General features: G+C 40.4%; 13 protein-coding genes and 1 long non-coding RNA gene across 29 annotated transcripts in view; 5 read left to right on the forward strand and 9 right to left on the reverse strand.

Moving 5' to 3' along the window:
• The window catches only part of LOC148344440 (ankyrin-1-like), a 73231-nt gene extending 61504 nt beyond the window's left edge, over positions 1-11727 (reverse strand). For both annotated transcript variants that reach the window (XM_088298030.1, XM_088298023.1), the window contains exon 1: positions 11475-11727. In XM_088298030.1, the coding sequence (XP_088154156.1) occupies positions 11475-11600 (126 nt within the window). In that variant the 5' untranslated portion in view covers positions 11601-11727. The remainder of the gene's footprint in view (positions 1-11474) is intronic.
• Positions 11728-32890: 21163 nt separating this feature from the next.
• Positions 32891-66557, reverse strand: ebf2 (EBF transcription factor 2). Of its 4 annotated transcripts, none has more exons than XM_088305738.1 (16): positions 66037-66557; positions 64540-64696; positions 63132-63189; positions 59815-59870; positions 59633-59706; positions 58067-58135; positions 38617-38698; positions 37166-37307; positions 36616-36746; positions 36373-36499; positions 35561-35649; positions 35366-35431; positions 34961-35135; positions 34669-34851; positions 34423-34593; positions 32891-34251 (listed from the first exon to the last, which is right to left on the reverse strand). In XM_088305738.1, exons 1-16 carry the CDS (start codon positions 66168-66170, stop codon positions 34220-34222), a joined length of 1746 nt encoding a protein of 581 aa, XP_088161864.1. In that variant the 5' UTR covers positions 66171-66557; the 3' UTR covers positions 32891-34219. The 4 variants fall into 4 exon arrangements, with proteins under 4 accessions (XP_088161864.1, XP_088161863.1, XP_088161862.1 ...); XM_088305737.1 differs by having other exon boundaries at positions 63132-63195; XM_088305736.1 differs by having other exon boundaries at positions 32891-34593.
• A 4636-nt stretch (positions 66558-71193) lies between these two features.
• On the reverse strand, positions 71194-77341 carry LOC148344442 (eosinophil peroxidase-like). 2 transcript variants are annotated; one of them, XM_088298057.1, is made up of 16 exons: positions 77238-77341; positions 77028-77090; positions 76844-76928; positions 75548-75723; positions 75293-75425; positions 75043-75169; positions 74480-74686; positions 74037-74391; positions 73783-73943; positions 73441-73699; positions 73194-73364; positions 72872-73109; positions 72597-72796; positions 72471-72509; positions 72216-72326; positions 71194-72066 (listed from the first exon to the last, which is right to left on the reverse strand). In XM_088298057.1, exons 2-16 carry the CDS (start codon positions 77086-77088, stop codon positions 71654-71656), a joined length of 2736 nt encoding a protein of 911 aa, XP_088154183.1. In that variant the 5' UTR covers positions 77089-77090; positions 77238-77341; the 3' UTR covers positions 71194-71653. The 2 variants fall into 2 exon arrangements, with proteins under 2 accessions (XP_088154183.1, XP_088154176.1); XM_088298050.1 differs by lacking the exon at positions 77238-77341 and having other exon boundaries at positions 77028-77118.
• Positions 77342-91056: 13715 nt separating this feature from the next.
• Positions 91057-95669, forward strand: sftpbb (surfactant protein Bb). Its single transcript, XM_088298081.1, has 11 exons — positions 91057-91208; positions 91400-91452; positions 91614-91682; positions 91838-91960; positions 92042-92158; positions 93681-93761; positions 93837-94020; positions 94105-94250; positions 94570-94650; positions 94783-94890; positions 95392-95669. The coding sequence occupies exons 1-11, from the start codon at positions 91157-91159 to the stop codon at positions 95428-95430; spliced, it is 1053 nt and encodes a 350-aa protein (XP_088154207.1). The 5' UTR covers positions 91057-91156; the 3' UTR covers positions 95431-95669.
• Positions 95670-95701: 32 nt separating this feature from the next.
• On the reverse strand, positions 95702-102838 carry usp39 (ubiquitin specific peptidase 39). The gene is made up of 13 exons (XM_088298067.1): positions 102630-102838; positions 102267-102345; positions 102078-102172; positions 101859-101995; positions 101063-101215; positions 100756-100981; positions 100600-100674; positions 100438-100505; positions 99706-99894; positions 98990-99132; positions 98717-98852; positions 96580-96666; positions 95702-95869 (listed from the first exon to the last, which is right to left on the reverse strand). Exons 1-13 carry the CDS (start codon positions 102697-102699, stop codon positions 95816-95818), a joined length of 1512 nt encoding a protein of 503 aa, XP_088154193.1. The 5' UTR covers positions 102700-102838; the 3' UTR covers positions 95702-95815.
• Positions 102839-103124: 286 nt separating this feature from the next.
• On the forward strand, positions 103125-105552 carry c1h2orf68 (chromosome 1 C2orf68 homolog). Of its 2 annotated transcripts, none has more exons than XM_088298094.1 (4): positions 103125-103384; positions 104440-104555; positions 104644-104789; positions 104868-105552. In XM_088298094.1, the coding sequence occupies exons 1-4, from the start codon at positions 103233-103235 to the stop codon at positions 104988-104990; spliced, it is 537 nt and encodes a 178-aa protein (XP_088154220.1). In that variant the 5' UTR covers positions 103125-103232; the 3' UTR covers positions 104991-105552. The 2 variants fall into 2 exon arrangements, with proteins under 2 accessions (XP_088154220.1, XP_088154229.1); XM_088298103.1 differs by having other exon boundaries at positions 103125-103354.
• Positions 105553-111220: 5668 nt separating this feature from the next.
• On the reverse strand, positions 111221-116444 carry mat2ab (methionine adenosyltransferase 2Ab). Of its 2 annotated transcripts, XR_015844040.1 has the most exons (10): positions 116206-116444; positions 115318-115395; positions 115113-115235; positions 114336-114448; positions 114102-114245; positions 113699-113917; positions 113436-113618; positions 113202-113335; positions 112092-112827; positions 111221-112042 (listed from the first exon to the last, which is right to left on the reverse strand). XR_015844040.1 is itself a non-coding variant. In XM_088298118.1 (9 exons), exons 1-9 carry the CDS (start codon positions 116297-116299, stop codon positions 112725-112727), a joined length of 1191 nt encoding a protein of 396 aa, XP_088154244.1. In that variant the 5' UTR covers positions 116300-116444; the 3' UTR covers positions 111221-112724. The 2 variants fall into 2 exon arrangements, 1 of the variants encoding a protein (XP_088154244.1); XM_088298118.1 differs by having other exon boundaries at positions 111221-112827.
• Positions 116445-119763: 3319 nt separating this feature from the next.
• On the reverse strand, positions 119764-140575 carry inpp5jb (inositol polyphosphate-5-phosphatase Jb). Of its 4 annotated transcripts, none has more exons than XM_088298158.1 (13): positions 140507-140575; positions 132799-133304; positions 131843-131950; positions 131532-131640; positions 127551-127667; positions 124672-124847; positions 124404-124515; positions 123841-123950; positions 123511-123709; positions 123064-123201; positions 122904-122987; positions 122718-122822; positions 119764-122639 (listed from the first exon to the last, which is right to left on the reverse strand). In XM_088298158.1, exons 1-13 carry the CDS (start codon positions 140558-140560, stop codon positions 122316-122318), a joined length of 2142 nt encoding a protein of 713 aa, XP_088154284.1. In that variant the 5' UTR covers positions 140561-140575; the 3' UTR covers positions 119764-122315. The 4 variants fall into 4 exon arrangements, with proteins under 4 accessions (XP_088154284.1, XP_088154268.1, XP_088154259.1 ...); XM_088298142.1 differs by lacking the exon at positions 140507-140575 and adding an exon at positions 139641-140095; XM_088298133.1 differs by lacking the exon at positions 140507-140575 and adding an exon at positions 139641-140095 and having other exon boundaries at positions 119764-122822.
• LOC148344448 (uncharacterized) lies at positions 139921-141132 on the forward strand. Its single transcript, XR_015844043.1, has 2 exons — positions 139921-140183; positions 140726-141132. It is a non-coding gene; the product is annotated as an uncharacterized LOC148344448 (long non-coding RNA).
• Positions 141133-142150: 1018 nt separating this feature from the next.
• On the forward strand, positions 142151-145660 carry selenom (selenoprotein M). 2 transcript variants are annotated; one of them, XM_088298171.1, is made up of 6 exons: positions 142151-142410; positions 144009-144044; positions 144132-144166; positions 144525-144603; positions 144906-144977; positions 145118-145660. In XM_088298171.1, exons 1-6 carry the CDS (start codon positions 142318-142320, stop codon positions 145346-145348), a joined length of 546 nt encoding a protein of 181 aa, XP_088154297.1. In that variant the 5' UTR covers positions 142151-142317; the 3' UTR covers positions 145349-145660. The 2 variants fall into 2 exon arrangements, with proteins under 2 accessions (XP_088154297.1, XP_088154307.1); XM_088298181.1 differs by lacking the exon at positions 144906-144977 and having other exon boundaries at positions 142180-142410.
• Positions 145661-146039: 379 nt separating this feature from the next.
• On the reverse strand, positions 146040-202012 carry smtnb (smoothelin b). The gene is made up of 20 exons (XM_088298204.1): positions 201641-202012; positions 184586-184743; positions 183305-183383; positions 181764-181842; positions 180788-180867; positions 168142-168238; positions 163623-164281; positions 162590-162632; positions 160509-161096; positions 159061-159134; positions 152410-152580; positions 152093-152168; positions 151908-151949; positions 151206-151385; positions 151033-151095; positions 150849-150921; positions 150177-150347; positions 149974-150100; positions 149667-149818; positions 146040-147249 (listed from the first exon to the last, which is right to left on the reverse strand). The coding sequence occupies exons 1-20, from the start codon at positions 201689-201691 to the stop codon at positions 147096-147098; spliced, it is 3117 nt and encodes a 1038-aa protein (XP_088154330.1). The 5' UTR covers positions 201692-202012; the 3' UTR covers positions 146040-147095.
• Positions 202013-203954: 1942 nt separating this feature from the next.
• trafd1 (TRAF-type zinc finger domain containing 1) lies at positions 203955-213666 on the reverse strand. 2 transcript variants are annotated; one of them, XM_088298225.1, is made up of 12 exons: positions 212488-213666; positions 212129-212177; positions 211909-212044; positions 211696-211749; positions 209285-209717; positions 207835-208098; positions 207685-207749; positions 206330-206581; positions 205997-206129; positions 205102-205318; positions 204938-204995; positions 203955-204716 (listed from the first exon to the last, which is right to left on the reverse strand). In XM_088298225.1, exons 2-12 carry the CDS (start codon positions 212161-212163, stop codon positions 204678-204680), a joined length of 1686 nt encoding a protein of 561 aa, XP_088154351.1. In that variant the 5' UTR covers positions 212164-212177; positions 212488-213666; the 3' UTR covers positions 203955-204677. The 2 variants fall into 2 exon arrangements, with proteins under 2 accessions (XP_088154351.1, XP_088154341.1); XM_088298215.1 differs by having other exon boundaries at positions 212422-213666.
• Positions 213667-214599: 933 nt separating this feature from the next.
• Positions 214600-220353, reverse strand: LOC148344452 (MOB kinase activator 1A). Of its 2 annotated transcripts, none has more exons than XM_088298236.1 (6): positions 220105-220353; positions 218579-218745; positions 217955-218048; positions 217025-217158; positions 216360-216523; positions 214600-216125 (listed from the first exon to the last, which is right to left on the reverse strand). In XM_088298236.1, exons 1-6 carry the CDS (start codon positions 220116-220118, stop codon positions 216048-216050), a joined length of 651 nt encoding a protein of 216 aa, XP_088154362.1. In that variant the 5' UTR covers positions 220119-220353; the 3' UTR covers positions 214600-216047. The 2 variants fall into 2 exon arrangements, with proteins under 2 accessions (XP_088154362.1, XP_088154370.1); XM_088298244.1 differs by having other exon boundaries at positions 218579-218742; positions 220105-220342.
• Positions 220354-223092: 2739 nt separating this feature from the next.
• antxr1a (ANTXR cell adhesion molecule 1a) lies at positions 223093-242151 on the forward strand. Of its 3 annotated transcripts, XR_015845537.1 has the most exons (19): positions 223093-223540; positions 224913-224984; positions 225067-225138; positions 226588-226669; positions 226804-226837; positions 227505-227584; positions 227946-228014; positions 229154-229234; positions 229866-229926; positions 230042-230140; positions 231965-232034; positions 232118-232196; positions 233123-233218; positions 234254-234295; positions 235203-235298; positions 235368-235535; positions 236188-236268; positions 240999-241457; positions 241618-242151. XR_015845537.1 is itself a non-coding variant. In XM_088305741.1 (18 exons), exons 1-18 carry the CDS (start codon positions 223386-223388, stop codon positions 241392-241394), a joined length of 1833 nt encoding a protein of 610 aa, XP_088161867.1. In that variant the 5' UTR covers positions 223093-223385; the 3' UTR covers positions 241395-242151. The 3 variants fall into 3 exon arrangements, 2 of the variants coding, with proteins under 2 accessions (XP_088161867.1, XP_088161868.1); XM_088305741.1 differs by having other exon boundaries at positions 240999-242151; XM_088305742.1 differs by lacking the exon at positions 240999-241457 and having other exon boundaries at positions 241458-242151.
• Positions 242152-244956: the final 2805 nt, after the last annotated feature.

The raw sequence follows: 244956 nt of genomic DNA on the forward strand, positions 1-244956 counted from the left end.
AGAATTCCTGCAATTCGACGAAGGTCCAATTCCCTGTTTGTCCTAATTGGCTTTGTGGGATTCTTTAAATGATCAAACAAACGACAGTCAGCGCTCTAATTGGAGGACTTCCACTTTAATCTTTACTTAATAAGAAGCTCATTGCTGATTCCAACATAAATATGCTGCAGCGATGTGGTTATTTATAGAAGTTGTCTGTGCTGAGAGGATGCGTTGAGTTCAGGAGAAAACTGGACAGCGCTTGCAATGCTTTACTGGCACTGACACTGATGTCCTCACAAGCTTATGGTTTGATTGGCCATGTACATTCTAACATCAGGGTGTACAATGTGTAGTAACCGGAGCTGTTTTGCTGGCGCATGCTGGGAAGTTATCAGTTCCTTAACGTCTAATTTGCCCTCTTTGTCAAGTGCATTGCTGAACAATAATGAATAATTGATGAGTCATCGTGCCAGTATTGCAGAGCCGCGTTGAATTGCTGCATTGGAAGTGAGGGAAAGGCGGGTGTGAACAGTGCATGCTTATGAGTGTGTGTGCATGCGTGTGTGACTTTGTGGGCGTATACAGTATACACACCTTTGCTACCTGGGATAATGGCGAATGCTGTGAGCTGGAAAACGACCGATTCTACAAACAACACAAACGCAACAACCGATTCCAAACGATTCTTAAAACCATTTTGTGGCACATTCTTGAAAGGTTCTGTCCTTTCACTACTCAATGAGGGATGCTGCCCTCCTGCACAGTAACATACCATTGAGGTTTCATGCAAATGAGCGCTAACCTTCAAAGACCTGCAGGGGGCGCAAAACCAGTTGACTATTCTTCCACACAAATAGGACACGAAAACAGCACATGGAGTAAATGGACGTTCCAATTTTGCAAACGTGTGGCGTTGATGCTGAATCACAGGCCTCGCCTTTCAGCATCCTGAAATGACGCTAAATACCACTAACCCGACGAAAACGGAGCGATACGACTGCAGGATCTTTGAGACGAATTGCTGGTGGATTCTAAAGTAGGCCAAACCTGTTGGTTGTTTGGGATTAAAGTCTTTAACGCCCAAATCAAAAGGATTTGCATTAAGTAGTGTAGAACACTTCACAAGACACACAAACCAGTTTTTTTTTGCACTCCCGCGCACACCTCAGCTCAGTATGAGGATATTCTGAGCAGATTGCATAACACCCAGGGCTGAAGTTCAAAGATTCTACAAGTATCTAAAAACAAGTGTTTAAAAAAATGTGATGCAGAAAACTGAAACTAACTGAGGAATTGTGAGTGAAAATGAAACCCGTTTAAGAAATTTGAATAAAATTCTCTAATTAAAAATGTTACTTTTTCCGCAGTGCCATACTTTTAACATATTCACAACATGGCCACACAAGGAGTGGTAAGTGGGAAAAAAGAAAGTGATGGGGTGGGTCCTGTTTCCTTGACTCAGCAGGATGCAAGAATGCAAAAGTGACTGAAATGGAGTGACGGCAGGGGATGTAGGCGAAGAAAACAGATGAACTTAGAAATTAGCTCTTTGGAAGAAGTGGACTGAAATTCTATGCTTTAAGTGGCCACTTTTGTCACTTTGTTTAACTAACTTCCACAGTGAATCTGTCAGAAATTGCTTATGAATAAGAAGTATTGCCTAAAAAATAAAAGTAAAAAAAAAACAACAACCCAGAGGCCACATGGTCATACAAAAGAATTGCATTGGCTTCTCTCACTCACGCATGCCCGCACACACTTACGGGTGTACAGGCAATTAAATGTCCCCGCCAGAGGGGTGCAGAAGCCAAAGTAACATTGCTCCAAGCTCGAACAAACAATTTCTCCATTAGCAGCAACTAAACACCCTAAGACGCTGCAAGCACTACTATAGAATCACTTGCACTTTAACTCTGCAGCAGGGGGGGAAGCGCCAGGGGCCAAGGAAACCAGGGAAGGAGCGGCTTGACTGTATGTCGGCCACAGGGAAGTAGCAGAATGAGAGATGAGGACAAGATGAAGAGAGCCAAATGCTGAGTTGTCAGAATACGATTCTAGTCATCGATAACAATGAATAATTTACCAAATAATCTTTAGGAAACGGCCAATCTTCTCTCTGAGTTAAAAAAAAAAAAGGGTATTGTGGTGTGCAGGAGAAGGTTGTAGATTATTAGTAAGTAATGGCCAAGTAATGCTGCTTGGTACTCAGTGCCACAATACTTTCCTCTGACCAATTACAGCAATTTAAACATTTATAAGATTTTTTTTTCATCCATGCAACAATGAGTAGATGTTTTTTTTCTTCCAACTAACAACCAAGACAAATTCTCATACGTTACAATCATATTCCGCGCAGTCGATGGATGATGTCAGTCTTAACTTGAACCACAGTCCTCGTTGTCAGCACTAGGTGGCGACATCCTACACCCACAGAGGGTGCTGACAAAGCTTGCTGACAGGGAGTGGGTGCGCTTGTGCCAAGTTTACATGCATGTGTGTACTAACGTGATCCAGTTGGAGGTGTGTTTGACCTTGTAGGGTTACTGCATTTTCACAAAATCTTTTCCATCCTCAGTCAATATCACTGTTTTGCCTGAAGACTGCACACGCATGCCCACGGATATATTTTAGTACAAGGGAATGTGGCCAAAATGTAATCTTAAGGTTGTGATGAGAGATGCAGAGTCTAATTATTTTAGTCCTGAAGACTGAAAACGTCAGTGCTCGACGAGATGCTTTTGTTTTATACGCCAGTGCTTAAATGTGTCACGACGGTGCCATAACGGCGAATGTGAGCAGAGGAGATGTTGCGATAACAAATCCTGCAGTGTTGTACCGTGCCACAAGTAACTGCAGCAGAGGGGTGCAAACAAGGAAGGACTCCGTATTGGAGGGAGAGAATTGATTATAGGAGGGATGCACGCTGAGGTGCAGAGAGACAAGGAGAGAAAGGCAAAGAAAGGCGTGGGCACCTGGCTCTGCATCAGCTGGAGGGAAAAAAAACAATCTCTAGGGTCAACCAATTAGAGGGAGGGTGACACGGCTCTCCTCGCAGAGGAGTTAGCCAGTAAATCCTGCGCCACTCTACGAGCCACGTGCCGCTGCTCCATAAATGTGATGGCTCGCAAACAAGCACAACGACACAAAATATGACGCTCATACAGGATGACTAAACTAATCGTTGACTAATTAATCACCCTGACCTCTTTGATATGTGATTGTTTTCACAGTTTGAATCCTTCATGTATGATGAAGAAAAACATGTTAAAAATAGGATAAAGACACATGTTTCAGCACAACCACTTTTAACATTCAACAGCAGAAAATAAAATCTTAAAATCCACATGAGCTGGGCGGTTAAGCCATCGTTATGTGTGATGTCAGCTGTGACAAATATTGTAAGACGTCAACTTAGCTTGTAAAACAATGGTGTCATAATTTATTTTCATAGGCTTAATTGCAAATATGGTTGTTCAAATGGTGAAACCACATACATGTATAAATTCCAGAGGTGCTTTTGTTTCAAATTAACAGTTCGGTTCATAATTGATACAGTAAGGCTATGGCTATAAATGCTCGTCTTTTGTATAAACATGGAACAAATTGAACGACATTTCAAATGAAACATCAAAAGCTTAAAACCTTGCTTTTTAAGAAAGTGCACCATTAATTGTTTGCCTTCTTTTTAGGAGGCTAACTAATCACATGTGCAGCAGTGGCGCATGCGGCTGAAGTGCAAGATAGTTCACGTCTTGTCCTCTACTTATAAAGCAGAGTTAGGGAACTCCGGTTCCTGGAGTGCTATATCCTGCCTGTTTTAGATCTCTCCTAATTCCAAACACACCTGATTCAAATGATCAGGATCATTTCAGACTTCTAGAGAGCTTGTTGATGTGATGATTGTTTGAATCAGGTGTGCTTGGAGAAGGGAGAGATCTAAAACTGGCGGGGTATGGTTCTCGAGGTATCGGTGTTTCCTACCCCTTCTATAAAGTAATAAGTTCCGTATAAGAAACCTAATAATTGCCCCATCGCGTTACATAATTTCTTCTTTATTTGGGATATCTTCATCGTTCTTATACTGAATAACTTCTTTCAAAACAAAGTCAAGGAAAAATTTGGCAAGCTTTTAAAGCCATAAAAGAATGACAGGTTGGGCCTGAAGTTTTATAACTGGAACTGTGGTCGAAAGTATTAGCAGGGCTGCTAGAGGAACTTTCATAGAAGGTTTCCTCCAGCTCCGGTCATGAGGGCCACTACCCTGCATGTTTTAGATGTTTCCCTCCTCCAAACAAAACCTGCATTAAATGATCAGCTCATCAACAAGCTCCAGAGAAGCCAGCAAATGATCCTGATGCTTTGAATCAAGTGTGTTGGAGGGGAGAAACATCAAACACATGCAGGATAGGGGGCTTCAATCAGTGTATTGAATGTCACTCCTTTCCTGAGCAGATCACATTGGAGCAGTCCCAGATGGATAGTGTGGATAACTCCTTTGAGCGATTCATGTATCAATCTGACTCTTGCCAGGTAAAAAGACAAAAAAGAAAAAAGAAAAAGATATTGCCAAATAAATCAAACATTAATGTGGCAAGTCACACATTCAACAAACTACTGGTAACACCAACACATATTTGACGAGGACCGTGTAACTGCAATAAAAAAAGAAAAAGAGTCAATTGCCCAGCTCTGCTAATAACTTGTTTTCTACATTGAGATGCAGACTTGTAGTCATTTCTTTGAATATAAATTCTCGTCATTTTGTTTTTTTTCAATAAAACAAACAAGAAAAAAAAGTCTGTACTATCCTGTTATTTCACTATTTTTATTCATGAATGATTCCCATGTTTTGAGGCATGAGTTTCTGGAAAAAAAAAAACAGACTAGCATAGACAAAGGAGTCTGTTGTCATAGATGTGCTAAAAATGATCAAAACGAACCTCGCATCTCTTTATGGCATATTAAGTAAATGATGAAAGATGTAAGAATGTTTTGGCTAATGGAATCACTACTCTCTTGTGTTCTCTTATTTTTGTTGGCCATCCGCCTACTGAGCAGAATCAAATCAAAGTGAAACCACTTCTTCCCCTCGTGAGGATACAGATGAAGGGACTTGAAAATGGCTAGGCTTTTAATAACAGGGCCATGATGTTGCGACACCGTGATGACACTTTGTCTCAAGAATTAGACGACTCAAGAAATCAGCATGGCACTCAGTCAGATATCATTCGGGAGCACTGAGTGTCCTTGGAAGCACAGAGGCCACATTTAGGTCATTTGTTACCATCTGCATCATGAAAGCCTCATCACTGCAATAACACACCGACTGGTTGAGGTTTGATGCAGTTACACTACCAACAGTCTGGCAATATTCATTTGAAAGAACAGATGAATTAAAATGTCTAGATTCAACATATAGAGAAAATGGATTGTGTGAAAATGTGTACAAACTACCCATTACAAATGTACAAGACATAAGATGTTTTTCAGTAGTGCTTAAAGTGCTAAAATCTCAAAATAATCACTAAATTGCAAAATGTCACTGAGCACTCTGACTAGGGATATGAGTTGGTTACATTTTCTTTCTGAGCTGGGAAAAATCAATCAATCAATGCATATGGAATATATATACAATACAGAGATGGCAAAAAGACGAGGTAAACTATTTTTTTACCTGAATATCTATATAATTGTCTATATATATTTTTTTACAATATTTTGAACAATTAGTGAAACATTTTGTAAGAAGAGAAACAAATGATATCCCTCAAATAAGCAGAGATTCTGATAATGGTAGTTGGTCTTGCCTTTGTGAACTTACATTACTTAAATTCCATCTCTCTGTGGGGTTGCAATTAAGATCTACATGGATGTAGCTCAACTCATCTTACCATGTTGTCATATTATTATTTCTTAATGCACAAAACAGTTGAGACTGAATCTACAACACCATTTGCAGTTAAGTACTGCACTAGCCTCCGGAAACAGTATCGCTTGAAAGCCACTCAAATTAAATTTCATGTCACAAGACATGAGATTGCATTTATAAAAGAATATGTCATGTAGGACAATCAGAACAAGGTAAGAGTTAATCAATGGGGGGGATCCTAAACGGCCCACCACCACAGAGGCTCATATCATATGAATGTCTCTGAGAGAGACGCTGCAGAGAGGGTATCAAAGCAGAAATCCCAGCATCTGTAAGCAATAAGCACCGGATTCCACCACCTGTCCTTTCCCTCTGTGCTCTCTCATCAAACAAGGAGCTTAAAAGGGAAAAGACAGAGACGAGTTCTCGACAGCAAAAGCTTTCTGATAGCGAACAGCAATGACCTGTCACATTGCTCACGACTGCATCTGTATTTCGTTGCTATCTGTCTTCAGTGTTATTTTTGCATTATGAGGATACGTTTCAATAACCCTGATATCGCTCAATTCTTGTTTCAGTGAGTTATGTAATATAGCGGCACTGTCAGAATAACAATTGAGGGGTGAGATTAGCGCAACTGGCTAAGGAGAGCGATTGCGAGGAAGATGGGAGAGAAGGAGGGAGACACTTGACGGAGAGTCTGAGGAAGCCCCTCTCAATATGACACATCATTTCACGTGCTGTCTCGGAAATAAATAGATTATGTGCTGCAGTGGGAGGATGAACAAAGGCAGATGCTGCCATCATTAAGGTTTAACGCTGCGACTGGCGCAGTTGTATGTGTCAGCTCAGCTTTATTTACCATCAGCAGTCACGTGGGTGTATGCTTTTATTGCAAGTTCAAGCTTGTACAAATAAATCATTACAATTGCAGTAAAATCCATCTGTGACAGAATGAAAGTCTTTCACTACTAAATACTCAAAAGCTTTAGAGTTCCGGGAAAGCTGGACCCCCTGCAGAGAAGGAGTGCCTGCTGGATGTTTGATGTTGCCTCTTTCTCTTCTCATTCATCTTTTTTTTTTTTTTTAGAATAGAGTTTAGATCAGTTTAAAAATAAGGGCAGACTTCTCTAAGCAAATACATTTGAATGGGTAGGAGCGCTGCTTCCGAATGCAACTACAACACGAAGACAGTCAACAATGGCAATTGGCCATGGGGGTGAGCGATATACATCGTCATCGATATCGTCGGAGTTCCTTTCATATTGTGCAATTTTACAATACGAGTATATAAGAGAACACGAAAGGGTCCATTGATTGATCGCGACGTAGGAAAGAGCGATGATAGCCTTCATTCCAAAAAATCAGCAGATTCAGTCACTTTGCTGGCTCCACCCGAGCGGATGACAACATTATTTGAAATTCAGGGGATGGAGAAATGGAGGAGTCTCCTGTCAGCCTGGAAATGATTCAGGTTTGACTGACGTCGATCAAAAAAACATTGCATGACTTGCCGAAAAATGGTCGCAGTAAAGAGCAATTTGTAGACACTGGTGTTCAACGGCAAACCAGACTGTATTTAACTTCACACGGATGACTACCGTTGAGTAAAAGATAACTAAAGCTGAGCAACACAATCCTCGCCGAGTTGAGCAAACCAGGCACTGCACCGTGGACAAGGCAAGTAAACGTTGGCGAGACGCAATGCTGCCATCACTTAGCCTGATGTTTGATATAGGCTTTACGTTCAATTCTTACAAACTCATACTCCACATCATTGCTTCATTTGCAACTAACCAACACGGGCCAGGGCCCGAGTTGCACTGTTCCATTGGCAGCCACACCTGTTGAAGTGATGGGCAGACCAAAGCCACACAATCGGAACTAGGGCTCCTCTTTCGCGATTGATTGCAAAGCGACGCTCAAGAGAGGGATCCGGGCCTATGAGTGTGTCAGGGATCAATGTGTTCGGCAATATATATTAGTTCTTGCAGGTAGCTGCATTCTTCATACACGCACTAAGAGTTGTCACACTTCAGTTCAGTTGGGGCGGCAGGACGGTCTTCAAAGTAGAAAATGTTGACCATATCACAAAGGATTCATACTGACTATGTAAATTTGCACTTGCAATAACCATAGACCATATGCAGACAAGTCCAGCTTGCTTTCTGTTTCAGATGAAAAACGAGGCAAGGTGATTCTGAAGGTGCCAATGCAGATTACATGTTTGTCGGAGTTTGGTTCAAAGTAAAACATAGAAACTGCGCACTGAGCAGTGCAACCAACGGTGGGCTAGCAAATGAAAAAAAATAGACCATTGGAGACAATTTACAAAGTCCAGTGCCTGTATTGGTAAAATGATGATAAATATTAGAATTTAGTTTGAGACTGATGGCCTGGCCCGGAGAGTGCTCGCTGGCTTTTACAACCCTCCACGGAATCTGACATCCGGAAAGCTGTGTTTAAAATATAGCTGACTTTGCAGAAGTAATTAGAGCTACATCTTTGTCCATAAAACTGACTAACTAATGAGATGTTGAAGCAGCCAATAACAAACGTGCAGTGCCAGGGGTTCAAACTTAAGAAGGATTGCTTCAAAAATGTTCACTTTAATCTCTGATAACAAGGCTCCAGGTAAGCGGACAGAGATGATCAGACGCCAGTTGCTCACAGTGATGGGCTTAGTCACCACTGCAGCACCACTAATCCATTGCAGCAACCTGCACACGCAGCCAAACACACACACACACACACACACATGCATTAACATTGCATCAACACTTAAGACAGCCATTACAATCTCTCTCAGACATTGGCACGGGTATCTCTGAGAAGACTCTATTTCCAGTTGAGGCAGAAAAAGGAAAAGAATTTGGAGGGCAAAGAGAAGCAGACAGAGGAAAACCTGAATTCAAACCAACTAAATCATTATGCAGAAGAGCACCTCACTGTCAATCACGATATCTGCATGGTCCAATAGCACTAGGTTTTACTTTAAAGATGCCAGATAGCAATGTGCGGCTGCCAACACCTTCGGGCTCGACAGTCTACAGCTGCAAAGTAGCCGAAGTGCACACTGACCAGACCAATTGCATTCATGAGTCTTACTTGAGTGTGCGTTACTAATGAGTCAGGACTTCTCTGCCACGACTACCTTTCATTGCAATTCCACGCCTTGTAAGTGTCAAATCAGCCTACTAAACTGGACATTGCGCACACCAACGTGGATCTCTTAGCCAAATCAAGACACTGACAGCACACACATCAAACCTTTAGACCTCTGATAGTTGTGGGAAGAAGTAAAAGAGCATCAATGACGCCAGCTAGCCTTTTTTTTAAATTTATTTATTTTTTAATCGAAACAGCTGCTGAATAGACACAGAACACAACATGATATCAAACTGCGTAAGGTATGAAAACACATGGCGCATCTTAACGAAATGATTGTACTAGAGAGAAAATTAAATGGAACATTTGGGTCTTTTAAACAACGTAGCATTCACTAGCAAGATCAAATACTGAGTCCAAACACAAGTCATCTAAATTCTTTTCATATGTCAATGTTAGCATGGATAGTTGTACAGGCAGCACCAGGATTGTTATTTACTGGTTATGTGTTGTCTAACTCCAGAGGTGTTCACCACACTGCACAGGAAAAAGCTATTATAAAATGGGTGGATACATTCAAACCAAGAAATCCTTCTTTCATCTGAAGCTGAAACGTACTGTCAACCATTGAACTTGGTGTTGTGTTTAATATTTCAGACTTTTCAGAACAGCATTTGATAAAATAACTGATGACTACGGCTAGAATTTAGGAATTAAACAAAACTTCCTTAGACATTTCCTCAGGAGATAATTGCCATCTTGAAAATAAAACCCTTGTATACTGTATCTCCAACATAACAGTAGAAGGCTAAATCTTCAACTAAAAGGTGTATTTTTAGATCGCTTAATTCATGATGTCGCCCTCGAGATAAACAACGCAGTCCATCATAGCAAGGTGAGCCATATAAAGGTGCTTTTGACACAAAGGCGAAAAAGCCACTCCACTTCGACAATTGAGCGCCGCAATTATCATCACTTTTCATGTTAGGGCAAAGTCATGTATTAAAGCAAGATAAAACACCATGTACTAGTTCTTTGCATCATATCACAACACATGCAATTCATTATATTTTAAAAAGAAAAGGGTTGGAAAATTTCAGAATCTAAGGGGTCAGAAATCCAACATTAGTGCGGGAAAATGATTGAAATATTTATGATGAGGGAGGGCACAAAGGCTTAGATGACAGGAACTTGCTTTTCTAGTCATAAGCTACCCAAGTGAGGGTACATGTTTGTTAATTTTTGTTTCGTAAGAGGAGTTACACACGTTGCAAGGTGAGAGGTACAAGAAGCCTGCTGGCTCAACAATGCAGGGATAGGCTGTTTTTTAAAAAAATAAATAAATATGGATGAGAGATTGGGAGGGGGAGTTGGAGAGGCTTATTTAAGTGACTTAAGCACCGCGGTTATGTAACTGATATAGGATCCCCTGAAACAACGCACATAGAGACAAACTTGGGCTGCATTAAGAGCCTCAGCAGAAACCTCAACCGTGATCATGAATACCATTAGAGCGATGCAGGCTTTCCTAACTTGCATCTTCCCTTTCCAGACTCACTCACATGCGAGCAAAAAATCACTTGTTTTCGCACTTCTGTTCATGTAAAAGAGACCAAGAGCACAGGTTGACGTGAACCCGGCAGACGAGATCGGGTCTGACGTTCTTGTGGAACACTGAAGTCAAACTGCCTTCTATTGTTTCAACATACCTGCCAAATGAAAAATGCAAGCATCCCTGGACTCGAGGGAGGGTGCAGTCTTGTGTTTGGTCACAAAACTCCTCCGCATCAGCACCAGGTTGGTTTTCAGCCAGCTTGGCACTATGCACATTCACAGGGTTGCTGAGGAGCTATTTTCAACCAACACTTCACAGCAAAGTGAAAAGATGACTCATTTTAATTTCAATAGAAAACGTGAAATTGAACCAGAGGTAGTAACGCTGTGCACACACCAATTTTAGCAAAAGTCCCTGCAGTTGGCGAATGATGGAACAGTGATTTATTAGTTACGATGAGCTTTGCCTTTGCATGGGAATCCTCAGGCACAAGACAGAAGCCTGCAGGTATTCCACCATGGTGAAAATTCCAAAGTCAGTGCACTGGCCACTAGGTGAATTTCACAGTACCACAGTGAACATTTTAAGTGTGGATAAATAAGTGTGAACAGGGACGGAGACACATTGCTTCCTTGGCAGACAATTGATTGAGGACACTCAATAAACTGGGCATAAAGCAATAGTAAGGATTAAGAGAGCATGCAGAGTGCTGAAACGTTTCCCGTTTTTGTATGTACATGACATACACGTGTGCCAGGGAGGATGTGTGTACACACAGTGGAAACACAACATGACTGGCTTTCCATGTGTGCCCAGGCACCCCAGACTCAGTTAGAATGACACAAAAAAGGGAGGGGGTGGGGGGGGTCTCAAGATGTTGGGACCCCCCCCTACCGCCCTCCTGAAACCACCCCACCCCTGACTGACTACGACACCTGTGTATCTGTATCATCCCAGTACCTTGCGCTTTTTATCCCGTGAGCGGCTCCTCTTCTTGACCTTTTCCTCTTCTTTCTCTTTGCGCTCCTGCTCTGCTTGGGCTTCTAAATCCTTGTTTTTGCGGAGGTGTTTGGCCGCTTGAGCCATGGCGCTTGTGGGGGTCTGGGTGGTGTAAGCGTGTCCAGATCTTACGGTGCTGGGACTTTTACCCGGCGCGTGCCAACACTAGCGCTGCTGCTGCCGCGTTCCTCTATGGTCCTGTAGAGTCTGAGCGTGCTCACTCTGCCTCTTACTCCTCCTCCTCTTCAGCAGTGCAGTCACACACACACACACATGCACTCACACGCAGCGGCAGTCCTCAGCCGTCTGCTGTGGGATGCGATTGCAGCACAGCACTCTCTCGATCGTTAATGCACACTTCCCTCATTCAGTGTTTTTCTGCACAGTGTCACTCTATAAGGGAAAACGGGCAAATATTTCTTAAAAAGCTGAAATTAAAGGGTTGAATTCCCCTTTTCTTGTTCATCTCTCTCAGCACGTTCTTTATCTGTTTTGTGTATCCAGCCACTCCATCCACTAAGATTAAACGGGGATGAAGGGACACTCAGTTCGGGAAAAGCTTCAGCATCTCTTTCCTCCTCACATTGATTTTGGTTCATTTTCCAGTGCAGTATTTGATTTCTCGGTATGTTGTGCTCCTGCCGTGTGTCATGCACAGGGAACCCTCGTCCAATCAGGGCATCACTAACACACACCAGGATACTGGATGAAATAAAAGAAATGTAAAATATGCATGAGGGGAGGAAAAAAAAAAACAGCCTTTGACTCGTTAACTCTCCTCTTCTCTATACACGCTCTTCCTGCTCTTCTGGTGAAGCACTGCAGCAGATAGCAGCGTGCAAGGATGTTGGTGCAGTGTGCTTGTGTATGCAACGTCTGGGAGCTATGCAGCTATTTCTTTTACAGTCGATAGAAACATTTGATACATACAATCTATAGTAAGGGCACCCAAGATGGTCATTAGATTTTTTTCTGGCATCCCATGTTGTGTTTCTCAAATTTCATGATCTGTGTATCACTTGGACAGTACATTGGTTTCCTGCATCTGCTCCAAATAAGATAATTGTGTGGCAAGGATTAGGTGAACGAAAAGAAGTTCTGATGGTTACTGGTACTCTAGCTCTCCTCTCGCAGTGTTTCGTTTTCCCCCTCCTCCTCCCAACAACGCTGCTGACGCAGGTAAAAAAAAAGAAGAAATCCTTTAACATTCTTTTTCCTGACTCACTATACATCACACATACAGAAAAAAACATGTGGTAAAATGTGCTAAGGGACACAGAGTAAAAGAGGCTGCCCTCTTTTGGGTTAAAAAAAGACTCTCTCTGAGCAATCCCTGTTTTGTCGACACTATTTCTCCCCTTCAGCCTACTCCATGTCTCCCTCTTAATTTTTCTTTCTCCTCGCCTGTTCAGGCATCCCCTGAACCGATAGAAGATACTCATACAGCAGCATACTAATGAATTGACTTGTGATGATGTTGCATTCAGTCTGCAACGCCACAACATAAATCAATCACATGCATAGCTAAGCTATGACACAGACAAACACAAATCCTGATGGACTGACAGCTCTGTGGCAAGACCATTCATCACAATGTCGAGCTCCTGTGAAATGTTCTCAAATCAATCACCATTGCGACTGGCTGAAATGATAATTCGGAGTTTTTGGCCTAGTGAACTAGTCAAGTCAAGTCAAGTCAATTTTATTTGTATAGCCCTTAATCACAGACAGTCTCAAAGGGCTTTACATAGCCACAATCGACATCCCCGATCTTAACCCCCTAGACAGGTCTCGGCACTCCTGCTTAACTAATGAAGTGCTAGGTTTTACTGATGATTCTAGTACAGCCACTCATCCAACCCACATTCAGAAAGTAGTTTACAAATGATGCTTTACCCTCAGCTCTTGAGGTGAATGCAATGTATGATTTTGTGCTTGGTAATGCATCCAATCCATGCACCACATACACAGGTCTGCATACCAATTGACTGAGCAGGGCAGTTTGTCCCGGGGGCGGAACGGTGCCGCCCTCCAGCCCGGCCCGATGTCCATTTTTGGGACAGGGTGTGACAATTTTGTTTTTTAAAAAAGAGGTGGATTAACAAAGGCCGGAGTTTGATTTTCGACAGGGCCGCGAATCGGCCCTTGTGCATGTGATGAACCTAATTGCGAAATGGGCAAACAACAAAAATGTTATTTCCTTTCATAGGGAAGTGGGAATTGCCCCCCTCGGGTAATGGATTGACCGAGTAGCAGTGGGAGGCACGGGTTACATGTAGTCTGAATAAGAAAATACATGCTGCTGTCTCAGGTCTCTTCTTACGCAATGATTTTTAAATAAACCTCTGTCGTTAGCGTCGCTCCCGTGGCGGCATCATGCACGGACGCTTTTTTTTTTTGGGGGGGGGGGAATAATACAGGGTACAGTTTAACAGTCCACGGACTTTGCTTCTAAAGTTAGATGCAGGCATGTATGCTTGCACTATAATCATAGTATTAAAATCGGTTTTACGGTGTAGCATTTTTTTTTAATATACTTTGTAAGGCGGCACAGTGGCCTCACAATGAAGAGGTCGTGGGATCAATTCCGGCCCCGGCCTTCCTGTGTGGAGTTTGTATGCTCTCCCCCGTGCCTGTGTGGGTTTTCTCCAGGTACTCTGATTTCCAGACGCTAAATTGTCCGGTGTGAGTGTGAGAGCGGATAGTTGTTAGTCTTTGTGTGCCGTGCAATTGACTAGCAACCAGTTCAGGGTGTACCCCGCTGACTACCCAAAGACTGGTGTGATAGGCTCCAGCACCCCCGCGGCCCATATGAGAAGCGGAACAGATAATGAATGGATGGATATTTTTATACTAATTTTCTAGGAGCGATTTGGTGGTTCTTTTTTATTGGCTGCTGCATGATTACGTTGCTTCTGTGCGATAAACGTTAAGAGGACTACAACTCCCAGACGCCTGTTCGACATTCTCTTCTTCCGGCTCAGGACCGTGCTGTTAATATCGAAATAAATACATTTAAAATCAACCCCAAAGGCTCGTGCATAAAATTAAATCACCAAAGATGAAAACAAAGGTAATTTTTTCTTAATATTAGTTACCGTATTTTCCGGAATATATGGTGCACCTGTATATAAGCCACAGCAACTCTTTTGGGCGGGAAAAACAAACAAACAAAAAACGATATACAAGCTGCACCAGGGTATAGCCTCAGTTTTCTATGTTGAAAAAAATTAGTTGTTTACCGCATGTACAGAACGATTTTGTACTGTGAATGCACATATAGGTGCATAAACAGGCGGTTAAAACAGTGCCTTTTAACATGGCAAATACTTTGCTATTTAAAACAAAACAGACCCAAGAGAAAAAAAAAATGTGATTTAATTAGCGTATTTTCTCAACTATAGTATTGTATTAGCCGCATGATTCAAAATCTAGGAAAAAAGAAGTCCGGAAAATATGGTAGTTAATTTTGTAAACGGAAAATGTAGTTTCAGTTAGTTATAATTGTTCTAAATCATTTTTGTTTTTTATTTTAGTTCGTTATCGAAAATGTGCTTTAAATTGTTTTAGTTGTTTTGTTAGTTTTCATTAACTAAAATAACCTTACTCAGCAACTGCGAGGAAGCGATGGTGCGACTGACCAGGTGAGTGGATTCTCATCAGCTACAGAGTTGCGGTGCTTGCCTAAGAAAAATGTATGCCATTCAACATAAATAAAGAACTTAAAGTTCATTCAGAGAGGTCGGTGGGAACAACGCAACAACCTGTTGTGCTCCTCTGAGAACCAGACCAATATTGTGATGTGAACCCCAGATAATTTCTTTAAAAACCATTAACAAATGGAATTTGAATAAAGTGTCATTGGAGAGAATTTTAATGCACATATTAATAAAAGTAATATTTATATAATTAGTAATATTTGGCCCTCAACCAGCTAAAGCCACTAATGTTTCCGTCGACACTACCACCACATGGAATGAGCTATGGGAAGCAAAGCTCGAGTACATCCACGCAGAACTCCTAGATGACATCCATGGCGGGCAGCATTATTCTGCTGACTTTAAAACCGGCAAGAAACTCAGGTGTGATGATACTTCCGACCCAGACTAGGACCGTCCACGGGGCGATTAATTAATTTCCAACACCAGAACAGTAATCCCACTCTCTCACGTTATGAAAATTATGGAGGGGACATCCACGGTGTTACGAAAATGTTACTTTATCTTACAGATCCCAATTCTAATGAAGTTGCAACATTAATAAAACAAGATATTTCTTGTTGAAAATGATAAAGATTACTCATTCACTCGTTTTGATGCCTGCAACACGTTCCAAAGAAGCTAGAACAGGGCATGTCTAACACAGTGTTACATCATCTTTCCGTTTAACATCAATTAATAAGCGTTTGGGCACTGAAGACACTAATTGTTGAAGCTTTGTAGGTGAAATTATTTCCAATTCTAGCTTGATGTATGACTTCAGTTGCTCAACCATTGTTGGACACTCTACTTTACTTTTGAAGTTACTTATGCCATGGGCATTAACACACCTCCATACCAACACAGATGGGGCTTTAAATGTTTGAGCTAATCACAAATTGATTGCTCCTTCTAATCTTTGGACTGGAGGGATCAATGACTGTGATTTCAAAACCAAATTTGAAATTTGCTCTCATCAGAGGTACTAAGCACCTAAACGAGCTGAACCAAACATAACAGACATTAAACACGTAACAGCAGGTTCATCATAGAAGGTCATTGTTGGCTTTAAGTCCACCTAATCAAAGAATGTTTACGTATAATGTATATAATAATGTACTAATTAAATCGATCATTTTCTTGTTTGGTCTAATGTCACATGGAACACAGAACTCTTGGCATTTCCTTTTCAACACATCTAATAACTTTTAATCCAACTTCAAAAATACAATGTGATTGATTGTGCCAATTAATACATATGGTGAACCATAACAACTAAAAATAGACCAAAACGTACTGTATCCCTGAGGTGGTCCTGCCACAAAGGGGTAGGATGTGTGAACAGTCGGTTTGGGTGGGGGGGCATGGTTATAGCGACACACAGCTCGAGCACAGGCTTGCTTCAGAGTGATGGCAAGCTCCCGCCAGCATTTTAGCTGCTCCATTGCACCTCCAAAATAAAAGTCAAGATAACATGGCAGAGCCATACAAACGCATACAGTATGCATGTAAAATAAACCACGGTGAAAAGAGACTGCTCTGGATATATCCCGAGCCACTGAATGTATAATTTAGCTATCAAATTACAGATGATCACAACATCATCTTGCACAGCACAGTCAGATTTGTAGCTATTGGAATAGATTCAACAGAAGGAGTCAAATTTTGGCCAGATCTAAATTAATATCAAAAGTAACATACTTAACTGGGTACTGTAGCTTTAAGAGGTCAAATCCATCCATCCATGCATCCATTTCCTATAATGCTTGTCCTTATTAGGATTGCTACCGGTGAATTAGAATCTAATCGATCTGATTTGGGACAACAGCCAAAATACCATGACAAAATCCATGCAAGAACGGAAATGCAAACTCCACACACAAAATGTTCCAATGAGAGATAAGTCTTGCTAACCACTACTTCAGAATGTGACTATGCAAAATACTGTATCAATGCTTATCTTTTGGGACATCTAATGGTTTGTGAAAACTTGCACATAAAAAAACATTCAGTCATTCACACCTACAGACAATTTAGTCTGATATCAACCGAACAAGCATTACCAAAGGAAACACATGCTTGGGGAGAATCCACAAACTCCACACAAGAAGACTGCAGCAGAGATTTGAACACTGCACCACAAAACTGTGAGGCAGACTTGTGAACCACTTTACACTATGCTGCCATGAACAATAATCTAATCTAATCGAGCCCTGTCACGGATGGATCACATGGGTGATGTGATAAACAAATGCTTTATCTATTCTGTTGTTGCGCATTGGACAACAGCAGGCGCTCTGCCAAATGTTTACTATGCGGCTCATGTCGGATCAGCCTGGACATTTCTGATAGCAAATATCTCCAGCGTGTTAGCTGGCAGAGGGCCACAACCTACAGTTGCCTACTACGGTTCTATGTAGGCCTGCACCATCCTCTGCACCACTAAACTGGCTTGATGCAGAGTTCTTTTAGCAGCACGGGGAAGTGAGGAAAAAGCTTTGATTCTATTACCTGAGTATGGATGAAGTCTGTGGACCTTTTTGAGATTTTCAGTGGCTCCTAGGTTAATAACGCTGACCTTTTAACTGTGTGAAAAAGATTAGCATTGAGCATTTGCAGGTGATCGATTGGAATGGTTACAAATAACCAGTGTGGATTAAAGGTCACCAGGCGCTCTCTGCTGGTGTAAAAGGGGTACTACAGAGAGGAAACATGATTTGCTCCCAAATAACATAATTGAAGTCATCCTGGTTGTTCTTCATTCTCAGTCAATAATTGAGATGAAACCGTTTATGCTAACATTACGTTTTAAATTATCAATGATCATGCACTACCATAATTAAAACAGAATTAGCCCAAATTTAATTTTATTGCACAAAAGCAACATTAACCGCAGTACTGTGTTTTTAATACCGCTGGCACATAAAATGTACTCGTGCTTTTAAAGAAAATGAGGTTACCTCCACTTTAATATATTAATATCATCGAAAACACAGTTTGAAAAACTGAACAGATGAGCTCATCATTTACTCTCAAATAAAACTTTGAAAACAGAGCAAATTCTTGACATTTGGCTATACAGGGAGTACATGCTCAGTCTTTTTGTGTCTCTCTCGCTCTGCGGTGCAATGCCAACAGTGAGAGCTCTGATTGGGAAAAGCCATATGGCAGATGACAAACCAACGGCAGGTTCCATGTCCACACTGTAGCACAGTTCAGGCATGCTGCCACGTCACCTGATCTTACTCTGCAAATCTGAATCCTATGAAAAGATTGCATGGTGACTCGGCAATCAAGTGTCTGCAGCTCAGACAATAGCTGGTGAGGTGTTGCAACTGTAGCGTTTGCAGTGAATGTGAGCATCACACCAATCAGGAATAATCTGACTGCAAATTGCTGGCGTCAGGCCAAAAGCTCCTACAGTATGTCACTTTTTTTCACAGATGTACACTCTTGGTCAGTCCACAAGAGTGGGTGTTAATTTTTTCAAGTTATTGACCAATCGAGGGCGGCACGGTGGCCGACTGGTTAGCACGATGACCTCACAGTGCAGAGGTTGTGGGATTGATTCCGGCAGCAGCCTCCCTGTGTGGACTGTGGAGTTTGCAAGTTCACCACGTGCCTGCGTGGGTTTTCTCCGGGTACTCTGATATCCTCTCACATTCCAAAAACATGCATGGCAGGGTGATTGAACACTCTAAATTGCCCCTAGGTGTGAGTGGTTGTTCATCTTTGTGTGCCCTGCGATTGGCTGGCAACCAGTTCAGGGTGGACTTCGCCTAATGCCCAAGATAGTTGGATAGGCACCAGCACCTTGTGCGGGGAAGCGGAACAGATAATGGATGAATGGATGACTAAGCTAAGGTCTTGAAATGGTTAGCTCTTAAAATTATTGATTTTGGAAGTACAAAGTTTCCACTCACTGCCAGCGCAATGTACGTTATCTGACCAGTACTGTATAAAGCAGTGATGTCAAACATAAGACCAATGGTTCAATCCGACCAGCAGGAAAAATTTGAAAGTCAAAACTATTGAGGAAACCTTACAGTTAAAAGGTTATGTAAGTTGTGACAGTAAGGCCTTAAATAGATTGAATCCAGACTGTGTGTGGAGGGAAAAACTGAACATTCAGAAGACAGCTAACTTTGTTGATATTGTACTTGCACTAAAACAAAGGGGAAAACACAGACTTTTTGCTATTAATTATGCCGATGATTTTACTGTTCTGGTCCACTGGAGACAACTCATGTGAGCCCAAAACTACAACATCCCTGAACAGGGCAAGAAAACCCTCTGGAAGTCTTTTGACATTTTGTTTGCTTTTTTCCCCCTACCCATTGATAAAAAAAACAAAAAACAAAAGTAAGTCAAATGCATGCTATTTGGTTTCTGATGCTTTTTCTACAAATGGACTGTAAATGTGATACTCTTTATGGATTCGAGGAACGTCAAGGACAATTCACTCCTGCCCTCCAGTGGTAGAACAGAGATACAACGTGTAACATGGTTCAATACAGAGGAAGGGACTGTGACGCATGTCGTCATTGGTCAACTGGAGGCTCTCCCTGCTGACTTTGCTTCCCTGGACTGGTTGCCAGCCAATCTCAGGGATCAATCTAAAGTCGACAATAAATGCCATTCAGATTGCATTTGAGTTTATATACTGAGATGAGTTTAACACATGAACATTTGATGTAAATTTAACATTTGTCATTTTCCAAAGTGCCTTTTCTCCTTTGGATCACTGTTTGTTCACCAGTCACATGGCACATAGTCAAACAGCTATTCACTCCAAAGTACAGATAGTCTTCAATTAACCCACCAAGCATGTTTTTGGAACGTGGGAAGATGTCGGAAGTATCTGGAGAAAACCCACTTGCCAGATGTGATCGGGTCCTTCCGTGGATCGCGCGGCGGCTGATGATGTCACACTGTAATCACTTTTTTCTCAAATATATTTCTTTGCCTTCATGTTTGTCACCCCTGTTTGTATGTTTTGACTTACTAAATTCAATATATATATATATATATATAGATTTTTTTTATTTTTTTTTTTTTTTTAAATTCCATCAACAGCTACTTTTGCAAGGATGATCCTTAGGTGTCCACTGATCCCAAATGGATATACTTCACTGGATAAGTACATAAAAGTAGAGAAACTGCCATGAAAAATGCATTAAATTAAGATCAGCAAGACGTCACATTTTCCATGCTTACTGCTTAATTATGAGTGTGATGTATGGGGCCATAATTGTAGCAAAACTGTTTACAAATGTGGATTTCAATCCACAAATACGTAAGAAGAATCTGTATCAATAACCACAGTCACAAATGTGTAACGAGAATTTACAAATGCTACGCCCCTGGAATCCCGATTTGGGGTATTCAAAGTGGATTTTGCGTATTCTCCCGTTCTTGTTCAGGTTTTTTTGTTTCGGGTAATCTGTCTTCCTCCCACAATCTAAAAACATGGTATTCAATGTTTCTCAAAGTGAAGTGATGTATGAGCATCACAAGTTGTACACAGGATCCCTCTGGTGATACGCTAAAGAATCATTAGCTAAGCATTCAGTTTTATCAACTTTTAAATTCAATACTTTTGTTTACAGTTGGTTTTAAAAGAACTTTCATTACACCGGTCAACCCCAGATTTCAATCCGAGATGACTTTGAGCTCTTTCACGTATTTTTGAATTTGATTTAAGAAAACGTCTTCACTTTTTTCCAACACATTGAGTTTTTGGGATATTCAATTTCTTTAAAGTTTGACCTATAAAGGCTTGCACAACACGGATTTAACTTGCGTTGTAATTTATAGCGGGTTTCAGAAAACAACTATAGACTATATATATGACTATATTACACATTATTATTATTATTATTATTATTATTAAAACCTGTATGCTAGAGGAAAAAACAATGGCAAATTCGCAATAATTACTAAAATTCCTTTTGAAAAGTTTAATTACAGGAATATATGTTGACCAGTACATTTTTTTTTCCTTTATTGTGTTCAAAGATCATAATGTTACAGTATCTTAAATGTATATTAAGTATACTTTTTGAGGAATAAAACCTGCACGGAAGTCTAGCAAATGCATCAGTTCTCTATGAGCGACATCAACATGGCCATGACAACAAGCTACAGAGGATTTAGGAAGAATCTTCCACCAAATGAAGGCGTGGCACCGAACGTTCCTTAAACACCAGGAAGATTATTTGAAAGGGAGAGGTATGGGGCCATTATTGTCGCAAAACCCTGTCATTTTAAATCGGCTATATACCTTATTTTCCGGACTATAAGCCACTAAAAGGCACTCTTTTAACAATCTGTTAATGTACCTTTAGGGCGCCTTATACTCCGGAAAATATAGTATCTTTTGTGACGCCAGCTCTGGAACTTCTCTGGCACAACATGTAGACTAAAAGGTCAAAGTCTTACTTTTAACCTAAAGATACAACGGCAAACAGTTACATATTTAGCATCCGAAAGAGGGATAAGGCTGGCCATGTGACGCAACCAGGAAAACTTGCAGTAGGCTGTCCCACCAAGTAAGACTCTCACGGCATCATCTCCATGAACCGGGTAGCCTCAGCTGCGATAAAATAAAAAAAAAATGACTTCAAAGCAGTAAAATAGCTTATGCATTCACCAGAGCTCAATATAATAATGGGATTGACTGGAGCAGGACATTTAGATCATGGAGGTGCAGCTCAAAAATCTGCATCAATTTTGTGATGCTATCAGGTCAATGGGAGAAAAATCAATGCATTGGATTGTTTCCATCACCATGTGGAATCCAAAGGGCACCCAATACTACTACCCAATAAAGTGTTGAATGTTTAAAATTAAAGAACATATGTTTGGTTTGAACAAGCATGGGAGAACCTGACGGAACCTGGGAGTGACCACAAGCAGGCCAAGCAGTAATAATTCAAAAAGTAAGACAAAAATGAGGAATGAAAGAAAAGGAAATGGAGCAGGAAGCGTTGGGGAGGAGGCCAGAGGCCAGAGGCTGTCACCACAAACAGTTGAGACTGAGTCCCTCGAGTCCCATTCCCCCCCCCCTCGCTCCTCCCTGTTCCCATTCCTCATCTCTTCTCCCGTACCGTCTCTTTTCCTCTGTGTATTTTTCTTCCATGGATTCCTTACAAATGGCTTCCTCTGGTTTTCCCTTTGCACAAATTATTTCATCCTCTTTTCAGCTCCATCAATCTTTCCCCCACAGGTGGTCAACCTCCTCTACAAAATGAGCACATCCTCAATCAGAATCACCACTTCAATAGTGATGTAGTACTCGATGGCAGGTTTCACTTATTACACACAGAGAGATGCTGTTCTTATGATGCCGATCAACAATAGGGGTGTTTCTAAAAATTGTTTTCTTTTTTTCCTTTCCTTTTTCTTTTTTAGGTTTTTTTTTTGTAGAAATTAAATCCTGGAGAAATATAATGTACTGTCAGAAACGTGTGGCAAAATCTGCCAATATGGCAATTTCAAATAGGCTTGATTCCACTTAATTTTATTCAAACAAGAACATCTGGTGATACTGTTAGAGGTTCAAAGTACTCCAATACTCTCTTTGGGCTGTTGGAGTAATTACTGGTTATTTTTTACAAGGTGTAAGCAGAGCCAAAACAGACAGTGGCACTCCTCATGACAGCCAATGAGTCCTCACTTTGTCCCAATCTGTTCAACTAGATGTACAGCCCGCCTCCTTCCACCTGTCCTCTATTCTTCCTTTCTAATCAGGCATCGCTGCCAATCAAGATCACCATGACAACAGTTTGCAGGATGTCTCTGCCAAACGCCACCACCCAACCCTATAAACAAAAACAAAACAAAACAAAAAAACAGAACTGCGACAGCTCAGGATTGATGAGGGAGCATCTTGTCAAAAGCCAGATTAGATTAGGTCTGAAGCACGCGCACGCACGCACGCACACACCTACACACAACACGCACCGCAACTCACAGACAGCAGGTGCTTTTGGTTAAACCTTAATTACATGAACTGTGATTTCTCTGATTGATATGCTAATGACTACATAATTAATGCAAAAGAAGAAATACCGGCAGCCTCCGTAATGAGTGGATTTATTTGATTAGTTATCCTCCTGCATATTCAAGCATGTTGGTAAACAGGGGACATATCAAATGGTTGTTGTCAGTGTTGCAAGTTCTGGTATGCCACATCTACACTGATGCTTATTACACCATTTAAATCATGCAATCACATTATTGATATGCATATATGAGAATAAACAGAGCTTGAAAAGCCTGTTTGACCACATGTCATTAAATCAAGAGCCCATGCTGCAACATACAATCTGCATTCATATTTTGCCATTTTGAGCAGAATTTTTTTTTTTTCAAACAGTGTGTGTTCTGATTTTTTTTTTGGGGGGGGGTGAAACTAATGAATGGATAACCATAATTACGTTGGCATCCCAGATATAATTACAGTTAAAGAGCAACAACAAACTGATGTACCAACCTTTACAGAGTCATAAGAAATATTTTTATAATAAATAAATACGTTATATGGAGCCCAAAATCAGAGAGACCGTGTCAAAGAGGTATTAATTACACAATTGGACAATTATAAAGGCTTTACTTTACAAAGGCATAAAACTGTACTGCATCATAATGATAGCAAATTAATAATTTGATTTTAGTTAGTTCAGAGAATCAAAAATATGAGGAACTCTGTTTGAATTTGTAGTACTGCCCTTCACTGTGGCAAACTATACAACCACAATGATAAACATTGTTGAATAACACCTCAAGACAGTGTCAAACTAAACTGAAGATGACCACTGTAAAGGAAATATATTTGATGCAGCACTTGTATTGGATGTCAAAATGTTGTGTTCGGTTAGAGTAGATATAAATATGCACCGAGACAAATATAGTTAGTGATGTCAAATGTGATATTATGCTTCTTTTGAAAAAACGCTGCACACAAACTCACAGGTAGGTGGCGCTTTGAGGCTGCACAAGCAACAGGACTCCAGCGCCATCTGCTCTCAAAAATTGTGATTATGCGCTTAACCACCATAACGTTAGGTACACCTGCACAATATTTTAAAAGACATTTGAAAAGACAGCAATGCTCAGAGTTTATTGAGCTAACAGTTATGTATTATTGCCGTTAGTTTGCATTGTGGAACCTGGACAACATCATAGAGTTGTTTCCAATTTTTTTTCTCTGATTATGTATGTAAACAATCGTACTGCACCAAACTAAGTGTTCTTCGAATATGCAAATATATGCGATTAAAAATAGAAAACATTTACATACTTCAATATTTTAATGTTTTTTTATGTCCAATTTAAATTGATCACATTTTAAAAACAAAAAGCAATTCAGTCTGAGAGAAATGGGGAGGTTATCTGTCAATTTTCCAGGCTGGGACAAATCCATCAACTTAAGTTTTGAGATGTGTGAGTGCTACTTGGACAAAAAAAAAGGTTGGAGGACCTAAGGGGGCAGTTGGTGTTGTAAAGCCTCAAGAAGCATAGACAGCTTCAGAGGCGATTAGAAGGACTTTAAACTGGATCCTATGTTTCATGCACTGTCAAGGCAGGCAAGCTTTGAAATGTACTACTTGCCCCTGGTAAAATAGCTCACATCTTATCTTCAGAAACCAACCAAAGATTAGTTTTGGTTTTAAGGGCACCGTGAGAGTAGTCTGGATGCAGAATAGCATCCATTCAAAAATTAAAAGGTTATATTTTGCAGGATTCAAACCACAGGCCTCTTGTCATTACAGGAGAGCTATTGGCCAACATAACTTTTATGATGGTAACCCTGAGTAAGATTAACAAATTAAATGTGAAATTTAGTTTCACATTTCCTACGGACAAAATTGAAGCCGACCAGCATCTTGGAAAAGGTTTGGTTCAGTCTCTATGGATTAAATGTATAGCAGTTAATCAAAACGGATTTTTTTTCTTTGTACAGACATTGTATCCATCTTGTATTTGATTTGATCGTAAAAAAATAACCTGATATTGCGTGTACATATTGATAATATAGTAAAAAGTAATTCATCACTACAAAACTAAGCACCTACTGTAACTTGACTTCACAAGGAGAGACACCAGATGCCAAGTCATCTTTGGGGGATGAGTAATCCCTTCTCCCCCGCTGCCTTCACTAAACTCCAATATATTTTCCTATAAGTGGGGGAGTGAAAGCACATGTGGGTCAAGACCAGGTTTAGGAGCTACAACTTCACGCTTCTCCATCTTTTTGGGGGGCCTAAACCACACCACCCACAAGGCTGAAGCCAGTTGAAAAATAATGGCTAAAATTACTAGATTCACCCTTTCTCACCACAATCAATACAGCACCATATTTCATTTGCAGTGTCTTTAAAGCCAACCCAAAAGTGTCCAATTTGAATGCAGGTGAAAGGAATTGATGTGTTGTAAAATAAAGGCTTACCTACATTATGAGTTGAGACCCAACTAAAGAGCTGTTAAAGGTCAGAGACCAAAATTTGAAAAGATTTTTCTGCAGACCTCTAGAACCCCTTTACAATACATAATTGTCATTAAAAAGTGATTAGATCCTTTGTTTTCTGCGGTTTGAAACTTGCGACCTCTCAACTTCAGGTTTTTCCGGAGCCGTGATGCGACAGTACCCAAATAATTTAGTGGCTGCTGTGCTGTGCGGTTGTGTGCTTGTCGTGTTCAGATGCACTCCACTTGCTTTAGCACGTAAACAATGGTTTATTATGAGGCAGTTGGTTGCACTAATGGTGAAGGAAGTGGCAAGAGTTTCTTCAGCTTTCCAAAGGATAAAGACATACGTGACCAGCGGATCGGAAAGTCAGTCGGCAGGGAGGAGCGCGTGGTCAATTGTGGTCGCCGAGCAAGTACTCCAAGCTCTGTGCTGATCATTTTGAACCGGCGTGCTTCAGCACACATTTGGGAGAGAGCATTGGGTACACAAATGTAGTTCGACCAAGCCTGAAACCAGCTGCCGTGCCAAACAGTTTTCCTTTGGCAAGCACGACATCAACCCCGGGCAACAGCAGGAAGAACACCGATGGTCATGGAGCATTTGAGACGCGACACGAGCAATAAGTGAGGAGTTATTTGTACGCATCTACAACACCTACGAATAGTGATTATGAATTGAGTCGCTGATGGAAAAAAAAACGGCCATAGTGTAATATGTACTTATTCCGTCTACATGTCAAGTTGCCCAACACGTCAACATTTTTTAGTAAACGCGTCGTGCAACATGGCTAAACACAAGCTACTCCCATTGTTTTTACTGTGCATACAACACGCACCTTGTCTCTAAAGCTCTTGTGCTGAGTGTGTGAATTGAGGCTGCTAGAGCAAAAATATTCCAAAGATAAAGAGGTCCAAAGACATAACAGTCCACTCTGCACAGTATGGTGTCAACTCTAATTCAGGCACCTCAGTAGCGTTGTCACAATCATCACTTTCTCTTTCTCCACCACTGACCGGGTCCAACTTCCTGAACGGCTCAATCATTTAGGGTTCGACAACTCCCGCTTCTATCGACGGCTCGTGCGTACCAAAATCCTCTTCCTTGAATTCCAAAACATTGCTCACCATTGAATGCACTGTGCTGTGAAGCGCATTTCAACGTACAGGATCTTGATGGCGTCTCGAGCCGTTTGGCAACTAAAACGACACTTTCAGTCACCCTAATGGTGGTTAGAGTAATTACATCCACGATGCCTCAACCTTCCAGGAGGTTCGAAAACATTTGCAACGAGAAAATAAAACCTATTTTTTTTTTAAACTGAATTGTGGTTTAGAGACATATTACCCAAGAAATTATGAATTTTGACAGACTCTGAAGAATCTTTGGAACCTGACCTTTTGTGTACTTCAAAAATTATCATTCACAAATAGTGAGACAATTTAACAACCGCTGAATCATTTGCAAATTGTGAAAAAATGGCTTCCCTCAAAACCAATTTATATTTCAGTCGACAGAAATGATAAAATAATGTATACATTTTTTTAACTAATTGAAATTAAGTTGTGTGTGTATATATGTATATTTTTTTTTGTTTCAAAATGTTAAACTAAGGTAAAAAACGAAAACCCTTTCACAACTGTGACACTAATTTGCAAATGGCAAAACAAAGAGAAAGGGAAAGCACAGGAAGTGACTGTTTGACCCCTTGTGACTGCTATTATACACTTAGCCGACTTAGCACTAGAAGCATCTGTTTCACAGACATCACTTTCAATGCCGAAATAAAGGTGCCCTCTTTGTAAAACAATTGACAAACTTGTCATGTTTTCAAACTGACCTTGGAAAATGTTCGGTCTGCGTGAGCTCATATTACAACTGTGCATTAACATAATCTCAGCACTCCTTCATCAGTGTTTTTGTTGTTGTTACAACTTACAAAAAAGCCACGAAATACCGGACTGCAAACCCTAAGCAAAATTTAACAAAATTTTTGTGTAACTAAATGTCCGCAAACTGTTCGCAGTCATGCTTTTGTCCACCATCTTGTGTAAGAGAAGAAGCGACCAGAAGTTTATTTAATTACTTTTTTTTTTGTGGCGGTAATCATGGTTTTTGCACATGTGAGCTCACGTTCAAAAAATTAATTGCGCACGTTCGACTTACAGTGGTACACTGTGATTAGCTAGATGACTGGGCAGAATTCTCTACGGACAGCCATGCGATGTCCACTCTTTTTTTGCACCACAGACCACTTTTGCATCAGGACATATTCTGACTGACCATCGACGCCGCAGCTCAAGCGATACGGAGATAATGGTCTTGCCAGCGGTGCTCCTACACGCTTTGGGCCGCCGTCTCATGGTGATGTAACCGTTTTGAGGAGCCAACCTGGTCAAGCCAGCCAAATAAAAGCAACACAATACTGTATATGCAAATCAAAGCCATACTTAGCTTTTGATTTCAAGTTGGTCCTCGGACGTAATTGTGGTGTATGACTTGACTTTGAATGGAGGCTGGACTGACCTGTTTTTGGAGCGCAAAAGCGCAATAACAGACTTGAATTGAATTAAACAATATTCAATCTTATGTGCTCATGCACACTGGCACACCACTGATGTGCTTCCCATGAATATAACCATGGAGCGTTGTGCCAATACAGGGAAAAAAAACTAAGGAAAATAACTTAATAAGATTTTTGTTTTTTGTAAATTTCACTCTCCTTAAAACAATGTAAGGGTCCATCAACAAACTTTGTTTCAGTATGTTGTAATTATTCATCAAGGATGTAATCAACAACATGGCAGATTATTATTTATTTTTTCCATATTATTGATGAATGGACGATATAGTACACAAAATAGAAATTCCAAACTAGTTCTTGGGAACTAAGGAATCAGTAAATGACTCCAAACACGGTAATGTTTTGGGGTTTTGTTTTGTTCTGTTAGCTACACAATGTACAATCACCCACTGTGCTTTCCCTTTGGTAAGTTTGTTGTCAGTAAAAGTGATTGAGGTCATTTCCAGGTTTTCAGTACCTGGTCATCATAATTTTTGACTTGAGAGGTTTTGTATTTTACGAGAAAGTAAAGCATCTTTGGAATTTTCCATGAGGTGTTTCCATGAGAAAACTAGAACTTTAAGATGACACCATAAGTCAAAGAGAGTGAGAGAGAGAGAGAAAGAGAAAGAGAGAGAGGGAGAGAGAGAGAGAGAGAGAGAGAGAGAGAGAGAGAGAGAGAGAGAGAGAGAGAGAGAGAGAGAGAGAGAGAGAGAGAGAGAGAGAGAGAGAGAGAGAGAGCGAGAGAGAGAGAGAGAGAGAGAGAGAGAGAGAGAGAGAGAGAGAGAGCCAAAAGTGTGTGTGATATGTTGCCAACTAATTCAATCGTAGTCGCGGGTTTCACGACGTGCTACCCTCGACAGACGTAGGGAGAAGAGCTAATACGGGTAATGAATGGCGGCCTCGGTTAACTTACCTCTGAATAATGTGTTTCTTACTGGGCCACACTTGATGGATGGCCTTACAGAAGCCAGGTCAATTAGCCAGGCAGACTTTCCCTCCATGTCGGCAGCAGACAGTACCACCACGGAGTTCACCTCTGTCACACGCCGAGTCTGTAATTAATCACTCACCCACGCCACGCGGGCTCTCCTCTCCTCTCCTCCGCCGCAGGCGCGCACCCTCAAACAAAGCGCGCACCTGACCGCGTCTTACGCAAATAGGTTTTTATAGCCAAATGTAAATATTGTAAAACTAAAGACAGACATATCCTACCGGTATATTTACAAAGCCAAGTATGAAAAGTGAACACACATTCATAAAAACAAAACAAACAAAAAAAATCATCGATTATTTCATAGATCAGTGCAAGAAACTCACTCATATCTTGAGCCACAAAATGAAATCAATGTACACCTCACGTAATTAGCTAAACATAACACCTCACAATAATTTTGTAAACAACAGCATCCTAATATCCAGAGGTGTCCTTCGTCAGTCAGTCATTAAATTCCACTAATTTCACGTAGGCGAGGCAGTCCCTCCGCGGCGACAGCCAATCGGCGTCGAGAGCGTCGTTTCTACGTCACATGCATGCGACGCATAAGCAGGCCAGAAGCTAAATGAGTAAATAAAATAATAATAAAACACACAAACAGTGTGGTGATCGGTAAACTGAAAGTTATACAACACTGATATATTATTTCTTTTATTTCAATGCACACCAAGCGTGTAACGTAGTAACGGTAAGTTCGTTCTCAACGTCGTTTGGCTGACTCCGACCGATTGGGCGGCCTTGAAAAACTGAAGGGCTCACAGGCGGACTAGAGCACTGACGAATGTTCACCTCTGCTGAATATTAAAACATTGAACACGTTACTTCGTAACTAGAAAAATAAAAGCCTTAACAAATGTAATTACAAAACATATTTTGTAGTTAGTAGTCATTAAAACCTTTACTTATTGGGCCTTAGGAAACATGCCTACGACCAACTTGGATGATCACAAAATTATAACAACCCTGTTGGTTACATCCAGTGTATATATGCTTAAAGGGTCATGCCATGTAAAATCAACGAAGACAGCTAGGACACAAAACATTGTAGGTTCTAAACCTCTAAAATTAAAAGATATATGCCGATAAACCTTCGGCTAAGATACTTCCGGAAATTATCCATCTTTGAAACTACACTACTTAAGAAGTTATGTATCATTTTAAAGCTCTTTTATTATTCCCACAAAATTCTAAAAAATGTTTTTTTTCTCACAATATGTTTTGCCGCTCGCACGCCGTAGAGGACACAAAATACATCAGTTAGCTTAGCACTAGATAGCCGCCAAGTGGATAGATTTAAAATTTGTAGGATAAGCGCTTCAGAAAATGGTTGGATGGATGGTGGGACAAATACCCTGGGTTCTGCCGTTAGACAGTGTACAGCGGAGGATCCTGGTGGTTAGAGCAAGTAATGAACTCCATGAACTAAAGGTTGATGCTGCATTGCCGTTAGCATGCACGTATACTTGATTTGTTTAAAAAAAAAAGTGAATTTGAGGCTCAACAAAGAACTTTGGACAACACATCTCAATTTAGTTATTTGTGATGTAGTCAATGAATGCTTTGCCATAAAAAAATTCAAGCACAAACACTACAACAGGCCTGCGGTCTGCAGGCCTCTTTTTCCGCAAAAGGGATTGATCATCATAAAGGCCACATTATGTAATAAATGACTTTAAGACCATGTTACGCTATCATGCAATAAACATGATTACCTTTCAGCTCTTTGAGCAAAGCTCACACACGCATAAGTGGACAGAGCACAGATTGAGAGGTAGCGACAGGGACGTCACTCTGCGTTCACAGAACATCCTCCTGTGCTTGGGACAAAAGAGGCAGGCTGACAGATGAGGCTTGCGTCTGGGGGCAGGGAAGTTGTGTGTTGCTGCTGCCGCTGCTGTGCTGTGTGCGTGTGCGTGCTTCTTATGCATATGTGTATACATGCATGTCTGAGTGTGTGCACCTATACGCCGTTTGTGTGTGTATGTGTGTATTTAGTTGGGGGGGAGTAGGGGAGCGTCTCATGGGGCAGCTCTGTGTCTGTCCCATCTGCCACCCCACTCTACTGACACCCAAGGGAATGGCATAAGGGGCAGGGGATTCATTTTAGAAAAAGGAATTGGGGTCCAATGGTCTAACGGGCAACAATACAGGTTTTACTGACCGGCTCAAGTCAAAGGACACTGGCTGTGCGTGGAAGCCAATCTTTTTGACAAAACAGTGGGCCGCCCCTGTCAAGCTTAGCCTCATATTGACTAATAAGGCATGGCTCAAATGAGAAAGGGGTGCTGCATATTTTAGACACACACATATTGCATGCACCCGAGGCTAATGTCAGCCTAATGCATGGCCATGCTGTGGCCGGAGGGCTAATTGGGTATATAAACACAAACACCTCCCTTGAGAGCAAAGACGGGATGTCTGTTTTTTTATTGTGAGGGTGACAGTACGGTGCCTTCAACTTGGAAACTCATCAATACATACGCAATATCAATAATGAAAGATAACGTGGTCTTTGCTCTCATTAGAGCAGATGCTGTTTTCTCTCAAGCGGTGCATGCAGTGTGATGTGTAACGCCTCTGTAGCAGGTGGCATCTCATCTTGTCTTTATCCAAACTGTGATCAGAAGTCAGTAAATGGCGCTGATGCGGCTGCTACAACGGCAACAGTGAGAACAGTCAAGTGGAGAAGTAGCATATGGCTCCCGCAACCGCTGGGCAGGAGGCGCACTCAGTAAGATGAAGGCTGTGGCATCGGGAACAAAGCTGACTTTAACTCAGCAAATTAACACCTTATCAAAGCAGAGTTGAGTCAAGGAGGACATTTTTTTGCATTATAAAAATGACGCTGCTGTGGAAGTCACATGACTGCTCGGTGGGTTCGCTCCATATATCCCAGTGGTAGATTCTGTTTATCCATAAATCTATTATATAAAGGCAAGGGTGCGATGCTGCCCACTTTCTGCTTTGAGCGCTATGTTAATGAAACAGTTGCTGTTTCCTGGCATTACATTAATTACCCGATCAAAATAGAGTGGGTAATTAACTGCCCTCCTTTACCAGTGCTAATTACATTAACGGAGAACAAAACAGATACCAGGCGCCAAAGCGGAGATTTAGTCTTGCCTCACAAAAACTGAAAAAAAGCAGGGAAAACCTTACAACGCATGTTCTGTATTCGAGAGTGCATTTCCAGAGCTGGGAAAAGATGTGGAGGAGGAGGCCACATTGGAGGGAGACTCATGTGGTTCTCACTCGGGTCCCCTAGAGGGTGAGTCCTCAGAGACAAGCAGGCTTATTGGAGAGGAGAAAGGGAGAAGGATGGGGGATGGATGTGGATGTGGGTGTTGTTGTTTATCTTGACATGCTCTGCTCAGTCTTTAGCACACGCATCACAGTTAAGATGCTGCGGCTCATCACCAAGGTATACAAAATAAATGCCGCGCAAGCATACAGGTGAAAAAAGAAGGAAAAACAGATCCAGCAAGACTACGTCGGTAATTTAAGAGAAGCTCATTTCAATTTCATGCGGTGAGAACTAACCAAATTCAAAGAAAGCAAAGAAAATGTTGAATGATTTGCTTCATTGTTTTATTTGGAGCACAAAATATAATTACACCTTGCGATATACAAATCACATTTGCACCATGTTTGTACCGTTTTAAAGAAAGATGGGTTCCAAACATAATAATAAAATTGCGAATGTTTTTAAATAAATAAAGTAAACCAAACTCTAAAAACAAATGCATAAATGTCCTTAACTCTGAGTGTTTTTTTTTTTCACATCCTGAAAAGGGCATTCATGTTATGGTTTAATATCAGTTACTAAAAATAATATGTTGTACCCATTACGTACTCGTGTCTTTTATTGTGCTTTCGTTGACTGTACTGCATAGTAACTAACATGTGCTCTGCAGAAACATGTTGAATGAAGCTGAAAATCTTCATGTTATGCTATCGTGTCAAATTTGCAATGTAGGATGACATAATTACAGCGTCGCATTGGTTCAACAAAGCATGCATTACACATGAAATAAGGCTAACTAACATTTTTCCTTTATACAAGGACAATAACCTTCTTTTATGGCCTGACTCATAATGCATAACATTAATCCTGGTTATGCAAAGAGCTTGCAAAGTGCGGATATGTAATTCCAAGTTTTTGGTGAAATCCACACGGTAAAAATGTTCAAATTGAATGGCATTGTTGTTCGATTAACAGTTGGAAAAAGAATCACTTTTATAAAACGTGTTTATATTATTCCCTAAACTAGCTATAATAAGTTAAATTGCTTGTACTTAAATAAATCAATATATGAATTCCTTTAATAATAACCCTCGAGACAAACAATTCTCACTTGTAAAATCTTAGAGATCAGAACAAAAAATAAAGGGTCTATTTTTTTTTCTGGAATGTAAATTGTCTTCAAAAAGTCTACTACAAAAACGTGTTGCTAACTCACAGACAGTGTACACACATGCTGTTTAAAGTGTCCATACACAGACGAATAGCACCCTGCTTATCAGAGCTGTCCATCATTCCAAAATGTTCAGTGCTCGTGTGTACATCTCTGGCAAAGGTTTGGGCAGGTGATGGAAGAATGCAGAAAATGGCCTGTGATAGTACGCCGGAACAAAACGCAGTGCTTTTGAAGCTTGTGGTTGAATTAGGACCATGTGGATTTCTTCACGTCACAGTGTGGTATGGTCCAATCTGGTTTGCAAGGAAACATTTCCTGCCTGCCTGCTTGTAGTAGGGTTGAAGTAATTCTCCTAAACCTCTGGGAAAAAAAAGTCTTGTCTTTGGATAGTTTCAACGTTTGCCCTTTCATCCGCCTGCGTAAAAAGAGGACTAAGAAATGGCAGGATGGGCTCAAGTAGCAAAGCTAGTCATGGTTGCTATTGATCAAATTTCCATCCTCCCTGCCCTCTTAGTGCCAAAAGAGGGGCTAAGTGAAGCAGTGGTCTGGGGTCGATTTGCTACATCGGGGGGACAACCAGGCCCGTCATCGCTGGAGAGAAAAAAATATGCAAAATCTATGATTCTAATTTTGCGTTCATGTACTGCACATCCAGCAACTTTCTGTATCTCGTTCAGTCAAAGCTTGTCGTGGTTAGAGGAAGGGGTTAGACTGCATTCGTAAGTTCAGAGAGCGGGGTCAGATAGTGAGTGGGATGGCTACCTCTGAAGCTGTTCCCCCCTGAGGCGGGGCAGGCAGGGGAAGGGGAGCCCTGGGGCCTGAGCACGGGAGCAAAAGCACTCTTCTGTTTAGCAGCGGATGGGAAAGAGGAGAAAGGTAACAAAGATGACGACGAGCTGGAGCTTCCCGGTATGGTCGGGCTGGAGGGCATTACTGTGGACGAGAGCCTCGCGTCATTCGCAGGTCTTGACATCACAATACAATGTTGGATAATCACAACTGTCTTACTGTAGGGCGATCCCGTGGGAGAAGCGCTGTTGAAGCCAGGTGAGCCAGGAACCCCGAGACTGGTCATTGGGACGGTTCCATAGCCTCCCGTCATACCGCCGCTGCCTCCATAGCTTGACTGTTGAGGTGTGGAAGCTGAAGGGTAACCTCTGGGCGATAAGCTGCTTGAGTTGCGAATATAACCTGGAGAAAATATTAAAAGGCTGGCTCAAATACAGTATGTGGTTCTTTTTTTTTTTTTTTTTTTTTGCATAGGGTAAAGCTGCACTCAATTACAAGCCGTTCCGCTCACCTTGGCTGCTCTGTCCTGGCTCCCCGATGCTGACACCTAATTGGGAAGGGTAGGAACCCAAACCCATGACGCTGCCATGGGCTGGTGAGCTGGGCAGTGCTTGCAGCTGACTGTGAGGACGGGGGACGCTGTACAGGGCCTCCGCAATGTCGGCTGCTCTTTTTAGCAACATGTCCTACAGGGGATAAGCGCCACAACGAGCACTGTCATGTCTCTTCTTTTTTTACAACCAACAAAGCAAGTTATGTGAATCCTCTAAATATAATTGGGGAATATCAAATTATGTCAAATGCAGGGAATGTGTGAAAGACACTTTTATGTGCAGTTCATGTTTGCATTTTGGCCACAGAGTCTGAAAGTCGAGTCGTTTCCCACAGTAATTGGCCCAAACTTTTTGCTTCTCACCTGATTACTGTGTGGATTCCCATACAGAGCTTCCACCAGGTCTGCTGCTCTCTTTAGCAGAATTTCCTGCAAATAATAATATTTCAGATGATGCGCAAGAATAAGGAAAAATACAGTTCAAAGTTGCAATGAATTGTGTTTCTTTTTTTTTGCAACGCTATAATGACCTTACATTTGATAGTGTGAGTCTCTCACCTTTGCCATTTTTTCTGGGTCACCAGGATGTCGTGGAATTACTTTCTGAAGTCGCTGGAAACCGTAGTCTATTGTCGGCTCATTCAGCGCTAAAATAGACAAGCATATGGTACCTTCAACCATTGGTTCCCAACCTTTACTGAACCAATGCACATATTTCACATTGGAAAAAACACCACTTTACAAAAAAATCACAAAAAGTGGATATATAGGTTATCTTGGTACATTCTGTCATTATTTGAAAATAATTTATATTCTGCTTGTTGCTTTATGTCTCCATCCATCCATTGTCTGAGCCGCTTCTCCTCACAAGGTGCCTATCTGAGCTATCTTCGGGCAGTAGGCGGGGTGCACCCTGAACTGGTTGCCAGCCAATCGCAGGGCACATAGACAAACCATCCGCACTCACACTCATACCTAGGGGCAATTTAGAGTGTTCAATCGGCCTGCCATGCATGTTCTTGGAACGTGGGAGGAAACTGGAGTACCCGGAGAAAACCCAGTCAGGCACGGGGAAAACTCCACACAGGAAGGCTGGAGCCGGAATCAAACTCTGAACCACTGAACTGTGAGTCCATCGTGCTAACCAGTCGTCCACCATGCCGCCCAACTTTTTGTCATTGGCAAGCAATTATTTTTAATAAATGAATCATGCAAATTGGAAAAATTCCTTAGACACACCTGAAGACCTCTCATGGCACACTAATGTGGCGCAGCACACAGATTAAGAAGCACTGCCTTAAACATGTCTCGCAAGTTTCAACTGTTTCAACACCGGCACCACCTCTAATTGGCAAAGGTTGCAGGATCACCTGTGTAGATAAAGCGTCCGGGGGCACCCTTGCAGAATTGTTTAGATTTATAAGACAATGTGACCTCCACCACCCCTGGGATGTGACGAGGCGGAGTCTGGACACGGATAGCGTGCGGCGTGATAAGCTGTGGGAAAAATCACACATTTATGTCAGGGGGAAAAAAAGTACAAAAGATGAATATGTTTATGTCGATGTGAAATGTCACTCACGGCAATGAGATGACGAAATGTTCTTTCTTACCTCACTCCAAACTAGCATGCTTCCAAACACCACCTGCAGTCCATCAAAGAAGTTCTCCCCAATGACAATGACCATGGCCCCGCCTGTAGTCCAGCCCTCACTGGGACTGATGGCTTTGATACAAGGGGTGGCTGAAAAGAAAGGCAAAACAGGAATTATTGTGAATGTTTTGCTTGAAGATGTGAAAGCGGACATTTTGCAAACAAAAGTGAGTGAACACAACTTAAGCAATTGTACCACATCGATCTGATTGGACTATCGGCTAATTGGCATTTATTACAGTACATTAAAAAGATTTTAATTAAGTTTTACATGTTTAGTTACCTGGCATCCATTCAACTCTGGTTTCAACAACCAAATATGAAACTTGACCTACTTTATTTTTTATTATAGGAATCAAAGTATTACAACAGCATAGTAATTGTACTATGCAGAAACTCAATGTCATAACTAATCTATTTCTTACATAATTAGGATTGGCAGTTGAGTAACTCAAGCATATGCCTCACAAATTCAAATGCAGATGTCATGTAACACAGTATTTTCATACCATACTCCATGGTATTCTCCGCGGACTCGCCTGGCTCCAGTCTGCGAGCCCTCCGACCGTGTTTCGAGTTGTTGTGGACGAACATGTTGTCAGACACTGCTAGGACGTGGCCGTCCACGCTCACAGTGCTGGACAGGACCACCTGACAGAGAGGAAATAAAGCACGAGCGTCTGTGCATGACTTGGACAGCATGCTGGGAGTTACAATCTCTGGTTTCAAGCAGCAAATGCCTCAAGTGAAACAATTTGTTTCGGCACAGAGGTGATGCTATATTATTTCACAGTCTGCAATGTGACATGAGTGGGAACTTGATAAAATATCTGCATTGACTCTTTTGGGTCTCCATATGGCCTCTCCAAACTTTGATTCATATAGCATGCAGCCGGCTCATCATCGCTGCGTGATCCTTCAATGACACCAAACATATGGAGCAAATCTCCCACTTTTGCTGGCTGTTAAATCAGTGCATGATATATTGTGTCCCTAATTTGATCTGGACACACCATGTGTGGGTTCTATCACACATCTGCCATGCAAGAATGACACGGACATAATTAATGAGAGGACACTTGTAGTGTGTCCAAGTGATAATCAGTAATGGAATGTGTTCATTATAAAAAAAAAAAGAAAAATAAATTACAAAAAAAGTTTAAGTGGGGTTGTGTTAAGGTCAATATTTTGTATGTAATACTCAATTAGATCTCGGATTTTTATTCATCAAATTATTCCACTATTTGAAAATAAACACGTGGTAATAATTTTGCACGTGAAAAAGCAATGGAAAGAAAAAGAGAAAAAAAAAACATGCTTTCGGTGGTAGAAAGGGAGGGAAGCTCTAAGAAAAATAACTGTAAATTATCGATCAAGCAGCTGACTTTTGTCCAGCACTGAGCACCTTTTAACCCAGAGATGAGAGTCTTTGTGGGCTCATAACTTCTCAGCATGTGTCACATCCCAGGAGTTAAAGCAAACACCGAGGAACGTGCAAGACGGAAAAGGGGGACAAGGTTAGCTGGGAGAAACAGAATGCCAGACAGGGGCCGCTGGTGCTGAAAGATGGCAATGGAAGTGAGGCAGGATTGTCCCCGGTGACCACTTCCTGGGTCACAGAGTGTGACCTTTTCCATCTGGAGCCAATCACTCAATTCTTGACAACTTCCTGAAACACCTCAACCTATTTCCTGCAGCCTCTCTTGAACATATAAATACTTTCTTTTGTCTGCAGGAGTCATCCTTATTGATTTCACTTTTAATTCCGTCTCAATAGTCTCCTGCAAATAATACTTGACTGTGATTCATGTTTTGACAAACACCTTAAAAATTGGACCGAATAAAAAAATAATCATTAAAGCTGTGCACATCAATGTTCTGTTACGAATTGCCGTGATTTCTGCATCCCATCATAACCCCTCATCCTACAAGTACGCATTTGCTCTTCATCTGCTGGTACCTGGAATCTCCTCATGTCCCTTGGGTTTCCTGCCGTCTTCAGACAATTCTGGTTGCATTTCAAGAAAAACTTCAAGAAGAACCTGCAGAGGTAAATAAAAGGACATGTGTTTGCCGAACTACAACAAATACAAAATAACATGAAACAGATCATGGATATGATTACTTTGCTCGCAAACAACACTTGAACAGTCAAAGGAGACATTCATTATTTTCAGAGGCACTCGTGGTGGGTGCAGGTTTACGTAGGTGTTGATGCTGATTATAGCTCTGTCATCAATCCCAGCAGTTAAGTTTATAGTCTGTTAAGTCAATGCTATTAAAGTCTGAAGCAAGTGATGAGAATGAGAAGTAGAGTCCGGTGAAAAGCTTTGTTGTATTTCAAAGTAAACTACAGACAGTGATGTATGCCGGCAGACCCAAGGGAGCGCCGTATCCCACAATGCCATATTTGAACCGCCACGAGGGAATGAAGTGGGATATGAAATACAGAGAAAGAGGAAGGTAGTGATGGAGACGGAGGCAGTGGCACGGACATGAATTTTGTTGGCAGATACATGTGTTTCATTATGTATGTGTGTTTTATTTTGAGTGGGGAAGGCTGCATCGAGGCATAGGGAAGCTGCGGATAGCCTCTCTTCCACCAAAGAAAACCAGAGAAAAAGACAGGATAAATAGGGGAGTGGGAGACTACGCGGAGACTCCAAATCCCAGGTGTACGCAGTTCGGCAACATCGCCCGCTACCATGGCAACCAGGCTCTGCCGCAATCCCAAAGTCCCCACGCTGAGAGGCGAAGACAGCGATGCGAAAGAGAAGCTAACAACATGAACACATCCTGTACCACTCAAATACAGGAAAAAGAGATGCTTTGCAAGGTGAGATGCAGGGGAATTGGGGGGGGGGGGCGTGCTGGGTTCAAAACACATTAGTCTCACAGTGATGTACAATTAGTCACATGATGTGAGCAAAAGCAAACTAAAATGATTTGAAACTGGAATTGGCAAATAAAACATCCTTCAGAAGTCCATTGCTTCCACGGAACAACATGCCAATAAATTTTTTTTTTTAAAAAACAACCATTTATGCTCCAATAAAACTAACAACAATGCTGTAGAGAGTTTTTCCCCCACCCACACAGTGCTCTTTTGCAAATATAAGTCATCTTCAGGGAGAGTGGAGGGGGAACTTCACTTTAGTCCCTGAGCTTAGAACACACCCATCAAATTCTAATCTCTCCCCCATTTTGTCATCTTTTGCAAATAATTCTTCAATCACTCTCTCCAACTTCCTCCCTTGTGAGAACAACCTGGTTTGCATATCTCCGACTCCATTTGTGTGTCCAATAGATCTTCATTTGAGCTGAGGACAATCGATATTTTTGTTGGCAGAGAGTGATAATATTTATGCCTAAGAGGTTAGGCGTCCAATTTGAGAGCAACATATTGTGAATCGGACTCTGGGTTGGGCTAAGTGCTAAGTTCACATCTGTGAGTCTGCAGCATGATCTTTTTCTTAAGCATGAGTGATCCTGCCAGTCTGGCTAATATCTGCCTACGGGAAATTGCAATGTCAATTGTATGAAGGAGTATTTGGGCCATTGTGAAAAGAAAAAAAGTTCTAAAGTTCTCTAAAGTACGGCTGCCGATCAGTCCGGTCACAAGTGGAACGATTTGCCTTCAACCTTCGGCTTTGCACACTTTATGAGGGCCCTTGACCTTGTTTGTTGACTTCTTCTCATCATTCATTGTTTGTATGACACCAGATGCCTCACACACAAACACATATTCACATGCGTGCATGCACACTCTAATTCATTGACACCCCCACCTTTGCCCCCCCTCCCGCCGCAACCCATCCCAAAAAAACCTATTGAGTCAACTTTTCACCCCCCTCAGTTCGGACGCACACAGCTGCAAATGCTGAAATTAAAGCGAGACATTGACGCATATATTAGCATATATTAGCTGCTTTCCTTTGCCCACTTAACATGCAAATCTCCCAGCCCCGTCGCCTCGCACCTTCTGCCACACATTCATTTGCTGAATTATAATTAGACTAATCTTGCATAATTAATAAGAAGTCGAGGACCCTCTGTTTTTTTTTTATATCCCCTCCTCTATTGTGGTTGCAAAAGTTTAATATTGCTGTTGTTTGTTTTTGTTTTGGTAATGTAATACACCCACACACCTCCCCGTCCTCAAAGAGGGAGATGAAGAGGAGAACATACAAAGAAGTGGAAGTGATCTTCATGCCATGGGGGTGATTCCAGAGAAGGGATATTTTAAAAAAGAAGTGTGTTTATATTTATTATGTGTTTTAGCCCGATAAATATTCTAGTATACATAGTAGGCCTACGGTAGACAATTTGAGTCACGGTGAGGAGACTGCAAAGCTATGTTAGCATCCCAACAGAGAAAGGTGTGGAAAAAAAGTGAAGCCAATGGGGAAAACGACAACCAATTACTTGGGAAATCAAGAAATAGTTCTATCTACTTCATCATCGTCTCTGCGCAGACAGACTTAAACCAGTGGACACAAAGCAAAGACAAAAGTCTTAAAGCGAGGGATCACGTTCCACACTGGAACCATGGGGAGTCTGTTTTTTTTTTCCTTTCTGTCTTCACTTCTACATCTCTGTTAACCCCTTTTGTCTGCATCTGTTTCAGTTCCCAAGACTAAACACGGGCCTCGCAGCATGCAGTCAATATTCAAATGGTGACAACTTGCTCAACTTAAATGACAACATTCACTCTATATATGTAAATTGGCTCGTTTTTTTTCCCTCTGGGACGCTCTGTTTTTACATTTCTGCCATTCATAAACACAAATGATTTTGGACTGCCTTTATAAATAGCATAAAAGACATTATAGTTCATTGTAAATGAACGTTTAGTAGTTGCAGCAACTGTTGAGACGTGATTCAAACGAGTTATAGAAGCCTTACTTTATTCTACACCTCTTTGGGGTCTTGGTTATGATCCACAATTATTTTATCTTATCATGGCTCGAAGAAAAATAGAACAGAACTGTTCAGCACACAGACCACCGGCAAGGTTGCACTCTTCACAAAATAGTCAAGTGTTCTATATGTTTTTTTATGGGCCACAAGAAGATTCGTTCCAAAAAAAGGTTTGCTAAAGGGATTGGGGAAATGTATTAAAATGTATCGGTTCATTTATTAGCTATTTATTAGCTGCTACACTTCCGAGTTCGTTGAGTATACATTCAATTTATAATTGATTAAGAGGGCAAAAATAAAAACAAATTAAATATCCTTTTGCGTCCATTTATAAGTGACTAAAAGTAAATTTTATGTACAGTAGACAGAATTCTTCTATAAGAGCACTCACAAAGGTCTTTAAATAATTAATATACACCTCTACGGATATTACACAGCTAATACTCATGTACAATTAATACACGGATGTAATACAGTAATAACTTGCAAGCTATGATAGAAAAGGATTGGACTAGACATAAAGAATTTACCAGTCGTTGTTAGGGTAAGAATTGGCGATGAAGGGATGGACCAACACTCACCAATTTGGGATGTGGCTGCGCCCCCTCCCTCCATAACTTGGTGGGAGTCACGCCAGCGACCGATCACAATTTGTCCATTCAAAATCATAAAGTAAATATGTCGCTATGAATGTCAAAATAACCAACTAGCACCTAAATGTATGTGGATATCTTTACTTAGACCCAATTCAACCTGTGAAAACATCAAAAAATTATCAGCCTTTCCATGGCTAAGTTGAAAGATACTGAAGAAATGAGCAGTTTACGTGCAATTTCTGTCATGTCTTGTCTACTTTCTGGAATAAACCACCAAGAATATAATTTACATTCGGGAATATACAAATAAAATACGTTCTGAGTGGCTCTTTGTAATCTTAATTGTTCATAAATCAATATATATTACATTTTAATCCATAAGCGTTAGCTTGACTGACTTTCATTTTCCCAGGCCACTCGGAGGGTACGCCCGCACCACTAATCCAACAAATGACGTGTCGAACATGGCCACACTCGCTGAAGAGTCGGACTCCTTGCTGAAGTTTTGGTGCTCGGAAAATTTTCAAAGTCTGTCCATCCATCCATGCATCCAAATTCTGCGCTGCATATCCTGATGTTAATATAAATACAAACTATTGTGCAGAATGATTTTACTATTCACAGGTTGAAGTGGACAACAATAGTACATTTGAAATTTAGTGGCAATTGGTCAACTTTCACACAACAGAACGTGACAACCCATTACAATGCTTGCCTCCTATGCCATGACGTCGACAGCTGAGATGGAAAAAAATAAGTTAGGCACCAGGGGTGCACGGGACAACCTTTGGCAAAAGTCATTAAAAAAAGACCTTACACATCAAAAGATTATTTTAGGGGAGCGGATTTTAGAGCCGAGTAATTTTGTGGGCCAATATTCAGCCCATCCAAGTGTCCCTTTCAAAGTATGTTCTTTGTGAACCTCCCATCAACAACCAGGCTCGAAATAACTTTTTTTCTTTCGTGAGCCATTTTGCAAATCAAAACTTCATTTGAGAAGAAAATTCCAAATTTTCTGGAGCATTTTTCCCCAGATTAATCCCAGGGACCTGGAGCAAGGGCTTTATTAGACAATAAAAATATGACAATATAATGGAGTGGTTGAATGGAGGGCTGCAGCGATTGAATATTTCAATATTCGAGTATCCAACCGAAAGATTTCATAGCATAAGTTTGTGTTCGGCTAAAGAATATATACATTGCACCAAATAGCAGGCAACCAATTGATTTCCTTTTTTTTTTTATATTTAAACAGATTTTATTTCTTAAATACACGCTGTGCATGGGAGCAAACTGTACTATATATTCTAGAAACATTTTCAGCCAGGAAATGCCGGGCAAATATAAATTCAATCTTAAATTTATACTTGTATAAAAAAAAAAAAACACACGACATTAAACATAAAAAGGCTTTAACAGATTTTATGCAACTTCACTTAAGCAGCCAACATCTTAGCATGCAATTTAATAACACAATAGGTTCACATCTGTGTGTTTTTTATCTAAACCACTTCACTAGGAATAAGACAAATATTTTATAATACACAAGGGCTTGTTAGCCATCTGGAATTTTGGGAAAATCTGGGAATTTTCCATTACTTCCACCATTCAGAGCGTAATAACTTAGTATTGTGAATTGTGCTCACCATTTTGCAGCAAATCTGTCACAAAAAAACTTTCATTATATTGTGGATAGTTCTGACAAGATGATGCTGCCGGCAAATATTTAAGTTGCACTCGGAGACATATCTAAAAGACAAATTTTAATATTTAATTCTAACAATGAAATGTGAATGTAGAGCTTTTCCTAAGATTTATTGGTAGAACTGCATGCCATACACTGTAGAATTCTCGCAGTAGACACAGAAACTAATCTAAAAACAATGTTGGGCAAGTTTAGAGATTGTCAACGTAAGATGGCCATCGGTGGCTCCACTTCCCACGATGGCGAGTAAACGACATTGTTAGACCATTTTATACTAAATATGACCGTGCTCATGCCAGGTGACATACTTCAGTTAGGTGCAAAGAGAGGTCCACTTGAGACGGGCTCTCTTCCCTGATCGATGGGGAGAGAGGCACAAAGTGGCGGCCACACTACCCTTTTCCCGAGTCCCACGCAGAGTGAGTGTAGCACACACAAAAACAAAAAACTCAACACAAACACTAAACACAGGCCCATTTGCAGTTTTGCATTTCAGTGGGGTTGTTCGAGGTGCAAAATACACATTTTAAGTGACAAACAGCAAATATTTTGAGCCTTGAATACCCCATCGCAACAGACAGTAAAGGAAGAGACAGAAATTTAACAGCAGAAAATAGAAGAGCGGTTAGGAAGAGAGTTGAAGATTTATTGATGTCCTGTATCCAAGGCTATCACTCATTCAATATCCACCACCTCTACACACACACATGCACACGCACGCAAACCTACACACCACTCAGAAAAAAACAAAACAGTGTCCTGACATGGTGGGGGGAAAATTAGGAAACCAGATGTGGAGCATTAAAACATACTGACATGCTGAGGGCCTTCCTCTGCCACACTCACACACTGGGAGCACTAAGTCATACAGCAGGCCCGCAGATATGTGTGTATGCATCATGCCTGTGTCACACATGAGCAAAGGCCGCACAGACCTCATACACGTGTGTTTTCTTGAAAAACATACAAGACTAAGTTTGGCTTGGAAGCAATAAATGTACACGCAATTTATGACACAATGTCAATTACACTGAAGCAGGAAGATCAAATGTGGAAAGGTTGTGGCTATTGGACCCAAATTACCAAATTGCATCCAATGGCTTTGGGTGAGAATTATGATAAAGCCATATTGACGTAGGATATGTTTCGCACAAAGACACAAGTCTACAGATGGCTCGTCATGCATCAGTGTATGTATATGCATCCAATTAGTACATGTGCCCAGGCCCAAGACCGGCTAAGGGGGAGGGTTGGAGATGTTTTGTTTTCCTCTGTGGGGAGAGCTATGTTTGGGGGGGTGGTGGAGGGGGATTGGTAATAAATACCCCTGGACCTGGGTCCCCTGGCAGACTGGAAGCTAGACTGGTCACCAGGGTTAACACCCGGGGCACATGACCTTTGACACTGCTAATGGGGCACAGAAAACCCTCAATGAACTGATACACCCTCTGTCGCATACCACCACAGGACCTTTCACACCAGCCTTCCAGTCAACCCCCCAACACACACGCATGCACATACCTCCCCTCTTAAACATACAGCCATATCACTGCCATCAGCTTCACACAGCCAAACTGACTCCTTGTTGGGTTTTTTTCTCACTTTGCGCATTTCAGATGAGTTCTGCACAAAATAAATTGTGTTTTATATTCTTGGACAAAACTGCCAACATTTCAACATCACCATGAGTTGAGTCGCTTGGAGGCCCTATGACATTGGGCTCTTGCGAAGGGTTGGCCTGAACAAATTAACAAAGGTTTTGTACAAATGTAGACTCTAATTCACACCTGTGGACATTTTTGAGTCTCCAGTTAACCAAATTTGCTTGTCCTGCGGAGGCACAAGCAGAACATGCAAAAACCACAAAAGAATTGTTCTGAACTCAGCGGTGCGTAATCCGATGAACTGCCATGCATAACAGTGACATCAGTAGTAAGACTTTAGGAGAAAAGAAAACAAAAACTTTGTGGGGAAATAATAAATGCAAGGTTTGGAGGAGGATTTAAAGTACAAGATCTTTTTTTGAACTTCTTGGAAAAAAATATATAGTTGATTGCATTTTTGGTTCCATATTTTTAAAACATTGATATACCTGTGTAATGTTTTATTCCACAATATTTCACAATGTTTTCTATACAAACACAAACATTGTTCTACTGTCTGAGATCTGCCGTGTCGTGTCCAGTTTGACTTCAGTTTAAATTACCAAATACGGGTCCTTTAACTATAAAACACAATGCAAAGGTTTGTTTTATCTTGTAATTCTTGGTACTTTTTGTTAAATGAACATTCCACAGATTTTGACTTTGAAAATATTTGTGTAAAATGGACTGCATTTCGGATGCCTTCAATCAGCTCTCCCTCCACCTGAACCATTATGCCTGATAAAACATTTGTGTTGGCAATTTTGGTGGTTTTGTTTTAAAAATCAAAGGTCAGAGAGCTCAAACATTTTGGCATTCTCTAAACTCCAGGTTTACTGTGACCCTCCAAATTCACCCCTTGAGTTGTCCAACCCACCTCTAAACTTGAGAACTGTGACAAAAGTGAACATTTAGAGCACTAGTCCTGATTTATAGAGCTTAGCGGTGTTGTAAAAAGTTCATATGTAGTAGAGAAGAAACGAAGGCTGCAAGAGGGGAGGAAGAGTAAACAAGAGGTCCTCAGGTGTTTCATCAAGTTACTTGATCTTACTTGCTGTAATGTGCTTTTAATTTGACTTGAATTCCATTTGAAGTCTCCCAAGCGTAACCAAAAGAGTGCCACCACATGGGACAGTGGTCAGTCTGCCAAAAAGATGGATATGAAAAGATATTCCGAGTCTGGAGAACATGAATTCACAACCAGGACAGGGAATAGAAGTCCCATCAGTGGCCTGACCTCTCCCAGAATGTTTGCTTCCTCCTGAGGGACAAGCATTCAAAATGTACTCTCATAACTGTCAAATGGTGACATGGAGCCTACTTTACAGCTGAACAGATTTGAAGATGCCAGTAGGTCACGTGCAATACGCTAACACTAATCGGATTTTTTCAATATCAATCAGCCACTAATCAGTTTCACTGCTACCATGTGTAAATCAAAGCTTGACCCAAACATTTCTCGTGCAGGATCTGGGATGGATGCCGCCAAGTGAGAAGGAGAGAGGCAAGAGAAGAGGCGAAGCGACAGAAGAAGAGATGTCTTCTTAATTAGCCAGTAATGATAAGATCTGACAAACAACATCTGTTTCCTGAAAGCCACAGAAGAGGGTGGGGGGGGGGCTAGGATGGGAAACCTGTGAAGTCTCCATAACAGGGACCAGCTTGTAAGAAAGTAAAGGGGGAAACGTGTGAGGGAGGGTATGCCGTGTAGCGTGACACAATAGAAGAGTGGAGGATGAGGAGGAAGACAGACAGACAGGGGAGAGAAATCTGACAGGGTTGAAAGCGTCTAAAAAGCCAGGATGAGTTTGACAGACAGAGGAGAGGAAAACAGATCAAAATGAGAGGAGGTAACTAGACACACTGCGAGGAGGTGTGCTGGATAATGGTCCTGCAGGGAGGTGGAGGAACGTGTGAAGAGACGCGAATGGAATTGCTCAGAGGTCCAAGGTGCTGTAATTTACTGTCTGTGGCTAATACGTAGCAAATGTGCGGAGTCCGGGACGATGAGAGGTAAAAAGGAGCCGAGCGCTGGTCGGACTTGCTTGGCGGTGTTGGGGGGCAGGCCAACTTTTGGGGCTCACAGCATGCCTGCTGGGAGCCTGTCAGCAGTCACATGCCCCCCTGCCCTCAGCGCTGACAGATTCATCAGGGCCGCTACCAACACATGCACACACCCAAAAGTTTATTGTGACATTGAAACAGTTAAATCCTGACTCCTATTTTGCTTCTCCTCCTTGAAGAGGACTGACTGCACAACATCTGCTGCGTGAATGATGAAACACAAGACAGACACATTAGAGCACACGAATAATGCTTATTTACTGCACTGTCCTCTGTACAAAAAAAAAAATGACAGCCTGTTGTAATCTGCAACAAAATAGAAATACGTCACCATGCCAAAGTCACATTGGACAGAGTTTGTTGCTTGAAATATACACGTGAAAATGAAAATTTAATTAAGCCAGGGCTTCTTTTATCACTCATTATCATTTTATTTTACATTTTATTTTGTTAAATAAACACTAACAATCTTTTTAATTAACATAATTGTGTGGACTTTTTTGGTCGGTGGGGATTGCACAAAGAAAAACAATTCCTTCTGGCATTAGCCAACAGCAATCCTGTGGATAAAACTGTTTTAGCTTTGTTAAAGTATATTTTTTCGCATTCCTGAATGTTTTCTTTAAAAATGCGAAATCCAACTCCTGTGAGACTATAGTCTGTCCAGATTGCTGCTAAACAGACAAACAAACAAACTTGGGAGGCTTGCCGGGTCTGCGCGGCACCAGGGGGCATTGTTAAATCATTAGTGAAATTTAAGACCTTTACACAGGAGGATGACCAGGCTCCATCATACACACACACACACACACACACACACACACACGCGCGCGCGCAAACACGCTCCAACAACACTTGCGCTCAAGTAAAGAAAACAGCCCTTGTTCCTAAATACAACCGCTAACTGGCCTATGACTTGGCAAAACACACACACAAGCACACACACAACAGCCTAATTATGCGACACGTATGACAAGACCCGCTGGTAAAATAAATGGTGATGCTGAGAACTTTCTTTGAAAACCAAACCCACAGAAGAGAAAGTCACATAAGGCCGCAAAACAACAAGCAGCGCTCACTTGCTTGCAATCTGAAGTGCCCTCTAAATCATGCTAATCTGCCCTCTTCTGATCCTCTCAGCACCCCCAGTTAATCTCCACACCGCTCAAGCAGAGGTGAACTCTATTAGGCGTCAGATAAATGGGAGCGCTTGGCCCTGCTACACATTTTATGGAATATTTACACATCAGCAATGGAAAGTACACAATATGGTTGTTTACTGTATTTAACATTTATTCTTTAGGGGGAAATTTATTTTTCAAGCAACTTTTTACCTTCACTCCAAACGTTCAAAAACGAAAAATCGAATTTCTACTCCTTACTTTGTCAAAATGGTCTTGTTTCTGAACTTTTTTCAAGTTCGGCGGTGACAATGAGAAAACGATGTAAAAAAAAAAAAAATGGAAAAAAGTACCAGCGACATGAAGGAATCAAGGGGTATAAATGAGTAGTAACAGGTTTGGAGAATGATGAATCTCATTTGTGACTTTATTAAAAAGACGTGTTTAATTTAGTTGGCCACAACAAAGGTTTGTACCGGATGAAAAATCACCAGAGTCGAGCGCAAATCTCCACATAATCTGAAAAGAAAATTACAGGTGACAGTTTCTCAGTTCCTCAATGCTATGGAATTTTAATTTATTTTTAAGGATAAAAGTAGAGGTTATGCTAGCTAATTCTTAGTTAAAAAAAAAATTACATGCTACAAAATGTATTTTTTTTTCTCCTCAGTATGAGCACAATGTAAGTATAAAAAGTGAAAAACAATTTAGATTCTTTTTCACTGTGCCAAGATATACAAATGGTTATTATATAATTGACAATAAACTATTTTAACTTTTGCACTGCACATTTCAGAATCTACACTTTTTCTTTGACATGAGAGTTAAGTCACCAATTCTACTTTTACCTGAGTCTTTTTTTCTTAAATAAATATCTGCATTTATAGTAAAGTACTTAAAATCAAAGTAGTTTTGCCATTTCTGCGCAGCATCACTTTCAACTGCTCTGATGAATAAAAAGTATTTTGCTTAGAAAGGGTAACGACCTGACATTTTTTGGAGTGGATCTCAAAATGGAATTTTACAAAACCATATTTCATATCATAATTTTTTTTCATTGCACATAGTAAAACAGCCTATAAATAAACCAGACTAGGCGTAGTGTCTAGTCGGGGCATATGCAAGTATGTCACAGCAAAACCAACCACAGAGATCTTTATTTTCACGGTTTCATTATAACTCAATTTACTGAACTGCTGCTGCAACAATTGGCGTCACATTATTTGCTGTATTTAGGTCAAATTAAACACACAAACACACATGACAGTTTTTCACTCATCAAACTGTCCCTGCGCTGTTGCTTCAGCCTGACATAAGGTCCATAAACTTTTAGCAGTCTGACTGACCGAGGCTCTCAGGCAGTACCTGTCAAAAAAGTGATTTTTGTGGACTATGCATGGTCTCTCCCTGTCTGTCTTTGTCTCCTTCTTCGCTTTGCATCGCCCCCAGGGAGGAGGCATCCCATGGTCCTGTGCCAGCTGCTCAGTGGTCCAGCCTGAGTGAGTGAGGTGGTGTGCACTGGACCCTCAGGGCCCTGTCGCCAGGCAGCATCCCCACACCCCACACACCAAGCCTTGTCTGATGGACTCACTGACAGGGGGTGTGAAGAGAGTGTCCAGGGTTCGACCACCAGGGAGAGACCGTGACAGTGGATCGGAGGGACCAGTGGACCTAACTTTATATGTGCATAGAAATATCTGCATTTTTGTGTTTTACGACCAACACTGTAGGCCAAGTAAGAGAATAGACACAATTAGAAAGATATGACTAAAAATATTTACTTGTCTTAGGCTGACTGAACAGCAAGTTCCATCCAAGTGTAACAGGCTTTTTTTTCTCAACGCATGCCAGATACTGCACACCATGTTTGGCGAGAATCAGCGCTGCAGTTTTTTTTTATATATAGTAATTCTCCCAACAGATAAACACGCACACTAATGATGGTGAAAACAAGACCTCCATAGTGGAGGTAAAAATACTTTTTCCATCAACTATTTTTAAACTCTCCAGTGAGTAATTCATTGAATAGCTGAAATACACAACAGACATAAATTCAACAGAGTATGTATCTTTTGATTGATTATGAGGCCATTACATTTGTGTCGTATATATATATATATATATATATATATATATATAAAACTGCCCACAAGCGCCACACTATATATATATATACTGTCAAAATTAAAGCGTTAACTCAGGTCATTAATCCAACATTTTCAACTCAGTTAAATATTTTAACTCAATTAACACAGTTTGATTTACTCCATAAATAATTTTAATACTTAGCAAATATTGAACCATATTAGCTGTACATCTTTAGCAAGTCTCAGCACAATACACCGTGCTCAAGTTACCACTGGGCCTTGCAAACCAACACTGCTGGAGTATACATATATATATATATATTATATGGCAACTGCATACAGAGAGATAGAGACAGAGAGAAACTCTTCAGGGGTCAGGGTGTGTTGGAGCCTATCCCAGCTGACTGGTTGAGGGGCGGGCTGGACACTTCACCCGGCAATTACATAGTTAAATATGAATTGCCAGATGCAACTTGTACAGTCTGTTCAATAGCCATTAAAGTCAAGAATGTAAAAAATAAACGACGGCCTCACTAATTTAATGGTTTAGTGCATTAATATTGCAGTAGATATACTTGCATGGCTGCTAAGAATGTTGGAAGGGATGTACATTGCCTGCACAGTTGACTCTAGAGCACATTCATCCAATTAAAGATAATGTTTTATATGGTGTCCATGTTCCAAGGTTCCATTGTACTGTCTCTATAAATTGGAAGTTACCACAGTGATTGCAGCAGGAAGCGATGCAAGATGTTACGGCGAATAGAGTATAAGCGATCCCCGACAATTCTCAACGCAGCTCAACTTGCTTTGTATAATGCTTTCACAACTGCAGCAGCACTTGGGATAAAACATTAAATAACAATAACACAAAAACCAGCAACATCATATTCTTTGGTGTTGATGACAGAGCGGTTTAAAGTCTCCTTTCACCAGTTGATCAGAGATGTCACGTCTGCAACTCACACTGCACGTCTGATACAATGACATTGTTGTCTCACACTTTCAGCTTTGGCGTTCCTGTTCTTGTATTATGATGACCTAACAGGGCATTGTGGTCCATCAGTATACATCTGGGAAATGAGAGGAATGTGACCTTCGACACGGACCAAAAATGTTGCTGCATTTATTCTCTGGATGAAACTTTAATGTTCTTTCCCAAAGAATGATTGTATTTTCCTTTGAGATCGAAGAAAGCGTTCAGGAAGCTGTGTCCCCTGCTGTTCTAAGCCCTGAGGTACGCCATTATGGCTGCTGAGAAAACAGCCAAGTTCAGAAGCAACACACTCCATCATGCGTAGTTTGTTTTTTAAATGGGTTTAAGTTGGCCGTGCTCAAGCAGGTGGAGCCACAATCATTGAAACAGATGGTCTCCGAGACACCACAAGACATTTACATATAACAATAAGTGATATCTGAATAGTTTTTTTGTCAAACTACCCAGACAGTGTTAATCCATTCAAAGAAATGTTGGCTGCAGATTTACTGCACTATACCAAAGAGATTTACGTTTACATTGTGCCCATATGCACAGCTTTAGTCAACAATATCAGCATTATTCAATATTCCATTTGGGTATTTTGTCAATGAGATACATTTTGTGGAAAAAGAAAGCTGGACTAGTTGAAAACACACATGGTGGTGCGTGTACATAACTAGAACTAGAAGACAACAAATGGATCGATACAACCCACAAGCCAAGATTAAGACTAATGGATTCCACTCGCAGTCCACAATCTGAAGTCAAGCCATGACACACATAATGACTGCTCAACATGGAAAGCAAAAACCTGAAAAAGCACAATTAGCTTTTATAAAAATCACACACACCCGCAAATATTATTCTGTTGTCTAGTGTTTTTCTCACTTTTAAAATGTAGACATTAAGAATTGCTGACCTGACGTGAGCTTTGGTGAGCTCATTTTGAGTCTGGGGGAGGATCCAACAATATTGACAGCATTGGAAAATTCCTATTGATTATTCTTCTTTTCTCAGAGTGCCGGCTTGTTAAAAAAGGCCGCTCTTAGGAACACGATCAATTAGTGAGATAGTGCTTGCCATTGATCACCCGCCTACCCCCTCAACACAAGGACGCTGCCTCGCGATGGATCCCTGCACACACTCCTTATGACCAACTATTGATCTCTGCTTCTTAGCCCAATATATAAGCACACACGCCCTCCCAGTGAATGCTGACCTCTCCAATCCAACGCACACAGTCCATTCTTACTAATACTAATACTGACATCTGCTTGTCTCCATTGAAAAGCCACCACAACACTCATAAATACAGAGGTCATCTCGGGCTCACATCCAATATAACTTCTGGCTCAGAGGTCATCACGCCAATAATACTGCCATCAAAATAATATCGCCAGGTTAATTCCAGGCAGCCTTTCACAGGATGATCAAAAAATAGCACTTTGTCTTAATTGTTATTAAGAAACGGGACACCTTACATTTTTTTGCAAAATAAAACCTGGCAGAGATCAGAGGAAATAAAATGTTCGCCATCAACCATTCTAGCAGACATTTTAAGGTTGCTCGCCAAAAGTGACTGGTGCTTTTCCATCTTGCCACTACGCTTCTTTGTCGAGATCTTCTCTGACTGCTATAGTAAGTGTTGGCATCATACCAAACATGCCTTTTGGAATTGTAGTCAAAAGTTCATCTTTTGTTTTATTGCACCGTAACATAGTTGCCTTGCAAATCCTTTTAGGAGACCTGAGAATTTTAGCAAAACGTAAGTGGGCCTACATGTTTTCCTTAGTTAGAAAAGTCTGAGGAAGAAGAGCTTTCTTTAGCGGCAACTGCACTTAAATCAAAGTGGAAGGGATTATGAACCCTACCTTCCAAATAGCAGTCACTTTTGGCCCTGAACACGCGCATCTGCTCGTTGAAGACAAAGATGACTTTTGCTCCAAGCATCCATCCAAATCAGCAAAAGAATGACTTCACTAGAATGAGACCTTTTGAATGGGTAAGTCGCTTATTGAAAATAAGTGGGGGGATCTGAATCGGGTAGTCTAAGACAGATTCCTCATAATCAGATTTTCTTCTTGTCAAATATTGTCAAATATTTTAAGTCAACACGGCATGAAAAAAATTCTGTCATTTAAATAACGAGTTCTGTCACTTAATAATGTTTTTTTTTCTTTGCACACCTGCGCAACCAACAACCTTTTGTACATTTTCTTTTTAGGACTGATCGACAACGGATTTTACGATGAGTCAATTAAAGAAAAGATGGTTCATTTTTAGAACAAACAGTGAGAAGAGTTAGCAAAGATTTATGGTGATGAGCCCCACGATGTCAATCTAACTATCTGTCTATTGATCCGCCGCCGGACCAATCACTGAGCAACACTGTCTATCAGTCAAAGATAAGTGCTGCTCTCCAAACAGAGACGTCACACTGGGCCGGGAAGCGTATAGAAGAGTTGGCCCAAGTTAAGATGAGACAATTGTAAAACTATTAGACACAGCAGGCGGCGGCCTATTAAATCATCTTCTCACTCGGACAACTCGAGAGTCATCTCTTTGTGCCTTCTTCTTCCCTAAACCCCCTATCCATCCTTTCACCCCTTCTCATGGATCAGCTGTGATCTCGTTCCCTTTCACTCTACTCAGGATTATGGAGAGAAGGGGGCGGGGGGTGTGGTGGTGGCCGCAGCAGGGGAAGGGGGAGCGAGAAAACTGAAACAATATGGAAAGGCGATTAGAAAAGTGGGGGTTTGGGCCATTGGGGGAATTGCAAACTACCTTGTGCTTGGGTAGGTGTCCAAATGACACTGCCTAATTATGGCAAAATTAGACAGGCCAATGGAAAAGGGAGGGCTGTTTACCGAGATGCTTACTCAATGAGGGTGAAGTGCTATGTAAGAACACGTTGGGGTGCGGGAGATAAGAAAAGGGGATAGGAGAAGCTAAAAACAAGGGAATGGGAAGAAGAAAAGGGTGGAAAGCATCATGGGCAATGGACATGAGCGGGCCCCCGCACGCTGCATGTTAATTGGAGAACAGGTGTTGGGGCTGGGAGCAGGAGGCTGATTACTGGAACCACAGAAACAGACTATACACACCCCCTTCCTGCAGGAACACACACACACACACACGCACACACACACATGAATAATTTAAGATCCAAGCGGTGACTGGGGAAAAAGGTCAGAGTAGGGGTCACCAAGACACATATACAATTGCACATACATCCATATACATAAATAAATGTGTGAGGTTCCAAAAACACTCACATGAGAACATACCTCTATTTATGTGCATGCAAACACTCCCAACATTCTCGCTTTTTTTTTTTTTTTTTTAACCAAGCACGCGTTGTGCAGACCGACAGTGGAATTAGAAAATGCACAAAAGGGGAAATAAAAGGGACCACATCAAATTTTGGCTTATCGGAAATTAACTAACTCCTAATGGGCTGTTCCCAGCGGAGAGGATTTTGCAGGGTCGTCAAGAGAGAGACCCCCACCAGGATGGGATGTTCTCCGTGTGATTAGAAAGGAGCAGAGGTCAACGATTCATCTTAAATCCGTCATAAAATCCCGTAACGCTCGCAATGGAAATACGGTATAGATGATTCGCTCTCTCCACAGCAGGCTGTGGAGTCACTTAAATTGAGGTTTAAGGCATGTAAGGAGGAAGTGTATATGGGATGGGACATCGAGAGAATAATGTGCAAATGAGAAAAGCAGCTGCTCCGAGGCATTCTGGGAACACTGAAAAGACAACAGCCTAGTTTTTCCATGATATGAAAAATATCCTGAGCAGAACTCCTGTGAGACACACTGTCAACAGGCAGCCAGCTTGAACTGAGAAGGGGAAGAAAAGGGTCCTTGACATAAATGAAGTGAGTGTTTTCTCCACAATTGTTATGAAAGTGGGACTGAAGGGAAGACTGAAGAACTGGAGGTGCAGCAGGAGCGAGGGCCAATGAAGGTTGCATCGATGACATCACATCCAAAGTATTCCTGCTTATGACCATTCATCACTCTGCTGACAGACGCCGTGAAAACCCGAAATCGCTCGGATGTGAGGGCCTTCACACACTCTGATTACTGCGGCAGTTAAAGTGTGATAAGTGGCGGTCAGGGTGAACATTGACTACATGTGTGAGTCTGCAAGCAGACTTGAAACATACACATGCTTCTGATATGAAGATTAATGTGTGTTTGCGGGGGCCGGCGTTGCAGGTGCAACTGGTCCTAAGAAGGTTGAGAACTGAACAGACATCCATAATAATTCTACTCTCACTGGACACATTATTAGGTACACCTGGACAATCTAATAAGATCCAAAGCAAGTGCTGTATCAAAAAGGCTCAGTTTGGATTGACACTGTAAAAACGAATACTACATCAAATGTTTAACGCTCTTCTTGGCATTAAAACATTTTTGCAACACCTCAGTTCCATCACTATGCTCCCAAATCAAAACAAATGAATCTCAAATCATCTTTTCTTGTTGAAATGAATTGAAATGACATTAATCGATTCCAGAGAACAGAAAATTGTAGTGTGATTTAATGAAAAAAAACACCCTTCCCCAATATTGTACTTTTGTAAACATACAGTAATGGCATAATTAGAGGTAAAAATTATAGATTTTGAATGACTGATTTTGTCATGCTGGATCCAATGAATTGCTATTGTGCTGCCACCTGTGACCTCTTCTGTGCTAAATAATTTGTCAATGACAAAAACAGTCATTTTTCACTGAGGATAAAGAATATATGAGTTTGAGTATTGTTAAAGCACTGGTCCGGGGGCCATTTGCGGCCCACAGGATGACATTTTGCCCCCACTTACTTGACGTCAAAGTTTAATGTTCGTGCAACCCCCACAGTTTTTGGGGTGTCACCATCCCGGGAATTTTATGTGTGTGTGGATGTGTGTGTGTTTTCAACACTTACAGGGTACCACAGCTCAGGCTCATGACAGCTTTTACCGAAACATAATTCTGAAGTGACAACGATAGGAAGAATAAGCTTTCCTGTGAAACAATCCCAGTCATGTCTTTCTCAAAACCTGCCGTGAAGGGAAAGGTTGGCGACGAGAACAGCCAAGTTCTACAGGAATAGGAGAGGGAATGTTTTTTTGTTGAGCACAGGGGAACCTCAACATATCGTGAATGCACAGAAAAAGTTGTGGTGCTCAAGCAAACCGACATCAGAAGTCTGCGTCACTGAACTTGTTCTCGTCCTAAAGAGCCATTAACGTTCTGAACTGTTATTAATAGAGAAGTTTGGATTAGTTGTACATTTTTCTGATTACTTGTACCCCTTTTTGTGGAATATTTCTTGTGGCCCCAGCTGCCTGCACATTAGTTGAGTTTGACAACCCTGATTTAGCAGATTTAGCTAGCTGACTGAAAGACTAAGCTATATAAATACACAAGGTGTAATTCTCTTGGTTTTATGTTTATTTTTACAGTAAACCTCAGCTGAGAGGGGCAATAAACGGCCTACTAGCTTTTCAGAATCATTCACTATTTGCCAAACTGCTGCATTAGTGGAGTTCGCTGCTACTATACAGTGCTTGCATATCAAGACTGCACTTCTAATCTCGTTGCACACTTGAGTACAATGACAATAAAGGGATTTCTATTCTATTCTATTCTATTCTATTCTAAGTCAAAGCAAAAAAAAAAAATCAGCCAAACAACGTCTCGTATCTTGAGTAACTTGTATCCCAGGGCACCGCTGTCGTAGAATTATGTTGTTCTCAGAACCAATACACAATTTAAAAGTCACACATTTTTGTTATTGTACCCTACTGAATGTCTAGGATTGAAATATTAAGTTTCCAAGTAATTAGATCTGCACTGCCATAGACCTCTATTCACATGTATGATGTATGATACAGTGCAAACTACACCATTGCAAATTACAAGCACAATAATAAACATTGTTAAATTGATACCGGCACGTCAGTCAAGAGGCTTGAGTTGCATTTTTAATCTTCGTAATGACTTATTGTCCTGGATCTATTTTTAGAGTCATAGTCACCTTGCGTTGACACTCACTGACATGGCCAAAATAATGCTTCTAGTAGAACAAATAAACCTGCCCAAATAAATCAACAGCCACTGCTTCATTCAGCCAGTGCAACCATACCGAGAGCCCAAACCAAATGAAGTGTTACAGAGGGGAAATGCAACAATGGGTTGTGAGCAGTCAAATTCACCAAAAAAGCACATTCTTTCTTAATGTGCAAATAAGTATGAGCCAGTGCTTTGTGTACTGTATTGGAGCTCCTTACCTGTCAATGATGACTGGGTCAGAGGGCGTCTCATTTCGGTTACCACAACTCTTCTTCTCACAACAGCGGCTGAGTGGGCAATTAAAGGGACAGAAAAGACAACAAGAGGGAAAAGTCAGTGAGCAAAATAAGCAATTTAAACAGGAGGAGCTGTCATTTGTCCACGGGCAGGCCCAGACTCTGCAGTCCACCAACATCCAGCGGAACACAAAGGAGGCAAGAGAGGGGAGGAGAGGAGGGGACAAAAGAATAGAAGAGGAAGAAAAGGTACAACAACACACCCTACAAACAGTGCGAGACCATTCAAAAGTGAAAAGGCAGCCAGCCAATCTGTCACATTGATTCCGAAATCAAATTCAACCCCCACGCACGCACACATACAACCATTCGTCAGCAGTCCTGTCCGAGGAGCCTGCTGGTCACCCCCCCCTCACCCCGAAGTCCCCTTCACTGCATAACAAAAGTGCCCCCACCCTTTACCATCTGCCACCCCTACACCTCGCCTCAGCCCTCTCGTGTCCCAGCTTGGCCCTGCCCTGCCCCCCTCCGCCCCCCTGTCAGACGGCCTCACTCCCCAGCTGTGACGCTTGCCCTCTGCCTCTTCGGCTCTGTTATTAGCCAGCTGTGAGTCACATTCGGGCATCTGCTGGCTACACAATGGCAGAGCCCGCTTCATCTCGGCCCCCCATCCTTTCCCTGCTGCTGCCCTCCAACTCTGGGTCACTGGCCCACTCATCTCTCCTCTTCCTCTTCCTGCACACACCCGTGTTTACCCATTTACCTTCATAAGCCACGCTATCATTATATCATTATTATCCAACGCCTGTGACATGCCGCACACTGGGTCTTCAAGCTGACACCTGTCTTATAACAGCTACATTTGCGGAATGTGTCACTCATCACACGCTAACAAAGTTCAAACATGCTGTCTCAGCTCATTCCTGGAGTGTCAATTTGATGAAGGAATTGTATTAACAGCCCACTTAAGCGCTTCTGGTTATGTCAGCTGTCGTCTCTCCGCGCAACTGCAGTGCACTGGTTGGCGAGATGCTGCTTTATAGTTACACTGGAGACATCGTTACTACAAGGCGACATTAATTGACATTAGGAAAAAAGGAAGACAATATTGCAAATGCGGAGTGATGGCTATAGGGAAATCCATTTGGACACATTTTAAGATTCCGTTTTTTTTTTACCATCATACATGTGTTTGGGTGAATGTGTTCAAGCTTTCATTGACTTGGACTAAAAAAATGCTTGCAATATGTCTAAATCGTTTTCCTGATTTTAAAATTTGGCAGACCACTCTGGGCCATGGCTGGGCCTTCTGGCGCACGTTTCCTTTAATATGGTCTGGGTGCACCTGACAGTTGAGTGGCTGAAAGTTGACTAAACTTTACACCTGCTGGTAATGTAATTCCGATTTTGGTGAATTTGATTGGCGCAAAGGCAGAGAGATTCTCTGCTCAGCGGACGTGAGGAACATCTCAACATGTCATCTGGGTGGAAGGGGCGTGTGAGGGTGTGTGTGTGTTTTGGGGAAAGGTAGTGGAGTATACCACCTACCTGCACATGACCTCATGAGTGAGCAGAACTCTGCACATTTCGGGATTCTTGTTTTGGCCTTCGTATGATATTGGCTGTGAGCGGGGTGAAACCAGCAACAGCATATTTCAGTTTCATGAAATATCATTTTCACATCATTCCCTTGAAAGCCGAATTTTATCATGAAAATGAAGCTGACCTACCTGTTTCGTGACCGAGTCAATAAGTCGTGCATAAAGGTCTTGTTCTGTACGGACCCCTGTAGAAAAAGAACAGCTGTTTGTTTTGGATGTCTTGGCATGGAAGACCTTGTTTACTAATAAGATGTTGTAATAAATATGTGTGACAATTATAAAGTAGTCACTACAGACGGGATTGTTTGCCTCTATGCAGAATGAAAAACAAAATTTTAAATTTAAATTTGAACAAGCACCTGCTTCATTATAGCCACCATAAAATGACAATATATAAAGTTTCATACAGTTGATCCCAAGTGTCCAAAATATTTAAGAAAACCCTTGTAGTTGGAAATATAATGAAATGGAAATTGAATAGGGAATCAAAAGACAAACGTGTTGATTTTGCGCTTTTAATCTGTGTCCCATCAGACAATAATTGAGGACTTCAGTTGACCCAAACAGTGACATAAAACATCAACTCTTCAATTCTTTGTACTGTACTGGGGATCGTTAGAAATAAAAGATTTATGATCAAAATCTTATCCCCCATAGCCCCCCCCTCAAAAAAAAAAAAACACACCACTGAACTCCCTCCAAGCATCATGGAGAAATACGATTGGCATGCACCTCATATTTTTTCTCTGATGGTTTCTGAGGGGATTAAAAGTTATTTCATGTTTGATGATTATTAGTTGTCTTCTGTTTGAGGACAGAATTTACTGCTGCGCTCTCACAATTAATCCACTGCGATGACATATTCCCAAGACTCGTTGGAGACTTTGTGTAAGTACAGCATGCACACCAACAGGTAAAACAACAACAACCGGCATGACCAGTTTTATTTAATCGGAGGCCAAAGAAAGCCTCTTCTGTTGCCTTTTTTTTTTAATCTTGACAGCAAATCAGAGAGATTAAAATGAGGTGTAATAAATTGCTTCTTGGCAGAAGATCCTTTTTTAATATACATATTTAAGCAACTTTGGAGAGCATTGCTTTTTAAAAAGTGTTCCCCCCCATCGAAGTCTCTATTGAGATGCCTTTGATATCACAAGCGGGAAGGGGATGAAGAGGAAGTGCCCTTGGTGTGTGCGTGTGTGTGTATGTGTGGACGCTGTACAAGGGGGTTGCCGGAGAACATGTCTTTTATCTTTTCTCCCATGGGTGCCACTGTGATGGCAGTGTAGGGGCAGCGGTTGCTCATGGGAACCAAATTTCTGCATGTACCGCTGATGTGATGTGGGAAACACAATCGGGGGTGTGGTTGGAGTGTTCGCTCTGGAGTGTCTGGGATGGCAACATGTCATCACCAGGCTACAAAAAACAAACCAATTCTCTGTTTGACCTTTTCTATTTCATTTGTGCTTTTATTGTATTTGAGGACATACGAGCATATTTTGCAAGTAAATTATGTTGTCTCGTTTTTGCGGCCATATGCCATACTGCGATAAGTTTTGCAAAATATGTCTTATAAATAATGTTGGAATATTTTATGGGACAGCATCGTGAAGGGACATAAGTGTCATGATGTTGTTCATGCGCGTTGTTATATGAATAAAGTTGTCGTTATCACACAGTTGTTGCCTACACATTATTGGACATTACATTTTAGGTTTTCTTCGGGCCACTGTTGTCGCTCTTAACCACTGGTATGAACCTGTTAAGGCTAGCGACATTCAGAACAGCCGAAGCGAGAGAAGTTGTCTGCTATTCAAATGCTCAGCCATTTTATTTTCACAACTTTGGGCCTGCGCAGACCAGACGATTGTCGTCTGTGTGGCCTTGGTGGTCGGTCATTTCGCTGCTCTTCAAAGCGTTAAAATCCAGTGTAACTGCAGACAAGCAAATTGTAAAACCTTTGTCGATTGGGTGCAAGAAACAGGTGATTAGCAATTGCTTGACTTCAAGGTTTGAACGTTGCTGCGGAGGAGTAAAGTCGACGAGTTGACAAATTGTTCCAAGCCCTGGGAGGTACATGAGTGCAGAATAGATACACTGGCTTGTCAGTGGGTTGTCCTCAAAGGTGTTGACTTTTGCAGCCTTGACATTTTAGGAACAAAATTAATTTAAAAAAAAGGGTTTTATTTCATTTTAACGTTTTAGTGACATCTCAATATTTCATGGGAGGGGAAAGAATTATTAGCAAAGTGATACATCAACATGAACATCCGTTGCACATGATCAAAATGTGTTCAACTAACATACTGTCTCATTTGAGTATTTTCAAGAAAAAGTGGCAATGATACCATTAGTTTACCTCACTTCAATCAAGTGCAACTGAAAATTAAGTAAATTTTTTTTTTTTTTTTAGTGAGTGACATCCCAAAAGGTTTGGGTGTGAGCTGGGTGTGAGGTTTTGCTTTCATTTTGTCTTTTGGATTTTTTGTTTGACTGTTTGTCGCATTCTGTAAATACCTAAAAGGAAAACGTAATTGTAGCTTTTTTTTTCACTTTAAACAAGTGGCAGGGTATCTGAAACTCATTCAATCGTAACACAAATGTTGGCTGCCAGGATGGCTGAGTGGTCTAAGGTGCCGCGTTCAGGACCCAGTCTCCCCAGGAGGCCTGGGTTCGAATCTCGAATTTCCCCATTGTGGGACTAATAAAGTGAATATTATTATTATTAAATGCAAAGTGACCAAGCAACAGCTAATAACTTGAAAAACATTTGGGCAGTGTGGTGCCAACGTATATACCGTTATTATTTTTGTTTGTTTTTTTTTTCCATTTTCTTATGGGAATCCAACCCCCAGTTTTTGTGGATTTTTTTTATTCCAATTTTTTTTCCAAGACTTTTTTTTTTCAGTGCAGTTATATTGATGGTAAATTCTATGCAGATTTCAGCCAATGGCAGCCCTACCCACAGCGAAAAGCAGGGGTCCACCACTGTATAGAATTTTTTTGGGCGTCCATTTAAGAAACATAATGCGATTATGTCGTTGACAAATCTATGAAGCCAAAGTCAAACTGTCCTATTCTCTGTCATTGGGATAGTAATACTGTTTAGTAAGCCTTGAAACTCTCATATGCATTTTGCAACTATACGTGGACCTATTTGGTCCTACACATACAATTAGCATATTTGGAGTAAAGAAATACTCTACTCTGTATAGATTAAAAGTATAGGCCTGCAATCCTGTCACTCGGCTGATTTAGTATCTGTGAAATTTGCCTTTTAGACTTGGGCAACGTACAGTAAACGCAGTAGATTAATTTTGGTTGAACCCTGACGGACAGCAAAAGGCTCCTATACTGTGCTTCCATTTCGGACAGTTCCCCGCTACCTTCACCGTTTGAACATTCCCATCGGATCAATCTAAAGGTCTGTGTTCACTGCCTCTTACCATTGCTGTAGAGGAGCTGGAGCTTGTAGTGAGTTCCGTTGTTGGTCTTTTCTCCCGTCTGCTCCTTGGAAAGACACGGACACACCCACACAACACAGAGCATGTAGTTAAGCACGTTAGGGACACAGTTTAACACAAAGAAAATCTCTCCAAATCCTGCAGTTCGACCTTCTCCAGCAGCAGCGTCGAGATCACAGGGCTCAACGTTGTGTGTGTTGTTGCCATAAGCTGGACGCTTAACCTTGGGTCACATCTCCTCATAGGAGAGGCTGAGCTATCATGTCTCATACAAACTCCAAAAGCCTTGAGATTGGCTGCCGGAGAAGTTAGGAGTGCGACAAGTGTTTGACCGTAGTGCATGTAAGAATGAGCTGCGGTCGACCTTGACGGGAAAACTTCTTTTGCGCTACAGCTTCTACTTGCCTCCAGCCCCCACCTCCTCTCTTGCTCCCCCTTTCTTTCTCGTCTTCTACCTCTACTGGTCTTTCTAAGTGGTCTCAAAGGAATGCTCTCTGGTCCAATAACCCAGGAGGCATCTCAAAGATGAGAGCAAGGGGAGAAGAACAAGAAGGCTGGGGGAGCAGAGCAACTGGGAAAAAGGGAAGAGGAAGAGGGCAAATTAAGATGCATGAAGATAAGTTGTGGGAAGTGGGGAAGCTTGAATTTGTACTATCAGGAAGTAGATTGATGACTGCCTTTTGTAGGTTTTATCAACATAAACAGAGGGCTGTTTATTTTGTCATGCCATTGCTCTACCTCTGCATAATTACAAAGCCAAAACAGATGCCAGGGTAACCATGCAGAAAATGAACCCACTGGCACACACTGACAGCTTTCAACCCTGGCATTAACACACACATACACACTCCATCCCTGACATTTTCAGCAAACCTGACTTGACAAGATCTTGGGAGCCATGATGGGCTCACACGCGGCACAAGTGTCTGTCAACACTGGACATGAGGCCAGAGTCCATTTCAAGTTTTCTAAACTGCACCCGTCCACGTGCGTGTCCCACTTGGCCAACCTGAGGAATTCGCCCCGTGGCCCACGGTGCTGTTTTGAGAAGAGACTTTGATGATTAGCTCTCGCTGGATAACTTAACAGGACTGGGAATCATTTGCATTAAAAAAAATAGTCATGGCCCCTTCCTTCTAATGAGGCAAGCTGCTAATTAGTCATTAGATATTCTTTTTCAATCCCACATCAGCAGCTCACTGAGTGTATACAGAGCTTGTGTAAGCATGAAGCCGTCAGCTGTTCCATGCAGACACTAAAGATCAAGAGGAGTAACTGGTTACTGTTGAGGAAATCTGCTATCGTGTATTCTTGTTGCCACTTGAGCGGCGCGCATGTCTCCCGTGGAGAGTGGTGGGCAAATATACTTGAAGAGTGAAGCCCCACACACCTTGTCGTGTTCCACAAAGTCCACAAAGGCCGTCCTCTCCACTTCCACAGGCTGCCCGTGTCTGTCGTAGAGCGCCAGCACAAAGTGGAAGAAGTTGGACTTGCGCAGATTGGAAGGAGGCTGCTTCTCAAAGTGAGCTCTGGACAGGGCCACTCCACTGGGGACAGACATGCAGGTGCACTCCATTAGACTGACATGACAACTTTTGCTGGCGGTCATCATGTCACTCACACTGCGGTGTTTAAATGAAACCAAAGATTTGCTTTACAATGAAATTAAAGCTAAGGTTCCTTATATTGTAATTCTTCAAACCCCCCCCCTCCCAAAAAAAAAAAAACCAGTTTTATGAAAGCTACTATTTTCATAAAAAGGTTCCCTCTTTATGCATAACAAATTGTTATTCATTTTTTTATTACAATATTGCATATCATAGCTCATCATAAAGTAATTCTCAACTCAAGATTCAGTACCACCTTATTAAAGGCACATTTCTCCAAATCTAACTTATTAGTACATTAAAGTATATTAGTACAACATTGCAGCTTTCCCAAATTTGATATCCCCAACTCCGGCCGAAGCATATTAAATAACAAAACATGTTAAATAACAATAATACGGGAGGAGGGAGAAAACTTAAATCATAAATGTTCAACTTGCAGAATTTAACCCTTTAACAGTTGATTAATACAGACAGGGCGAATTCATAACATGCTGAAAAATAAAGGGGAACAAACCTGCTCACTTTATGTATTTCTGGTTATTTAAATTCCACTCAAATTCACTCAAACATTTTCTTCCCTGCAAAATTCAGTATTATATTTTTTTCCAATATATAAAACAAAAAATATACACAGGAAAATAATGGTTATGTATTAAATTTTTTAACCAATTAAACTATCAGTATCTAACGTATGCATTACATCCACTCACTTTTAGTGTATTTTCTTCAGGGCGTTTTTATTTTGAGAGAAATTTACATTCTATAATTTATTCTCTAAACTTTTCAAACATGGAAATGTGCAGAATTCGTGGTGAGGCAAATTCAAATAAGATGCATCAGACAAGCAAGATTTTTTTGTCGTGTTGTTGTTGCTTTATGTTAAGATTTTTTTCCAATTCGACAAAAAGAAGCGTCCGTTGAAAAAGTTCCAAAAACATTCTGCATTTGTGTTTCATTTTCCTATTTGTGGAGTGGGTAAACTTTAGTTTTCTGTATTAGATTTGTTCCATAAAAAGACGTGCGCAATTGCCCATAAAATCGCTTGACATTATCCTGACACCATTGTTTCTGTTTTTGCTTTTAAAAAATATTTTTATTCAGGCCTTTGGCCCGTGACTTTGAGAAAAAAAATTGAGTTATATTTCATGACGAGTTTGCAGCACTTTTCACTTGAAAGGTATAATTTCGGCCCTTTTTTTTTTTTTTTTTTTTTTTTAGAAGTTTCTCTATCCACAGATGATTATAACAAAAAAAGCAGCTGATGTACGCTACAGTACCTTTGCGCAGCGACGTTGGCATCCACCACGCCGACATTACGCACCCAAGAGCGGACTGGATCCATCTCCTCTCCAAGACTTCTCTCTTTTAATCCGCTCACTTCTCTCATCAAATGCTCCTGGATCCCGAACATTTAAGCCCTGTCCTGGGTGGTGGGTGCACTTTTTGAAACTCAACAAAAAGTCGGCCAAGCAGACAAAGCACTACAGCAAACACACTCAAATAGGCGCCGCGCTCCTCCAAGGCGCAGCAAGAAAATGAGAAAAGAAAAAAGAGTTTGTGGAGCTAAAGTTGCTGATGAAGTGTGATGCTTTGGATAGTGAATCGCTATGAATCCACTCGCATTTGCGTTTAAAGGTGCAAAGATGCGAATAAATAAATCCCGTCACAGTTTTCAATCATGGTCCATGTAGAGCGCCCGCAATCATCTGTTCGGTGTAACTAACTCCTGCGGCACAATATTGTGTGCAAGTCTGTTTGGTTGTCAGTGCAAACGAGTACTCCGCATCCAAACAGTTGGTCCGAGGGGCCAGGAGGCTTACAGTGAACCACTGTCGTGAAACATGAATGAGGATGGAGCGTGGAGAAGGAGGGGCCTCCGTGCAATATGTTGCAATGGAAGCTCTCATTGGCGTAAAGTGCATCCCGTTATTTGGACCACAGCCACATTCAGCATCCACTCCGTGAGGATTACACGAACTTTGCACGCTCATAACACCTCCAGATGCAACATATTGGGCATCAAGCGTCAGTTGCAATCACGTGGAGCAAACACGTTTTGAGCGTCTATAGGTAATATAATTTGATTTCAAAACGCACCCTGAAATAACTCGAGAGAAACAGATCAGAACTTAATGAAGACAAGTCCAAACTTTCTACATTTTTTTGTGCATCTTGGGTCAGATCTCAAAAGTCAACAAAATAACAACGTCTCTATGTCACATTTCCTCCCTTTTTTCTTGTTAAACGCATCAGGTTTTGCCCAACCTGATTCCTTCCCCCTCAGCCTATTGTCTCATTGGCCGGGACAATGTCACAATGACAGTGTAAATCTCCCCCCTTTCTTGTCCCGCCGCAGCCAGCCCACCATCTGCCGCCAGCGCGGGACAAAGTCAGATGTTCCCCCCAATTATGAGAGCCGTCCCGGAGAGTCGTGCTGCCTCTAAATCCCCCCTCACCATCACCACAACCACCCAGCATTGTCGCCTTGTCCCCCGCACAAGTCCCCTCACATGACAGCTTCACCGCACCTTGAGACTGAACACTTTTTGGACATTCCTTCACTGTTGAAAAATTATTCCAAATGTATTTAATCAGCAGAAACAAATATTTATTTTAGTAGGCAAAGCTACTTAACATAAAAGGTGACCAAAAAAGAATAAAAGAAAGTAGTAGAGCACATATTGTACCAAATGACTATAGGTTAATACTAATTAAGCGGCCATTCCATTTATGTTTATATATTTTTATTCCAGATTTCTTTATTTGCTATTAAGCAACTTATATACTTTATTATTATTATTATTATTATTATTATTATTATTATTATTATGTATAGTATATATTTATATATATATGTTATAATAATAGTGATTATTATTATTATTGATAATAAAATCACAATAATAATAATAACAATAATCAGAAGAAGAAGAAGAACTTTTTGTACTGCATTTCATTTCATTTCAATAATAGTAGCTCAAAAATATTCAATACAGTTTAGATGAGTACTATTAAAGACATTCTCCTATTGTGGTGTGAAAAAAAGTTTCCCTTTATGGCTTACGTATTTGTTCTGAATGTTTTTTTTAACTTCTTTTCTTTCTAAGTTTGGTTCTTTCACGGCAGATTTAATGTGCTGTCCGTATGGGTCAAATAAAAGACGATAGGTGTAACAGAAAATGACAGTAACTAACACTTTTCACAAATAACTGTCATCATGATTCGTGTGTTATCTTACTGTATTTTAATAAATACACCCATCACTTGTGAGTGTGGCCTGATTCATGCATACAATGATGATGTATTGAATGAACTAAACAGCTCTTTAATATAAACTTATGACCCAGTACCTGGAGAAATTCAGGCTTTGGGTTTTCATTTTGAGTGCTGAAGCTTTAATTGTAGGTACTTGTTGCACCAGATATTGTCCTATTGTTTTTTTATCTGGAGCGTATCCCAGCTGTGCTTTGGCGAGAGGCAGGCTATGCCCGGGACTGGTGAGGCCATCATAGTCACGTTCACACCTGGACAGTTCAAACTCTTTGCTTAACCTAACATGCACACTACACTTTTGAAATGTTGGATATCGGTAGCAGAAAGAGAATAAACTGCAAACATTACACAAAAAGGCCACTGCAGATATTTCAATCCTAAACCAACAGTGAGGCCGACATGAGAAGTACTAATAAGTCTAATGGTACCCTGGTGTACTTTTTTAAAATTATTTTTGTAATTTTTTTTTTTTTTGTAATACTTTGGCTAGAGTTGATTGTGTCACTGCTCTGGGCCCACTTGAGCGTGTGTGTGTGTGTGTGTGTGTGTGTGTTTTAGATGTTGAAATGGTAAATTGACTCATCGAAGAGTTCACCTCACTACTCAGCATTGACATTTAAATCTTGGAGTCAACACATCACCAAACTTGTGTTTTTGGCCCTCTTGACCAATTTATAATTTCCAGAGAACTTTCGACTCACCCGTTTGCTGCTTTCGCATGACTTTGTTGACAAGCAAAGGACAAAAGACAAAAAGGACAACACAGCCTTCATATGTCTTCAGGGAGATCCAAGAGTAAAAAAAAAAACAACATGGTTGTGAATGAGAATAGCAGCTGGCCTCTCTAACTTTAGCTAATCGTTCAATATTAGCCCTAAAATATTCAAATCAGCAGAGGTGGCACCACTATGACTGATGGTGAGGAACAAAGGCAGTGAAGCAAAGTAAAGCGCCATCTTCATCATTTTCAAGAATGCACAGACAACAACTGTGTGCTGACGAGAACTTTATTCAGCATAGAAGTTGCCTGATACAGTGAACACCAACGTAGCAACTTGTTCAGGAATGTGCGAATGAAACCTCCTCCACTTGTGAAATAGGCTTAATCGATTATTCGAATTGACATGACTTGACTTTCCCCACGATGGCATCAACCACAAAACCTCTCTAATGGTCGTTCAACCCTGTGTGTGCGTGTTGTTATATTTGTGTGTGTGCGTATGTGTGTGCGCACAAGTGCATGTTTTGGAGACAGCAGCTGGTTCCCGTCCCTCCCCTCCAATAGCAGAACTAATGTGAGCCACCACCACCACCATCTACCATTGACTGCCAGTCTATTGGACTGCTTTTTTTGTTTTGTTTTCTACCGATTAAGATGCATATCCCCAGTGAACATTTTCAATTTACCATAGAAGCAAAGTTATTTGATTCTGGAGTATCAAAAATTAGAGCCAACACCTCATATCAATGAGTTCATCTTATCTTGTTATACATTCAAATCATTCTTTTTTTTTCTTTACTTAAGGTTTTGGTTTACCTCTAGATGTTTCGACGTCAACTGTCGCTTTCTTCAGTAGTTTTTAAATCCTGTTTGTCTTTCATCATCCTCGGGCGTTAATCTTTCCACATATGTCATGAGTTTATCTTGTCTTTTTATACATTCAAATAATTACTTATTTTTTTCTTTTCATGAGACAATGAGGTTTTGGTTTATCTCTACAAGTTTCAACGTCAACAGCTGTCTTCGTCATGTGACCACTGAGTGCTTTAGCTTGCTTATGTGAATGAGACACTGGACTCATTTTATTTAGCTAAGGATATCTGAATGGCCTGTCATTAAAATGACTGCAGCTCTGTCATCACTTTAAAGACTTGAATTTGAAGTTTAGCCATTAAATATAATGGGCCAAACATTTAAGTATGTGAGTATACATTGTTAATCACTCCACTTCTGAATGTACCGGTATTGTTTCTGTCGAGCTAATGGACTGGGTCACTCCAGTGAGAGAATGAATGAATGCACCAAACACTCGATGATGCACTGATTCATTTAAATCTATTTTCCTTTTCATCTACTCTTGGAAAAATGTCAATGAATTATTGCTTTTTTTTTTTCGTTTTTTTTTACCTTTATCAAAGGATATTGAACCTGCCAGAACATAAAGCAGACAGCTCAATTGAATAAGATCACTACATTCTGATGAATGAGAGAAAACTATTTAGCAAGATGCATTTACTGTTTAATGACATGTAATCATTTTATATTAACATTTATATTCTATAAATATTCGTTTGAAAAATTCCCAAATATTGTTGTGACAAATTTGCTATGACTTTTATGCTAATTGGTGTAGTTTATTGTTAACAATAGACTCAAAACCTTATTGTCATGGAATAGTACGTACGATAATAAATGTTTTTAATGCTCTTTAAATCACGTGCTTTAAATGTTTAAAACTGTAGATCACGTTCCCAAAAACAATTAATATTATTATTGCAAATGTCGCAAATGTGTTTAGATCACGTTATTAATATTGGTCTATAATAATTTTGGGGGGTCAAACAAGCTTTAAATGAGGGTGATTTAGTCAAGCCAAAAAAAGCAACAAAAGAGGAGTTGAAAAATCAAAAGAATATTATCTACGATTATTGACATTAAAACAATGGGGTAGCGCTATTTATGACAATACAAAACTCTTTCTCAAGCTTTTACAGACAAGGCGTATCAAGCATGTTGAACGTGTTACATTTCTCAATACTTGATTTAGGAAAGCAGAATTCCACAGGTTGTGGCCCCGAGTACTCTCATATACTTTGTATGTTGGCGCCGCCCACTGGTCAATAGAAGAACAGCTTTTTTTAATCCGACAGAGAGGGTTGGTGCAGAAGTGAAGGTCGAATAAACTTTTTAAAATTTGTCACCAATACCCAAAAGTTTACTCTTAAATGTGGTACTGTGGTTCTGGAAATTTTGCAGGGCCTTGCATGCTTTTCTGTGTACGTGTTCGTGCGTGTTTGTGTGCATGTGTGTGTGTTTAAAGTGTATTGAGATTAATTTTGGATCGTATTAATCAATCTTGTGAAATATTGGAATCAATCCATTGACCAAAAAAGTGATAATTCTGTCATCTTTCTTAAAGGTCACTGTTCATCCTAGAAAGGAACGTGCAGTATATTTATTGACATATTCAATTCAATCATGAACAAAGAACAACTTTTGACTTAAGATGGTCCAATAGTGTTTCTTCATGTCGAAAACAGCAAGATATTTGGGAAGCCATTGTTTCAGAAGGATTATTTAAAAATGAAAAATTATTTTCAAAGAAGGTAAATACAATACCACATATCAGCACACGTAAGATGCACACGCACGCACGCACGCACACACGCACACGCACACGCACACACACACACACACACACGCACACCCACTCACACCCATATCTATCTATCTATCTATCTATCTATCTATCTATCTATCTATTGGTCAATCTGGCCAAGCTTTTAAAAAACGGGGTCGATGCATCTGTGCCACAATGTGTTTATGTTTGTGTCAAACAGGATTGAATTCTAGCATTTTTTCCATTGGTAATTATTCTTTGAGATGTTTTTGACTAGTTATTATTCCTCTGTAAAGAGCAAATGCCCATTGAAGTAGCTGTCTCTTGTCAGACCATTGCCACCAAAGTTAGCCGTAAGCCAAACCTTATCTCCTTGCTTCAGCTTGACGTATGTGCCTCCACTGGCTGTGATGTAACCTTCCTGCTTAGTGGTAAATGAGTGCAAAACTATTTCTCCATTACGCATCAGATCCACACTGGCAGCATGCTCGAAGATTGTACAGGAGAACTGGAATTCGTACACCCCTGGATACATGCAAGTAAATATGCCTGTGTTGATGTCATAGCCTTTCTGCCCGTTGTAGATGACATCTTGGAAGGGGATAGGAACACCAGGTCGGGGGAAATTATTGCTCAGTCGTACAGAGAAAGCCATTTTGTCAGTGCTAACGGACCCGGGGCGACCTGGAGGTCCTGGAAAAGGAAAAACATAGATAGATAGGCACCTCTTTCTGGAAAAGGAACAACATAGATCAGCAACACCCTTAAAACTGCTGGCTTAGAACTGACCAGGTCTATAAGCACATGCACATCCTGAAAAGAAAAATCATCAATAGATTTACCAGGTGGTCCAGGGGGTCCAACAGATCCAGATCCAGAAGGTCCATAATCTCCAGGCTTCATGCCTGACCATCCTGGCCATGCTGACCATCCTGACCAGGCTGACCACGGAGCTAGAATCAATCAATGGGCGATAGCAGTCAGTCAAAATACAAGTTTTAGTCCAGCATTTCAAGAGTGCTTAGAAATTATTCAAGTCGGATTGCAAGAGTTGTAGACAGATAGATAGATAGATAGATAGATAGTGTTTCACATACCTGGCTTGGGGTCTGGTTTGGTGTCGGGAAAACCATATGCTAGAATACATCGAATGGTGGAGTCAGTCATTCCAAAACACAAAGACATATGGAACTTTTTTTCTGAAGCTTTTCGTCACGACTCACAGGTCTCTTTCCATGGGGTGAGGTCAAACTCCGGAAGGAAACGGCAATCAGTGAAACCGTCACCTCGTGGCCGGAACAGGAAAGGTTGGTCTGGAATTTCCGTGATACCAGTGTTGTCACAGATAATGCGGGAAAATGATGTCTTCAAAAGAGACGCCCTCTGGGACTTTGTGAAGATTCCTTCGTTCTCCCACCAAAATCTGGAAATGTAATTTTATCACTGAGTTTGTTCGAGAGAGCAGCCTTAAGACATGTATTTCTTCTTATCTTATTACCTGTCTCCTGCTCTACTGTTTTTGAACTGAATTCCAATCAGGCAGGCAAACAAGGGTCCAACTCTTCCTCCTCTCACCAGAGGCTCTGCAATTCCTCCGATCCATGGATCAATGTTTTCAGGTGTGCCGTACAACTCCAGAAAACTCCTAGCTAATACCTTATTTTTCAGCACCTCAGCCAGCTCAAACTCATTTTGGGGTTGTGACAGACCACAGAACTTGCGCCATTGGTTATATCCTGAGAACACAGGGATATCCATAATCAAAATTTACCTTTAAGACAGTAAACAGGTTGTGTATGCGAGAAGACCGTAACAGATACCAGGGAGTCCATGGTCACGTCCACGCTGCATGTTAAGAGAGCCCAGATCCATTGCCATCTCTGCAGAGAATCTAAACAGCAATTCTCTCAACTCATCAACCATGATGGAATCCTGCACGTTCAACTTAGCCGGCCGACTCACAAGACCCCGCATAATTGGGTCTATGCCACCTGAAATCATTTTTACATGTACTTTAATCATATGCAAAGGGCATGCGTAGAAACCAGTTTCCGATTGTGACCATACCTTCAAAGACAATCCTCCATGGTGTGTTCAAGGCTGTGTGCAGCAGTGGAGAGGGGTACAACGGGTGTTCCTCATAGGCCGCGTTGAGACGGATCACAAATGGCTGAATCATCGAGTGGCCATATCGATAGGCAGCTGTTGCGTATATATTGGCGATAGAGGCATCTATGAATTTATCATAGCCAGGGTAGGTGGAGAGCGTCGAGGCTATAACGTCAGGACCGACTATGTATCCTATGTAGTCTCTGAATGTAATAACCTGAGAGACCACGCAAAAAAAAATGTGAACGAAACAATTCATCAAACAAGATTATTGCTCTCGCGACAGAGGCCAGCTCTAACCTGGAGATACGCTCCCACAATCTTGCGGGCTTCCTGGTACAGTCTCTCCCCATTCCAGTCAGGATTTAGTTTGGCCAGGGCTCGAGCCAAACGGTTGTGCTCACGAAGGAATAGCGTGTGCAGCGTGGTCAGAAAAATGTTCTCGTTGGATCGTTCATCACCTTCAAATTTAACATTGATTAAAATGGTTGCTGATGGAATCCAAGAACTCCAAAGTAAAATATACCAAATGAGCTTGTTCGCCAGCCACTCACCTGCCAAAAAGCAGAGCACCTCCTGGGCCTTTTTGTCATTGGTAATGCGAGCTCGGGTTGCACACACATTGGCCATCATTTTGGTGAAGGGCAGAAGTTCTCGGCCTTTGTCAGTGAACTCTGTGTTGACCCTCAACAAGCCCTCATCAGTGGTGAGGTCACGGAGCTCGAGAGCTTTTTCGTCATCCGAGCCATACACTTGACTTCCGTCAATGTAAGACGTGAGGGCGTTCAGCTGTTGCCGTACATTGGGAGCACCAAAGATGAAACCTGTATTGCCAGATCCACAAGTCGCCGTTGATCGGAAGAAGGGGATGCACTGCTGGATGCCAAAGCGCGGGTCATTCTTTGGAATCTGTTCAGAGGACGAGACGTAGTGAGTCTGCTGATGTTTGTGTGCGTGAGTGTGTTGTGTGAGCCAGACATGATTGGCGATGACTGACCGGAATAGGGAAGCAAGGCTCGGTGTTCTCACAGTTCTCGTCGCAGTCCTGACCACTGTTAAATGAACGGATGACCGGGGAATGTGGCGCTAAAGTTTGGTCGTGGTCTGTCCATTGTCCAAAGGAGGGCAACATGTGAGTAAAGACTGAGTCGCTCACTACATCGTTGATGGCTGTGGCTAGAATGCGGTTGGAGACCTCTCTTACCTTAGACGAAAAAGACATCATTTAACCAAAGACAGCATTATAAATTCTACACTCGAGAAACAGTTGGGTTGAAAATAATACAATTTTGGGTAAAAAAAAAAAAGGACAATTTGACCCAACGTACGAGGTTGTTTTTACAGAAAAAAAGAGGATAGTTTTGAACAAAACAACTCCAAAAATGGGGCTGTTTTGTACAAAACAATGCTTGACGCTGGGTCAAATTGACACAATTAGTGCATCTTTCCATTTTTCTCCCAAAATGGTGTTATTTTTGACACAACAGTTTTTATAGTGTATATGGTCATTTGGATATCTTAAGTTGGATTTTAGGAAGAAGCGGAATAGCATGATCATACCAAAGGAAGTAAGAAGCCATTGACTTTGATGTCGTTAAACCCTCTGGGCACAGAGATTTGGTCCTGGTAATCAGCGGGAAGCCAGCGTACAAATGGTATGTTAGAGGCTCCCCATCGTGGATTGTGCCTGCATAAAAGTGGAATAAATCAGGACCTTCATTGGTGGTGCTTTTAGTAAGTATAAACTACAAAATATAATCAAATTAGGAAGGGGCCATGAGCATGAAAGCAAGAACCACCCAAGTCTTACTCGTTGTTACAGACGCCGCTTATGGTACGGAAGGTGTCAACGTTGGGGGTTGTCTTGCAAGAGGGTACACGTTGTCGAGGTGAGCAGCCTGTCAGTTCTGCAATGAACTCGAGATCTTCCTCAGACAGCAGATCTAGCAACAAAATCAGATCAATGATTGATGGTCTACACAAACGAACAGGTAAGTGTCTTGTGTTTTTGTGTCTTGTTGTTAAATTGAGTATTGATGCATATTAAGTCACTATTTTCACTCACCTGTGGCATTGATGGAACGCCTTTGACGTCTTTCTGCCGACCTTTTGACAATATTCATTGTGGCATCCCAGTAATCAGCAGATCGGGCCACTTCGCGGGTAACTCCCAGGGGTTGCTTGAAAAAGCGCAACACATCCTGAGGTCTGGCTGCATTTCGCCTGACACGATCAAGGCACCTGGAGCATCAAGATGTCACATTTACAAGCAGCATATCTCTTGTTTTCATCACAGAATTTCAGTAAACCTCCTCCTTTGGTACACCTGCACAATGTAGGGCCCTATTTTTGTAGATGACGTACGTGCGCTCAGTATAAAAACTTGTGCATCTTCATTTTCGTGCCAAGGCAAGTCAAGTTTACCGAGTTTAGGAATTTGGCATAACGCATTCCGCCTAGCTGGGCGTTCCAGCCAACTGAAAGCATTTTGTATTACCCGCACCTGACAATTTGGTGACAGAAAGTAGACTTTAGAACAACTAAAATCAGGTCTACGTTGTGGTGTAAGTAGTGTAACATAATTTGGGAGCGTTTGAATAAATCACTTGCAGGTGTCACCAATGGACAGACAATCGTTGGTAGAAGACGGTCCGTCTCCACTCCACAGTGGCCAACTTTACAGGAGATGTTCTTGATATTATTATTACATCGTACCCGGCCTGGACTCCAGTGAGTCCTTCCACCATGTCGACCACATAGCTGAATTTAAAAGAAATGAGGGGAGCCACTTCCATTACATGGAAAACAAGTCGGCTGTATCATGTTTTAGAGCATACTGTATTGCCTACATTGGTGACATTTTTATTTAAGAGCAGTGTGATTTTCTGAATGCAAAATTTCTGCCGTGCCTCATCAAGGTCGAGAAAGGTCTACATTGCTTGTTCAGGTATCTTGGAGTCTATCTTTGGGTAGCAGGCGAGCTACATCCTGAATTGGTTGGATACAAACAAACCATTAACACCTATGAACAATTTAGAGCAGGCCTGGCCAATTAATTTTCTAAAATAGTCACAAACTGAAACGGTTGTCGAGCGCCCCAGCTTAACCTCAATTTTGACCCTCGTGAGGAGAAGTGGCTTAAATAATGGATAGATGTTTTGTTGTGTTTCGTCCCTCTTAACATTATGATAAACTATGAAAGATGCACTCGCATTGTAATAATAAGACAAAGTTTGCAGCTCTGACAGGTCAATATTTTTTTCCTCATCAAAATGTGCCACGTAACTACATTTAGCTCGTTAGTGTGCAACATTCCTCACCTTCAGTTCATAAAGTTCATTCAACAAATGCAAAAACTCACTCTTGTCTTGAGTATTCATATGCCGAGTCCACTTTAGTGATGGCAGCGTTCACAGCCTGTTCAAGGCTCGCCCTGCTCAGAAATTCTGGAAGCAAGTACAAAAATATATCTTATCAAAACTAATCTGCTGACATTGTCAAACCATATACGATGAAAGTTGTGTTAGCAAGCTATATATACTTACGGGCATTCACCTGCCACTGCATGCAAAGGGCTGCAAGCAGCAGGCACGCACACCGAAACATCTCTGGTGAGGTGAAAAGAAACAAAAACATTTAATTGCCTCGTCTAACTCACAGATTAAATGATTCAATAATCATCATAAATAAAAATGAAGAAACTGTTTCAGTTATAATTATTATTATTATTTTTAGGTTTAGCTGTCATGAGTGACCTGTAAGGAAGTAGCTCCAAGATTTGTGAATCAGCAGCAGCAGTCAGTGTACAGTAAAGGAGTTATCGAACTCACAGCCTTTTATAAGGGAGCGTCACTGGAAACACTTTTCGTCACCAAGAATCTGGAGCATTTTGTCTTCCTTGTTTGTCTTTTGTTTTTTTTTTGTTTTTTTTTCTTTGTTCCGCCTTGGGCTCCCGGTTCAACCACTTCAACTTCACTTCATAGTTAATTATGGAAAGTATACACACTATACGTCAACTCATTCATTATTGCAATGAGACAACATGCATTTAAAAATGCTCTGCATGGAACGTCTTTTGTTGTCATTTACTTGTTTTATATATATATATACGTATATATATATATACATATATATATATATATATATATATGTGTGTATATATATATATATATATATAAATATATATATATATATTTATATATATATATATAAATAAATACATATATATGTATAAATAAATACATTTATATATATATATATATATATATGTATATATATATATATATATATATATATATTTATTTATATATATTTTTTTTAATTATTTTTTTTTTTGATGGAGTTTAAATGTTTGTGTAGTATTTGTATAGACTGAAATGCATTGAATCTGCGATGTTTACATAATATGGTACATGTACATGTACAAATATAACACAAAATAAGCACGGACAACCGACACACACAAAAAAATGTTGACAGGTGACGCAAAAACAACTTCCTGGAGAAGAGTTCGTGACAAGATGCAATGCTTACCAATTCTTCTACAGTCTTCCACACGCACGCACTCTCGCACACACGTGCAGACACAAACACATTTTATTTCACTACCTTTTACTTTATTTTAGTCGTTTTCTTGTCAACCTTTATGTTTGTATGATTTTAATCTAACAGAGTGCAACACCTTTTGTGTATGTATCAAAAAGCCTGAAATGGTGATTGCACAATTGCTACAATTAATGCATTAATACGTTTTGTTTCTCTCTCGGGGCAAAAGTGCTTCACCGTTACATATAGGACTGTGAAAATAATTAATGCATAGTATATTTTAGAAAAGAAAATTTAATGCTGGAGGGGCTTAACTGAGGCTACACATATTTTCTGATGGAGCTTTGGCCGCGCTTTGCCCTGATGTGGCGCCATCCCGAAACTGAAAAAATAATTGATCAAATATCACATTCAGGCCATTCACGTGTTCAAAGCTGTCTGGAGAATTCCAGTTGTGATTAAATTTTAAAACATTTCAAGTTCCCCAGAAATGTTTCATTTGTAAATATGTTGAATATTATAATAATATAAGTATTTGGACAGTGCAATCATTTTAATGAGTTTTCTCTTTTAGATCCTTTATGCACCCACGCAATAAATTTGAGATAAAACAATGAAAATGTGATTGAAATGCATCTCTTTAATCAAAGTGAATTCATAAAATATGGCATTTAACATATAGGGAAGCAAGCCATTTCATGGATATACAACCCAACTTTTCTGGTGCTCAATAAGATCATTTTAAATAAAGCCCGTAGACTGGAACAATGTCAAACTGTCTCACCCTAAGATGCATTTTAGGCCTTCAGTGCAGCCTCTTTGGTCTTGGTCATGCTTTGAATTTTACCTTTAAGTTAGTGAAAAACTCAGACCAGTCCTAGTTTAAGCTTTGGTTACCTAACAAAACTGCAAGCTACACAATCACAATAAATACATTGTTAAATGTATACATAAGTGATCCATAAGTGTTTTGCAGCTCACTTAATTTGAGTCTTCAGGTTCAATTGATTGGTGAAAATATTACAAGCAGGCCTTAGGAGGGGTTTTATTATATATATATATCAAGTTATTATAACAGTTATAGACTACAATTGACTCAGGTGAGCACAGGAATAGAAATCAACGGTCCAACATGAGATTCTCTCATCTCATATGCAGGTTTAAGGATTTCTGTTATGCACTTTTCATGAGGACACTCCCCGATTATTGTTAAACAATAGGTAGAATTCAGTGGAGAGTTCCTGAATTAATACCACTACTATCATATAACAATCATAGTGGCCATTAATTCTGTCAGGTCTTGGTTTCGGCATGGTGGAGGATTCAAACACAGGGGAGCCAGGCAGGGAGGGAGTAGTTTTAACAAAAAGTGTTTAATATTCAAAAGAGAACGAAAAAGCAAACAAGGAACTGTGAAAAATAAAAAATGCTAAGATCTAAATAACAAGGATCAAAGTAACCTAAAAAAAAAAAACCTCCAGAAAATGAACGTGGACATGGCATAAACAAAAGTCAGCCGACAACGAGACAGGAGACATGCAGGGGGGGGGGAACAGACTTAGACAACTGACATGGGAACTAAATACTAAATACAAAAGAAATTAACGAGACAACAAGCAACACCTGGACAACAAACAAAGACTTGGATGGAACTGATGGGTTAGCACACGGGAATGGGATAAAAAGCACAGGTGGACACAATGAGCTTTAACAAGAGACACACCAAACACAAGAAAAAACATGAAACAAAATACTAAACCAAGATCAACAAAAACAGACCATGACAAATACAATTACAAACATTTGATTATGACACACAAATCCATGCCATAATCACTTCAAATTCAATTATTGTCAAATAACATGACAAACATATTTTAGGAAAACAAACCGATACCCGTTTTGCCAGTCAAAGTTGGCTGGAACAAATTGTGCTCTGACCAAGAAAGAAATTATGACATCATCAAGGGCCAGCGCTGGTCCTGGCTGGCCCAGTGAGGACAATTTTAAATCTGATGATATAAATAAACAGTCCCATTGCCAAGAATAGAAGTGCATGCATCAGCACTACTGATTTTAAAGACCATGTGAAGATTAGCTTGACATGGCAGCAAGTAGAGACTGAAATCTGATTGGACGCAAGCTAGCCAGCAATGAGCTTCGTCTGCATAGCTCGTGCTACTAACGATACGGAGTCGCTGCAGTCAGTAATCACCGAATAGGCTGTACTTCGGACAAGTATTGTTCTTCTGAAGGGATGACAAGATGTAAAATAAACAGAAGATGAAGAAGTCATGCTAATTGTTACGCTAAAATTGAAACAAAAGCGCTTAGGTGTTTCAGTGCACTTTTCACGGAAGTCTGGTACTTGTTAAAGATTAGCGTCCCCAACTTTGCATAGTAACACAACAGGCATTTTAATTAGTGTCTTAAGAGAACATTATACACTGTGACAGGACTAGAACCTGAAATTAATTACCGTATGTTATGCTATATGTCAGTTGGGAGGTGTGGCCAATAAGGTGAAGAGTATAATACTATAAAAAAATGAAAATGTCTATGGAAAGATAAGATTGTAACTCCATACAATAAATTGTATTCCAGTCGATCTTATCTTTTTTTTTTTTTAATCAATTCCACTTTGCCAAAGAACCATACTGCTTATTCAGAAATGCTCATTTGAAACATAGACCACTATTTGTGTTTAAAATTGCCTCATTGAAAATGTTCCTGGACAAGAAAATATAGTATGCAGTTATGCACAATGTGAATTTCAAAAAATTTATTAGATATAAAAGAGGAAAGAAACCGTTCCTTCGTTATATTGTCATATTTTTATTGTTTGATAAAACGCTTGCCTCAGGTCCCTGGGATTAACCTCCCAAAAAATGGATTCTCAAAATTAGAAACATGCTCTTCAAATGAAGTCATCGATTCGCTAAGTACAAAAAAAGCTTTTCCAAACATTGATGCCCAAAAAAAAATAAATCTCAAATCCACATCCTGGAAGAAGAGAGTACACTGTTGGGATTAGATTAATACAACATTATGGAACAAATGTGTAAATTAAGGATGTAAATGTAGGCTAGTGCTTGTCAAAGTGTTTAGGTCAGCAAAGTAGGACTTTCTGTCCCTGAGATTTTACCACTGGTAGAACGTTTGCTTCAGCTCTTTGTTGATTGAGTCGAACCAGAGAAGGAAGAGATCATATCCTGATTGCTCAGTGTCAAAGTTTTGCTCGGTTTATTTTTACATTTGGATCTGCCATTTACAGGCTTTGACTCCCTCACAGATCAGGTTGTGCCACATGCTTTGGATGTCAGTAAAAGGGCGCCACTCAAGTGTAGCAATGTTTTTTTTATTCACCGCAGACTGCGTGTGAACTGTACACTACTAATCTGACTTAAAATGGAAATCATTCTCAAGTTGTTAAATGTTGAAATTGGTCATTTTAAGGAGCGCATTCTGTAAATGGTACTCTAGACAAACATAATGGAATAGAACTAGCCTTTGAATTTTGGTCACTATGAGTTTTACTTTGGGTGTGTCTATTAGAAAACACAAGCGTCTACATATGCATACCTCTTTCGCTTCAGTCAGTTTTGATCACACTAGACTCCCATCCTGTGATTCCCCCAAGGAGGATGGATGGTGGCCTTATTTGATCAAGTGAGTATCAAACAACTCACTGGTAAATATTACATATCTTATTGGCTGAAGCAGATAATGTGTCCTTATGTCAGGTCCCACGATAGAGTTTTTGTCATTGCCAGCCATCGGTCGTTTACCAGGAAAAGGAAGTTATTTGATCTTGAAAGTTCTTTGTGTCATTCTTCTTCTTGCCCTGTGGCACCTGTTGCGGTTAAGATTCGTTCGGCAACATACTGCAGTCACATTTTTAACTTTGCAACCCACACACGAGTCAACACTTAAGAAACACTCCCTGCAACGATACAACATTATTACTGGTTACAAGATTGAATTGACGGACAGTTTAATGAAAAAGAAACATTAGCTAATAAAACAGATGAGTGAGTAATTATTTATTTATGTATTTAAGTCTCTAGAACAGTTAAAACAGTAGCATTGTGCTACACAAGCTACATCACTCACAAAAAGTAAGTGAGTTAGTGGGAAATTCCAGGGTCAATCTACAGCATGCACTCTAACCTTTACAGGTGAATTTAACTTCACCTTCTTGAAACTCTGAAATGCACATGTAATGTTTCAATATATCAGTGTTTTTTTGGCAAATGATGCTATTCGGGATATTATGAAGAGGATACTTCGAAGACCTCCTCAATTCCACTGAAGACTCAGAGGTGGACTCACCTATCTCTGGGGTTGAAGTAACCGAGGTGGTTAACAAGCCCCTCGCAGGATGAGATCCGCCCAGAGTTCCTAAAGGCTCTGGATGATGTAGAGCGCGCCTCTACAACATTGCGTGGACAACGGGGACAGTACCTCTTGATTGTCCGACTGGGGAGGTGGTCCTGCTTTTTAAGAGGGGGTACTGGAGGATTTGTTTGAATTATTGAGGAATCAAACTCCTCTGCCTCCCTGGTAAGGTCTACTCAGGGGAGCTGGAGAGGAGAGTCCGTCGGGAGGTCGATTCTCAGATCAGTAGGCGCAGTGTGGTTTTCGTCTCGGCCATAGAACAGTGTACCAGTGCTACACTCTCTGCAGGGTCCACAAGGGTGCATGGGAGTTCGCCTAACCAGTCTACATGTGTTTTGTGGAGTTGGACAAGGCGTTCAACCATGTCCCTCGGGGAGTTCTGTGGGGTGTGCTTCGGTCCCTGTACCACGATGTCTGAGTTTGGTCCGCATTGCCGGCAGTAAGTCGGATTTGTTTCCAGTGAGGGTTGGATTCCGCCAAGGCTGCCCTTTGTCACAGATTCTGTTCATAACTTTTATGGACAGAATTTCTAGGTGCAGCCAAGGCAATGAGGGGATCGGTTTGGTGGCCTCAGTATTGCATCTGCCTTTTGCAGATGATGTGGTACTGTTGGCTTCTTCAAGTCGTGATCTCTAACTCTCACTGGAGCAGTTCGCAACCAAGTGTAAAGCGATTGGAATGAAGATCAGCACCTGAAAATCTTAGACCATGGTAATCAGTCGGAAAAGGGTGGAGTGCCCTCTCTGCAGGACAAATGGTCCTGCCCCAAGAGGAGGAGTGCAAATATCTTGGGGTCTTGTTCACGAGTGAGGGGAGGATGGAGCGAGAGGCGGATCGGTGCAGCGTCTGCTGTGATGCGGACCCTGTATCGGTCTGTCGTGATGAACGAGAGGAGCTGAGCCAAAAGGCAAAAGCTCTCGATTTACAAGTTGATCAACATTCCTTCCCTCATCTATGGTCACAAGCTTTTGGTAGTGACAGAAAAAAAACAAGATCCTGTATACAGGTGGCCGATCCAGAACATGCTGGAGGAAGTATGTCTCCCGGCTGGTCTGGGAACGCCTGGGGATCCCTCCGGAAGAGCTAGAAGACGTGGCTGGGGAGAGGCGATGAAGTTGCTGCCTCCCAACCCCGGATAAGTGGCAGCTAATGGATGGATGTTGTTATTCAGAAACAAAGAACTGAAGCGCAAAATTCACAATAGCTATTTGAGCCATAAACGAAGCAATCAATGCATTTCATGTTTCAATTCAGATTTGTTCTTTTTCATCATGCTGCTCACATTTTGACTTAATGAGATCATGTGGGAGGAAAGTGGCCAATGAGTACATTAGCAGGTTGTAAGAAACTGGAAGAGTGCCAGAATGGCATAAATGTCGACATCATTGGATTATTCAAACTAGAAACAGCAGCAACAACAACACCTGTAGTGAATTTTGCTATTTAGCTCATTGCGTGAGAAGAACAACATATGCAAAAAATACTGAGACACATGCGCTTGCAAATGTTTAAGAGATCCAATTCAAGTTTTTTTCTGAATACTTAAACTCTAAAAGTTATTCTTGCAGCACAATTTCTAAAACTGCTAATATTTATCGTAAAACCACTGACAGAGTTTGCAAAACTAAATGCACAAACACTGCCTAGCACTGAGTTTGCCTTCACACTCAATTTCCAAATGATCAACACACTACTTGCAGAACTATCCACATTCATGGCTATTATTTACACTTTTCCGCCAACTGCCTGTCCACACTGAGAAGTGAGAAGAGAGAGAATGAGAGGATGCAGGGGAAGAAGAAAGTGGAGCTGAAGAAACAAGAGGGAGACGAGGAGGGGGACAAAAGGTGAAAGAGGAAAAGGGGAAAGAAACTACTGATGACATCAGAGCTATGAAATGATGACAATGTCTCCGTGTGGTGTGTGTGTTATGACATGGAAAAACACTGATTTTCTTTCTTTGTGTTGATCTTTACAGTAAATACAGAAAAGACCTTGTATAAAAAATACTTAGAATTTGGATCCTAAGCTATTTAATATGCATACTGATTTTTTTATTATTCACTCAATTAGAATTTGATTCCTGCAACATATTCCAAATAAGTTGGATTAGGGTTCACTTTTTCAAAATAGTTTTATTTTAACTTGCATGTTTGCCGCTGTGTTACATTTTTGCTTTTGACAACAAGTCAAGTCAAGTCAAGTCAATTTTATTTGTATAGCCCTTAATCACAGACAGTCTCAAAGGGCTTTACATAGCCACAATCGACATCCCCGATCTTAACCCCCAGGAGGGCAAGGAAAAACTCACAAAACCTCATTAGGGGAAAAGTGAGAAACCTTGAGAAGGGACCACAGATGGGGGAATCAACACTCAATAAGAGTTTGGAAACTGACTTTTTCTTGACCTTTTCAGTGGGAAATTGTTCTTTTACTACAAAATCACTCTGTTGGAACATGTGCAGAATGTGCCTTGGTATTGTCTTGCTGAAATAAGCAGTGAAGGTCCCTCAAGAAGACATTGCTTGGATGGTAGCGTGTGGATTTTGATTTTCATGCTAATTTTAGCTTGCATTTGTAGATGTAGCAACTAACAGTGTTCCGGAGCCCACAGGGCAATATTCTTTTGTACAGTGTCACCTGAGGGATCGAAGGTCATTGGCATTCAATATCAAGGTTTTTATCCTTGCCACTTGCACGCAGAGATTTTTCCAGATTCTCTGAATCTATTGCTGATGTTCTGGACCGTGGCGGATAAAATTCCAAGAATAAATTGTGATTGCTCAAAACAAAGTTTTGAAACGGCAGGACCATTTGCTGACATGATAAACCTCTCACCATCTGTGTTTGTGAAGAGGTCAGCCAGATTCCTTTTAAATGCAATCAATGATACTCACCTGTTTCCAATTAACCTGTTCACTTATGGATCATTCCGGACAGGTGTTTATTGAGCATTCCTCAGCTTTCCAAGTATTTGGTTGCCACTGTCCAAGCAGTCATCAAATTAAAAAAGAGAGAGCATTTGAAAATAATAATAATAATAAAATAACGATCAGTTTGAACAATGTCTTTTGTCTTAGTGGTGTATTCAATAGAATATAGGTTGAAAAGGATTTTCAAATCATTGTATTCTGGTTTTATGTATGTTTTAACAAGGTTCCAATTTAATTAGAATTGGGTTTCTTTGTCAAATAGCAGAGAGAATCAACTGCATCCACAACAGATCTTATCCATCTTAATTAGTCTGGCACCTGTTCACTTTTTTGTGACGAGTGTTATCAAAGTCAAAGCCAGTTTGGTAAGATGATTCAATTATCATCTTCCTTGTTTATTTCAGTTCCAGGTGGTTTCTTTCACTGTCTTATATATTCTTGTGAGTCGTGTTGACGTAACGGACACACAGGTTGTTTCACAGAATCACTGGTATTCATTGGCTGACTTTCTTAGACATATAAAAGCAACATTATTTAAATTCAATCTTTCTAACAATCTTTGCTAGAACTCAATTGAAAATATACTAAACTAATGAAAACTGGAACAACAGGCAAATTCAAAGACGATTACTGATGAGAATCAGTTTATTTACTGGCGTTAAATTTATTATAAGCCATCATAAAGGAGACAAATGAAAAGAAATATGAGACAAGGCAACATTTTGGGCCTATGTGCTGCTAAAACTAAATCAGGTCATATTAGAAAGATTTTTGTACTTTGCGTGCGCTGATGCTGTCAATTCGCTATGAGTCAAAGGATGCATTGGCACGGAAGTGATTATCACCTAAGAGAACAATTGAAGTGGTTTCATAAAGTGACAGCTTCTTTTTACCATGTGCCTTTCACCTGAAATGCACTCGAAGAACGACGGGGTAAATGATGTGATAAATTCTGAAAGGTTTAATTCAACATTGTTAAGATCATGTTTATTTCGAGCCACGCAAATTACAAAACGAATGTTTTGCATAGCCGTAGATGGTTCATATTATTTCTATTCTTAAATGTTGGACGTGTGTCACGTCTTTTATGGTAAATTGGTTGGTAAGCAAAGCCACCAAACTCTAAATACTAAATAAACTACTCAAATTTCCCCATTGTGGGACTAATAAAGGACATCTTTCAAAGCCACCTGCGTTTTTCCTTCACATCTTTTTTTTTTAAAGCAGGACAAGAAAAAAAAACTCAGACTGAAGCAAGTATTACACTCATTTATGTCTAGTATCAATATTTTACGATAGACTTAAATAGATAATTTTATTATATAATTAATCCATGCATGTGTATAATATCCATAACGTTAAAAAAAACATTTTTTCTTTTTACAGTGTCATGCGAAAGACTAGGAATTTGCCTTTGTGCTTCCGCATACACCATAGCTAAAAGTCACACCTTAAAAGATTGTTAGACTGAGCTTTGATTTCAAATGAATTGGCAACACTCTCTGTGATCCTTCATGTAAATGCTGCAAATGGAAAATGGCGTTTTCCGGGGTCGCCGTCATTCATGGGCTCTTAGAATTTCCATCACATTCCCTTTGTCAAAAACAAAGTTTTGTGGACAGTACCTGCACCTGCTTGCTAATATTCGATAGATGTGACCGCCAGTGTATTATTTTTGTGAGCGCAAAGAATCACTGAAGCAACTCTATTTCCTTGTTTGAAGTTTGCCTGGAGGTTGTTCCAGCTAATCAGGAAACATTTACAACAGGTTATTTAGCTTTCCTAACATAGTGCATCATTTCCAGTTTAGAGCTGGACAAGTTACACAACCCTTCATCATCAGCATGCCAGCAACAACCAAGCAGCCAAAAACTAAATTGTGCGCGATTCCACCTATTGTATTTATATGTGTTTCATATTTTATTATAAGAACATTTCCAGCACCAAAAATAACAATGGAGGATTCAGTGAAGCTTCTGTTGCTGTTCAAGACTGTACAGTGCATACTGTGATTTATTCCCCAAACTCTTGAGTCCTCATCCTATTGTGAATCGAAAATAATGTCCTTTCCTCACAATTCTTCCTGGAACACCTACTTCGTGAATTTCAGCATTTTCCTTGTCTTTTTGATCCAGCCGGATCAATATGGGATACCAATATTCTGAGCTAAAAACAAAAACAAAAAAGGGGGGGGGGGAAGCTGATACCTGATTTAGCTAACAATAAATGGAACGGAAAAAAGAATATTGTCATTCAGATGTAGGATGCATACTGTACATACCAATTGGGATTCAAGTCAATGAAGCAGAACAACTATTAAATTGCCGAAATATCTTAGCAATGTCATCTATCAGCGACTGAGTTTCATCTGTAGACAGTGGGTGTATCAAAAGTAAATGTTGCCGCAAACATTGAAAATTGGGGGTAGGGGGGATTGATTAAAAAAAAAAGAAATAAAAAATAAAATAAAACATGCATAACATACTAGACCTCATACTGGGTTTTAATTAGCAATGTTGCTGCTTTCAAAACAGGCAATACATAAAATTACAACAAAATACATTAGTTACAACATTTCAAAATTATTTTGATGAAATCATCAACTTGTGAATTTGTCAGCCTGGTAAATTCTGCATATCAATATGAAGTGACGTGATACATTGTGTTGTAGTCATAATGTTAATATTATGTGACTGATCAGGAAAGAATATGGTCTTAAATATTGTTGCGTGTTCCTTGAAACATAAATGTTTTTGCTTTAAAATTAAACATGCAAGGCAACTCCTGCAGTCATTATTTATCTTGTAGCGCCAATATGCTTTGTTTATGCAACTGAAAAATCATTAGAATGCTTGATAGTCTTATACTTGATAATAGTGTCAATGGTCATTAAAAGTAGCATAATAATCTTTATTTATTTAATAAAGTAAAGTTGGCTGTTATATTGTTTTACAAAGTTACACTTAACTATGGAGTAAAAAGAATGTTGTTTCTTTCGTGGTTTCTATCAGCCGAGTGATCGAGTTGGTGAGAAGTGTATTGTTGCACTTGGCCAGCGAATGTGTCAGTGTGTGACGCTCTGACTAATAGCAGAAACAGCGCGACAAAATTTATTCTCTGCAAAAAAGTTCAGAGTTATATATATACCCTTGTGAGGAGAAGCGGTACTGATAATGGATGAATGGATATTGACTGATCAGTGATATACTATAATCTGTCCGATTAAACACTGGTTAATTGGTCAGCCTCCATTTCTGCATGACAATGTGGCAAATCCGTAAATAAAAATAAGAAGCTTTATCAGGAGGGGTTAAAACGTGCCACCAATCAAAACACTTTAATCACTGTGCTAATTATTTAATGAGAACATTTGCATTGTAGAATAAAAGTGGATACCTTTGTGTTTGATGGCTTTGTGGAGGTGCGTCATGACAGGTGAACCGGTGTTTTTCTAAATGAGAACTGTAATTGGCTGCCAACCCATAGCCAGAATGACAAAATATCTCACAGAGCGAAGGCCACAAGCGCATGCTCACTTGTACATGTAAACACATGAGCACATGCACTTTTGTAACCCTCTCTGTAGCTCAGAAGTCATTATCTATCGCACACTGTCTGGACTCCATGAAATAAAACACATAAAATGTAATGAAGCCATGGATTATTGTTTCTAAATGCTGTTGAGAAAGGAAGGGCTTCACCTTAGTCGGCGGCCAAAGATGAAAAAAGCTGTATCGAACAGTGATATGCTGGCTTTGATTTCCTCTAAACAGGACAAAAGTGGTCTGAAGGAGAAAGAGTCTTTTTTTTTTTTTTTTATGCTCAGCGGGACATAGATCTGACTGTGAAAACAGCAAGGGCCCCAAAATAGAATCCTGTGGAAAACAATAGACAGAGTGGCAGAGCGGGACTGACAACAACCTAGGCTCACACAAAAAGTCCCGCCAAACAAATCACTACCACTAATGCCCAACTGGTGCTGTAAACTGTGGTTCACACGAACGCTGCAGTTGGATTGGTCAATTTAAATAAGACACAGTCTCCAGTATCATCCATCCATCATCTGTACCGCTTCTCCTCACTAGGGTCGCGGGGCGTGCTGGAGCCTATCCCAGCTATCTTTGGGCAGTAGGCGGGGGACACACTGAATTGGTTGCCAGCCAATTGCAGGGCACACAGAGACGAACAACCATCCGCACTCATACTCATACCTAGGGGCAATTTAGAGTGGTCAATTAACCTGCCATGCATGTTTTTGGAATGTGGGAGGAAACCGGAGTACCCGGAGGAAACCCACGCAGGCACGGGGAGAACATGCAAACTCCACACAGGATGGCCGGAGCTGGGATTGAACCCACGCCCGATGCTGTCTCTCACTGTGAGGCCATCGTGCTAACCAGTCGGCCACCGTGCCGCCCTCTCCAGTATCATTTGCCAGGATAATATTAAAAACTTGTAACAGGGTTTACTTTGTGCTATGCATTATCTTGAAACCTGGCTGGAAAACCTACATGACACAGGATAGGTTTTACCTGTGTGTACACCACTTTTTCCAGAATTTTAGAAATTAAAGGCAGCCTGGAAATTGATCTAAAATTTGACACCACGCATTGATCAAGGCCAGGTTTCTGAAGCAGGGGTTGCATTACAGCATGTTGTACGGTGTTGGCATTTATGTATTGAATCAGCTACAGTTTCTCAAAATTGACGTTTCATTATCTTTTTTTTTTTACTCCAGTGTCACGTCTGTCATGTACCTGAGGTGTTATTTACCAAGCACTTACATTACTATTGAGTTTTTTCCCTCTGCTGCCATCTAGTGATCATTTAGTAAAATATTTTGTCCGAGTATTTTTGGGGCTGTTTGTTTTCTTTACGGTGAATTAAAATGTAAAATACACCGTCCCACCTCCTGTAAACGAGCCCTGGGAGAGAGTCATCACTGCATTAACAGAAAAATACAAGACACGTACATATAAATATATACATTAAATCAAAACGTCGCAGGACGCGCCCTAGAGAGATAGAGAGAGAGAGAGACAGAGAGTGCGAGAGAGTGAAAGAGAGATAAAGAGAGAAAATAGAGAGAGAGAGACAGAGAGTGCGAGAGAGTGAAAGAGAGATAGAGAGAGAAAATAGAGAGAGAGAGAGATAGAGAGAGAAAATAGAGAGAGAGAGAGAGTGAAAGAGAGATAGAGAGAGAAAATAGAGAGAGAGAGAGACAGAGAGTGCGAGAGAGTGAAAGAGAGATAGAGAGAGAAAATAGAGAGAGAGAGAGACAGAGAGAGCGAGAGAGTGAAAGAGAGATAGAGAGAGAAAATAGAGAGAGAGAGAGACAGAGAGTGCGAGAGAGTGAAAGAGAGATAGAGAGAGAAAATAGAGAGAGAGAGACAGAGAGAGAGTGCGAGAGAGCAAGAGAGAGAAATAGCGAGAGAGCGAGGGGGGGAGTATGGAGAGAGAAAGAGAAAATGAGCGAGGGAGCGAGAGGAGTTGAAAATATTGTTGCGTTGCCACATCCAATATGTCGGACGCACTGACGTGCCGACCCACTCAAACAATGTATGTCTTGTTTCACGTTGGGGCACCGAACATTATTGGGGCTTTAATTACACTAGTAGAAAATATAGAATATTAATATAATGTGGGAAATTAAAACTGGTAAAGCTTTTGTCATTTAAGATGTGACGTACAGTTTCCGTTTGGGACCTTACTGGGATACATGTTGGTGCGGATAACTTCCGGAACGTCAGAAAAATAATACAAGTCATCTGCTTCTCATTCTGTCCAGTTGCTTCATCATGTTGGCAGTTGTTTTTGTCGTGGTGGTCGTATCGGCGTTTCTATGCCCTGGTAAGATCATATTTTAATGTCTATAGCCATCGCCTCACCTGTCCCTGACGAGCACTAATGATAAATGTCTTGTTGTTCTGAACAAAATGGGTTGCCGTTTATTTATTATGAATGATGAATATATGCGTTTCCAATTTGCCATCTTGTATTTTCATTTAATCAATGTATTTAATATTAATTTTTGCTATTAGGACACTCCATGTTCATCAAAGACCCTCTGGCATTCGTGAAACACAATTCCCAGGTAATACTTTTCAAATAAACAAATTTATGTCACATGAATTAATAATATACGTGCCGATTGAGAATTACAGCAAGTCAACCAAAATACATCAATGTCGATGTAATATAATATTTTTCTAACTTGTATTTAAATTTCTGTTTGTGCTATCTCCTTGTATGAAGGCAATCTGCTCAGACTGTCGCCAGGTCATCCAGCTCTCTGCTAACATGATTCCCAGCAAAGACAGAAAGGTGATGACTGTTTTCATAGGTCTTTTAATGGAAAAAAAATAAATATATATATATATATATATATATATATATATATATATATATATACGCACACATTCCGAGTATGGTGGTCTTACTTGAGTGCTAAATGCATTATGGCCTGTGTGTTTTTACAGGAGCGCATGTATGAAACATTGTATGCACTATGTCAGCACCTCCCGGACAAACAGGCATTGGAATGTGACTATCAATTGAAGATGGCTTTGCCCAACATCCTGCTGCAACCACTTGATCACGGGGTATGTTTCATACTCTCATGAGAAAAGCATTCTGAATGGTTTGACCTCAGTATTACGATGACCTGTGATTGCCTCTTTTAGGATGAAGAAGCTACCTGTTCTTCTTTCGGGCTGTGCTCTGTCCACAAAGATGAGGAAGAGATTGCACTTACCGAGCGTGACAATGGGGAAGACATACCTGAAATCACCAACACACATGTGCGTATAAAAACACAGAAGTGGAATGTACAGCAAACATTCTGACCGCTTGACACAAACTAATGGGAAACAATGAACAATGTCTGCATGCAAGAACGATCAGATGGGAAGGGATAAGTGTTATAGAAAATAGGGTGATGGGTGATGAACATATCTTGGCGTGTCTTTGTCCTGGTGAATCCTTGAAAGGATGGTTAGCCATGCTTTGTCCACATTAAATGGCAAAGGCAAAAAAAAAAAAAAAAACTCATCCATCTCCAATACCTGAGTTGTACAGAATCAGTGTTGCCACAGTTACCTTGAGAAAGTAACAGTTACATTGCTGGTTACATGATTTTAAAAGTAACATACCAGTACTTTACTGATTCTGAACATAAAATCATACCAAAAATTAATTCACTTCCATTTTCCAGCAGGAATGGCCTATGTTAAAATATAAAGATAAAGATAAAAATGTCCTTTATTAGCCCCACAATGGGAAAATTTGCAGTGTTAGAGCAGCAAAGATATAGATCACACAGAGGCGGTGGCGTAATGTAAAAAAAAAAAATAAAATTAGCAGCAGACATTCATAAAAAGCAAACCTATGCAAATATACACAGTATATACACACTTACGTCCCACAACATATACAAGTGCAAGGAAACACTCCTAATGTCTGTCCATGCTACAGAGTGGAAATAAATAAAAAGGCTGCAATGATAAAAAATACTGCAATGAGAAAAATATATTAACGTATATTAAAATATTTATAATTTAGCTGAAATGTTATGTTTGTTTATGCGATAGAGTCCTGAGTTTGGACTGACTTTTGAGAACTGCACAATAAATATTAAAATAATTGATTAAAGGGCGGCACAGTGGACGACTGTTTAGCACGTCCGCGTCACAGTTCAAAGGTGCAGGGTTTGATTCTGGCTCCGGCCTTCCGGTGTGGAGTTTGCATGTTCTTACCGTGTCTGCGTGGGATTCCGCCCACATTTCAAAAAACATGCATGGTAGGTGCATGCATTGGACACTCTAAATTGCTACTAGTAAGTCTTCAACAGCAATGAGAAAATTAAACGCCTACCTTAATAGTGTTGGTTAGCCATTTTTATTTGACTGTTGAATGAACTCCACTATATAGTCCACTCGTTATAAAAAAAAAAATCCATGTAGTTTAGGAGAGTAGGGAATGATTATGAAAACAACTTTTTTTTTTGCATACTGTCATGATAAATATATCAACCCAATTTTTTCTTATTCGTGGAACTTTATTTTTCACTTTTCTTTTTCACCAGGATGCATACATATAAAATCTATATTTTTATTTCCAGCCAAGTTGAGCCCCCCCAAAAAGGTATTATTCTCTACAAATAATAATAAATACATTTCCAAGCGGGCCCTAATCATTTCTTTGACATTGTTATTGCCATTTCTCCGTGTTAATTAAATCTCAGTGTATTTGATGTCATCAGAATGTGCATGTGGTCCTAAATAATGTTGTGGCAACTTCCATGCATTCTGTCTTTTCATGCAGGAGCAGTTCAACCCAGCTTGCACCTTATGCTTGTTAATCATCAAGAAACTAGAGACTCTGTTGCCTCAAAACATGACTGAGGTCTGTTTTAGTTTTTATTTTTGCTGTCATGCTTCCTTGAGTCTGTTGTCTGTCAGCATCTTCTTTTTCCTGCAGGATGCGTTGATGAAGCTCATGAGCGAGGTCTGTGATCTACTGCCACAGAGCTACAAGGACAAGTGCGATGACTTTGTTGACAAATACGGCGTACAGATAGTGGAGTTCCTACTGTCTTCGGCCGCCCCTCACACCATATGTACACTTCTGCACATCTGTTTGTTCAGGGACAGTTTTGATGCAGGTCAGTAGCAGCTTCACTTACGGGATATACAGTTTGAAGTCTCCAACTTCCTCACCAAATTATGATGTTGTGATAACTTCCCAGAGGTGCCCGTCGTCCCCTCAGACTGTGATTCATGTCGCACACTGGCAGTGCTGAGCCGACTTCAACTGGGTGTCAATGCCACAAAACCAGAGCTGTCCTCTTTCCTGCGCTCTGTGTGTGGTCGTCACCCCAATGCCATCCCAAAGGTGCGACTCTTTGCCCTAGCCAGTGACATGTTTCAAATCTCCATTTGGCATAGGTTCAAATGGGTTATGCAGGTACCCTGGCTACTTTTCAGGCTCCAAAATATATTGTTATATTAATTAGAGACTGAAAACTGCTTGTAGCTGTCAATGGTTACATTGTCTGTCATATTCAACTTTTTTTCAAAGTCGCTTTTTGTATAAAATGCCAGTCACACCGAGTGAGGAGTCTAAGTCATCACTCGAGTAATTTGACTTCAGAGGTATCTGTCGCATTACATCAATACAAATATATATATTTTTTTAACTTATTTTTTTTAAGTGTGAGGCATTCATCAAAATCCATGGCTCAAGACTGCAGCAGATTTTGGGAAGCCAAGTGGACCATGAAGACATTTGTGAAGTAAGCGCAGAGGGCAAACCACTTCACGGGACTGAAGTTGCATTTAATTTACACAGTTATGATGCAACAACTTCACAATTTTAACATTATGTGCCATTGTGCATTTTGTCATCACTTTTGTCTGTCCTCCAGGGAGCTAATCTGTGCACTAAGAAGAAGTCAGAGCTGCTGGGAAGCAATCCTTGCACTTGGGGGCCAAGCTACTGGTGCAGAGACAAACACACAGCTCAGAAGTGTGGCGTAAGTGCTATTCACACACATGATGCTCGCTTATTAGCGACCAAACACAAAGTGCAGGCCAAGATATGAATTTGTGTTTGTTGCCAGCATGACTCAACATCCACGTAACCCACTTGCAAAGCTTTATGGATAGGCACCATGGTAATGGAAGTGTGAGTGTTGAGGAGATTGGGGGGTCTACAACTATACGGCAATGTGGTTTAACCTCCACAGAATAAGTGCAAATGTTCCGAAATATTGATTTTGTATTAAACTTTTCAGAAGTGTATCTTGTATTACCTTCTTAAACTATGTTAAGTGCAAAACTGATGGATCAAAACTTACCTTTGCAAAGCTCGTCTTGGATGTGCATTGCTTGCATGTATTCCCAAAAATCCCAGACAGATTGTCTTATACTTACTTACTTGCATTATCACTATTTTGACCAACAGCAACATTGCTGGGCACGTATCTAGATTTTTGTCTCTCATTTTTAATGACTGGTGTGTGTTTTCCTTTCAGAACGTGGCCTTCTGTGAGAAGCACATGTGGAAGAAGTGAATAACTTCAACTCGATGCATGTGCACTCATTCACACAAATTACTGTATTTGCTTCATATATGTAACATTTTTGTATTTTTTTTCCCCAACCTGTTTTTGTCTGCATGAAAAATTATGACTGTCAGCCAGGATTCAATTGCAACCATCTTATTCAGTTATATTCTGATGAATGAATGTAGAAACATTCTGTGTGGTTCATATTAAACTTTTTCAGATGATTGAAAGGCCACAAACATGAAGTGCTATATGGTTCTTGCTCAGATATACAACATAGGGGAAGAAGAATGTTTATTTAGAAACATCAGTATAATAACACAACCAGTGGAAAAAAAATACAAACTTGATTTAGATTTTTTTTTTTTTTTGGGGGGGGGGGTGCACCACACTATGCACCAGTGTGGTTGTTTGTTTCCTTATCACTCTCCTGTCTCTTCCAAATCTACAAGAGATGAAAACAGAATCACTAATCATCTGATGACTGAATAACAATGGAAAAAAAGAATCTCTCTGCACTTGTTGTCTTGTTTGTCCAGTGGAGCCACAACGGTTGAACACAATGAATTCCAGAATGCTGGTAAACTTGCAGATTGTAATGATGTCAAAATAAAATTCAACACAGCATTAAAGCCGTCTGTACAGGCCATGTGTTAATATCTTAACATCATAAAAGTGCAAAAAGGTCACGGTCAATATGAATATGTTAAAAACTAAAATAGTCTTTAATGATAATGCTGACTACAGAGGTCATTTGCATCATAGATATACCTCAGGAATTTCAAAATTTAACATTTGTACTTATTCATATCAAAGTATGCCATAATTAAGAATGAAGTTTGGTGCCAAACTAGCAAAAAGTAAAACATTGACTTCTTTAATGTCAAGGACATTAAACTTGAGAGGTTCCACTGGACATGATGACATTTTCAGACATTTCTCTTAAGTAATGAGTGAAGGCCCTGTCCCAGTCATAGCTTCTGTTCTATTGGATATGTTTGCATTTCTTGAAAAATGTGAACGCTTTTGTTGCAGAATAACACGCGTGGCAATGCTTGACTCACGAGTACTCATAATAAAATTTGTATGATTTCAAAAATGAAAAAGTGATATTTAATTAAACTACAGCAACACGGACACACGGAGACAGCTCACCTGAATATAGGCCTCTGACAGAGTGATCATCTGGGGGAGAATGTCGATCACCTGAAGATCCTGCATCTCATACCACTTCCCAGTTCCCTGATGGGACAAACGTTTGGTCAGCAGAACCGTGACAAAACTAGGTTTGATACGCTCTACACTGCTCAACATTGTACTTTGAGTGCCTTGATAAAGTATTCATACCCCTTGAACTTTATCACATTTGTGCAGTCCTAGGATGCAATATTAACTACTACTGTACTTTCAGCCAAGGGTGTACTTAAACATCGACCAATGATGTATTTTGTTTACCATTACAGTATTCTTATTACAATACTTCTATCACTGTAGTATTTCTACCACTGCAGGATGTTCACTATTACAGTACTTTTATCATTGCAGTACTTTTATAATTACGGTATTTCCTATCATTGCGGTACTTTTACTATTACAATACTTCATCATTGCAGTATTTTTCCATCGTTGCAGTACTTCTACCATTATAGTACTTTTATCATTGCAGTATATTTTATCATTGCAGTACTTTTACCATTACAGTACTTTTATCATTGCAGTATTTTCTATCATTGCAGTACTTTCCTGCCATTTCAGTACTCTCACCATTACAGTACTTTTATCAGTGTAATATCTTTATCATTGCAGTATTTTCAATCATTCAGTAGTTTTTATCATTACAGTGTTTCCCCCTCTGTATAATGGACAGGCATTAGGAGTGTTTCCTTACACTTAGATACGTTTATACTGTGTATATTTGCATGCTTTTTATGAATGTCTGCTGCTAATGTTACACATTAACGGCTACATTACGCCGCCGACTCTGTGTGATCTATATCTTTGCTGCTGTAACACTTCAAATTTCCCCATTGTGGGACTAATAAAGGACATCTTTATCTTTATCTTTACATTTGCGACCTTACAACTGCAAACGAAAGTTATTTTGTATTGAGATTTTATGAGACACAAAGTAAAACATATTTGGAAAGTGGAACAGAAACAATACAGTTTAGCATTTGAAGCAAATACAAATCTGAAAAATGTGGCGTGCGTTTGCATTCCGCCCCCAATGTCAATTTGGAGAGTCACCTTTTGCTGTAATTACAGCTGCATGTCTTTTGGGGTGCATCTCTGTGCACATCTGGAAACTGAACATTTATGCCCATTCTTTTTTGAAAAACAGTTCGAAATCAGATAGAGAGCATCTGTGAACAGCAATTTTAAAGTCATGCCACGGATACTCAATGGGGTTTAGGTCTAGACTTTGACTGAGCTACGTTTAAAAATTAATATTTTTTTATATAAAACATTCTGTTGCAGGCCTGGCTTCATGTTCAGGGACATTGTCTTGCTGGGAGATGAATAACCTTCCCAGGGTTGTCTTTTGCTACCGCCAAGAGATGCTCCTGTTGTTCACTAATGTTTGCTATCAACCTGCTTTGGTCTTCACAAAACCTGTGTATTTATACTTCATAAATTATACACAGTTGGAATCCCTTTACTAATTTGCTAACTTCTGAAGTCACATGATGTTTAAGGCAAGCAAAGTGCAGGGGGTTAAATACAAATGCATACCACAACTTTCAAATATATATCCATCCATCCATCATCTGTACCGCTTTTCCTCACTAGGGTCGCGGGGGGTGGTGGAGCCTATCCCAGCTATCTTCAGGCAGTAGGCGGGGGACACCCTGAACTGGTTGCCAGCCAATTGCAGGGCACACAGAGACGAACAACCATCCGCGCTCACACTCATACCTTGGGGCAATTTAGAGTGTTCAACCGGCCTACAATGCATGTTTTTGGAATGTGGGAGGAAACCGGAGTACCCGGAGGAAACACACGCAAGCATGTGGAGAACATGCAAACTCCACACAGGATGGCCCACGCCCGATGCTGTCTTTCACTGTGAGGCCATCGTGCTAACCAGTCGGCCACCGTGCCGCCCACTTTCAAATATATATTTGCTTAAAATTTTAGAAAACGTATTTCATTTTTGTTCCGCTTCACAATTACTGTTTCTTTGTCTTCGTCTGTCTCAAGCTCTCAAAAAACTACATTCAAGTTTGTGGTTGCAAGTTCACAAAATGTGAATACTTTTTCAAGGCACTGTACATTTTCAGGCTGCACCTACGTGATGCAGGACATGGATCCTGTAGGCTCCTTCAGTTGGTTTCCCATCATGCACCACATTGGCGACAAGGTCATATGTTGTGTTCTTCTCCGTGATTTGAGCTTCTTCCGTCAAGTACTCACGAAGATCTACATTCCTGATAAAGAGAACACAGTTACATTTGATACCGCCCAGTTCAATAAAAATGTCCTATGATCCACATGTTTGGTGACGGTTGTGTCCCATTTTTTTTACTAAACCTTTTGGTCTTAGCGCAAGGCCAGCAACACTTACGTGATAGGGAAGTTGACGATGGTGGGGTTCTTCTCCACAAAGAAGTTATTCTTTGTGAACCTTTTGATGCAAAAGATGAGGTACGGGGGGAGTTTGGTCAACTGGAACCTTTTCAGAAAATTTTCCTTGTATGTTTTGTACTCCTGGACACACATCAGACAGAAGGCTGCTGTTTAAATATCTAATAAATTGAGAATCAGCAGACAATTCAACATGAGTCGCGTGTTTTTATTTGCAATGTCAGGCTGTTAGAATATTATCTGGTTCGATGCAAATATATATATATAAATATATATATACACACACACACTACGCACAACTATTAGGGAAGTTTGGTTGTTGAAAAATGGATTGTTTCAAACTACAGTGCTTTTGCTCAATTCATTTTCGAAATGTTGCTGCCTACAACCCCTTGAAAGTTTTTAATTGATTGTGGAGTGGAAATGTTGCCCTTCAGAATAAAGAAAATGTATTAAAAAAAAAGTATTTAGAAACACATTTTTTTGAGTCTGTCAAATTTTTGGCTTTTTATCCGGATCTCCTAAGGTCACACCCTCTCTCATTACACAAATACATATCACCTGATGTGCTCTTAGACAATCAGCACGCCATGCAGCTTGAAGTTGGCAAATAATAAAATGGAGTCCAAACATCCTGGCCTAATAATTTTGTACTCTATATGTCCATGCTTACTTAAACCACTGCTGAATTGTTACCTTCTCTGTGCTGCCATTGAACTTGCCCAGAATGTTGAAGAGAGGGACTTGTGGGATGATAAGCTGCTCCTTCTCGTCCTTGTACAAGGGGGCCGTTGGGAGGTCAAGCGTCAAGAACAAGAACGTGGACTCTGACATCTGCTCTTGGTACTCGTCGGTCAGGAGCAGCGCCTCCTTCTCCTCTGGTGTCTGAAAACATTTAAACATTGTGAGAATTCATCAATTGAGTAGAAAAGAAGTCAAAGTTGTCAGGTGTAGAGCTGGACATGTTAAAAGCCCCCAACAGACCTTCAGAAAAATTGAGGGTAGATTGAGTGACTATTTGCATTTCTTTGTTTGCTATATGTTAGCAGTTAAATACGATTGTGGGCAAAGTATGGCCCGCTCTGTTCTTTTAATCAGGCCCACCAATCAATTAATATGAGCTGCCTTGTTTTTTTTCTCTAAAATGTATTCATTAAAACGTATTTACACATACATATCATCCAAATTTATTTTTAATTTATTGCAAATAAAAAAAGGTAAATAATTACACAACTGAAACAAGTTTTTAACTATTGTTGAGGCAATTATAATTCATTAATTTATAAATAACATTGTAACGGGATTTATCTATTTATTTAATCATTTTTCTTTATTTATTATTATTTAATCATCAAACCACGTTGAAGTATCCTTGAGCAGGACACTGAAGGTATTGTCTAAACTCACAATTTTGACCAAAGGACTCACCAGATCTGGGTGTGGTAGCTTCTTTGAGAAGATCCGCATGGAGCCTTGGAATGCTTTTGTTAGGATTGCTAGAAAGCAAAAAAATAAAATAAAATACAGGACTACATTTATGATTTAGAAAAATGACAATTAATGGATACTTCTGTTGTCCCTTCCACTCACTTGGCTTTTTCTTTGTACCCCCAAGAGCACCATGCAGTGCATTCAAAAACCATGTCATGAAGTCCACAGCGTCTCCTAAAGAGCACACAGTCATCAACACAGAAACGCATCTCATTGAATCTGTATTCTTCCCAACTAAAAGCACAAAATTCTGACCTTGCTTTGTGATTTGGAAGTTCTTCTTGCTGCAAAGCACCACGGCTTGGAGCATCTCATGAGGAGACACGTGAGCCTTGAAGTTTCTTGGATTCCAAAGTTTGCGCATCAGCTCACCAAAACGCTGCACCAGCAGGAACATGATGTCCCCCGGGGGTCTGCGGATCCCTCGATAGTTTTCCTCCTCTAGAAAGTAGTTCCGCAATGGTGGGACATTGGAAAAGGCCTTGAAGATACAAAGTAGTTCAGTACATTATTGAATTCTGGGCAATTGGTGTTCGAGAAAATGAAGATATATCATTCATACTTGCAAGACCACATTGGCGTAGTCATTGGCTTTAATGTTGTTGAGGCCAACAATGCCTGGCATATAAGTCGTTCCGTCATAGGCTCTGTAAAGTTTGCCCTGCTTGTCCAAACCGGAAATGTGCTGCTTGGTGAAAGTTGGTTTAAGCACATACTGTGGAAGGAAACGAGAAGGAATTTCTGAACCACCTCATTTGAAAAATGTTAGACAACAAATGGTCATACACAAAGTCACAGAAGTAAATGTTTAATGACCGCTATCAAAAGTTGTAGTAATGCAAAACTGCACTGTGACACAAACAGAGGCACTTTTATTTGTTCTTTTAGCCATAATATTGATTTTTGCTAGTCTATCATTGGCATCTACACATATTGGCAACATGAATTAATTTGTGTGCAAATGGAATTTGTAACATATAGCCAACATTTGTGTGAGAAAAAAAAACATCTGCTTGAAGAGGCAGGTAGGTATATTAGTGTAATAAACATTTATTTGTTGCCCACATGGCATCCTTTGCAGCTTGATCATCCTGTTAGTGGCATTCCTTCATCTGTAATTCCTCTCATAAGGTTTTTCCCCGAAATGATTTTTTGCATTTTTTTCTTGGTTGGATGGGGGTGTTAGGGCAGGGGATGTTGTTGGTTCTTGTGAATGGTAGGCTTTTAAAGGCTTTTTGTGACTATGGGTGATGTATAGAAACTTGAGTTGGCCTCTTGCCCAAAGTCAACTTTAGAAAACGTTATTCTGGGACAAAGTCAACACATCCTGGCCCTGGGTGAACAAATAAATGACTCACCGTAATGTCTTCTAGTGAAGAGTCAATGATCTCATAGTTGTCAGGCAGACAATAAAACTTGAGGGTATGGAGGTTGAGGAACACATGGTGGGTGAACTGGACACTGTGGGTGTATGCGTGGGATTTCAAACCTCGACCTACATAGGGAAGCAAGCAACAAGTAAGTACAGTTTAATAACTAGAAAGTAATGCTACATTGAGAAAATGCACATAGGCTACCTTGAAAGTACTTCCCACAGATGAGGCAGGCATAAACATTGATGTGTGACAGGGAAATGGAGCAGAGCTTCTCAAAGTCGAAGTCCAGCACACTCCTGAGTGACAAACACACAAAAGTAGCTATGAGGTGAGCCAGGGGACTTGCTAGCATTCAGCACTGAGATTTGGACACAACTGAATACATCTTGCCTGTTTATGGTGTCAAGATACGGACAGTGACGGCTTCTTCGGTCCTCCGCAACTCTTCCTCGCCTTTTTTTGACTGGCACTATAACATGAAGTGAAGCAAACAGGTATTGGATTGCTTCATTCATTTTACGGTTCAAACTGGCTAGCCAAGCACGCTAGTGAGTAAGCGTAAGTGTGTGAGTTTTGTACGTCTGTGCTTTATTAGATTATTTTACCCTGGGGGTATTTTTAAAAAAATGGACGTTGAAGGGAGGATACTAGTCTGGGTTAGACTGTTAAAACTATCGCAACTTAGAAATTTGTTGACGTTAGCAACGTGCTAAACCAAAACCCGAATGAATGTTGAAATTTATTTATTCCCACCGTCCTCGTTGTCTTCGTCGTCCACATCGTCTTCTCTCTCTTGCTTAACTGAATCCATTACAGTTATCATATTGTAGGTTATTGCTCCATGCAGAGAGATGTTACTACTATTTCACACAAACCAATCGGTCGAACACGAAATGCGTCGCAGCCCGCCGTGCTACGTCACTCGCTGCGACAGAAAGATTGTGGCGGCCACAAAAAATATTAAAAAAATAACCAAAAGTTTACATAAGTCCCCACAATAAATTAAAGCATTTAATCCTATGAAAAAAAAACACAATATTTCGATTGCAAAACACAATTAAAGCGTTATAAACAACAATTACGTTTAATAGACAAGAATCGACTAAAAATAACAAATTCTCTCTTCAGTCGTTAAGTTTTATCAAATAATTATTTGTACGAATCAGTTAAATAATAAATAAACTCTAAAGTAAGACTTGTTAAACTTGTTTTTATAAGAACGTTTACGCGCTTAACATTGACCCCGGAAGTGTTTTAGTTGGCTAGCAACGTTTTAGCAGTTAGCCATGTAGCTTTTTGTCAGACTCTTGTACGTCCTATTGCGTTGACATAATTATACCGCCACATTTGTGGACTATGGCTGCTGAAATTGATATTTTTAGAGACGAAGATGCGCACGAGTTGAAGTACAAACGCGGGGGGCGTTTGGACATGAGCCACGGCTTCCTGCACCATATCCGCAGGAACCAGATTGCCAGGTGGCTACAGCTAATGCTAGCGGCTACAATGTTAGCAAACAGCGATTATTGTCCTACATCTGGTCCAGTCTCAACAAATTAATAGAGCAATGCAAATACTCTGGAGAGGTTATTTCTACTTAGGTGTGTTTTATATATAGCTTATTACATTATACTAAAAGAAGCATAAGAGCTTGAGTCGTAGTTTTTGTTTCCGTATCTAAAAGTTTGTGGCATGTTTGGAGTAGGAGGTAGCATGTCGAGCCAGTTAAGTATACAGTTGGTGCGGGCAAAAATCAACGCAGGATGTATTTACTTTCAAAATTATAAATGTATTTACCGATATGAATTCTGCGTTTAAACGAAATACAGGGCTCTACAATGTCCCTAAATGGTGGCATTTCCCCCCCAAAATTTGAGCCAGCTCATCTGAATCATTAAATTTCCTAGGTTATTTTCTCAAATATTTATTGTTGCTGACAAACTACTGTTCCACACTTGAGCGCATTTATCAGTAATACAATGAAAATGAGTCAGAATATGAATATTGACATCGCAAATCAATATGGAATGCACGCCCCTAAATTTTCTAAACGCGGCCCTAAAATTTCAAGTTAGTTGGTACAACAGATTTATTCTAAAGTAGACTTTTCAATTAAGATAACAATGGAAGCAGTTTTTTGAAAATCATTGTTTAGATTATTATTTGTAATAATAATTATGTGTACAAACTACGGCAAAACTAGATTGCAATAGTAGCTTCTAGATCATTACAGTAGCTACTAATTATTAAGTATTCAATTGCCGATATGTGTGTAGCTCGAGGGCCCCTATCCTGCATCCGTCCTCCAACACACTTGATTCAAATGATCAGCTCATCAGCAAGCTCTGCAGAAGCTTGATAACGATCCTGATCACATGAATCAGGTGTGTTGGAAGAAGCACACGTCTACATTGTTTACATGTACCATGTGATTGACTGGCAGCCTTGTAGGGTGAACCCTGCTTCTCAAGCTCACCTGTGACACAAATGAAGAAAAGTGGTTTTGAAAAAGAATGGCTTGACAATCAATGTATGACTCTTCCTGTTTATCTTTGCTTCCAAGAGATGATTATGACAAAGAGGTGAAGTTAGCCAAAGGAGCCCAACGGAGGAGGCACACCACAACTCCTCAACGACCCAAACGACCTGACATTCAGGTTTACCATCCCCGACAAAGACGTAAGGCATTTTTATGATTGAGTCTTGTTGACTGTCATCAGTTTTCTAGGTCGGGTGCAATTCACATCCACTAATTATAACGTTCTAGATGAATCTGAGCCTCAGGCGAGCGCCGAGGCAGAAGAGTGGAATGAGAGCGGCTCAAGCACCGAGACAGAGATGCAGGGAACTGAACTCTTCTGGCTTGACTATCAGGCAGATTCAGGGACCATTACATCCTTCCTTGTGCACAAGGTGGCTAAATCGTCCTCTGTATTATTGTGTGCATGTTCATTTTTCAATGCTTAATAATCTGTATGTATTTTCCTAAAGGATGATAAGCCAGCGAGTGTGGTAGAACGCGTTGCTTCAAAGAACGTCCTGGATTTAGCCATGAGGGCAGTCCTGGAGGTCCGCATTCGAAAGGAGATGGACAAAAGACGAGATAAACGCTGAAGGAGGAATGGAAGAGTGTACTTTGCAACAGTCGCACGGTAGGCAATGACCTGCCCACAACGTCGTCATCCTGATTAGCAGGATGGCTGCAGACAGAGCTGGCGTGAAGGAGAACCTGGATGATTGTGTCAAGTAGGCAAGCACAGGTCCAATCCGCATTCCTGTTGTGTTTTAAAAAGGAGGGCGAATGGTCGAGGGCAGTCGAAGCTGCATTTCACTCACCCGGTGCTGTTGCCTCCCCTTATTCACATCATAAGGGAGTGTAGTGTACATTTGTTACATCGTTTCTATAAGAAAGAGAAGAAAAGAGAACATTTCGTCTTTTATTGTTAAGTTTTAAGTTTGAATAAAGTTCTGGAAGTGCGAGCACCACAGGTTTGTCAGTGAGTGTGTCTTAGCCTTGACCATGTTTTTTTTTTTTTCATTACCTATTGTATTGTCTAGAATTGATTTGGTTTTGTAATGTATTATTATGGACAATTTTTCTACCCATGATTTCATTTTTTTCTAAATGTGACTTAGTGCAACATTTGGAGCAAATATTAAATTGGAAGATTTTCTACATGTTGTCAATTATTTGGATACAAGCGTATTTCTTTTGCAAGCATCTCTTATGCTTTAACAACTTTTTTGATAACGTTGGTACCAAATATGTTTTTACAAGTTTTCTTCAGCAGGTGGCGACATAAATCAATCTTCATATTCTGATGTAATTAAATGTTTTAAATTTTAATAGAAGCAACCACCAGGATTTTAAATGTATATCATTTCATAGTTTTCTTAAATCTCTTATCTATCACAAACCATTCCTGGCTTCTGAATGGACCTTGTGATCATATTTTCCGGCAGTTCTGTCATTTCTACACAACGCAAGCATTTCTCACATGAGAATATCTTAACAAGTCTAAACCAGTTTGATGTTTAAAACATGCCATGTTTTTTTTCCCCAACAACATGGAAGTTCCCTAAAGCTCAAATTGGGGCCTGCATTAAGAGTTAAGAATGTTGAGCTGCCCGAGAAGTAACCACGCACGCAATTTTCTGAAGGGAACACATGATTCGCTTGACATGTACCCAGAAGTTGACTGACACAAACCATAAAGATTGGCAGTTTTTAATAAGTCAAGCCTTGTGGCTGCCAAGAATGTTAAGAAAAACTTTCCAAGAGGATCCAGATATGCTCCACTATTGGTGGGAAAGGGACACACCTCTTCTTCAGCTTCACTTCTGCACCAGCATGTGACTTGCTCAGGAATTGCGGAATGTCTTCCCATGCAGCCCATTCTTGCTGCGCCCCACCATTTCTTCTGGGTTCAGCAATTGGCGGAAAAGTACCCAATCACATGTGAGGTGCTGCCTCACATTGACATTACGTTAAGTACAAGCTGCCTTCTTGAAAAACACCCTGAGGGGGACACTTGTCAATTCTTGTCAAAACACTCAATCTTGTTGTAACATGCAAAGCAGCAGTTTGCGCTGCTTAAATTAAGTGCATTTCTACCCAGTGTAGTTTTACCCATCATTTACTCACACCCATTTTGTGACTCTTTTCCTTGTGCAACCAGTTAACCTGCTTGTAAATAAAGTAGAATTGTAATGGAATTTAGTTTAGTAAAACATGATACAAAAAGAGGACCTCTGTCTTACTGAATGAATAGTGTTCTAGAAATGACATTACAATTGTCAGTATGTCTGTAAAACATCACGAAAAGCTTCCCACACAGCAGTTCACTTTAATTATAAAATAAATGATAGAATAATTAGGAGCTAGTTTTTGTGGGGCAAAAGTCCAAACGTTACTAGGAATCACAGAGTGATCAAGTTCATGCTCATTGGACCTCGCTCTTTCACAAGCTATCACGCTATGAAAAATATTGCATCAGCTGTCACCTTAAGCTTGCAGGAAATGTCACCGACCTCGAGAAAATATCTGGCCTGAGTCTGCACTCGAGTCTCCGCATGGTGCTGATCACCAGTGTGCATGCTGTGAGTGACCCAACAGTCACACAAGGCCTTTCAGTCGATGGCAACGTTTTAGTTTTATATTGTGCTCTTCGAATTGCGATGCCCGCAAGAAGGCACTAAGCCCTTGTGACTTGAAAAAAAAAAAAAAAACTTTCAAAGATAATCTTGCTCATTTTTGACACTGTCAGAGACGAATATAAAATAATGCTTATTTCTGACCGAAACCTGTTTTAAGAGCAAAGTGTACCTCTCAGATCGAGACAAGCCTCTTTGTTTGGAGCAGAGCCTGAGTGTGTGTTGGTGTGTCGCCTCGTATTTTATCCAGAGTCGTCTGAGTGAAGGAGTTTCCCATTCAAGGCTGCAACATTGCAACCCCACACTGGTCACGACTGGTTAAATTTAGACGTTGAAGTGAGCCACTGCAGTAGTGGAAATGCAAAGCCACTGTATTGACACTGTAAGGAAGGCAGTCAGAATGTGATGATGTAACTTGGACACAAATATACCGTAGCCTGATACTCTGTTACTCTAGTGATCAGATTTAATATGCAAAACCATCTGTTCATGGCGAGAAATAAATACGTTCATCAATGACTGCACAGTCAAAGGTCAACACTGTCAAATGTCTGCTGCATTGATCGTTGTGGGTCCATATACCCTTGCGTAGTCTGAAAATATAAATCCTCTGGAGTTTTTAATCAGGTTAAAGTCTTTGCCTTTCCTTTCTAGTAGAATGCAACAGATCAATAGATAAACTTTTGAATAGAGCAAAAACGCAACAATCACGTGGCAGGAGTTGTGTATCAACAGAATTAAGCAAATAATAACATGGGAAATGTTCCAGTTTTTGTTTGCTAAAACACGACCTGATGATGTAACAGCTTAATATTGTATCTCCTCAAATATTGGCCTCAGGTGTTTGTTCACCCAACTGTTTATTTAATGTAAAAGGTTTATTTGCGATGAGCCCCAACCTATTTGTACAAGCGGCAATTGACAATGTCGTGTTACAATAGTAACAACATGTTTGACCGCTACGTAGCAGCTGTTTCTATTTGAATTTTGCAAGTTTTCACACTGTCACATATCATTTGCACACCTGTCGCAACATCGCAGCCAAAGCAGACCCGTGCAAAAGCAGTGGCAAAGTTACACATACTCAATTTGCGTTTCAGTGCTGGTGTGTACAGTGTTTTGTTTGATTTTATTAATTGCTTCTCATGGGTGTGTTTGCCTAAAGATTGAAACAGTGTTTAACCAAGCCCAATTACAATTTTGCAAGTTACATAAGGACAGTAAGGGATCGTGTTTTTTCTTTTACGATAACAATTTTCTGTTTTGACCAATTCACTGACCTACAACTCTGATGTCATCCTAATTTTGTTCTACTGATACTAACTAGTTCACATATGTATGGTTCTCTTCTAATTAAATTGAGGCGTCGCCTACCTGAGATGGGTACTTGCAACTCCGATTCGGAGTCGTGAGGGATTAAGTTGTTATTTTTTAAGACTTGCAACTAGAGTTAGACTCATCCACTAAAGACTTGAAACTTGAAGCGAAGTCTACTGCTTGGTGAAAATCGTGGCTATGGTATAGGCAAAGGAAATTCCAGTGAGCTACTAGCACCACCTGATATTTTTTTCTGAGGAGTAAAAAAAATAATTTGAGATTTATCGACGCTGTCAATGTACCCAGTGACTAATTCAGGAAACATGTTTAATATTTGAAATGGCACAACCTTTATTTGTCATGTATGGCCTATATGCAACTGTGCAGAATTTAACATTTTCAGTGCTCTATTGGTTATGATATTTTTCTGAGTATGTAATCACGACCTAAAAAGTTTGCTTGAAATGCATTTGAGTGTGTTCAATTGAATCCGGCTTGCTGAAACTCAAACAATTAAGTACTTTAAGTAAAATGGGTTCTGACTTCATTTGCCTCTTTTTGTTCTGCTCTACATCGACACTCGACAGTTTCATAATAGTAATGGTCATAAAGCTGAAATTTTGATACTTTTAAAATGGATCAGTTTTGAAAGGCATTTGTGTAGAACGGGAAAGAACACGTTGGCATTGATATTTCCAAAGCAACCAACATCTTTGTCCGAATGCTCCAAAAAGAAAGTAAATCCAAGCTGTTCTCTGGCTGCAAAAGAGAAAATAGTTGACCCAAACAACAGCTGTTGCCCAGTTTCTCCCTGACAACTTTGTAACCTCGAGACCATGTGAAACGCGGAATGTTATGTCCTTTGTCAACAGATTAAACGCGTGTGTTTTGGGAAGACGCTTCCTCCACGTAGAAACGTTTCTGTTTTGATTTGAATCAAAGCCATTAACTGGATAAGACGAAATACACACGAAATGGGGTGTGGGGGGGCAAATATATATATGGCCTGAAGGCTTTGCAGCGTGCTTTGGAATTTGTTTGCTTTTCTACTTAATCATATGACCAATATTTGTTCCATAAATGACCCATTCAGTTGGTGTGGGGTGTATGCCAATAGGCTCCTTGGTTTTCATCAAATGTGACTTTGGGGGTAAGAAGAATCATTTACTCTAATCTATTAGAGAAAAGAGTATAATGACAAAGGGCATTCTGATTCTGATTTCAAATTGCGTGAACACACCTGAAGGCTCAACATTTGACTTTTGGTATATTGTTTTTTTTCTCATGCCAGATGCAACGAAGCAGACACCTTCAAAAGGTTCAGCTTACGCCTCATCGAATATTCCTCTAAAAGTCTTGAGAACCATTATATATATTTTTTTTTGGGGGGGGGGGTTCGTCGGAGGAAATCAAGTCTTCATGTGCTTTTGGGTCAGCAGTGGCTTTCACCTTATAACTGCACTCTGACATGAATGTGATTTTTGCCAAGTCACTCCCTTATTGCTGAGCCATGAACAAGGACCTTAACCGTGGCGAGTGCAGCCGGTATTTTTTTTATTGTTTTTAGAGTTTGTCCTGGGCTCCATTGTGAAATCATGGGTGAGTCGCTCTTAGTCTGAATGCTTTTGGAATGACTTTGTATCTCTCGTCTGACAGATAGATGTCATTACATTATTTCTCCTTTGGTCTTGAATGTCTTTGGAACGTGGAATTTTGCTGCAGTTTTTTTTTTTTTTTTTTTACAACTTTTGGTCAATTTTAGTTTGTCATACGGTTTCTATGCATGTTATTTCTTGAACAGGTCTGGAGAGAATCATATTCATGAAGTGGTCAATAACTTTTCACACAGGGCCATAAAACTCTAAATGGTTGTTGTTGGTGACCATTTTAAAAATCAGCATTTTATTTTTGTGTTATCTTTGTCTCATATTTACACATTTGATGATCCAAAACACTAAAAGTAGTGGAAACTGCAAAAAAAATAAAGGGGAAATAAAGCTGAGAATTTGGGCAATTTAGAGTGATCAATCAAGCTGCCATGCACGTTTTTGGAACGTGGGAAGAAACCGGAGTAGCCGGAGGAAACCCACGCAGAACATGCAAACTCCACACAGGAATCAAACCCACAACCTCTGCACTGTGAGGCCATTGTGCCAACCAGTCATCCGCAGGTGCTGCCCAGTAAAAACATACATAACGGAAATAATGATGCTTGAGTCTTGCAATTGGGCTGCGGTAATGCTCAGAATTAAAAAATTAACGGTCCTGTTAAATGGTGCCAAGTATGCTTTGTTATTCATTAAATTAAGATGACTGAATGTGATTAACAACCACATGCAAGCCATGTGTGCACACGAGTGATACCACAAGTCAGTTTATTTTCACTACCCTTCTGAAAAAATTGTTTTTAGGCACCCTAAATGGTAGAAAAACGATTTCTGCGTCTCAATTTCATATAACAACTGGCCTTTGAATAGGGGTGTGCACTTGTGTACATACACACACACGCCATGGAACTTTTTAATAAGAAAACAAAAACCGTTTCACATTTGAAGATTACATAAATTAGTATTGAATTGTCCTTGCGACATTCAGACTCATTGCGATGCACTCTATTACAAATTGTAATGTGCATCGACAGCGTAAATACATTTAAAAAAAAAAATAGTAGATGTGCCCCAACATTTAGCAGCATGGAGCTCAAACATTACGGTTTCAGCAACATCGGTTCTAACATTAATTCCGCATTTAATTCAAATTACATAAATTTGTACATAGGACTCATGCCGTTACTTACCAATCGCTTTAAATAAAATCTGCAGTAATACCTACTTTATTTACCAACACACCAAGATGATACAGACGCTGAGAGGCATGTTGCAAGTATGTTGTTTATTACAGAGCACAGAGGAAGTATTCGATCTAACCATGAAACACATTACAGAAAGAGCTACGTGTTCTTGATAGAATTACATTTTTGAGTGAGGGGCGTGGAAGAGAAGCAACGGGAAGAAGAAATAGAAAAGGCACGTATACACTTACTGTAGCCAACGATTATGACCTGCAATAAGAGCACGACATTGAATGGCCATGTAAACAAGGTTGGTTTCTCTGTACTACACCAACCAAATATTGCCATCATACTAATGAGGATTTATAAGAGCCAAATATTTGCAGATGCTTTTAATTTAAAAAAAATAAAATAAATAAAAAAAACAATTGGACAACCAGCACATCTAAAAAAAAATATTTGTGCACTCCAAAAATAAAAACGTAAAATAGTCAAACATTTGCCATTTGTTTTCGAGGTGAACCAAAGCTTTTCTGTACAACACTTTGGAGCCTCGAGCAAACAAACAATCAAGTCAAGAGGAATTCAAGATTCAGTAACCAATTGTTTTAAAGCTGCCTTCTGAAATCTCAGCTTCTCTGTATCCACGCTGAGCTCCAGAGAACAAATAAATAGTGTTGACATTGGTTATTCAAGACTGAAACTCCACCAGAATAAAGATGGGTAGTCAGGTTTCTCTGTAACTACACCTGCCATCAATACAGCTGCGGAGTCAATGGGGCTCAATAATTTCATTTGACTCCCCCTCCCCCAAAAAGGACAGTAAAAAAAAACTGAATCCAAATGTTTCATCACTATCAAGTTCAGCCAACACCGCTGCAGACCAGAGCAGTGACATAGCAGCCTCTGACTTTTCTGTATGACGTCAGAAAATGGCAAAGGTCTGCAGCAGCATGTGGGCCATTCAATTCACAGGAGAGCTTGAAAGTGCAACATTTGGTGGCTCTTCAGCATGCAATGCATAGCATTTTTTTAAGTCGACAACCTTTCCATTTCAATGTGCCACGCTAGCATCCTCCATTAAGAAAACGAGCAATGCTAGCAAAGAAAACAAGACAAGCGGGTGAGGGAATATTTGTACCAGATTGACCAAGTAACATTGCTCAGAAAGATCAGAGGATCCTCCCAAACGACAAGATGAAGATTTACTTCACAGGTCATAGTTATACACCAACACTTTCCCACTGACGACTAAACGCATGTTAAATGGGAAGAGAACTGCCTCAAATCTGGTTGTAAAATAGCAACCCGCAAAAAAGAAGGGACAAGTTATTGAAACTCATAAGTTAAGAATGACTTCAAGGAGCCTGCATAACACAACCAGCAAAAAAAAAAAAAAAAAAAAAAAAAAAAAAAAAAAAAAGAGGACAAATGTTCTCGCGGTAAATGAACCATTTTAGAGAAAGAGAGAAAGGGAGGAAGAGAGCAAGAGAAATGAAGACAGCGAAGGGCATTTCACCCCCTGAATCTTGGAGGCTTCTCTGTAGTATACACCAACAAGCCTGGGGGCGAAAAGCTTAACAAGTTTAGTATTTCAGCTTTTTGGGAACCTCCCATGGGAAGGAGTCACGGCCAAAGTGGCCATAGGCTGCAGTCCTCTGATACAAGGGCTTCTTCAGATCCAGATCCCTGGAATACATAACCGACACGTTTAGCAGCAACCACACACGTAGAGAGATCAGATGCACACATACAACCTCCCGCAAGCCAAACTCAGTGATTGACATGAAGCCATTTTGCACCCAGCTAACGAAGGTTGTGGGAGAAAATTAAATGCATCACTTACCCCATCTACCATCCTTAGCTCTGAGCAATGTGGTAACCACAAGTTCCAAATCTAATTCTGAGCTCTCATGATGCAACGCTGAGATAACAGTAGACTAAGCTGCCTTGTCACTATAGGAAGCTGAGAGCACAGCTCTCACACCAAGAAAGGAGCAAAAGCAAAAGAGGCCAGGAGCTGCAGTGGGAGTGAACTGCCGGCGGCTTCAGTCATACGTTACCTGACAATGACCCCAGGACGGAGGTCAAAGTTCTTCCTTACAATGTCCAGAAGCTCCCGCTCACTCTTGTCGGAGGTCCCATAGTGGAAGATCGAAATGGAGAGGGGGTGGGCAACTCCAATGGCATAGGACACCTAGCACAGAATATATGACATGTAGCGAGATCATCTGCAATTCAAAGCTGACATTGACATTCTCAGACTAAAAGTCGCTGCACTCTAGCGGCTGACTGACCTGGACCAACACTCTCCTGCAGAGCTCAGCCTTCACCAGAGACTTGGCAACCCAACGTGCAGCATACGCAGCAGAGCGGTCCACTTTAGTGTAGTCTTTGCCAGAGAAAGCTCCGCCTCCGTGGGCACCCCAGCCGCCGTAAGTGTCGACGATTATCTTGCGTCCCGTCAGGCCGGCATCGCCCTATGAAGGCAGCGACAACGCTCAGACGGGTGAGCAACACTCAAGTCACAAGTATTCCAAGACAACAATTCCACACTTACCTGAGGGCCGCCAATGACGAACCTGCCACTGGGCTGCAGGTGGTAGATGGTGTCATCATCCAAATAATTGCAGGAAACAACAGACTTGATGACTTTTTCCTTCAGGGCGTCTCTCATCTCTTCAAGGCAAATCTCTTCATCATGCTGAACAGAGATGACAATAGTGTGCACGCGCACCGGAAGCATGGCGCCACTATCCTGACGATATTGCACGGTAACCTGAGAAAAGGTAAAAGATGTCATCTTAAATGTACAAAAGAATAGAATAGCCTAGACCAGACGAGTGGTGTCAAGATTTTGGCCTTGCTGCAATTTGTGGCCCATTGCACATCATCATTTTAAGTTCTTTCCATTTTCCTATACCCTTCCCCACATTTGCCCAATGGAACAGCGAGCTAGCTACCTGCGTCTTTGAGTCAGGTCGGAGCCACGGCAGAGTGCCATTGCGTCGGAGCTCAGCCATCTTGGCATTCAGTTTGTGAGCGAGCACAATTGTGAGGGGCATGCACTCCTTCGTCTCATCGGTGGCATAGCCGAACATCAAGCCCTTGAATGTGGGGGTGAGATAACTGTCATGTTCACATTACATTTCAGGACAACAGAACTCTGAACAAGAGGATGAGCGTAAAAAACCGACCTGGTCCCCAGCTCCAATGTCCTCTTCATTGCGATCAACGTGGACACCTTGAGCTATGTCAGGAGATTGCTGCTCCAAGGCTACAAGCACATTGCAGGTCTTGTAGTCAAAGCCTGCACACAAAGAGACAAAGTCAAGATTGAACCAAAGCAGACAAAATGGATGAAAAGAACAACAACAAAAAAAACTTTAGCTTTAGGGTTTAAGGATGAAATCAAATACTGTAAACATTAAAAGGCGGCAAAATTCCTTTAATCTCTGAGAATAAAGTTTCAAGCATTGTTTGGGAAAGTTCTTTTCTTCTTTTCGCTTTGAGCTCAGAGAGAAAATTTGTGTTCAGTGAATAAAGTGAAAAGTGATTAAGGGTAGAGTTACACCCTCGCCTAAGGAACACCCCTGTTGCCAATCCAGTTGGAGCAGTTTATCAAACGGAACAAACGTACGTATGCGTACAAAATGAATCAAAATAAAAGGCACACTTCCAACGAGTAAATGAAGGTTGAACAAATTAAGTCGGTAAGCCAAGGCATATTGAGGACATTTCACAGCTGGGATTGGATCCAGCACACTCACAACCCTCATGACGATAAGCGATTTGGTTAATGGATGGACAGACATTGTTTGTACAGAAATGTGTCCGTCTTACCAAGCATTTATTATCTTAAAATACATCCATTAGTGAGCCGTTTTGCACCTCTGTGCAATAGCCCCACCTCCACCGATGAAAATAATTCCATTCTCTGTGAAAAACAGTCATTCAGAAACAATCAGACACACCTTTAGCGGAGTCATCATAGCCAATCTGACGAATAGTATCCCGCACGATTTTTTGGTAATCCACTGTAGCTCGTGAGGTCACTTCACCTGCCAACAGGATCATACCAGTCTTGGCAACAGTCTCTGTTGAAACACAAAGGGAATGTGATAAGTCAAAACTAACATGTCAAGAGTTTAAATGAAAGGAATGCTTGGATATACATACCACAAGCAACCTTGGCATCGGGATCTTGCTTGAGATGAGCATCAAGGACTGCATCACTAATTTGATCGCAGATCTTGTCTGAAAAGTTCAATGACAAGGTTGCAGTGAAGCACAGACAGGCTGAATGCAGAGTGCAGCCCATGTGCTCGGTGGGAGTGGACCAACGAGTGAAAGGGCCGCCATTTCAAACATGTGCACATGTGGTGGGGGCCCACAGCTAGCTAACCGGCAACAGGAAAGCAAATCGACAACCGACTCACGGCCACCAACACAACAGCCTCGGCTCTGTTTGTCCTTTCTTCCTGAAATGGACATTTCCTTCCTTGGCTTCGTGTTTGCTCATGCGGGGTTAAGTTAGCATCTCAGATGTGCAAGGAGTCTTGTTGTAGACTTCCTCCATATGTCAAATACACCGTGTAACTTTCTTTGTGGAAATAGAGCTGTACAAACGCGATTCAATTGCTTTGTATTTTAGCAAAGAGACTGAATAATATACTCCCCCCGCACGTTGTTAGCTGCTGATCTAATCGACAAGTACCGTCAGAGTGATTCTCAATCATCTCGAAGAAAATCGGATTAAAAGATAAAGACCCACAATACATATACATTCATTAAAACTTTTACATTTCTTATGTAAAATACATGTAAGGACGCCACAAATCCAAAGAGCTGTTGGAGCGAAGATTAGCAAGCTAGCGAGTGGCGCGTGTGTCTGCGAGAGCCGACCGGCGGCCGCAACATTTCATCAGCAGACATTGACGCAGGAAAATACTAAACGACCCAACATTTCTAAGATTTAAACGTCAAATACTGCTTGACAACTAAACCACAACCTCGTGTCGTAGGCTGATGAGATGAAAGTGGGCTAAAAGCTCAGCGCGTACTTACCGGGATGTCCTTCTCCGACAGATTCCGAGGTGAACAAGAAGCAGTCCTCGTCAATGACAGAGTTGTGAAAACCATTCATCTGACCGTTCATCATCGTTCACGACAAATAGTTGTGAAAAGACCAAAGAGGATGTAACGGCGGAAATATCAACAACGGGAGTGTGTTTGTACCACTGGCAGCTCTCACAATGGACCGCCTTCCTCTTAGCACTAGCAGCTCAAGTAACCCTCATGGCGCCCAGCTCTGATATTTATGCGATGAAGTAAGTAGACGTGACGTCATACAAGAGGGGCCATACCAATGACGCAACGAAAGGGGCGTGCCTAAAATCAATACAACTGCCCATGGACTGTATTTGGCAAGGGGTTCTCAGTACAGCAAGATGAAGAAAAAAAGTTATGTATTTCTTCTACAGTGACTTAGTTGACATTTTAAAGTCTCAATTGGGTTTACGCTGTAAATAGAAAATTTCAAAACTGACTGGCTGTTTAGAACACAGCAAGATATACGAATCTGTGGTTAAAAAACACTTAAAAAATAAATGTTTTGAAATTTTAAAGTCCCTGTAAAGTAAAATTGCGGACTTGACTCCATATGTTTTATAAATGTTTCAAGATAATTGCTGACTACATGTGGGAAGACTGAGAACTAAGTAGTTCTGAATTGTGGCGATAGCATTGAGTGAATTTTGCGAGAAGTCAAGTCTAAAACACGGCAAGAGTTGCATGAAGAATAATTGTAATACAGTTTTGCATTTCATGAGTAGATATCTAGAATCCAGTTACAAAAAAAACTTGTGAGTTCTGAAACTGAACTGTCTGCATCTGAACAGTATAAACTCCAGTTTTAATTTCACTAAATGTTTTTTTTTGTTTTGTTTTTGTTTTTGTTTTTGTTTTTGTTTTTGTTTTTGTTTTTGTTTGGGGGGATCCGATTTTGTGAAATTTTAGTTTTTTTAGTTTTGTTGTTGATGACAGATTGATTGTAACTGGAATTATGACTACGCATTGTCATACTGTAGATATCTTAAACTGGAATTACAGATGTCTACAGTTCAGTTGCAAGACTGCTGTCGTTTTACCTGTTCTCAATTACATACTTAATAAGATGCCTTAAATCTAATTCCAGCAACTGAAGATGGAATCCGAAAAATGCTGTCTACCATGTTCATTTTCAGGATAGTCACATTTTGTCCCCACTAGTGAGTGCAAGTTATGTGCTTATTTTCTGATTATCGTGAACAGTGGCAATCCAAATTTGAAGGTGAGTCTTTTGCTCCTATCGTGATTTTATACCACTGGTTTCATGGTGCATACTGATGACTATACTTGGGGCATTTGATTTGATTTCATGATTTGAGCACATTCAGTGGATCCGGCCACAGTATTTGAGTGTGGAGAAAATGGATTGATTTTTCACCATTTTATTAAGCCTCATAGTACTTGCCGATTTTTTTTAATCGTTGAAATTTGGAACGGTTGTCAATAACACTCTTCCTCTGTTGTGTGTCAAATATAATAATTATTTAGTATTATATAATAATTATAATACATTTTATTGCTGATTTATTTCCTCCCTCAGTCTCTACATTAAGTGTCCCTCAAGGACCACATAAGTTGCCCTTGGGTCTTTTCTAATAAAGTCCTATTAGTTCAAAAGAAAGAGCCATGTGTGATAAGTTGCAATATTTTTGGGGAATACATAACACAAGAGATTAATTTTACAAAATGGAAGTAATATCATATTATTACGATATATATCGCTGGTGTTGGGCCAAAATACCTTGAGTCATATTTGGGTGAATTTCAATTTCTATCCAAACCTCTATACTATTGGTCAGTCCACTGCAAAGAAGAAGTTATTTATTTATTGTTTTTACACATTATTGACCAATCTAAAGTGTTGAAAATGGCTTGCTCGCTTTTTCACAATACAATGTTAATGGTTGAATAAAAGTGCCATTTTTGGCGCGCCCTGAAAAGTGACTGTTTCGGAGGTACGAGGTCTTGGCCTGATGCCGGCGATATTATGATTAGATAAACATATTCTAGATGAAATTATTTCCAAAACATAAACTGCAGTGAGCAGAGCAGAGTGTAGTTATCTTTTATTTTAACTTCATTATTCTACATGTAAAAAAGTTCCCATCCCTCTATTTTGCTTCAGGTGCCGTGTGCTACTGAGTAATGTAATTACAAGCTCATGATTGTCAACATGTTGTACCTGTCCGGTCGGTAAATGAACAAATTTACAAAATGACGTGTCAGGGTCTGGTTCAGCAGGGGTTTGCTTATTGTCCACCTGAAGCTCAAATTCTCTTCAATACAAGCGTTATTCGCATCATCATGAATATCTGCTAGGTAATCATTACCCAACTAGTTTTGTGCTAAAACTAAAGGCTGGCAAGGCTAAGACGACCTTTTCTGTATCATTCAAAGTATCATTCTTTGTTCATATCGAATGAAATCAGACTGAAAATAGCACTCAAAACATCATAGTGCACATCGTGTAGTCCATCCACACTACTGCTTCATGATGATGTTCCTATTTCCATAACAACAAAGTGGTAGAATCCCTGCCTGGTGTTGCATCAGTGAAAATGAGTCAGCATGAATTTACAGAATGGATACTGAGGGCAAAAGCATGATGCAAGATGCACCTGTTATTGCTCTGCATGATGTAAGGGGGTCTTTTGTTTCTAAACAATACTTTCATAAAAAAAAAAAAGCATCATTATGGGCACATAGAGATCAAGGATTCAGGACATTTTGTCAAACCAGAAAATATTTATACATGTCCATAACATATGGTGGAATGAAATTAGCACCAGAGGTCTCAGATTTATCCCAATAAGTACCAAAAAGAGACATGTAAAAAATAAATATAATTGAAAAAAAATGATGTGAATTGTGATCCTATAGTGCAAATGATAAATTGTATAGTAACAAAAGAAATTAAATAAATAGAATATATTTGCACATAGTACAGTGACAAGGAAACAAATGAAACATTTTTGTTTTTGCTTTCATTTCTCACGAGCTGACCTCAAAGGGTTAAGACCTTTTCTATGTAGACACAAAGGCTTGTGTCTCTCAATAGTTTCTCCTTTGTGAGGCTGCTGAGCAATACACTGAACACTCATGCTCATTTAGTTCAGTGTTGATGTTTTTTACCCTCATACCAAATGCAAATGATAAAGTACATTGGTACCTTTTAGAGTAGTTGGTGCTCTGGCCACAATTTTCTTCTGTTCTTGTTTCAATACATCAGTCATCATTTGAGTTGAATTACTACCAGTTCAGCTTCATTACAGAAGAGCATCATGTCATCATGGTCTTCACAGATTCCGTTCATATTTATTAACAGGTGCAGCCATTTTGCACAATGATATAATAAAAAAAAAAAGGCGCCAAAGAGCATTGTGACATTTTTTGGGTAATTGTTTTGACCTCACATGTCAAACAAACCAAGCCAATTTTCTCACAAGCCAGCATTGTTTAAATCATTTTCATGAAGTCATAGAAGAAACATGCAGACTCAATAATCGACATATCATCCAATAAAAGCAACATTTTATTTAAATTGATTTTTTAAAACAATTTGAGAAAACAAGCTCATAACATTAAGAAAAGAAATGATTCTCCCACCTCACTGAAATAATGTTCCCTCACTGGCCAGCAGAATTCAGGCTCATTTAATAGATACACATACAATATATCTAAATAAGAAAATAAATACATAATTTAAAGAAAATAAACTTTGTGGCATAGATTGTCTGCTATTTTTATATGATACTTCATTTTTATCTTTCAGATACATATTACTCTATTCCAGACACAGGAAAACAATGACATTCTGTAGACAGACATTTTTCACAAGTCACTGATCATGACAGATATTTATCTTATTCATATCACATTCTTATTTTTTTACATCTTACTATAAACAAAGGTCCATTACTGTATTTTCATTTCAAAATAAATAAAATACATTATTACACTTTGAAATCATTCAAAAGCTTCAGAATTAGGCAGGCATACCTACCCTTGTAGTTTTCTTCACCAAACACTTACACGGAAGATACATTTTCAACCGTCATACCTTTTCTAATTTTCTAACGACTTTCACAAATGACAAAGAGTCCAAAACAGCACTTGACGGCACAAAAATCACAGTACCGGAATGTAGAGAATGCCCACACCATGCAAACGCAGTCACAGCAAACACCATTCAGAAAAACACACGCACACACACAGAGCAATTCTTACACACACACACACACACACACTGAGGTAACAGTGACACAATACTGTCCTACTCTAAGAGTTCAAAAGGGTCACACTGTGCTAGACAGGTCATCAGAGGTCACGCGCTAACAATGTCACACAACTACTGCACTGCTTGTCACTGCAAGGGATCAGTGAAGGAGAACCTTTGCAAAGAGAACAAAGAGATGAAACTCAAGATATAGGACATGAAATTAAACTGGACCAAGCATGGATTTTTTTTTTTTTTTTAAATATCATAGTGGAATTTGGGATACTTCATAATGGTTCACAATGCAAACGCAAAGCTCTGTAGCTGCATGGTAGATTTACAGATTACATTTCCACAAGTCATGCAACTGTTCTGAATTGATAATGGTATCAAAGGAAAAGGATTTCTGGTGATTTAGTTTTTGCTAATTTGTTTAAAGAATGGGGGATCAGATTTTGGCTGTTGTTACCGTCATCATAATTAGCTTGACAATATCAGCTGCCCTGCAGCCAATAAAAATTAGCTCTGGCTGGACAGCTGTGCTGTGTCAGCTGAGAGTGATCCTCCCACGGGACGCCACATCTAACTGCACTCATTCGGGGGTCTATTTAAAGGCCCTTAATGCTCACGTTCACTCTCTCCACTGACATGTGCAATGCTGCTGACATGGCTGGTAGGAGAGGCCTCCTAAAGCCCTCCGATTTTGTTTTAGTTTGGAGATTAGCCATCCAGAAGCGATCTTACGAATTGACATGTCACCATGTTCCTAAAGATTAAAATAATAGTCACTTACAATTTGCAATTTTTCTGCATGGCTATATCATTTGCAAAAAAAAACAAAAAACAAACAAAAAAAAAAAAAAACAACCTTACTAAAATCACGCCTTTCATTTTTTCCAGAAAACCAAAAACGGAAAGTGATTTAGAGATTGTATTACATTCTATAATAATTTAATTTCAGCGGTAGAATTGGATGATCAGTTTATCTAAAATGTAGCTGATTTTAGCAGAGGTGGCCAACATCACTAGATGTTTAAGGCAAAAAATATATAGTTTTCATAATATGACTTATTTCAAGAGGGGTGACGATATGCATGTCTTACAATAGCGGGATAGCGTTCATTCTGTCTTCTTGAAAATAGGTTTGGAGTTTCCTTTATTTCAGACGACGACGGTTTTGACAAAGGCTGAAGTGTCATTTTTTGTTCTTCACTAAAATTATTATTTTTTTGTCTGAATAAAAGCAAACTCCAAACCTTGTCTAGTGATAATGCAATACTAAATGGAACGGCTCTTTCTATTCAGTGCAGTCCTGACCTGGCTAAGATGACCGCTTTCCCCACATACGATCAATTTGCTTCAAGGGGTTAATGACGGATACGTACACTGGATGGGTCTTTCTCCTGATATTTGATGATGCTACAGTATGCATGCTGTGTTAAATCCAGGAAATGAAAACACTTTATGCAACCTGAGCCAGATCACATCATTAGCATGGTCATCATGCATGCATCCACACCTGGTTGCATACATTGCCCAACCAGGTGGCGAGCAAATGACCTTGACTTGACAAGGTGAGAAAATGCCCTTTAAATATGTATTTGTTTTAACTACAAATGTGCATGGCTGTATTGACCACACTAAAGAATGGACCGAGACTGAGAATATGCAGGACAGAGTGAAACATTTCGCCGTAAAAACTCAAGGCAAAGAAAATCCTCTTGAGGAACTTGATATTTGTTCCTGAAAAGGATTGCATCCTAAACTGCCCAGTCTCATGAAAACAAACTTCGGGTATGGTTAACGTCAAATAAATGGCCCACACTTTTCGCTTTTCAACCACGAGACAACATCACACTCCTGTCTCCTCTCTCTGTTTGTTGTTCTCGTCAGAAGCAGGCCGTTGGTTGCCCTCTGCTGGTCGTTTTACAGACTCGCTCTCTGAGGTGGTCACGGATGGAGCTTCATCAGTGGCAGTGAGCTCCTTCATTTTCTCCTGCGAGGGACTTCCGGAACGGCTGTGGCTGCCGCTGCGACGACGGTGGCGGTGCTTGGCCTTGTGGGGACTGGGACTGCGAGACCTCGACTTCATGAGGACGACAGTGCTGTCGTCCTCAGAGCTGAAGTCGGAGCTGTCTGAAGAGCTGATGTCATTGCCGGATGTGGGAAGCTGGATCTGTGGAGGCAAGATGGAGACGTAAACACTATTTGGACAAAGAAGGAAGGAAAGGGAAAAGAATACAATGGCGATGACCTGAAATGGCTCCGTTACACCCACAATGGTGCTCATGTTGTTGCTATAGTAACCTAAGATAAAATCCCCCGAGCCTTTGGGCAGTTCCTCTTCTGTAAAGGTTACCTGCAAAACAATTTGAGAAATATTTATTAAATGTGAGAGGAAGCTGTCTTTAAAGGAGATCACATCACACGCACCACCTACCTGATGCTCTTGTCTATGATAATCTGCTTCTTCCTGTTTGGCCCACACATATCCCACATAGTCTTTGTGATGTTTGAAACCCACCTGAGACAGCACAGCGCAGAGTGACTAAGGCTGGTAAAACAGGTTTGGCGCGCACAGTGAATGTCACATTTTCTACCTTATATAGTCCGATCCAGTCCCAGGAGCTGCGAGAATAATTGGGAGCCAGTTTGAACATGGCTATAGCATCAGCAATGCTATTCCACTCATCCTCCACCAAGACTGTGACCAGGGGAACATCCACCTTGTAAGGGAACTGGAGAGGAAACATCCATGAATGAAACGGCATCTTTGAATCACAACTATTAGATTCAACAAGAATTGCATGGTTCGACATAACACAAGTATTGTAGCATATGCCGTACTTAAAACATTTATTAGACTGCCACTGCATGGAAGGTCTATTCCACAGCTGCCCTACAGCAACAGAATTGTCGCCAATATCATGTTTTATGTTTCTGTAATAGTATTCAAACCAGTATATAGAATCTCTATCAAATTAAATTATTCAAGTAAAAAAGCTCCTCAATATAACTACCTCCCACAGACAGTCCGGTCCTCTCACCTGCAGGGTAAAGATGGACGACACGGGTTTGTGGTCGCTGACGACGAATTCCATGTGACTTCTGTAGCAGTGCTGCGTTACCTTGGTGCCACTGGTCAGCCCTGAAACTGAATTTCGTTTCCCAGTGCTGGCAGCAGGCCCCATGGCCCTCAGGCGCCAAAGGATACGGTCAGTCCAAGCAGGTTTACGTTTCTTTCCACTGTGAGGAGGACACAGAGCGTAGAGAAAACACATCTCCTTAAATAAAAAGACTGAAACTAAAATATTATCAAGTCTAATGGCTGTATTCCAGAGCAATGTGATTACTGGTTAACACAAGATATAACCAACCTTGTGTCGTAAATGTTCGTCCCAACATCAAACTTGTAAGTGGGGGGGAACTTAAGGGGGCCTTCTTGGAATCCCTCCAGCACCGTCTCACTATCCTTTGCCATGTTTAACTGAAATAATAATGATGATAATAATGGGTTACAGTCACGGGTGATTTCGTTGGGGTGTCTCGAACTTTCCCGAGTGGCCCCAACCACAATCATAATCGCACAAGACACAACTTTAGGTACACAAGCGTAGATGGACGCGATTCTACCGTATATAAGATGAAAAAATAATATGAAGATAAAAATGTTCAATGTTGATTGATAACATCAGAGAGATAATAACTAATTGATATATAATTTGGGTGGCCTTTGCGAAGATGTTTTCTTTTTATTTCTAATTTCAGTAATAGTCAATCGTAATGCGAGTGTACCTTAATCCTTTTCCAGTTCGTCATGTGTGTGCTAATATTTCAGTATTGCCCGGTACAATTATACTAGTTATAAAATAATAATAAAAAAATCAGTATAGTACTCAAGTCTCCTATGAAACATACATCTAAACAACATTTTCTTTACCTGATCCTTTTCCCACAACGTGGACAGCTTGTTATTGTCAATGGCCGTTTTTACCACTTGCATTTCCAGGTCATCAATGCGGAAATTGAGATCCCCAAGCCAGAACACCACACTGTAATTCATTTGAAAACATCACCATTTGTTTTTGCGACAGATTTGAAAAAAAAAACTAAACATTTTTTATACCTCCCCACTCTTTACCTGAAAATATTAAAACCATACATAGATGTGTGCCATCACTGTGTGCATGTGTGTGCTTGTGACCTACTCGTGGTCAAGGACACCAGAAGCCGCCTGGCCCTCAAACTGCTGCTGTTGCAGAATGCTCTCAAAGTCCTCCATGCGCTGATCAGAGTTTTCCATGTGAGCCGGCAGGTGGCAGTTGAGGAAGCAGACTGTGTGACCGAAAACTGACATGCGGGCGCTGACTCCACCTTTGTTTCCCTTTTGGGTAAACACAAGAGTAATAGATTCAGTACTGAAGATAATACAATCAATACAATCAAAACGGTGAGCAACTAGACATTTTAAATGTGTCAACCAGTTGTGCGCATAGGTCAATACTGCTATGCAACAGGAAATATATTCATTGTGTCAGAGAATCTTTTACGCAAACAAAAACTGTACGTGCAAACCAGGGGGTAGAAAGACGGGCGTGTGGCTTTTCTCACCAATGTTCCGCCTCATTGAATCGCGAAAGACGCTTCAGTGTGTAAAACGTGTAGAATGTGCTGATGCCTGTAATGCACTCCGGACAACAGCAGGATTTAACTTAGAAGTCAGGATTGCATAACTCTGTAGGCATTTATCTAGTCAAGCCCTCAGCAATGAGGACAATGCGGCCAAATTATCTGCATGTGATTGCATGATGGGATGTGCTGCACCAACATTTTTTTTTCAATCAAATCCAACATAGAAAGAAAGCAAAAGTAACTTTGGTAAGGTGGATGGTCCAAAATGTGTACAATTTCTTTGAAACGTAAAACCTGACGTAAGTAGGCTTTATGTCGGACTGTAGTTTGCCTTTTGGTTATTTTGGTTTGCTTGACTATGCAACAGAGTGACTACAGCTCTTGGATTTAATGTCATTGCCTATCTACTTAGTGTTGAGTCCGGTAAGTACAAAGCTGAAAGACTTTAAGACAAATTTAAGAACAAGAAACAAAGCCTCAATACTGCTTAAATTGTAACCATGTGGCTTAGTTCACACTATATGCAGAATTCGTCAGGATGTTTGTGTTGGATAAACATTGTACGTGCAATCACCTGCGAGACAAAATCCATACATTCATTCATCTTCAACCCACGCTGCCGAATACAGAAGTCAGGCAATTGAACCACGACAATATCAGTGACGCAAGCTAAAATATGGGACCTCAAATGTTAGACAAATGCAGCTCATCATCACCATTGTGCCAATACCTAAAATAAATGAAAAAAAGGCCAACACAATATTGGAAACATTTCATGCATACACCCTAAGGCTGGATCATCATTTCAATTCATATCATGGTATAAATCCCTTCATGATATCGCAATATAAACGGTATGAAAGTCAGTATGAAACTGAGAATGGAAGTCATTTTGAATAAGTTGTATGGTCCCTGAGCAAAGCTAAATTGATTTCAAATTAAATGAATACAATAAAAAAAAATAAAAAGGAAAAACGTGAATATATTGTCATTTTGTGAACATTTATGGAGCAAAATAGTGGAAAACAAACACCATTAACATTGTTGATACTATGACTATTTAATATACGAATATAATTTTGCCGCCATAGGGTTTTGGCTGACGTATGTCGTGACATCATAGTACAGCATGGAAACAAAATACAGTACCGTTATATAAATATAATCCATTTATTTTTGGGTTTCGGATGCTCTCTCTAGACACTTATTTCTTTATGCACTGATTTGATGTTCATTGTCGGTTAATCATTGCTGTAACACAGTTACAGACATAGTCAATTAAAACTGCACTGTGCCACCTAAGCATTTATTACGGTGTAAAGCTGAATTACACATTCTCGTCTTTTCCGGTAATGGCGGGGACTGGTACTTCAAAGCGGTTTTACTTCAGAGAATTTCTATCAGTTGTCAACATTTTTGGGGAATTTTTGTCATTATTGTTTGTACTTTATGTGGGTGCTTGCGTGTATCGTCATGATATTGAAAAGGAGAGAGGACAGTAAGTACATCGAGCTATCACTGCTCCGTGCCTGCCCAGATATCCGGGTTCTTGCCGGTAAAACTATGCTTTGCTGAGCAGCAACGGCAGTGAGTTATTAACATCTGCAGGAATAAATTTGTATTTACAGATAGCACTAAAGTCTGTTCTCTGCATTTTCTTCCTTTTTGTGTAATGCTGCCGTCAAACCGCACAAGGAAGCCTTTTTGCGAATCACGCGAAATTTTGACGCTTCTTGTTAATAATCTATGTAAAGAGGGTAACAACACATCAACCGTTACTCTCTTCTCATATTTTAACGATGTTCCTGACTTTTAGTAGTTTTAATGTGGTGTATTCATCTGGTGCGATTTTCTTTTAAAGGTTAACAAGTATTGCTCTTAAAAACTCAAAAAAAGATAACATTTGAAAATTTTATTAACTTACTAACAATATTACTGAATAACCATTGACAAATAAAACATACCAGTTTGCAACAAGTCCAAGAAAAGTGCAGTGCATTAATGCTGCTTCAAAAGTCAAAATGAGGCTGAAACACACAACATACTGTGAATGTTGCTAAACTTAGTGGTTATAGTCTATATTGTTATTTTTTGTGACATTAAAAATGACACCAAATTAAATAATTTCACAAGTTATCTATAATGAAATTTTTTTTAAAAAAAAGTCAAAAACAGCTTGCTCTCGTTGACGACGCAATGTACTAAATGTTTTAACAAACCTGCCTTTTTGGGGTCTCCTGAAGAGTGATAATTTTGGAGGTACAAGGATTCCGCCTGACGCCAGCAATAAACATCTTATATTGCGCAACCCTACTGCAACAATTGAATTGTGTACCTAATATTGTGACCAATTATCGTCTATGTTGAGTTAACGTCAGGGATGTCTGTCTCTTTTACAGTGTCATGCTATCATATCCAAGTGCAAAAGAGAGAACTGTGTGAGTGGTTGTCTCACCCAGTAACCCCCCAGGCCGGTGCGGGTGGTCTCCGTCTGGACTCCACGGAGGAAGGGCAGATGGTAGTACTTGGCAAAAACCAGCAGCAATACGCCCTGCATCCTCTGGGAGGTCACCTAAGGACATCATGGCACAGGACATGGACAATTATGAATATTAGACACTTTGCATGATTCTGATATTTGATAGTGAAACAAAATGGAGCTGTATGAGCCAGAAAGCATATTTAATTTCAATAAACAAATTGTTTGATCTCAATCCCAACTTGCCGATGGTCCGAAACCTCCACTTCAGCCCACAGGAGGCTGTCGCCAATCTCAACCACTACTTAACAACAACAAACATACTGCTTGTGGTCAGCCCACACCGCGGAAAACAGCGGTTTTTCAGAGTACCAGTAAATGTCACTTGCCTGAAAGTCATTTTTCACATTCTTTTTCACTATGTTATGCATATTTCGACATTTTCGAGCAGCACATGTACAGTGGGCTACGATACACAATGAAGATGCGTGAATAAAGCACGTGTGTTACTTTAAGTCGGACAAGAAGACGTATTTGCATGTTCTGCCAAGCTCCCCAATGGATCTCTACAGTGATTTTGCCCCCTCCCATTCTCCTTCACTTGTCCACTCATCCCAACTGCAGGCCAACGAAGCATAATCATGCAGAGCCTGAAATACCCTGTGGCCAGTAATGGATGCGCACATCTCCACGTGACTGAAGACCCTCTTGCTTGTGTTGTTCCAGGCTAGATGTACGCCTTTGTTGCGTAATGATTTCAACTGAACCGTGAGGTGGAGTGGACCATCTTTTTTTTAAGGTGATTGTTTGGAGATCAGCATTAACGGTCTACACCAGTCATTTGGTACACCTGCACAATCAAATACAAGATATATGGGTGATTAACATAGTTAAAAGGTTATTATAATTATGCCATGGAGGAGAACTTCTCTGTATCATAATGAAAACAGTTTGTAATATGTCAAGTCACTTTTTTAACAAGTGAGACAGTCAAAATGTAACCACTTTTCATTACCTCTCACTACGACCCAATTCTATACCACTGCAAATTACAACTACAATTAACAGCACATCAGAAAAGTGAGTATTATTATTTTGGCAAAGGTGGAATATTTAATCCAACTGTTGTATTAAATCACATGTGAGTGAATTAGTCCATTTTATGTAATGACTGGTGAGTGCATGTGCCATTTGCCAACTATAATAAATGTGCTCAGTATATTATATACAATTTCTTATATTCAGCATTAATGTGTACATTCCTTCTATGTTCACCACCAAAAGAAACTAATAATTTTAGAAACTTATAGCAAATATAGCAACCCTATTAAATCCAGTGTGAGGCTAACTAAGTCATTCAATATTAAAAGCATTTGCCCTCGAATAATAATGGCTTACATTGCTGCTCCATTGTAAAATAGAGATTAGGTCTCTTGTGCACTGTTGTTTATAATGGTCACGGACAGCTTTTGTGTAAAGTTGGCTGATGCCCAGAAGTGTAAACATGTTCATAAAACTTGGAGATTAGACTCTCTCGTCTGGGTTGGGCAGTGGCGGTCCCAGCACATGCACTAACACAGATAAAAATACACTGGAATGTGCCTTACAATGTCGTTTCATTCAAATATCTTGAATCATGAACAAGTGGGAATAGAGCAATAGAAAGAAAATAATTGCATTGTACAAATGAGAAACAAAAACATCCAAGAATCAGGAAGCAGGGATTTGGTCTTTGTTTACCAGCAAGCATGCTTTCTTTGATGTTGATGATTAGATTGTTTTTGCATCTCTTTATACGGGGCGACTCAATAAGAGGGGCGAATTAGCCAAACCACATTGGGTACATTTAAGGCCACGCCAGCAATGATGCCCCTTGCAGCTTCACATAATGCACATGACAGAAACCGCCACCATGGTTCGTTCATGTTATTAATGTCATCATACCAACGACTGCACACAAAATCCTACAAATAGCATTTGGCTTCCATAAAATACTGTTAAACAGCCACACAAAGTGCACGCTAACATGATTTTGCAGAGGCTTCAACTCATGTAGCTGACCATAAGAATTGGTAGACAACAGCATTGTTGCCGGAGGCCCATCAGCACTGACAACATTCTGATCCCAAAAATAAAACAGCACCCTGGGAGACGTTTGTCTCACTCTTTCGGCTTGACAGCTGATTTACGTACACAAAGATGATTACGTCGCTTAGCATGCCAACAGCACAAGCAAACATCCTTTCACAACAGGATAGAGGAAAACCAGCTGCTTGCAATGCTATGTCCTGTTAACTCACCAGCTATAGAAAATAAAGGTAGTACTTGAGAAAATTGTGTCTTTATGAAAATACTGAGAGGTTACTTTAACAATGCATTAATTACTGTGATTTAATTGTGTAATTTTAATTCAGAGCCTTAATGTTTATTTTAATATTTTGCTTTAAATATAAAAAACACCTGTCAACACTTGCAAGTTGGTGGATTCGTAAGTGAAAATGTAGAAAAATATGATCATAGATGACCACTATTTACTTGGCACCCTTTAACTGTTCATGGGTGCCTTTCCGGGTGCCTTGAGATACGAGTTTAACCAAAACCAATCAAAAGCGTGAGCCACAGTAATACATCCTCTTAAAGCCTCCAGTGGCTGGAACATACCCACTGAGGTGTTTTCTGTGTGTGAGTCCGCATAACAGTGACACTTCAGTTAAAGTTAAACATTTATTAAACAGACAGCCTGTGGCTTACACCACATGACAGACATTTGAGCACATGCTTCCTACTTGTTATAACATCACAATATACTTTGAGGTTCAACATATTGCAGTAGTCTGAATAACACAAAATACAAAACAACTTGGGAATATAAATGACATCAAGCAATTCAGTAAATTGCAACATCCAGGGATGATGCATTTTTCAGCTGTCGGCAGAGCGAGGTAGCTAACCGCATGCTGGAGTGGTACAAACGGGCCAAGAAATTACAACTAACACACAATTGTGCCCAATAGACACTGGGAGAGGGGACCACTCACACTTGGTGCTCAAGTATTTGAAAGAAAAAAAATTGAAAACTTGAAATGATGAAAAACTGTTTAACGCTGTTTCCGTCTGGACTGCCTGACGTATTGGACGCATGGTGTCCCCAGTTGGAGTGCCTAGGGAACACACTGACACTCTGTTTTTTGGGCACACTCTGAATAACCAAACGGCATCATTTGAGCAACGCTCTGAGTTCCCAAGCGGTCAGATTTAACCAGTGTGCACTCAGAGCGTATTTTCAAACGCGTCTTATCTCCAACTTCATACTACACAGTTCTCAGTCTTTGCACATTTTCCATCTATCTTCATGCATCATGTTTCTGTACGCAAATCTCTGAATTGAAGTTACAGGGTCTTTAATCCACTCACAACAGTGTTCCACGACAATGCTCTGAACTCAAAACACACTCAAATCATCTTTCCCGATTGAAATGAATAGAAATGCCACAAATCCATTTCTGCCTACCCCACAAAAATTGTATGTATATTATGTCAACTTGCATGTATCTTGAATGTTTGTTCGCAAGTTAAAACAAAAACAATAACCAAACAAGGGGAAAACAGGAACAATACAATACAATTTTTTATCTAGGGCATTTCAAAACAGCTGGAGCTGTAACAAAACACTTTCTATATGGAATACAGGGAGACCCGGACACAATGACAACTTGACTGTGCCCAGTGAGCCTGATACAGAGCGCAGAATAGCGGACACGCTAACCTTGCACGCTTGTTATAAATCATAACTCCATTTGTTGCTGAGGGAACAAAATGAGTGGAGGCAGCAACAGTACAGTGAAAAAAGGCTACGAACACAGACCTTATCATCCATCACATAATACATAAGAATGGAAGCCAAACCGCATTTTTTAATCAGCGAGCACATGTTCCTAACCAGAAACCATTACTGACCAGCACGTATCCAAAGGGGCTGAGTCTCTCCATGCAAACCTCGCTCCACTGGTCCGTGAAGAGGACATCTTTCAGCCGTTTGTTAATCATAGAGTTGACTTCCTGCAGCCTTGGAGACACATGACACAAAGCACATGGGTCAGCAGGAGCAAGCAGAAGAGCCTTTGATCGTCTCATGGATGACCATTTATGACAGGAACAATGAGTGCAGCGCTACTGCTCATTAGTCCTAACTGTTTGAACATCAGACCACAGCAACATGGAACTGAAGTTTATATGGGCAAACCAATGCTGCTACAGAATACACTTACCCGATGATGTACATGTCTGTGTTTCCATCACCTATATTCAAGCCCAGCAAGGAGGTGATGTCATCAGGCGGTGTTGCTGACCCCACATTCCAAGTGATGATGTGCACTCTGTTGGCAAAGACTCTTAATAATATTCTGCTCTCGCTCACTTATTTCCGACGGATAGCCTGATCTAATTAAAATAATGTAAACCCGAGATAAATCATCCAGAGAAGAATATGACCTGGCTATGCATGATTTGAGTACGCAATTTAAGCATGTAACTCAAGCAAATCTATGCAAGGTTAATTATTTGGGAAGTCTGTCATTTATTCACAAACATCAAGGAGCAAAGCCGCAAACACGAATTGTTAATCCATCTAATCTAATCTGTCCACAGAGATAACGACTTGTGGTTGAGGTGGTTTGCTTTCCTTGTGTGCAGAACTAACTTAAAACTACCTTGACGTCAGCGTTAAATGTCTATGCCATCTAATGGCATATATGGCAAAATATTTCGGGGATTTTTGAAACACAAATATCCACCTTATCCTTTCTATACTTTATATTTAACTGAATGGAAAATGGAAAATGAATGCACCTAAAGAAACGTGTGTCTTTATCAAAGTGGGCTTTGTCCATATGCCAACGTTTTCATCGGCCTTCAGGCACAAATGCTGTGCGCCATGATTGTGGACAACTGCCACTAGTGTCTGCTGTTTTCAAACTATAAAACTGCCCTGCTGTCATGATACTAAATTATGTACTGTGCAGTGTGCAGTGCAGTTCTCAAGCACAATACAAGCAAATTGCAACCGTAATAAATCAGTGTGACGTATATTTACGGCAATAGTGGGAGGTCAAATGTTTGTACACAGTATTGAGGTGTTATAGTGCCTTTATGACTGTCAAGCTAATCTCGTATTGAGAAACTGTGTGGAGGCATGGCATGTTCGCACATGAGTTAGGGAACTTGCCTGAAATCTTCTACAGTCTGGGCCTGAGTGTCGGCTGTGCCTGCAACAGACAGAGCTCTCTGGGCATGGGGGTTCAGGTGAGGGGGTACAGCCTTGCTTAAAGGTGCTTGAGGCACTGAGGCGGCCCTGACCGCGTGATGCCCCGGACCTTTTGGACCGGCTTTGATGTGGGGACCGTGCCGGTCCCCTGAGGGTCTGACAGGTGGGCTGGAAGAAGCTTTTGCATGACTTGCCACGGCGCCATCAGGACCGCATTCGCCCTGGTTATCGCCTCGTGTGGGCTCAGCTTTGGGTTCACATACGTCAACGGAACCTTCAACTCTGGCACTCCTTTGGGGCCGCCGAGGCCTGGCAGTTGGAGCGGGCGGCCCGGTGGTGGGCTCACATGTTGGATCTGAAGGATGCGGTGTCGTCGTTTGAGATGTTACTGTGTCTGCTGCTTCACTCGAGTTGTCTATTGGCATCTGGCTTTGGTTAGGGTGGTCTTGGTCCATTTCCTGTGGTCCCTGGGACAGAAAGAGGACACAAATTAAGTCATGTGTGCATTTGAAGATGAATTTTACTTGTATAGAACACTTGTGACCAAACAATATCAACAAGTCCACCCAAAAGGATCTGAGGCTATATCGGAATAACATTTGAGTCAAACATTCATCCATTTCTAAGGGAGAGGCCAGACACCCTGCGGAGGAACACTGGTTCTTTCGGTTATGACCCACAGCTTGTGACCATAGGTGAAGGTAGGAACGTAGATCGACCAATAAATCGAAAGCTTGACCGTTCGGCTCAGCTCCTTTTTCACCACGACAGACCGAGTCCGCATCACAGACGCTGCACCGATCCGCCTCTCAATCCCACGCTTTATCCTATCCTCACTCGTAAACAAGACCCCAAGATACTAAACTCCTCCGCTTGGGGCAGGATCTCATTCCCCACCTGCAGAGGACACTCCACCCTTCTCCAACTGAGGACCATGGTTTCCGATTTGGAGGTGCTGATTTTTATCCCAACCGCTTCACACTCAGCTGTGAACCGCTCCAGTGAGTCAAACAGAATAAAGAAATAAATGGACCAACACTACACAGATTGTTTTAGTGTTTGGAGGCTCCACTTTAAAATATTTACAATTTTCTTTTACACTGTGAAATGAATGGTTACAACGCACTGTTTGACAAGTCAACTGAGCTAACTCTGTTGAAACAACAGGATGCCTTAGTTAATCATTGAGAGGTCTTTTTCCTGCTGTTTCAAAATCTTGGAAACCATTTGTTGCAGCAGCAGCAATTGCTAAAGAACACCAATCGAAAAACAACAACGATATGTACGAGATGTATGTTTTGTGGCAGAGAAAACATGACCGGTGCACACTGTTCTTTCCTGCCTAATGTGTCTACCTTTTCTGCAGGGACCTGGGAGCTGCACGGTCACTTCATATCAACTCAGAGCACCTGACAAACGTGAACAAAGCAAACACAAGGAGGAACTGCATGAGCCACAACGTGGCACAAGTTAACAGAACAAGACACAGTAGCTGCAGCCAGCGTGGGAATAAGGCATTTAAAGCCCATTTCGTCGAGCAAAAAGCTATTTAATCCTTGAATAATAACTGTATCCCATGCTGAGGGATGAGAATTCCAAGACACAATAGAGATTTTAATCAAAACCAAGAATGAGCTGCTATATATCTAAGGCTAATATGATGATCCTGATAAAAACAACATGATATTCCACATTTGCAGGCATTGAACAATAGAAAATAGTTATACGATAATATCCCCCTCACCAATTATTACTAAAAACAAGACATGGATTTTTTTCTTGCGGGTGAGGTGTTAAATAAGAAAGCTGAATCGGATCCATTAGTCTGTGTGCAGAATAAAAATGAAGTCATTTTATGCTTTGTGTCCAAACAAACAATGCAACAAATTATGAATCGATACAAAATAAACAACAGTGCTGTGTCACGATTACACATGACCTTGAAGAGAAGGTGATGTGACTTGACGCAAAGGGCTCCACATGTCCACACGTGCTCTTATCTTTGTGTTCCCATGCTCAGTGTGGCTCTGAGCAGGGAACAGCTTTCGAATGGAGAGCAATTGCGCTCATGTGGCAGTGGGTGGGTCCAGAATTATAAGAGGAGAGATAGATGGACAGTCGAGCGAGATGTCCCATTTTACTGGCAACACAGATTCTTTGCAGTATAAAACACTTCCTTGGGGCACTGTCTATTCCTCACAAGATTTAATCCCCCACCTCACTCTTCTCTCTTTGACTGTCTCTCTCATCCTCACTCTCCCCTTGCTCTGGAGCTCCATTGGACCTAACTGCATTCAATCTTAGGACTAATTCTCTTTGTCCAGTTGTTTTACTTTGACTTTCATCTCCACTATGATCAAGTCAAACTTCAACATCATAGGCATGACAAGGAAATAAAAAAATAAAGGAGGGAGCCGTTTAAAAGAGGGTTGGAAGCGGACTCAAAAGCAGTAAGACTCTGGTGTCGACATGCATGCTGTCACAATTAATTGGCAAGTATGAACGGCCCGTCAAAACATTACCCGTAAAAAGTGACTTGAAAATGGTGACAGACATTTTCACTAGATGCACAACAAAGGGCAAAATGACAAAAACAAACACCAATAGATCAGAAGGACATCCTGAGGTCAGGTGGAAGCTAAGCCGCACACAATGAAATTAACATTCAGTGTAGCTGATCTTTTCTTTTTTTTTTTTTTAAATGTATGTCACAGCAAGAGCAAAAATGATTTTCTGCGCCGGGAACAGTCAGGACAGATTAGCATTTCCTATTCTGCTCACGTCCGCAGAGGAAAGAGCGGAACAATTTGATAATAACAAATGTGTCATGGTGTTTACATGCACCGTCCTGAGGGCGAGAGAGATGCAATGCAAGTGGAGAGGATGTAGAGGAACTCAAGGAATGAGCTCAATCTAGTCCTGTGTAGACCCCCGGGTTGATTTCTGACAACATCAATGGCGCTGAATGACTGCTGATGGTTTTATTTTTGAGTGAGTTAGGGGTTAATGAGAAGTCATGTGTTTCTGATGTGCAAGTTGTATCTGAATTTGTAGTGTGCAACTGCATTTGGGCAACAGTTCTAAAAAAACTACAAACTACATTCAGACCACGGATAGGCAGCTGACGACAGAAGGGACCTACTCGGAGTAGCCCTTGATTATTTTTTGAAGATAAAAATCTTTACTGTACGGAGCAGTTTTAAGTTGTAGTAATAGTGTTCACCACTAGATGGTAGACATTGCTTAAGAACACCTCCAATGCCAGGCCTGTACTTCTTCACCAAAGAAGAAAATTAAATTAAGAAATTAGCCGTCTTTCAGGTAAAATTGGAAGAAGAATATAAGTTTCCAAATTTAGACACAATCTCAAAAGTACACCAACTGCAATTTGTGTTTCTCCGCAAGAACCATTGACAGTTCGTTTAAAGTGGATGCGATGTTACAAAATTTGTGTCCTCCAAAAACATGAATGTATTCAATATCTAAAAGCATTACTAATGCATCAGGTGCCATAACTGGACAAGCGGTTGTATGGACAGATGGCATACACTCCATGCAGAGGGTCTGAACTTTTCTGCTCTACAACGCAGTGTTATACAGATAGGTTGCGGATTTTTAATGACATGCAAGACAACGAAACAGTAGTAATATATCAAAATCTCACTCTCACCCCCCCCCCCCCCCCCCCACACACACACACACAGCCTCTCTCTCTCTCACCCCCCCCCCATCTCCCGAAGTACACTGTGCTATGAAACCTCCCAGTAACACTGATGAAAATGTTCACAAAATGATTTTTTGCACTTAATGTCGGTTTGCTGTTCACGTTCAGCAGTGGTGTGCCATCTTTGAATGGGAACTATGTGGGCCCCCAGTAGCACTGATGGAAAATTGTGGGCCACTACTGCATTCATGTTGCCCATCCCCGGTGTAGACTATTACTCATTTAGTGTAATTATTCCTCAAACAGAAGTGAGCATTATTGGAGGTAATGGATGTTAGGGGGTCAAGAGAAAAATGTCTATCCTAGACGGAGGACCCTGGAGCAAACGGTTTGCAAACTCCAGCATTAAACTATTCATGTGAAGCATCCATTGAGTGTGTACAGTAGAGTCGTACTGTCATGTGTATGTGTAGCCTCCAAGCCCAGTCCCTATCATGTTTGGTCCACATTGTCTGCTGGTTCATTTTGACATCACAGCCAAAAGAGAGTGTTGTCATTTTGAGCCACCAGGGACATATAAGGGGAGGGGTGGGGGGGCGAACACCAATGTTGACCTTCATGCTAATGACATGCTGCTACAGATGAAAATGTTTCCTCCAGGCCCTAGTGCCTTACTCTCTGCTCCACTCTGGTTAGCATGGCACATCTTGTTCCTGATAAGCCATAGCTTCACAGACAGGATGCCAAAACTAGTTAGTTAATAGTACAAAATAGATCCAGTCCATCCATCCATTTACTATAATGATTTTTCCTCATTTGGGTCGCAGTTAAGCTAGAGCCTACCAAACACTCAGAGATAAACAACCATTGCCGTTCACATTCACACCTATGAGCAATTTCAATTAACCTATCATGCATATAAGATAAGAAAAGTCAAATGTCTCAAATCCCATGTGACACTTTACAACATTCATTGACAATGGCGTACTGAGACCTAGATCATGGGGAAACCTGATATTAAAGTTTCACTGACACTCAGCTGGAGGAGCTAAATTCCACAGTATAGGTGCACTGAAACTTGAGCTTTTAGCGTCTAATGCAAGTGCACTGATGTCTGCAAACAGCTGAGCAGCAACAAAGGAGTCACTTCACTGCCGACATGTTCCTTCCTGTCAAAGCAAAAGCAAGAGCATTGCACAAGTAGCGCATCTTCACACCATTTACTCCTCACGTGGAAGTGTGTGAGCAATATTAAGGCCAATTCAACACAAATGAACTTAACCATGCACACATATTATCACCTAGTACTATACACAAATGCATTGAACGTTGACAAGACACGTGTGAACTTAATAGAGCACACCTCAATGTAGCTCTAACACCTGCCCAATGATACCGTACATAATATAAATATGTCCTGTCAGTTCCACATTAAGCAATACCCACAGTGTGACCCTGGGTCAGAGCTCATTTGCATAGCGCGAAAGAAATGACTAACGTCTCCGGCGGGTACGTATTCATGCGACCTAATTACAAAACGGCTTCAAGGACATTTGAGTGATTGGACAAAGAGGATGAGACTGATTTCCTGTAGTGTCGTCATAATGCATGTTGATTCTCTCTCTCTATATATATATATATACAGATATATATATATATATATATATATATATATATATACACAGATATATATATATATATATATATATATATATATATACAGATATATATATATATATATACATATATATATATATATATATACAGATATATATATATATATATATATATATATATATATATATATATATATATATATATATATATATATATATATATATATATATAGAGAGAGAGAGAGAGAGAGAGAGAGAGAGAGAGAGAGAGATAGAGATAGAGATAGAGATAGAGATAGAGATAGAGATAGAGATAGAGATAGAGATAGAGATAGAGATAGAGATAGAGATAGAGATAGAGATAGATAGATAGAAAATATATATAGAAGTTGATAATTTAAGGGTGATATGGTGGTTTACTGGTTAGCACATCCGCCTCACAGTTAAGAGGTGCGGGGTTCGGTTCCTGTGTGGAGTTTGCATGTTCTCCCCGTGCCTGCCTGAGTTTCCGGTTTCCTCCCACATTCCAAAAGCATGCCTTGTAGGTTGATTGGACACTCTGAATTGCCCCTAGGAGTGAGTGTGAGTGCGGATGGTTGTTCGTCTCTGTGTGCCCTGCCATTGGCTGGCAACCAGTTCAGGGTGTCCTTTGCCTACTGCCCCAAGATTGCTCGGATAGACTCCAGCACCCCCCGCGACCCTTGTGAGGAGAAGCGGCTAAGATAATGGATGGATAATGGATGGTAATTTAAAAATAATTTCACACATGTGACAATGCCGAAAGTGACTGGGATCAAGGTTGTGGAAAAATATATGACTGTTAAAACACAGTCGTTCGGTCACTTGTCAATTCTAGGTGTTCTTGTGCTGAAATGTCTTACGCCTGGGGACAATAAAGTGTGTAGTTGTACATGGACGTTAAAAGGAGGGTTTGCTATTTTCAACAACAAAAATTGTGTTGTTGCGTAGTTCATTATGACTGGAAAGTTGAACATAAATACTTGAGACGAGTTGTTATCCCAGAAATGCACGCTTTTTGTAATGGAATGTCACTATAATACTAAATGTTGCTGGTTTGTAGTTTTATTTTGTGGGAGGCTGAGCAGGTGTACCTGTGTAAAGTCTATCTTTGATTGGTTGTTTTTTTCTCGGGTTTAGTGGTTTCTTCAAATTTGAAGCACAAGAGGGGGTCAGAGATGGTTGGGTTTTTTTTCACAGATCAGATTTTTCACATATATTTATCATTTACTACTGTCAAGTCATAATTTAGGAGGGGCTGAAAATTTCTCCTTTAACATGAATACCAAAGACATTCAATGAATGCTCAAACAGCTTTCCATATATTAACATCAACTTAGCGTATGTTAAACGAGGTTCTTCTATGGTCGCCTGCATTTCGATGTGAAAGCCAAGAAAAGCAACACATCAGTGCAATTGTCATGCACACAAACGAAAGATACCGTTACAGCATAAATACAAAGATGACGTAAGCACGCCTGCGGGTGTTTATACTCGTCACTCACCTGTTTTGTGCTGATTTAAAACAGATGACAGTTCTTCAAACGTTACCAAAAAAACCCACAAATAATAATAAAAAAAACTTTGTCAGGTTGACTATAAAAGGCAAGGTTGTGTTGGTGACAGCATCGGCATCCCAGCGCCGGTCTGTCGTAGTCGGCCAGAGGGAGCACAGGAGATGGGCTGGATGCTGGAGACACGACGGTCAAGACAGCAGGCAGGCAGCAGGCTACATCTCTCGGGCACACAACCACAACCTCCTCCTCCTCCTCCTCCTCCTTAAAGAGACAAGCACCGCCTTGTTGCCACCGAGTGTCCTTCAAACCAGCCCTTAGTAGAACACGGCTTCCGGAAACCGCCAGTGAAGGTGAAGGACACTCGACTACAACAGGCGAGCCTGACTGAACGACAGCGTGACACCAACCAGTTGTGTTAGTCTGCCACGACCCCCCCTACCCACGCCCACCCCAACAGCCACAAAGACGGCTTCCGTTTGTGAGTGGACCAAACGCCGGCTGCAGGGACATGATTGGACCGAGATAAGTAAGGTAAACTGAAGGGGCAACAGGGGCGCTTATTCGGCGGGGAATTTAAACCATACTGCCCCCCAGTGGCCACAGTGGAGATGTGCACAAACAGGAAGAGCACAACCCGGTTGAACGGACACGCACTAGCAGGGGCGTATTCATTCATTTGGGGTGCAAGGCTGACCGGCTCATTGGGCACCCCACTGCAGAGGGTTTATTTCCTTCCCTACTGCATAGCAGTGCTACTACAACTGGCAAGAGTGTCTTGCTGTTGTCGGCCAGGCACATTTGGCTTGGAAAAAGGTTGAAACTGCAGTTTTGATTTTTAAAAAAAGTTTGATTACCTTTCGCCTTCTGCTCTTCTCGTCCCCCATTGCCCTGTGATAACGGCGTTTCATTTTCCTCACAACTGCGCCAGCAGGTTTGTTTTGCTACTGTCTTCCTGAATCAAGTCTGCACATGTGCAGTAGAGAATGGAATATTGTTCCATTAATGAGAAGGGTGGAGCAAATAAATGCTGAAATATCCATCCATCCATTATCCCTACCTCTTCTCCTCACTAGGGTCGCCGGGGCACTGCAGCCTATCCCAGCTTTCTTCAGCCAGTAGGCGGAGGACACCTTAAACTGGTTGACAACCAATCACAGGGCGCACAGACGAATAACCATCTGCGCTCACAATCATACCTAGGGGCAATTTAGAGTGTCCAATCAACCTGCGTTGCATGTTTTTGGAATGTGGAAGGAAACCAGAGTACCCGACGGAAACCCACGCAGGCACAGGGAGAACATTCAAACTCCACACAGGAAGGCTGGAGCCGGAATCAAACCCTCGACCTCTGCACAGTGAGGCCATTGTGCTAACCAGTCGGTCACCGTGCCGTCCTAACGATGAAATAAAGAAATTATCATTTTTATTTATGTGAATTACAACAATAAATGTCCTTAAATAATAAAAACAAAAAAACACACTGTTTTCGCTGTGTTATTTTACACACACTGTAAAAGACATGTAAAATCATAAGAATGTCAATACAATACAATACAATTTTATTTATACAACGCATTTCCCAACAGCTGGAGCTGTAACGAAGTGCTTTCCATATAATTAGCAGGTAACTCGAACACAAATTAAAACACAAGTACATTTACAATAGATACCAGAATAATAGCAGCACAGCGACAGTCTCATGTTGAGTTGAAAGCGAAAGATTTCATTAAGTCAGGTTGCGGGTGCCACCAGTAAAAACAAAACGACAGCCGCAGCAAAATAAACAGGTAAGATTCAAACAGTTGAACATTGGCTCACTAGATAACGCGCTCTACTAACTTATTCACAGCCACCTAACAAGACCAACTTTCTGTTGTTGCCCTCCTGGTTGAGAGAGGCCAGTTGGTCACCCGCAATCACAGGGTCCTGGCTGGGCCATCCTGCTGGTTGGCTGTGGCACGGTTGGCAGTTGTTTTTCAAGTGTTTTGTTAATGTGTTTAAATGTTGTCAATGTATGTTCATTTTGGTAAGATACTTTTGTCTTCTCTTTTTAATTGAATTATTTGTTGGTCTGTTTACTACTTCTGTTCTCTTTTCTGCCCCCAGTTCCTTGGCTTTGGAATTAGGTGATTGTGACTGATTTGGAAGTAGCTGTTTTGATTCTACAGCAACTGACCGGTACAAGATCGGAGGCTGACCACATTCTCGGAGGTGCTGCTATGGAGATTACGGCTCTGATCAACTGGGTGAGGACTCGCTACACTGAAGTCATCTTCTTGCAGCGCTCCATTTGCCTACTTGGCATCTATTGTAGCCTGATCAACCTGGAAGTTCTTTTTCTTCCTTTTTGTTTTTGTTTTTACTTAGATTTTAAGTACAGGAGTTAAATCATCCACTATGCATTTGTGCTTTTACACAAGACTCAAAAAAAAAATTGACACCTCTGCAAATAACTCTTAAAAAAACATTCTCTTCATGCGTTAACCAAATGAAATGTATCTTGTAAGACTTTGACCACGCCCACTGTCCAGTGGAACCCTTTGACGTGGCACGCGATGCGGACGTGACGTCGCAAAGCGAGCACAATATTTCTCCTCATCCTCACTTCTACTGCACATCCTCTTCAGGTGTGTGCAACATCGACAGTAGCTTGTGAATCGGTACAATGTGGCTGCTGCTATTCAGTCTCCTTTCCTGTGCGTCCTCATATGAGGTGGACCTCAACAAACTGCAGGACCTGGCTCGGGCCAGGTTGGAGGTACTGTAGAATACTCGACACTGGCACCGGACAGCGAGACAGAGATGTTTCAAGGGCTTCTTGGTTTACGACATTTCGATTTTACGAACGGCGCAGTAATACGTTATACACGGATTTACTGAGTTGACTACTGCATTAGCATTGCTTAGTGAGTGGTAGATTAAGACGCGCTGCGACGTATGTACGGAAACTCAGTCGTAAACCGAGTACCACTTGTAATGATTTCACAGTGCGGTTTTTTTATCGGTTTGCGCATGCGTGGAAGAATACTAAAACAGCTACAGCACACTAAAACGTACTACAGTATATTTCACGTGAGAATATTGTGATTTTGATACTATATGGCCCACGCGTTCTGTATTTTACTTTTTAAAATCTGCAGGGGAAAAAAGACAAAAGCAGAGGTGGGATGAAGTGTTGTACGTGATGTACTTCCTCAAGGGGAATAGCTGGCCTACTTCCACAGTCGAACAAAAGCGTGCTGTCTGTCACTATTGTTTGAACGGGAACGCCCACAACTTGAAACCTTACTCTCCCGTTTCCATCAAATAGGTTAAGCAGCTCTTCCACAGGGCATGGGAAGTTAAAAAAATGGATTCAAATACTGCCCTACTCACAAAATGTTAATGATTTGGGGCTTTGGTGAGATGAACCTAAAATACACTGCTACTAGTGAACTTCATTTGACGTTATCACTTTTAAATGTAAACGTGCAACATGTGACTGCACTTTGGATCTTTACTCAGGTTTAAGATTTTTTTCGTAATTGTACATATAAGCAAGTGTATAAAGAGCCATTTAATATTTAACAGACACACACCCCCATACGGCACTTTTGAGGTCAACTAGCGATTGTTCCATTCTTTTAATTTTGAAGGTATTTACATAGATTAAACTCTACATGAAATACTTGAAATAATGGAAAGGATTTGGACATTCCTGTTTTGTGTAAGTAAAATTGCCAAATAACAGCGTATGACTAATCACAAACTTGTCAGCATGCACTCACTTTCTTTGAAGCTGTGGCTTGCCAGGCGAGCATTTATCATCAAAGACAGTGAACTTGGAAAACAAGTTATTGCGAGGATAAATGTTGTGCATTATTTTAAATTGAAAGTCTGCAGAATTGAAAGGGACATAACCATGTTTGACGCTAATTTGTCATTTCATTCTGGGCTCCAGATTCAGTTTTTTCATTTATGTGCAAAAAAAACAAACAAAAAAAAAAAAACACGTGGATTTTTCTACTTAATTCATTTTTCACAAACACAATATTAATTAGAACGTGGGCACGTAGAAACAAGAATACATAATGAGGCAAATGTAGCCATGAGAAGTGATCTGAAATTAACTCTGTTTACAATTGTTAAACAACACAATGGACTCATTAAGATGCGATTATTACATAATCCTATAAAGATAAAATGCAAGTAGAATGTAACTCAATGTAATTAGAGTAAAAGTAAGAGTTCTTAACATTATGCCCGCCGAAGCTAAATTATGTTGGGTTCAAATTGCTGTGACAAGTTGCTTGTTACTGCCCAAATCTGCTGACACAAACTGCAAAATATGTTTTCAATAACAATGTCTCTTTGCAGTCATGTGGTGGATGACAGTTGAATAGGCTCCGAGAGGTAAGTTGTAATAAGCAGCAATAACACAAATGTTGATGGCAATTATCTCTGGTAGACATGTAACTCAGCGTTTACTTCTGTGTGCAGGTCAAAGCCTTTGTGGTCGAGGATGTTCCTCTTTAGTATCCTTTTGTGAAACACACCTTCATAACTGTATGAGAAATCAACTTTGAAAAATGAGATGTAACGGTATCTCCTTTGTGTTCAGAATCCTACATTTCCCCTCGGGCACTTATACATTTAATCTAACTAAAAGGTAGACCGCCAACTAACAGAAATCGGGACAAACAAACCAAGATGTGCCCTTATTTTCTTTTTGAACAGGTTAGCTTGAGTGTATGTAAAGTACGTGCGCAACTGAGACAATCTAGGGATGGAAAGGCATTGATCACAGCAAATTGGATGAAGTAAAGCGTTTTGCATGGTACAGTACGTAGGCGGCATAAGATGTCCAACAGTCCTTGACCAGCGCTCCCTCAGCCATAACCTAGTGATGAAGCACATCCCTGGGGCCGACCCTGAGCTTGTCCTCCTGAACCATTACTACGAGGAGTTGGATGTAAGTTGTTTTGTCTTGATTGCAATTACATCGGCACATGCTCCGGTTGCAGTTACTCAAAAATGTTAAGTCCTGTGATTACAGTTTGCAACGTTTTCCAAATGCACTATATCAAACCCATTAAGGGACGCTTCACTGACGTTAACATTGCCACTTCTATAATAGGTTTGCATGTAAAAATGACATCAGTACTAAAATGCTCCCCCTCTAGAAGACTGTAGTGATTTATTATTTTTTTTTGTGATGAGATTTACGATAAATTTCCATGCCCTCTTTTGGAGCTTGGCTTCTTTTTTTCCCAGTTTCAGCGTCTACATCACAGCAGGGAGGCAAGCGATTTAATCGCGCTCGAACTGTCAGTTGTGTTTAAAACGGTGAGCAATCGCCACCAAAATACAAATGCACAAAGTATAAAAGCGTTCTGCACAATAGTTTAGATTTTCTTTTTTTTTAAGATTTTGGCTTCTGATTTAGCAACTGAGGAGATCTGAGTCATGGTGTCATGTTTCCTCAGCGGGTCGCCTTGTCTGACATGACGCGCTCAGAGATCAACGGTCTTCTGGACCAACTGGGCTTCTACAAGAAGGCTAAAGCAGATGACCAAGTGCCAGAAAAGTTCAAGTTCGCTCCTGCCAAAGACAGCCCGTTTAAAAGTAAGCCAGCATCCGAGCGTGCCACTGCCTCTGGGGTCACCGAGAACGCCCCCTCTGAGCCTGAACCCGAGGCCAAGCACAGTGACCTATAACAACAATCTTACAATATGGGACTGCTGCGGGACAAGAGAAGCAGATCCCGGAACAGTGGAGGGACAAACCACTAAATGACTTATTTCTGCACTGATTGGTTCATGGCATTTCATTTGTAATTCTTTGTCATATCGAGGTCGCCTCACTTGTTTCCACTTGTGTCTGCTCCCGACCCATGAGCTACCCAATGAAGCCGCAGGCTTAAAATCTGTTGATTGGTCTGAGGCGGATGCTACATGTACTTGTGAGCGGGTTGCCAAACGCAAGATTCAAGTGTCACCACTGTAAATGAATAAAATGTTTACAACAAATGCATTATTGTTTTACAGGAGAAAGTAAACTACAATTGGGCTGAGTACAGGCATGCTTATACGTTGGCAGATCCAACAGTTTAACAGTGGAAAAAAAAACTTCTGCTACTTAAACTTAATTCTGAAACTTTTTTTTTTTTGTAGAATACCCTTTTTTTTTTTTTTAAATTACCACCATAATTATTTTCTGGGTATAGTTGCATGATTTAGTCCTGGAGTTACCAAAACACCTTTCCTAATGAAAATCTCAGTGGTAGTGAAAATCATTTAAAGAGCAAATTTGAGTTATCCCGAATGATCCCTCTCATGGGCCCTTACAACATTGTATCAGCTGCAGTACGCCACATTCAGACCCCAAAGAGAAATAATACAACACAAAGAAATTTTGTCTACTTTAATGAATTCACATTGAGGTGCGGTGCACAGAAACATCTTATGTGCAACACTCCCGTCCCGTGGACCGTTTCTGTCTTAGTTGGTGGCACTAGGATAACATTTTAACTGTAAAGATCTACACAATAGAGTGAATACATTTAGTTTTATCCAACCAAGAACTTAAAACACTGCAAATTGTAGACATGAAAACATAATTTAAAAAAAAATTGAAAATTATTTTAGTTGTAAAATATAAACATGCACTCATGTTTGCTTATGTTTTGTTACAAGGGAGAGCTGGAGCTCATCAGTTCTATACTTTCATTTTTTTTTTTTAATCATTACTACTAGAGTTGTCCCTTTTCTCCAAAAGCCTACAATTAAGAACAAACAAAGGTGTTGCTGGCAAGATCATTTGTCATCGTGACACACATTAAAACAGTACACAAGTTTTGCCCAAACTTGATACTTGTGTTCAGTAGCACTGCAGACGTCAGACAGCCGATCTTACACTGATAAGAATATAGTTGTATATGTACTACAAATGAACAACCCAGTGCGAATGCATTAAATAGGAATATCCTAAATTACACCAGATGGAGAATAATAACTTAAAACTAAATATAATACGACCAGAGTTGGGTCAAAAATTTCAACGTACCAACATTAAATGCCAATAATGCATCACAAGAATTATTGTTTAGTGGGACTGATGACATTGAATTTACAATAGAAAATAGATGTATAAATAAGTTAAAAAAAGGAATAGTAATGTATAGTGTTGCCTCTTGCTGTGTGTCACTAGCATACGTACGACTGAATTAGGGCAAAGAAAAAAAGCTAAAGACACTAAAAGGGTGGTTGTGTTCAAATGTTATGGTTAAAGTTTGCTCCTTCAGGAGCATCTTGTCGGAAAATACATGTGAATTTATCCAGGAGAGGGCAACACTGCTGACGGAAATATTTAACACACTCAAACAAAAACAATCCGCCCTGCCTTGTTCGCTAGCGAAGGTGTGACCCGGCACACCGAGGCTCAACGTTTGTCACAAAACACACGTCAAAGGTCATAGGGCCGACCCATGGCCATCTCGTGCCTGCGAAGGTGGTTGACCAGAGACTGCACGTAGGTGAACACGCATTTGGAGTCGGGTTTGTTCCCCATGATCATCATGTCCTCCACTTCCAGCAGAGGCATGCAGTTGGCGTACGTCCTGGGGGGGCATTCAGAGAGACAGCATGAGTGTGACGATGAGCAAGCGGTAACTACAATCCTCTTTCTGTTTGATAAAGGGACGAGCCAAAATACACCACATTCATAATTTCATTAAGTACTATCAAAGCTGATCATTGTCTTATCTTTTTATAAGAACAATTTGAACCGCTCTCAATAATCTCATCAAATTGTTCATTTGATCAGGTGTACAGTACGATCTAATGAGATTGCAAGCAAGGATGGAGTTATATCCTTCTAATTCGAAAAATGAATTTTGATACTGCAACATCAAACAGCTTCAAGTGAGCACTACACACACTGACCACATGGTGGCAGTATGCGTACATAAGGCAGCTCTTCTATCTCAGCGTTCTCCACAATGCAGTCAATCAAAAATGGCACAGTCTGCCCTCCGGCATGAGAACATAAACAACATTGTAAAGTAAGTCATTTTCTATTTTAGCAACCACAGATGTGAATCATTCTTGCTTTAAAGCCGTCTTTAAAAGGGTTTGAAAGCCTAATGCATAAACACATGTAAACTATCACTTGATTAAAAGAAACCATGAGCTACAACACAAGCTTTCTGATGACTTTTTTTTCCTGTTTTGCCTCCGAAGCTGTCTGTTTGAAACGCTGTGATACATTTATTCCTTTTAGAGTGTTTAAGAGCAGGTCGACCTGGCCAGATGCCTCAGTCAAAGTCTGGATAATATGCACAAAGGGACACAAGAATACCATGTTTGGCTCTTCTCAAAGATGAACAAAATGTCCTCTTTGCATATACATTCCACGTACAATTGACAAAACATGCTGAGAAGAACCACAGTAAGGCTTGCTTTTCCCTCTCTCACCATGGGTTCGCTTTTAGGCTCGGGTGCGACTTTAGGAGGAGTTTTTGGTTTTAACCAGGCCTTTGGTCACCAGACCCCTGTAGAACTCCTGCAGGTACGTGTACACACACTTCCAATCGGGCTCGCGCATCTTCACCATGTCATCCACGTCCAGTAGCTGCGGACAGTCCACTAGTTTCCTGCGCCCGGCAAGGATCGGGGATGGACACAGACAGAGGAGGAGGCGAACGATACAAGGGATGAAGAAAAGAAAATGAGAAAAGACGAGGAGGACAAACAGATGGGAAAATACACAAAGGAGATAATGCAGATAATGCAGTGAGCAGCCATGATACAGATTCAGTGGACAGAGAGAGAGAGAGAGAGACAAACAAACAAATATTACATTCGCAGTGTGCACACAAAAAATGTGTTGACATGCTTCTTAAACATCGTACATATGTGGAATAGAATACACAAACAGACATGAGACGAAACTGTCAAATGAGCATCAGGTGATGCTCATTTAGCCTTTTTTTGCATTAAAACAATACAACTATTATCATAAGGTGACTGGAAAACTTTGTATGTGCTGACTTCAGATAAAAAAAAAATGCAAGTGGCCTCAGTACATGTGAAGAGTGCACATCCACACACAAGCACTCAGGTGGTGACTGTGGTCAGGTGACAGTCCATAAATCACAAACCAGTGTGGGCATGGTGCACATGGGTGACATCACAGGTATGGTATGACGACAAGAGAAATCAAAATGAGTGTGGGAAGAAGAGGAAAAAAGGAGGGAGACGATATCGCAAGGCTGATGGGTGGACCTTTTTTTTAACTTGATTGTTTTTTTTGCCAACAGCTCTGTGGATTCGAAAGGAGATGAGATGGCAGAGTCCTGGTAATCAGTCTTATATTATTAAAGATAACGTATTTTTGGTTTATTTTGCTTTTGTGTCAAGGGTCCTCAACATATGACCCAGTAACTCAAATTTGTACCCAAGTCACCAATGCAATGGTTAAGTCTGAATTATGATGAATACCATTGTATTAAAAAAAAAATAATAAAAATAAAAAAACATCAAAAGGGGAAAAAAAGATTGTGGTAACTGAGTGTCCTTTCATGTGCCGTGTGACAGTTCGTACCCTTGGAACGCCATGTCGGGACTGTGGTAAACTGAGGACACCCTGTGTTCACAAGGAATGCTCTTCGATGTGTAAAAAGGGCACTGCACTCACTTGGCATTTGACTGCTTTTTCCATTAGATTTGAAAGTATTACAACATTGGCTGAAATATTTGTTCTTGGCTACTCACCTAATAAGGTAAGACACAAATCACAGAAAATCATTTCTGAGGTGAATGCAGAGTAATAAACATGTTAAAAGACAAGAGCTCTGACTGTTATTAATACAGCTCTTGCATTGGCTTATCTATATTTTGCCGTTTCATCCATATATTCGGTACAAGGATGAATTAGGTAAGCCTACGCTACATGGTTTATCCACGTCAGAAACGACAAGGCTGAATTGGTGACTCACCAATGACCGAGTCACCCTAGTTGTGCGTTTGAACTCACTCTGCATTGCTGAAGGCCACCTCAAAGTTTTGCCTGCGGTTGCTGGGACTCAGAGAGCTGTAGTCAAAGGCCTCTGGAAAGAAGTTGTGCACCAGGGCGCAGAATGCCATGCCGTTGCTCCAGCTGGATGAAAAGTTTTGTATATCCACATGCTGATGGAGGAGAGGAAACATGGACAGTTTAGTGATGGAAACATTCCTTGGCTAGTTAGATATTATCCCCGGCCGAGGGCGCATTAGCAGGTTGGCCTCGACTTTTAACGGGTGGCATGAAAGGAGAGTGGCGAGCACGTGGCTTGGAGGTGCACCTCATATGAGCGGGTCTTGGCACGGCACCAGTCGAGCAGCATCTGCTTGATGGAGTTAGCGTTAGGTACACCAAAGCTGGTGGAACGCTGGACCTTGTTTACTTTGGAGACCACCTGATGTCCCGGGCTTAAAGAGGAAAGTTGATGTCAATACTTGCTTGCTCTTTTCTAACTTTGGTTAGTCTCTCCGTGTTTATCCTCACCCGCCTCCCTCCTTCTCCAGCTTTTCTATCATGGCTTTGCGGGCCTGCATGGCCGAGGTCTTGGGCAAAGTCTGCGCCCTCATCAGCTCCTTGCGTCTCTCGGCTTGCCTTCGCTCCACCGCGGCCAACCCGCCACTGCGAGACGATGACTCGTCTTCACGATCGAACACGCTGAAATAATCGTATATGTAACACTTCATTAGAAAAAGACTGACAATCTCGTAATTGTGTGTCACTGTATGTTAAAATGATGCAAACGTTAAGTTTAATTCATATTTTTTGAATGGGCTTTTTGCCGAAAATGGCATTTTTTTTTATTGTTTCTTGTTCACATTTGGGAACTTATTCATATAAGGAGATCTTATCACAATTTTTTAACCATTCTAAAGGAACCTGTTAATTTCTATTAATATAGCGTGCTTTCTAATGGATTATATACTTGAAACATTGCGTATCCCTGTATTAAGGGTAGAGATATGTTTGATTTTTTTGGGGTCAATAATGAAAACGTATTTAATTAAAATCCCATCGCATAACCTATTGTACCAGTTGTGACAATTCCTGGTTAATGACATCCATTTAAAAAAAAAAATAATTCACAGAACCATTTATTGTGGATATTAATAATAAGGTTCCAATAATAAGGCCAAACTGAGGAAACCAACGACTCACCTGCCTACTTTTTGGCTTGTATTGGAGGAGGATGCAGATGAGTAGCTGAATGATTTAGACTGGACTGTCCCTCCTAAAAAGTCGAGAGAAAGATGCGAGTCAAACACTCACACCCGTTCTGAACACTGCCTGTTTCGCATATGAATTCAAGTGATTCAAAAGAGGGAAAGAAGTGACAACTCACTGTCTGTTTTCTGCACATAACTAGCCTCAACAACAGTGCTGCGAGATGATCTGCTCCCATCATCTAAGCACACACGACATTAGTTGAGAAGCGCAGCTCGTACATTCTCAGCAGGTTCAATCAAATGCATGATTTTAGGGAGGCAGGAAAAAGCAAAATGGCAAAAAAAATACCCGACTGAGTGAAGCGGTCTGTCTTGGTGACTTGGCTCAGGGTGGAGCCATCTGCAGACTTCTCCACCTTCCTCATCACCACTTCTCCCGCTCCGACTCCCGCACGACTTTTGTTCGAACGCTCGTCTCTCTGCTGCCGGAGCTCCTGTAGACGGGTCTCACGTTCTTTTTCTCTCTGATCTGGAGAGAAGATGAAACAGATAGAACAGAGAGAGGAGAGGGAGAGAAGCGAGGTGGACAAAAAGAGGTTAAAAGTCTTTACTTCCACAAATAGGGATAAAACGGGCTTCCGAGGGAAAGTGCATGAAGACTTCTGTCGAGTGTAATGTGCAAACAGTGACAAAATGCAATGATCACCCCAAAAAATATTTTGAAGTTTCAAATGATTTAGACCTTCACTTTACTTGCAACTTTTAGTTATAACCGTATCATGCACTTAGAATTTCATACATCACTTGACATATCTGCATGAATGAAGTAGATGTGTGAAATTTCAGAACTTCTGATGCGGTGAATGGCAAATGCTGCTCTCAAACAAAAAACACAAGAAGCATGCTTCAAACTATCTTGCATTGACCAACACATGACAAATGTGCGTTTTATTCCATTGTAGTTGCTTTACAATGGTGGTATGGTGCAATCTCACACAAGCAAAACTGAAAACGCAAGCATATGAGCTGTTAAACCGTACTGCAAACCAACCTGTCCTACCTATCTCCTCTTGAGTACACCCCAGCATGGCCTCTGAGAGCAGAGTGAATGGACATATTTGGGAAATTCCCACTGAGCTTATTTGCAATATGCAACCCATCCTTGCGTCAGTGACTTTTACACGTTTGAATTCTCGAGGCATTTTATCAGCCATGATAGAAGTAATAGATTGTTACCTCTCTTTTTCTTGCGAAGGTCCCTCATGGCTGCACGGATCATTTTCCTTTCCTCAAAATCTTTGGAGTCATCAAGCTGTTGGAAGGGATACAAATAGTAACAATGAGAGGTTAGTCCTTACACAATTCGGGTCACAACTGTTTACACATGCTATTCTGACGATGATAATGTGCCAACACACAGCAACAGTCTATGAATTATCCAAATATAACCCAGCTGTGGAGATTTACTACGCAGAAACTCTGCACATGTCTGTAGCTGTTGTAGTTGTCACTAAGTGGATGTATAAATCATTTTGAACTTGAGTGTGAAGTACCATTTTATCGAGGAGCTCTTCATCCTCTATGGCAGCCAACTGGTCAGCAGTCAGTTTCCCGGGAGATTCCTCAGCATTGGCCTGGATTGTGGAACCATTTGGGATGTGCGCCTGGACTGACGGCCCGGTTGAAAACACCGGCTCTGAGGCAGCGACAGGCTCCATCTCCATCTGCACGAGACAAAACAAGACAATAAGAGCAAGAACATAAACATGCACAAAAAAGCAAGGTGCCTACTTATTTATTGTGAGATTGCTTAACTGTGACCATAGTTGGGTGCAACGTGAATCTCTAAGGCTGAAACAGTTTATTGCGTTTTATTATCAGACCAGGGTGATGTTAAGAAAACACAACCAAAGTTTGTTGACATTTACAAAGTAATAGGCACGGAAGGATTTAGGTGAACACCATAATAGGCTTGAATCCGTGAACTTGGTTTCAAAGCCCACAGTTTTCCCTCCTTCTGATAATCTTCTCTTCTCGGACAAAGACTGCCCACTCCACATAGCTCATTATTTCTTCCACCCCCTGCCCCATCTGGCCATGGCAGAAAGAGAGATGGCGAACACATGAGAGGCACTTGTTCATTATGTGTGACTGACAGTGCGTTTGTGTAAACATTTTTTTTTTTTTTTTTTTTTTTTTAATGTAACACCATTAGACAGCACATAGGAGAAGATACATCAATTGCATAGGAGATTTACAACCATTGTGAAATGTGTTGCGAGGCTGTACGAAATGCAGTTAAAATCATGAGAAGAGTCTCTCCAGAAAACAACGATGTATGACGTACTGAATTAATGTTCCTAATTAAAATCATTGGCTCAGCACGGCGCACCAACTCCAAAGGACAGAAAATCGCAATGTAAAATAAGCGTTGAGTGCAGCTGTCATAAACTATAAATATTAATTATTGTATATAAACATTACTAAGTACATTTAGGTGGTGGCTGCAGCTTATAGTTAAAAGAATCCATTGTAATATGACTAAATTACATCTTCTATACATGCTTGCAAGTATAAAAACTAAAGACACCACTAATTGGGGACTAAAGAAATTGAAAATGAACCTAATGTGGTTTGAAGGGCCGTACACTAAAATCTTTGTGTATTTCTTTGAAGTTGCAACACTGTGGGAAGCATTTAAGATAATGAAAGTACCTCGGTGCAGTTGTTTGGGAGGGAAACGCCTTAGGCGCACACCAAAATATATTCAGTGACCATGAATCCTAAACAAAACACCTCTTAAAACGTTCACATGGTGCTGAATGCCTGTGGAAGACCACTGAAGCTGCGGCCTCTGTGCTTTTGCCGTAATCAGGTCCAGGTCCAGATATAGCTCAGACAGCTGTCTCCATCCCGGTCTACCACGCTTCTAGGCAGGCCCCGGCCTGACCAGGTCTCCCCACAGAGGGACAACGGCAAGACAAGCCAGTATTGCATGATCACTTTTGAGCAAATCCTGGTGAACTTGTGGCCCCGGGACTGGGTGGAATGACAAGGAATGTTTTGGGTTGCAGCGCGGCCAAACAAGGCCTCCGAGTTGAGCAGTCCGAATGTGTGCAGCTTTGTGGGGGTGGAAAAAAAAAGTCTTTTTGCGCAAGTCATGTTTAAGACAATTCGCCAAATTCAGTGTCTTAGTTGTGGAAACAGAGTTGAGGCCAATTTATCGGATTTATTTACATCAGTTCTTCTCAATCAGGTAGCACCTGTCAGATCCACTAGCAATACTGTGTAGACCCACACACACCTGTCACAATGGGTCTTTTGAGGGATATTACAGTCACCGCTCCCCACGGGAAATAGCGAGCACTAATCTAATATCTATAGAATTTAGAACTTGATTGAATTCTTATAAAGAACTTAAGGCTTCAATAGTTATGATGAAACAAAACTATTCTGCAGTGTTAAATATAATTTCAGGTCACGTCACATCACCATCATCCACATGTGAATTAAAACATGTTCAAATTAAAGCAACAGATTTAAAAAAAGGAATCATCATATGCGCACCACAATGCTGCTGTTCCATGAAATGTTTCCCATCAGGGCAGGAGCAGAGAGAGAGCGGCAGGACGCAAACGTGGGAGGGTGAGAGACTGTCGCGGGCTCAGGTTCCAAAGGTGTTGGTGCCTCTAGGCATTTTGAAGCCGATTCCACGTCCTGGGGTTTCGGTTTTCTTTCCAGGGGTTCAACAGGTGGAGCCTCCCCAGTTGAAATAGTTAAGTTTTCCTCATGGGTCGGATGAGGTTTTACATTTGTTGTTGGGCAGGCAGGGGAATCACTCAGTGGAGAATGGGAGACGGGGGTTGAGATAACTTGGGGAAGGGGATCAGAAAGCCCCATCGCCTTGCAAAGAGCAACTACGTGCATCTTCAACCTCTCCTGTTGAATCCTCAGCGTCACGTTCTCCTCTTGCAAACTAGCCAGTGCCTGGGCCAGTGGCACCATCTGAACTTGTGCCTGCTCCAGCTGTGAATCCACTTGCTTTCTGAATGACTTGAGGTCACTGTGGATCTCCTCCACCACACATCTCAGGGCTAATTCAGACTTTCTCTCACCAAACTGCTCTTCTTCATATTCTTGTTGAGAAAGCAAATCTCCAATGACCTCCTCAAGGCCAGATGCAGAACAAGCACTCTCTGGGCTACCGAGTGCCTCTGGACCCTCTGGGTCTGGTACGTAGTCCAAGTTAACACCAGGCATTGCCGCAATGGTCCTAACTGGCTGCAAAGTTCTATATTTTTCTAAGGGGCCTAAAAATGTAAATGTCATTCAGATAATGAAAACAACCCCCCAGCAAACAAGTGTCATTTTCTAGGACCTGTCAAACAACACATGCTCTTTATACACCCCACAAACCACCCCCCTTTAATGACCCAAACCGTGCCAACCAATGAGCATGCAAGGAATCCCACTGCCAAGGCAACAAAAGTTCCATCCCCTTTTTCCAGGTGCCACAGACATGTCTATTTATCTCTGGCTCATACATGATTCTATTGAGCCAGTCAGCGGTGGGGCAATGGTGGAAGCCGGAGAGGGCACAATTATATATCGATTAAAAAAAACAACAACACGCCTATGCACTCACATGCACACGTCCTCTTGCCCTTCACACTTCCATTGGAAGACAAACATACAAATATATACATATATATATATATACATATATATACACACATATATATACACACACATATATATACACACACATATATATATATATATATATATATATAGTTTTGGGCTGATGATGGGATCTTAAGAATTACACGTCTTAATCTCCTCGAGATTGTTCGTTTGAGCTTGATTGCATGACTGTGCTTAAGGAACATCAGTGTGGTTGTTTGGGACTTAAAGACAGGCTGACCAGCGGGGGTTCGCTTGGACATTGTTCTCGTATTAAATGTCTTTTGTTTGATATTTGATAAAAAAAAAAGACCGGCAGCCTCAAAATCCTAACAGAGTTCAGTGCATGTTAGGTTTGTGAGGGAGCTGCTAATTCATTAAATGTTTCCGGAACATTGCAGTCCATTTGCAAATGAAAATTGGAACATGTGTATGAGGATATATATAAGTATTACTCAGATGACAGTACATTTTATCTCAAAGATAAGATGACAACATAGCCAAGCACTTCATTGTGGAATATTTTGAGTGAACTCTTAATCTTGAATTTGATCTTCCCTCCTTCATGAGAGAGAGAGAGAAAGAAAGTGAGAAAGAGTCTGTAGTATAAACTCCTGCTGCTGTTTCTAAAAATAATACAATGTGCCACCCCATTAGGTGTAGCAATAAACGCATTCAGTGAGCAAAGAAATAATAAATCTGAATAAGTATAAAATTTAAGTAAATCTTGCATATGACTGGGGACATTTAGGTGTAGAAAACTTTCTAGTTCGCACCCACTCCCCAAACCAGACTATCATCTGCAATGTACAGTATGTGAAGTGGTTCGTCAAGCACCACGTGTCACGGCACAGCTGTATTTTAACAACGGGGTCATCATCACACTGTGCAAATCCATGACAGGCCATCACTGACTGTGTGCCACGGAGGTCCATAGTTAATACAAGCAGCAAGTTGCAAGTATGATCTGGGGCTCAAGAGTTATCTCTGTGGCTGTGACAAAAACTGTGACCGGGGCTGTCAACACTCTATCATATTGGCGCCCAAGGACGAGCGCAGCAAGACGAGCAGGAACAGCTGTGACAACAGACTGTGAGGCCTTCATATGGAGCTTTGGTAAACACCTGACTGAATGGTCCATTTTGACCTCATCCCCATTAATCTGATTTTGTGTAACATCATTAATAATGAGCGGCAACTCCAAAAGAAACATGCAGAAAGTCCTTTGTCATTTTCAGAAATCTTGGGCTTTGGCTATGTAAATGTGTTTATCTTGCAGGTCTAATTTCACACAGTATTTGCCTATGCTGCGATGTAACTTTTATGGACACAGGACAGTTATATTTGCCATTATCGCGATGGTCTCGAACCATAGTAAGCTACACTGTAATAATTCATTCCATTCAGATGAGATGGGCAGATATCCATACGTTAGACAAGGCAAAGAAGCAACACTGCCTCTGGCCACAGCTGTCGCCAGTGCAAGAGCAATAAAAATATAACAGTGGAGGTTTTCATCAGTGGACCACCGAGGAGTCAAGACCACACAAACAGATCAAAGAGCAACATCCTATGGTGTTGTGGCCAGCGATAAAAATAAGAGAACACAACTGTAAATCCTTGGTAAGATGCAGTGTAAAATGTAAAAATAAATCATATTAATAGATATTTTATGTATTTTTTTTCCCTATTTCAAGATGCACCAAGGATATTCACACCAAGTTAATATACCTGCACATTGAGCTGTCACTATCGTATATGTTCAAATAAATGGCTATAGATTTTTATATACACATTTGAGGCCCTAAATTGATTAGAACTCTGTTACTGATTTGGTTTGCGATATGTCGGAAAATTGGCAAAAATGTTGATTGTTTTCCAAAATAAGAGCAGAATTTTGCAAAGGTCTTACGAGACTTTAATTGAACCAAATATAAACAGTCTGCTTTCATGAATAACTACAGAAATGAGAGTATTTTTACTGTTGAGACGCTGAAATTGAAACAATTTTAACTTAACGACTAATAATGATTGATCGACGATCACAATAGTTAAATAAAAAAAGAAAGATTGATTAATTTTGGATTCATTATGACACCTCTAACTGCACGTTCTAAACAGATTTAATAATAATTTAATAAATTTTCTTATTTTTTTTAAAGTACAATAAAACAGTAAAAACTTTCCTTCGGCTCTGTATTGGATGTAGTGTTTTTAAAATGAAAATAAGTAGGCAAACATTAAATGTAATTGTTTAAAAAACACCCACGTTACATATTTCACATTGCTACAAAGCAAATGACAGAAACTAAATTACAAAGACTTAAAAGTCATAGTCCGAAGATGTCATCCTGTTCAACTGTTACAATCATGCCATTGTTGCGGTTCCTCGCTTCATAGCGAGTGCCTAGTGGTGCAAGCATGCAGTCATCCCTGGTGTGCGACACTTTCTGGTCATCGGTAAAGTCTGTGGTTCACCATCAAAGGGAAAAACTTGGTGAAATAAACTTGGAAGTCAAGTAACAATTTAGGCTGAATTTGTTTGCTGAGCGAGTGTCATGCACATATACGTTGCTGGATATAGTCATGTCCTGGGTGGTTTAAAGATGTTTTAAAAAAGATCATTTAAAAAAAAAAAAAAAGAGGTTACCTGTACGTTAGGTTGATATGATCGGGTACGTCAGTCTCATCGCCTACAAAAGTCTTCTGGTGAAATACTGATGAAGTGTCTTAGTTCGTTGGTACCTTTGTCTCAGTGAGGCTTGAAGTGATGGACACGCTCTCATTCCAACACCTTATATCAAGCCTGAAGCCCCATGGAGGCTCCTCCTAGCCCCAATTAACCAACTCCCTGATCCCGAAAACAGATTATGTCCGCTCTCACCAGTGCCATTAAAGAGTAGGCAAGACCCAACCTCTCTTCACCTTCTCACCCCCCCCTACCCTCAGTTCATCAGAACACTTCCTTTCTTGGAGGGCAGTGGAGGTAGAGGAAGGCAACAAATTGGATTTCAACTACTCATTGAGCGGAGAGCACCGTCGAACAGCCATCACTCTCTTCCATCAGCAGTCATCGCGTACGCTTCCCAAAAGAGATGCATCTTAAGCGCGGCCAAATAAAGACTCGATGGAACTACTTGTCTTTCGGTGTGATGGATGATAGACACATGTGATTTAAGCAACACTTCCCGGATGGATCTTAGCGGGCATTTGCCGGCTGTGAGAAAAGGAGGAATGCCCCTGAGCACCTCCTCCTCCTTAGCGCTCCTTCACATACCCTAGAAGGAAAGATGTGACTGGCTACCCTCTCTGTATTTGATAAACACTGCTCGTCCCTCTGCTTCTCTTACTCTGTCCGGTTTTCACTGAACAGACATGCATGCTTCCTTTATAGGGGATTTCTGTTGCAGAGAAACTACAGATTCATTTGAGCACAATAAGCTCTACGGAGTGTGTTAGAAAACATGTTATGATCAGCTCTGGAAAGCCTCAGTGTTGATTTTGAATTCCAAAGCCAGTACCTTAATGGAGGATCCAGAGATGCTGGAGGAAGTGGAGATCTTGAACGGTATAGCTCTGAGGCCAAGGGTCAGCTCTGAAATTGACAGAGATTTACATTTCAGGGGTTGAACATAAGCGAGTTATACAATGTTCCTCTACGGTAGCCATTAGTCAGTTACATAAGATGCCAGACGGCCATAAACATAAGACTGTAGTCGGATATGATGTAAGAAAGAAATATGTCCGTGATGCCATTTTGAACATATATAAATCTACGAGTGTGCATGAGCAACGTCCCACCCTCTAATCACTCAAGATACATTTGCTCATGATGTAACCAAGACTTGAGTTTTTTTTTTTTTGGGGGGCTGGGGGGTCTTGGGGGGGCACATAAATTGAGGTAAACAAGGGCGAAAATAATGCCTGCCTGACTGACTGAAATTAATTGTTTGGGTTGGCGGTGAAACTTTCAATTTGTCGGTGTCCTTATCCAATTTTTTCAGATTTTTTTATTTTGACATGCCTGGGGTTTCTGCGTGACATACATCCCATTAACGTGAGAAAAAAATTCCAAAATTAGACATGTTTTTCACAGGACAATTATGAATGACTAGTTGTTTGGACAAATTGTTATAGATGTGTTAATTTTGTGAGATGCAGATATTCTGCACAGCTGGTAATAACTATGCATCTTAAATATTGATCGTGACACGCAGACTGATATCATTACCATTTGTGCTACTAATGACAACTTGAGTCATTAAATGATTTAGCAAAGAAAAAAGAAAACATTGATACTTTATGCTAACTACAACATATTGTGTGTCAGTTGAAACATTACAGTGTGGTTGTTTGAAGAATGCAAAGTAAGACCATTTTTTATTTTTTTTTTTTTACAAACAACTCCGTGGTTGTGGATACCGTTTGAGGACACAAAAAAAAACAAAAAAAAACTAAAAACTAAAACTGACCAAGTGCATCCTCAAATGTTTTAGCAAAATACGTCAATTCTATAACGTGCAATGGACTGCAAGTATCTTAAAGGAGACCTCCAATTCACCCTTCAGACTTCTTGAATTCGAAAGCAAATCACATAGCAGATAAAGCAGTGCACTGTGGTGGTTTACAAGGTCTGTTCTATCCTACAACTCAGCCTGGTTCGAGAGGGACAGTTGGTATGTCCTTTGTCCTGATATACTTTCTGTGGTGAACTCCTGACCTCACCCACTCAGCAAGGCCTCCCTCTAACAAGCACCCTTTAGAACAAGCGTGCTTCTTCATATTCAGTACTCTGACGAAAAGCTTTGTCATCAGCCCCACAGACACTGGAGGTCTGAGGCATGGTTCCGTGTGCAAAGCAGTAAATAACAGCTGCTGCCAAACAACAATGCCATCGTTATTAAAATCCTACCAAAAGCATAAAGCAGAAATTGGAGTGAATGGGTTTCCCGTTGCTAGGATGCCCTACCTGTTCTCTGCCCCAGAGCATTAGCGGTGATGCGTGGGGTCATGTTGCTGATGGGGACCATGTTGCCCCTCTGGGAGGATGTGGAGGAAGATGTGGTACGACCATCCTTTATCTCAATGGTGAGGAACGTCTTCATGTCTGGGTCTGCTTCTTCTTGGGTGTACGGCTGCCCAGCTTCTCTCCCTGGGGTCTCGTCCTCCTCTGACTCCCTCAAGACGGGCTCACTCTTCTCAGTCGGGTGCCGCGTACCACCCATGGGTTGCTGGGATTGGTCGGTGGAAGACAGAGGTTTGTTAGCCACACCTCTGAGCTGAGGTGTGGCCTGACTCTTGGATGCAGCAGAGGTGTGAGCAGTGGTGTCTGCTCGCGCCCATGCTGGCCTGTTGCCAGGGGAGATGAGGGATGTAGCAGTGGGAGTAAACAGCTCCGCAGCTCTGGAGAAATTTGTCTGGCCACTGCTGCTCAGAGGAGTCTTCTTCAAAGCTGGGAAAACTATGTTCTGACTGGGCTCGTTGAACTTGCGCATCCGATCACGTACGGAGTTGCTGCGCTTGGACTGTTCCAGCAGGATATCTTTCTTCTCAGGTGCTGTTAAGATATAAAGGAGAGAAGGTGACTTTCTTTCATGTCAATTCACCATACTGACGTTTCCACACACAACTCAAATTAAATAAGGTGCTACAGATTCACTTACCCAACCTCCAACTCTTTTATTTTGCTTCACATAACTTATAGGATTTCCTTTCCCATCTTAACGTTCCTTGTTACATTTTTTGGGGGGTAATTTTCAGCATATTACTTGTACGCAAAATCCCTATATAACGCACTTTAACACGTTGAAAAAAAAAAAAAACGTATAAAGATAACTGGCATTACATGCGTGTATGTTTTACACCAGATATGCCTGGCAGCTGGAGGGCCATTGATTTTTATTGTATTTTTTTTTTAAACAAACCTAAACTATTATTCATAAAACACAAAGATTCAATCCACATTTTCTACCCAAAAAGGGAAATTGTGAAAAAAAAAAAAAAATCACAAAAACTGAGTAACTTTTTATTTTTATTTTTTTTTAATTAACAAATATAAAGGGGCGGGGGGTCCTGCGAGTATGTGAATCCGCAGGTGACGAACAGCAAATATATGCAGGGGTATAATGTAGTTTGTAGATTGTAATATCACCATTAGTTGGCAGACATTTCTTAGGTGTGCTTTAGGTCAGTACTAGAATGTGAGTAGGCCTAATATTGCTCGGATGGATTTGGAAAGATAAGCAGGACACACAAGACCTCAATAATATTACAATTTTCAGTGAGCTTTTTTTTTTTTTTTTAATTTGAGAAATTTTCAGAACTGTTACTGTTCGGCAGTTTTGTGCCGTTCTTGAATTCTTATGCAAAAGAGCCCTTTCACTGGGGGAATAAAAATGTACGCATGTGGTGATTTTTTCATTTGCTTCAAATCCTTGGTTGTTGGGTCAGGCCAGTGTTTCTTTTATAAATGCATGGAAAAATGTATTATCAAAAATAAATATATTAAGAGCACATACAGATTTACTTTGCCCATATGTAAAATGAAAGTTACGACTGTAACTACGGTTCTATGAGTCCCCTGAAACTGAACATCATTATTGAAATACTTGGACATCTGGTTTGGAAGTGTGCGGTAACCCATTAGCACTGATGACAAATCATGGCATTAGTTGTTTTTCGCAGAGGATAAAGAAAATCTGCCTGTGAGTGTTGGTATATTGTCTGTCTACATGTAATGATGTATTGTTGGTGCTCAAATATCAGTTGCTTAAAGCGCTATAACACTGCCAAATAAATGCTATTAGCTACCACGTCTATGGTGCTTATCATCAAGTGTTAGGATTAAGCTAGCTGACATTAGCCTTTTTTAAATGTATTTTCTTATACATATACCATCTGCTAAATTACTTGAGATGAGTTCAGTTCATGGCCACCATACATCACTTGTATCTCAAATGTTTACTTGCAAGACAAAGCAAATAAATAAACAGAAAAAAAAAACCAACACAAAACACTGAATAGTGACCAATTAGTTCATTCTTTTCTTACCAGCATCCTTTCCATGAGTGAGGTTTACATCATATGCTGCCATCTATATGAAGGAAACCAAAAACAGAACACAGCCATCAGTGGAGAGCGGTACAGGAAGTTGAAATTCAATTGCATTGGATTAACAAATGCAAAGTGCTCCATTCAGCATGGCAAGGTCTCACATGTAAGAAGCTTTAAAGTTGTTAAGGATGGGTATTGCGAGAGATCAACAATTTAACATACAGTACAAAATTGACTATGAGGGTTTTAATTATCTAACACTTGTGTTTTGAGTAAAGCTTTGGGCCTCGGTTCTTTTTTGGGCTATAGGGCCCCTGAGTGTTTACATTAGATTCAAGCGGCTGAGCATCAACCTAAATCGAAATGGACAGTGAAAATCTTAAAGGCAAGACTTGGATAAACACATTTAAAGAAGAAATCCTAGATGAGAACTAACAGTTAAACCAGATGATTGTGCAACAATGAATCTGTGCTTTTGGGTGAGGAGAGACAGATTCTCCTCTCTGACAACAGGTGAGGCTTACACGGACTGCTGACAGGAAGCAGAGCAACTCAGGTGCAGATGTGTTTGTTTGTGTCACCAAGCAACAAAAGATAAACAGCCCAGAACTGGATGTCAGCAGTGTGTGTTTATGGATGCCAATGTAACCTGGGTGTCACATAAGTGTCAAGTGGGTGTCAGGCGAAGAAAGTGAGAGCGCATATACGCACAACATTGTGACTAAACAGCCCCCTCTGGCGGTAAGGTTTTGACTGACTTGGACAAAAACACCTACAACTTTAACCCTTATTTCAGATCCTTTCATTTCTTTTAGAGTTCATCTTTAGATGAAAGAATTGGTCAAATCTTAATAACACAAAGTGTAATTTTGTACTTAAAATGTTGATCAAATTAATTCTTAAAATGTATAATTAATAATCATAACAGATTCTCTAATGTCTAATATGCATTTGATGCTATTATTTGTGTATCCATTGAACATCATTAACCAAATGAACACCAGAGCTGACAATACAGATTATTGTTTACCTTCTGTCTCAGGTTGTCATACTTTCCCTCGGCGGTACCATTGACTGAGCCAGATTCAACAGTTTCAAGATCCTGCTCGTGTCTGGACGGAACATGGAGGCTGCTTACACCATGGCTTCTGGTCTCGGTTTCTGAGTCGATACTGTGAGCTGAGACACTTGTGTCCACCTTCTCTTCATCAGATGGAGACTTTACTTCAGAGAACATACTCACGCTGTGATCTGATGTTCCCGAGTCAATGCGGTTTCTTGACAAATTAATGGGGTCAAAAACTCCAGAATCTAGTGGGAGGCCGACACAAGAATCTGAGCTGATTGTCTGACTGATGCAAGACTGGATTTCAATACTATGCTCTGACGTCCCGGAGTCTTGTCTGCTGCGCTGAGAGGAGCGCTGGCTTCTATCTGAGGCTCCGGAATCCGAACGTTCTCGGTAGTTTGAGCTCAGGCTCTTTTCTGTAGTCACAGAATCCATATTGGATCTGGAAATTGACGAGGCCACGCTGCAGTCTGAAGCTGCAGAATCAGACCTCTGACGGTGAGACAGAACCAGGTCAGCCTCTGTGGCCAATGCTTCTCTCTGTGGCTGGATCAACAGAGGTCCAGAGCCATCCCCTTTCACCAGATGGTCAAGAACGAGCACCATGCCTGAGTTGGAGCCTGTAGTGTAGAAGATGGACAGTCCAAAGAGGTATTAAGGTAGAGTTGTCAATGCTGTAACATGTCATGATAAAAATGCTTCCATACGATGACAAGAAGAACATTGCACCAGCCTGACATGTACCTTTGGGGCAGAAGCTTTGTTGAGATACCTAAACGCAAATGCTGATAAAAAACAATTAGAGGACTGCGAACTCTGGTTGGGTGCCGACAGTTTGAGGCCCAGAATTTCACTTGCTACCTCAAATTATTATCCAGTGTATTTTACATTGCAAAAATCTTCACCTGCATCGTGTAATTACAAACTGGTCGATAAATCAATAGTTTCTTTTATCTCTCTGCCTTTACTTGGATAACTCAGGCAATCCTGCATAACGCTATTCAGAAAATAATCAAATAAAAAATAAAAAACAGCCCTCAATTTTTAAAAAGAGAGTCCAGTAAGAGAAGCAAGCGCTGCTGTGGGAATGCATCTCTCTTCAGTTGTCCTGCAGTTTTATTTTAAAACTAATTCTTCACTTAAGTGAAACGTGTCGCAAGAATGTTAAAAAAAAAAATGCAGGCAGTAAAGTCAAGTTACTCCAAAAGTGTTATATTTGAATTAAATTTGTGACATGTTAAAAAAAAGTTCATGTCTTTAAGCAATACTTAATAAAACATTTTTAACACAGATCCAAGATGTACATGGTACTCAAATACAACCGTTTGAAAATCAATTTTAAGAGTGCAGCTCTAGTTATAAGGGGAAATCAAGTCCATAAGAATTCGTAATAATATTTTCTGTAGATCCCTGTTAGTCTTAAAATGGCATTCTGATTATTATTGCAATTGTGAAATATGAATTAAGCAGATAAATCCATCAATTTTACCATATCAGGAGGCGGCCATTTTGCCACTTGTTGATGAATGAAAATTAGTTTGTTTGAGTGTGGTTCACGAGTTGAGCTGTTATTGGTCATCACATGAGCAACTGCGATGTCATTTTCCATTCGGCAGCAAGTGGAAAAATGGCCGCCCACTGTGATGAATAAAAACAAGTGGATTTTTTTTTTTTGTGTCAGTAACACATTATTAATCAGAATACAAAGTTTAGACTAGTAGGGCTGCATAGAACACATTATTGTAAGGACATGTTTTGACTTGACTTCTCCTTTAAGTATTCAATGTTTCCTTTGTCTCACTGGCTATGAGGGGAAGCAACAGGTAACGTTTAAGTGACTGAAAAGGGGGGAAATTAAATACTTCCGGACACACACACAGCTCAAAGAGAGACCGGGATAGAAAATATCACGCAGGATCAGAGAGGAGACACGTGGAGACATGACGGGATGTCTGCATTTCCTCCAGACCAGCCTTTGTTCCTGAGTTCAATTTGTCAGATTGTGTTGCGCATAAAAGAGGGGAAAGTGGAGTGACGGCGCGGCTAAAGGTGGCAAAACGTCAAGGAGGAAGTGGAAGTAAAATGGAGACAAGCGCTTTCATTCCCCTCTGTCTGAGCTCGTTCACTGCTCCCTCTCTCCTCAGGAAACCACACTCCAAACAACACAGCAGTGCCCACATCCTTTCAAACTCCATACGCAAAACAGTGCGTTTTATGGGGTCGTGTCTGTGGCTGTGCACATTCCAGAGACGAAGAAACTAGATCAGACAGACTCAAGTTATCAAGCAGGTGACTTTACCCCTACAAAGGACATTGTTTGTTTTAGTTTTTTTGTCTTGTTTTGTTGGGTGAGTGGAGGGGCAGCTAGACTACCCCCACTTCCATTAAACTAGCAAGATTTTTTTTTTTATGGAGGGGGGGCATTTTATGTTTAAACATTCACATTCCATTAGCAGTCACATTTGTCACCATTTTTGTGGTTGTATATTAATTATATAAATAGGCCCCCAAAAAAATTCCATACAACTCAGCCAAAATTCTGGCTCCCACTGATTGGCTGATATATATATATATATATATATATATATATATATATATATATATATATATATATATATATATATGGGGTTTTCATTGTTTCGGGTATTTTTGCAACTCCATAAGTGGCAAGACTGCGGCATCCGCGGTGGGCAAAACATCAAGTGGTCATGTCAGACAAGGATATAATGCAATGCACTGTGTCTATACAAACATTTCATTTTCTAAATCATAGCCCTGGCAGTAACACTTGTTATAGAATACAATATGACTGAACACATGGTCATATAGTTAAAGCTTGTAAATACTATAGAAGCTTTTTTTGTCTGAGAAGCATGGGAATGTTTTTTTTTATGTTGTTGACCATCTCAAAGAATGTGCTTTTTACAGGCTCAGCTCTCATTTTCACATACTTTTACCCTAAATAAACCAGCCGCTCGAAAAACCACCGTCTCACACCCCACTCCTGTCCCAACCACATAACGTTCTCTCTCTTTGTTGACAAGTGCTTTTCACTGGTGGTCTTTTTTTTTTTGTTGACACAAGCTTCACCCTGTCTAAAATTACAAGGTAGGAATATATCAGGAACATTAGGAAATTTGCTGTGCCACATCAAGAAAACATTGGTTCTGTTCTGGTATCAGCTTTATTTAGCTGAGTTGTGGCTGCTGTGTTTCCCAACGGTGGATCCTAAAACCCAACCAAAGTCCAGATCCATGAAAAGGACTCATGGATGAGGACAAATAGAAGGGTGAGTGTCATGTCCTGAAGAGACATTAATATTTCACAAGTTTGCGTTAGTCAAAGATTTTGATTAAGTTCATATTTCCTCATAAATAAGTTTATTGTTCTCGATTGCTTAGTGAAAGCTGTTAAAACTAATGATGAAATATGAGAGTAAGAACTCTTCTTTTTGTGGGTGGTTTTCGAATTCGTTAGTGTTAGCGCTTCTGTTTCAATAGAAGATCTTGGACGTATTTTACCTCCGAAAAATAAAAGAAGATACCGTATTATAGTATTTGCTAGCATTGCGAGCGTAGTATTTGCATAAGAGTAGTTCATGACGTGGTAAAAGTACTCCAAAACACTTGAGCCTTGGAAGACTTTTGTCTTTGTGAGTGTTTCTAATTTCGTAAACATTTATTTTAGCTCAAGTGTGCACTTTATTTTGAACGCAGGTGTATGGAAATGTGTTGTTTCATCAAGCTAACTGCTCATGTACAGACCGGCACTGTATCGATCTACTCTGTTTATTTCTTCTTGTTGCAGTTACTATATTTACAAATATATCTCACAAATGTTGTCTGAAAGGACAAGAGAACTTCATAAAAGCAAGAAAAGTGCGCAATGTCGACGGAGTTTTCTTCATTAGTTTGCTGGCTGTCTAGCCGCACATAGGCACGTGTCGCGAGGAGAGCACAGTGACGATGAAGCTTTTGATGTGGGTAACACGTTTGTCAATAGTAAATTCAGTATAATTAAACCATGAGTCATCAGGTATTGTATTTAAAAAATATATATATTAATTCAGCCCTGAATGCCAGCATTCATAAAGTTTTATTAATGGCCTCAACAGTTTATCAAACGTCAAAGAATTTAAGCTGATGTCTTAAACGCCTCAACACAGTAAATAAAGCTACATGAAAGGTCTTAAATATTTGAAACCAATTTGACTTTTTGACTACCACCTGAGAAGAAAAGCTCTTCTAGCTGCATGTTTTAACAAGCGTTTGAGAGGAAGTTGTATTAAGCTGCCTTAATGTAGTCACGGGTTCATTGCACAGACATGGTTAGTGTTTTGCTCTAAGTTATCTAAATTTGACCTTCAGGTGAATGTTTACAGCCTGTACAAACTTTTGTATGGCAACAATCACAGATGTGTGGGATGTGGAAACTGGATCCAAGTGTGAGGGTGCGCCTTACTCCGAGAAGTGGTTCTCACCTAGTCTGTGTAGCTCTCGGCTTTGGTTCGTCTGGTGGCCACGCAACTCCCGGATCTGAGATTTTATGTGGTCTTGCTCACAGTCTTGCTCTCTACGCTGTAAAATAAAATAAAAAATAAAAAACACACATGTGGTAAAACCATTAAGATAATTTCTAAGGTCATCTGAGGATCATTGTTCGAGGTCAAGAGGAGACGTATCCTTGCTGTGCAAGATGCTTTGCCAGCTGGAAAAGTACGTACAGGTTTCTGTTTCCTGCTACAGGCCGGAGATAAAGACGGCCAAATCATACGGATTCCGTGATGACCCCAAACTGTCAATTGCCCGACTTTAGTTGCTCCTTTTGCTGCCAAACCGCAGCGAAACATTCTCCACAAAGACCTTTAATGTAAAGCTAAGTCGCAACAGTAGGGTGATCTCCAAGGAGTGGCATTAGTATTGTCGAATATGGAGGAGAAAAGGGAGTGGACTGGAGGGCATGACAGAGAGTGCACGTGCATAAACCAATGTTAGACCTCTTAGGCTAAGACACTCCACAGAAGGACCAGCTGCATTGTCCAAGTATAGTTATGTTAAAAACATCAGCCCAACACAAGCAACAAGACATGTACATCACTCTGTTTGTTATAAATTATACTACACTGTTTGAAAAAAAAAAAAGGAGTAGTAGAATCATGGAAAACAAATATTCCATGTGCTCATGAGTCTGCTGCATTTTTTTTTTAAGTACTCTTGTGCACCATGCTCACCAGTGCTCTACTAATAAAAAAACAAAAATAAACAAAAAAAAACATCGCTCTATCACCCGTAGTCCTGTAAGTGATTTTTTTCATCGCTGCTTGAATGCTAGGCACCAAGAAATCGTGCCGCAGCAGTATGGGCTTTATTTTTCCTATTTGCAAGTCCGACAGCAGCAGCAACGAGCTGCGTGAGGCGGATTATCTCATCCGAGGTGACAAATAAACGAGGAGGTGAACAAGGAGTCGCTAAGCGTTCTAATCGCTTAAGTGAAATACAGCTTCGGGAAAGACCCAAAATAAGTGCTTAGATGTACAGTCGACTTTTAACAGAAGTCTGGCCAGAACCGAGTTAGGGCAGAGAGCCAACCGCTATGAACAGAAATATTGTATTTCAATGAATACTTATCGAGACATAAAATAAGATGACGGCTGACGTCATCACGATGAAGAGGTTCGATGTCATACGTATGTTGAATATTTATCATCTCATCAATAATATTGGCACCATTTTGCACCACAGAACAATGAGACAAAATAATAGGTTTCAAAATTATATATTTTAATCAATTTAGCTTTGCTTAGGGACAATTATTTGATTGACATATAATCTGATATTTATGTCCAAAGACTTGCATTATTTTCACAAAAAGTGGGTTTAAAAAAAATGCATTTTCATATACACGATTACACAAATACAAAATTATACTTGATGGCAAATAGTTTTTAAAAACTTAATTGCAGTAATAGCTTTTGTTGTTTTTAATGTTATAATGGCATTTTATATCATGTTTATTATCATTATTGTGAAGAAAATCGCAAACGCATTATCAGTCACAAAAATCGCCTGTGATTTTTCCTAAAATTATTCAGCCCTTATCAGGAGAACAGCACAATTTAAATGAAACATTGATTGGAGTGGGGAAAACAAAGAATTACAGAAAGTAATTGGGTGTTAGGCCAAAATGATCTCCAATGCTTTCGAATGGAAAGCAAAACTTGAGAGATGTGTTGGAAAACAGAAGACTATAATTCGAGGAATTGTCAGATTGGCAAAGACACGCCAATGATTAGCGCCAGCGTTTTGAAAAAGAGTCATAAGATACCTATGAGTAATGTAACAATTCAAAGACACTTGTGGAAAGCTAAACTAAACAAGAAATCCCAGTGTTAAAAAGCAAAAAATGTGGAGAGGAGGTTAACAATTTGCCAAAAGAACACATCAACTTGGCCTAAAGAGAATTGCAGATATATGTAGTGGACAGATTTTTCTTTTTGGGTTCAAGGGCAGCAGACATCTTGTCAGATGAACCCTAAATTCATGCCACAGTACACTCTGAAGAGATGTTGCGCTTCCTACGGTGTCACGTTTATCACATACCAGAGATCACGACTCACTATATTGAACCACTTGAATGGATCATGTTTCAGAAATGCCCTTGCAATTATTGTTTCACCAAGAGAATGACCTCATACGCATCAGTAAATGAGCTGCATTTATTCCTGACCAACAAAATTTAAAATAAAGTATTCAGCGGCTGTTTCTGGGGAAAAACCAAGAAATTCAGAGGAATTGTGGGAAGAAGTTGATTAAAATTTGCTGTTATGAGGAGCTGTACTCCTCTTTTCAAACCCACTGCTACTTTGGACATAACTATGTACACAAGAGCGTTTTTTTTTTTCATGCGTGACATTTAAACTATCAGATTTTTATTTTTTATTTTATTTTAAGTTGGCTAAAGTCTGGTCAAAGGCTGTTCCTAAAGAAATCATGACAGACTTCAAAATGACAGTCAAGACTTACAACCTATACCGTGACTTCAAAAAGCCTCTGATAACACATTACAACTGTTAAGTTATGTTATTCTAACAGCGCAGGTGCGAGAGTTTGTGAGGTACCGCGAGATGTGGTGAGGGTGAGGGCGCTGTTGGAGAATGTTGCTAATGTGTGTTCGAAGTGAGTAAACAGAAGTTTTTCTCTGAATCCTCTCTGCTTATTGAGTTAATATTGGTAGCAGAGGATGGCTGCTGCTGGCAATTACAAGATTCCACCGCCATTTGGCGAGAAGACGTCCTATGAAACATGGAAAAATGAAATTGAGATATGGAGAAGAGTCACCGACCTCGAGGAAAAGAAACAAGCGCTAGCCGTTACCTTGTCGCTAACTGGAAGAGCGAGGGAAAGTGCGCTGGAAATTGCCGCCGATGGCTTGAATTCCGACACTGGTATGGCTACACTCTTGACAAAGTTGGATTCGGTCTTTTTAAGGGAAGAAAAGGATCGACAGTACGAAGCGTATACGGAGTTCGATGGCATTTCAAGAGAAAGCAGTGTGTCCATGGTGGACTACATCGTCGAATTTGAGCGAAGGTACAACAAGGTACGTTCGTTTAAAATGGAGCTCCCGGATGCCGTCCTAGCCTTCAAACTTCTAGATACTGCTGGTCTCAACGTAAAAGATAAACAGTTAGCGCTGACAGCTTGCCCAATTGTTTCCTTCGGCAACATGAAATCTGCTTTGAAAAGAATTTTTGGAGACGTCACTTCGACACAAGAGGGCGCCAGCAAACAGCAAATGAGGACAGACAGTGAATGTGCCTATTTCACGAGATATTCATTTAAAAGTGAAAGCAAACCTCAAGCCGCCGCGCAAGGAACGAATCCCATTGACAAACGTGGCAGAAGAACGAGATGTGCAGTCTGTCAGAGTACATTTCACTGGGCAAAAGACTGTCCACACAGAGGAGAAAGTGTCAAATTGACAAAAGATGAAGGACAAAAGGAAGATATTGAAGAATGCAATATCACTCTGCTTTCCAATGAAACGTTGTCACATGCTGAAATCTTCATGGTGGAAGCGCTAGGATCAGCAGTGATTGACACAGCCTGCACAAGAACAGTGTGTGGTGAGAAATGGCTTGAAGATTACACCAATGGACTGGCACAGAGTGAACTCGACAAAATGGTGGGTGAAGTCAGCACAAGGCCATTTAGATTTGGTGATGGCAAAGTAGTTCACTCCACAAGAAAAGTGACCCTTCCAGCAAAGATAGGGCAGACCAGATGCAAAATAGAAACTGAAGTTGTTCCAGCAAATATACCAATGCTTTTGAGCAAGGCCTCACTGAAGAGAGCAAGGGCTGTATTGGACGTGGCGCACGACAAAGCAACAATGTTTAAAATGCCAGTTAAACTTGAGTTAACATCTTCAGGGCACTATTGTGTAAACTTAAGAGATGATGGTCATGATAAAGAGAAAGCAAGTGAGCCTCAGACAATGAGCGAAGATGAGGTTCTCATCGTTAAAAATTACATGAGTGTGAAAGAAAAGGAGAAGATACTTCTGAAATTGCACAGACAGTTTGGACATGCCTCAGAAGAAAGGTTGCTGAAGTTACTGGCTTGCTCGGGCACTATAGACAAAGAAAGCAAGGTAATTCTCCAGAATATTGTCAAGGACTGTGAAACATGCAGAAGGTACAGCCGACCAAAGCGCAAACCTGTTGTAGGACTTCCCATGGCTTCAACTTATAATGAAACTGTAGCTGTTGACCTGCATGAACTTGAGCCAAATGTGTGGTATCTACATGCTATTGATCACTTCACTCGCTTCAGTGCAGGGGGCATCGTCACCACAAAGAAACCAAAAGAGATTGTGAGACAGTTTATTCACTGTTGGATCAGTGTCCATGGCCCGCCGCGCAGGCTGTTCAGTGACAATGGAGGTGAATTCAATAATGAGGAAATAAAAGATATGGCGGAAAAATTTAATATTGAGATCAAAACTACTGCAGCCTACAGTCCATGGAGTAATGGCCTTTTGGAAAGGCATAATCGAACTCTCACCGAGATGTTGCTGAAAGTTAAAAAAGACAACAACTGTGATTGGAAGACTGCACTTGATTGGGCACTAATGGCGAAGAACTCCATGCACAACGTACACGGGTATAGCCCCTATCAACTAGTATTTGGCCAGAATCCAAACTTGCCCTCAGTGCTCATTGATAAGCCCCCAGCCCTGGAAACAAATGTGAGCTCCTGGGTAGCTCAGCACATCACAACTCTACATGCAATGAGAAAAGCATTTACAGAGTCAGAATGCTCAGAGAAAATCAAAAGAGCCCTGCGCAAACAACTACGGCCCGTCGATGACAAGTATGACACGGGAGACAAAGTCTACTATAAGAGGGTGGACTGCAATGAGTGGAAAGGACCAGGGGTCGTGATAGGCCAAGATGGTGCTGTTGTATTTGTAAGACACGGTGGAGCATATGTGCGAGTGCATCACACCAGACTGAGAAAAGTAGATGATCCCTCAACTAAAGAGGTGGTGGACGTAGACATAGAACAAGAAATGGACACTATTGTAAATTTACCAGCGACGGCAGCAGCAGATCTCAGCGGATTTGAAAGCGACAATGAGAAAGTGACACACATGAACAATGGACCTCAAAGTGCTGATGGTAATGAAGAACTCCCACATGAATCAGAGTTGAATGCAGGGAGGAGCTTTGATCGATCTCAGGTGCTGCAAAAGACTACTTATGAAGGACCTAAGCTCAAGACTGGCCAAGTGGTCACCTATAAAGACAAACAAAGTGGACAAAGTTGCACAGGAACTGTCCTCAGCCGAGCTGGAAAAGCTACTGGAAAACACAAAGACTGGTACAACTTGCAGTTCAGCCAGCCTGCAGAAGATGCTGGCACAACAGGATCAGTAAATCTTGGAGCAATGGATGGTGTACATGTATTTCCATCAGAGCAGGCAGAAGCATGTGCAAACAACGAAGATGTGTTAGTAGTGCAGGAGGACATTTTTCTTGCAGCTAAACACGAGGAAATCTTAAATTGGAAGAAAAACAATGTATTTGATGAAATCACAGATGAAGGTCAGAAATGCATCTCAACAAGGTGGGTGTGCACACTTAAAGAAAATGCTGCTGGTGTTGTACCCAAGGCCCGCCTAGTAGCAAGAGGTTTCGAGGAGATAAATACCAAGGACCTTCCCAAAGATTCACCCACATGTGCCACAGAGTCTTTGAAGATGATCATGGCCGTCATATGTCAAAACAAGTGGCAGCTGAATTCAATGGACATTAAATCCGCCTTTTTACAAGGCAAGACACTAACAAGGGACATTTACATCCGTCCTCCTCAGGAGGCACAGAACAAAGGAACTGTGTGGAAGTTAAATAAGTGTGTTTATGGTCTGACAGATGCTTCTTTGTACTGGTATAATAGAGTCAGAGACATCATGCGACATTTAGGAGCCACTGTATCAAAAGTAGATCCAGCTGTGTTTTACTGGTTAGATCAGTGTGGTCAGGTGACAGGAATCCTTGCATCCCATGTCGATGACTTTATTTGGGGGGGCACAAATGCATTTTCCACAAAAGTCATTCCTCAGTTAAAAACTGCCTTCCAGGTTGGTAGGGAGGAGAACAGCAACTTCAGCTACATAGGAATGGAAATACATTCTGTGCAGGATGAGATACAGGTACAACAAAATATTTACATTAAAAATCTGCAAAGTATCACCATTGACCCCACTAGAGCAACACAACGTGAAGCACCACTGACTGACAATGAAGTAGACCTACTCAGATCAAAGATAGGACAAATATTGTGGGTAGCGAGGCAGAGTAGACCAGATATGATGTGTGATGTTTCTATCTTAGCATCTAACACCAAACATGCCACGGTTCAAACTCTACATGGTGCAAACAAGCTCATTAGGAAACTTAAATCAGAGAGTGTCAAGTTGCGATTTCAGCACCTGGGTGAGAACAGCTCTCTAAAACTTATAGTGTTTAGCGATTCCTCCATGGGAAACCTCTCTGATGGTGGTACGCAGGGTGGGCATTTTATCATGCTCATGGGTGAAAATGGGAAGTTCTCACCTATATCATGGCAGTCAAAACGTATCAGAAGGGTTGTGAGGAGTAGTTTGGCAGGGGAAACGTTAGCTCTTGCAGATGGGATAGACAGTGCCATTTTTCTTGCAACACTGTACTCAGAAATCACGACTGGTGACTGTTCATGCAGTAGCATACCCATTGTATGTGTAACAGACAATCATTCTCTACTGGATGCAGTCAAATCCACCAAGTCTGTTACAGAGAAAAGACTGCGTCTTGAAATCAGCAATATGAAAGAGCTAATGCATTCGGGGACCATTGAGCAAATTATCTGGTCAGCTACCAAAGAACAACTTGCTAACTGCTTAACCAAAACAGGGGCATCGGCACTTGGCCTCTTGAGAGCTCTCAGCGAAGGTGTTTACAATCTTAAACTGTAAATGTTTCTCTAGTACTGAATTTGAACTGTACTGTATTTTTGTTTAACTGTATGTTCTATAGGACACCTATATTTTTGTTAATGCAACACAAAAAAAGAAAAAAGGGGAGATTGTTAAGTTATGTTATTCTAACAGCGCAGGTGCGAGAGTTTGTGAGGTACCGCGAGATGTGGTGAGGGTGAGGGCGCTGTTGGAGAATGTTGCTAATGTGTGTTCGAAGTGAGTAAACAGAAGTTTTTCTCTGAATCCTCTCTGCTTATTGAGTTAATAACAACAACTACACAACTAGTGTGTCAACAGCCAAGACAAGCGACCATTACGTGCATTCCAATGGCCTTTTCATTAAGTCGCGACGCTGGTCAGACAATGACAAAGTCGACAATTTTTAAAATAGTGCTGTCAAGCAATTAAAATATTTAATCATAATTAATCGCACTTATTGTAGTTAACTTGTAGTTAATCGCACATTTTATTCATTGTAAAAAAAAAAAAAAAAACTATATTTTTATGTCCCAATATTTTATTGAATTGTAGTACCTTTAATATATGAGAATTGATTTTTTTTTGTTTTTATGCAAATACTTTTTTTTTTTTTTTTAAATTGAAAAAACAAAGCATTGGATTCGACCCACATAAACAAAGTCACACAAAACAGCATCGCAAAAGCCTTTCTAAGGGATCAAATTGGAGTCATATAATAAATCTAAAATGCCAACCACGTGCAAATGAATTGGTTCAACGTAATGGGATCACGCCGAGGTCGTTATGGTTACTGAGAGAAGTCCAGTAATCACCGGTGAGCGCGACTGCTTCCTGCAAGTCGTGAATGCGGGTTGCAATGGTGTATCTCGAGGACAATTTGTAAGTGCAGTCGTTGAACGCAATTCGAAGCATTTCAGCCAGACCTTTGTCCTCCACGATGCTAACACGCAGTGGCCACACACTGAGCTATGGCTTCGGCGACTCTCTTTTTAGTTGATCCATCCATCGGTTTCTGTCGCAAATTATCCATGGATGCCTGGGTTTGACAAGGGGATGGAGAATTGGCATCAGCGGTGTGCTTGGCCATCAAATGGGATTTTAAACTGGACGCACTGCGATGGGAGTGCAGCGCACGATGGCAATACACACAAATGACTTTGCTCTTATCAATGACACCATTAGGTATCTTTAAAAAAAAAATCAGAATTTAATTGGCGTCATTTTTACCACTCGCTATGATGCTTTTAGTTCTATAAACCGGCGAAAACTCAAAACAGCAAGCGCAGGTGTGTCCTAAATTTTGCGCGCTTGATGTTTTTCCCGGTCTCGCAAGATCCAATAAAGTGTTGGAGTTTTTCCAGCTTCGTCATAACCACATTGTTTATTAGGCCAAGATGAGTCTTAATTGCTCGTTAAATTGATGGCGTTAAAAGGGGGTTGGATTAATCCCATTAATAACGCGTTTTTTTGACACCTCTATTTTTAAACCCACGTGAGATGAATTCTGGTGTGTGGACTGTCATTTTCTGCGCTTTGAGTAGGTTACGGAGCAAAGCAACCAATTCCAATTGGGAAAAAAACGTCAACAGACAACAGCAAAGGACTTTCTTTGTTAGTGTAATTACCAATCGTACCACATTTTTAGAAGTGCCAAAAACCACAATGTCTTAATTAGTTCAGGCTATGTTGAAATCTAGTTGAGATCACTGTGTGCGTGAGACTTCTGAAAGAAATGAACTGGAATATTGTGGCCAAGTAAATGGAGAACCAAGATGCTCCCATCCCATCATTTTTTCCATTCCACTTCCTCTGCCTGTGGAACAAAAATCTTAAGCGCCTCACAAAAGAATATTGCCTCACTAAAAAAATCTCTTCAGATTCTCAAGACAATGGCCTATGCTCACAAATCAGGATAAGTCGACTACTCCGAAAAGCTTAAATTCACAGGAATGCTTTCTGAATGAGTTATTGCAGCGCTTGATGAGCTTGGAAGAACAGAAATGGGGGGGGGGGTTGTCCTATTTAGCACAGAGGAGTTAAGACATTGGCAAGGCATAACGGTTAAGGTTGCATACAAAGGGCACCTTCTGTTTAAGTGGACCTACACAGGAGCCACAGGGGGGGGAATAATGGTGTTTGAGCTATAAACACAATTAGAGAGAAAGAGCCTTTCCGCGCCTGCCTGTTGCTTCCAGAAGCAGTGACGGCCATCAGTTCACAGCTCCCACTTAACCACCGGGAACGTGTTTTTCAGAGGAAAGAAATAAATAAAAGCAAAGTAGATGGAGATGAAAATCTGCCGTTAGTCATTAGCGGCTTCCCACTGGTCCAGACAGCTGAGATCTGAAAGAGTCAACAGTGACACCGGTCTGATGCCTTGCTTCTTTGAAGAACTCACCCCAACTTTGCCGCAGGAGCATGTTTGTGTTAAGACTATAATTACAAAAGCGCATAGCGATGACCAAAAATATGGGGACTATCCTCTCGTGTGACCACAGCAAGGCGTAGGCCATCTGTACTCTTGTGAACCCCCAAAGACACAAACTAACAGCAGTGCAGCTTAAGGACTGCTAAAATGGAGACTTGCTCCTTCTGCATCATGAGCGTCAGCATACAGATTAACGTGAACTTCAGTGCTCTCCATTGCCATGGAATTTGCATCAGTGTTCCATGCCTTAATGTGGAAGGGAGATGAAACCTGGCGGCATTTCCATTACGGCCTCGGCTCACCTCCAAAGTCAAAGCTACAGTAGCAATCATGTCTGCATCACGGTCTGGGATGACGGAACCCACAAGGGAAATTCTTTCACATTACCTTCTGCTCCTCATAACATGGGCACCTAAAGAACTTCACAAGGAATCATTGTTTTCGGGCAAGTTTCTTTTCAAAATACGTTTTACGATACACATTCTTAGGTTGAGAGGCGTTCTTGACATCTTTTTGACTTTAAAGAGGTTAAAAATGAACTACAAACACCCTGAGAGGAAAATACATACAGTCCAACCTTTAATGCAATATAATATGGTAATAAAAAGAAACACAAGAGGTAATATTCAACAAAATCTATTTGCCAATTAATTTGATCTTTTGCACCATTCTAAAATGTTCTGGACTCACACATTTAGCAAATAACCATGCACATTCACTCAAACCTGTGAACCTCCCTTTTTTTCCCCCGTCAGCTACGGAGCTCTGGTTAAGAACACCTGTCTTATACAGCATGCAAACCCACAAGGAGGCCTGGTGTCACAAAATAATTGGAAGCGCAGCATCACCCAAGCTATGAACCAAGTTGGACTGCATGCATCAAGAAGGTATCATTTACATCCTGACAGTAAAGCTATCAGTTAAGTTGAATAAACTTTCTCACAAACCTGAAACGTAACCAGAGGGGTAGAACTGTTCCATTCTTCAGTCATATAATAAAAAAATTTGAATGCGTAAAGCTGTCTAGTTGGCTTGTACTGAGTCACAGGGACGTGGGGGGAAAAAAGCCAGTGGAGCACTTGGCGAGTGACACACATCTGGAGGAATAGAAGACTGACATTTACCTCTTAACAAGAACGACCGCCCCCTCTCTCTCTTTTTCTCTTTTAACCCTCTGGAGTCAGGACGTCCGCTAACTCATTACACACACAGACGCTGTCATGTGCACAAACATATACACGCCACACACACACCACAAACAAGCCACTCCCTTGATTTCCTCTACCTCCCCTTCTGTCTCCATCGGGATCTGAACCACCCCCCCCTACACACACACACACACACACACACACCCCCACACACACAATTCCGCCACCCTCCGGACACATACACAAAAGCACAAGTTAATGGGTCGCCTGGTTGACACATTAACTTCTAACACCCTGCATTAGTTTTGACCTTATTTTTCACCATAAGTGCCACATTTACATAAAATCAGAAGAGATATAACTAAATATTCCAGGTTACACACATTACATAAACACAGAAAAGTAGCCGAAATGTCGGCATTATAAATCAAACATATAATAAAAACATCAGCAAAATGCTGAACCTCCCAGACATTTTGAAAGGAAATTATTGTATTTTTCCCCAAAAAAGACAACAATAGTACACCATTAATATGTGGTGCAGTACTGCGCATCTTTTCGTTGGTTTGACTTTAATCAAACAAAAGACACAATTATTTGACATGGTCGTCTAGAGCAGCTCTGTGACAAGCGGGCTTTGTACATGCTATCGTTACTCATTTTGCTTGCTTGTGTGTTTAATATTAGCGTAATGCCACAGCGACAATTAGCATCTTCACGCGTCAACTGCAATTTATCTATTTTTTTTCTCCTTTCATCGGTGACCGGTACCGGGCCGTGGCCCACCGATCTTGAGTGCTATGCTGACTTATGTGCCTTTTGCTCCCATTTCTTCGCACTATAAACATATAATTAATTTTTAATATGCTATCACCACGTGGTTTCCCCAGGAGCCAAAGGAATCTTTTACTGTAACTCAGTCGTAATTTAAAGCTGTCATTAATGTCTAATTGTTTTTGGCAACACTTTGGCTACATATGCTATAATGCACGAGTTGAGCCCACATATTTTCCATCTGAAGTTTCACAAGTCTGTGTGAGTGTGATGGTTGTGGCATGCATTTTGGATAGTGTGTGTGCGGGACTGCGGGTGTTTGTGCTTGTGTGCCTATCTGTGACCTTCATCTGCCACAGTACAATTGCGTGCGGCTCAAAGAGATCCGCTACTGTGATGTGACTGTAAAGAGCCCCGCTGCTGTTGCTTGTGTTGATTTTGGACACGTACACGTTCCAGGGCCGTCTTTAGGCTACTGGAGCACAGCTGGTGGGCCGCCTGTGTGTTTGTCAGTCTGCCTTTCGCTGTCCCACATCTCTCCTCAGAATCACACATCCACTCCTCTTGTGACCCATGACCTCCTCACTGTACAGCACTCAGCTGTCTCACAGGAAGTGAGGCCAAAAAAATTGAATGCTCCACCATCCTGTGACGCCAACTTGCTGTCATAGCTTCCTAATCTGAGTACAGCACAACAGCGGCCACCTACAATAAGAGTTATTCAGACTTCCAGCGGAAACGGCGCAAAAAAAGTTGATCAAACGTAATGGATAAGATAAGATCTGGCCCCAGGGAGACTGTCACATTATCCCCTGGAACAATCATATCAATTACGGAATCTTTGGTTTTTCTTTACTATACACAAGAAGGCTGGTCAGCTGCGAGAATGGACAGCTGAACAGCTTCAACTGAAAACAGGAAGGAAGGAGCCAAATGAGGCACTTGTCTATGGGGGAGCACCAAAGGTCTGTGATAAAACTAAACAAGAACGTACAACCCTGAGCATATCCCTCTATTCACGATGGTTGCTTCTGTGACTTAAGTCACACGCTCCCTGTTGGGTGTTACATACTTTGATTGTGGCAGCAGAGAAACCCCAGTAGCCACCAAAGCCCTGCAAACAAACTCCCCACCCACAAATAAGCCAGTGCTTAGTTCAGATTTAAAAAGGCAGCCTGTCACGAGACACCAAACTCACATTATTTATTTCGTTATAAGCCTAGATGATGATCTCTGCAGTCGTCCAAAAACCTGATTTTCCTTTCAACTGTACTCACCACAGGCCCCTTGATGCTCTGGGGCTCCAGACTCTCCGTCTCCAAGCTACGACCAGACGCTTTCACCCTCTCCACTGCCCCTAAAAGACAATTTTCAACAGTGACACAAACCTTGTCAACGTACACCATCATGAGGATCACTTGACGTGAGAAAGGCCTCAGACAACCTTAACAACAGAGATGACGAAATTGTTTATAGTGTCCTCATAGAAAGAGAGAGACCGGGTAGGAGGACAGAATGTGCATTCGTGTGTGTGTGTTTACAGCACATGGGCCAATTATCATACAGATACAAAATGGCACAAGTATTGTGCACAGTAGACACTAGACAGCATGAAAGAATGGTAGGAATCCACTATTTGACAGGGCATCACGTGTGCTGAGTTGCTACAGAGGTGCCCTCTTCAACCATGAACTTTTTCAAAGCATTTAATGATCTCATACATCAAGTCAATCATAGGATTCTGATTTGGGTTAAAAAAAATTATCAGGGAAAAAAAGCACACTATATAATGTATTAATTATTATATAAAAACATGTTTTAAAAAAAAGCAAACAAAAACAAACGGTTATAGTGTGATATATACCACGGCTGCATAATATAATGTAAAGAAAATAATAATAATTCATCGCGATGACGTCGCAAAAACGTGCAATAAATTAACATGGAATCGTACACGTTTATCTCACTATGACCAATCAGATTCAACCTTAAAATATGCACTGCCATCCAATAGAAAAGCATCTAGAGACGTTACAATCAATAAATAATTTAATTGGATAAGAATAAATTGAGCCTGTTTATTTTTACGCGCAAAAAAAAAATATGTTTTCTTCCCCGTTAGATAAAGACGTAATTTCTTCAGGTATACGTCATTATTACGGCAATAATAGAAACAGCATTGTGGAACAATATTGCATTTTTCCCCCCCAATATAATGCAGTCCTAGGCAGGGTGTGATGTAATCAAACTCACCTTGCTGCTGTTCATCTCTGATTTGTCGAATGGCTGCTCTAATCAACTTCCTCTCCTCGTATTCACTGGCCGCACGGAGCTACAAGCAAAGCAAAGAATTAGGCTGTGCTCAGAGTCATTCCCTACTCCTTATTCATTATATCACTTCATATTTTGTATACTGGACTATATGGTTCACCGAGTCAAACGAAAAACTGTTTTACTCTGGCATGCTGCCAGTTACATCACTGCTGATACAACTGACAAATCTGATCAACACCAGCTGCTCGAAGTTCTGCAATAAACAGGGACGTGTGGTCAGGAAAGGCAGGGAAGGCGATTAAATTATTTTCCATTTGAGTTCTCTGTATATAATGTCAATGATTTAATCTTTAAATTATCTGGGAGAGGCATTGCTCCCGCCTGGCTCAACAACTCGGATTGGACAGAAAAGCGACTGAAAGTACGGTGGATTCAAGGAAGTTCCTCGCCATTGGCGCAATGTTGTGAAGCAGCACGGCGCTCTCTCCAGAGTGATACTGTATTTAAACAAGAAGAAGCTTTGGCAGGTTGAGAACGTGCAAACCTAGCCGCCATCTTTGATCGGGAGTTCCTGACGATCTTTGCCATTCACTTGTATTGACTTTACTTGAAACAGTGTTTGGCTCCAAGAAACTGACTTTTTTTTAAAAATTATTTTTACATTTTTATTTTTTTGGGTTGCACCTCTATAACACCGTTATGAAACTCCCCACATGATTCCCACCCTTCGAAAAACTTCTGACACTTATTAAATTTAAACTTTAAAATGCAAAATCAAGAATAATTATTGAGCTGCAGCCAACATGTACAGAAAACACCGGCAAATAATAATGTCAAAGTTGTTATTTTTTTCCAAATATTGTCCTACTTGAACTAGACTCCTGCATCACATTTTATCCAAAGGTAAACTCCTGGTGGATTATACTGTGCTTTTTAAGATGTTATTTTGCAAAGCGAAACTAAGTTGCCATGACAACAGCCAACAACATTGCATCTTCACTTTTATTTTAATACCAAGAAGAAGTTTTTATGGCAACTTATTTTTACTTCACACAATAACAATGACTGATGAAGTGCATTAATCCACCAGGAGGAAATGCGACGCGGCATTGTAGCTAAGCTGAGAGTTATTTAGTGATGTTTTGTCATCCTTGTCCTGCTGTTGGTGGCTGAGCATGCTCCGCTCACAATTTCTAAACACAGCTGTTTACTACCCGCCTAATCCTGCTTGACTAACTAACTGAACAACACACTTGAATAGCGTTTTGAGTTTCCGAACAGAACGTTCAAAAGAGCCGCTACGTTCGTCAGCGTGCACGATTGCATTCATTGTGATTTAATTTTGCCATAGCATGAATGAAGACCACACAGGAGCAAACTCGTTGACTGACTCAACAGTGCCTCTCCTGGTTGCAGTCAAGTAATGCATTCCGCTTGCCTCAACTGTCACATGACACGACAAATAAATTCCACACAAATCGACAGAATTCTAAAAATGCCATCCCTTCGCTGCGACTCACCATCTTGGTGAGTTCGTCGACATCTCTGATTGCTTTTAGTTTGTGTGACAGGACATCCAAAGCTGCGCTGGAGTCGGACCTGAGAGAGTAATAGAGTGGTTATAACACGGTCATCATCACTGGCTCGTAACTTCACAATGCAAACTATTGCTTCACTGAGTTATAGAAAGAGTTAGCAGGACACAGAATTTTCTTGGCTATGCAAAAAATATTCCATAACTGGAAATAATTATTCTGCAGCAGAAGAAATTTGGCATCACAGACACAGATGGTTTGAAAAAGACATCCCATCTTCTTTTATTTTGGGAATCATTTTTTTGGTTCTATTATGGCCACCAATCTATGATGTATGTTGCCTCTCACCCAAAGTCAGGACAAGCACTAGTATACATAAAATGTATGGATGAGTAGTTGCATAATGTAAAAATATTTAGTGTGTGGACAATTTTGTAATTGTGATCAACACACATCAACCAGACAGCCAATCAAGATGTCCTCTTTTGGTCAACTTTCGTAAAATAGTGTTCAGCAAAGCAGAGTGTATACTCCTGGTGTTTCATCCTCCAACATTTCTGTTTTTCCCCCCTTAAGGAGTTTTTCTTGCAATCAAATTAGTCGTGAGAAAGAGTTTATCTCATCTCTTTAAGGTCAAACTTGCCAAACACGGATTTTGTGGCTCTAATTCTTAGCCATGCAATTTGGCCTCACTCGAGAGATTTCAAGGATATGTCTCTGAGGGAGAGAGTATAGCCAATATTAGCAAAAGTGTGCTGTTTAATTAAACATTTTTTTTTGGTCATTAGTTATCAATATCCTTTGATCATACCATTCTAAACAAGAAAACTAACTTACACTAACATCAAAATTATCTTCAGAAAAAAAAAAAACTTAATTCTACCATTTCTCATTAGATTTTAAATATCAATTATCAAACCGGCAAGAATTTAAGCAACAGCTTTTCCTCCAAGTGGCTCAGCTGAGTATTTAAGCAACAGGCTCTAGCACAACTTGCTCTCTTCCACTGTATCTGTCTCACCGTTTAAATGCGGACTGGTAACTTGATATTAAGATGATCTATTTATTGTAAAAGCGCAAAATGGAAAATGGAAAGGTCTACTGTGGCAGCAATTTACGATATACCCACTTCACATTTCCAGACTTTTCCTACTGGTACAGAAAGTTGAGGAATGCTGCTTTCCATTTCACCATTTCAAACCCAGTTCATCTGGCCTGCTTTGTAATTAGGACATCCAGTTACAGCATGTGTATGTGTGGGCTCACCTGTGCTGGTTTTCTTTGTCCTCCTGCTGTTTGAGTCGTGTGTGGCGAAACCTCTTGCTGGCCAGCGCGGCCTCCATGTCTTCAATCTCTCTCCTCCTCAACTCGCGGATAGCTGAACGGATGAGGCGTCTCTCGTCCAGATCCACGGTTCCATCCAGCTTCACGTACACCGCAAAAGAACAAAACAGAAGGAGCCGAATGATTGAGGTGCAGGCATAATAATAAGGTGTCACACTGTCAAGCATCAGCCACTCTTTGCTTGTATACTCTAGGATATACTGTATGGTTCAGTATTTCTAAATCAACAGTCACGTTTAAGAAATTACAGAACATAGTCATTTGAGCTCAAGGGTATATTAGCGACACTCACCGAATTAAAAAAAAAAAAAAAAAAAAAAACAGAACTGAAGACTGTTATACTATACATACAAACACGAGAGCCCCTTCTGGTGTGCATGACTTAGCCTGACAGTGGCAGTAGTGTGACACAGAATTCTTCGACATCGTAAAACAGTAACCAGTAAGCAGAGAAGTCCAAAGTCAGAACTTCACAGTAACCACAAAGGAGCTAGATGTGAAATTACTTTTGTTTCATTATGTCAGCATAGTTCACGAATAGAACTATGGCTGGAAGTTCAGATATTTTGGCCAGATCTCTATAAAAATATTAATATGAGTTCAGTAAAAACTACGCTTTTTTTTTTTTTTTTTTTAAGAAAACTCAATCCATAAATTGGGAAAAATGTGATTTGGTTATATTTATTAGAACTTACTGACAGGCATCAACATAAAGTCAACAATGAATTAAAGAAAATGTAAATTCTCATTGAATTGCAACTGTGCTTTAATGATAATTTTCCACCACAACAAAAGTTGAAGCGTACCATATAATGTTGCATTGCTGGTTGTTTTCTTTTCCTAATCCACAAAAAGATAATGGCAATTAATGCAGACGCGCGACAGAAATAGGTTGTGGGCTCATAATCATGAGGAAAATGTGGAAATATTGAAGGCGAGGTTCACTCTCATTATGCTGAATGGAGCGGCAAGCTTGGACATTTTTACAATAAGCTTCGCAATTTGATCCACTGTAATTGCGGCATTCTAAATATGGTCACGTTAAGTTTTCAAATACAGTAAATGTCGTATAATTGGCAGCATATAATTGTGCCCCACAACTCTGCTCGAAACTCTAATACTGAAGTGGATTTTTCATGTGCGTGGCTGCAGCTCCCTATAGAGAGAGGAAGGAGGTACGGAGGCGAATTACCCAGGATGCAGAAGGCAGTTTGAGGTGTGGTTCAACGTGGTGTGGACCTCAATGTTTGACATTGCCCACACGGACTCTAAGCGCTTTATTTTCTCTCTCTCTCTCTTTTTGTTTTGTGAAACTATTTCCTTGGTGTGTTTTAATTATGCGCCATCTTATGTCACGCTTACTCTTCAGCAAGTTATTGAACATCAAACATTACAAACTCTCAAACCTCCCATCAAGCAGGGCACATCAAACTTAACTGTTTGACATTGTGGCCAAAACGGCCACTTGACGTCCATTCTGGATGAACGGAGGGTCTTAGAGCTAACGAAGCTTTGAAGCCCCGAAAATAGGGGAGTTGATGGTTCAACTCACACAAATGAGTGGTGTGGGTGCAGTACCACATGATCCCAGCAGAGGACATACTGTATTTGATTTGATTTGATCTAGTCCTATCTCCAGTCCTTTGTGTAATTTGACTTGTCGCTATATAAATAAAATTATATTGTTTCAAATTAATACAATAGATTATTTATATAATATACCCCAGCAAGAAAAGGAAAAAGTCAACATACTAACCTGCTTAGAGTAAAGTGAAGGAAGCATTTTAGATACTGGTCTCGTATGCAATTTCATTAGAGTGTGCGGGTGTACATAATGAAATGGCCAGTGAGAGCGGATTGATGCTGACAAGAGCACACTGCACAGACCGCTCTAATGTGAGGAGACGGGTCCACCTGGGCAAGGAGGAACACAAACAGCTGCTGTTTGGCTTCCAGGGTGTTTGCTCTCCAGGACTCACAATTGTTTTTCATTACTTCAAGCTAATTCAAGATAGCTATGAAATTTCGAATGATTATGGCGTAAACATTGAGAGCAGCCTGGTGTTTAAGGCCGTGAGCGACAGAGGGTAGAGGTGTGTTGTCGCATAAGAGGCAGACAGCGGGAGACTGTCAACACATGCCGAGGTGAGTGATCCAAGTAAGGTTGATAGTCCTCACACTCAGCTGCACTCTTTAAGATTTCCTGCTGCTTCGGTCCAAAATGTGCAGCGGAGGAACACCTGGCTTTTCATATTCATACCAGCTTGCTCTAATCTCGTTGCACTCTTGAGTACAATGACAATAAAGGGATTTCTAATTCTAATTCTTAGTGGATGAGTGGATGAGGTGGTTAGGCCAAGCCTCACTATGACGACTCCTCATGCTGGAGTCAGAGGATGACAAGTAGTTTTTGAGGTCTCGCTGCGGTTGGACAAAAATATGCAGTCGCTGAGAGTAGCTCTTGTGCTGCCATTTGTGGAAATTTAAAATGCTGAAGAAAATGAAGAAGTGGACGTGCTCTGAAAAGGAAACATCAGAAGAGGGAGGAGAAGGAGAAGAGAGGAAAGAGTTAACAGCATTGAGGTACGATGACAAGGAGGTTAGAAGGGAGAATGAAGCTGGGATTGTCTTTGCCTAAAAATGGGCAGAGGAGAACTGGGTGGGAAAAAGGACAGGTCATTCCTCACATTCCTGCTGACTCACAAGGATGGTAGTCGAGTCAGGAACTGAGGTCAGGTTGCTTTTTATTTTAACAGCGGGGAAATGGTGAGGAGACATGGCATGACTACACACGTTTGTTTCTGTCACACTTTTAATCTAACACAGAATACAGGAACCCGCACAAATTTTTTACATCTTAGACTATCCTTTTTGTTTCCACAGTGCAAGAGATGCCACACAAGAGGAACAAAATTGCCATGCGTTTGTGCACGGCATCACCGTTTGATAGGCAAAAATGAATTATGTTTATTTTTGATTATTTTATTAAAAACAGTGACCAGCAAAACTGACAATGTCAGATTTGGAAGTTTTTCTACAAAGATGGTCCTAAAATGCTTCGCTGGGATAGAAGCACGCATGCTTCACCTTCACAGAAAGGTAGGAGTGTCGAGGCAAACTCAGAGTGTCTTGCGCTGCAGCAGCTCGATAGCAAAGCTTCGGCTGACTAGCTAGTGCGGCTTATCAATTAATCGCACCAAGTCAGTAAACATCGACCCCATAGCGAATAGCAACACTTCTGAAGTAGCGTTATCACAAAGGGATGATGAAGAAAGATGGAGAAGGCATACTAATTGCTAAGCTAGCCTAAGAATGACATCGTCAAACACCGAAATTACGTGGTGAAGTTTTAAAGGTGTAATCAAGTCAAAAATGTTTTAAACAGCCCCACCAGTCTAAATTTCTATCACGAATGATATGATTTTTACAACCTGATTTCTTTATTTTGCCTTTTGAGATGTGCAGTATAAATGTTGCCAACATTACTCTTATTTCTTTTTTAATATTAAAATCAATTTATAAAGGGCCATAAAAAAGTATTTTGAAATATTAAGCTGAAATTGAAATTTATATTTGAGCTTGAACTTGCCTTACTGCAAATGTTTCTAGAAAACATATAATTTGTGAATTTAAATAAAAACTATTATTGGCTGCAGGTGATTAGTGTCTTGATAACGAAACACCTTCAGACTTTGACACCAATTCAAACAGCGGCACCTACTGTATTTGAGGTTTAAAATGAGCCAATAAGAAAGCAGATATTGGGTTGAGTACATTTGGATTCGTTGCGGCCTTTAAAGTTGACGCAATATTGACCTGGAACAATGCCAGCAACTGCAACGATCTTCATCGGCGCATTTGAAAGAGAGCCAGAAAAAAATAAATGAATAAACACCAGCACTGTAAAGCAATAAGTGTCCATGACGACAGCAAATAAAACACCTCCGACAGGAGCACAGGCCAACACAAACAAGAGTAGCCGTTAAAGAAACTGAGGGTGAAATGAGTTCGGGGACAGAGTCCAGATGCGGCGGCCTTCACACAGTGAAGGGCTGTAGTGTGTCGCAGGAAATATGAGAGGAAACTTCTGGTTACATGGCAGTAACACCCTTTGTGCCAACGACCAAGCCTGAAGGTGTTTTTCTAAATAAATCACTAGAACGCCATAGCACTGTGTGCATGCATCGAAAGCATTCATTCTATGAACCAGAGAGTAGCCGTTACTCACATACAGAACTGCTTTTCACACCACGCTGCTTTGCCAGCAGACACGTGAGTCAGAAATTATACACAAGTGGGTGACACACAAACACACAAAAGTTAGTTTCATTTTGTAACAGTCTGAGCTACCTGTCGACTCGCAAATCACTACTGACACACCCACCAGTCCCAGTGGGAGTCACCCGACCTGATAGGATGTTGGCAAACGGGATGGTGGAGGTGTATGACTGACAGGATGACAGCAGATAAAACTAACTGGGTTAGTCATTGCAGATGAGATTACAGACAAATAACTGTCTGCTTGAGATTCTTGCATGCGTAGAATAAACCAGAAAGGCAGGACGTGACGAGGCAGAACTCAAACAAGCTACGAGTCTAAATAATGTTCTGATGCTGGCCGGCCGCTGTGTTTCAGTGTTCGAATGACTGACTGAGCAGCTCAATCAATCAAGGTCAATTAAGGAGCGTTCGTGGTTTACTTTAATCCCACCCAGATGGCAAAATGCTCCTGCTCTCCACCTTTTGCACTCATCTACACGTCAGGCCACAAAGTGAACTGAATTTCAACGCCTGCAAGGTCAGTTTACCTTATTGTGCCAAGAGTAAAATGTAGTCAAACGTGGCAGATGCTTTAGGTTCCTCAGGTAGACAAAATACCGGCAAGGTACAATTATGTCGGTCTACGAGCTACGTTTTAATGACCACCTGTTGCCACGAGGTTGGAAATAACTGAAAAGGAACCTGACCACTCAGCTCGAAAACCACATGAACACAAAGCGTGTGGCTTACCAGTTGAGTTTTGTCTAAATCAAATGACAACCCACGTCTACACCTTTCATGAGTCATTGACCTCCCTCGACTAAACGGGGATTATGCTGCTGCTGCTGCTTTGTATGTCTGTTTGTGGGATTATGCAAAATCTACAGGCAGAGTTTGATTGAAAAGTGTAGCCTGGAGCAGGACAAAATCCTCCACTCTATGGAAGAATCTGACAGAAAAGAGAAAAAATATATATATGTAAATAGTACAGTGTTAACTTTATGTATGTTTTACTCTGTGTAAAGCGCCACAGCTGAAACGCGCTGTACAAATAAAGTTGTATTGGATGCATAAATCTAATAGTGAAATGACAACTAAATTGTACAATTAGGAGCTCAACCAAATGTTTTGTGGTCAAAGTAGCTCTTAATTCCCATAAAAACAACTCATCAATGAACTCACGAAAGCTGACCGCACATTTTTAACGCAAGCCCCCTGGGAGGCCTGTCCCCACAAGCACGCACAGCGTCTTGGTGTCTTATACGTTATGATTTGCTTCACCACAAGGAGGAGAAGGTACTTGCAGCTGATGGGTTAGACACTCGTAAGCTACATGTGATAGAAAGCCAGGAACGGCCACTGAAGCCGTCGGACGCATCATGACCCTTTAGAGCCGACTCGAGGCCTTTTGACTCACAGTATGCAGTTCCTGTTGCATTTTTAGCACCACGTGCGCGCACTAATTTGTGAAATATGATGCATTAAAGACCGCACGGATGCGCATGTGCATTCAGCATGCAATCATACAGGTGCGTAAGTATTGCGGCTGTGCTGTGTAGGCGGGAATTGAGCCCCGGAATAATCATTTCCAGAGCACATTGAGGTTAGAGAGCATCCAGGCAGCAGATGGGATCAGAAAGCTTTTAGCTCTCTGGTGTCAAGAGCAAGAGTTTTGCCTTATAAGGAGAAAGGACACTCCTTGTAGTAATGCTGACGTGAGCTACAACTGTAGACTGTCCAAATGGAGACACTCAGATGAGCTCTGTCAAGAATAAATTAAAACAATATAACATATATTGGAGATCCACAAATGAGTTTTCTCTAAGTGTGATCAAATTCAACTCCAGTGTACATTGTTTTTTTTTTGAGTGTGTAATAACTCAGGAAAACAATGAACGCATACAGAAGGCAAGCACACCCTGTGAGAAATGGGAACATAGTCATGATACAAGAGGGCCCTGCGAGGCAATCCAGTTCTTAGAAAAGGGAGTTTCGGTCACCGCACAGCTGGAAGATCAACAAAAAAAGAAAATGAAAAAGATTCAAGGTTGAACCACATTGTAGTGCCTCCATTGTGTGGGAACAAGACTGAACATGGACTGCTAATGAATGAAAAAGGCGAAAGAATAACATACATGTGGCAACGCGTTCACGTTGACTCAAGGTAAACGTGCTCAGAAGCTAAACTTTCAAGAATAACTGCATGCTAGGACAGATGGGAAAACACTGTCCCCCTTTCCAGTCCACAGAGCAGAAAAAGATGCCAGAATGCTTAGAGCAGGGAGATACAGGCTACAAATGACTTTCTATAGCAGCACAATAGATTAATGCACTGAAAGACAATTTCAACTCATGTGACACAAGGCCAAGTGTTGGAAACAGGATACAAGAGTGCCTTCAGTTAAAAGCCACACTAAAATTGATAACGTTGGGATAAACAAATGAGCTCTAAAGTAGGGTTGGCCAAAAAGGGAGAAAAATATTCTTGTGTTCTCAAATGGTCTGTCATATTTTACAGCAGTATAACCTCATTTATTATTTAAAAAAAAGTGTGGAAAATAAAAAGTGAAACATTCTGCGAAGCATTTTCAAATTTATCACTTTAACATGGTGGACTACAAAGATTTGGATGCTTTAAGCCGTTTAAGTATAGCTGTTTCATTTTTTAAATACTGTATTTTAAAAATGGTTTTAGGATTGTTTCCTCGGCTAGAAGTCTTACTTCTCTCATTAAAACAACAAGCAAAAGACTGGGAAGGAGACTGCATAACATTTCCAGATAAGATGGCATTTTCCTGAGCGGTCAGCAGCACATGGGAAATGATGCTTCTCATCAAAAGACACTGCTGGGGAAAAAATACAAAAATTAAAAATTGCATGCCAGTTTCTGCTGAATGTGGATATCCCTCAGCAGGAAGCGCATAAATTAGTAGCCTAAACAGATGCACACTGACTCAACTTTAATAAGAGCAGTGAAACTTGCTCCACTGAACAGATTATCTATGTATGAATTATTTCCAGAAGCTCAGCACAGCATTAACAACAGTGAGCTGAAAATCCAAACATCAACATCCTCCTGATGGCCTCTGCAAGATTTGAGGAAATGACTCTTCCCTCAGGGATTTAATCACAAATCCGACATGTATCTGTGCCCACACCACATGTTCCCTCTCTACTTTATACCACAGTTTATTTTAGAATCCACTCCCAATTTGTCAGAAATTAAAATCAGGCATCAGCCGCAACATGCTACCTTTTTAAATGCTCGTTTATCACCGCAGTGCTGCCATGAAAGGGAGGTTGACATTCTAGTTAATTTGCGAAATGGGCCCACTTTTGGGCTCTGTTGCTAATGCTAACAACACGTTAGCCATGAAGCTCACCCACAACACGGATTATCGCTTATGTGCGTTGCGGATAATAATTGTGTTTACATCGCTGCCTAGTGTAAGCAGTTTAAAATCAATATTTTATCTCATCTTTACGTTCCTGATGACAACCAAGTAAAAATGCAATTGCATTCTTTATTTTTCGTAAAAAAATAAAAAATAAAATGCTAGCAGAAAACACCTGTGTTACAATCCCTGTTCTCATGGGACATGAATAAACAATATGGATTGGGTCTGCTGTTAGGGATGTTTCTTTGTATAGAAATATCACAATCACTTCATCACACTCATTGCTTGTTGTCATGGGTCCTACCTGAAACTGTGATCATAGCTGTGAGAACAGAATTTGACATATGCAAGTAATGCGACTCAGCTGGAAGCAGGAACAACAACAAAAACACTGCCATGGTCCACAAGTATTGTTTTGCTGGTTGGTGAATTTTTTCCCGCAGGTGAGTTTCTATTTTTTTTTTTTTAAATCCATTTATTTGGGGAGGGGGGGAGTAAATAACTGTTGAAAGATTGAACTAAGAGTATTTGAACAATTTTAGTTAAACAATGGCTCCTAACAATGACTCAATTACCAAAATAGTTGTCGATCAATTTAATAAGGGATTAATTTTAACACTTCTCGCTGAGTTTATGGGACAGAAATTCTGGGTAGCTCACCATAACATTCAGAGGAATAGAACAAACAAAATCAAAAAACGCTTTGCGGCCCATTGTCAATTTAGGATATGCGCATCGCAACATATAAGGAAGGACTGCAGGACAACACTGCAAGACTTTATAGACGAGAAAAAGCGACGTGTGCGCTTCGGCAAACCTGTAATTCACTTACTGCAAGAATGTAATCACATGACAACACCAACATCCATCTCTGGGACATTTATTTGGTTAGCAACGTGTCTAAATGCCACATTATTCCATTATGGAACAATCATACTGTTATAATAAAAACACAGCACCTCATATTAAAAGAGCAGCATTCGAGTACGACAAAACAAATGTTCTCTTGAATGGGGGAAAACAAGCTGAACTTCAATTCACCTTCAGACTGAGAGGAAACATTTGCTAAAGTATAGATGGGGAGTGGGGGGGGACATTGCATTGTTTCACTGCAATAAACTCGAAGCCCTAAAACTAAATATAGACTTTGAGGCTTATAGGACTGCAACAAAATATGCCCATTTATAGTTGTATTCACAAAACGAGGTTTCCTGTTTAGTCCAATAAACTTTCCGACTTCTTATCTCTCTGTTGTGCATTTGTATAGGAAGATGTCAAACCTTTTTGTTGTGGACTGTCACTGCAGCGGTGAAGATAACTTGTTTCCATTCTAGTAGGGGAAATGTCCATAAAAAGTCTTCATGGATATTTGCAAGTGCATCATGTAGGAAATATGCTAAAAAAAAAATGCACGCATCTCCTTTGATGTGATATGATTACATACGTGTGTGCATATTGTTCCAGATCATTTATGATATAATTGCAGGACCAACCCCTCTACACCAGCAGACCAAACTTGTGAATCCTTTTTTAACTTTGCTGCTAATGATGGTTAGATGTCACATGTTGCACTGACATGTGACCAAAATCTGTTCTACGCGGGTAAGCAGGGTAAAAATATCACCGAGTATAAGCAAACTAAAAATGTACTGAAGCAATGATTTTGAAGTTCATTATTGTTGTTTCCATGTTGCTGACACCTTACATAAAACATCACAATATGGCTGATTTATGGCTCCCTCCTGATGAGGCTGACATTTTTCAACACGTCTCTTGGGGGCGACTACAGAGAGCTGACAAGCACACTCATTCTTCCACTCTCAGTGCGACTGCTGAAAAGCACAAAAGCCCAGAGGGTCATAAAATAAAGGCCGGAGGGGTCCTGTATATCACGGGGGTCTGAGCAGGAGCAAAGCTGCTACATCTCAAACATACGCATGCTTCCAGATCACCAGGGAGAAGTGACGCTCACACGACTAGTAGGAATAATGACAAATCAATGTGCCAGACATCCGGCGTGGGCGTTAAACCGGGCAGGCGCCATGTACAGAAAGACCCCCTATGGCGGCCATGTTTCATCCAAAATAACTGCATTAATAACAAGCAGGAAGAGAAAAGTCAATCTTCATTCCTTTGATGTCGTAAGGCAGGTTTCAAGAGGTAATGAGAAGGAGAGTGGCGCAGCTGCCAGATGCAGCACACAGTAAACCACCTGCTTGTTCTACAGGTTTGACTCAGACTATACTCTTCAAGAAATGCATACATACAATTGATCGTCTCCATTCTCTTAAGCTACAAAACAAAAAAAAAATGAAAAAAAAAAACTTTTGTATAGGCCTGGCAGAATAATTTTTATTTGCATGTGTTTTTCTTTGCTATACATTTAGGTATTTTGTTAACATGCAATGCTCTAAATTTTAGGTCACTGACTTCACTCACTCAAAATATCCCCCCAAAAATAAATAAATTAAAAAAAATGCCTTCTTACAGGCGACTTGGTGCCGGGAATGCCTGGCCGCGAACAAAAAGTTCTAGCAAATAGGCAGACTCCACAGCAGAGTGTGGTCGCATTGGAACGTTACATTGCGTCGCGTATGCTTAGATTGAGCTGTCGCGTTCCAAAGAAAACGTGTGTTGTAGTTACAATACAATACGATACAACTTTATTTATACGTCGCCTACAGTCGAAAAACTGGAGCCAATCCTCATCCAAATAAATGCGCCAGTCATCTCATTCCCAGTTCAGTCTCTGTAAATATCCAGACTGGTGCTTTTATGCCTTGCATTCTCCCCGTAATCAGCAAAGAAGCAGTTTGCCACATCCTAACAACATGATCTATGTACCTCTGCTCACTTCCACATTTCCTCATTCTCATATAAAATCAGCCACGGAGAAGTAAATCCTTTTGATATGTTGAAGTGGTCATAGGTAGGGATGTCCACATGAATTTTGGTACCATTTGATCATTATTTTTGGATGTTATAAGCAATGGAAGTACAATAATTTCTAATGGAGCAGTTGAAATCGGACCCTTTAATGACTCTGCAGTAACATGGGGAGAGTGGAGGAGGGCGTGGCCTTAAACCACAAGTCAACACTCATTTCCCAATTTCTTCAAAATTAATAGATAAAAAAATAACTAAATTTCAGTTTCCTGATTAAAAAGATACAGAAACTGAGCTTGTTAGTGAAAAATGGGCCATCTTGGATCTTGTCCTCCTTTATCAACAAAAACATATAAATTAGTGCGGTCAAGCGATTAAAATATTTAATCATAATTAATCGCATTTTTGCATAGTTAATTAGTTGTTAATCGCACATTTTATTAATTGTAAAAAATAAAATCCCTTTATTTTTTTGTCTCAATAGTTTATTGAATTGTAATACATTTAATATATGAAAATTTATTTTTTGTTTTCATGCATTTTAAATTGAAAAAACAAAGCATTGGATTTGACTCACACAAACAAAGTCACACAAAACTGTATCTCAACAGCCTTTTTAAGGGATCAAATTGGAGTAATATAAGTAAGTACTATAAAATACCAACCAAGTGCAAATGAAATGGGCCAAATAATGGGCTGTCACACCGAGGTCGTTATGGTTACTGAGAGAAGTCCAGTAATCACCGGTGAGCGCGACTGCTTCCTGCAAGTCGTGAATGCGGGTTGCAATGGTGTATCTCGAGGACAATTTGTAAGTGCAGTCGTTGAACGCAATTCGAAGTATTTCAGCCAGACCTTTGTCCTCCACGATGCTAACACGCAGTGGCCACCCACTGAGCTATGGCTTCGGCGACTCTCTTTTTAGTTGATCCATCCATCGGTTTCTGTCGCAAATTATCCATGGATGCCTGGGTTTGACAAGGGGATGGAGAATTGGCATCAGCGGTGTGCTTGGCCATCAAATGGTATTTTAAACTGGACATGCTGCGATGGTAATTCAATGCACGATGGCAATACACACAAATGACATTGCTCTTATCAATGACACTATTAGGTAACTTTAAAAAAAAAAAACTTGCTGTTCAGAATTGAATTTGCGTCATTTTTACCACTCGCTATGATGCTTTTAGTTCTATAAACCGGCGAAAACTCTGCACAGCAAGCCCATGCAGGCGTGTCCTAAATTTCGCGTGCTTGATGTTTTTTTTCCGGTTGGATTAATAACGCATTTTTCTGACAACTCTAATATAAATAAATATTAATGCGCCTTTTCAGTCAGCACATTTTTCCCCACTTCTGACTGAACCTTTGGTAAGCGGTTATATCGCCACCTGTTGCTTTGGAATGCGCTTAACAGCCTGCAACTGTGTTTCCGTTAGGGCACATTTTTTTGAGGGGGGTAACATTTTTAAGACATAAGCATAGGAATTGATGTTTATTTTCAGAGTGGGGTGGAAATCTTTTTAAAACTGCTCAGGTAGTCATGCACACAGTATCTTAAGCAGCTCCATTTCTGCCATCCAGACAGATGACAACATACATGCTGTGCAACTGCCACATAAACTGGGACACCAACATTTTCAGTGGTGGATATTCAAATAATTGTGGCTGAGCAAAAAGAAAAATGTTGGTTGCCATGGAGAGGATTAGATGTGCAAATAAAAGGCAACGAGTGCTCTGAATAGATGAGTGGCGATGGGATTAGCGGCTTTAGAGAGGCCGCCATATGACCTTCTGACCGCTTGGTTCATCAAGCACAACACAGGATGGAAGCGTGTGCTCATTAATAGCCGCGCCACCAACAACTTCAATGAGAGTCCACAAACGCATCCTATTGATTGTCGTAGAAAAATGCTCATTTACTGGCTGCCGGGTCATTTTCACAGCACAATAATTGGCGTCTTGCAAATTTATTGCAGCTCCTCGTGAACAGGGACCGTTTTGTTGTTTGTATGTTTCCACCATGCCAATGTCATGTGAACGCACCGTGAGCCGTGCTGGAACTGGGATTGAGTCCCACTGGGGCTGTCCAGAGTGGAAAATGCAGACTTTTCTGTCACCACAAACATGTCCAGTGGGAATGTGGGATCTTGCTGACCCAAGAGGGTGGTCACATTTGAGGGGGCCGAACACGTTGGAGGACCCCGCTTCATCATGAGATCTGTCTGATTAGCTCAGCTCTGCCTGATTTCGTTGTTTCGCTCCATCACTTTGAACTTCAGTGCCATTCTTACAGACAACTTCATCGGTAGAAGTAAAGAGCTCTCTTCGGAACTATATATGGCCAAAGTCCGTCTCCCCATCATCATTCATTTGTTACACCACTGACTTGAGGCGAAAACAAAATGACACCATAGACTGAATGCCAGTCACGCCATGTCCACTCACACTGAGTGGGAACTGAACCCATATCAAGTCAGGCAATTGAACAACAGCACCATCAGAGACTATGAACCAGACCCTCTCTGCTAGATTCTCTAGTGAGAAAAATCAAACTTCATCTTCATTACTCCCACAGTTCTGCCCTTTGCCTTTTTCTTTTTAGAATAAACTCAGAAATTGAGTGATCAAAGCACCCAGGACTTTAATTACAGCAATTATGCTGAAAGGGGGAAAATATGGTTGCGATTGTCTCTTCACTGATTTAGGAGCAACTTGGCAAGACGATTATAGTTAGGAAAAGTAACACAATAGGTCAAGAGAACATTTTTGTTCGTACAAGAATAAACAAGTCTTTCGTGTCTTATTTCGTGAGACCGAAGCAGAGAAATCAAAATGAGGGTTTTGTTTTTTTTTTAAACTCATTCTTGGGAAAGCAGCCTTGTGAGAACAAAGTCGTTTAGAAGTGAACACACACACACACACCCACACACACAGCTGTCTCTTGTGACAAAGTGACCCTTGGTTGTCAACAGCATCAGTACACTTGCACCAGTCAAGTCAAGTCAAGTCAATTTTATTTGTATAGCCCTTAATCACAGACAGTCTCAAAGGGCTTTACATAGCCACGATCGACATCCCCGATCTTAACCCCCAGGAGGGCAAGGAAAAACTCACATCCTTCATATACGCCTGCACAATCTAATGAGATGCAGCTGAGCTGAAAATTCGCCTGTAAAAAGATAACTCACTTTTGAGCACTATTCATTTAAAATGCGTGTTAAGCTTGTCATTTTTAGTAGGAGCAATGTATTTTTTTTAATCAAAGTTTATTTCCTAATTTTCCAACACACGGGTTGCAACTCAATATGCATGTGGCAGAGAAATTTTTTAAATTAAGACGAGTTCTACACGACACAAAACGACAACCCCAATATCGGACATACAGTGTCCAGAAGTCACATAGAATTGGACACTCGTCCACAAAAGGTCGACCAGCCATGACGACATACTGCGAGACGCGAGTCAATTTGACAAGAACATTAGTTTGAGTGATTTATTATTGACTTCGATACTCATTACTTCACACTTGTTTGGTGGAATTTTGTTGCGTTGCTGTGGTGAATGCTTACAAGACTTTTCAAAATTCTAGGCCTGTCACTATGGAATGTTTTTAGAATCAATTATTCCATCGGTGAATCAGATATATTTTTTTTAAATTTTGCATTAAAGTGTATTACAAAACCCTTTCCCCTCCTCGATTGTTTCACAAATTAGTTTATTGGTCATTGTTTAGGGATTTAAAAAAAACAATTAAGTAACAATCACACAAAAGGGGATGATATACTCACCAAACCTTTCTAAACGGATTCAGTTACTTGAACGCTCATTGTTTTCAAAGTAAAAGCTAAGCAGCAGCATGCATTACAAGTGACCGTGACACCCTATCAATTAAAAGATCAAGTAATGACAAACAATCATCATTTTGGCTGTCTTCATTTGTAGGAGAAGCGACTGAGATAATGGATGGATGGATGGATTTGTTTTTGATTGATGTTGATGTTAAAATAGATAAGCCATCTTTCAAGTAGATTCATTCTTCATCTAAAACTAGAAGAACCATTATTGTATGAAAACATAATCCAAGTTATAAAATCGGATGTTTATTACAATACAGATTTATGACTTGTGCTGTGAAAAAAACATGGAGAGGACCTTGTAAAAATAATTGCAACATAAATCTAATTCATAATATTGAGCAAAAAAAAAAAAAAATTGCATTTGGATTTTTTTCCCCAATATCGTTCAGCCCATTTGCCTTTGCATAACCCTTGACATTGCTTTAGTGTTTTATTCCCGTGTTCGCTGGCGGAATGACGACTGATGATTACTCCGACGGAATACATGCCAGCGGGAGGGATTTTAGGCCATCCCCAAAACAAGAAGAGGGGCATTTTGATGACATCAAGCAGTAGGAGGAGCAGTAATAGGACAGGAATTTATATTTTTGGTCTAATGTGGTCCAAACCGTTTCTAAATAAATAAAATTGTGTGCTGTTACGATTGTAACCCGTTCTTTTATTGATGGTCCTAAAAGTGTGGTGACAAAATTGACATTACACTGATGTACCGGCCCCGGCCTGAATTAATGTCTGCTTCTAACTCCGTGTACAGCACTCTTATTTCTAAAGTCCTCAATAAATAAAGTATGTAGCATTAGAGCAGTAAAATTCTTTTCACAGGTGCATGACAGTCATAAATGTTACTTTAAAAAAAAAAAGTAAAAAGTAAAAGGATTTATGAGGGTGACAGTTTGACCCTGGAGCAGATTATTGTGAAATGTCCTTTAGGTCCTAAGGCAAAATCTAAACAAATCATTGGGTTGACGATCATCCTGAAAACAGATTGTGTGTCAACCTCGGGCATTCACCTGTATTGTTAGGTTAATTCCTCCACCAGTGTCACTCAAAGGTGAGCATTATAATCTTTGTAAAGGTGGAACTTAAATACAGCTCGTGTAATTGAGGTTTGTTAAAATGTTGCAATTGATGAGTGTTGTCACTGATAGCAAATGAAAAGGTTCAAGGAAGTGGATTGGCTCTCAAATGCTTAATTTGCAAATGTTGCGCAACAACGTGAGGTGTGTTGGAGGAATAAGAGTCATGCTGCGTCTGAAATACCTGCCATCTCGTCCAGGTGTCGTTTGGAATTTTTTTTTTTTTTTTAAATCATGTTGGACTCTACTGCTCACGATATATTCATGATATGACTAATGCCAATAAAGCAAGACCTGGTAAAACCCAAAGACACTTCATCATGACTGATGAGTGACGTCGTGTCTGAGCAAAAAAAAGTGTGAAGTGGAGTCACACAACAGCAAAGAACTTACTGTACTGATTAATCAGCATGTGATTACTCAACCATTACAAGCGATGCACAAACTAAAGAATCCAGACATGCTTCAGTTTCACATGACTCATCAGTGTGAATATTGTTTCAGACCAAAAATAAACACATTTTACAAATGCAGCATGGTGCGCCTAGCGGTCAGCACATGTACCTCACTGTTCTGAGGCTTGATTTGTTTCCCTCTGAGGAGGTTGCGTGTTCTTGTGTGGGTTTTCTATGCGCATAATGGCTTCCTTGCATATTTCATATATATGCATATGAGGTAAACTGAAGACTCTAAATTGTTTTAAATTGTTTGTATCTAGCCAACAATTGACTGGCTAAGATTACAGGTTGTTCACGTCGAGGTCAAAAATCAGCAGATCGACTCCAGTTTACCCACAACCCCAATTAGGAAATGCGCTATAGAAAATGGATTGATGGACATGTTACAAACTTTAATTTCCTGTTTTGGATGTATCAAAAAATGACACCTTAAAGTAAGACACCATTAAAATGTAGCGGAAAAAATATAAATTATTAGGATTCAACAATATTAATATAATAATCAAAAATCCCTTTTGTTGATTCTTAGTTGATGTTCGTTAGTGACTGGAATGACTGTTGGAAAACAATGACCCACGTTCATAATAATGTTTATACTTGACTGCATGTAAACAAATAAAATAAAACAACACAAAATGTGAAGTTTAGTGGCATTCGAGACACAAAAGTCACGAGTTCCCCATCACTGTCTTGAGAGTTCATCGGCTCTGCCACAATGAATTATCTTATTTTACGTAATTGATCCAAAACACATTTACTCCAAATAATGCATCTTTGCTCCTCTCTCCATGCCAGCGACGTATTGTGACAAACAGAACAATTAAACGTGCTTCCACTAGATGGCAGAAGATGATATTAATCTGTATATCCACTTTTTGGGGGTCAGTGTGACATTTTTTTGTATAATGTAAAATAAGTGGCTTGGCCCAAAAGAAAAAAAGTGATAAGTATACAATATATTTCACAACGTCTCCAAGTGAGGTGTCAGTGAGCCTCGAAGGCTGATGCTGTTATAAACAATATCCTCGTGTGTACTCACCAAAGCTCGGAGGGAGGACTCGTCCAGGGCAGCGTAACTTTCCTGGGACATCTTGCAAATGTTATCACTCTCCGGCTTCAGTCAGACTTGGTTGAGATTTCGATCTAAACTCCCGACGACGACGTTCCACCTGCTCGACTTTGCAAGCAGACTTGGTCCAGTGTCTTCTATCGCTTTTTTGTGTTTTCTATTAACGTGAATACTGTGGTTAAAAAAACAATAAAAACCAAAGCGGAGCTTTTCAATGATTGAACATTTTTCAGGTTGGCGTCCTGAGTGAAAGTAAGAAGCTGCCGGAGGCCACAACGCTCACTCACCGGGAAACGTTGGCCGCTTTTTGAACTGCACAATCAGAGTGGACGGTGCAAGCCACGCCCCCCTGCGGGGCAGGCTGCTGCTCTCGGCGCGTATTTAAAGCGCAGCAGCGCACCACTCTTTGCAGTGCTACAACCATTCAAAACAAAATAAAACAAAGCTCAAACTGATTCCCGTAAAATGGTTGGCAGTGATCCGATATCATACAAGTGCGCTCACTGTGTCCATATACTTGTGCGCTATTTGTCCTCCTTCATCCAAAGTGCACTAGAACAACAATTTAACCGACTACCTGCTTTCCACTGTGACATGCGTTTAGTGATGTACCGCCTGTGAAATATTTTTTCAGCCATGTACCCCTTCACCAACGCAAAGCATTTTTGGGTAAAAAAAAAAAACTGACTGAAAAAATGCCATCAGTGTCTGATTTATTAAACTTTAGGACCTTTCAAACTTCTTTTTATTGGTCCACACACACAAAAAAAATCAAAAACAAGTGTCTTCTTATGGCTCATAGAAGGGATATTGCATAAATGCTCAGACAGCTCTCCATAAAACATAAGAGTTCTGCATGGGAAGTGATTAATGTCCCAAATCTCGGGTCGCCAGGTCAAACAATAAAACTGCCATTAGAGGGGATATGTCTCTTTTGTTTTAGTGAAAGCCAGATAAACCTAACATTTGTTGTTTTGACTGGATTATCACGTAAATTATAAATCTTATAAACAAATTTAAAAAAGCAGACATGCAATTCAATAAAAATATGCTAAATTGCTTTTGTTATTCAGCTTCTCCATTATATAATATTCATGTACTTTTGACCATATTACGTGCAAAATTATACAGTGTATGTCTTTACAACTTTGTCATTGTTGCAGAACAAGGAAAAGTATATTTGTGCCTTGAGATACAATTTTAATTCATTCAATGACCATGCTTGTAAATCAAGACAGTTGCTTTTCAAATAATGAAATAAATGAAAGGACCATTTTATTATTATATATTATATATTACCCCAAAAAAACAAGAAATGCCAGTTTCCCATTCATGCTGAAAACAGTGTGTAATTCTCTTTGTTTTGTTAAAAATAGTTTGATTGAATAAACACCTAAGTCTAGCTAGCTTTGATTAGTTAAAAAAAAACACACAAACCAAAAAAATATATATATCCTTTTTTTCTTAATTGTAAATATCTGTTTTTCTACCAAACGGAATGGGAGTATTTCAGCCACTTTTGTATATTTCAATTATGGTACATTCATTTACAACAAGATATCATCTTGGTGAGCCTCAAAAATTCCTCCTTCAACATTGTAACGTTCCCCAAACCATTTCAAAACACTGAGACACATTGGAACTCAAAGATCCTACTTTTCCTACTGTCTGTTTCCATCCTTCTTTGATACCATACATACATGAAACTTACTGTATTTATTTTTTTAATAGTGTGAACAGTTTTCTTGGAATTTAAACAGTAGTGAATACTCCAGACTAGTTCATACATTGGTTTTATGGTGATCTATTTTTAAGCAGGATTTAGTAAACATCTTAAAATTATTTTTCAAATGTAGTTATAAGAACTAGGGATTTAAGAATTGTATTGTTAATTTTTCATTAAACGATGACAAAAACAAAAGACAATTATAAACACACTGTATGAAGTATCTGGTCTCATACAGAATTAATTCTGCAATTTTTCCAGTGAATGGCACTTCTGTAGTAATTTTAATCTTCTCTCGAGCCACAATTGTTTCTTCCCCAATGCAAATAATTGAGGCTGATCACAGCCACTAAGCACAGTTTCTTTCTTTTCACAAGTTGAGTTTGGGCACTATTTATTGTGTATCTGCAAAAACAGCAGTCGCACAGCTTATTTTCATTATTTATGTTCTTGATCCTGATAATTTATTTAACCCATTCGGTAAATTATTTTGGGAAAAAAAATCACAGTACACCAATGGTTGAAGTGGAAATGGAACACAGTAAAAACAATACAATGTGAAGCCGAGAACATTTATTGACAATACAAAACACTCAAAGAGAGTCACAGAGTTGAGAGCATTGACATGGTTGCAGTACACAGAGAATGATTATCAACATGCATGAACAAACACCAAACCAGGAGATTCCATCATTCACTCGCTCCTCTCTGGCAGGAATACACATTTGAATCAGAATTAATCAACCCCATTAAGAAATGATTTGCCGCAGATCTTCAGTCATTTGTGGCACATGAATACACAGCATAATGTAATTGCATTTCTTTGATATAAAACCTTATTTGTAAATCATTTATTGTTTGGCTGAACATGACACGTACGTAAATGAAGACGGAACAGGAGACAGCTGAAAAAGTAATTGAAACGTGACACTAAGGATACGATGAAATCCGTCAACTATTAGCTAAAGTACTAAAGAATATTCAACAGTATAAAAACAGACCAACTGAAAAGTGTATTCAGGTTACACGAAGAAATATTCAAATTAGGGATGGTGAATAAGAAATGCTCACAACAAATGAAAACAATTTTAGTATCAGCTGAGAGAAATGTATAATATTCATAGCAAAATCAAATCCCCTTTAATTGCTAAAGTGTTGTTGCTGCTGACACAGGCACTTATCAGATATATTGAACTTTTTTTTTTTTTTTTTTTTTTAAACATGGACAGAAACAAAAAGCAGAGAGCGAATAAACATCTTTCTTGCCACATGTTGCAGATCTCATTCCTCCTGCTGGTCTTCGTTCTGCTTCTTAGGGAGCTGTGAATGGGAGAAAGGTCAATGAAAAACAAAAATGAGTGCCAAATAAAATCATCTAACCTCTAAAGAGGGAAAATCCACCCTTCAAAAGAATTTAAACGCTGTTTTTCTCCACCATTAAACTGACAGCTTACAATGACAAACGTGTGCTTGCATGTTTCGCTTTAACAAGATTTTACCCCAAACAAAGGAAATTGATGGAACTTAAATTTGAACTGTACCTTTGTAAAAACATTCCTTCTGTTTCCTCTCCCCTCTTTGTTCTCTGTTGAATGTAGTCTGATTGACACACAAGGGAAAAAGAGGAAGTCACTTCCCACATATTGTATTAAAGCCCCAAAAGTTCAGATAATTACATTTATGATTACGTTTCTAGTGTGCATACCCCTTTAGATAGTCAGAGCCTGGCTTGTCAGAGTCCAAGATTGACGACAGCGCCCCTTCCGGCTCCCTGCCATGTTGAGTTCTGTTCTGCGCTGAAACCTCACAGTTGGATGTTTTTCGCTGACTCGGCCGCCCAATGTAGCCTCTCTGCCACTCCCTTTGGTTTTGTCCTGCTGGGGCGTCGCCATCTAATCCAAGGTCTTCATCTAAGAAGTCAACTTTATGTGAAACAAACAACAATCAACCAACCAATCAATCCATCAAGAAATAAACTGTAAATCCACCCTGTTTTCAGGTTTTAGAATTATATGATGCTTTATAAAATTTCTAGTAACACTGTATTTTAGTGCAGTGGTCCCCAACCACTGGGCTGCGGCCCGGTACCGCTCTGCGGGCCACTTGGATCAGGCCGCGGAGGGCCACACAGCTGTAAGAAAAACATGTAAAATTGCAGTAGTTCTGGTTTATTTAATATTTAGGGCTCCAAATTTTTTATTTATTTTATTTATTATTTTTTTTAAAAGTGACCGGCTTCTCTCTGTCACATCGGACTTTTGATACATGTCAAGATGCCAAAAAGTCTCGGTTGCATTACGCTAATATTAAACCCATAAGTTAGCAAAACGAGTAAAAAACATACAAAACAACAACGTATGGAGCCCACTTTGCACAATATGAGGCGACGCCAAACCCCGCCCCCGCTGCGCAAAAGTAACAGACTTCTATGAACTGGTCAGCTGTGGAAAAAGGTTGGGGACCACCGTCAGAGAATTAAGCGAAATACATTTTATGGAATGCAAAATTAATCCTACCCCCATACAGCAAATGCTTCTTTCCATTCCCTAAGCATCCATGATCTATCTGAATGAATACTGTAGATACCATGAGAACATTACCTTGGTGCTTTATTCTTCTGTGAAAATCTGGGGAAGTTCGTCCAAACGCATCATTGACAGGAGTTTTTTTGAAAGATGCTTTTGTTATATTGTTAAGTGGAAAGGCGGTCTGAGGGCGCATGTCACATTTGTCCTGCATTGGAAAAGACGTACACAGAAATAACATCACAGTTACACTATTGCTGTGATTCACAATCATGTTTTAAAATTAACTTTACAATCTCCAGAAGACATGAAGCTGATGTAAAAATAGGACACTGCCATTTTGTCACTATGTAACAGGGAGGAATCTGATCATTTGGAGTTGTCTAACCAACCGGAGGAGTGACATACCTGATGATGAAAGACAACAGCCTCCTCCAGGGCAACGCCACAGAATTCACATGGAATCACAACGTCGCCCTCTAGTGGACTGGCTGGTGGACTGTAGGAAGCTGGCGAGACAGATCCTGGGAAGGTGGGGATGTTGGAGGCCAGTGTGTTAGGGAGGCTGCGCATCATTCCCGCTGCATTCCTGACCTCCTTCGGTGGGGACGGCGGCTGCTTGCTAAAGGACGCAAAAGCGGATGCCGGGCTGCAGCCAGTCTGAAAGACAATAGACAAATAAAGCAGGGGGCATAGAAGACGTTAAGAACTTGATTTTCCTTTTAATGATACACGCAATAGACAATACCAAAGATCCTGGGAGGTCAAAGCACGTTGATATTTCTTTGGTGGAGTCTCAATTAGAGCGAAACTTCGACACAACCCCATTTTACCATTATTAAATATTAGTTAGCTTTCTAACTTGCGTGAGGAGGGTCGATGTTGTTATAAATACAGTGAACCCTCGCTACTTCGCGGTTCACCTTTCGCGGGTTCAGTGCTTCGCGGGTCTAAAAAATATTCGGGGGCATTGTAGTTTCGCCGAGCGGCACGACAGGGCGCTGGAGCGGTTAGACGGCCGGCGTGCGCCGAAGAAGAGCGTGGGCGAAGAGGAGAGTGGACGAAGAAGAGCACGTTCCCCCGGGCACGATTTGGGGCGACGTTTTGCGCGGTTCGGACCGTACCAGAGCTCCGGCCAGCGTGCGTGGCAGTTAAGCCGAAGAGGAACAACTTCCGCCCGGGCACTAGCGGGGCGACATTTCGCTCCGTTCGGGACCGTGCGAGAGCTCCGGAGGAGACCGGCCGGCGTGCGTGGTAGTTAAGCCGAAGAGGAACACCTTCCCCGGGCACGGGCGGTGTCAAGCGGCCCCTAAGTTTAACCGAATGGAAGCTCCGGGGGAGGAGGGCGGGCGTGTGTCACAGTTAAGCCGAAGAGGAGCACCTCTTCCGCCCGGGCACAAGCGGAGTGCGAGGCTGTCAGTTATGAATGAATAAATGAATAAATAAATAAATGAAGAATGCCACCTTTCATTTCAAGGGGCACACCGGACGGCGTACCAGCAGGTAAAAGTCGAAGTAATTAAATAAATACAAAAAGAAGTAATTGAATAAATACAAAAATAATGGCTGGGGAATAAAAAAATAAGTTTTAATAATAATTAGTTTTTGTTTTTTTGTTATAACATGAATTTCACTCTCTCTACCCGTATATATATATTTTTTATTTTTTTTTTTAAGCATTTTTGAAGGTGCACCGCTACTTTGCGGATTTTCAGTTTTCCCGGGTGGTCTCGCGATAACCGAGGGTTCACTGTACACCAAACCTGATGCAAAATGAGGTCCTCTTCAGGAAACAGCTCCTCACAAAACTCACAGGGAAGCATGATGTCTGGAAGAAACCATTTACATTGCTGTCAAGTATAGACCAGCTACTGTTAGAAAGAAACGACGTGGATGGGTTTTAAGTACCGTACCGGTTTGATCACGGTCGAGAAGGGCACTTGTGCGTGAGGGGAAGTTTGGGTAGTTGTTGTTGGATGTAGGAAGTTGACAGCCGACGGAGCTGTTGGACGTTTTTGTGTGGTCCCAGATGTCACTCCACAGACTGGTCTCTCCACCACCAGCCATGGACTCACCGTCTGTCTGCAGGCTGAGGGCCAGCATGTAGTCCAGGCCTGATGAATCCTCATCTTGAAGTGGCCACGCACTGCTGCGATTCAGGATGTCGCTATGTTCAGCTGCAGCCAAAAAAAAAAAAAACAACAGTTGAGTTAATTAGTCGACCCTTGGTTTATTTCACTTTTACAATAACATTCAACAGGGAATAAAAAAACAGCTTTGAAACAAGAATACTTGTCTTATGTCGTGAACTGTGTGAGCAAGTAAGTGAGAACAGGGACTAAGCAATTCTATTAAATTCAGTTTGCATCCGCATTTGAATCAAATTGCAAGCAGGGGTATGTTGTCATCATCCTGGAACTCCAACTACCTCCTGCTTTTGTGAGTGTGACTCATTTCTGTTGTTACATTGTAGGACTATATCATTGCCATCTCTGTGGCAGAGAGGTAAACAAAGTTAAATTGCTTCCTATTGTTTTTCACATTCATGTTTGCATTCTCTCTCTCATCACATCTAAACGCTTAAAGGCATCTATATTTTCATCATACCAGAACTGAAACTACATCCTGTTACCATGTCTAAGAATCATAGGAAATGTAGTCCTACAAGTTGAATGCCGCGGTCGTCAGACCAAAAGCAAGATAAGTTCCTCTGGTGACATCATCCCAATGTTACAATGTGGGACAGCAACACCAGATAAAGACACAGCCAGCTTCTAATAGCTGCCGGCACCGAGCAAAAACGGTTGGATAAGGATCACTGCATTGACTTCTTTACAATTGTTGAGCTGTCAACTGAGATAGCATTTAGCATTAGCCTAAGTAATAAGACAACCACCGGATTCCAGATCGATTAGCGATGTTCACACTTTTTTTTTCTCCGTCTGACAGAGGATCCTCTCCTGTTCTCTGCTCAAATCAAATCCCTGTGTAGTTGCATGGCAAACAAAAGGCGCCATTCCCCGATATTTCGTGTCCGGTCAGAAGTGCTAAATCTATCAACAAAACATGCGGTACAGTAATAATAAACTAATTAACACAATGCTTCACAAAAATAATGCACTATGTGTATAAAACTATTTTAAAATAGATCTGTTCATTGCTATTGCACCGAATAATATGGGGCGCCTAATGTTCTGATAATATGGTATTTTTAAAAGGTTACATTAGTGTGAGGGGGTAAAATTAAAACAAATATATACAATGGGTCTGTGTGTGTGTGTCCCGATGAGGGTAGGTCTGTGATAAAAGAGGGGTTCAATTTTCACTAGGACAAATTTAGGCTATATAGAGGAATCAACTCACAACGGCTGGATGTCATATTCCTCGGGGCAACATTCTTCCAGTCTGCGGTGCCTTGTCTTGAAGCGTTGTAAAACGTGGATTCAAAAGTGCGGGGAAACGCCTGATGTTTTGCTGCACTGAGGTTGTTTTCCTTTGGGCCTCGCTCGTCGGTTCTAAGGGGGTTTCGGATGGAGTGGCCTTCAAACCAGGCCCCTGGCGGCTGCAGGTCTGCCGGATTGCGACTGGAGTAGCTGTTGTTCCTCTCTTGCAACAGCGTGGGACTACCACATAACATTGGATGCAGGGCTTTTTCCCTCAGCATGACATTGCACTTGCACTGTGGGCACGGCTCAGTGCGAGCTCCACAGTAATCCTCATGCTCTCTGGCTTGACTGAACGCAATCTCCAGTTCACAGTACTGGCATGCCACCAGTCGCTGAGAGCAGTCGGAGTTCTGCAGGAGGAATGGTTGAGAAAATGAATGATTACTGAATTTACAGTTAGGGTCTCTAGTATGTGGATTGTGAAGGCCCTCATAATGTTGCCTTGAGGCATGTACGCACACGCACACAAAGTTTGAAATGAAACCACTAAGATGGGATACAAGAGTACATTTTGACCAATAGTATTTTGAATAAATCTATTTTAAGAATACTCGCGTTATTTTTTTTTTTAACGCAAACGTCCTAGAATCATAGTTAGATCCTTAGCAATTTCCTAACAACAAAAATGCTTTAGTTCAGCAATCTCCAGTATTCTTTGGGAATTACATAATTTACTGAACAGCGAGTCGCTAGTCGCCAATATACTGCTAACTGCCATTGTTGTTGCATTACTCGGCAAAATGCATCGGCGCTATGTGGTGTTCTGTGAGGCATTCTGCGAAGCATCTGTTTGAGTGGCTAAAACAAAAAATTGGGCACATAAATGGACCAATTTAGTTCCGGCAAAGGGAGAGAATTTCAAGCCAGTGGCGACAAGTGTTCTTTGCCACAAGCACTTCGAAAATCTGTTTTCTCACCCGTTTTGCTTAAGATGAATGGTTCGCAAAAAGGTAGGTGTGATTACAATCCATTTTGAATAACGAGCGGTGTGTGGCGTGTATTGTGACAGCTTGTGTGTGACCGACGGCTGTGATGCATGTATGCGGAGTGCCCATTCGTTAAATGAGTACTGCGTGTGTAAACAAGGAGCCGAGAAGAATAAGCAGGCGGATGTTAAGTTGAGAGCTGAACAGAAGTGTGTATATTTACCTTAAATACCTTCCCAATGACAAAGTCGGAAACCAACCCACTATAACGTGTGGTCTAGAGAACTTGCTTTTTATGTACTGATGTATTTGGATAGTTGTTCTATTTATTTGCGACTATGAGCGACGCGCAGTATAAAAAAAAACAAAAAAAAAACGTTTTACTCTGTTTTATAATTAGGTCTGAGCAGAGAAAACAGTGGGTTGTTGTACTTTTGGTTCATCTTCATCTCACGTTACAGTTCATTGCTGCTGGCTCACAGTAGTAAGCAGTTATGGGGGACATGGCTGCTTATTGTAAAACAATAGAAAAAAAGGTCTAGGGACATTTTTTTTACATGCAAGTCCAGTCCTGGTTTGAATGCAGTGAATGCTAAATTAAAGTAAAGCTCAAATTGTATTCGCAATTATTTTTCAATACGTACATTGCAATTGTAATGAATGCAGTTTAAATTGATAGAGAAACACACATTTTGTACACATTTATGTATTGTATATTTTCAAATTCACTAATTAATACAGAGATGTGCTCTAAATACTCTCCATAACATCCCCTTGAAGCTGCACTCTGCAGAATTTTGCCCCTATGTATATTGACAATAGCCTTTTCATTTGACCATCTATGACTCATACATTTTATAAATAGATTAACACTTTAGCTGTTCACATTGGGTTTATTTCAAGCCTCTGGAAAATAATTTTCAGACTATAACCGGATTTGAAAAAAACATACTTTTAAAGCAACGCAATATTTTTTGAAGACAACTAGGGAAATTGAATATTATTCTATGATTATGTCAGTAACCTGATCCCTCAATAGCACAAGCTTTTCACTTACTAAAAAGACAATTGGCCGCAATGAAGGCAGCTGCAGCAAAAAATGAAATACCATTAAAAAAAAAAAAAAATCCTTGGTCCATGAGCTACACTCTTTGGTCTAAATGATTTTTATACAAGCCTTAAAATGTCTGTCCTGAGTCGCTAAAAATGGAAGCACTACATACGGGCATAAAATGTCAGTAATTCCCAAATGGTAAATGCTCTATTTTTTTCTTTACTCTAGACTTCAATAACAAACCGATTGTATTATTTTAAATCGATTGGTGAGGTGCATAAAAAACAAAAGGTTACACTGTTAAAACACATTTGGTCATAATTCTAAAAAAACTGAATTCACAAATACCTGGTGAACTTCCATTTGATTCTTATTTATCTTGAGTCCACACTTGCAAGTAATCTGTAATGAAAAAGGCGGGATGGGTGGTGGGGTGCAAAATGGATGATTATTCAGATTTGTTCCAATATTCATTTGTGTTTGACATGAGAAAGAACATTGCAGCACTCCAGCGTAATATACATTGTGGCCTACACATGTAGGCTTCTTAAAATGTATTACCTGGCTATGCTCCTGCTGCTTGTGCTCTTGCAGATCTGAGCGTGGTACCGGCTCCTGGCACACATCACAAAGTGCAATGTTTCTTCGACAGTGGATCTCATGGGTAGTGAAATTTGCTTCTGGAATGTCATGTTTGCTGCAAAATAAAAAGTAGAATTAACAGTGAAACATTATTCACCACAAAATGTGAATCCTTGATTGACATGACTTGTACACTTACCAGTTTCCGCAGAACTGAGTATTTTCATCTGCCATGGTCTTACTGAATCCTGCATTTAAATGCAACAGTACTTACAAATAGCTTTTGCAATGAGCTGAATTAAATCACATATTGGGACCAAAAGAATGTAATAAAAAGACGGTCTATTGTTGAAGTGGTAGCTTGGATTTCTTAATTTGCTGCATACACATTATTGTATAGCCCGGGCAATAATCAGAACTGAATAATAGACGACAGTCATGCATTTACATAAGAAAATGACAGGGGTTGACAGTTCTTTCACTTTTGCTTACCCGGCTAGCTAACGTTAGCAGACACCGAGGCGGTCTTCAGTAACGAGGAAAAACAAGCATCTTCACCTTAAGTCAGCGGGAGTCTTTTAACCACACATGAAATATAAATGGCGGTTCCAAGTGACGCCTGCAGCAAGGCTATGTAGCTTAGCAACCGTCCTTATTGTAGCTTCGCCTGAGCTAATGCTAACTAACTTGCTGCTAAAAAACTAGCCTGACTATCGTACCCAAGAAGCTATCGCATATTCAGATTTCTGTCAACCGGAACAGGTATAAGAAGTGACGTGGCAGTCCTTCTTAAAGCAATCATGACGGACAATTGCCTTCGAAATAACAGTATAGATCAAATTAGAAATTCACAGACGCAGGCTAACTAGCGAGAACTCGAACACGATCATTCAATTTCTTCTCTGCTATGTAAATATGTTTACTTAGTGTGCCCAGTGTCTTGCCTCGCAGGCGATCCACGTATGATATGCTGTAACGATGAGTACGCTGAATCCAACTACAAGGTTTTTTTTTTTTTTTTATTAATCCATAAAGAACACTACATAGCTAGGCACTTATTCATTTTTATTTAATTTTGTTTTATATTGGCAGTTAATATATTGTTGCGCAAATGTATACCTTTATAGTCAACACTGAGGACCATTTGATATTAAATTATTTTTTATATGTGATATATTCTATAACTTTTTCTTTAGTCGAGAAACTTTTCCGCATTGTTGGAGTTAAATGTTATTGTAGTATGTCACTTTGGCGATTAATTCGCTGAGTAGTGCTGCTTCAGATCACTCCACTCACGTCATGTGAGCAAAACCACACATTGATTCAGACTATTTGTGTTTTTCTGGCAGTGTCCGGAGTTGTGACGCATTACAAAATTAGCGATTTACAAGAAACATTAAGCTTCTCGGCAACGACGTAATGCAACATATCACATGAAACTACAGTCGGTACGTTACAAGCACATTTTATAACGGCGTGTGCGTTCTTGTAAGCATTAAAATCCCCATTCACTGGGAATAGGAAATGCCAGTAAAAACTTCAAAAATCATAAATGTCGTGTCCCAGCAGAGGGCGGTCAGACACGGAGAATCAACGACACGGTTTTAAATAAATAAAAAAAATATCAACTTTCCAGCGGTTGAAATGGTCCTACGTGGCTTTCTACATTGACACCCATTCTCAGTCTGCGGTCAGGCCAGCCTCCTCACGCAAAGACCAAGTCAAGCCAGCTGCCACTGCGATTTTTAATACTGTGCTTCACGGCAATGCGCCGACAGCGAGCGCCGTTGACCACCTTCAAAATAAAAGCGAAACCAACTTAATACATGCACGTTAGTGGTTTGGATTTAAAAAGATGCTATTAAAGAACTCTGTGGCAAGCAACTATGAGTTCACCCAGGAGATGGGGCGCAAACTGTCTCAGGATTATACCAAGAAATGTTCTGAATTGAGCTAGAAAGAGAAAATAACGTTAACTTTGCACCAATGGCTCACATGAAACCTGATTAAATAAATGAAATGGAATGGAGTAGAGTGCGCCAGCTCTGGTCTTGTTGCGGGAAAACGGAAACGACATTTTTAATGATTTTTTTAAGATCAGGGGTCACGTCAGCCATTGGTGCAGTTAAATTTAATTTCTCTTTCAGAACATTTCTTTGTGCAATTCTGAGAAAGTTTGGATCCGCCCTAGGTGAACTCATGGTTGCTTGTCCGCATAGAAGTTCTTTAATCTTTTTAAATCCAAACCACTAACGTGAATTGAATAGTTGGTTTCACTTTTATTTTGAAAGTTGACAAACGGCGCTCACTGGCAGTGCATTACCGTAATGCACCGTGATGCACAGAATTAAAATTCGCAGTGACGGCTGGCTTGACGTCGTCTTTGCTTGGGGAGGTTGATCTGCCCCCAGTATTCAAAATCGGTAGCGGAAAAAAATCCAAAATGCAGCGCGCGACCCAGAGAACTACAAGTGTCATATAGGCACACATCACAATTACGTTTTTATTTTTAATGTATTTCTTTACGTAACATTGTAATTAAACAATACTGCATGTGTAAATTGGGGAGTAAAATTACGAAAAACATTTGATGCGGCTAAAAGGGGGTTTCTCAGTGACCAAATCAATTAATCATGCACTTTAAATTTTACACAAAATAAACTCATGGAATTGTCCTTTTATTATTACTTTTTATTGAGCTTCAAATCTGCCAATACAGTCATATGAAGACATTTCAATAATGTAAAGGCACAGCTTTTCTCAGATAAAAAGGCTTATCTTATTTACAGCAAATATTTGGACACGGTACATAGTTGTACATTTGTGCATCCCCTGACACTCAAAATGACTGCCAAAGGATTCTATAAAAGCCTCAATTAAATCACAAGCCCTTGTTCTCTCTCTGATTCTACATGTATAAAAATATGAAATGTGGTGTGGTTGGAAATCACATGGGACTCGATTTGACATGATTGCTGTAATATTTAAATAAAACAAGGGTATTTTGAGCATGTAAATAAAAAAAAGAGGAATGTCTACTCATAATTACTGAAACATGATGACTAGTTACTGCAGCAGATGGCGGCTGCTGTTTCCTGATGCTCTTAAATGTCTGTGTCAGGAATTAAGGTCCATTTGCAGTCAAAACATCCATTCGAATCGTTAGTAAAAAGATGGCAGTACACACAGCCCTGCTGCTGTAGCCTGAGTTCAACAATGGATAATGACCATTATATTTACAATATTTTTGCCCACTTGGCGCACAGAGGCAATTAGTTAACCTCTAGGAAAATAAGTACCAACACTGAGGAAACGCACAACTATCCAGAGTTCCACAAATGATCGGCACCATAGAAATAATCTAACAAAAATATCTAATTCCAATACAAATTTGCATTAAAAGTTTTTCTCTATATTGTATTTTCACTATACAGCTGTTTACTGGAAGCCCTATACTGTATCTTGTATTTTACTTACTATACTAATGAAAAATAGGAAAAAGGACAAGAAATGCAGTATATATGTGAAAGACTTCTCACAATCACCCGTCAATGCATTGTATTGCCTAACATGACATCAACTGTCTTCAATTTGGACTGAAAATACGTTATGTGGTTTGGTTCATCTATTAACTTCTAAAAATGTTTCACTTTGCACAAACTATAAAGCAGTAATTGATTTAAATTTAATACTTGGATATCTGTTCAGTCAAAAATGAATGAATGAATGAATGAATGAATATGTAAAAACAACATTAACAGCATTAAAAAAAACACAAAAAAATAGAGGACATGTCTCAATTCCACTTCCAAAATGTCTTGGTCCAATTAAAAAGTAAACAAATGTTTTTTTTCTTATTAAATTGTCTCCTGCAAAGACTACACCAGGTACACAAATGTAATTCAAACCCAAAACAAAAAAAATAAAAAAACGGGAGGGGGGGTTGAAGAAGAAATAGTACAATCCAAATGCTCAGCTGTGAGGAATGACAAGAAGAAGGCACACACAGAAAGTTGACACCTGAAGTCACAGAGGTAGCAGAGGCCGAGAAGAGAGAAAGTGATGACAAAGAAAGTATTCAAAAGCATAAGAGTAAGGTGAGGAGTGTGATGTCATGTCTATCTGTCCTTGGAACCAAGCTTCTCGATCAAATCCTGCAGAGGAGCGAGCTCCCGTCGGTCGATAAGGTTGAATTCCTGCAGGTAACAAAAATAAACCAGTCTGAGCTGTGGTTATGGTAAGCATACATAGAAAAAGCAAAACCACTCCATTTTAAAACCACTAATTTACTGTCTCAACCATCTGCCAACAGCTTCTTCCCAATTTGTTTTTCTATCACAATAATTGTTGAGCCAAAAGAAGATAGTTGCAGAAGAACACCGTGCTGCACCATCTCAGTAAGTAGAAGTGCACAAGCTACAGTAACTCACCTGGACAAAGAAAATGAAGTGCTTGAAGGAGGTGTTGAGGTGAGCCTCCTCCTGCAGCTGCATCACAGAGTCAAAATGCTGATGGTAGATGTGTGCATAAACCCTGAAAAGGCGCTTCAGGATGGTTTTGGCCACAGACATGAAGTTCTTGGGAAACGGAACCCCTGTGGTGGGAAACAGACTTAACTTTGGAGCAAACACGATTGAATCTCTACAGCCCAAAAATGTTTAATTGTTTTTGTTGATGCATACCCTCCCTTTCTTTTCTGTGCAGTTTGACTGACTTTCCTCAGTGAGATGGTGCCAACTTCACTAAACGAGTGTTGGACTGTTTTAACACATTACCTCATTAAACTGTTCCATATAACTGAAGTCACAAGATTAGTCATTTGTGCTAGGAAGTTGAATCTCTGCCCTCATGCAGCTCACCAGTCAAATGATGCATTCTTCCATCTGAATACAGCACAGACTTACCTTTGTCTCATTAATTTATATAGAATGAAAAATTGTATAGTTTATGACTGTTTTAGTTGTAAACAAAGAACCCTGATCAGTTCGATGACTTCTCCATTTGCAGTACAGATTAGGGTGAAATTCATACAAACCTCATCAGGCAAAAATGTATCTGAAAATGAAAATTCATCCTGGTTAAAATTTGATCTTACCAATCTTGGAGGGAAAAAGAGTCTCATCATCCAGCTGGTCTTGGACCCAAGTCATCAGATAATCTATGTACTTGGGCGCAGAGCATTTGATAGGCTTTTTAATATTGGTGCCATCAGCCCAGTGGTACTCGTATCTGCAAAAAGTGACCAAGTTAAACTCAGCGAGCTTTTAAGGTAACAGGGACTGAGATGCAGGAGAAGATCAAAACAGTTTTTCATATCAATTTAGTTGAGACCAACTTTGTTTGGCAGGAGATAAGATAAAACTATGCACGGGAATGGGAAATGCAACTCTCTCTTCTGTATGTGTATATTTTTGATAGCTGCTCTGTGAGCAGGAAGTGAGACCTTTTCCCTTCCTCCTGATTAAACGCTGACTGTCACGGCAAGAGTGGATAGAGGAAGTGCCAGATCTAGATTTGAGCAATGAACAGCAAGCGTCTGAAGTGGACTGCAAGCCACATTTCAGACATGTTTATTCAAGCAAAATTACATGTCATCACTTATTTGGCTGTTAAACCCATTTATCATTTTAAATGTCAAGACAACATTTGATCAATTCAGTGTAGACATTTGCTGCACGCATCATTTAGATGAGTTTTTTTTTTTTTTTTTTTTTTTTTTTAAATCTATTGGGTCCAGGAACTCCTTACGGCAAATACAATTTTCCAAGGACCCTCTCATAATCCTAACACCAATGTTTATTTATAGCACAGTAATATAAAATGCTTAATCATGTGTTGTGAACAGTGTTTGTGTCATTTAATTCTTGGTTCTTATAAATAATAAAGTACAGTTGGAGTAAAACTAACTGTATCACACTTAAGATTCCGCGCAGCCAAATATCAGTGAAGTCCAGGCAGGTAAGCCGTCATTGGGTTTGAGGCAGTAATACTAAAATCTATTATTCAGTGTTTTTTACTGCCCTACCTGGGCCCAGCAGACATGACCGAGCAGCTGGCTTCAGTACAGAACTCTGTAATGGTGCCATACAGCATGTTGATCTGGTTGAAGAAATCCACCGCTGAAATATTGAAAAAAAATCCAGTTAGTCTAATGTTGTAAAAAAAATAAATAAATGCAAGATGAATTGTTTAACTCTCAGTACTAAAGTAGGCCTGTAAAATACAGTGTTCCCCCAATATATCACAGTTCAGCATTTACACCCGCACTACAGCATGCATTTTTAAGCAATCGTTTATATGAGTTATTATACAGGCTCTTACTTTAACCCTTTTTGGGTGGTTGCCGTCTCCATTTGGTTTGTGTAAACGTTTTGGTGTTTGTTCAATTCTCTTTTGTTGTGTGTGTCCATTTTACAGTAAACTCCGACTGGGAGTGACAAATAAACAGCGCTTTGTCTCTTATCTGCGCGAGCAAGAGTGAGATCGTGCTAACGTAACAGGAATAAGTTGAAATGTGTTTAAATTCTCAAATGCTTTTTGCATGTCTTTATACAGTGGATTTTCACCTGGTGGGTCTCGAACTCATCTCTGTGATACACAGGAGTTCTTTGCATCAGCAAAAACAAGTTCTTTTATTCAATGTACTCACTGTTGACTGCGATCCACTCATTGAGATCTTCTCCCTCCGGCAGCATGACAGCCTGCCTCAGGTTCCCACTGCCCAGCGTAGCCTCAGCATGTTTCAACAGTTCATACTGATGGGAGCCCTCCGGGATGTTCTTCTTGGGCTTGAAGGTCTTGGATGAGCGACTACTACTGGAGGGAAACACAAGCAGAGCTGAACAGCTGTCTGATGCTATGAAATGGGATTTTATAAGATTCATATTAGTGCTGTGGGCAGTTGCATCAGAGTACAGTGTTGTTCCCAAGGTCTTGTTCAAACTTAGAAAGATTAAGTACAAACACAAGTGGTGCAAGGTCAGTAAGATATAATGTGCGTACTCCAATGTTGTCAACATTCTAATTAGCTTAGTAGGTGTATTTGAGCTACACTGTTGATGAACTAGATGGCTACATAAACCCCTCCAAAATGGATTCCCCTCAAGAAAACACAATGTGGTTAATTATTGTTTTCCACCATTCTCTGTATCAATTACACAATTGTTATTGTAACTGATTGAGGGCATACCACATCATTTGCACAGCTGTCATTGTTTGGGAGCTACTATTAAGTATGGATTTTGTGTACAAGAAATTTATGGTGACTGGGTTAGTGTTGGATAAAGGGAAGAGTGGAAAAGAGGTGTATTAAATGAGGCAAACAACTTCTATATCTACTCCTCATTTTGCAGTAACTTCCACTAATTTGTCTATTCATATGCCTATGCCATAAATAGGTTAAATTGTAAAAGGAAGATTGTCATCCTATAAAACGATATAAAAATTCACTGGATGATGCACTGTTTATAGGATCCAGTGAACGAACTGTATCATACATTCCTCTTTTAGATATTGGAAACAGCCCTTTTCTTCAATAGTATGCTTCTACAAGCTAAAATCACGAGTAGACATGGTCCGACGATGGCTGTTATAATCAAAGCGGAGCACGACTGTTTTTTGTAAAGGCATAATTCGTGATACAGTTCACAGATCGTGCAAAGATCCCGCTTATGGGTCTTCATGTATGAGAAGTAAATGTAAACGTGAACTGCACAACAGCCGATGATCACAGTCGTGAGTCGGCTAAAAGGCTGTCTGAAGTAACTAAACAGTGATCACTGAATAACAATAAAATTACATAGGTGACAATTAACCCAAGGGGATAGATATATATACGTTAAAACAAATGTTCACAATATCCACACGTCAGACGAGAGGAGCTTCCCAACTCCAAGCTAGCATTTACTGTCTAGCTAGCACGTAAGTTATAATTAAGTGACAGTTGATCGACTACTCGAAATAGGCACATACCACGTATTCCGATGAATGATTACAACATCTTACTACAAAGTACCTCAAGCCAAGTCGTCATTGCGACGGTGGTAAGCCGTTTTTAGCAAGGATGTCTTCTTGCTTTGAGTTACTTCCCCTGGTGGAACTTGAGCTAACGTTAACCGCAAGCGCCGATGACCAAAACGAGATCACGAGTAAAGAATGTTTGTCAAGTTTACTTACAATAGAAAGCTCATCTTGGCAAAGTGGTTATCGGAGTCCTTCGATTAAACCTCCTCGCTCTCGGTTAGTCGATGGCGATTGTTACTTTGACAAGGGACCACCACTCAAACGTCTTGTACGTGCTGGCCGCTAACAGCTAACATCAACTGCACCCACTGAGCTTCTTCCTCTGGCTACAGGAGGGCCAAACTGTCGCCCCCTGTTGCGTACACTTGAAACCACTGACGTCTGATGAAATGGGTTTTACGCCTGACATAAGACATCCTAACTCATCATTTAGTGAATATTAACGTTACGAATTTTAAGCACCAAAGCCATAACACCGCTAAAATAACAACCAGTGGTGAACCAGCAAGGCTTTTTTTTGCCTAAATATTACCTGAAGCACTGGCCTTATTGTACAACCTAGTAATCATTTATTACCAGCAACCCATTTTTCATTCCGTAACGTTTTCTCGGCTGCTTCCAGTACATGCGGGTGTTTGATAAAAAAAAAAAACATTTATTTATTTATTTATTCATTTATTTATTTATTTGTTTCAGTGGCGGGCTTGCATTTTGCACATTTCACACCTTCAGTCAAATCCTACTTACTCCTACTTGAAGACATCCCCCTCATAATACCATAATTTATGACACCACTGCTGGACAAATAATAGACAGAAACGCACTTACACAGTACTGAGTGAGTGTTGGACAACCGCTTCTCTTGAAAATGGCCTCACAAGTGTATCTGCAATTAAATCCACACTTTTCCCTCCTTCGGCCAGTGGGGTTTAAAAAAGCAAGAATATATTTTAGATATTTGAACGGTCGGCAGTTACGACTTTCGGGTGTGTTGATTCCGCATTACGCTGCTCCTTCAAGTGTCCAATCACAAAACGTGTTCATCACCATCACCTTCAGCATACGGCCAGCGAGACGGCTCACTGTAACCAACTCGTGATCTGATTGGCTAATTGCAACTGTTTATCAAATCTGAAAGCCCATTGACTATGACCGAACAGATGTCCGCACGATACCTGAAGGCCGCAGACGAATAGTGCGTGCTACTGGTATTGTGAAACCTGCCTGACAACACAAGCTAGCTGAATTCTGATTGGATAAAAACTCTCACCTAAAAATACAACACTAGGATATAATATGAGAACTTTTTCTTGATTATGTTAGGTTAGCAGAGAAGGCCTTTAAGGCCTTGACGACCCTCCACTGATGTATTTATTTATTTATTTATTGTGTCCTATCAGATTTCATCCCATACGTTTTGCCATTTCAACCAATGAAATCAACGGGACTGTTTCCTTCACCAATCAGATTTTAAATTCATCCTCCCAGGGCCAGACCGTCATTTTCCTGTCCTCTGACTGGTTGGTCAGTGCAAAACACGTTACAGCCAGCCTTCACATTTTATTTTTATCATTCTAGAGATGCATTAATTGTATGGATTACATGAAGACTGTTAACTCTGAGCTCATCCACACTGTATGGAATTGTGTTTTGAGGGTTAATAATTAAAACATGAATACAAATAAATAAATAAATAAATAAATAAATAAATAAATAATTAAAAAATATATAATATATTATTAGATTTTTGGGATATTAACTAAAGGGCTACTCAGTGTGTAGTTGGACTGCATTTTTTCCCTAAAATTCATTCTAATCTAATCTAATCTAATCTAATCTAATCTAATCTAATCTAATCTAATCTAATCTAATCTAATCTAATCTAATCTAATCTAATCTAATCTATAGTTTTTATTCATTTATCTCATTCAATTATGGGTGAATTATAATTAAACTAACGAAATCTTAATGTTATTAAAATTAGTTAAACAGAATATACAATTTTACATTTGTCACCCGCACATTTTGTTCATTTTTTAAAATTCCTCTAAAACTTCGATTAATGATATAGAATTAAATTCATTATAAATAATAGCATATGTTAAATTAATTAGTTTAATGAGTTAATTCAATTGACCTAGAGAAAAAAATTATCTCGCCCATCTGTCTGCTTGCAAAATCAAATGTGTCCCTTGAGTGCAAAAGTTACCCCACCCTGCTCTCAACGCTGCAAGTATGTATCTAGGATGACTTCAGACAAATGTAATCTTGCTCGTAAAGTTCCATACACTGAAGACGTCAACAGAAACACAACCCAAATCGTTGAACTCTGATCATTATAAAGCATTTTCGTAATGCAATTGTTTAAGAATTGCAACTAAAGTATAGGGTGAAGTTCATCACTGCAGTGTATAATGAAATTAAAATAAAGCAGGGTTACTCCTCAGTCTTCCAAGATGCATGATGGAGAGGGAATAGGAAGACATTTTACTCCTATTGTCACGTTTTCTAGGAATGATTGGAATTATGAAATGTGGCATTCTACCCCACTGCAAAACACATGCAAGGTTAACTGAGGACTCAATCCTCAAGTGTTGAAAATAAATGTACGGATGAACGGAAATTGTATTGCCCATTCTGACAATTGCATTCTTCTGTATAGTTATTCATTATTGCTTTCTCTTTTCCATCACCGGTACCTTTGTGGTGCAATCACAAAACAGGTAAAGCACACAATAGCGGAACACATTTGTGAAGTTAATCCTAGACATGACGGCATCTCTATTTGTGAAATTCTAAATTGTTAGACTTTTACCCTGGTTGACTTTCGGGGTTCTGCTGTATCTGAGAAAAGTCTTTAGGTTTTGAAAATAATACACAATTGGTTTTTGAAATCAGTTCAAATGCTGATGCAAGGAAGCATTTAAAAAACACTGACAGCAAGTACAATTGGTAAAATGTACATACCTGTGCCATTATGGTTTCACGACACGCCACTTTCTGTCATGTACCACCTCTAGGGGGCGGAATATACTAATTGGTGGTGGAGTTCCCATTGTCCTGCTTTTATCACCTTAACGCAGTGAGGGAGGACAAAAACGTAAATACAAGAGTTAACAAGTCAGAAGATCGCTGGTTTGCAAAGACATTTGTTGAAGGAAAAAGCTCAAGTGGGAGATTGCGATTCGAAAAGGCCTTAGCCTCATCTTTGATGGCCCTGCTGATGAGAGAGAGCTCACTTCTCCCACTTCTCCATTTCAGCCCATGAGTTAACTTCTGCTCTGGAGGATTGTTTATTTTGGATGCCGCCGATGACTGTGAAGGACTGTCAGAGGGATCGTCAAGGGGAACAGCCTTGGCTCCATCTTTACTGACACTTTGAAAAAGGTGCTCTTATTTTTCACCTTACCTGTGTGGGATTTTCAGAGGGAATAATGCCTTCATGTTGGAGACGAAGATCCTGGATTCCAGCTTTGTTTGCTGCCACTCTGTTTGTTCCTTTTGTTCATGCTGAATCTGACCACGACAGAAGGCTGGCAGGCTCGTCCTCGTGCTATGGAGGATTTGACCTCTATTTTGTCTTGGACAAGTGAGTTGGACTTTGTTGTAAAACTATGAGCAGAGAATCAATTTGTGACACTAAGTTTATATAAAATATAAAAAGACTGCCAAATATGAGCATATAGAGACTCATTAAATTTGAAGCATATTAATAAGGAAATTATTCTCATTTTTTTCTTCAATAATGAATGTGATTAAGTCAGTCAAAATGTTTTGGTTATCGATGGACAGCCGTGTCATGCCTTGGCAGCTGTATGGATGGACCGATGTTACAATGCTGTCACAGGCTCCAAACTAAATCTCTGTTTTTGATGAATCTGTAATCCATAAAGTAGATCTAACTGGCAACCTTTCAATGGCACACGCTTAATAGATCTTAACAGGATAACTGAGTTTCCTCATCTGGAACATCTGTGGCAAGGACCTCAGTAGACCCTCCACTTTAATACATTTTCATTTACTAATCAAATTTCCTCCTCGTAAAACAAGTCAGCCAAGTAGGCCAACAAGAAATACAGTATACAGAATGCATCATATTTCTGCCTCCTTTTATTGTTTTTTGCATTGCATTTTATTCAGAATGCATTGACTTTGCAGCAAACATGCCCGTGCCCTCCACCTGCCCCCGCCGTCCTGCCACAGGATTAGCCTCATCATCTCTCAGTGTCTTCACAGCCTATCTTTCATTGACTCCAGATGTTTTAATGTTTCAGCCTGTTGTCTTGGCTTTTTTTGTACTGGAACTTATGTCATGGTAACGATGGAAAAATAGGTGTTTGGTAATAAGGAGGAGAAGAAGGGGGGGCGGGATCTGAGGTTATAAAAGCAGTTAAAATGAGGACATCTAAATGTGATTCAGAGATACAAGCACACACATTTATACTTGATTTCATATTATGCATCTCTGGATAGATATTTGTTGATATCCTAAATGATGAATGTCCTCCTTCCGCTCAGTAATGCTTGTGTGTTTATTTTCAAACTGCACAGGATATAGAGGACTTAATGGCTGGTTGCTTTACGACCTAATAAAAACATTCAGGAGAAAAACCGGAATACCAACAGCTCAGCTTTACTGTGAGGGGGTAAAGAGAGCAAAATTGATTAACAACAACACTGAACTAATTATGATCTCACGGCGGTATGCATGGGAACTTAATGAGCGGTCATTTCTCCCATAGAAATAACAGACTTCATTAACTGCGGGTGCATTATAAGGATGGTAAGTGTAACTTGAGCAGAGCTACAAAAGTGCAATCCCTCTGGGGAAGGCTCCAAACCGTTGCTGATTTGCTTCTGTGGAGGCAGTCTGGTTTTAATTTGCACTCAATTAAAAAGCAGCTCGCTTTTCTTTTACATTACGTTTAGGAAACTAACCATCTGACATTTCCCTTTGGTAGATCTGGCAGTGTGATGGATCACTGGACTGAAATCTACCATTTTGTTGAGCACTTAGCTCATAAATTTATAAGGTAAACTAATCAGTGTTTGGCATGGAGACAGCTTCATGAAATGTTTCCTGATCTAATAGTGTTTATTTCTACTTTGCTTCAGTCCACAATTAAGGATGTCATTTATTGTGTTCTCCACGGAAGGGAAGATTTTAATGAGCCTGACGGAGGACAGGTGGGTACATATGACCTTTTTTGGGAATCTTTTTGGTACTATGCTTTAAATTTTAAATAACAAAATTATACCATTTGAACAGGGGTGTGTAGACTTTATATTCACTGTAGTTTCCCATCACATCCTTTGCTAACAGTCGTATTGTTGATTATGTTAACAGGAATAAATACATAAGGTAATCAATGATACTGTCGTATCTAAATTGTATGAACCAATTTGGTGTTGGTGACTTTTTTTTGTGTTTGAGCACCTGACCTCCAAAATATTGGTGCACATGACAGAGGCATCACTTTCAAAACAATACATGAATCATGGTTAGGGGCGGAGCGGTTTTTGAAAACTGATGAAACCATTCGCATAGACAGTTTGTTTGTTTGCGTTCCAATGGGTCTGTTCCCACAATTATTTTTTTTCCCCTCTCAGAAGCGCTAAACCAAAATGGTGGCACACGTGATTACAATGGTGCGTCATAATTCACGCCCAAGAGCACATAAGCAGTCCATAATATGTGCGTCATATCCTTCCAGCGATGGGACAGCCAGTCATATTGTGTTGCGTCCTGCCTCATAGGTTACTCCAGCTGGATTCATAATAACTCATTATCAATCTGTGGTACATAAAATGGATGTCAGGGAATTAAAAATCGCTGGAAATCACTATGTTTGCAACTCAGGTGTTTTGATTATCACGGAAACTTGGCTTAAACCAAGGAATATGTAATGCCAGCATGCAGCGAGTTGGCTCCTGGTCATCATCAGAAACTGGCAGGCTTCATATACACAAACTGTCACAATTCCTACACAATCTACCTGTAAATACCCCCAAATTAAGGCTGGCAGTCTGCAATTAAAGCACCTCTTGTTCGTTTAATATCAAAGCCATTATGGTCATCTTAGTCTTCATCGCCATAACAAATTAAGATGCATACTTAGTCATTTAAAAAATTGATTTCATACTTGAGCTTTATTTTGCCATAGAGTAATAATTAAATCAGGGGTTTTCAACATGTGGAGTCAAGACCCTTTAAAAAAAAAAAAAAAAAAAGAAATAACACGATAAACCACCAAACAAAAAAGACAAAAAGTATGCATACTGAAATACGGCTCATTTGCATGGAGCCGTGACTTATTCTATTGTATGAATGTCAACAGGTGGATACACAGGTTGGTTGTAACTTTTGCCATCCAATGAATGAACTTTTATTTCTTATGCCTACAACTGTATGCTGCTGGCATAGAAAAACAAAATATTAATAACAATTAACATAATAATGTAATAACAGTAATTAATAATAATAATATCATTATTTTAAGCGAACTACAAGACATAATCGATTTTTCTAAAAGTCAATGCATACTGAACCGAACCCCGTTCCACTCCTAACCTTGATAACTGCTGTAAAAAAATGACATAATATGAGATGAGGTTGTTTTGTGTATGCCACCTCAGAGAACGTATCCGTAAAGGTCTGGAGGAGCTCCAGGGAGTTCATCCAGGAGGTGACACCTTCATGCACGAGGGCATCCTGCGGGTGAGTTGCGACATCGCTGTCTCCACTTTTCATACAACGCGAACAATGAGCACGACCCAATGAACTAAACAGATGTTGCCTTCATGCAGGGTGTGGTTATTTGACAGATTATTGTCTTTGTGATTTTTCCACAGGCCAGCGAGCAGATATACTATGGAAACACAGAAGGTTTGGATTACATGTTTGTTATTCTCCTTTGTGGGTATAGTATTGTCATGTCCAAATGTTACCCGTAAAACCATCCTCTGCTTAAAGACTTAAGAGTCAGAGGGTCTCTGAAGTTTGGAGGTCGTTTTTTTTCACGTGGAGTCATTAAAAGAAAGCCTTTTAGAATGCTTTAAGTTAAAGTGAGAGAGAAATGTCATGCCTGAACGCTCAAAAGTTTGACTAACAAACTCTTTTGTTATTTTGTGGGGAAAAAAAATCCAACTATAGCAAAGGTTTTTTTTTCTAGTGTTCACTTGGTAACAAGACAATAAAAGACCAACTATCTCAATATCCAATTATTTAATCTTATTTTCTTTCAAACAATCCTTACAAAAAAAGGGTCATCCACGTTTCCATCATGTTGTTAATGTAGTTAAAAATATTATAAGACGACACATTTCCTGCTTTCATTTACCAAACGTGTGTTGTAAAATTTCTTGAAGTACTCACGGCTGAAGTCACATCGATCGTCACACACTGCCACTCTGTCTTACATACGTGAGCTGTTGCTGCGTGCTCATAAACGGTGCTAGTCCTGAAAGGGAAGTCTGCCACATTTTTACAGATAAGCATAGATAACACATTTATTTATTCTAAAAGGATCTGGTCACATGTTTTTTGCCCGCAGGTTATCGCACCGCCAGTGTTATTATTGCCCTGACAGATGGAGAGCTGCATGAGGATCTCTTCTACTATGCAGAGCGAGAGGTCAGAGACAAAAATTGGCTTCCAGACTAATTGCAAGCAGGTGAAACATTTTTTTTCAACACTAACCCCATTAAATGGCGCCACATCACCGCTTTGAACTTCCTGCTTTTTACGGCTAAGCAAAAGCTTCTGTAAGAGCCCAACGCAGGTGAGATGTGTTTGTTCAAACACATGTGGCCAGCCAACGCAAATAATGCTACTTAATGAGAGCAGTGATTTATTTTTCAACATGGTCTTTCTTGTTACATGTCTTGTAAAGCATTAAGCTGCATGACAAAATTCCAAGCTAACATGTAACTGAATCCATGTGCTGCAAGGAATGTTGTCTTACTTGTGTCCTCCATCTTTGCCAACCTGACAGGCTAATCGCTCCCGGAGCTTGGGGGCCACCGTTTACTGCGTTGGGGTGAAGGACTTCAATGAGACTCAGGTGGCTTTTTTACATCAACTTTAATCCATATATCGACAACTTGAAAAACATTTTACATTTACTGGCATACAATGGAGCTACCCTTACAGCGAATGCAGTTTTACCAAACTATGCAATATTTTAATGGTCACGTTGCCAACTATTGTGCGTGACAATGGCAAGAAATAACGTCAAAATCACAGAATCTTATATGAAAAAGAAGCAGGGGCAAAAAAATACTTCTGTAGGCTACATAATGGACAGGAAATCAGCACCCTGTCTTGCTGTCTCTTGCAAAGGCAAAGTTAGATAGATAGTTCAAATATTTGGCAGAATAAAATTCTGATAACTGATTCATCCGCTGATTACGGTTATTTTCCCCCAAAATATTTAATGAATATAATAGAAGTTCTTTTACTTTTTGGTAAATAACTTGGCCTCACAGTGCAGAGGTTGTGGGTCGGATTCTGGCTCCGGCCTTCCTGTGTGGAGTTTGCATGTTCTCCCCGTGCCTGCGTGGGTTTCTTCCAAGTACTTTGGTTTCCTCCCACATTCCAAAAACATGCATGGTCGGTTGATTGAACACTCTAAATTACCCCTAGGTTTGGAACTTGCCAATATTTTGACTATTTTATATATTATAATTGTATATATTATTATATATATTGTATTTATTTATTTATTTTATTTTAATTAATTACTCAATTGTTTAATTCATTGATACTTATTTAATTTAGTTTATATATAATTATATATATTTTGACAATATTTTGAATATTTTATTTAGTTTGTCAATGTCATTATCCTTGACTTGTAATGTTTGTGTAAAACAAAAGGGAAATAATCGGAGAAAAAAAATATTGGCCAATTAAATTGGCTGGTTGATTGGCCGTAAAAAATTTGTGCTAAATACAACTTAACTGAAACTGAAATACAAACTGAAGAGTAATTGCATTCTTTCTTCGGATTACGTCACGCATTTCCTAAGTCACAGAATCTTTGCCCAACTAAAGTGTGCTGTGTTTTTCTTACGGGCAGTATGTTGCCATTTGTTGATTAACCAATGTGGGTTGAGTTTAAAAATGTCAAAATCTGAACAATGATGAGAAGTAGATTTGCATGATAGAATTAAGTGTTTTTTTTTCCTTGCTCACCTTTAGCTAGCAAAGATTGCTGACAGTAAGGACCACGTTTTCCCTGTCAATGATGGATTTGAGGCTTTGCAAGGGGTCATTGATTCTGTAAGTATGTCACTCCCGTCCACACAAACAACACCTGTATGGAAATAAGTGACATCGCATGGCTGACCCACAGGAAATCACCTTGGAATATAATATCTCCTGCACCCTATGACCTCATAGTTCGACTCGTGTGAGCGCATACCAGGCTTAAAGCACTGTAAGCCTTCGTTGAGCGCTTGCATCTTTGAAACTCTGGCTGGGACAGAATTCCAGAAAAAATCTTACAGTGACTGCGATTTTGCTGTTTTTGATCAGGGAGGACCATTTTTGGCCGAATAGATTACTGGATCTCTTGTGAGCTCAGTGTTGTCAGGAAATAAAAAGCAGCGTGTCATGACAACAGGGTTGCCATTTGATAGGTTAAGCTTGTCATCTGCAGCGCATTATCATCTAATTTGAAATTCAAGGAGCAAGCATGTTGTCGTAGATGCCAGGAACAGTTGAAAACAGTTGAAGGAGCAAATTCATGTCAAGGAGCACATCAGTGCCACAAGTGGATGTTGAAATTTGCCATGTGACGGGAAGCAAAACATTAACATAAGAAAACATGGACACTGTAAAAATATTGAGGAGAATGCCAAGTTATTCCCGTTATCCTCCATGTTGATATTTATTTTCCTCATTTCCTCAGATCCTGAAAAAGTCTTGCATTGAGATTCTGGCAGCTGAACCCTCCAGTATCTGTGCAGGAGGTGAGGAAGCAGGGTTTCCCTTCATGCTGAGAATCCTAAACTTGCCACTGAAGTTTTTTTGGGTCATCGCCAATTTTTGAGGTGATATTTGGTGTTTTCATTTCTCCTCCACCAGAGTCATTCCAGGTTGTAGTGAGAGGAAATGGATTCCTCCATGCTCGCAACGTTGATAAGGTCCTTTGCAGCTTTCGAATTAACGACACCCTTACTAAAAGTGAGTGAAACATATCTTAAAATCCAAATGACGACTATGTTTATTATTCTGGCTGCAGTATACACTGTCATTGTTTCGCTATGAGAATATTCGCTATACCTCTCCATAATTCTTTGCCACAAAATGTTCTTTGCACCTTATAGTCTATAAATGGCATTCTGATTAATTTCACATTTGTTGAATATGAGCTGAGCTGGTTTCAGGTAATGATCAATCATGGCTCGCCTGTTTTCTAAAACTGAGCCATGATTGGTCGTTAGCTGAATCCTGTGCAGCCTTGATATCATTTTCTGTCAACAGAAGTGACAAAATGGAAGCGCCCTTAGATAGCTAAAAATGGGTGGATTTTACTGTTTAAGTCATTTTCTGCAAAAGCAATATAAATCAGAATGCCATGTTTGGACCAGTGGGCTTGCATAGAGCGTATTCTTGTAAAGAACATTTTTGGATTGACATTAAGATGTGGTTAACTGGGTGTTACACACCTCCCAAACTTCTCTGATAGTGAAGTTAAGAGAGAATGTTGGAATCTTGTGTTAGATCTCATAGGTAAAGTTTAAATTAAAAGTCCAGTCCACTGCTGGAATCCTCTATGATTAAAAAAGGTGTGAAGTTTACTACTTCTGCTATTGTGCTGTCTTAAAAGTTTTTGTGTCATTACAACCTGTACCACACGCAAAACAGTGTTTAAAATGCCTTTAGGCTAACAAACAATTTCCCCTCAGTCTTTGCTGGTGGGTTCAATTAAAAATTGTGGAAACGGCTTCCTCCTGAGCACAACACAGCTCTGCGGGAAGCGTTGGTATAATTTACAAAGAAAGATCAAACACTTAATAAATCAAGCCATGTGGTAAATGTCTGCTGTCTTAGCAAGCTAGCTAATGTCATGTTGTTGATTGCGCGATTCAGATTTCTCCAGGTTAGGTTGAATGAAGAATCAAAATTAACCCCAGGTGTGATTGTGAATGTGAATATTTCTTTGTCTACATACAATTCACCCTGCAATTTGCCCGTGACCAGTCCAGAGTGTACCGCGCCTCTGACCCAAAGTGAATTGTGAGCAAAGCATGGAATCTGAATATTCTTCCACATGGGAGTTAGGTGGAATTCTGTAGGCTTGGGGGAATTACATCCTGTGTGCTCTTCAGTGAATTTGTGGAGTTGTTTTTTTTAGAAGCTCCTGAATCCAATATTTCTCTCTTTAATGGAAGAAAAAGCACAGTGGATGTAGGGCTAAACCTGGGGTGAGGTCATATATGATCTGGCTCAGTTCCTATTGAGGCTAAGCTGTTTCTGGCTTCGTTTGCTTATCCCTCCATCCTGCACGGAGTTTCAAAGGCGCATCAACAATGACCCACGTGACTCTCGTGTCAATTTCCTCAGTTCTGGGGTATGCTCTCCCTCAGCCAGAATAACCTCAGCAGCTTGGTCATGGTGCTTGTTGGAACTGCTTTCCTAAAAGCGGACAAGACCTCGATTTACCTCAAAAACAAAAGCTGTCAGTTTTGCTGAGCTGTTTCTATGACAGACTTTATTCCCTTAATACTGAAAACACTTGTTTTGATTTTAAGAGAACACACTTCTCAGAAATTTGTGAACGGACTTCTTGCGAAAGTCACTACTTTCCATGAACATGTTGTTGGAGTCCCTTCTCCTATTGCCCAACATTCATTCACTTACTGTGATGTCTTTTGAGAACAACAAAGCAATTTCGGATAAACACTTTTTCATTGAGTTATTTTGGCCTTCAAGCCGTCTTTTATATCAGGACTGGAACGTTTGGCACATGTTCATGTTTTGAAACATTTCCATCTTTGTCTCTAGTGGTGAAACCTTTGATAGTGGAGGATACTTATCTTCTCTGCCAGGCACCTGTGCTTCAGGATGAGGGCATGTAAGTTAACCGCCGCACCCCCTTTTGTTTTTTCCTTGTGCCACCAGTATGACACTTGAGTCATTTTCTCCTTTTTTTTTCAGGGCAGCAAATCTTTATGTCAGTATGAACGATGGGCTCAGTTTCATCTCCAGTTCGGTCACCATTACAACTGTGAGCTGTGTGAGTACGACACGATTCAAAAAGTAGTCCTCTAGCGTGGTAGAGCCATTCTAAATCTAAAAACACATGACCACAACCACAACAAAAAAAGAATCATCAGAATGTTCTCTAATACATAAATAATTGTCTGCATCTTATTTAAATAGTATCATGAAAAAATGCACTGCTATATCCGTCCCTTATCTGTTCCGCTTCTTCTCACAAGGGTCGCGGGGGGTGCTGGAGCCTATCCCAGCTGTCATTGGGCAGTTGGCAGGGGACACCCTGAACTGGTTGCCAGCCAATGGCAATGTTTATTTGATATATTATATTATATATTTGAAGGTAAAGGCAATATAAATACAGGGCTATTTACGTAAGTGGTGTAAAGCGCTCACGTTGGTTCAATCCGATGTTGGTCATTTTGCAGATGAGTGTAGGCAGGCGGATCTGTGAGTGGGAGGGCTGCACTTCAGAGGGAGTTGCCACACCTGACTACAATCATGACTTTTCTGAGCTTTCTTTAAATGTGGGGTGCTTGTTGAGATTTTAGAAACATATTTTTCTCAAATACATTTCAAATTGTATGACAACTTCAGATATGCCATTTTATTCACAATAAAAATGAGCCAGTGGAGTCTATCTTAACTGCCACACTTTTACACTACTCTCTAGTTATGACCTAGTGCATAATGTGTAATATATACTCATATCACATATTTATAATTTCCCTGAGACGCTTGCCTTGAAGCGTGTGGTAATGAGATTCTAGTAAAAATGCCATTCAGTGGTTGAGAGTGTTTATTTCCTCCTCTAATGACAAATACATGACATGGTGGTCTTTTAAATTACAGTCAAATCAACTTGAAGGAGCAAGACAAAAACGGGTAGCATCTTTGAACCGCATAGTTCTACATCGTGTGATGCTCTGTGTTTATATGTCACAGTCTGATGGGACCATTTTGGCCATCACGCTGCTCATCCTCATGCTACTCCTCATCTTGGCTCTCCTCTGGTGGTTCTGGCCGCTCTGCTGTACTGTGGTGAGTCCAACCTCTCTTATACATTTTTGAACTTTCATTTCTATTGGTATCAATTTACCAATGTGACTCTTCATGTACGGTAGTTGCAGAACTGCACGGAAATACCTTTGATAGGGTCAAACGAAATTAGCATGATTATTTTGCTTGTTACAACTCTTACAGCTTTAATCTCGTAATTGTACTTCTTTTTTTCCCTCCTTGTTACTTTTTCAATCAGCAATCACTGAATAGCATAAATTGAATCTGTTCTTTGGATGAGACTGATTGGTGGAGCATTAGAAATCACCAAAAGTGAAGTGATTTGTGAAGCGGTCAGCTGCTCTGGACATACAGAATATTGCAACAAATTATGTCAAATTCAGTCTTTCTCTCTTGAAATTTTTTTTTTCTAATATTACCACAGCTGGAAACAACCAGACCAATCTATCGGTTTTTACATCATGGCTCCCTTTCCTCTCTCTGTTCTCATCTATTTCGTGACACTTGAAGTCCATGCGTGTCTGTTTAGGAAAACGACGTTGGGTTACCATGGAGAGTCATTCCTGCTCCAGGAATTGGAAAAGGATGGAGGAAAATCACAAATAAGAAAAATCAGGGTCACGCAATGCATTTAATTTGCTTTCCTCATTCAGTTTATAATCATCTTGACAGCTCATCTGTAGATGGCAAGAATGACACAAAACCACACACGAGAGGCGCGTGCGGCCGATGCCAGGCAGACTCAACTGTACGTGCGATGTCTGATCACATATGCTGTTAAATCTTAAACAATGCACATCTAAAAATAGTTGACAATTATCACTACATTAAATATATTGCTCTAAATAAATAATACGATAATGTAGTATTTTTTTGTTAGGCTCATTTTTGTCCCAAAATGTGGCAAGCAGATTTCTAGGTCAGTGCATTGCTCATCTAAGTGGACAAAGCATTTCCTCAGCTATGGGGCGGGGACAAAAGAGTTTTTCGACATGCTTTCATGACTTTATCTGATGTGGCCTGGTCTTCTCTCTCTGTGTGTTTATTCCTCCTCAGATCATCCACGAGCCGCCGCCACCTACTGCGGAGGAGAGTTCGGTAGGAGCGGCACCCTTTCAGACTTTAATGACTCCTTGCCAGTGTTTAGTTTATTCTGACATCTTAAACCTCAATGACCAAGCAAGCGCTCTCATTCTTTCTCTCTCGGCCCTGGAATGAAAGTCTTCAACAATCTCTTAAATGTGCTGCGAGTCGACGCCCTCCAACATTCACAATAAAATTCAGACTTTTGCTATTTTCCAACCCATCCCAGTTTTACGGCTGATTTTAATTTATAGCCTCGCGTCAATCTTCCAGCATTTTTGCTCGGCAGTATAAGCAGCCAATAAGCCACAAATATCCCATTGCATTTGTATACAGTAATTGTGCTGTTTATTCCTTAATTAAATAGCCTTGGCATGCTTGTCTGGACTTTGTCGACTGGACAAGATGATAACTTATTAGTCAGATGGACAATATATTACAAGGATGAAACGTCATGACATTTTCCTTTTGAGCTTCTGTTTTATTTCCTTGGATCAGTCAACCACCACAGACAGACAGAGAAAAACCAGGATGGATGTTGGAGTGGAGAAGAAACTGCTTAAAAACTATGCCTGGTTACTTACCATTTGAGAGGATATTTGCAGCTTGTGTTCCGGTGACTAACCACAGAATTAGGGACACTTTTAACAGAAGAAAATGCTATCCTTAAAAACGTTAATCGGGCATAATTTGGATTGACAGTGTTGGAGAAGTATTCATTTAACAACGTTTATTATTGTGGTTGTAGTTTGGAGTAGTGTAGAACTACTCATACTTCTATGTACAGTATATAAAAAAAAAAATATTGTAGTCTGCAGCCAACTGTAACCACAATAAAAAAAAGACAATTAATAAGAATTTAATAAGTTGACTCCATGAAACCATTTGAATGGCTCATTTGCCTCCTGTCCCAACCCTACAGGATGATGAAGACGACGATACCCCAAAGAAGAAATGGCCCACTGTAGACGCTTCCTACTATGGAGGACGGGGAGTTGGGGGAATCAAAAGGATGGAGGTGAGAACAGAGTGCCAAGTTCCTCCACCTCAGGACTTTCCGCTGAGACGCCAAACTGGTCTTTGTTAGGTTCGCTGGGGTGAGAAAGGCTCCACTGAAGAAGGAGCAAAGCTGGAGAAAGCCAAAAATGCCAAAGTGAAGATGCCTGAGCAGGAGTTTGTGCATTGCCCCACGCGTGTTCTCAACAATGGCATGCAAAAACCTCTTGGACCCCACAAGTGGTACTCTCCCATCCAGGTACACTTGAAACAGATTGAGAGGTTCTTGTTCATTCAGGGACATCAATATCTGTTTCTACTTGAACACAAACAAATGCAACCTGAACTGATGAAGTGTGTGTGAGATTTGAATATGATAAATTGCTACAAGACAAAAGCCCAAGCGTGATCAAAGCCAGATGGACTTTTATTTGCCAATTCCCACTTATAAAGTCCCTGAAAACAACTGTTTGCATGTCGGTTTGTCTATAACACACGCCTGTTAAAAAGGATCAATGTTAATCATCTGCAGGGCCTGTAAGTTGAAACATGACTCAGAGAAATGACACAAACTATATTCACGTAAACTGCTGCTCTTCCAGCACTGGGTTAGAGGAGTGACACTTCATTTGCAGTGAGCAGGCGATTGTTAATAGAAACCAGGCTCCTGTTGGACTGACCTCCGGGGAATAGGACTGCGCGACTAGCATTTTTGTGAGGGAAAATAAAACAGCTGTGTTGCCTCCCTTTATCCTCAGCATATCTGTTTTGTTTGAAACTATAAAGAGAAGACACACAATGTAGAGGGTTATAAGCAGATATATTCTTTAGACGAAGGACAGAAATTCAAGTATTGCACGACAACGTCGGTGTCATTAAGATTATCATTTTAACTCCTTTTGCTTCTATAGAACAAGCTGGATGCATTGTGGGCCCTTTTAAGAAAAGCCTACAACCGCGTGTCTGTTATGAGACCTCATCCAGGTGATAAGGTAAGATTACCACAAAACTACAAATGACGTCAATCATGCTGAGGGATTCAACAGAGAGTCGCTTTTGTACCACTAATTGGAGAGAAAGTGCTGGGAGATGTGAGCACTGCAGACCGCAGTGTTTCCTCAAACTTTATTCACACAAGGCACCCATTTCGCCTGAGAAAAATCGTACGGCACACCACCAAACAGAAATATGACCCAAATTACAAATACTGAAATTATGATGATATTGTTTCAGTTCACTGACAAATTGACTTCAATGTGAAATCTGGGCCGGTTTATTTTATTGCAAGAGGCATGACAACGTGTGGATACGGAGGAGATAATTAAAATAATGGAAACGCATTTAATTGTTCTGCCTGTCAATAGATGTAATTAATAGATAATTGTTTTCTAATTGGCAAAAAATGTTGGGGCACCCATCCACATATTGTCACATTCCTAAAAAAATGCCTTATGTAATTTTTTCTTTTTTTTCCCCCTAGAAAACACAAAAATGGACCCAACTAAATTATATTTAGCAATAATTAATAATAACAATTATGCACGATCTGTTCAACTGACAACATATTTTAGCAGAGTTGGCCAGCATCCAGAAGCAATGCAAAAAAAATGTATGTAAATTATTTTTTTTTTTAAATAACATAGGCCATTACTTTAGCAGGGTAAAAACCACTATAATTGACCCAATTGCAAATAACTTTGTGGACCCCCAAGGAACCAGTGACCCCGATTTGAGAACAACTGCGTAAAACGAGCCTCATGGGTGAACTGATGGTAAATTGGGAGTTAACTTTCAGCAAACGTCTGGCTGGCTGCAGTGCGAAGTCATGCAGGGAGAAGATGTCTGCTGAAGTCACCACAGGGAAAAGCCCAAATGTTACTTCTCAATGGCCAGCTGTGCAATCAAGGCGATAACAGTTCACTTGACTGTTTGCAGGCAAGAAGGCTGGGATTGGCACAAATGAACATTACAAAATGAATCGCATTCACTGTTCAGGAGAAACGGCAGAAAAAATAAATAAATAAATGTATGTGTCAATATACTAGTATGTATATACCATTTTTGATTCTTGAATTCTTTGTATTCTTTTATTAATTTGTGCAGATTCCACTCACCAAGACTGCTTGTTAACTGCCAGCAATTACATTCAAAGTTGTCCCAACCCCGCTCCCCGAACTATCCATCGAAAAGTAACATTTAGCATTGTTCTATGATGACTTCAACAGAAATCTCTTCACTGCATCAAATCGCTCTGCAGCCAAACCTTGGGTGGAGCCTGTTGTCGTCTAGCAGTGTGACATTGGATCAGTTTTACAATCCAAGCTGTGTTCTACCTGTAGAAAGGTCTTTACATCCACATATGAACTATATGTATACCAGCTGCTTGATTATTTTCACAAAACTGTGTCAGGTGGCACACAGCTGTGTTTATACTCAAGTCTGACTGGGATTATGGAACAATGTGAGTCATTGCTTCATCACAACTGTTTCTCATTTAACCCACGAGGACAACAGTGGGAATGGCAGGGCCAGCTTTTTGGGGTAAAAAGGTTTTTTTGTTGTTCATTTTAGGACTGCATGCATAGTCACATAGCCAAGTATGAGTATGTCAAACAACTGGTTTAAAATGCATGCAAACTATACACAAATGCAAAACCAACTTGAAAATATTATAAGAAAACAACATCCTTGAAATAATCACATCCATGTCTGCAGATGTCACTGAGCAAAGAAAATGTTCTGTGACAATACCTAGAAGTGGCCAAGTTATGTAAGATACCATTTATCATCATGAAATCTTTCGGTTAGTCTGCGATGATTTGAAAATCTATTAGTGACATTTTGCCCAAGGTTGCGGTGCGTCGTGGAGGATTGCCTGGCTACCATATTGGCCGCCTTTGTCGTAATTTGCTTTTTAAACCCTTTCTCGAGAGTGCGACAAACATTATTGCCTGCCTGCCTGTAACACATATGGGACAAAAGATTATGTTAAATTCACGCTCACAGCAAGAAAAACATTCAAATATGACATCCTACATGCAGGCATTCAATCCTCAAATCCACTGACTGAGTGAAGTCATCGAGGAAAAAAAAGCAAGCAGGTGTTGAACATTAACCTAAACAGTATTGACAGTTTTTTTTTTCCCAGTTACACTTGTAATTGAATTAAATGTCTGTTATTTTTTCCAAAATGTTGAGGAAAATAAAACCCACATACAAGCCTTTGTATTGAGCAGCCTTTGATGACATCTATAAATTTAAGTCATTTCCTTTCGCAAAGTACAAGTAGACAATAGACAAGTATTAACGCAGGTAGTGCTAAAAATCTTTTGGGGAGGTGCACCCACATGTGCGATGGGTGTCAATTATTATTTATTATTCTAATTATTATATTATTATAATATTTAGTGTATATTTTGAGAATCATCCCAGTGGCTGCAGGATCTCTGCACGTCTTAACCTGCCACAAGCAAATGACTTTATTTTTCCGCCATGTCATGTGCTCACCGCATTTCCCAGGAATGAGAGGAGCTGCTTCTTGTTCGCGCCCACAATGGTGCAAACACCCTTTTTAGAATGCGTCCACTCGTACGAGTCTGCGAAAAAAACACACCAAATGACGTTTTGTTAAGGGAAGACCGAGACAAGGCACGGGCCAATTAGCGGTTTGACAGTTTAGCGTGATTTTAAAAAGTCATGTTTTCAATAACTCCCTAATACTGGCTGTCACCGGTAATAAGCTCTTTTTTTTTCTTTTTTGATAGGACATCTAAGCAGTGCACAATATGATTTTATGCTTACAGAATGTATAAACGAGACAAAAAAAGCCTAACAAACGCTCAAATACAAGCTTTCATTGCACAGTGAACTGAAATATGGTGAGGTGAGGTATTTTGTCTTGGCATACCGAACAAGTCTCATCTGACGTCATGTATGGCACGTGGCAGTGTTTCAAACTGCTAATTTCTGTGAAATGTTTGTGGAATACCGAATTGTCCAACGTCAGGGACTTCTGGTTTTATGAAACCAACAGCAAACATCCTGATCCGAAGTGCGTCTTGCTCATTGAAAAACGTCTTCGGGGCACCGAAAAAGCTTCCTTGAGGATTTGCAGTAAACAGGCTGCTCTGCTTGCAATTAGGATCCTCCCTTTTATAACTTCCCCTAAATGAATGCCGTGGTGGGACTAACAAGATCCATCAGTGGCGAACTCAAAGTCAGGTTCTTGTAGCATGTCGCCTACGACAAGTAGAACAGGGACTCGCTTCAACACAGCACTGTGGCTTCAAAATATCAAACGAGATCTTAAAAGATTACATTGGTGGCTTATTATACAATCCAATCCAAAAATACAACTTATACGTTCTATTGCCTTCTCATTGGAACAAATTGCGAGCCCATCTTTTCTACTTTGGAACACTTTTTAGTTTGTTGTCTCATTTAAAAGCAGATTCGCTGTTGTTGTTACGTGTCGACGTGACAACTGAAAACGCCGACCTCCACCAAGGCTTAAACATTCACATTGACACAAAAACTGGAAGACGTTAAAAGTTAGAATATTGGAATGCGTCTTCTTAAAACTTGATGCACATTAAAACCATATGATGGATGTCAACAAATTGATCTTGCATATAAATTCCATTCCAATTATGATTTGATAGTTAGTGTGGATTGTCAATGTCAATTAATGGAAAAATTATAACTGTCAAATGAAGCCCAGTTGATAAATCATGAAATGTTGGCCGGAAACTGTTCATAATCAAGGAGACAAATAAGCCAAAGTAATGTAAATTGAAAGCAGGTGTTTGCTTCTAGTCATCAACACACTCTTAAATGTAACACACGCAATTATGTTGTCTTGAAGAGGAAAACGTCGCCACCCAACTAACAACTAACACTCAACAAACAATTTTCCATAATGAATCACAGCTATTCACATTTTTCTATTCCTACTATTTTCTACAGAACTTGTAACAAATATTTACTTGTGTAAAACCTTGGAATTATTATAGAATTATCAAATATAATGTATATGTGGATTCACAGACTATTTAAAAGCTTTATTTGATCCTCAAATGCAATTGTTTAACAAAATAATCAAAAGAGATTCAGCTTTCGTGCATATTTCTTATATTATTCTCCAAGAAACAATTTGCCATCGTCTCGCATGCGGGTTTAGTTTTCCGCCCGCAAGCATCATAGTCCAGCCGTGTTGATTGCCGAGGCCACGTGGCGCGAACACCTGCGGGGTATTTTGCTGTGAGATGATAAACCGGACGTACAACAAACCTGACGTTTGAATTTAGCTTTGCAAAGTGCAATTATTTTCCATTTTTATTATTTTAAATGAGCTGTTTTTTCCAAGTAAAACTACCAACTCCTTGGTCCACCTTTGCATCAGTCTCCTTTGCTGCCTGCTAAGCAGAAGTTAATGGCCAGACGCTGCATAATTTTTTTATACGGTTTACATCCTTTGACTTATACTCCAAAATGTTCTCAGTATAAGTTTTTACACGTACAAATATAATCATCGATAACGATGGTTAACTCGTGCATTCCAAAACAACGGCAGGTCCTATCTTGGTACTCAAGTACATATTCAACTTCTTTACTCAAGAAAAAAAAAGTGGAAGGAATGAGCTCTTTTCTGCATTTATAGACCTTTTGGATCAACGCTAAAGGGCACTGTAAAAGTAACATCTGGTCCACTATGTCGTTTCAGGGCCGATGCATGAACTTTATTCGTATGAAGTCGCCCCCTCCACGCTACCCTCACTACAACCCACCGCCCATATACACCCCTCCCGCACCACAAGGGACCCTCCCGCCAACCCCCAGTGGCCCTCCGTCATCCTCTCTGTTCTCCGCTACGCTGCCCCTTCTGCCTTCGACCCCCTCTGACGCATCCCCCTCCCCTCCGTCCACACCCCCCTATTACACCCCACCTCCCAAACGAGCTCTCCCTCCCACCTCTTTGCACATACCCGCCGCGCCCGAGCTGCCGCCCACCCCGCCGCCGCCCCTCTCGCCCTCCGGCACCCTGCCCCCGCTCCCTCAAGGGCCAGCTCCGGGACGAGCCCCGCCGCCAGCCCGCCCACCGCCACGCCCCGGCCTGTAGCCGCAAAAGTCCGAATCCCGGCGAGAATTCGAAGCCCATGACCATGTTTGATTGTGTGTCCAGGTGAGCAAAGCCCAGCAGGCTGTGGCCTACCTGCCTTGTGCAGAGGACAACGAGGAGCTGCTTTCCGCTATTTGTCTACACTGACTTTTGTACACATCTAGCCCAACGGACGCTTGAATCACTGACAATGAATCACATGAGAGCATTTGTCCTCTCGCAGGGAGCTTCAAGTGTCCACTTCCTGTCTCGCACTAAGATGCTAGACTCACACATGGAAGCATGTTTCCGTACATGCAAAGATGACTCCAACTGCATCATGCCGAATTTGACAAACCCTTTCCCTTTGAAAGCTCAGTAATTTCAACCGTCATCCAAAGCGCTCAAGGGTGAGTCCAGTAGACTTTGGCCGAGAAGCCGTCTATGAGGCATTGAACTGATTCTCATTTTTGACTGACTTTGTTTCATTGTAAGCAAAAAAAAAGAAATTGTATTTTTTTTTTTTTTTAAGGGCAACGAAATGCAGGGGACGATTAACCATTCACACTCATATTATGACACCTCTGGGAAATTTGGAGTCAGCTGAACAATTGCATGTCGTAATCTTTGTACATTTCTTTTCCCTTGATACACCGTATACAGGATTGTTGTTTACGCACTTGAAAATTGCCGCGTCGTACCAGAGCTTATCTGTGATGGGTGAGCTTGTTTTATACTATTTTATCAAACTGTTGCTTTAATAAAAGTGTTAAAACCATTGCTATGTACTAAATAGACAAATTATATCCATCTTGATAAATCACATGATGTTTAGAATGATCTGCAAATCACATGGCTCTAAAACGGCCATTCTCATGGAAACAGATGACCGGAGATCACAAACAACAGGATTGTAAACAGATGAGCGAGTTTGCAAAAGCAGTCAGTGAGGTGAACTTGGCGATTTGGTCGCTTTATCAACGACTTTTCAGGGTTGCATTTATGTCACACATGAATCACGGCTTTTAATTGGTCCAAAGTTCATGTAAGGGGGAGTCATTTGTCTAGTATGTTTGTTATATTGGTGAGCTTGCCGTTTAAAAAAAAAAAAATTCTACTTCATAATTTATCGTCATCTCTTGTGCGGGTCCCCAAGATACGGCTTGTGGACCCCAGTTTGAGAACCACAGACAGATGATTCCTATTTGTTTTTTATTTGCCAAAGTGTAGATTACAGTGTTTTTCAGCATCCTCATCGTGTTCCTCAGTATGCTGAAACAGCATGATGTGAGTCACAGCTGGCCTGCTTTCGTGCACATCACAGTAAACAGTCAGGAGTTGGACACAACATTTGGCACATGTATTACCGCTGATGTTCACGTCTGCCATTGCAGATGCTCCTGCCATCAAAATGAGGAGAAAGAAAAACTGCAATCAGGGGTCCTGCACTCTTAAGATGCCAAATTTGCTCAAGTAGTGGCCCCTGCTTGAATGGAAGCCGTGCCTCAACGATTCACTATGAACTGAAATAACCCTTTCCATCCATCCATTCTTTCAGTCCTACAAAAAAAAAAAAAAAATATATATATATATATATATATATATATTTTTTTTTTTTTTAAGAAAAAAAAATTCCAGCTGCACTGCATTGTTGTTAGAATTGAAGTAAAATGGATAAAGCGAGGCAGTTACACATTCTATTCGGAATGTAACAAGAAACAATCTCCTCCAAGCTTTCGGCATGCTTTGCTCCACCCTTACAGTTCATATCTGTTTGTATAAATAAAGGCCATCTCTTAAATAAAAGCCTGATCGTAACTTACCTTGAGTATATAAATGCCCTCAGCTACTATTTGGAGAAATATGGTGCCTAGTTCATTACTGTGTGTTTCAATAAGTCCGTATTTCAAACGTATCATGATCATTAAGGTTTACCAGTTATGAGTTAATTGTAGTCATCATTCGTTTGTTCTATTTGCAAAAGGTGCTCACAATGAAGCTTGCAACTCCTGCATGTACAATGATCAGCGTAAAGATTTGCTACAATGTTATTATGATAGTCACATTAATCTTGCCAGACTGATGATGCAGGTTGTCAATCTGAATTTAAAAGTGACAAATTGTCTGATAGTGTTTTTAATACTTAAAATAAACATTCTCTTTCCGGATGTTTTTCTCCTTGTAATTTTGCAACCATAAGTGTTTTTTTTCCTCCTTTTTTTTTTTTTAAACTGCCCTCTGTTGTTCCTTTCTTATGGTTTCCATTCAAGTGAACGATCAATAGCTGTGCAAACCCCAGAATTGATCACTGAGATTGCTGTGTGCACAGCGACACGGTGACTTGGATCACCGGGTTCACGTACTGACACTTTGCAGTGCAATGTAGACTGTGAAGTGGGGAGGGGGGGGATCTAACTTCACCAGTATGGATAACCAGCTCCAGATGTTCACACGCTGCATTATGCACACATGTGCATGAGCCATCACGGAAAATAGCAGAGCCCGATTAATCCTCTGGAAATATGGCCGAGCCCTAGGAAAGGCGAAATGGTGCTAATGGCTCCTGGCGGGGTTTGGAGGGCGAGCGGAATGACAAGCTAAGGCCACGTCTCACATGAAGAAAGTCACTTATTTAAGGCTTCGTGGGTGATTCACGAGCGGCTGCAAAGAATTGCTGCAAACATTTGTGGCAGGAAGTAAGTACAAATGTTTCAATATATTTATTTATTTATTTTTTACTTTGACTTCAGTGAGGAAGTTGAATTATAATTTTTTTTTTGCATTTTTTGGTGTCGAATTTTTTTTTGCCACCTCTGCTTATTGTAAGAAAAATGAACGACAAATAATTTGGGATGCAGTTGTTTTGCCCGGCAGAAAGGAAAAGGATAGTGACGCTGGTGGTGCAATGTGTCGTAGGTGTTCAAATGGGTTGAAATGTGGCGTTGTGAATGTTGTGAAGACTACAACATAACAACCTCATCAGACCCCGCTCACTGACCTCCTCGGCAACCTTATTTGGGAACTGGAAACATCTGCGGCCCTCATGATTTTTTCACCCTCTTTGATCCTGACATACAATTAAGGGATTTCTATTCTATTCTATTCTATAATGCACAGACACCCACTTACTATTAACAGGTATTTTTGGAGAAATAAAATCACTCATTTCGATTTACTTCAACACTCACTGGTGTCTTGGCAGTCTCATAGTATACTTGAGCTCATTGGGCATTCGGTCATCGTTTGGCTCTATTCGTGTATTCAGCACCTAGATGACGGACGTTGGCTTATTGTCCATGTTTATCTTTTGACGAGGGAGGAGACTCGTTTTTTTATTTGATTGTGTCTTTATTATTTTTTTTGTTTGTTACATGACTTTTTTTCCAAGTACAGCTCTATGTATACAACAGTTGTTGTCTAGAAATAGAGTTGAGTATGGAATGCACTATATAAATAAAGCTGTCTTGCGTAGTGTGACTTTATGTATTTATAATGAGTTTGGACATCATTTTTTTAGTGAAGGTAAGACTGGGTCATTCTGCAGATATTTAAATACATATTCCCTTTCCCCTTTATGGCATGA

Source organism: Idiotropiscis lumnitzeri, chromosome 1 (genome assembly GCF_059441095.1).
Source record: "Idiotropiscis lumnitzeri isolate Australia: NSW breed Sydney's pygmy pipehorse chromosome 1, RoL_Ilum_1.0, whole genome shotgun sequence".
In the NCBI taxonomy this organism is placed as follows: Eukaryota; Metazoa; Chordata; class Actinopteri; order Syngnathiformes; family Syngnathidae; genus Idiotropiscis; species Idiotropiscis lumnitzeri.

Bases quoted from the DNA above. Each gene is read 5' to 3' on its own strand.
- ebf2 (XM_088305735.1), bottom strand. From the start codon at position 66,170: ATGTTCGGGATCCAGGAGCATTTGATGAGAGAAGTGAGCGGATTAAAA. The intron at 63,196-64,539 runs GTGTGTGGGGCT...TGTCTTTCCAAG, and splicing joins ACTTTGTGGAACACGACAAG to GAGCAGACGGGAGAAAAGAC. The intron at 58,136-59,632 runs GTAGGTGGTATA...TTGCCCACTCAG, and splicing joins ACTCATGAGGTCATGTGCAG to CCGCTGTTGTGAGAAGAAGA.
- LOC148344442 (XM_088298050.1), bottom strand. From the start codon at position 77,118: ATGTTTTTGTTTCTTTTCACCTCACCAGAGATGTTTCGGTGTGCGTGC. The intron at 76,929-77,027 runs GTAAGTATATAT...ACTTGCTTCCAG, and splicing joins GCAGTGGCAGGTGAATGCCC to AATTTCTGAGCAGGGCGAGC. The intron at 74,392-74,479 runs GTCAGTCATCGC...TCCTCTGAACAG, and splicing joins AGCCTTGCTTCCCTATTCCG to ATTCCAAAGAATGACCCGCG.
- sftpbb (XM_088298081.1), top strand. From the start codon at position 91,157: ATGTTGGCAGTTGTTTTTGTCGTGGTGGTCGTATCGGCGTTTCTATGC. The intron at 91,209-91,399 runs GTAAGATCATAT...TTTTGCTATTAG, and splicing joins ATCGGCGTTTCTATGCCCTG to GACACTCCATGTTCATCAAA. The intron at 91,961-92,041 runs GTATGTTTCATA...TGCCTCTTTTAG, and splicing joins TGCAACCACTTGATCACGGG to GATGAAGAAGCTACCTGTTC.
- usp39 (XM_088298067.1), bottom strand. From the start codon at position 102,699: ATGATAACTGTAATGGATTCAGTTAAGCAAGAGAGAGAAGACGATGTG. The intron at 100,675-100,755 runs GTCAGAATTTTG...TGTGCTCTTTAG, and splicing joins CTTCCAAATCACAAAGCAAG to GAGACGCTGTGGACTTCATG. The intron at 100,506-100,599 runs GTGAGTGGAAGG...TTTGCTTTCTAG, and splicing joins GGGTACAAAGAAAAAGCCAA to CAATCCTAACAAAAGCATTC.
- c1h2orf68 (XM_088298094.1), top strand. From the start codon at position 103,233: ATGGCTGCTGAAATTGATATTTTTAGAGACGAAGATGCGCACGAGTTG. The intron at 103,385-104,439 runs GTTAGCAAACAG...TTTGCTTCCAAG, and splicing joins CTAATGCTAGCGGCTACAAT to AGATGATTATGACAAAGAGG. The intron at 104,556-104,643 runs GTAAGGCATTTT...ATAACGTTCTAG, and splicing joins TTACCATCCCCGACAAAGAC to ATGAATCTGAGCCTCAGGCG.
- mat2ab (XM_088298118.1), bottom strand. From the start codon at position 116,299: ATGATGAACGGTCAGATGAATGGTTTTCACAACTCTGTCATTGACGAG. The intron at 115,236-115,317 runs GTATGTATATCC...GTGTTTCAACAG, and splicing joins CGATGCCAAGGTTGCTTGTG to AGACTGTTGCCAAGACTGGT. The intron at 113,918-114,101 runs GTAGCTAGCTCG...ACCTTTTCTCAG, and splicing joins GACCTGACTCAAAGACGCAG to GTTACCGTGCAATATCGTCA.
- inpp5jb (XM_088298150.1), bottom strand. From the start codon at position 133,292: ATGGACCAAGACCACCCTAACCAAAGCCAGATGCCAATAGACAACTCG. The intron at 123,951-124,403 runs GTAAAGAAAATG...TTATTATTTCAG, and splicing joins CGTTGTGGGAAAAGGATCAG to TTAAACATGGCAAAGGATAG. The intron at 122,988-123,063 runs GTAGAAAATGTG...GTGCTGTCTCAG, and splicing joins ACTGGATCGGACTATATAAG to GTGGGTTTCAAACATCACAA.
- smtnb (XM_088298204.1), bottom strand. From the start codon at position 201,691: ATGTCCCAGGAAAGTTACGCTGCCCTGGACGAGTCCTCCCTCCGAGCT. The intron at 164,282-168,141 runs GTGAGAACCACT...TCTACACTACAG, and splicing joins CCGAGAGCTACACAGACTAG to GCTCCAACTCAGGCATGGTG. The intron at 149,819-149,973 runs GTGCACCTCCAA...CTCCTCCATCAG, and splicing joins CCAAGACCCGCTCATATGAG to CATGTGGATATACAAAACTT.
- trafd1 (XM_088298225.1), bottom strand. From the start codon at position 212,163: ATGGCAGATGAAAATACTCAGTTCTGCGGAAACTG. The intron at 205,319-205,996 runs GTAATGTTCTCA...TTTCACATAAAG, and splicing joins CAGAAGAATAAAGCACCAAG to TTGACTTCTTAGATGAAGAC. The intron at 204,996-205,101 runs GTATGCACACTA...TGTGTCAATCAG, and splicing joins GGCTCTGACTATCTAAAGGG to ACTACATTCAACAGAGAACA.
- LOC148344452 (XM_088298236.1), bottom strand. The intron at 216,524-217,024 runs GTAAGATCAAAT...TTCCCACCACAG, and splicing joins TCTTTTTCCCTCCAAGATTG to GGGTTCCGTTTCCCAAGAAC. The intron at 216,126-216,359 runs GTGAGTTACTGT...TGTTACCTGCAG, and splicing joins ACTTCATTTTCTTTGTCCAG to GAATTCAACCTTATCGACCG.
- antxr1a (XM_088305741.1), top strand. From the start codon at position 223,386: ATGCCTTCATGTTGGAGACGAAGATCCTGGATTCCAGCTTTGTTTGCT. The intron at 223,541-224,912 runs GTGAGTTGGACT...TCCCTTTGGTAG, and splicing joins CTCTATTTTGTCTTGGACAA to ATCTGGCAGTGTGATGGATC. The intron at 226,838-227,504 runs GTTTGGATTACA...TTTTGCCCGCAG, and splicing joins ATACTATGGAAACACAGAAG to GTTATCGCACCGCCAGTGTT.